Source organism: Equus quagga, chromosome 1 (assembly GCF_021613505.1).
Source record: "Equus quagga isolate Etosha38 chromosome 1, UCLA_HA_Equagga_1.0, whole genome shotgun sequence".
Lineage (NCBI taxonomy): Eukaryota > Metazoa > Chordata > Mammalia > Perissodactyla > Equidae > Equus > Equus quagga.
Genome location: NC_060267.1, coordinates 163,874,821 through 164,122,118, shown reverse-complemented (window position 1 = coordinate 164,122,118; position 247,298 = coordinate 163,874,821). Strand labels below are relative to the sequence as shown.

The 247,298-nt window shown below is 45.5% G+C and overlaps 1 protein-coding gene across 4 annotated transcripts; it reads right to left on the bottom strand.

Annotated features, from left to right (window-relative positions):
- Window positions 1–12,289: 12,289 nt before the first annotated feature.
- On the bottom strand, window positions 12,290–210,171 carry RFTN1 (raftlin, lipid raft linker 1). Of its 4 annotated transcripts, none has more exons than XM_046676243.1 (10): window positions 209,854–210,171; window positions 193,770–193,922; window positions 123,307–123,493; window positions 99,529–99,637; window positions 69,078–69,435; window positions 61,037–61,240; window positions 49,182–49,297; window positions 25,339–25,442; window positions 22,695–22,776; window positions 12,290–13,622 (listed from the first exon to the last, which is right to left on the bottom strand). In XM_046676243.1, the coding sequence occupies exons 2-10, from the start codon at window positions 193,912–193,914 to the stop codon at window positions 13,218–13,220; spliced, it is 1,710 nt and encodes a 569-aa protein (XP_046532199.1). In that variant the 5' UTR covers window positions 193,915–193,922; window positions 209,854–210,171; the 3' UTR covers window positions 12,290–13,217. The 4 variants fall into 4 exon arrangements, with proteins under 4 accessions (XP_046532199.1, XP_046532206.1, XP_046532182.1 ...); XM_046676250.1 differs by having other exon boundaries at window positions 209,858–210,150; XM_046676226.1 differs by lacking the exon at window positions 209,854–210,171 and adding an exon at window positions 209,481–209,612.
- Between the last annotated feature and the right edge of the window lie 37,127 nt (window positions 210,172–247,298).

Genomic DNA, 247,298 nt, shown 5'->3' with positions numbered 1-247,298 from the left:
AATGTCCTGTTGCCCTCACCTACCAGGCCAGTCAACATCTCTGGTACTCACATTGAGCTAACTCGGCCAAGGTGACTTGGAATTTATAGTGTGGTGGCTGAGAATGTAGTCTAGCGAGAGCCTTTGAGCCAGACAGCCTGAGTTAAAATCTCAGCCATGTCACTTACTAGGTAGATGACCTGAGTAAGTCACTTATGCCTCAGTTTGTAATTACACTTGCAACTGCATATAAAATAGAGATAATAATGCTACCTACGTCATAGGGCTGCTGTGGGGATTAACTGGGATAATACATGCAAAGTGCTTGGCAGAGAACTGCCTGAGTGTGTTACTAATTTGCTGTTCCTTGTCCTATTCAGAAAGGATTTCAAGAGGCTGGATGGCTTAGGTTTAGTCTACTCACCTGTAACCATCATGCAGATAGGGCCTTGCGTTGTTCAGTGCTGTGCTTGGCATATAATAGATACTTAATAAATATTTCTTATGTGAGTAAAAGAGCCTGCCCCGAGCTAATGACTGCATTAAAGGAATTCTGAAGGATTTTTCTGGCCCTATCAGTTTGTGAAAAGATGTTTCTTCTTGTGACATGAGACCCTTTCACAGTCTACCCAAGAGACAGGTTAGGCTACTATATGAGCTTTCTCAAATTTTAAGTGTTAGTATGAGTACCACTGCTTGCCAGAAAACAGATCAATTACCAGGTCTTTCCCAAATAGTCCACCATTAAAGGGCCTTTCAGTGAGGCCCAGAGCCCTTCCTCACCAACAGGGTGTCTGCAGGTGGACGTGGAGCTCTGAGATTAGGATGTTCCCTGGGACCCTGATCCTGGTCAGTAGCCCCTACGTAAAAAAAAAAAAGAAAAATTTCAAAGGTATGCCGAAGTAGAGAAGACAGTAAAATGAACTCCTGTGCATCCATTACCCAGTGTCCGTGATTATCAGCATTCTGCTGTTCATTTTTGTCTGCCCTCACCTTCGTTGTGTTTTGTTGTTGCTGGTGCATTTTGAGGCAAATCCTAGAAACTATGTCACATGACCTGTAAACTCTTTAGTATATCTTAGCAGACACATCACTGCAACATGACCACAGTGACATCACCATACTCAACGTGAGTAACAGTGATTCCGTAATAGCATCTGAGACCTTTCAGCATTGTTTCCCCCTCTGCCTCAGAGTCCGCACGTTGCATTGGGTTGATAGGTCTTCTAAGTTTCTTTTAATCTATGGCACCTTCTCCCTACTGCATAGACACATATATAGACACTTTTCTCCCCCATCATTCGTTGAAGAAACTGGGTCATTTGTCTTACAGACTTTCCTACATTTTGAACCCAGCTTACTTCCTCAAGGTGTCATTTAACATGATCCTCTATCCTCTGTATTTGATGTAAACTGGTAATCAGGTCTAGAGCTTACTTAGATTCAGATTCAAGATCTTTGTTTGCAAGACTACATCGTAAGTGGTCTTTTGTGCTTCCTATTTCATCACATGAGGAGGCATGTAATGTCTGATTGTCCCAGTTTTAACGTTGTTAAGCTTGATCAATGGGTTCAGCTTTCATCAGCCTGATCCATCCAGTATAAAGTTCTCTGTCAGCCTTTCGCCCAATTATCTTAGTAGCTGGTGATCATTGGCTATACCTACTATTTCACAAAGGATTAATTGTCCATTTCTATCATTTTTCCTGCATTTATTACCTGTGATTCTTCTGTAAAGAACTTTCCCTCATTGACTTAGCCCTAAAATGAGTCTGAGGAGGGAAGACAGGATCAATGCTTGATTCTTTCCCTTATTGTCTATTATGAGTTGGTGCCCTAGCAACCTCAGTGATGACTGGTGAGATTTTTTTAAAGTATCATTATGAACTCATGGCTTTTTATACAGCTGGTGGTTTTCATCCATTGCAGTCAATTTTCCCACGTTCAGCTTGTTTCAGGTTGCTCCTGCTGTGTTAGTGGTCCACACTAAGTCACGGGGGTTGATAATGTTTGGAGCTCCTAGAGTTGCAAAAAGTGCTCTAATAAACAGGAAGGAGGAAAAGGAGATGGGTGTGGTGTCAGGAAGCCACATGAAGAAAATGTTTCAAGGAGGAGGGACTGGTCACCTGTGTCGTTCTGCTAATAATGACAGGAAAGATGAGTTCTGATGAGCAGCCATCAATTTAGCATCTGGAAGGTCTTAGTGATCTTAATCAGATGGATGGTAGAGTGAGAACATTGGAGTGGGTTTAGAAACAGCTGGGAGGAAAGAAATTGTAATGAGTGAGTGTAGAAAATAGTTACAAAGAATTTTACTGTAAAGGGGAGGAAAAAGATAGGATGGGAGCTGGACTTCATTTTTTTAACTCATTTTTTAAAATTGTCATTTTTTTAAACTTTTTATTTTGAAGTAATTGTAGATGTATAGAACAGTTTCAAAGGTAGTACAGGGTTCCCATATACCCTTTACCAGCTTCTCCAATGTCAACATCTTACATAACCATGGTGTATTTATCAAAACTAAGAAATTAGCAGTACAGTTAAATTGGTACAGTACTATTAACTAAACCACAATTAGTTTCTTTAGGATGAAAGAAATAACAACCTGATTGTATGAAAAACCATGAAAGAGTCATTTAGTGGGACTTCAGTTGGGGAGGTGATAACTCTTTCTAGAGGATGATAAATTGGTTAACTTATTCATTGAGCATCTACTATTGCACTGTGTTAGAAATGAAAAGGAAAGTATAAGACAAAAGTTATCTTGAGGAGCAAGTTAAATACTTTGGGAAACTATTTTTTTGTGATTGAAATGGAAATGCTTTGGGGGAAAAATGATTTTTTTGCAACTATCACTGATTGAAAGAGAAGCTATGGAAGATGGCTGTCTGGGTGAGTCATTGGAGCGATGCTATCCTAAGGTGGAGGAGCGGGAGGTGGTGGAAAAGGTTGGGGAGAATTGTTATTACTGGACGCATAGCTGCAAGTGCGTATACATGCAAAGATGTGAGTACCAACATATGCGTGCGTGCAGTGATTGTCAAACAGTATCCAATGTCACGTGCCTGACATTTCTGCCTGACCTTTTTTTTTTCTTTCTGAATGGAAAACAGCAATTTCCTTTATTCCTGGGCATTGCAGATGATCATATGCTGATAATTTAATCTGAGAGCTCTTATTTCATTTTATTTTAAATGAAACTCAAAGAAGTATACTGTTCTTCTCTTAGAGAAGCAGTGATGTGTTGTTTTTAATATTACTCTTTCCTAATATGCACATAGGCAGCGCGCGTGGTGATGACACATAAAGATACCCACTAGCCCACCATCAAATCAAGACCTGCATTTTAAAATGTTTTGTGCTCAGGAGTCCAGACTTTCCTAGTAGTTGAGTGGCCATCTTGATTCAGTCTGTTCTGAGTTCTTAAAAACCCTGCGGGAGCCCATTAGCCAAACCTAATCTCTTCCATCTCATCCCATGCCCCATTTTGCTATGCCTGAGTCTACCAAGATTTTGTCCATTCTTTTGTTCTTTTTTAATTACCCGATAAATATGGTTGTATAAAAATCAAATAATATAAAAGTACCTACACTAAACTGCTGAAGTCCTCTGGTCCCCTGTCCCACTCCCCCACCTAGAATGAACTTCTGTGTAAAGAGCTTGCTAGACATTTTACGATGTGTTAACATGGAATACATCCATAGATATGTGTACTTGTGGATTTCATTCTTTTAACACACTCCACATTATGGATATATACCATAATGTACTTAACCATATCTCTATGACACACATTTAGTCTGTTTCCAGTTTGGGGTTATTACAAACAATATTGCGGTAAACAAACTTGTTTGTATAATTTTTGTGCGTGTATTCTTGTACAATTGCCAGAAGTATCATTTCTGGATCAAAAGCTGACTGGTGGATTGCCAAATTACCGTGTAAAATGCCTTACCGATTTATATGCTAATAGAGTATGAAAGTACCCATTTCCCTACCTTCTGGCCAACACTAGATAGTCTAAATCTATAAACTTTTTCGTAGTCAGTTGGGTGAAGGATTTCTTTTTAATTAATTTCCTGATTGCTCCCTAGCATCTTTTCGTAAAGTGTTTTAGCCATTTCTCTTTTTTCTTTTGAGAATGGTGTGTGCACGTTATATCTGTTTTGATGTCTAATTGATTTGTAACTCTTTATAAAATTGAATGAATATAATCCTTTGTCTGTTATATGTATTGCAAGTATTTTTTTTCTCACTCTGTTACTTGTCCCTGAATTCTGTTTGTTATAACTTATACCAGGGTTTTAAATTTATATATAATCAAATGTCAGTCTTTTCCCTTGGCTTTTATAGATCTCTTTTCTTCTGGTACTTTTACAGGTTTTTAATCTGTTGGGAATTTGTTTTTGTGCTTGATAGGGGATAGGAATTGGACTTTTTCCATATGGCTCTCTAGTTGCTCAATACCACTTATCAGATATTCCCCACTTTCCCCAATGGTTTGAAATGCCTCCTTTATCAGATACTAAATTCTCACTTACAGAAAGATTTTTTTCCTAGACTCTCTATCTACTCTGTTCCCAAGGTCTATTTATTTGTTCCTGCTCTGATATCACACTGTTTTAATTACTCTAGCTTTTCACTATATTTTGTATTTTCTTTACCACTATTTTTTTTTTCATCTCCAGGTTATTTAAATACAAATAGATCTTCTTTGTAGCAATACAACTTCACTTTCACAAGTAAAGTTATAAAGGAAAAGTGATGGGAATAGCTCAGGTTAGTTAACCTGAGTTCACTGGTGCTGTAGATTTTGGTTGGAGACAGCAGTGCTTGACATTTGATGAGAATTTCGTTTTATCTCATTAAATTACTCCACGGTATTGATGTGAAGTAGGCCGGGTGAAGGATGCTGCCCCATTTTGCCAGTAAGGGAAATGAGACGGAGTGGTTAGATGGCTTGCCCAAGCCCACATGGCTTGGAGTGACGAAGCCAGACCTATGGGACTTGGTCGTCTCCACCTCTCAGAGGACTTCCCTGTCCACCTACTCAGCCTTGGGCTTGTTCCAAAATCCTCCCCACTACTAAAGGGTTGGGCTCTCCTCCATTTTTAGAAAGATCCAATTAACCAGACCACCTCATCACCAGAGCATTCAGTTGGTGAGAACAAAAAACTTTTTAATCCAAATAGGGCTCTCTGTTCTTTAGAGACTGTAGAAGCCTAGAAAGAAGAAACAAAAAATGAAACTAAGTTTGGGTGGCAGTGTGGTATGATGGAAAGAACTTGGTGCCAGGCATCAAGAGACCTAAATCTTCCCTATTCTGCAGCTTGCTTCCTGCATGACTCACTCCACCTCTGTAACCTGCTCTCCTTATCTGTCAAGTGGGTGGGACTAGGCAACTTCAAATCCCTTTCAGCTTTCCCATTCTACAATTTCATGATGGAAAAAAGGGCCTTAGAGATCAAGGGAAGTTGAGGTTGGCCATTCTGATGAGAGATGGCTAAGGAGTGTCTTAACTGTCTTCAACTATTTGATGAATTGTTGCAATGACTGTTGTTTGCATCTCCAACACTGACAGAATAAGAAGAAATTGCCTTGGACTGAAGCAAGGGAAAAGCTTGGTTTGATGTAGAGGACTTTTGCATTGTCCTGCTGATTAAATTCTAGATTTGGGGCTCAAGAGAAATGGTGGAGTCACCATTAATAAGAAAGAAAACTGACAAGATTTGCCTGCTGGGGCTTCAGGTGGGCTGGACTGAGACAGGGGCTGAATTAATGGTTCCCCAGCTTCACGAAAAGGAAGAGTTGTAGACAGTTAGTAACTTAGGTATTTTGTGGATCCAGAAACTGGCGAGCTTGCTGGTTGTCCTTCATTCCAAGATGATTTTTTTGTTCTTTTCGTTGATGAATCAACAAGATAGGAGGTACCTAGGACTGAAGATTCACAAACAGAGATTCATTATGAGAAGTATTTGAATATCCACTCTGGTGAGTGAAATATATTTCTTACCAGCATTAAGCCTTTATATTATGTAGAGAAAGCAGAAAAATCCAGAGTCATACTGATCTTAATGACTAGTGAGAAACATATTTAAATACAGTGTAAGTTTTACTGCATTTATTATAGGGTGAAAACCTCTTCTTCACCAGTCAACCAACGTGGGATCCGTGTTCTTAAGTCATCTCTAGATTGATTGAAACCCTTTACCCATTTCCAAGACAGTCCCCCCAGTTGACAGCCATGGCTGTAATTGCTAGCATCACCATTAAGAGTCGTTTGGGCCCCTGAGACCCAAGACAGATGGTTCCAGTCTTACCCCTGGCATCTCCCCAACAAGCTGCCTGTTTCCTAACAACCGCCTCCCTCCAAAAATTAAAGACATATTCTTTGGGCCTTAAGGAAAGTATCAAGACTTATGTTTTAGTGACTTTGTAGAATAATGTTGAATTAGTCATTCAAATCCTGAGAACTAGTCCATGAGAGAGGCTCCGGAAAAGTTCTAAACAATGGCATTGTCCCTGGAGTCTGTACCTCTGAGGAGTGCCTTTGATAAGGACAGTGCTCATCGGTTCCTGGTATGGCTGGTAGCTTCAGTACCTCCCTCACTCTGCAATCGATTGCATAGTCTAGTCAGTTTTTGCTCCTGAGTTACTCTCAAATCTGTCCCCTTCTTTCTCCACTGAGGCACAAACCACCAGCATTCTCCCCTGGACTAGAGCACTGGCTTCCTACCTTGTCCCCTGCACCCTCTCTGGGTCCTCGGTACACCTTTCTCATTCAGCAGCCAGAGAGACCATTTAAAAATGCAAATCTGATCTTATTTCCCTGCTTAACGTGATCCCATTGCTCTTACCGTCGTGGGGACCAGAACCCCTGCGTGGTCCCCGCGGCTCTGCCACAGCAGGCCCTGCCCCATCTCTAAAGTTGCTGTTGTGCCCCCTCCCCGGCACACCCACACTCTGCAAACCTGCCTTACAGACTTCTTTCAGTCACTCGAACGAAAGCTGCTTTCTTCAGAGTCTGCCCTCGAATTCCTCCTTTTCAATTCTTGCTCCTCCTCATTACTGACACTTAGATAGCACTTACTGTGTCCAGCCATTCTCTAAGCGCTTGGCATATATTCATTTAGTTCTCACAACAACTATTATCCCCATTTTACAGATGAGACAACTGAGGCACGGAGGGGTTAAGTAACTTTCCCCAAGGCCCACATCTGGTAAGTGGCAGAGTCAGGATGCTGGCCAGGTGGTGTGGTTCCGGAGTCCGTGCTCTTAGCCCCCACACACACTGCCTCCCTGTGGACTGCTTACCTGACCACATCCCTCAGGTCTTGGCCTAAACTCTGACTTCCTCCGAGAAGCCTTCCCTAACCAGGTCACCTCTCCCTGTCCCGTGCCTTCACGGCATCCTGCACTTCTCCACGGCACTTCTCACAGTTACTACTGGTGCTGCTCCTTGGTGTCTGTTGTAAGCTCCAGGGAGCTGGGATTGGGTCTGGCTCGTCCACTGCTGTCTTCCCAGCACCGAGCACAGTGGGGCCAGGATTAAAAGCTCTGTGTCTGCAGTGAGTCATCTGATCCCTCATGCCCTCGTAAATGCACAGGTCTCCCACGCGGCCTGCTGCTCTGCTGGAGGGAAATGCCGCACCACACCGTCTGCAGCGGCTGGGGAAGCAAGCACCTGCCAGGCTCAGAGAGCCAGCTGCCTGTAGCCAGAGTTAGTTTCTTAGTCTGGCCACAGAAATGATCGTTATCAACAGGAACCTGTGGTGAACATCGCTTTTGCTTCCTCCTCTGGCAACAGCCACCTTGCACTCCCAGCCAAAGGCTCTTTGGGTCTTGTCCTTAGAGCTAGAGTTCACGCGCTTCCCTGTTCCAAACTCGGAGCCAGGTACAGGAAGCCCAGCCTCTCCTGGGAAGCTGCCTCGGTCGTTTGGGCAGGTCACTGAGCGGGCAGAGTGCTAATGGCCAGGGCCCACCCTGCACGGCTCACACAGCAGCTCCCAGCACGTCCGGGAGAGCTGCTGGCAACCAGAGCCACTGAGACTCCTGGGGAGGTGGTGCTGGGCTGCCTCCAGGCTGCCTTGCACACCCTGGTCCTGCTTTCCCCTTAGCCCCTCACCAGTCCTTTCACAACTTCTACTCCCAAATGCTGCCCGTGGCCAGCTCCGGGCCGTGAGCCCTGGCAGGACAGAGCCAGACTGTGCTGCTCCCTGCGGTCCCTGTGGCCAGCCCAGCCCAGGTTTCGGGTCAACATATTCCTACTAATAAGCACAGCTACATCTGAGAGCTGCTTCTGAAAGATGTTTTGTGGTTTAGAATAGGCCATAATTATTATGTTTAGATTAGAGTACTGATAAAATGTGCTTCGTAAGAAAGGAATTAGAATGTCTCCTTCTGATGTTGTCATGAAGCTGGTCCCATCACATAACATAACATGATCAATTTGGAGATTTGAAAAAGTCAGACAAGGATTGAACTGATGTTGACTGTTTTGTCACTTATAAACCACTAACAAAGATTTTATAAACATTATTAGAGTATTTCTGTTAGTCAGGATGGGATATGCTCTGCCTCCGCAGCAGATGAACCTCCATCTCAGTGGCACATAGCAAAGGTTTATTTATCCCTCACGTCATGGTCCATCTTGAACTGTGACAAGAGCGTTGGAGATGAAGAGAGGGCTGGGGTTGCATGGGCTCTTTTTAAAGGTGAGGCCCAGAAGTGGCTTACATCACATCTGCTCATGTCCCATGGGCCAGAACCCAGTCACATGGCCCCAAACTGCAAGAGGGCCCGGGAAGTTCAGGAGCCCCTGGGTATCAGTGAGCACGGACAGTCTCGGCTGCGTTTGTTACCTACCAGCATTATGAAGAACTGCTACATAGAGAGCCCTCAGCACGGACCAAGCTCTAGCACATCTTATTAACCCTCACAAAAGTCCCAGGAGGTGGGTGTCCTTAGCCCCATTTCCCACATAAGGAGATTGATGCTTGGGGATGGAAGGAATTAACCTGAGGTTACACGTGTAGGTTCTGTGCAGTTAGCGTTCTAACCAGCTGTGTTCCATACCAAAGCTTGGCTGGGCTTTTCCACTGAGCCCACGATGGAACAGTCTTCCCACCTTACTAACAGAGGTATGATCAGGCCCTCCCACGTCCACACTTTGACCATGTGGCCATGTGCACTTGAGAGCAATTGCAGGGGAGGAGGACATTTCCTCTATCCAAAGTGGGTTCGTCTGGCAGGAGAACAAATTAAATTCACATGAGACAGAATAGCAGGAGAAAATTAAACAAAGCTTTATAACATGTATACATGGGAGAAGTCAGGCAAGCTGAGCAACTCGCCAAAATGGCTGAAACCACCACTTAAATATCTAAAGACAAAGGAGGATGTTGGGGTTGGAGGGGGTGTCGATCATGGGAGAGTACCATACAAGTACAGTAAACAAAATGCACATTTAAGTCCTTGCCTTTGGCCTTGATTAAGAGTTTCTAGAGAGAAGGTCACCCCCTGTCTTCTTCCTGGTACAGAGAGGGAGGCACCTTTACAGATAGAGATTTCCTTTACAATGTAAATGTCTCCTAACAAAGGGCAAGCAAGTTCTACTTTTCAGTTGCTTTCCTGTCTGCAAAGAAACCAGCCTCAAATAATCATGCCAAAGAGACATATCTTGGGGTGGCCAATTCCAGTCCCCACACAATACACCTGCATTTCTTTAAGCAGGTTTGATAAGAATCCCTCCCCCTCCGGGAGTGGCCTGTGCGTGATAGGAACCCCACCCACCCCCCTCTCCTGAACCTCCGGAGGTGCAGAGTGGGTCCTGAAGACACTTTCCTAGTGAGACTCAGAATTCAGCCACAGCTTCATGGGAACATCTTTTCTGTTCCTGGAAGATACTTTTTTTTCCCTCTAAAAACCTCCTTCCACAGGCAAATGACTGGGCTGAAGAACTAGCAGAACCTTCCACGGCGGTCTCTCTGTTCCCTCCCTGAGGCTGGCCTTGGCCTCCGTGTCTCTGGTGCTTTGGACTCCTTAGAATACCCCTGGGCTGCACAGTGGTGGCAGCAGGGCCTATCGCAGTCACTTAGGTCCCCATTGCAGTCACCTGTTCACCCCTGGGCACTCTCCGTTCCTTCCAGACCCTCCGTGATGGCTGCAGCCCCAAAGACTAACCGCCACAGGCACAAGCCTCCTCATGCCAACGCTACAAGTCCTGAAGCTCCTACTGGTCACGGGGCCTGGTCGGTGCCAACGATGGCCTTTTACCCATCGGCAATGACAGGAAAGGAACTTTCCTTCAGGAATCCGCCTACTGGAAATGCACATGCAGGATACTGGGACTGGGTTTTATGGGCTGCGTTATTTACCTTCTGTAAAAAGCATTTCAGTCCACAAGGAACAAGCTGTGGTTCGATTCATAGTGACCCTGTGGCCAGTGGGTCTCACCCTTGGCTGCACTTTAGAATCCTGGGAGTGGAGGGTGGGGTTACAAATGCCCACGCCCCAGAGCAACCACTCACAGGCTCCGGGGTGGGACCCAGCCACCACAAATGTTCAAGTTCCCCCAGTGCCTCTAAGGTGCAGCCAATGTGGGAACCGCCTGCGGTGGATTGATTTTCTGCCAGATAGCAGCAGCGGTGTGAGGAAGTTGGGGGAAAAACAAGGCCTTCAGGAATTATTGGTCAGCCTGGTGCTAGGGCCAAACTCCCTGAGGAATTCAAATTAGCTACAGTCACCTGTAATTTTTTTCCACAACAAACTGAGCCAACATAAACGTCATTTAATTATTCAAAAACGTACCCAACAGTGAATGACGCAAGGCTGTTCCCCTGAAGGTAAAATTGTATGCTTTTCAAAGCTGTGAAAGGTGAGCGTTGTTCTTCTCCTAGCTTGTGCTAACTAGCATATTTTTTAAAGGTCGTGATCCTCTAAGATATGGGGCTAAGAAATAATATTTTCATGAAATCAAAACTCTGTGTAGATATTCCTGAGTATAATTGTGAAAAATGTCATTTTCCCCCCACTATTCCTAGTTTACTAAGAGTTTTTATCATGAATGAATGGGTGTTGAATTTGTCAAACGCTTTTCTGCATCTATTAAGATAATTATGTGATTTTTAAAAAATTCATTTTATTGAGGTCACGTTGCTTTATAACATTATATAAATTTCAGCTGTACATGGTTATATTTCAGCCTCTGTAGAGACTGCATCATGTTTCCCACCAGATGTCTAGTTGCCACCTGTCACCATACACACGTACCGTTTACCCTTTTTGCCCTCCCTCCGTCCCCATCCCCTTCCCCTCTGATAACCACCAACCTGTTCTCCGTATTTATGTGTTTATCTTCCACATACGAGTGAAGTCATACGGTAATTGTCTTTCTCTGTCTGACTTACTGCACTTAGAAAATGTAATATTTATTTATTTATTTTTGAGGAAGATTAGCCCTGAGCTAACATCCTCCACCAATCCTCCTCTTTTTGCTGAGGAAGATTGGCCCTGATCTAACCTCTGTTGCCAATCTTCCTTTTTTTTCCCCTCACCAAAGCCCCAGTACATAGTTGTATATCCTAGTTGTAGGTCATTCCAGTTCTTCTATGTGGGATGCCACCACAGTGTGGCTTGATAAGCGGTGCGTAGGTCACACCCAGGATCCAAACTGGTGAATCCCAGGCCGCCAAAGCAGAGTGCGCAAACTTAACGGCTACGCCACTGGGCCAGCCCCAAAAGATGTAATGTTTAACTAGTTGTCTTCTCTTTGAACAGAGCCTTTAACCTTTCCCAGTAAGCTTTGGGGGTAGGGTGGAGGAAGTTTGCTCAAAAATCAAGAGGAAAACGACTGTGCAATGTGGCTGTACAAGGGTTTTCCATTCTGCCCTATGAAAATATATTACATGTGTTTTTCATTTTAGCAAACTAGCAAACAGGGAAAAGATTTGCCTTGTTAATTAACTTACTTAAAAGCCTGGAAACATGCTTAGAAATGGATGCAGGCTTTTCATTTGTTTTAAAAAGGTATTTGTCTCCACCAACCCCGGCCATGGGAGGTAGCCGTGCCCTGAGTTCCCTGGTGGCTCCTGAACCCACATTCTGTCTTTGTGCAAATGACCAGAAAGCAGAGCGTGCTCAGCTGGCCCTGCTGTTTCCCACAGGAGCTTCATGTTCTTCCCCAAAATCGTCACGCTGCCAGGAGTTAGAAACTTCTGGAAAGTGAACGTGGGACATGGGGTCGAGTCCTCTGGACGTAGGAAAGGACTTTTCATTGCGACATGATAAATACTCAACACTTACAACGTACTGAACTCATCAACGATTTATTGCTTTAAGTAACTAAATGAGAAAGAGAAGAGACAGGCTGTTGTTTTGGTCAAGACCCTCGGCATTCTCTCTCCAAGGTTTACCAGTGGCATCTACTTAAAGCCTTCACAATACTCTCCCGACAACATAAGCACATGACAGCAGACATAGGAAACAACCTGGCCAATGATACACCAGTTAAAATAGCACAGAACGGGCTCCCAACCAGTCGGGTTGCCCTGAAGTGACAGAAAGAACGCGTGTTCATATGATGTCCTGAATACAAAATCTTTAAAAAAAGTTTTTGGCATTAATACTAACACAGAATACTTTCTTGTACATTCTGCAAGAGCAGGGGCACAAACAGAATTACCTCTTCATTTCCAGAGGACCAGTCTCTATGGGAATACTTTGAGGAAAGCCAGGATGGGGCACCTCCCCTCCCCAATGTCATTTTCTTTGCAAAAGCAGCAGGGTCCGAGGAGTTTAGGTGGGGAAGGGCAGCTGTGGGGGCTCCAGGGGTCTTATAATCACCAAGTAGCTGCAGAAAGCAGCAGAGTGTGGGGATGAAGAACCAACAGCCTTGGTTTGTAGTCAGGGAGGCCCGTGGAATTATCCCAATGCTCCCTGGAGGCCCTGGGGGGTGGACACAGGCACTGGATGGTCCAGACCCTCCCACGGGTCTAGAAGCATTAACCTGCCCTCTTGCATTCTAACACTGGGGCATATGACACGTTTCAAATGGATGTGCAGAAACCAACACTGTCAGGGACCCGGCCCTCGGAGGGCGCGGGTGAGCTCACAAGGAGAGGTCAAGCCAAGCCAAAGGGTAACACACGACACCAGGGCAAACCAGCCCTTAACCTGGAGGCTGGCAGGGTTCCCCAGGTTTGCCACCTCACCAGGCTTCAGCGCCAACTGCTCGAGACTCAGTTGTCTTCTGCTGTAGCAGGCTCTGCAGCCACTTCCTCAGCACCTCCCTCCCTGGCATCCTCTCCAGGATCGGGACCAGACTGCCCACAGCAGCCCCCCTCTGGGGCCCTGCAGTGGCTGGCAGGACCGTTCTGCACCACCTCACCCCCCACACAGAGCCGGCTGTCAGGATGCGGCTCTTCTCCCGTGACCTCTTGGATGGGGACCTTCATCTCCTCGGGGGCCCCATCCTCCTGCTGCAGACCCAGCACACAGTTTCCCACGTCGTCAGCTTTGGAAAACTGGTCTTCTAAATTCTTCTCATTCTCTTCTGCTTGTTGCTTGTCTCTGGCGCTGAGCTTCCCTTTGGATTTCCTCATCTGCCTGGTGTGCATGTCTTCTCGGGAGAAACGCCACTGAAACTAGGAATCAGAGAGGACGGGGAGAGAGAAATGCAGTCTCTGTGAGCTGATTGTTGTCGGCAGTCAGACCCACGTCACTTCGCAGAGCAAGACACACAATTCCAGGACTCCTGACACGACCGACACCAAACCCAAATCACAGCCCAAATGCATCAGCCCCACCGCCAGGGCCTGCTCACCGGGTTCCACGGTGTGATTTTAGACATGGATTTCAGGGCTTTGCAGGGGTGGAAGGGTATTTCTTCCCATTGGCCCCCTCCCAAAGTCTTGGGAAGGGGAGTCCTGGAATCCTGGTATCTGGAGGACCAGGATGGGAGAAGAGACGGGCCTGCCTTTCCTCAGTGCTGGGGTGCTAGCTACTCGCTTCCGCTCTGAGCCGGCTGTGGATGAGCAGGCACCGGGCCGGCAGTGTCTCCCCGGATTACCTGAGTCAGAGGGGCACGGAGCATGGGGCTGCACTGCGCAGATGCGCCCGCAGGATGGTGGGGTCACAGCCCCGGAGCGGGACTGCTGTGGCTGAGAGGCCCACCACCTCCCCAAAGGCCCCACTCCTTCCTGGGGCAGCCTACAACCAAGGACTGCCCAACCAACAGCCCAGCCTGCTTGTGCCAACTCAGGAAACTCCAAAAGGCCGTCCCAGCTCCGGAGCCACCTGGAGGGTTGGTGAGGCCACTTCTGGGACTGCCTCACAGCCCAACCTCTCCCCCTGCCCACTCTGCACCCTTCTTTCCCTACTGGTGTCGTTCCCAAGGGCACTTCCTCGGAAAACCTCCTCCATTCAAATCGTCTCAGACACTGCTTCCCAGGGAGCCCGACCCGCAACCCAGCATTTCCCATGGTACAGGGAAGTCCACAAAGGCTCAGAGAAGACCACGGTCGTGCAGTCAGCGACAGAACTGGGCTAGAAGCAGGTCATATCGACGCTGCGGAGTGAGACTGCCGGCGTGAAGAGTCCCAAGGCCGCCACGTACCTCCTGTTCTCACCCCTCTACAACAGGGACAGGACCTCTAACCTAAATCAAGGTCAGCAACTTGATTCTCTGTAAAATCAAGGTTGGTAACTTTTTCTGTAAAAGTCAGATAAATATTTTAGGCTTTGTGGGCCATCTGGTCTCCGCTGCTCTACCGTTGTGGCACAAAAGCCATCACAGATGATGCCATGAAACGAGTGAGCGTGACCGTGTGCCAATAAAACTTTATCTACAAAAACGGGTGGTGGACTGGGTTTGGCGCAGGAGCTGCAGTCTGCCAAGCCCCGCCTTAGAGGGTATTATGTGCATTCAATGATGCCATAGTCTAAGTGATGGGCGTAGCACTGTGCCTGGCACCTAAGTACCAGACGTGCTGTTACCGTTACCGACGCCGGATCTAAGTTCCACAAGGTCAGGGATGCCGTCTGTCCTACTTACTCCTGTCTCCCTGGGATACGGCACAGAGTGCGCACTCAAAAACCATCTGTGGGATGAGTGAGTGGAAGGACGAGAGTGCCCAGCTGAGCTGGCTACACTGCATTTCAGGATGAAACAGTCCTGTAATTTCAGAGTCAAAACATAGCTCGGGTTTCAGTGAGGAGGCACTGGTGCATCCACAAGACATCAGGTCTGGCTGATCTCCAAAAAGAGAAATTAATTTGAGGAAGAAAAGAGGGGAAAATATGTAAAGTCCTGCTGAGTCTGCTGACTACGTGAACTGCCCCAGAGGAAGAGAGTTTGAGAGTCTGTGCACCTGGAACAAATCTGGGCGAATGAGCTTGAGCAGACAGGGAAGCAGGAAGAAGGGTGTTAAAGAGAACACCTTGGAAGACTCAGAGAAATGGGTCGCTGTGTTTATAAAAGAGGAATGTGTTTTGAGGGCTAACAGCTCAGCAAGGACTGCAGCCTCCTCTTCCACACCCCAAACAGAAAGGGTCCCCCCAATCTTTCTGAGCAAGGCCCCGATGACTTCTGTCATCCTGGGGGGTCAGGATCCTCAGGATGGCCTCTACCTCAGAGGGGGGCCAGTCCACTCTGAGTGGGGCTTGTGTCCTCAGTGCTCACAGAGTCAGACGGCACAGAGCTGTGCAGTGTGCACCGGGGAAGATGGCAGCCACAAACTCTTCAGGGTGTGTCAGGCCCGGTTGTGAAAGGCACAAAGAAAAAGAGAGAAACCCTCAGAGGAGAGATTGCTGGGTGGGCAAGGGCCAGAGTCGGGACCCCCAGCTGGAAGGAGTGGTCTCTCTGGGAAGAAGAGGATCGTGGCTCGAGACCCTGGGCAGACGACTTCGCTGCCCTGCAGGTGCAGCTCAGTGACCTGCAGGATACACGGGGGTTTAGTTTAAATTCCCACCATGGTCATTTCCTTCTACTTTAGTCACACCACACTGGTTTCACCAAATATGGGCTTAAATCTTAGACATTCTGTGATTGAAAGAAAAATAAAGGAAGCCTTCAGTTCTGCCGACTTCTTGCTAAGCTGGAGAGGGGAGCCCAGGAATGCAGTGGCACCGTCGGTGGAAGATGATTTCTTAAGGCTTTACCACATCGGAAATAATTGAGTGCTTTGCTAGGAAAACCCAAAAATGTGCTATGTGAATTTTTAAAAATCTGCTACCTCTGCAGATTTCTCAGTAGTAGAGATCTGTTTCCTCAAAACATTTGCCTAAACACTTACAGCGTTCTGAGATTTCACACACATGTGAGTCTCGGATTTAACATCTCGTGGACAAGACTGGTAACGGTGACCAATCCATCAAAGTAGAGAAGAAGGAGTGAGGGACATGCTGAGGTTAGGATTTAACATTTATCCTGCCTTCCTGCCTTCCTCCACCCTGCCCTCTCCGCAAATCCCTGAAGAAGTTGGGTGGACTCCTGTTTACGGATTCCCTCGTAGCACAGCTGACGGCCTTCCCTCTGGGGATACTCTGAGCTGCTTCCACACAAGCCACGAGTTCCAGCAATGGGATCCCTCTCCAGGGAGCTGGTGCCTCAGACCCCCAGCCCAACGGTGCCCCCTTCAGCAGAGACTGCCAGGCAGGCATCTCGAGGCCCTATAACCACTGGTTACAGGATGCTGACTTCCGACCTCAGCGCCACTGCTGCCGCCTCTGACGCCAACCCTCCTCGGCTCGTGGGCACCTCGCGACCATGGAGCATAACTGCTGCCTCGTCATATGCAGCTACCGCTGCCTTTAAGTCCAGCCCAAATGGAAGAGCCTTTCTCTTTTTTTATCGATGTCCCCACCCCAAACAGTCAGAGCCTCTGTATTTTGCATGTTTTTAGAAAAAGGCTGGTTAAGCCTGCCTATTACAGTACTCTGAGAAGCAGTTAGGGAAACCATCAGAGAAGTTGGAGGAAGTTTTACTTTTGCCAAAAAAGTGATTGCTTCAGCTGAAAAGCCCTAAATGCTAAAACGTCAAAGCATCCTGGCATGGCGGCTAAGACCCCGGTTCAAATCCCGGTTCTGGCTCTCGTTAGCTGTGTGTCCTTGGACAAGTTATTAATCTCTCCTAGACTGAAAGTCCTCGTCTCTAAAACCGCAGTCCCTGCCCCCAAGCCGCGGTGTGCCTCTGGGGCCCACTCGCACTATAGTGATATGAACAGCGCCCTCTGCAGTTGGGCGGCACACAACCGTGACAATTCCACCTGCACCAGTTTCCCACCTCCACGCTTGTTATTTTCTAACACAAACCCAGATCTTCCCTCAGGGAGGCTCTTGCTAAATAAACAACAGGACTTCCGTAGTTCCTCTGGATGCTGGCCATATCCAGCTTCCTGTAGAAGATCACATTTGTTGATCTCCTGGTACAATGCGCCAGGAGGACGCAGCCTGTGGAAGAGGCCTGTGGCAGGCATGCCAGCCACCTTCCTCAGGACCCTGCCCGGGCTGCTGGGCAGAGAGGATTTGGGCTGTCAGCCCTGAGCGGGGTGAGAACTATTGCAGCCAAGGTCTTCCGTCCTTCAGAGCCCTCACAGGAAGACCTGCCACCCCCAGGCCTTCTGGGACGGCACCGTTCTCTGTGTCCTCAGATGGGCTGTGGTGACATCATGGACTCCCTGTGCTGCCTGGGCCCCCGTCCCGCCACAGCTGTCCCGGGTACTGCAGCCAGGTCCCAAGGGCGCTCTGACTTCCGTCTTCCCTTTTCCTCCTCCTCTCCTTTGCGGGGCGTTCTTGTGAAGCAGGGAAGTAACAATGGCTCAAACTCGGGGTCTGTATAATCTAAAGCTAAGTGTTCCGAGTTTCGAAGGCAGACTGTAGGGTACTTGCCAAGGGAACAACAAGCACCTGGCCAGGTGCCTGTTGGGTGTCCCACACTGTGACTAGGGTTCCCATTTCCCTGAATCTCCAAAGCAGCACTGTCACTAGGCACTGCTAGCACCATTTTACAGATCAGCACATAGATGTTCAGAGAGGTTAAGTTCCTTGACCAAAGTCACACAGCTAGAAAAGAGCAGAACTGGAATTCAAACACAGGTGTCTCTGGCTCCACATTACCCTTCCAGCCTCTCATTCTTGGTGAGTGAAAGGCTTGAGACTCTTGCCCTAGAGGGAAGGGAGGGGAGGAAGGAAGGGAGAGGCCACACACCATTGCATGGCTCAGCACCTCATCAAGGTGCCTCAGCTTTCAGCAGTATGATCTAAGATGTGTCTGCTAGGTCAGGTGCCTGACTCATTAGGCCAAGGGGTCAGCTAATGGAAATCCAGATTTAACTGCCATTGAAGATACTTTTTTTGGTTTATTAAAAACATATCTACACTGAAGGCTCCCTGACAGGCCCATTTAAAAAAAAAAATCAATGATGATAAAATGTGAATGGTGGTGCACAGGTGAGCCTGGGAAGGGCCCTAAACCATTCCACTAAGACACTGGCTCTCAGACTGGAGTGGGCATCAGGAGTAACTGGAAGGCGCCTCCTACCCACTCACTCCCCCAGGGCCCAGAGTTTCTGACTCAGAGACTTTGCACTTTTAACAAGCTCCCAGGTGAGGCTGACACTGCTGGCCCATGGACCACAGTCTGAGAACCACTGAGCTAAGAAAAACAGCCCCCACGCCTGCCCTCCCACAGCCGCCAGCTCTGCCCTCCACGGAAAGGCTTCCTCCAGCCCCCGGCCTTCCATCCTCAAAGCTGCTGCCGTCCCCTCCCAGGCTTCTCTTCCTGCTAAAGCTGGGGACAGTCATGGTCTTTAACAAAAATTGCTCCAGATCCCAAGGCTCAAAAAGCTGACTTCTTAGAAAGCAAGAAGAGGAGCGGGGGGATGCGGCAGCCCCGGGACAGCGACAGCTTTACATGCACACAGCGAGGCAGGTGGTCCAGCCTGGAGCACACATTCCATGTCTTGAGTGGTCCCAGAGGGAGTCACTAAACTCATCAAACAAGCAGGGTGTCCGGGGCACCGGGTGTGCCTCGGTGCCTAAACCAAGAAAGAGTCCAACCAGCCGTCCGTGTCAGAAATACGGGCGGAAAGGAAAAAAATTGCTTCCCTTTACAGCGGTGTGGGTCCCGAGTCCACGTCAGCAGGGGCTAATGGATTTAATTCACACATTTTAAAAACTGTCCGTCATCTGCCTCCACTTCAACTGGTTTAGTCAGAAGGAGGACTTCTCTGGTGCCGTACAAATCACCTGCTCCCTTCGAAGGAGGTCGCTATTTGCTTTGAAAGCCACACTCACCTACGCACAGAGAAGTTTCCTTGAAAAGTCTTGATGGGAGAATTTTGTCCATTTTGCTGATTAACGAGGACTAATACACTATGTCCTTGGAGTGCCAATCCTGCGATCTCTTTACTTAAATGTCAGTGCTAGACTTAATACATAGGTCCTGGGCTCAGAATTTGGATTACTTGCTCATTGATTCAACAAATATTTGTTGAGTATCAACTAAAAGCCAGGTACTGGGCATACAACAGGTAGAAAAAAAGCTTTGCTCCAAGAGAGTTAATGTCTGATTCTACCGGTATAGGATAAGCTGATGATCACAAAGAATTAGAGACCTAGAGGACAGTCCAAAAGAGAGGAACGTGGTTCTTCCCAGCGTACCACTAAGGAGCCCGGCCGAGTCTGGCGGGAGAGAACCTGTCCTGAGAAAATACAAAGGAAGAGAGTGTCCTAGGCAGAGGGAACAGCCAAGGCCAATGCCCTGGGGCAGGAAGGGACTCAGAAGAGCATGAAGGCCAAAGGCGCTGAAGTGCGGAAAATGGGGATGATCACACGGGGCTACGGCAAGGGATTCCATCTTTAAGAACAACAGGAAGCTTCAGACAGTGTTTTAAGCAGTGGGGTGACATGATTCAATTTGTTTTTTTAAAAGATCATGTTGGCTCTGAGTGGAGCCCATGTCTGAAGGGGACTTGTGCGCAGAGGATTAGAGTAGTCAAGGTGGGCGACAGGGAGAGGTGAAGGGGTTCCAGTTTCTAGGACCTAAAATAGACATGTCTTAGGACAGACTGAATACTGGGGGGCGGGGAATGGGGTGGACATGGTGATGCAAGGATGCCCTGTGCATGGGCGGGTGGGTGCCTCTGAGCCCATGGTAGGCCATTCCTCTAGGTGGCGGAGACGGGCCATATCTCTAGGTGGGGGAGGTGGGTCATTCTTCTAGGTGTGGGGAGGCAGGCCATTCCTCTAGGTAGGAGGAGGTGGGCCAGGTGTGGGGGAGGGCCAAAGTCTTGAGTTGCTCTGAGATTGCTGAGTGGTGACAGCACAGGTGGAGCTGGGGTCCCTGGGGAGAAGTGAGGGCAGAAATGCAGATGTAAGAGTTATGGACACAGAGGTGGACAGTAAGCCTTTCTCACTCTAGTGATGAATGAGATTTTTCTTTTTTTTCAGGAAGATTAACCCTGAGCTAACATCTGCCACCAATCCTCCTCTTTTTGCTGAGGAAGACTGGCCCTGAGCTAACATCTATGCCAGTCTTTCTTTATTTTGTATGTGGGATGCTACCACAGAGTGTCTTGATAAGCAGTGCTAGGTCCGCGCCCAGGATCCGAACTGGCAAACCCCAGGCCACGGAAGCGGAGTGAGCAAACTTAACCACTCCGCCAGCCGGCTGGCCCCAAATGGAGATTTTCTAAGGAGGAGGTAAGAGTGAGAAGAGAAATGGGGCTGGATCTGAACCCCGAGGAACCTGGTGGAAAACCAGGAGAGTGGTGGGACAGTGCCAAGAGGAAAAGGTGCTTCCAGAGGTGGGGAGTGGCTGACAGTGTCAGTGCTGCGGGGAGCCCATGCGCAGTGAGGACCAGATGGCGTCACTACCATGGTCATGGGGGTACACAGACCTCGGGGGAGCAGGATGCTGACCCAAGTCCCCTGAGGAGTGGATGGTGGGGACGATGAGAAGGAGAGAAGACATCTGGCTGGAAAGTCCCCTCTTTGAGACTCCACCAGTGAGGTGACTTAGAGAATCTCGTGGAGAACAAGCACTTGACACCCGCCAATGCTTGGAATGGGCAGGGCATAAGTAAGTACTTTAAAAGAGAAAGCAGTCAACCCATATTGGTACAGCTGATTAGGGTTGGAAATAACTCCCATCCTCTCTGGATTTTCCCTGAGGCAAGTAATTCTACCTTCTTCCAGCAGCTTTAAAACGCTGCCTCTAAAATGTCTCTGCCCGCTGGAGTTTCCACCAGCTTGTACCCCTCTGTGAGATGCATGGCCTTTACCAAAATCAAACCACGTGTCTCTCCTTCGGGATCTGCCAGCGCCAAAACCAGGAAGAGCCAGCAAGAAAAGGCAGCACCACCTCCCTCTCTTAAAGGCAGAAGCAGGGCTTCTTTTGGCATCTGATAGAGACCTCACGTGCGCTGTTGTTGAATGTCGCTCTGTGACTGCATGCTGTCCCCGTGGGCCTATGGCTAAGCTGTAACTGACGGCAGTCCAGGGCCAATCCATCTTCCAGCTGGTGGCTGACTGCTCCTGGTGGTTAATGGTGGATTTGGCAGTTGCCTTCTGGTCCTCTGCTGCTGTCACCTGTCACATTAGCATCTCAGAGCTTGGAGAGAGACCTTCCCCTGCACTCTGCCCCATCTGGCTTCAGGTTGCCATTTCCCTGGCGTTCCTCTCACGCACGGGCACCCCCTGGATTTGTTGGCTGGCAAGGGACTGCTCCAATCTGTTCACTTGCTGGCTGCTCCCGTCTGGGCTCTGTGTCCAAAGATGACGAGAAACCAAGAGTGGGGAGCGTGGGACGGTGCCAGCATGAGGAGAGGGGCAGGTCCAGAAGGTTCTGCCAGAGGGCGTGGCCTTGGCCATCAAAGGGGGAACGAGCTGGCTCCAGGTGACCTGACTCAGGCTTTGGCAGGTTCCCTCAACTCACTGGCTTCTTCCTGAGCAACTGGTGAACCCCCCCAGGAAAAGCACCTGCGGGCTGCACAGCATGGGGTGTGAGGCTGCAGACACAAGAGTCATTGGACACAAGGAGGACCTAGGCTCCACTTCAGGAAACACGGGAACGGTTCTGAGAATGGCCAGTCTCTCAGTGGACTGTGTTTCCGGGACGGTTCATGTGACGTCCAGTGAGGGGAGAAAGTCCCCTGGTGGTCCCAGGACAGCCTGGCCTGAGGACTCACCGCCACAGGCTAAGGCTGGCCTCTGCCTACACCAGCTGCTGTCACTCAGAGGCCCGCGGGTCAGGGCCTGTCCAAAGGGGGTCCAGCAGGTTCTCTCTGCCAAGATCACCAAATTCTGATGTCCCTCGGGATCCTATGGGGCAGGCCACAGCTCTAGCCAGCTTGTGATGAGGTTAAGAAACAGAGAAGCTGGGCGCAAGCTCCAGCCACCGCACCCGTCAGGCTGAGCTGACTTATGCCCCGTGTTTACCTAGTGGGAGCATTTGGCATGCTGGGTGTCTAGAAGAACCTCTCTCCTCCGCTCCCCTGGCCTGACTGGCAGGAGACTGGCAGACAGGCCTCCAGCGCCCTCACCTCTCCTATTTGGGCAGCTGCAGGCGTGACCAGTTTGCCAAGGGGCTCAGGTGCTCCGTGGGCTCTGAAGGCCCGTGGAGGTGGGAGCAGGCTGCCCACCCAGCTGCTGTAGAAACTCCCCTTGAGGATAGTGTCCCCTAAGGAAAACCGAGAAATGTGGCCGGAGGCCCTTACCTTTGACTCCTTCTTCTTCATTTTCTGAGGTAGACACGGTCTCTGAAGAAAGACAATCTGCTTGGTGGACACATTCCCCTCCCTGTAACACACAGGGAGCTGAGAATGAGTTACGTTATACCTGGGGGAACCCCAAACCTCGCCCAGACACTGCGAACCCTAACTTTGCAGGCTAACCACCCACAGAAAGGAAGGGCTGCCACCAGCAGTGAGAGGTCAGAAGTCAAGAAGCCCCCCTGCCACCCCAGGGCCCCCACCCTTGCTTCCAGGGGGCTACTCAGAGGCCCAACATAAGCTCTGTGGGCATCTTTGCAAAGTTAGCTTCGTAGCTGGAAAATTCTCTTCCCTTGATATGAAATAACAGCTAGCGTCTTCGCCAAATGATGACAAACTGGCTTCTTCAGTGAATCTCAAAGGGTGGGAGGCCTGTTCCCAGTCTGTCTTTGGTAATGAGGCCACGGAGGGGCCTGGTTGGCCCAGGATGGGTGCGTAGATGAGGACCTGGGTGATGAGCTCTGCCCATCAGCCATCAGAGAACAGCGGGCAGAGGGCCTGGCTGTGCACAGGGTCCCAGCCACCTGCCTGATTTCACCTTCACTGAGCAGCAGGGCCACATGGCCCCTGCAGGTACACAGATGAAGGGCAGGCGTCCAGGCAGGGACTGGCATTAACAAAGCGGGCGAGGGGGAGCTCAGGAGCGCCACTCATGTTTATGGCACAGTGGGTATACTTTCCTCCCAGGAAGGCAGGACCCTATGGAGCTGTCTTTAAAGATGATAGAAATATTGTTTTGTCCCCTGCCTCCACCCTTCTGATCACTTTCTTAAATCTCTATTTTGCAAATGTCTTCTCTGCCGAGGTAATGTGTCACTGCATGGAGTGTCAGAGGGATACGACTAACATTTCTTATTTGGTTCCCGGGCTGGGCTGGGTGACTTCACACGCAATGGCTCATTTAAGCCTCACCACAGGGCTCCAAGGACTGGGACCACCACTTTGACAGACAGGAAATGAAAGCTCTGTTAAGGAGCAGGCTTGAGATCACACGGCAAGGATTCAGGCTCGGATCTGCCTGGCTCCATGCACTCTCCACTCCACTCCACCCCGAGGGGTCACTTAAGGCACAGGAAGTGGAGGATTGGGGAGAATTATTTAGCAGGTGTGACTATCTCAGACAAAGGAGACAGAGACCTGTCTGCACCCTGTGGGTTTAGCTCAGAACTAGCTGGGGCTTCACGTTCAAATACATTCTCATCCTGATTCTTGTCCTCTGGAAGGGATGGTGGGGAAGCGTTCTTCCATCTTATGGAAGGAAACTGACTCAAAGAATCTCATGACTTGGCCAAGGTGGACTGTTTGCAAGTGGCAGACTCAGGACTTGGGTTCAAGACTTCAGGCCACAAATCCAGGGTTCTTTCCACTTGGCTGCATCGGCTTTTGCCCAAAGAAGCCTTGGAAGAGAAACAATATGGCAGCTCCCAGTGGCCAAGGGTCTAAAGGAGACTGCAGACTGGCTCTTGCAGGTGCATGGACCCACTGTGCCCCAGTGTCAGGAGGGAGACATGCTGAGGGCCCAGACCTGCTTGCGGAGGGACCCAGGAAAGGCACTGAGTGTCGCCATTATTCTCCACCCTCAGTATGGGCTCTGGGGTTACACCTCCTTTTGTCCCCTCAGATCACCACCCTTGCCTCATGCTGTCCATCACCCTGCAACAGTGAGTATGCAGCCAGACTGGGGGAAGGTGGCACACTGAGGGCCATGAGGTGGGGCATCCCTGTAGGTCAGCAAAGAGGTGGCCTGGTGTAGGAAAAGGAATGCCTGACACTACAGACTGAAGTTCTAGTCCCAGGGTCTGCCACGTATTGGCTGTGTGGTCTCAGGTACATGATCAAGCCTCTCTGAGCCTCAGTTTCCTTATCTATAAAATGGGAATCATATCTATACTTACAATCCCACAGGAGAGTTAGCAGGACTAGTTTAGACAGCAAACCCAAAATACAGATGGAAGGCCTTTTAGGGTTGGTATGGCTGGGATAAGCCCATGGGCTCAAGGGATGGAGGGTAGAGTCGAGGATGGATAAATGAATGTGACATTATCAGGAGTACCACAAGCAAGGGCCAAAATCCAGGTCTTCACATCCCCTTTGTGGGGCTGCTGACCAGTGCCACGATCTTAGGCAAGTCCTTCAACCTCCCTGGCCACACTTTCCTCAGCTGTAAAATGGGTTAAATAAAAAAAGTCCCACCTCGTGGGATTTTTTGAGGACTCAATGGGATTTTTACATGCAACGTGCCTACCCTGCCCAGCACAGGGCACACAGTAGGTGCTGACTGTCTTTTGCTTCTGAGAGCCCTGGGCCTCCTCAGCCCATGTGGCTTGTTTTCGCCATGCTGGGCAGTAATGACTCACTGACCAAGGTTCCCCACATGGGAAGAGGGGTGCAGGGAGTGCTCTTGGGGAGGTGGCTAAGAATCTGAAGTCCTGGCTCTGCCACTTCTCTGTTGGAGAGTTTATGTAACCACACCAGCCTCACAGCCTTGTCACAAAGATTAGATAAGTGATGTACATGAAGTGCTCATTGGGAACAGTGCCTAGCAGAGTAAGCGTTCAATAATAATAATAATAATGACGGTTATTGTTACCTGGTCGTCTTGACAACAGGAGTTGGTAGCACACAGGTGAGCTGCCAGCCATAGGCCGCCAGAGAGTTCAGCAGGGGCACGTAGTCTGTCTGCACCTCGACGCCCTGGGGAGAAAGGCCACTGTGAGGGCTGCTGCTGCCTAAGCTGTCACCTGAGTGACTGGAGGGGATGCTCAATCTGCCTACTCAACAAAGCAGAAAGGGGCGGGCGCCTTGCAGCCTGGAGGCCTAGCTCCACAAGGCTTCAAGAGTTCGGAACCCAACTGCCAGTACGGGATTTCTCTCTGGGCCCCCACTCAGTCTGTGCAGTGGGCAAGGATTTAGAGCCATAGGACTAATTCATCAGTTTTGTTTTCTTCTTGTCTGGATGAATAGCCTCTTGTGCGTTTCACTGAAGAAGCACGATCACCGTGCCTCAAAGACGTATTTGGGCCATATGACAAGGCACGCTGCTCCAGGTGATTCTGGAGCGCGTCGTGGGGAGTTAGATTACATCTGACAAATGATCAAGTCGTTTGCATCCAGCCACAGCAACACACACACACACACACACACACACACACACACCCCCCCCATACACATACCATTTGTGTTACCGTCCTGCCATTAAGGGGTAAATGAACACTGCTGTGTTTTATTTCATATCATCGTGGGTAGGTAACACTGCCTTTCAATTTAACAACTCAGCCCTGCTCCCACAGGGAGCGAACCCTAACCTGAGGCCCCCGCACTGGGTTCCAGGTCACGCTTTCTCCCTGCAGCCGGCCTAATTTCTTACTCTGGGCTCCTCACTAACACTGAAAGTGCAGCTCCCGCCCCCGCCTGTGTCCACTGGGCTCCCATCTCTGTGAGGAAGGCTTTGGAACATCTCAAACATGTGTCCAGATTCCTTCCAAAGGAGGCGGCCATGCGGATTCGTTCAGCTGGTGTCTCGGAGCCATGGTGGGTGCAAAGATGAACGACAGCAGGTCCTGCCGCTGGAGCTCACAGTCCAGCAGAGGCAACAGCACAAACATGCAAGAAACTGAAATACAAAATGGCCCATTGGCAGGGCCACGAGGCTTCGAAGGTTAGCAGAAGAGGAAGGATGCTGGCCGTGGTCAAAGCAGGTGTCCTGGGGCTCAAGGCTGGGCAGAAATTGGACAGGCAGAGTTGGGGAAAGGGCATTCCAGAGGGATAACTCCAGCACGTACACATGGAAGACCACGCTGAGCCTAGAGCACCGAGGAGGGTGAGCTGAACTCAGGACCAGCCTTGCTCAGAAGAGGACCATCGGTGGTGAGTGGCTGTCCTGCTGAAGGCTTTGTGGGAATAGAACCAGCTCATCTGGCTGCCCTGAGCTAGGGGGTTGGAAGAGAGACGAGGGAACAACCAGCTCTGCCTCTTCAAATGACAAAGTTCCTGTCACTGAGCACTTGTCTCAGTGTGGCTACCACGTCGCCTGAACCGCTGGTGACTAATTTATCCTTCAGGAGCCTCACTTTGCTCAGCTGTATAAAATAAGCCTTGGACGATCTCAGAGGTTCTCCAAGCATGGCCCCTGAGTCAGCAGCATCAGTATCACCCGGGAACTTGTTAGGCATGCAGATACTTGGGACCCCACCCCAGACGTGTGGAATCAGAAACTCTGGGGGTGGGGCCTGGGAATCTGTGTCTTAAACAGCCTTCCTAGTAGTTCTGATGCAGCTCAGTGTCTGCAGTTCTGTAGCCAGAATCCATCAGCTGTTACCTCAAATCAAACCTTTCCCATCACTCTCCAGGTGAGCAGAAAAAGTAGAGAGACTGTGAAAGGATGAGCTCTGTTAGAACACTGTGCAGCGGAGGGATGGAGGGGAGCCCGGGAGACGGAGGGAAGGAGGGAGGTTAATGAAGAGGGGAGCAGGAAGGGAAGGAGGAAAGGAGAGAGGGTACAAGTATAACCAATTATGGGCGGGGGATAGGAGGGGACCCCATTCTGGCCCCATGCCTGAAGCCCCACTCAGGCCAGAGCTGGCAGCAGATGACCCAGGGACCCTGCTCTTTCTGCCCAGGCCCCTGGCCCCATGAAACCTCCCTTCCAGACCAGTATGGCCAGTATCCCTCATGCTGGGCATGCCCCTCACCACCTGTTGTGGCTGCTTTATCCTGAGAACCCCTGCCCCCATCCTTGCAGTCCTGATTTCAAGAGAGGAGGGAAAATATGTTAAATCCACACTCTCCAGCTTGGCGAGGTTCTGATTACTTGGGCCTATCAAGAGTAACCTTCCCACTTTATCAAGAGCGGTGACAAACCCGGCACAATCAGACAGTAGCCATGGCAACCAGGACCAGCTTTGGGGCCTCACAAAGCCCTGAGTGGCAGAATGGAGTCCTTTTATTGGTGGCTGTGCCCCGGCCAGGATTTCTCCCCGGTCTCTTTCTCCACGGGCACCCGGAGCCGCAAGACAATGGACAACCCGCGGCAGCCTGACCTGCTGCTCAGACGGGCCTCGCACGGGCTGCCTCTATTTTGCTCTATTTTATTTCGTTTTGTCACCATCTTAAAGAGAAAGACAGCGGGATTTTTCCCAAACAGTTTTTCCCCTCAGGGTAGAGTATGTCAGCCAGAGCGTGCAGAACCATAAAGACTAAAAGGAAAAGAGAAACACAACAACAAAACAGCCCTGCTTGAGAGAGCCGAGGGTTCCATCTCAAGTGTTAATATCTGGCCGTCACATGGTGGGTTGAAAAGTAAAACACAAATGGTAGGGGGTGAGATGCTACATGCTGCCAGACTCTCCCACTCCAACTATTTGGGCTGGTCTTGATTTAATTAATGTGGAGCGTGGTTTTCCATCAGCATCTATCAAAGCCGGTTTGTCTATTATCAATACAGTAAGAAGATGACATTTCTAAAATATGACATAAGCCCCATGCAGCCACTGGAACAGGCTTTCAAGTCCATTAGCTAAGAAAAGTGGTGGGAAACCTATGTGGATGGAAGGCTCTCTTTGATCTGCTTTTCTGCGACACTCCAATGAGAACAGAAAAGCACAAACAGCACTCCAAAGCCAGCCTGCTCATCACACGAAAAGACATTTCTTTCTGGGAGTAGGAGCAACAATTTTAATTAACTCTCCACTCACCTGCGTGGATATGTAATCTCCGATCACACCTGGAGTGTTAAAAAAATGGAGCATGTCCTGTGGTTTTTCAACGTGTATAAAAGGAATTCATTTGTATTTAAGGCTCTTCTTCCTTTGTTCCCTATAATTTCTCCAGTGGTCGCAAATCGATGAAAGAAACAGGACATCCAGCACAACCTTCCCTTAACCCCCAAAAATGATGACAACAGAACGGAGAGCTTATGAAGAAATGCATTTGTCTTCTGATCATTTTTAAAGATCCTCCGCACAGGGCAATAATTAGGGGGGAACACACGGGTGCAGTGAGAAAGTCTGTAGCCTGAATGTCAGTTTGCTCTTCTCTTTTCTCCTGCTTTAGTTTATGGAAGCAATGTGGGAGAAAAGCAGTTTCAAAGAAAATACTTTGCTCCTTATACATGACTGTAAATGAAGAGAGCAATTCAATTTCCCATGTCTGAAAAAGTGTGGGGGACCACTTCTGGGATGGTCTCTGTATCTGGAAAGTGACTGGGGACTATTTGCCTCTGTCCCTGACAGCCACAGGGCTGGGCCCTAGCTTTTCACTGAGAGGGCACGTACAGAGCCCGGCCATAAACACTTGTGGGTCTTGTGTAAAACTGTTACCCAAATACTGCTGTGCAACGCTTATTGGCAAGGTACGTTTCTACTACTATTTCTTTACTCATAATTTTAGATATCTTTTCATTTCCGACCATGGGAAATGAAGGCTCCGCACTCCCATACACATTTCTATCTTCTTTCTTAATGCCCCAAATGGTTATAATGTAATTTTAATTAATCAAGTCTGTGTTTGTGTTATTACAACTTTGTAAATATATCTCAATGCTGGGTCAAGTAATGCCCTATGACCATGCCTTCTTTTTTTATATAACCCTTTATTTTTCCTGGAGTTAATCATGACCTCAATTTTTTCTTTCCATCTGTCTGGTTGCACATGAACCCATCACTAGTTTATTCCACATGTTCCAGCACCTCTATTTTATGCCTATTTATAAATATCCCACGTGCCTAAATACACTAGTTCTATTTTTTTCTACTGAAGACATCATTTCTGGAGCTTTCTATACCCTTGCTCCCATCTGCTCTGGCTGCTTTCTGTAGGTTCTCCCTCCACTGCTGTCTATGGCTGGTGTTTTTTCTTTCTTAGTTTCTTCCTCATTTTGCTGGAGCACATCCTCTACTGATTTCCTAGGAACTGATGCCCCAGATGTCATTTGAATCCCTACATTCCTAAAAATGTCTTTGTCTTCACCCTTAACTAACAGTTTGGGTACAGAAATCTGGACTGAAATCTAACTGTCCATTAAAATTTTGAAACTATTGCTCCACTAGCTTCTAAATGTCAGCATTGCTATTGAGATATTTATTTGGATTACTAATACTTTGTGTAACCTATTGTGTTACTTTGGAAGGTTTTAGGATATTTTCCCCTATGCACTTCCAGAATTTCACAATGTGCCTTTGCATGGGTCTTTTTTTACTCAAAGGGCTGTATACTTGATGGCTTTGCAACCTGAGGATTCTTGTCCTTCAGTTCTGAAAAGTGTTCTGTTTTTTCCTTTGATTTTTCTTTTTCGCTGAGGAAGATTCACCCTGAGCTAACATCCATTGCCAATCTTCCTCTTTTTTTCTTTTTTTACATGACCTGCTGCCACAGCATGGCCACTAACACACCAGTGGTGTAGGTCTGTGCCTGGGAACCAAACCCGGGCTGCCAAAGCAGGGTGTGCCGAACTTAACCACTAGGCCACCAGGGCAGGCCCTCTTTGATAATTTTTTTCTCCTCCATTTTCTGTCTTCTTTCTTTCTGGACTTCCTATTAGTCAAAGTGTAGGATTGATATTTTAATTTTATTACCTTCCCCAACCCCCATTTTCTCACTCCTTTTATTTCACCTTCTGAAAGATTTCCTTTACTTCGTTTTCCAGCCTTTTGATCATGTTCTAAAATTTCCTGCTGCCTTATTTTTAGGATCCGAAAGCTCTTTCTAATCTTTTGTTTCTTTTTTATAGCATCTTGTTTTTGTTTCATGGATACATATATTTTCTCTCTATATTTTAAGTGCTTTCTTCTGCCCCCTGCACTCTCTCTACACTTACTGGGGTGCAGGGGGCAGAGACGGGAGCCTGGGATCTTACCACACCATACAAGGACTTTAACCAACGCCCTGGTTTTCAGCTCTGCAGTTCACTTCCCACCATCCCGTGGTGATTTGTGCTTTGAAGACCAGAGCTTTTCTTGGATTCTGCAAGAGAAAATGGCTCCCTTCTACACCCAGGCTGCAGCTTCCTTCACTTCACTAAATCGTAAATTAGCATTCTTGCATCCCCTCTCCATCTTCTAAAAATTTGATGAAGTCAATCATCCTCTTCCAATCTTTTAGTTCTTGTATCTATCTATCCATCCATCCATCCATCCATCTACAGTGAATTTCATTATACGTGGGAGTTAAGTTCTATACCAGGCCCAGACACTGAATTATTGAATACTGAGCCATTGTTTCTAGGAGAAACACAAGGTTAGGTTCCTGTGAGCCTCTGGTCATATTTTTGTCAACTAATGAGTACATAACCTTGTTTTATGTGTTTCTGTTTAAAGACACCTTGTTTAATACATATTGTTGATCATTAACATTGAACCTCATGGCCAGTAGCACTGTACTCACACTTGAACAAGGCTGACCTAACACACATATTGGCCCCATTAGGCACATCACAGCCTTCTTGTGCTTAGGAACGCTAAACAGCATGTCAGCATTACACGGCAAAAGGGACACTTGTCTATAGCATGGGAGCTGAAATGAGAAGGCAGAGTGTCGCCTTAGCTGGGAACATGCACATGACTGTTCAAATCCGCCACTCCACATATATCTGCAAGGACTGTGAAAGCACCATGAGTATTGATTTGGGGGTTACAAATAAATTTTAGCAAGCAGGATTCGAAAATATGAAATCTGTGAATAACGAGGATTGACTTCCTATCTACCATTCCTCTCTAGTATCATTTCACTGGGATTTTTCAGAAGAGGAAAGAAATAGATGCCTATGTCCAAGTCCCCACATTTAACACAATTTTATTATTTTAATTTTTAAAGGGCCTTCTGGAAGCCCTTTCTAACTAACTTAGAATCCAGAAGCCATCAAGTAAAAGTAATAAATCTGGTGACATAAAAACCCTTCTGCATGACAAAAGACAAGCTAAGTCAAAAGACAAATGACAAGATGGGAAAATATTTGTAGCTCATAATACAGACAACAAAGAGCTCCTAAAAATTGATGAGAAAAAATATCCAGTGATACCAATTCTAAAATGGACAAAGATAGGAAGAAAGTCACAGAAAAGGAAATTCAAATGGCCACTAAGGACAGGAAAAAATGCCCAAATCTCACAAATAAGAGAAATGAAAATTAAAACGACCCTGGGATATCATATTTTCGCTTATCATATTGGTAAAAACCCAAAAGTTTGACAACTACTTGGTTGACAAGGCTGTGGGGAAGCAAGCATTCTCCTGCATCGCTGGCAGGAGGGCAAACTGGTTCAACCTCATGGAGAACAATTTGACAGTATCTTTCAAAATTACAAATACATTTACCCTTTGACCCAACAATCTCATTTCTGGGAATTGAACCTATATATAAAAAATGACAAATGTACAAAGTTATTTACTGGAGAACTGTTTGCAATAGTGAAACACTGGAGACCACCCAAGTGTCCATCAACGTTGGGCTCTTATTAAATAAATTGTTTTATCCATACGATGGCTTGGGGGCCTGGGGAATGGCTGCTCACGTGTCAAACCAAGGCATACAGGACAAGGAGGACAATGAGAGAGAATGAATGCCATTTTAGACATGCTGAGTTTTAGGAATGTGTGGCAAGGTCTGGGAGGCAGCTGGATGAAGTGGGGTCTGTGGTAGAAACAAGAATGCTCACCCATCCCAGCAAAAGGCGTCCATGTCCTAGCCCCTGGAGCCTGTGAATATGTCGCCTTCCATGGTAAAAGGGATTTGGCAGACGTGATTAAGTTCAGGATCTTGAGATGGGGAGATTATCCAGGCAAGTGCAATGTAATCAAAAGGGTCCTCCAAAGAGGGAGGCAGGAGGAGGGGGAGAGTCAGAGAAGGAGGTGTGAGGACGGCAGCAGAGGTCAGAGTGACTGGCCAGGAGCAGGTTGGCCTCTAGAAGTTGCCAAGTCAAAGAACAGATTCTCCCCTAAAGTCTCCAGGAAGAATGCAGCTCTGCCACCGCCCTGATATTAATCCCTTAAACCCCATTTTGGACTTCTGGCCTCCAGAACTATGAGAGAATAAACTTGTGTTGTTTTAAGCCACCAAGTTTGTAGTAATTTGTTACAACAGGTATAACAAACTAATACACAGGCTAAAACCAAGGAAAGGTTAGAAGGAAGATTAAGACCCAGATGCATTGGCCAATGCAGGGTATGAAAGCTCAAGGAGGGGTGAGGCTGGCTGAGGACTGGATCTCCTGGTGAGAGACGGAAGCAAAAGATGAATAAAAAACACTAAACTGGGAGGAATCAGCTCTTGAACAGTCCAGGGTGGGAAAAATCTTAAGAAGAAAGATCCATACCATCTAATGTCTTGAGAGGGCATGCAACACAAAGCCTGCAAAACCACCTCTGGAGTGGACGGTGGGGTCTCGGGGGACCACGGCCAGGACATTTCAGGAGGGAAGTGTCAGACGGCAAGAGGGTGAGCAGTGGCTGGTGGTGAGGACGAGACATGGCGTGTAAACACGCCCTTAGGAAATCTGGGGTTTGCCTTGACTGTGCCAGGCTCAGCAGAGACCCTGGCCACCATGGCACATGGAGAAGATACAAGTCACGCGCTCACATGATGGAAGGTAGAGATGCAAAGGTGGGGCAGGAAGGGAACGTCAAGTTGGAAAGAAGGAACATTTCACCTCTATTTATCAAATGGAAAGTGGATGCTATAACACTGGGACAGTCTTGCAGAAAACTCAGCAAATCCTTCAGTATCCTAATGGGCAAGGCGATACCTGGTACCACTACTCATCATTATGAATCTCCACATTCAGGCAACTTGGCTCTGTGCTGGGCACCTGGGAAGGAAAGATGTGTGAGCCTCTTGTCTTGCCCCAGCCGATCCAGGTCTTGGGGGCAGGGAGGGGAGAGTAAGCATATGGTTCCCCAACCGGATGGAGGCCACCATGAGATGTGCTGGAGGGAAGGAGCGAGGAAGAAACAACTGGCCCCTCAGTTCTCTCTGGGGCAAGGGCAAAGCCCAGCAGCTGCAGCATCCCTGCTTTCCTGGTCTTCATCCTCCCCCCGGCCTCCAGCAGGACCACAGCCTCTGCCAGCCGGAGGGAGGGCTGAGGATGCTGGGCCCGCTGGAGATGTTGTTTTCCTCTTTGTTTTACTCACAATGCCCCAGAAAAACATTTTGCTGATATGTAATTAGGCCAACATAATAGAGTCTAAGAAAGCAGTCGCTCTCATTTTAGACAACTTTGGCTTTCATAACATTCAAAGAGAATACATTAAAAAAAGGGGGGAAAAAAAAGCTTAGTTCTCAGATGTGGAAAAGGGAGCAGATGAAAATACATGCCGTGTGTAGAGGCTCCCGTTCCAAGCCGCTTACCCACCCTGCTGGTTAATTCACATCTTTGCCTGATTTTCTCCACCACACAAGAAAGGCAACAGACTCCCTAGCCTTTTGGGAACCCAACAAAATAATAATTGTTACCGAGACACATTATTTGCAAAAGTGGCCTCAATTATTACCTCCCTGTATCCAGGCCTCTTTACAGCATAACTCTGCAGCTCCTCCCATAAAGAGACAGAGTCCATTTCTCCACCCTTTGAATCCAGGCTGGTCTTGTGTCTTGCTCTGACCCACAGAAGGTGGTAGATGTGACCTTAGGGGAGTTCTGAACCCTCGAGGGGCCTTGCTGCTTCCACTTGCTCTCGTGAAACCCTGCCTGTGCTAGGAGGACAAGCCCAGGCTAGCCTTTTGGCTGAGAGACGCATGGCCCAACCAACCAGCAGACGTGAGAGGTGCCACCTTGGACCAGCTAGCTGTCAGTGGACCCGTCGGCGACTGCAGACACACGAGTGAGCCCAGGTGAGTCAAGTCTAGGCCAGATCAGCAGAATCACCCAGCTGACCTGTCAACTCACCGGCAACAATAAAGCGTTGTTATTTTAATTCACTAAATTTGAGGGGCTCTATTCCACAGCAGAAGCTGATATATTATTATTATTCTAGGAAGAGCCGAATGCCCAGGCAAATCTCTAGGAGGAAAATCGTAGTGAAAGTCACCTCATCCGATCTGAACGAAATACAATGTAATAGCTATTACTGAACAGAGCTCAGTGTTGCTAATTTTTCACCACCCTCCAAGCTGGCACACCTAGCCCTCATTTCCTCCATACCAGACACACTGTGACCTGGCATCACTTCGGGAGCCCTGAAGTCTAATTTATGATACCCTACCGTGAGGCCCAGCACGGCCACCAGCCTACCCTGGGAGGGAGAGATAAAAACCCACACTGGGGAAGAATGTCCTAGCTCGAGACGCTGCCCTGGCTTCTCCGAAAGTACCACGCACGCCGAGCTGGCAGGAAAATCAAACCTGCATGCGCAAGATAACACCCTCCTGGATTCTAGGACAAGCGAGGTGGTTTGGTCCTAGTACATGCGGTTTCTCTGAAGTCATGTACACAGGAGCCAGAAAAGGGTTGTGGGGCGGAGGGACAGGATGGTATGCCATACACATTATCAGAGCTGTCTGCTGACATGCGCCTGCACTGGCAGAATGAGAACCTGGCCAGGTGCGTTATAATACAAGGGCTCCCAGATCACACTGGAGGTAAGGAGGCCAGATGTTTCGAGGTTAAGGGGGCGAGGGCTGGGGCCGACTCTGACCACTAGCAGAGACAGACGCGGTAGTTCTGAGCACAAACAGTTAAGCAGCTCAAAGCTGTTACATCCTGTGGGCTGCTCAGCGGGACCTCATACTGCGACAGCACGAGCCTTACATCCTCCAGAAGCTGACATTTTCCACACAGGCTGAATGCATCAGGGGTGAGCCTGTCCTCTCCAGCAGACTTGGAAACAGCTTTGTTTGATAACAATTAAACAAGAAACATTCTCTCCATCCAGGGACTTGCCAAGTCCGTCCCACTTGCTTTGATGAGCGAGAGGAAATTAGACTTTCTGGGAATACATAGGATTTCCCACTTTATTACTCACTTTAGACAATACGAGGTGGATGAAGGATCACACTTTAAACCTTTCTTTCTTGTTTTTCCATCTTATCTACTACCTAGAAAAGAGAGAATTTAAAAAGAGCTTTCCCACAGCATATAATTAAAAAGTATTTACTTTGGAGTAGAGTGGGGGAGGTCTGTCAGCAAACTCCCTAGAACTTAAAAGTTCGTCAAAGTCCTCACCTTCAACTATAGTAGATTCCTGACAGCACACCAATAATCATGAACGCTAACCCAGATGATGTCCCCGAACAAAGGTTGGTTCAAAATCATAATGGAGGAGGAAACGGAAGTCAAAGGGTTATTCCACCGTCACTGGGCAAGCTGGCAACAGACAAAGCCACACGACACTGGGCTGTCGTGGCATTAGGTTCACTCTGGAAAAAAAAGCGGGTGGAACTTGCAAAAAGGTGCAACGTTCAACAGAACTGATTTTCTCTCCCTGGCTTTCTCCACCTGGGAAATTCAAGGTGCCACATTCCCACTTCAGCCTACGGTCAATATTTTCTTCAGTCAATTCGTGGTGACCCAATTGTCAAGGTCTCGTTGCTATGGTTACCACAATTCTAACTCAACCCTCTGCTCATACTCCCCTCTCCCTGAAGCCAAATTATGTTACATTAAATCCCACAGCACATCCTCTGAGGACCCTGCTCCTGGTAAGTGGACTTCCAATAAGGCTTCTGAGGTGCTGGAAATCTCCAACAGGAATATCCAAGCTTCAGGACATGTCAGACTCCTGACTGTTGAGTACCCCTTCTATTCGCTGGCTTGCTACTGCTCCATGACAGCCTGAAGATAAATGCCCCAGAGCCTGTAACAGATGCACTCCTGGGTTTCCATCAACAAAGCGATACCCCATCTTCCACTTCAGCTGAAGAGCATGTTTAAGAATTCTGCCTCAAAGGGACCACTTGACTTATAAGCAATGGGTCAACCATGCACCCCCACTTATTAAAGCTGGAAGGGAGCAGGGTGGTCCTGCAGTCTAGCGGTTCCGGGATGGCTGGTTTTTTAACATGCAGATCTCTAATCTCCACCCCCAGACCTACTAACTCTGAATCTCCAGGGCTGGTGCCTGGAAATGGGTATTTTTAGGAAATCCCCAGGTGATTCTGAGGATCAGCAAGGTTTGTGAACCACTGCTCTAGCGCTGCCTGCCCAAAGCAGGAGGACCACCTGCATCACTCCAGAGGGATGGTGACTGGACATCTGAATCACACTGTCCCCGGGAGCTGACAGCCTTGGGCCCCAGCCACTTCCACTGCTGAATGGTTCTGCAAGAGCTCTCCAAAGGGACCTAGTTTTTCCCTTGCAATCAAGGAAAACAGACTCTAGCTCCTTTATCACAGGTTGGCCTCTCAAAGATACGGAGCCAGCTACCTGACTGCCCTTGTTTTTCCTTCCTCCAACATAAATATGCCCAATTGTTTTCAATCATTTCCAGGCATATCCTCCATCACTGTCCCTCTCTTCTGTCCACTCCATAATCTATCTGTGTTTCTCATTAAATATGGCAGTTGTGGTGGACATAAGACTCCAAGTCAGCTGGCACCAGACTGAAGAACAGAGAAATTAGTACCTCCCATGTGCGTTTTCATAAATACGGTCAGTTCTCTTTTATAAGTAGGAGTAACCTCATGTTGTTCGGTATTCTTTCAACTAATGTTTGTTGAAAACTTGTAACATGACAGGAATTAATTTGGATCCAGGGAACATGAATAGCAGGAATGGCGAGCCCCTGACTCAAGAAGTTTGCATAGAAATTTAAAAATTAAATAGTTCTAAAGTGAGGTGGGATATGCTAAGTGCCACAAGGAAGGGAGAGAAATCCCACTTATGGTATCCAAGACGATTCCATAAAGAGTTGGGCCAGGAAGGGTAGGGATCTCAAAGGGGAAGACTTGGGGTGGAGAAGGCACTCAGCAGAGGGCAGGAGAGAACACAGATGGAGGGACAGAGCCAAACAGGGTGTGATATGGAAAAGCCCCCTTTGTCATAGCCCAGGCATCTAGAGTGTTTGGAGGGGAGTAGTAGGTACACTGTTCATCCATATTAAACTCTTTTTCATTAGAATTGCTGTCAAATCAGGTATTCTCCATTCAGCATTATAGATTTTTTTGAACTTAAATGCAATTGATTTTTTTTTTTGATCCTTAAATGCATCCCATTACATTTTATTGGGCTGGGTTTGATCCAACATTGATAAACCAATAGATAATGAGATCGGAAGGGGTTTAAGAAGTCAGGGAAACCTACTCAAAAACGAAGCTGGATTAGATAAGTAATTTTCAAGGTTTCTTGTTTCTTTTCCTTTTTTTTTAAAAGTAGTGAATGCTTTCCACAAACATCAGTTGTAATCTAATTTAGAAACTCCACAGGTGAAAAGAGATAGATTCATAAAAAGCAGCCCTGGATGATGTTGGTGTGGGTAGGTTGTCCAGAATCTTCCCCTCTCTCTACTCTCAAACATGCCCTTGATCCTTTTCCCCCATGCCCAACTGGAATGTTTTTGTAGAGCCCAAGAGCATCCACGTTCTTTAGATCCTGATGGCCACCCAATATACTCCATGGCTTCCCAGCTTTGCGTCTCCACAGGTCCACCACCTTCTACATCTCTACATGAAAAAGATGTGAAATGGGATAAGGCACAGGGTGGTGTCATAGGGGCCATGAACCTCCCTCCCATTAAGGCATGTCCTTCTGAGTGTAGCCTCTCAACCAGCTAAGCTCCATCCATAGGCCCTTCTTTTTCATTTAGTTTTACTAAAATTCTTGGCCAAGTAAATTTCAAAAAGAACAAATTCCCAGGAGTGGCAACGAATGATTGCTTAACTACAAGAATGCTCTCCAACCCTCTATACTCATTGATTTAATAAGTTCTTCTTGGAGAATCATTTGCCCAGTCCTCACCTGTGGCTCCCAGACTGTCTATGAATTTAAAGTTCTTATGGGGGCTACATAGAAATCACGAAAAAGAATGTGGGCAGCCTCTAGGAGCAAAGACCAGCCTCTGGCTGGCGGCCCGGAGGAAACAAGGACCTCAGTCCTACAACCGAAAGGAAGTGAATCTGGCCAACAACCTGAATGAGCTCAGGAGTAGATTCTTTCTCCAGTGCCTCCAATAAGGAACAAACCCGATTCCAGTCTTGCGAGACCCCGAGGAGAGGACCCAGTCAAGCCCACTTGGACTTCTGACATACAGAAACTATTAGATAATAAATTGTTTGTGCACATGTTTAAAGCTTTCATAGAATCATGGTCCACCCTGCTAATCTCAAACACATTGGGAAACCTAAAGATTGACCCCTTCTTACCACACTGAGGGGTGCCTCTTCCTTCTATTTCTGTGGCATGCACTGAATGTTTTAAAGCACACTATTTAAAAAAAAAAAAAAAGCATTTGTCACAAGATTGTGAAAATGTGACAATTGCTCTCACCCCCCTTCCTCTGTGGCAAGGCTCTAAATTCCCGGTGCCCCATGGTCTTCAGCAGAACGCACACTTGCTTATCCTCTGTCATCAGCTTTAAAAGGTTCCTGGTGATTTAGGGCCTTTCACCACCCCTCAGGAAGCTTGACAACAAAGAGAAATTATTTATGGGTGTGGAAGGGCCACGGGGTGGGCATCCATTTTTAATGACTGCTCTCCTTCTCTCCGGTTAAAGGCATCAATTCTTCCTGCTCGAATTTCCTCCATTCATCAGGTTTTCACAGTGCCTGACACACAGTAGGAACTCAATATTTATTTATTGAATGAACTTTTTAAAAGGTCTAACTTACTTGTATTAACTAAATTTTGTACAGGAAGTAAAAAATGGGTGTCTGAGAGAACAGGAGAATTGAGTTTACGGAAGAAAAAAGTGCAGACAGAGAGTAAAAGTCAAATTCTTCCTTTCGTCATCCCACTGTCCGAGCTGCCACCAAGTCTAGTCGTTTTTAAAATACCTCGAAGAGCCCCCCTCTAGTCCCACTCAGCGGCAAACACTGTTGGCTGCCAGAGCCAACAGCCACTTGGTAGCCCAAGTTCCCCGTCTGAGCCGACACCCTCTCCAGTCCCAGCTAACCATGATCCTTGGCAGTGACATGGGTCTGTGACCCAGCCCTGGCCTATGGGGCCCAGGGGAAACTCTGCTTGGGGGTTCCTAAGAAAGGTTTGACTTGTTAATAAAAAAGAGCACATGGCAGGAAACGCCACTGTTCTTCCCACTGTCATCAAGTTCACATCAGATGCTTGGAACTGCTGCAGCCACTCTGGGATTAGGATCATGAGATGAGACCTGGCAGACAAGCTAAGGACCAGAATGCAGAAAGGTGACAGCAGCTGGGGCCCTGATGATGTCCTTACACCATTGAAAAGCTGAGTCTGCAACCACCCCATCTTCCTCCAGACCTGCCAGGTAAGATGAGATGAAAAACTCCCTACTGCTTAAGCCACTTCTAGTTGGATATTCCATTGACAGAGGAAAGCATCCGAACTGACACCACGACCCCCGCCCTTACTCTCACCTTGGGACCTCTCTCCCAGGCTTCTGTTGGCCATTCCCCCATTCCACTCCACCTCTCCAAACACACATCCCTTTAGGGCCAAGTGTCCGGACACACGGCTCTCGGATGAGATCCCCACTACGACCCTCTTCAACCTACTGCACACTCAGGCTCCTGCCTCGACCACAAATGCAGACATGCCTCAAGTACACACCACTGGGCTATAGCCAGGCTTGCTGTACTGGTTTCCTAGGGCTGCTGTAAAGAGGGACCACAAACTTGGTGGCTTACAATAAGAGAAATTTATTCTCTCACAGTTCTGGAGGCCAGAAGTCCAGCGCCTGTGTCACTGTGCCAAAAGCAAGATGTCAGCAGTGCCGCGCTCCCTGTGGAGGTTCTTGGGAGAGAATCTACTCCTTGCTTCTTCCAGCTCTGGGTGGCTGCTGACAATCCTTAGCTGGTGGCTGCATCCCTCCAATCTTCAAGGCCAGCGATCTCAAATCTCTCTCTACCCTGCCTTCACATCCCCTTCACATCTTCTCTCTGTGTGTCAAATCCCCCTCGGCCCCCTCTCATAGGGATATACGAGATGGTTTTAGGACCCACCCATACAGTCCAGGAGAATCTCCCACCTCAAGATCCTTGGCTTTAATCACATCTGCAAAAATCCTTTTTCCAAATAAGGTAACGTTTACAGGTTCCAGGGCTCAGAACCTGACAGCCCGGGAGGGCAGTGTTCAGCCTACAACACACGTGTCTGTGTGTCTACACCCACCGCTGCGTATCTCTGGGAGGAGCTGCCTCTGGGAAGGGAGAACCAGGGAATGGAGGCTAGAAGGAGGAGGATTCACTTTTTAATATATATACTTTTAGACTGTAAGAATTTTGTTTGACATTATTATAAAACCCACAATAATTTTTACCTCAATTTGCAACATAATTCACATGGAATTTTTTTACGATATATTCTATCTTAGTTCAGGTTCCCCAGAAGCAGATCCTGACAGGAGGATTTGCCTGCAAGTGACTTATTAAGGCGGTTCTTCCAGTGAGGGAGTGACAGAAGCGGGACAAAAAGTCGAAGAAGCCAAGTAGGGTCTGAGGTTTACACACGTCTCCTGAACAGGGGCTCAGCCTCGCCCCACGGGAAACTCTGCAGGGTAAGTTGTACTCAGAAGTGTCCCGACCTGAGACACGGCAGCTGGGCTTTCACACACCCATCCTCCTCAGCCATGGACAAGGACTACCACGGGGCATCTACATACACAGGCACTCCCGACTGTCCTTGCCTGAGCCAAGCAGGCTCCTAGCTCAGGAGCAGGGTCAGCAAAGACGTACAGGGCGGGCTGCTGGGAGCGCAAGCACATTGGTAAAAAGAGATCCAAGGGCTCTAGAAGAACACCAACGTTATCCACTACGTGTTCTATTTGTGAAAAAAATTAATTCATGTGCTTTCTCTTCCGGTCTCCCTCTGCTCTTGCCACTTCCCACCAGCAGGAAGCCCCCTCCAGCTCCCTTGGCTCATCCACATCCTGACTGTTGACAGCCTGCTGAGGCCCACTGTGTCCACAGGCCTTGGTCAGCCTCTGCCTTCTCCCGGGGCACTTCCAGCCAGCAGGACACCGCGGCACTGAATGCCTTGCTACTTATTTGCCACCTGGATGCTCCTTGAAGGTGGGGGCTCAGCAAATGCCCGTCTGTGTTCCTGTCCTAGGGCAGCAAAGAGCAGGTCACTCTCTCTGACCCTCCAGGGTCTCCCAATTCCCTGAGAGTTCTCTGTTCAGTACCCACTGATCCCCTTCACTGTATTTTAACTCCTACATAACCTTCCATGAGCACCGGCCACCCCTGGGAAGTGGCAGGGCTGGTTTTGATGCCCTGGCCCCTCATCTCTGTGTCTTGCCACTGCTACAATACACATGACATTCCATGACCCCCAAGCCAAGCACCGCTGCCAAGGAGGCAGAAGGAAAATTCTGTCTGACAAAGATAAAAGAGGGACAGACAGCCACGCAGAGTTCCACCACGCCAGCACGGGGTCAAAGATTCAGAGCAGAAGTCAGGACTCAATGACTTGTTAGTAGTTTTTTTTGGTCACTGTTTTTAAACACAATCTCCATCATTTGGGGAAGAGGAGCGACTTGCTTGGGGAACACAGACCGTATAAATTAAGCTGTCCCCGCCAAGTTCCTGACAGCAAAGAGCACCAGAGGCCCTTTCAAGGGACAAGAAGAAAAAGGATTTCGAAAGTTCAGGAGAAAGTTCAGCATGGCCCGGTGGCCAGAAATGCTCGAAAGGAAGCTGGCTCCAGGTGGATGTGTCACTCTAGAATAAAAGCTGGAGGCAACTAAGGAAATCAGTGAGTCTGCAAAGATGGATGAGGGTGGATGTACGAGAACAGAAGGGAGGTCCCTAACTCTACAGGGATGGTGACAAAAGTAAGGCAAACCCATAAAGAGGAGGAGGAAGGCTAAGTCTCAACTGAGATGAGGTGCACGTGACCACATCCATGTATATGCACATGCACACCTTTTAAATTATGTTCAAAACAAGAAAGTGTACCAAAAAAGGATATGTTGAAGACAACAGAAAGTAGAATCACTCAGTTCCTAGTTTACTTTCTTTTCTACAAGGAGAAAATGAGTCTATCTAAAGCCTAAAAGAAAAAAGGATGTGGTAAAATATAACTAGTGATCTTTTAAAAATTAATTTTTCATTACCCAAGTAAAATGAGTACTTCTTTCTATAAAAATGAAAATATTACAGACAAAGCTACCTCCCACCCTTCAATTCCAGGTCACACGTAACCCCTGTTATCAGGTTGATGGGTGCCCTTCCAGGCCTTTTTCTGCATTTGCATATACTCACAGACAATACATCATATTGTCTTGTGAAGTTTTTTCACCATTAATGCATCACATTGTTTGTATCCGTACTAGTCAGGATTCCTGGAGAAACAGAACCAACAGGACGGATAGAGACAGAGACAGAGAAAGAGAGACACAGATCTACCTATATCTATATATACAAACATGTATATATAGAGGGAGAGATTGAGAAGAAGTGGCTCAGGTGACTGTGGGGGCTGGCAAGGCCAAAGTCTGCAGGGCAGGGGGTCTCTCAAGGCCCTCAACTGATTCGATGAGGCCCACCCACATCATGGAAGATTAGTAATCTGTTTTACTCAAAGTCTACTGGTCTGAATGTTAATCACATCTAAAAAATACCTTTACCGCAACATCTAGATTGGTGTTTGACCAAACAACCGGGTACCATAGCCTAGCCAGGCTGACACATAAAACTAACCATCACAGCATCGTTCTGCAACTTAAGCTGTTTAACAACATTTCCTAGAGTTCCTTCCATGTCAGTTTATACGAATGACCACATCCATAAGAAGGATGCACCATCCTTTATTTAATCATTCCCCTACTGATGGACATGTACCTTGTTTCCTTTTTTCTATTACTAATAATGCTAAAATAATGTCCTTGTATATGACTTCTTTGTGAACAAATGCATTTGCTTCTCTAGAAGAGAAGGATATGAGGTATGGACTGGCTGAGTCATGGGTAGTCATGGATGGGCTTCTAAAATTTTTGAGAGAGGTTGGCAACCTGCCCTCCAAAGCAAATCTCAAAGTTTTAAGTGATGAATTTACAATGCATCAAGCCTAGATGAATGACATTGTAAGGACAAGGTGCTCAGGCACACTGGTCAGCACACTAGCATGTCACTATCAAAGGCGAGAGGGGACACAAGGAATTTGAGCAAAGTGAAAGTCCTGAGAGAGCTGCTGGCATAGATCTAAGGTTATCCTGACGACCTCGCAGACCTCATCTGTGCTGTGATCTGCTCGGGGCTGGAAAAGGAGTGGAGTTACAGCTGGGATGGGCTTGTGTCTTCAGTCCTGGTGATCACTCGTGGGAAAAGCTTCTGTATCACAGGAAAAAGGCAGAGAACTGCTGTCTTTGGCACTAAAGGCTATGATCTCAGAACCAAAATAATTATCTTGGAGAAACTGTGGCAATGAAGAAAAGTGCCAGATGGTTTAAAAAGAACAAATATTGGCTCCCTTGTCAGAGCAGAAGGTGGTAAATTCTAGATACCATAAAAAATTGATGTCACTCCCTGGGAAATCCTAGGCTGGATTGTAAAAGAGAGGGTTGGGGGCCTTTGGAAACAAACAGTTCATCTCCGGAAGCCTGCAGAAGTTCACGAAGAACAAGTGGGACCCAATGTGCTGGACACAGTCATGGGACAGGTAGGGTGGAATTATGCCCAGCGTGGATTTCAGTTACAGAAATGCGTCTTACCAAGGCTCTCATGATTCCTTCAGGGATAAGATGGTGACATGTTAGATGGAACAATGGGGCCATCTATAAGCTCTGTGGAGGCGTTTGGGGTAGCATTAGGGACCGGAGGAGCGATTCCCACAACATGCCAAAGGACATGTCCTCCATCCAGTTTGTTTGACACTGGAGAGGAAAAAGTCTACACAATACCCGTTAGAAATGCCTCATGGATGGACGTTTACCCCACTCACAATTGCCTTTAAATGTAGGCTGTGGGTTTCCAATGAGAAAAACATAATTATTTGCATTTGACTGCAACTCTCCCTAGCCCAGCCCCCTCTGTGCTTTTACAAGATCAAGGCCATCGGGAGAGGATCTTTCTTATTGATGATACCAGGTGACCAATAAAAGAAAGTGGGGTTTACTTGCTATATGTCAAGTATTACCTTCACAACCTTTTAATATATTCGCTCTTTTAATTCTCATCAACTTTGACAGGTTGTTACCAGTGTCCCCATGTATACAACAGAAAATGGAAAACAAAGAGGGAGTGGGTCACTTTTCATACGCTCGGTTATTACTCAGCTGGGAATGAGAGCGCCAGGAGACACACCCAGGCCAGACTCGACAGTCTACATTCTCCTTCCAACAGACTTCACTGTCTGCGGAGCTGTGAAGAGCCAGATGCAGTTTTTGTGAATGTGTGTGTGTGTGTCTGTGTGTATGCACGTGCGTGTAGAGAAGGAAGCCAGCAAGATGTGGCTGAATTGGAATGGCACATTGGCACACAGAGATGAAGATAATAATATGCACAGGAGTAAAGGGGCAGGAAAGGGACAAGTCAGTCCCAACTGTGAGCAAAGAGAAAAAGCTGGTTAGAGATGTTTTGTGGTCAAAGCCCAGGAGTTCGTGGGCTGGCCTGGGAGGACAGTGGTTGCCAGAAAAGCAGGGTCAACCAGAAGCCAGAGGGACCTGCCCAGGGCTTGAACAGGAAAGACCTCCCCAGAGGCCAGAAGAATGGGGAAGAGAGGAAGTAGCTGGGTCTCAAGGGTGGAAGGTGAGGGAGCTGGACAAACACCTATACGCCTGGAGGGGCATGCCGAAGGGGGCTGTCTGTGGGTCGGAGTAGGGGTCTGACAGCCTCTTCAAAGAGCTGAGGCATGGGCAAACCAGCCCTGGACGGGACACTGCTGGGCTGGGTAACAGCTATATATATGTGGTTCCTCTTAGGCAGGGATTCTCAAAGTGGGCTGAATACGACGCTCAGGGGAGAGCCTGGACATCTGTGTTTTAAAAAGGTCTCCACATGATTCTGACACAAGCTCAGTTCTGAGAAACACTGGTCTACCCTTGGGCTGAACCAAAAGGCCTTCAACCTAATTCAGGAAGCTTTCACCAGGTGCCCTGAAGAACAAAGATGAACATAACCAGCCCAAGAAACTCACAGTGAAGGGAGGAAAGAGGATAAATAAATAACAATGATTATAATAGGAGCCTGACAGGCTTACGCACAGAGAATTATGGGAACACAGAAGAAGGGTCTTTAACCCTGAGGGAGTCTGAAAGGCTTCCTGGAAGAGGTGACCTATGAGCTGACTCCAAGGCTGCCTATACCAGCTTTAAAGAGAAAGAGAAACCCATATACCAAGGGTACAGTCTGCCCAGAGGGGATCTTCCCTGCTTTTGCCCTTGAGAGATGGTAACCTCAGAGGCTGATGCTGCTAAAAGGGACAGAGGTCTATTTCTACTGTGGGAAATTCAGGGATGCTCCAAAGACACCAGAGAGAAGAGTAAGTCTGAAGACTTGGGTGGGAAAAATTGGTAAACAACATCAAAACCATTAATCCACTTGTCATCATTATCATGATAATTAAAAAAATCTGTTTCTGCTTACCTGCATGCCAGTCACACTTGTATATCATAACGTGGAAATGGGATGAAATAGAGGCCCATCCAGTGGTGTGCTGGTAAATGTTTACAACTGGCTCGGGGGGAGGGGCAGGCGGGGGGGCGGTGAGGGCGGGGGACTTGATTTCTAGCGTTTGCCAATTTCAGTGGTGTAATACTTCCACTGTGGCCAGTTTCAAGCTACTGATCTGACTGACTCTGTCACTGAATATGGAGCTGGGAAGAGATGCACAGAATTGGCTTTGCAAGCTGGTGCACACCGCTGGGTTTTAAAACCCTACTTCATTCCAAGGAGTCCTAGGGAAAAGCCAAAGCATTCCTGAAGTGTGTGAGTGTGTGTGTGTGTGTGCGTGCACAGCGGCAGAGGTGGGACACAGGATGACGACAAGATGACCCAAAATTAATATCACCAAATAGATTAATGCACAAAAATAAGAAGTCAAGAGGAAAAAAGTTCAACTACGTGATAAAGAAATAAACTTGACAAATAAACCTAATGGAAACCAATCTGCACATCCAGGAAAAGGTTCTGAATAAATGGTCTAACTTCTTAACCTGACAAACCCTAAACTTCTTAACCCATAAAATTGACCTCTTTTCAAATTAAAAAGACAACAGTGTCCTTATTTTAGTTTGTAACCTTATCTCCTTCCCACAGACATTTCAGGTAGTGTGCATTCACTGTTACCCATCAAGGTCACAGTTAGTTTCAAAGGCTAAAGAAAGATAAATTATTGGGGTATTTTTTCCATCACCCCTTCATCAAATAACACACTACAGACATATGGTGAGACTGGCCCCAGTACTGTACTTTTAGACACTGCTTTGTAAAGCTGAGTGTGCATAAGGATTCCCCAGAGGGCTTATGAAAATACAGATCGCTGGGCCCCATCTCCAGAGTTTCTGATTCAGCAAGTCCAGGGTGGGTCCAAGATTCTGCATTTAAAACAACTTCTCACGGGATGCTGACGCTGCTGGTCTTGGGACCAGATTTTGAGCATGACTTTGGATCACTGCCATCAAGGTCATCTTTCTTGAGGAAACCACAATGCCCTCCCTTAAATAGCCATTTTAACGTGCAGACAGCAAGAGACTTTACACACGTCCCCGTGGCTTGCCAATCGCTTCCACACATGCACCTGTTATTGGCGCAGCCACACATGGATTGCTACGAGAGCCAAGTGTTACAGAGCAAACTGCGTGTTGAAGCATGTGGGCCGTGTTCCTGGGTCCTTAAGAGCCTCGACTGCTACCCCTGTTACTTCATATTCCACCATCGCCTGGAGCCTTCACTCTCCCACGTGTGGTGGGCTGGATGAACAGCACTGCCCCCCATCCTACAGTTGAGGAAGCTTAGGGTCCTGAGAGAGGACATGACCTGCCCTCACTGGACTGTGCATCTTAGACTGAGTATTTTAGACTCATTTCCTTTGCACCCCATTTCCAGTTAGGGGCAGGGAGGCCCACTGGGACCAAGGTCAGATGGAAGCAACTGGTGGAGGCTGGTCACAAACCAGGTTATCACCTGACTCCTTACTGTCCTTGCTACGCACACCCCAGGAGTCCTAGCTTCTCTCCTAACTGGCCCTGGCTGCTGTATTTTTGGAATTCCTGTTTCTGATTACCAGTTTTTCTTTGTACTCCGTTGCTGTCACACTGGCAAGCAGTTATTTCCATCATTGCTCAGATGCAGGCATGCCCCCAACGGCCCTGTTTCCCACTTCACGCCTCCTGGGAATGGCTGCAGGCTGAAAGGCTGGGCTAACAGTGCCCTCGGGGTGCCCGGGCCCAGCAACCAGATGAAGGACTCGCCTCCAGGCTGCAGTTCCAAGGGCACAGGGTGTGGCAAGCACGGCTGTCTGGTGGGTCCCGGGGCCCCACACTCCTCACAAAGAGCTGCATCCACATCTGTCTTACTTTGGCATAGAGAGCTGGCTTGGCAGGGGCCCCTCGGAGTGATGCCAACCCTGTGTTCTTTCCGGGCCTCCTCGAGAGCGTTCTGGAATCAGTCCTCTACGTTCAAACAGCTTCTCCCTTTACATCCCAGATGCTGGGTGGACAAGAGACTAGTCTAAAAAGACCAGACTTCCATAGTTAAAGAAATGCCTTTAAAGTACACACCAGAGAATCTCAGAAACAAAGCAGCTCTTCCAAGGTCCCAGAGGAACATGGCTTGAGGAATTCCTCTGTCCACAGCAATTTGGTGACCTCACAGGTCAACATTTCTTAAAGGCATCCTCCAGCACTTAATGTGTAACCTTGGGCCAGGGACCTAAACGCTCCGTGCCTCAGTTTCCCCATCCGTAAAACATGGGCAATCACGTTACTTCATAGGTTTATTCTGAAGATCAAGTGAGCATGTGTGCATAAATTTTTTCTAAGGATACTTGGCAGAGGGAGCCATGGGGTCTACCTCCAATAATGATGTTGCTCTTATCATCATGGAGGCCACAAACTATGGGTTCACCTCATTTATGTCACTTAGAGTTTTTAGTTCTATGCAAATTAATGAAAGGAGAATCTCTTTCCACCCATCATCCAGCACACACGAAGTAATTTGCCTATAGAAAGGGAAAAGTGGGGCCCATCCCTCCCCCCCGGGGCGGTGGAAAAAGGGGCACGGAAGGACGAAAGGGGTCCTTATCGGGTCTACCCGGGTCAAACTGCCTGTCAGAGGAAAGCCACAGCTGAGCAGCAGCCACAGCCAGGTCCAGCGAGCGGATAAAAGAATCATTGTCCAAACAAAAGAAGCGCCCCTGCCAATCCCCCACTTACTTCCAGGACCGTCCATTGTTCGACAACAATAGCATCATAGCCCTGCATGGTTTTGCTATCTTCTGTGGAAACAGCTTCAAAGATGAATACTCCATCTGTCAAGCCGTGTAAGGAATCTGTGGAAAAAGAGAAAGGCGGGGGGGGGGGGGGGGGGGCGCTCTGTAAACCGTCTGTGGCAGAGGCCTTACAAGCAGCAAAAATTTTCACTGCATTCATTAATAATCCTAATCAGAACATCTTTTCAGCATGTTAATTAAAGAAGGCACACACAGCCACGGAGTCTAGCCCCATCAGAATGAATGAGACTAATTTACCTCGCAGTTTTGAATAATATCCTTGATTTTATGAGCCCAAATTTCATTGTTAGCAATCACCATTTGATTTCAGGCGTTTACCTTCCTTTCCACGCTCCAGCGGCAGGATGCACTGGGGAGAACTTATTCAGGGTAAAACACAGTCATTTAGAGACAGTTTTTAGAAGAAAACTATATTTAGGTGGAGAGACTTTTTTTTAAGGGGGGATAGATATAACACACCAGATCTGAGCCTGTCAGACACATTCTACACGCGTTGATTCTTGGAAGTTCCCATGATGTGGGCTGCTGTACAGATAACGCTTCAGGCAGCTCTTGTCAAGAGGGGGAACTGGAGGGGGGGGGAATTTTCCCAAGTGATTTACTACTGAAAATGTTTCCTTGGGCACTGCTCCAGTCTGTGGACAGGTTCTGAGGTCTGTACAACTCAACAACGTCCACTAACCATACAGGACGATTCTAGAACTGTCTTAGGCAATGAGGGTATACAAAAAATCATAACAGGGTCCCTGCCCCTGCGAGAGACATCAAGGGAGGTGCTTTCAGCCCCTTTTTTGGTTAACGGCTCCTAAATGCCCTGGATTCATTTACATAAGAGATTGTGGGCAAGAGGACGGGACTGAGAAGCAGGTGTTTTGGGTCGGTGCTCTATCGTGAAAAGTGAAGTGACCACATTCAGGAGCTTGGTCTTTCGTCTGTGAAATGGGGTTGTGGGCAGAGAATTCCTCTCGGTCCCTAGATGCTAGTCTACGAATCACTGCTTGACCATTCTGTTACGGACAGAACTGTGTCCCCAAAATTCATACGTTCAAGCTCTAACCTCCAAAGTGGCTGTATTTGGAGATAGGGCCTTTAAGGAGCTATTAAGGTTAAATGAGGCCATAAGGTGGGCCCTCATCTGATAGGACTGATGTCCTCATAAGAAGAAGAGCCACCCCTCATTTGCACAGAGGAGATGCCACATGAGGACCAAGGGAAAGCAGCTGTCTGCAAGTCAGGAGGAGAGGCCTTGCTAGAAACCGGAGTTGCCAGCTAGACCACGGACTTCTAGCCTCCTGAACTACGAGAAAATACATTTCTATTATTTAAGCTATCCCATCTGTGGTATTTTGTTAAGGTAGTACACATAAAAAATGTGTTTAATGATATACTATTTTTGCTTTAAAAGGACAATTCACAAAACAACGTGATCATGTTTTTCAGGCAGGAAAGGGAGACAAATTCAGAAAGGTCTCTGAATCACACTGGAGTCCAGGAACTGCTAGCATTTTCCAGAAGTCCCAAAGAAAAAGATGGACAGATGTAAAAACATAATCTTTAGCTTCTGTCTTCCAACAGACCTCAAAAACAAAATCAAAAGGCTATCAAAATGATAAAATTATTTGCAACAACAAAAATAAATAAATGGCTAAGTTTAACATTCTCTCTATATAAAACTTTTACAAATCAAGAGTTAAAAATACTAAAATACCATTAGAAATGGGCAAAGGACATCAACTAGCAACTAATTAATTAATTCTCCCTCTCTCTCGTGGTCACTCCTTTTTTTTTTTTTTAGGAAGATTAGCCCTGAACTAACATCTGCTGCCAATCCTCCTCTTTTTGCTGAGGAAGACTGGCCCTGAGCTAACATCCCTGCCCATCTTCCTCCACTTTTTATTTGTGGGATGCCTACCACAGCGTGGCCTTCTGAGCAGTGCCATGTCCGCACCCGGGATCTGAACCGTGGAACCCCGGGCCGCCAAAGCGGAACGTACAAACTTAACTGCTGTGCACCGGGCTGGCCCCTGGCCACTCTTTCTTGATGGCCAGTCATGTGTCATTTAATGACAGGGATGTGTTATAAGATATGCATCCTGAGGCCATTTCATTGTTGTGAGAACATCATAGCGTTTACTTACACAAACCCAGGTGGCATAGCCTAGCACACACCAAGGCTATATGGTACTAATCTTATGGGACCACTGTCATATAAACAGTGTTCGTCATTCACCGAAACGTCATTATGTGGCCCATGACTGTATTGAAAAAAATTTTTCAATCTCTCTTTTGTTTATCCAATTGGCAAATTTTGAAAAGAAAACACTCACTGGTGGTGAGGGTGTGGTGATATGGGAGAGCTTACTGTGCTCAGGGAATTTTAACTGCGCACTCTTTCTAGAGAGCAATTTAACAACGTCCCAAGAGCCTGAAACAAAAAGTCCATCCCCTCTGAGAAGAAATCCTTTTAGTCTGTCTTGAGGTAATAACCACTAATGCTATCAAATATTTATCTACAAGTATTACTTAGAAACTTCTTAAAAATATAAATAGTCTAAATGTTCAACAATCCAAATATTTAATCATAAAAAAGGAATTAAATACATTAGGAGATTTCCATACAATTACACACTATACTGTCCTGAAAAAAAAAGTCACAGGAGTTTAATGATTCAGAAAAATGCTTTAGGGACAACATTATGGAAGAAAAAACAGGATACAAAACCACAGTAGGAGCTGTATGTAAATTTTTATGTTAAAAAGTGTTAGACAAACAAATTTGAAGGAAACATAAAATGCTAGCAGTAGTTATGAGTGGTGGAATTAAGTATAATTTGATTTTTCTTTTTTATCCTTTTCTACAGGGTTAATACAAGAGTTCATATAGACAGAACAAAAGTAAACAGACAACACAGATGAAAAAGAGTTTTCCTTGTCTGTCCTCTACATGGCTCTTGAAGGCAGACTAGAACCATAAAATTTTAGAAACTATGGGGTGGAAATCTTAACGCAATCTAAATATGAAAAGCCTTCCTTACAATAGTCTAAAGAACGGAAGATAAAACCTCAGAAGAGTGAGCACCATGTCACTGCAAGCATTCAAGCTCACACTGAAAACCTTTCAGCCACTCACTCATTCATTCCAACACCTATAAGCACCTATCATGTGCCAGGTACTCTTGCAGTCACTGGAGATCATGAAGGTAGCAAGACAAATGAAGTCCTGCCCCATGGAGCAAGGGAAGGGAGACAATAAAATAATGTCACAGGTGAGAAATGCTATAAAAATATAAAGGGCGCTAAGAGGAGAGAGTGAAGGTGGAGGCAATGGTGGTGGCTATTTTTGCAAGAGGTCTTCAGGGTAGGCCTTCCCATGTTGAGTAGAGACATGAACTAATTGAACAAGCAAGTCCTATGGATCTGCTCGATTTGAGAGTTCAGGGTAGAGTACACAGTTTAAATAGAAATGCAGAGTGAACGAGGAGCAGCCAAGGACCAGAAGAGCAGCAGAAACATGAGAGAAGAAAGTCAAGACTAAGAGGACTGTTAGGGATACCAGCCAACTAGGGGGTTATCCACATGACTCGCTTGGTCAACGGAATATTAGCAGGTGTGATGCAAGCAGGGGCTTGAAAAGCACTTGTGTGGTTGAGCTGGATCTCTTATGTCTCTGCCACCACTTTGAGAGCACAAGCCCCAGCTAGCCAGTTGGTTCCAGGAACATGCAAGACATGTGGAGCAGAGCTGCCCCTGTGGTGCCCAGCTTAGATCAGCTGACCTACAGACCTGTGAGTGAGCCCAGCTGAGATCAGCAGAGCTGCCTCAACAGAGCTGCTCCAGCTAACCCGCAAATATGTGAAAATAAATTTATATGTGAGAATAAACAGAGCTCACAATGAGCTTAAGCTAATGAGCCCTGGGGTGGTTTGTTACACAGCAGTATTGTGGCAACAGCTGACTGATACAATGCCCCACTTAAACTAAGAAACACAAGACCAGTGTACTCTGCTGGGCCTGGAGATATTCCTGATTATTCCAGAATTATAGAGAGGCTTGACTAGCTCAACAAACCATAGCTGTAAGGGTAACTCCTGGAGCACAGCAGCCTTATCCTGATACTATTCCAACTTGACAAGCTAATACTCCGTTTCAAGTAAGATCGCTGTGGGTTAACCAATACTGTGCTCTGGTTTCTTATTTGTTTCCTATCCTGAGAGTCTGTTATCAAACAGCCTTAGCAAAAGTGCTAAGCTCGCTTCTCTCAACTGCTTTACTAAAACGTTTCCCCCAAGTGTTGGTTCAATGCCCTCCCGAGACCTTCAGCTAAACCACATTACAAGTATTTTGGGGTCCAGGACAAAGATGGACCAGAGTCCAGCTCATTTTTAAAGTTCTGGGTAACCCAGGTCCTGCTGGAGCCTCTGCCACAATAGGGATGCCCTACAGAACCCCTGCGAATGAAGCCTTCCCAAGTCCTGACCTGGGGATGCTCAGGACTAGGGGATGCTCAATGATTCCTTCAGGTTTGTATCAACACAGCACAAATTCTCTCAGGGCTTCTACAAAAACATGTTCTATCCAATCTCCAAAGTCTCTACCTACAGATCTCCTCAATGGAAAACCTCCCAGCCCTTTCAGTGTGCCTACCATGTGCTTTAAGTATTAGAGAGCCCAATGTGACATAAATAATATCATAATGCTGAGCCCGCCAACAGCACTAGACAGCAGAGTTGAGATCCAGAAGGGAGAAGGAGACACTGCAGCCCATGCAGATTTTCTTTCCCACCCCCTACCTGGCTGTCCCTCTTTCCTCCAGAGTCACAGGCCTGGGAGGAGGGCTCGGTGGTCAGTGGGGAGAGGTATGGCTGGGCTTAGGGACATGAAGTAGGAACAAACCAGGTCCTTATGTACCAGCTACCCCATCTGGTGTCTGCCTTCCAGCCTCTCAGCCCACTGCTCTGCAGTTCTGAATCCAGAGTGCTGATTCCACCTACTTAACTATGAAGCAAGTTCAGAATGGCTGTCAAAATTTGGTCATCTGTAACAGCAAAAAAGCCAATGAACCACAGAGAGCTAGACAGCTGGGCTTTTAAGGAGCCCCTTGTTTTGACGGCCTCGTCCACTCCCCATCTCCTCATCACCCTCCCGGCTCAGCCTCGCTGTAATGTGCACCGAGCTGAGTATAAATAGGTCTATCGGAGAGTGAAGGCTCCTGATATAAAAGGTTAAATCGCCCTCCATCTATGGAAAACACTCCATTATCTCTGCATTTTTTATTAAAGTAAAGATGCTTCCCTACTGTGTACAGAAAGCTATTTGCCCTGGTATTGTATAAATATTTGATGCTGGTCTTTTGGCAAAAGGCCACCTTAACATTCCAAGCTTATGACTTACAAGAAGGATGTGGGAAAAGGAGATTTGCCCTATTATCCCAAGAGGTAAATTCTAGGAGGCAACAGCTCTTCCCATGCGGCCTCAGAGACATCAAGACTCCGTCTAGCAAACCAACCTTCAGGCTCACCCTACACGCTGTTCTTCAAAAGTCTAGCCTGAAATGTGCACACCACGGCAAGTGGTCAATGTATGCGACTATAAAAAATGTTACTGTTCTTTTAACAAGCTAGGTTGGAGTAAATTTTCCCCACTAGGGGGCCAGCCCAGTGGTGCAGCAGTTAAGTTCGTACGTTGCACTTAGGTGGCACGGGGTTCACCGTTCGGATCCAGGATGTGGACCTACTTGCTGCTTGGCAAGCCATGCTGTGGCAGGCATCCCACATATGAAGTAGAGGAAGACGGGAACGGATGTTAGCTCAGGGCCAGTATTCCTCAGCTAAAAGAGGAGGACTGGCAGCAGATGTTAGCTCAGGGCTAATCGTCCTCAAAAAAAATAAAATAAAATAACTGATTTCCTTGGCTCTCTGAGGGCCCCTTCTCCCCATCAGAGGCTGCACGATGCTCGCAGCACCACCTTGGTTCCAGGAATGGCATGTGCCAACTGCATAATCATAATTGCATGTGTTGTCATATGGACCTGTAACCCCACCGCAAAGGCAATTGCTGTCCAATCAATCCCGGACAATGGTGCCATGTTTCTTCCCCAGCACGCCACGGCTAACTCACTGACATTACCAAAAGAGTGAGCAGGCCTGCTCCTTCTCTTACTTCCCGAGCCACACTGCAGCTCTCGGCCTGCCTTCCCGTTTGCATCCTCAGTTTGTAGCAGTGAATGATCCATAGGAGATATTACTCTTCTTCAGTTACAGTAAGGGTTAGCCTGCAAGTTCAGTGCCATTTAACTGGCCAGATGGGGAAGAAATGCTCTGATTCCATGCTTGCTGGATGTGAGGCACTCGGCCAGGCACAGTTCATGGTTTCTTATTGAATCCTCCCCAAAATTCTGCAAAGGTTGTCATTCTCTCTTAGTGGGTGAGAAAATGGAGCCCTCGGATTTACATCACTTGTCCACGGTCAAATGGAACGCAAGGGCTAAACGAGACCTGAAACGTGGTCTGTTTGATTCAAAGTCTATGCTCTCTATGCAACTAACAGATATTTACTGAGCTACCAAAAGTGATGTAGCAGGCTCTGCTGCTCCTGCCTGGGGTGGGCGATGAACGGCCTAGGTTCCCAGCCGGGTGGAGCAGGTGCTCTCTGACCACTATACCTTGGTGTTTTGGGCGGCAACTCAGTGGGGTCACAGGCAGATGACCTCAAGGCTTCCGTTTGGGCCCAAATCTGTGCAAAGGCCATGCCTTCTTGCATGGGGCAAAAAATAAATAAAAACATACTTGTAAATGGATAAACTATACATATCGACAAAAGGGATAGTATACACCAATGAGAAAAAATGACCTGCAATAATATGTAAAAATGTGGATGAATCTCACAAATATGAGTGGAAAAAGCCAAACACAAGAAGGGCACACGCCATTTAAATAATGCTCACAATTAATCTATGGTGTTTCAGGGCAGGACTGTGGTCGCCCCTGGGTTGAGGGACTGCGAGGGGCATGAAGGGGTCTTCAAGGGGGCCTGTATGTTCTATTTCTTGATCTGCTGCTGGTTACCTGGGCGTGCTCACCTTGCAAAAATCCACTGAGCTGTATCCTTACAATCTGCACAGTTTTCTGTACGTGTGCTATACTGCAATAAAAAGTTTAAAGATGTGCTGTTATGGATACAAGAGGAATACATTTAACGGCATAAGTGAATGTACCCCTACATTATTAAGTGTATCCTGTGAAACAGAAGCCATGCCTGTAACCACTAGGCCAAACATTCCTGGAGACGGTGGTGTCCCAAGGGAGTGGCCACTGGGGCCACCTGGAGCCTCATTCTCCCTTCCTTTCCATTCCCCTCAAGCCCCAGCTCTTCACTCCCCATATCTGCAGGTTACTAAGTGTCATCTCAACACCCCAACACTAGGCTCTCTCCTCACTACCACTGGCATTACTGAGCATCTTCCAGAAGCCTTTATTGGTCACCTTCTGTATACAGGGTACAGAGTACAGGCACTAGGACAAGAAGAAGTACAGGACATGGGAGCTGACCGAGGGTTTCCAAGTATGTCTGAATAAATTGTGTGTCCCTACATATAAATCATTTGAAAGACACACATTTCTACATATGTATTTTGCAAATATAAGGTAATGTAGACTATGCTAGGCATCAAAAAAGGTGGTATAAGTACCAAATGTTATTTGGATTTAGATGCAGCTGGGGCATAGGGGAGAGTCTTAAGGAAGACCTAATCTTTTCACCTTTTAAAAAGGGTAGGCATGGAGCAACATCCCGGTATGATGTGTCTCCCGAGGTGATGCCACAGGTAGAACACAACATCATCTGGGAGGTATTGTAGTCATAAATGGTTAATTCATCAAGGCCTTAGAACTGAATTCTAGTTTATAGGAAAGAGGCTAGAGAAACAAGATAAATGACATCAAGAGGCCCTGACCAGACAATTCCAGAACGCAGGACATCCTGCAGGATAGGAGACTAGGTTTATTTTAAGCAGTCAGGGTCATAGAAACTGACTCTTCTAGGTAAAAGAGAACTGAGGACATGGTCACCATCTGCAGTGCATGTCGCTGGAATGGATTCTGGTTTGGATAACTGGCTACAAAGGACATTTTTGAAACAACTGAAGATATCTGAATATGGGCTGGATGAAGACGATACTGTCAGATGGGGAAGGACAGTGGGGCTAGGAAAGGGTGGGGGCAGGGGAGAGGGGAGGAATGGGGAGGGCCAGGACAGAGCCAAGGGCAGGGTAAGGGGAGTAGAGTAAGGGCAGAGTGAGGTGGGGACAAGGAGACAGTGAGGGGAGAAGAAAGGGAATACAGAGCAAGGAGAGGGCCCGAGGGACAGGGCAAGGTAGCTGGTGGCGGCGGCAGCAGCATCGGTGGCCAGTGACGGCAGCAGGGATCCTGCAGGCCTGGAAGCCCTGGTGAGAAGTCAGGCTCCAAGGTGGGTGTGCGGACAGTGGGCACCGAGCTCCACCTCACCCTTACCCCTGACTCCTGGTACCTGCCCGACTGCTCATCAACAGTCTTCCCTCCTGGCCTCTCCCACCCTTTGGAAGCAAAGATTCTGGCCTTCATCTCTCTGGCTGGAGTGTTTCTGTGTGCCTGTCCACACTGCTGTCTGACCAACCCCTGCTGAACTGCTTAGACCAGCACCACTGCAGAGTAACTGCTAGGCATCCACTATCATCATTATATGCTTTGCTTTCATCTGGGCCCAAGGGCACAGCCTCCCCGGCCCAAGACACCGGGTCATTCCAAGGAGAGGACCCCTGGAGATCAAGAGCAGAAGCCCGAACATGAGGACTGCACAAGCCCTTCCACATCCTGGGGGTAAAGACTCTAAAACAGAAGCTGGAGCCTTAACTGGATAATTCGGACTAAAACATCACCTTGTTTATGGGACAAAGTTCTCATGAGTTTTATGACTCTGTGGAAAATATTTTGAAGTACAAATATCCACTTAAGAGTCAAGACTAGTGCTTTCCCAGATGGCAAACAGCTTAAAGACGTGCTCTAGCTCTGCCAGGTTTATTGGTAAGGACACTAATTATCTTATTAGAAATAGGTTCCTTTCATAATGATGATTAGCTTGCTTTCTTTTTTAATACTGGGAAAAGAACATATGCATATTCCATCCCTGGCCAACGGAAACCTTGGGCTTCTCCAGAGCAGAAACGCCCTAACCCACTGAGCATTAATCCCCAGTCACACCCTCCCTCCCGTCAGAAACATAAGGCTGAAATTCTGTTTGAATTTTGGGGTGGCTTAAAACTAATTTTGTTCTGAGCATTGTGCAGCAGTCCCCGAGACAGACGTGCAGCTATGGTGGCGCTCTCCACGTGGGCAGCCCTGCGGTAGAGATGTCACGGGCTCTGGGCAAGGCTTCACAGCTGCACTCGCCAGGGGAAATTTCATGTTCTGTCTTCAAGGCAGGAAGGCTGGATTTAATGCAGCTAAAGCCAGGGGAGGATATAGAAGCGTTTCAAACGCTCAAGTCAAATCTGAAGAAAAACTGTATAAATTATCTGTGTTTTTGGGACTCAAGGTTGGAGAACGGGGTAAGCGGGAAGAGTGGAGATGAACTCAGCCTTGGTGGCCAAAGCCATAATGGCTAGGGAGGTAATAAAGGGTGCTGTGAACTTTCAAGGTGACCTCTCATGGGGCTCAGCTTGCCTCTGACACACTCGGACAGTAGAGCCAAAGAGAAAACTTCCCTTTGACACCCCTATTCTGCTAAGGGGGAAAAATTGCCAGTGGCCACCTGTGTAGTTGCTACCTCCAGCACCTCTTGGCACGTCTTTAAGATGTTAGGACGACTAACCAGTGGTTTCCAAGGGGGAAATTTAAAACTCTGCATGGCCACAAAGAGCCTCTACAGGCACCAAGAGGAGATAAAGGGAGCCGATGGTGCGACAACCCAGGATGGTGAGGGGTGCCCCTGCAAGAAGCAGGAGGTGGTCTCCCCTGATGCCAATGAATGAGAGCTGTAACCATCTGGCCCCAGCAGATGCCACTGGTGTCTTACGGCGCATGTCAAAACAGACTGTGACCTCCCTGGCTTCAGGGAACTCTGCAGGCACCCGGGGAGGCCTCTTTGTGCAGAGTGAGGTTACTGACCTTGCGTCCAGAGAAGGGAATTGACTCTCATTAGTTGGACTAATGAAATGTATATTCTAGAATTGCACTGTCTAATACACTGGCCATTAGCTACAGATGGTTATTTAATTTTAAACTAATGAAAATTAAATAAATTAAAAATTCCATTCCTCAGTCATACTAGCCACATTTCGAGTGGTCAGAAGTCACATGTGGCTGGTGGCCACCATATTGAACAGGACAGATACAGAACCTTCCCATCATCACAGAAAGTTCTATTGGACAGTGCTGCTTGAGTTTTTGTTTGTTTGTTTGTTTTTGGTTTTTTTGCTAAGGAAGATTTGCCCTGAGCTAAAATCTATTGCCAACCTTCCGCTTTTTGTATGCGAGCTGCTGCCACAGCATGGCCACTGACAAAAGAGTGGTGCAGGCCCACGCCTGGGAACTGAACCCAGGTTGCTGAAGCAGAGTGCACTGAACTTAACCACTAGGCTACCAGGGCTGGCCCTCAAGATGTAGCCTTAACAAGCCAGTCACCTTTCTTATGTCATTCATCCATGCCACAAATGGCTGTGGCCCACTATACTATACAATGCCTGCTGCTATTATATTAACACGTTAACATTAGACATCGCTATTTAGATAGTAACAAGTGACTCACGTCCAAAATTAAGTCCAGCTCACGCTGTACAACCTTCTAAGACTTTGGATGATTTAAAGCACGTACACTCAGAATTGAGACTGATATCTCCTCTAAAGATGTTTTCTGGCATTTCAAGGATTGCAAATAATGTAGAATTCAAATCCTGTTCCTGACTCTGCTTATTCTTGGAGCGCAAACTGCTCACCAACCACCACACGGTGTGGTCGAAGCCCCCTGCTAGGATTTGCTAGGATCAACGAATTTGGTGTTATGTTTCACTTCCTTCGGGATCCTGCTGACTGGCAGCCCTCAGAATCCGCACATGCTGGCATGCTGGCCCCGCTCCCCAAATTGCCTCCCAGCTTTGATGCACCCCAGTGACTCAACCTGCCTCCGTGTTAACCCGAAAAGCCTTCTTTTGCTTGACACTTCTCCACTTCGGGCAGACTTCCTCTCCGCCTTCGAAAAGCTGACATCTATAGTGCCACTTCATGCAGCAAATTCTCAGAGATAACCCATTCTTGGGGAGGGGTACTGGGTGCCACGAGACCCAGGACCCGTGTGTGTCCCCAGGGAGTTTACAGAAACCAAGCTGTTCGGTTCACGTCTCTGCTGTTAATTCGAAGGTGCTGCTACTGCTATTTCAAACTGTAATAGTGTCTACAAACAATTTGCACTTTGCAGCTGCATGATCCCCGGGGGGTAATTAACAAACCTGGGGAAATAATCTTTTTAAAATCTTTAAAAGTAACATAGATTGAGGCCACCATCAATGAAACAGAATCACTCCCCCTTCTCTGTCATTTTAGAAGATACCGGCTGACTCCTAGAGAGGTTTAGCAAGCATAGTGGAGGGCTATACAGAAAATTCCTCAAGACGTGTTAATCAGAAATTAAATGCCGCATGTTCATCAGCTGCAGAGCTTTCTGAATGGGGCGGGCTCTGAAGATGGGCTAAGATGACAAGAGTGAGCAGCAGAGTTCGTAAGGGCTACCCAAGGGCTGTGACTTCCATACCGTTGACCACACCAAGGTAGAAGACCGCGTTCACCAGCACGCCTCCTTTCCGGAAGTGGTCGCTCATGTGCTCCAACCAGTTGGCATCCAAACTGCTCACCATCTGGCCGTTCCTGGAGACCCGGAGAGGGATGGTGACAGGATAGTATTGCCGGCACTTCTGATGGTTCTTCGGTTTGTTAAAAAGGGCGAAGATCTCCATTTCTGTTGGAATTTGTAAAGGGAGAGGGGAGAGACGAGGTCAACCAGTGATAAAAATCTGCCTCATTGCGTCTAGAGGAATCTCTTAGGAGCCTGAAGAAATGATACCAAAGGTAAAATCTCTGTTAGCTTCACTGTTGCCGAATAATAAAACTCGACCCCAAATACTAAGTTAGGGCGCCGTGAAAGCGACGTGGACCTCAAAGGTTGAGCTTCAAGTTGGGGACTCAGGTTTTGAACCTGGCACATAATAAATATCTGTTATCTGGGATTAATTTGTACAGTGAGGTGTCTGAGAAAAGGACATAGTAGACACTTCTAGAAATTCATACAAAGGTGTTTTGAAAGGAAAAGCAGACATATTTGGGTGAGAGCTGGTCTTCAAAAAAAAAAGTAAATGTGCAGAGGCACATAAAAACAAAAATACGGCTGTAATTCCAGGAAACTTGTACACCCCCGAACTCACTATTTATAAACTGCAGTGGTGTTTCCTGGGGCCGAACACATAATACTTAATCAAGTACATCAAAAATACATCATTGATATGTAAAAATAAATATGTTCCAGTAAATGAGGGTTCCTGCCTGGAGTGGCAGGTCGCTCAAACAGCCAAGCAGGCGCGGGAAGCACGGCGCCGAGCTTTCTGTTCCTTGCTTTATAGCTCAGTTCTTCAAAAATCAATACTCACTCCCACCCAGCAGCTGACCCACGCCTGCCATACGTGCTGCCGGCCATGAGTGAGCACTATCGGCCTCGGGGAGCCGATACTTGGAATTTCAATCTAAGTCTGAAGGTCTATTTTTGTGTTACTCATTTAGTCAAGCAATCAGAGTTCATCCAGCTTAAAAAGCTTTGGTTACACAGTCTGGTCAGGAATATGCTTTGGTTTACAAAAATATCTATTTGGATAATAAGAAAAGCCTCACTTTTCTTTTAAGGAAACATTTTAAAGGTCATAAACAATGGCTGATATTAGCACAAAGGACAAAGCACATTCACGCTCCCTGCAGGAGACACCCGGCCTAGACCCACATGCTGGGACGCTGTATCCCATATTTCACAATTTTTGCAGTATCCAAATGCTAGCTGAATTATTACTTCTTAAAATGGATTCACTTTCCTTTATTTAAATAAATGCATTTAAAAAGGAAACTTTGCTTCATGATTATAAAGGAAACAACTACCACTTGCCATAAACAGGAGGGAAGGATAAGGCACGTTAACACCAAATATGCCCATCCAAGTAACATCTAAAATTATCTCACATAGTTTTTGTAATCTGGGACAAAGGAAGGCTTTTCAAAGCCCAATCTGAGCACATATCAGCAGAGATCTCTGGGGAGCAGTAGTGGGCCACGAGACTTTGTCATCAGCAACAGTGAAGCTAACAGGGGAGTCATTTCAAGCTATCCATTGGATAGAACCAACTAGGAAGGGAAGGTGCCCATCTTCACAAGTGGCCACCTGGATTTTAACAATTGACTTTGGCCTATTCATCATCCCTACCCCAAATTACCTTTCTCAGTCCACTTGCCTGACTCCAGCCAGTAAACACTTTCACAAGAGAAATTAGATCTTGGCGTACAGAGCTGGCAATCACTCAACTATTTTGTGACTTTGAAATACACACATTAGGAATGGAGTCATGCAGAGAAAGGTTTGTAATGGTGGGGAACTAAGCTATAGATTGGAGCTGGGAGACAGGAGGTGATCAGGCCTTTTCCAGTCCTAGGTGCCAGAGGTTCAAATAAAAGCCACAGCTACTAAAGTCAAGAGGAGAAGCAATGGGATTTCCTCAAAAGCAGACCTTGTAAGTTTTGGGTACAAGTAGTTTTTCTGGGAAGTGATCCCAGGAAAGAGAGTGAGGGAGTAGGGATGGAAAATAGGGAAGCAACGAAAGCCAATGGAAGGGACATTAACGATCAGCTTACGTCTACAGCAATCGGGGCCCCTGAGACACCATACAGAACACACTGCAGGTTGTCCTACCAAGGGGCAAGGAAGCTGGGGCATTTGTCCTCAGCGACTGGGGGCCACTCCTGAGGCATTAATTCCCAGGGCAGCTGGCCTGCGGGCGTGTTCCCACTCCAGAGAACGCCTGCCAGGAGAGGCCAAGAAAGCTGACCGCAGGTGACCTCAAGGTGGGCCAGAGGACCAGTCGCCATGGTATGCTATGGTCAAGCATAGACACACACAAACGAAAAAGAAAAAGAAATCACAGCCTCTATGTGGGAGAAGTAAGTGGGGAATTTGGAAACGGCCAAAGTCCAAAAGTGCATGACAACACTTGATCATGCAGAAGGATTCCCCATGAGAGACAAAAACACAACTTTCCCAAATGTGTAACGAAACAGAAAAAGGGGAAGGCCAAAAGGAGAAGCGAGAACACTGGGCTTGGGGTGGAGGTGGATGCTGCAGTGCTGACGGCGCCCCCCCTTTCCCGCTGGAGCCTCCCCAGGGTGGAGGACCAAAGGCAGAGACAGAAATACATTTTTTAGGAAGGAAAGGAAACACTGTTAGAATCAAGAGCCTCCGAAGCATTAGTAGTGATAAAATATTAGGAGAAAGCTGATTTCAGATGTGTAAGCCTTTGCTCCACTCCCCTGCCCCACTGTCTCCCTGGCCACGATCCTCTCTATTCACATGGAAACCAGCCAAGAGAAACTGACCCAAAATGATGCCCTTTGATGTTTTAATATTCTGATTCTCCAACACACATCCTTACATGAGCAGGCACCAGGGATTCCAAAAAGAAGCCCCGCATTTGTTTAAATTTTCTCAGCTGCTCTGTGACTCTGCCATGACCCCAGTTGCAAGATTTTTCCAGACATGGGACAGAAAGTCCCAAAGGAGGGGGAAGGCATTGTTTCTAAGAATGTTCTGAGAACAGCTGAAGAACTGGCCTGGCAGAGCACCCCAAGAACATCAGGACTGTCTTTTCTTATATTTCTATTTCTGTCTTGTTCTTTCTCTTTCCCCCTGACGGGGGGGTCCTTGCCTTGTGCCATTTAGATCCCCTGTGTCCAGAAAGGTCCCTGTAATATGGTAGGTGCTGCAAATGTCTGCTGGATTGACCTAAATCACACAAGTACGGGAAGCTAGCGGAGGAAGAAGGGGTGTGGGGCTCATGGGGTGCTGCCAGCCTGATAGCCAGGTCCACTCAGGCCTTCTCTGCCCCTTGGGAATGGGAAGGAACGAGGCAGATGCCCAGCTGTGAGGCCAGTGCCAGGCAGCAGGGACTTAGGCACGGGATGGCAGTCTGCAGTCCGTCTGCAGGAAGGGCCCAGAGAGCCCGTGACTTGCAGGTAATAGGGAAGCTGGTTGGGTCCTGGTGGTCCAGGAGACCTCCAGGCTGGAGGGAAGGGAGGGTTCAGAGTCTGGCTTAAAGGGTGGGGCTCCAAGGCCTAGACTGGGAGAAGGAGGAGGCTGGCGAGTTAGCTGGGTGGGAAGGAACAAGTGGGAGTCAGACTTGGCCTGGTAGGTGGACCAAGTGGGGTCTAAGGTCTACTGAGGTCAGGGGCAGGTGAGCCAAGATGAATGGTTTGCACTGGGAAGGCAGCGCCATGAGTGCCATGGTGGGAAGAGAGGGCCTCGGGCCTGTCCAGATTCCTGAATCTGGGAGCAGGCTGCCTCAGGCTTTGATGGGGCTCTGGTACTAGAAGCTTGGCACCTCTGGGCCTGGGGGAGGCCTGATTGCCAGAGCAAATTGTGGGACCCACTGCATGTACAGCAATCCACAGAGTCCACGTGTAAGGATGACGACAGCCACAGGCACGTGTCCTGTACTTACCAGGGCTGTTCACCTTCACCATCTCACGTGACTCCCCCAAGCTCCACAGGAGGGGCTGCATCGGTTCTGTGCCCAGAAGCCTTAAGCGGATCCCCCAGAAATCACAAGCTAAGCGGCAAAGCCAAGAGTCTTTCAAACCCCAAACTCTGGGCTGTTTCCCAGATCGAACAAGAGGCTAATTTCATCAAGACACAGAAGCAGGAGCTGATGACCACAGGTAGGAGCTCAGTAGCTGTTTGTTAATGGACTGAGTGAAGGCCAGAAAGATGATGGCAGGTGGCAGATTTGGGAGGGGGCAGAACCACAGGGTAGAACCATCCTGGGGGTGCAGGGAGGGGAGGATACTGGCCCAGCAATGGAAAGGGGGCCAGGCATCAGAAAAGCCAGACTCAGGAGGGTACCTCCTCTCTCCCCGACCATGAGCTGGCTGCCAAGGAGGCTAGGGCACTAAAGCCCCTCGGCCAGGCAGCACTGCTGGGATCATGGGCTCCGGCTTCTGGCTGGCATTTCTAAGCATCCTAACCGAGCAGGTGCAGAGCAGGAAGGGCAGTGCTTGGAAGACTTTTCAGTATTATTCTGGTGACAATGAGAACAATCTGAATTTGTGTGAACCCCTCTGGCCTCCTTATTCTCCGACTGAGGTTGCAGCTACAGAGACACTGAAGGAAGGACAAGATGGACGGGAACGTTGGAGGCCACGACAGAAGTGACAGTGGACGTCTGTGCCGCCTTCCTAACCTTTCCCTGTGCTGGCCTGTTCACGTCAAATGAAGAAAGCAAGCTCCTCACCCACAGAAATGCATCACAAGGGGCTGTGCACGCTCTTCTGAGTGGAGCTGCTGGGGCTGTGTGTGTGCTCATGATGAAGGGAGCACGGGGCTGTCCCCACCCCAGCTCAGGTGATCTCTGCACAGTACAGACACCAAACCAACAGGAAAGTCCCCGGGACGAGGAAATACAAGTCAATGAGCTGGAAGAAAACCACATGATGGGCCTCCCGAGGGGCCTGCGTAGGCAAAGAGGGCACAACCCCTGGAGCAGAGTGGCCCAGAGCCCAGGGGACGGGGAGGGGCAACTGCCCTGTTTCCGGATGGAGGATTCTCTGCAAGCCCCAGCTGAGCAGCCGCAGCGTCGACTCCGAGGCTCCCCGAGGCCTCCTATAAAGGAAATAAATTAAACGAGGAGAAGAGGAGGGGAGGGAGACTCCCTCTGGATTTTTTTTAATTGTCTTGCTGTGATTGCCTATTTAAGCCCACCTGGCAGAAAGAGGAGTAAAAACACTTCACCGTCCTTAGGGGGCCCTGAGAGAAAGGCGAGCTGGAAGCTGAGCAAGCAGCAGAGAGGGGAAGCTGGGGGTGGGGCGGTGATGCGCCTGGACTTCCCAGGGAAGGAAACAAGGACAGGAGACTTCCCAGGAAAAAGATTAGGAGGGAAGCTGGGGTCGGGTGAGGGCCATGACCAGTGAGGACAGGGTCCCTGGACGTTCGGCCTTCAGGGGGACTGAATGCTCAAGCTACGAGATAAAACTTAACTCTAGGAGGGCATGCAAGGTATCTTTCCTTATCTGTGAAATGGGCATAATAAGAGTATCTTCTGTCTTAAAGCTGTTGTGAGGTGTAATCCAAGAGGACACATGAGAAGAACTTACAGTGCTTTACTCAGAGGGCTGCCGCCATGGTGACTGCTGTCTGTCCATCCCCCGAAAGCCCATGCATGTGCACTGGTAGCCCTGTGTGTGTGTATTAACTGATGAAAAAATCCAAAGGCTCATTTATTCCACAAAAAGAGGAATAAAGGATAACAGTCAGCTGCCCAAATTTCAGAGAGACCTCCTCAGCAAAGAGGTAAGCATTGTGTGTGGACAACAGACAGCTGCCTACCTAGTGAGATGGGCAGGGGGTACTGCAACACCCTCCACAGTTGAAGTTCCCCTCCACAGGGGAGTTGACCGCCTCCAGAAACACACACATTACTCCATTATTCCCCAGGAAGAGGAATGGATCTTGGAGGCAAAGGAATCCTGGAGAAAGATGGATTCTGAAACGTGGGAAGTATCTGAAAACTGCCGAGGGAACCTCAGTATTCACTGCCCCCTTCTCAAAGCCAGGCTTCTAAGCAGAGGTGCAGTCAACGGTCAGGAGGACTCAGCCCACGTCCCAGTAATAACAGCTCTCACTTCTGAGTCAAGCAGTGCTAGGCGTTTTAAATGTACATCTCACTTAATCTGTCAACAAAAAACTATCTTTTTATCCTTATTTTACAGGGTAAGAAACTGAGGCACAGAAGGGTATCTTGCCCAAGACTGCCCATCTAGAAGATGGCAGCCTGGAATGTAAACTGAGTCTGCGTTCTTAACCACTATGCTACCCGCCTCTCCATGACTCCTGCCCTTCTGAAGCCTCACCCTCCCACGGCCCTGGGTGGTAGAGAAGGGTTCTAAGGAGGCCCATCTTCCTTCACAGGATTCTGAGCACACATCCAGCTCAACAGCAATGAGAAGATGGAATTTTCTAGAATAAGCCTTGGACATTCACCAGGAGGCACACACAGGGCCTAAATGTGCTCTCAGCTACTCTGGAGGGAGCAGAAGTCTACCTCCAACAGTATGAAAAGTCCCACGAAGGAAGAGCTCTACTTCAGTACACATTCAGGAAGGATCCAGGCCTTGATTAGACAACAGTCTTAATATATCCCAGCACTGGGGTGTGCCAGTCTCTCCCTCTAAATCAACTTTGCGAATAAGCCCCAGAATGAACCATCCCACAATTTTCTTTTCAGGAAGAAGTGGCATAATAAAAGAAATGATTTCACCTTCTTTTCTATTCTCAAAGCCTTAACTGTTCCTCACCATTTATAAGAGGCTAATCTCAATAAATAAATAAATAATAAATAATAACCATAAATAAATAATAACCACATTAATCAAGGAGATGATCCAGAAAAGCTACAGAGAAAGGCCTCCTAAGGCCTGGGGGTCTCCTCCTGTCAGTCTTGTTATTTATGCACCTTCCAAAGGCCAGAGGAGGCCTCGAGCTCATCTAGCGCCCTGCTCTTGGGAAACGGCTGGATGCTAGATTTCCCAGAGAAAGAAGAGGAAAGGGAATTATGGGAAATGAAGAGAAACTACACTCCCTGTCAACTGAGGGCCTCAGTAAATCTTGTTATAGGGTTTTACATGGGACAGACCAGGTAGAGAGGTGTAATTAAAGGGATAATGGTTAAGCCCACCTGGGGTCACCTGCTGAATCTACCAATTTCAACAGTACCCTCTAAATCTCAGTCAACTCCACTGTAAAATGGGCAATGACAGGGCTCGCCCACGTCCGAGGGCTATAGGGAGAAGGAAGAGATCAGTCGTATAAAATGCTTATTGGCACAGGGCCCGCTATGCAGGAAGTGCTAACAAATGTCAGCTATTATCATCCTGGTTGTGTTATTTGAAATCCAACCTAAAGCACAGGCTCTAACGGCCATTACAACGTGATTAAGAGGATTCCCAGACTGGTGGCCTCTCCTTGGCAGAGTGTTCTCTCCACGGTGCTGATCTGTCAACTATATAAATGCCCTGAAATCTGGTTGTTTACAGCCCAGGCACCTGAATCACCAGTCTCCTGCATGATTGGTCCTCAACTGGCTTTCTTGACTTCTTTCTTTAGGCAGACATTCAAAATAAGCAGACCAAGAGTGGCGTGTACATTCTGCAATGGTGCCCGGCATGTTAATGCTTCTGGTGTGAGAACAGGGTCGTTCAAGGGCAGTGCGGGAGCAGGGGGGGGGATGAAATAACTTGAGTTCTAGATTCTACTTCAAACGTGACATTTGGAAGCACCTGGAGGTCAGTTTCATGTGGTTCTGCTGCCCGAAGTCAAAGCTTCAGTAAGTAAGCAGTCAGAAGGCCCACAAAGACTGCTTGATGAAGTTTCTCCAGTTCGATGAACTACTGTCTCGACACTGCAATTCCATTTCTTTTCCTAAAATGCTGTGGGGATTACTGAAAAGCTGTTAGCCTCTCTTTAAGCAGGTCAAAGGTGCCAGCACCGACATACTTACTTCCCGAGAGTGGCTCTTCATGCACTTCCGAGGGGTCACCATCCTGTCCATCCAGAGCCTGGCTCACCCCGCATGGTGACAATCCAGTACCATCCCCCTCTGCTGAGGGCAAGCTGGGTTGCCGGGCACCGGGCGCCTCCTCTCCTGGGCCCTGGTTGGGCTCTGCGCTTCCATGCATCTGTCCTGGAGCACTGCACACGTCCACAGCCCCCGGGCTCTCCTTCTCCCCACACCCGCCCGGCTCCTTTTTCGCATCTCTGGCTTCCCCCGGGGGACTGCTGCCTGCAGAGTTCACGGGGCCACGGTGCTGAGGTATGACACCGACGAATTTCAGGCCCCGACTCGCAGCCTCCTGGATCTGTGAGGCAAACAAAACAAAGGGAACCAAGTGAATGGGACGTTCTTTCAAAATGGGGTGGGGGCGGGGGACACACGCAACATCCAAAATGCCTCCTTGGAGGCCTTTGAGGATATTTCAGTTTGAACATGAAATCTATCAGAGGCTCCATGTCCTCAATGCAGTGGCCACACCCTAACCCTGGGCAGACTGGGGACAGACAGCGTCGGGCTTATTGTTTTCAACTATGAAAAAATAAAGCATTTGGCTATGAAGAGCTGGCATTACCTCTCATTGAAACACTGCTTTAATCTCTATTAGTTGGTTTTTTCTGAGAGGCTGAAAAAGGGTTCTAAAAAGATGAGCTGGAACAAAGCATTTGAAAGAGGAAGTTCATCTTGGTAACAGTTTATTTTTTCTGATGAATCACCTACTTCCTGCCAATCAGGCTACTGTATGAAACAGTATGTCTATATAACCATATACTAACTACCAGATGACATTTTATGATCCAAAGAGCTTCCTCTTTTAAATAATTGCTTTGGCAGAGAAGGGCAGAGGTGGAGAAAACCACTGCTGTGCGAAAGCTGATGCCACACTCGCCGCCAGAGCGGGATCTGAGGACACCTGCCCGTGGTGTTCTCCATCCCAGGTGAAGCCAAAGGAGCCAGAATAGCTCGCCCTGCCCACAGGCATTGCTCCGGCAGACCCGTGACTCTCCAGACCATGGTGCACACCATCCAGCCTACCTAACTCGAAACTTCCGTCTCACTTCCTGGGCCTGCAAGATGGGAGACTAACGGCCACACTGAGGACTGTGGCGCTTTAGCTCTCCCCTCCCTATAAAAGACCCCCAGGCAACTGAATTTAATAGTCACAGGTGAAAGAAAAATTGAAAGTAATAGACTAATAAAATGATGCAAGAGCCGCCCAAACTAGAAGATGGGCTTTAGGAGGCTCTGGGCAAGGATACTCAAGTCGCTTTACAAATAAATCGGGAAGTGGAGACCTCAGAGCTGTTAAAGTCTTAGTCATCAACCCCTCAGCAAATGACCTCAGAAAATGAGGCCTCTGCAGTGGTCATCCTCTGTCATGTAAGAATTAGGAAGACATGCCAGCATGGAGCTACTCTCCCTAAGGGAGAAGCAAGACTTGGCAGCCCTCCTTGGAGGAACCACCCTAACTTTAAGCAGAAGGTCATTTTAGTTCAACCCTGCACATTCTAGAAAACAATCGAGAGCAGTTGCAAATATGCAGTCCAGTCTTTCTATATAGTCTAGCCTGTGCTAGACATAATAATAGTAGTAATTATCTTCTATTGCAGACCTACTATGTGCCAGGCACTACATTAGGCATTTTACATAAATTGTTTGTTTAGTCCTTCAATGATCCTGCATGGGATCACTATCTCCATTTCAGGTGAGGACACTGAGGCCCAGAGACATTAAAGTCATAAAGCAAGCAGTGAGAAGCCAGGGTTCAAAGCCAGGTCTGGCCCAGGCCAAGTTCATTGTCTCAACCACAAGACCAAATGGATATATCTCAAGGCATCAAGTACATACATGTTCTTGGACATGCATGTGTCTACACACATGCCCACGGTTGGCCCAATTCACTCTTCAAAATTAAAAAAACAAAAAACTTAAGGTCATCTTTTCCATTCCAAAAATTTATTTTTCACTCTGTCTGCGATATCCTCCTACTTTTAGAAATTACTGGCACAGGGCCAATAAAAGCTTATAAAAAAAGACACAGGTAGCAAAAATTTTAAAAGAAAAGAGTGGGGAGATGATTATACCAAAGAACTTTAGGTTAAGGGAGTTACTGCATACAAAACTTGGCTCTGAGCTTCCTGGCAACATAGGCAAAAAGAGAAATGCAATGGATTTTACAGCCCTCACATGAAATAAGGAAACACACCTGGTCAATAAAAGAGAAGCGTAATTTGCTCGTAAGGAACAGAGAAATTTGTTGTCTAACTCTTACAGAGATATGGAGCAAAATTTTATAGAAAATGAAGAGACCTTCTTCTTAGACCATTTCTATATTCTAAACTCTCGATAGAAGGTGAAGACACTATGCTAAGCACAGGTCTTTGAAGGCCCTTTTATGTGGAGCTAAAGTAATCCAGGTGATTGACAGATGTGGACAACTGCAACAGACGGCAGCCTTCTAAACTGCGCCAGCGCCTGGGCACCGGGCCAGTGTGGTACCCACTTCTCAAGCTCCCGCTGCAGACGGGTGAGATGGCTTCTCTCTAGTCTTGGCTGTCCGCGAAAGGAGGCTGCAGCCTGCGCCTCTGCAGAAGGGCTTGGGAAGACTGGCTTTTCACTTAGCTTGAACACGTTATGCAAATTCTCAACACACTAAGCCTGCAGTCAACATAAACTAAACTTGCACAAATTTCTACATCTGAGAAAATAATTTCCAGGTGTAGCTCCTCCACGCAGGACAATTAGCTATTTCCCCCCAAAGTGCAGACCGTTGTTTCAGCTCTCCAGCCCCCTGCATCCCAGTCTGGCTCTCTCCCTAATAAACGCCAAGTCCGAGTCTCTCCATCTGCTCAGTGCTTGAGAAATGGGTGACCCGAGGCCCCAGCCTTGCACGGGCCCCTGCCACCAGCTCCTCACCACAGAGGAAGCAGCTGTGAGCTGAAGCATTTTTAAAACTGGTCCCATGAGGGCTCAACCATAGGCCAGTCTCAACTTGAGTCACGGGGTTTGAAGGCAGATAGGCCTGGTTTGGAGGCCCAGCTGTCTGACTCACTGGCTTGGGGAACCAGAGTGTGCTACGTGAGCTTTCTGTGCTTGTTTTCTCATTGATAAAGTGGGGGAAATCATATTTCCCTTGGCAGTGCTCTGAAGATTAGACATTATGTATGGCAGGGGTGCCGAAGGACAGAGCACAGAGAAGGTACTCGTGGCCACTGTTATTGCTCTGCCCTCTCTCCTTATCCGCCCCAGGCCTCTGCGGTCCTGCAGAGATGGCTGAGAGTCATCCAGAGTGAGGAGGCGGGGACTCTGGACACAGGGCATCATCCCGGCCCTCTCCTTCCTCACTGGGACTTGAGGAATCAGAGAGGCGTTGACATAAATCAGACATGTGTCCTTCTCCCACAACAAACTGGACAACCACAGTCCTTTGTCCTGCTGTACTGCAAACCCATCCTCTAGGCCAGGGGTTCTCAAAACGTAGGCCCACATGAGCAGCATCAGCACCACCTGGGAACTTGTCAGAAATGCAGATTCTCAGGTCCCACTGAATCAGAAACTCAGAGATTTACGTTTCAGCAAGCCCTCCAGGTGATTCCAACGCATCCTAAAGTTTGAGACTCACTGTCCTGGAATATACATTCCAGAGGGCAGGAGTTTGTGCACTGCTGTGTCCCCAGTGCTGGAATGATGTCCGACACATAGCAGGTGCTCAGTAAGTATCTGCTGAATGAATGAATGAATGAATGAATGAATGAATACACTAAATAATGAGTGAACACACATGTCTCCTCTCCCAGAATGAGCTCCTTGAAGGTAGGGATGGAGATGGATTAATTTTTCAGCTCCAAAATCCAACAAACATTCATTAAGTCCCCACACTGACCAACATTGCCTTTAGGTGCTAGGGATAAAAAATAGAAGTCCCGACTCTCTTACTGTAAACAGACTTTAAAAATAATTACACTAACACGGCACAATAATGCTTCAATTATAATGTCACATAAAAAAATCAAGATTCTAAAATTCATAGACACAGTAATATGATGGCTATACAATATTTCTGTTTGTGGGCAATTTTTAAAAATTTATCTAATAAGCATGCATATTACTTTTATAGTTGAAAAGAGTAAATATTCCAAAACTGTCTCATAGAGGGTGATAAACGCAGTAATAGATGTAAAAGTACAGAAATGCAAGTGATTATTTCTGCTTGAAGGGGAGTCTGAGAAAAGTTTCTCACAGAAGGTCAGGGCTGTAATGAATGGACTGCTGTGATACAACAGGGAGAGGTGAGGAGTATGGCAGAACTGGAGTGTGTATGCTTCACCTTAAACATTCAAATTCAATTTCTTTTTTCAAAATATAGTGGCTAGACAAAATCTATTTGGGGACCAAAGCTGCAAGAAGCTTTGAAGGATGAATAAGAATTCACCAGATGGGTGAAAGAAAGGGAGAAGGGCAATGCAGGTAAAGAGAAGGAAGCATAAACACTGGCAAAGGCTAGATGGTGTTGCAATAGCCTCATGTGTTGAGGAAACTTCTAGAAATATTTCTGAAACACGACCTGAGAAGCCAGGAGTACCCAGAAATGAGGTTGGACTGGAAATGACAAGGGCCATATCACAGATGTCACTGGATATCATGCCAACCAGGCTGGGACTTCACGCTGCAGGCCAGCATATCCCCAACATTTGTGCTACAGTAACCCCAAGGCAAAAGAGAGTGGGGGTCTGAGGGCAAAGCACAAGATTTCTTTGAATGCTCATCTTTTCTCTTAAACATTAATGAAACTTTTGTATTGCACCATAGTGCTGCATGGTATCAAAACTTTTAAAAAGATGCCAAAGTTAAACAGCAGAGATCCCCCCCAACTCCAACCCCAAGCCGTCCAAAGAAGGTCATGTCTCAGGAATCTGGAAGATCTTTGTGTATAAATCTTTGTCTGCAGCTCTGCTTACTTCCTCCGGGTGCATTCCTGGAAGTGGAGTTAATGGGTCAAGGGATATTAACTTTTCAAAGGCTTGGTACAGGCTGCCAAATCATTTACCAGAAAGGGTGAGTAGTCCTTTTTAACCAGAAGAACCGCATTTAGATTTTATAAAGATCAATGTTTGGCTAGACTCTAGGGGCCTTGACACTTCTGGTTTTCTACCTTATTCTAGAATGCATAGGCACTTTCTTTTCTCTTTTTCGTGAAGTCATTTGACTATGTTTGTCAAACTGAACCCTGTTTGTTTCTCATTCACTCATGTATTCATTTGTCCATTCATAACCTTCACTGAGCAAGCCTAATGCACATCATAATGGCAGGCACTAGATGGAGTCCATCAGGGTTCATCCTTGGCGACTAGCTCTCTTCACTCTACACTCCCTGTGATGACCTCCACTCACCCGGGTTTAGCCACTAGTCATATGTTAATTATTCCAAAATTTGGAATCCCCAGCCCTGACTTTCCTCTGGGGTTCAGACCTGTACTACCAATGATCACAGCTCATGGGTCCACCATGGACCTTGTCTCTCAAACTGGAGTCGAGGGGTCTTTCTTACCTCTTCCTTTTCTCTATTCCTGTGTATCAACTCACCACCTCCTGCCAGATTCATCCCCCAATGTTTCTGGAACCCCTCCTTCATTCTCCCTATGTCCCAGATCACTTTACTTTAGGAGCTCATCGTCTGTTGCCGGACACCACCATTACTTCAAGCTACGCCAGGTCTTCACGGGCATGGAGTCAAACCAACATGGAAGATCAAATCACAAATACTCAGGCCATCTTGGTTAAGGAATTCCCCACAGCCTGTCACGGGCATGCCCATAAAATTTCTCTAACAACTGTGATTAGTTAAAACAAGAACTGTTCACATTGTACAACTCTTCTACACAGAAGTCTAACATGCATTATCTTAGGCTTCAAAATAATCCCTCACAGAAGAGGAAACGGGCTCTGAGACCGTTCCATGACCGGTCAAATTTCACAGGGCTAATCACGGGCGAAGCCCGGATGTGACTCTGGGTCTCCTGAATCTAAGCACTCTTTCCACTTTCCACAATCCGGCCTGGGCCAAGAAGCCCAGCTGGACACTGGTTTAAACCAAAACACACCCTTACCACTCTCTTCTTACTTCTGCTGCATTTAGGAACCATGCCACCCTGAACACTTAAACGAGTGACAATCGCTGGTTTAGGCACCAAAATTAAATAAGATCATTTGCAACTGATCCAAGACTTCATTCAACTGCTCTATAATGAGTAAGAACAAATTGCACGGTAACTATATTTTCCCAAACCTAAAATCAGGGATCAGCATGTGAAAAAGATTTCTTTTTTCTATATTTATGCCTATACAAAGTCTCAACATATTGTAAAAAATTATATCATCTTTGGTTACATATTTAAAGAATCACTTTTATCAAAAATAACAACATGACATTGGAATATCCCCAAAAACTCTAGGACATATTGTCGGTTACTCTCCTTTCAAAATGAATACCATGCTGCTAATGATAAGCACAAATATACACTTTGTCTAGCGTTCGTATTTGTGTTTCAGAGTATTATATCAGGTAGGGTGAAAACAGTTAGGGATAAATGGGACGTGGGCTGAATTTAGTAAAAATGAAAGCTATGGGTAACATAGAAAAAGGAGCAGAAAAGGTTCCTGCTGACCAGTCAATAGGAACTGAGCATCCACGGGCCATATTAGATTGCATAGGTGAAGGGTCAGAGACAGTCTAAGACCATTTTGTCTGAATCTAATGAAGAAGGTCTTATGCTTAATTTTAGGCGTCAATTTGGCTAAACTATGGTGACTAGTTGTTTGCTTAACACTAGTCTAGATGTTGCTGTAAAGATATTTTTTAGATGTGATTATCATCTACAGTCTGCTGACTTTAAGTAGAGCAGATCACTCTCCATAACGTGGGCGGGCTTCACCCCATCAGTTGAAGGCCTCGAGAGCACAGACTGAGGTTTTCTGAAGAAGGAATTCTGCCTCCAGACAACAACAGCCTGAGTTTTCAACCTTTAGACTCAAGACTTGCAACATCACTCTCACCTGAACTTCTAACCTGCCAGGCGGCCCTGAAGATTTTGCACTTGCCAACTCCCACAATTGCACGAGTCAATTCCTGAAAATAAATCAGTCTCAATCTCAGTCTCTCTCAGCTAGATAGATACATAGATAGATAGATGGATAGATAGATAGATAGATAATGCTATCAGTTCTGTTTCTCCAGAGGACTCTAGTATAGGAGGAAAATAGGTAAAGGGAGTGAGGGGAATAAGACAGCCCAGGGCAGGCTGATGGAGCTCTCCAAATCTAAACCCGACTCGGTGTGAAATGAAGAGATGGCTAAGAGCTCCCAAAGGCAGTGAGAGAGCATGTGCCCCAACAGGAACAAGACCACTAGGACTTAATCTGGTATTGATTCAAGGTCCCGAGGAGAAACTGGAGTGTAGCAAGAAGGTTGACAGCGGTCGCTGTTGCCCACGTAAAGGCAATTTTCCCGCCATGTTTTCAGGTGAGGGAAGATAAATCTTTAACGGGTACATTTAATTTCTGCAAGTTACTGCTGTTTCTAACTTCATGATGAACTTAATGAAATGCCTGTAACTAATAAGCTAATTAATGCTGGAAATCAGAAACAAACTGACTTTTTCAAAATATAGCGCTGTGCTGTCCAATATGGTAGCCACTAGCCAAGTGTGGCTATTTAAATTTAAAATAATGCAAATAAAATAAAGGTAAAACTCCAATTCCTCAGTCGCACTAGCCACATTTTAAGTGTTCCATAGCCACATGCGGCTGGTGAGCACAGTATTGGAGAGTGAGGACAGAGAACATTTGCATCATCACAGAAAGTTCTACTGGATAACCGCTGCTATGGAATATAATAAATCATATAAAATACAAAGTAATAGAAACAGCGTTTCCAACAATGATTTCAGAGGCATATAACATAGGGTAAAGATCAAGACTCACACACACATGCATCCCAAATAGATCCTAGACCAGACCACTGCCCACTCTGACCCTCCCTCATAACTCATGGGTCACCTTTCCATGACAGCTGACATTTTAAAGTCTTAGGGGATCCATGAAATACACAGGGAACCAACAAACAGAGGCATGTGCTATATATTAAGAACAGGCGCAAAAACACTGTTCTGGGTTGCACGGTTACACATGAGTCTTTACGGTGAATATTTTATCATACACACATAACCCTTCTCACCTTTCGTCACCTCAACTCTCGTACAACTTTCTGAAAAAGGAGGTTCAAAAATAACACGGGTTTTAGCTCAAGTCTGAAGCTGCCTTTAGTTCCAACATGTTAACACTTGGCTTCACGAATTGAAACATTTACTGAGCACTGCTGGTATTATGGGACCAAAAGGAAAGATCAAGCAGACCTTCTGGTGTCGTGGTTTTCTCTTTTAATGACTGACAGGTCTTAGAATGAGCCCTAGACAAGGAATCTGAGACCTAAAGCTTTGGACCCAGCCCTGTCACTCACTAGCTATGTTACTGGTCAACTCAGTTGATTTATCTGAACCTCAGTTTCCTCATCTATAAATGGGGATAATAATATCCATTCATTCATTCCACAACTATTTACTCAATATCTACTATGTGCTGGGCACTAGGTGCTAGGGGAACCATAATGAGCCAAACAGGTACCAACCCTGACCTCCTGGATTTAATAAGTGTTTGTCTAACTCAAGAGGTAACTGAGCAGCTCTAAAGAGTTACCATGTTCCATCCTTCTCACACTGTCTATGCTCAGTTTGAGGGACCACTGCTTGCCTTAAGTCCCTGGTGGGGTTGGGGCTGGGGAGAAGAGGTACTCCTTCATTCTCCTCTGCTATTGGTGGTGATTTGGCGGGAAGCTAGGGAAATGATGAAAGAACTTAGAAAACTGTAAACATTCTTAAAAACAAAAGGAAGAGACGGGTTCCAGTGTCTGGTGGGAGCAGAGAATGGATCACCCTTGGTGTCTCTGTTCAGAGCAGGCAAAAAAAATTCTGACAAAAGGAATTTTGCTGGCCCTCAATATCTCTGTTAATTAACTCAGTTCTTTCACTTAGATTGTGCTTATCATTTCACAATTCATTGAAAATAGAGTGCATGGGAGTCAGAAATCACTAGACCTGAGAGGAAGTGCTATTACGCTCCCATCCCTCAAAAATCTTCACCTAGCTCTTAGTGCCTCTGAAAACCAACCCATGAGAAGATCCCAACCTGATGTCAAAAGTCTAAATCAGAGACCCAAAAGAGAAGTGAACAAGGAAAGGCCTATCTGTAAGGAACAACCCAATGGTGTCTGAAAGAGCAAGTGCCCAGCAGGGTAGGGCCAGAGCCGGAGAACCAGCACCTCCAGCACCGTGAGGAAACTTTTTCCAAATCTTGCCCCTACTTTTCTTTATTTGTTGGCATCATTCCTCTTTCTTATCTAGGGCCAATTTTCTCCATGTGGCAGAAAATGTGGCCATTGCCAATTTCTGAATTTTTCTGCTTACAGCTTACCTACTGGAGATAGAATGTCTAAACTTCCTGGTTACGCACAAGCAAAAGATTGCAGGGAAGGGCTCTGAGTGGCTCAGCTCAGATCAGGTGTCCACTTCTGGGCCAATCAGCTCTGGCTAGGGGCAGGCTGGCTCCTACGGAAATCACACAGCTGAATTGTGAGAACAAAGCAGCTCTCAGAAGAAAAGGAATTTCAGGGCAGACAAAATAAAAATTTAAATATCTATCATGTAGAGACATCATCTGATGTGAAATAAAATCTGAAATTTGTTCAGTACTCATACGTACCAAAATGAAGAAGAGAATATAAGTGTTATATAAGGCAACTGATATTTAAGCCAAACCAAACTGAGCAAATAAATTCATATCTATCACAACAATGTTGATATATTTTGGTCCAAGTGGTTCATAGCTCTAAGTTCTTTTGCCTGCAAAGACACAGCATTCTTCTCCTTCACACAGGGTGTCTACATATCTCCATGAGGTCTGCTCAAGACGTTTTTCCCCCCGTCTTTATTGAGGTACCACTGAAGACTGCTTTTTAAGAATACTTTCTGGAATCAATGTCCAACCCCCAACCATCTCACTACACAGAGCAGTGTGCCATCACAGATGTAACAGATCAGGAATGGCATAATGGAAAGAGTCACCACACTGGATCAGACGGTGTCACCTCCGGCAGATTTTCACTGGCTGTGCAAATCCCTAATCTCCCTCAATGTATGCCCATCAGCAGAACTGAGCACGTATGTGGTTGTCTGTGCTCAGACCAGGATCCTGGAGCAAAAGCAACGACCTTGGCCCATGAGAGCTGCCGTCATCCAGGTGGGAGCACTGAGGCACAAGAACTGGCAGGAGAATCTTTCATCTCCCGCCAAGGCTGCGAGACCCCCCCAGGCTTGCACCAACGCCTGTGCACACCCACAAAGGAAGGGGGTCAATCGAATCTCAAAACATTATATTACCAAAGCATTTAAGGAGACTTTCATCATAGTCTCATGGGAAAGTCAAAGAATGTGTGCTGGACTTCACAGTTTGGTAGTTTTGTCGCTGCCAAAATCCATGGCTGATAAAGTAACCTTCCCCAGGTGGAATCTGGGGACACAGAAATGGCTTGGGGGAAAGATTCCCAGAGGGAACAAGGCTAGTGAAGGCACAGAGGTAAGAAAGCATCATAAATTACGCAGAGAAAAGCAAACGTCCAGTGTGCCTGCACCAAAACTCCATAATCGCAATAGCTTCATCTCCTGAGAGCCTACTATGTGCCAAACACTGTTTTAACGGCTTGACATGGATTAACTCATTTAATCCTTATAATAACAGCAAGAATTCTTTTTTATCTCCATGTCATAGATGAGAAAACTGAGGCACAGAGAGGCTACACAACTTGTCCAAGGTCACACAGCTAGTAAATGGCAGGTAGAATTCAACCTAGACAGTCTAGTGCCAGAGACCATATTCCTACCTGTTATACTGCTCAGCACTGTATTTGCCATAGTGTATCCTAGACTCTAAACTACCCTGTGAAATACCAGGGCCGGATCTTGAAGAGTGCTGAATCTTTAGAGTTCGGACTTTTTATCCTGTAGGCAATGAGATGCCATTACTGTTTCTGAGCAGCAGTGACGTAATCAGGCCGATCCCAAGGAAAATTTATCTGTCCACAGGATGTGGTATGGATTGAGGGGGCGGGTCACGGAAGTCAGCAGTCAGGAGGCAAAGAGAGTAGTTGGGGGCCTGGGAGTCACTGCAGAGCTCGTGGGAGAGGTCACAGAGCCTAGACTTGCCATGGGAAAGGATGTGAGGGGGAGAGGGGAGACCTAAGTAGAGACAGCAGCCTGCTGACTAAAAGGTGATACACCACGGGGCTCTGATATGTTAAAAAAACTGGTCACCTATCGTCCAAACAAGGACTATTAAAAATTAGGCTGTGACGACAGGCAAGAGCTAGAACTCTCCAAGTAAACCAAGACAGAGGGTCACTTAACTAAACAGGACCAGCAGTGAAGACCCAGAAAGCTGCTTTAAAAAAGATGCAGATGACTGCTCTTCTCGTCATTCCCGGTCCAGTACCTGATGGCTTCTTCAATTTCTCTCCTGCTGTTACATCCTGGGCTGTCTCTGCCTGGCCCTTCCCACAAATGTCAAATCCATCCGATCCACTCAAGGTCCCAACATGGAAGGCTCAAGGTCTTCCATCTTCTGGAGAGCACACAAAATGGAAGAACTCACGCTAGGGACCTGGCACAAGCAAACGGAATTATAGGCGTAATCAACAACGCCTTAAAAGGAACACCCACTGAACGCCTAAAGCAAAACCACAAAAACCACAGATACACCTATAGATAACCAGACAGAATGCAGACCTGGATAAGATAAGGAAGCAGCATAAAAGGAAGAGATGATGGAACACTGACACCAGCAAGTCATCCCGGAGAGAGGACGACATGCTCCTGGTTGCCTTGCTGGTTCCCGTGCCTCTCACTGTCCCTTTTGGCTGGACCGATTTCCTGTTCCAATTGCTGGATCGTGCCAAGGATTTTGTGGACTTGGGCTCATAACCCTCTGCATATTGAATGCTGTGCTTGGTGTTAGTTAATGTGTTCTTATGATACTCATATGATTGAATGTGTGATGTTTGATTGAGTCTCTATAAAGGAACGCCAGGTTGTTGCCACCGTTCCTGGACCTCAGTCGCTTGTGACAAGATCCTTTGAATTCACCGCAGTAAATTCTGGCATTGTGGAAAGACACAAAAGTGAGTGGATGGTCCATTATTAATGGCTCATTACACGTCCAGACCACTAGCCAACACTCTGCTGACCTGCGGTCCCACCATCCACCCCTAGCCAGCTATCTTGTCATTCCCCTTGGGGTGCCCTGGCCCACCCCCTGTCACTCCCCTCCACCATCACAAGCCTTTGATTTTGACCATTCAAAGTTCATTCCCATCCGGGGCCTCAGCACTTGCAGCTTCCTCTATTTGGGATGCCGTTCCACTCAATCTCCCCATGGTTGGTTTCTCCTTGTTACCATGGTCTTCTCTTCCCATTTATGGCCTTCCCTGAAATCCCAGTCTAAAGATGGTCACCCAGTGACACTTCAGCATATCTTTTTAATTTTCATCATATCACTTATTGCAACATATCTTTTTTACTAACTTATTGTCTGTCTTTCCCAGTTGAATGATAGTTCCGTGAGGGCAGAAACACTGTCTATTTTGTGCTCCGCTATGTCCCAGCATCTAAAACAGCTCCTGGTACCTAATAAGTACTCGATAAACATTTATTAAAGGAATGAATAAGTAAGAAATTAAATTTGCAGAACCTCAGGTTACTTCTAAGTGTAAACTTCTATGAGTTTACCATTTTGGGAAATATCCACCTGGGGCCAATAATGTTTTGCAAATATACTTGTCTGAGATTTTGAAAATCTGAACTTCGTTTGCTACTTGTATCACTTTAACAGCAGAGAAAACTGAGGAGGGCTACAGAAATTACAGGGTTGCACGTCCAGGGGTACAACTCAAGAAAGCAATCCTGTCAAAATAAAATTATTTGCACTACCTAGGTTTCCAGTCCATCTCTTAACAAACCTAGTCAATCTTCCCCTTAGGAAAAAGAAGATACGCAGCAACAATGTGTTAATATCAGTACTTCTTATCAAGGTAAAAAATGCCTCATAACTGGCATTCCTCTGGGCCTCCTTTCATAAAGGCATTACCTAAGACAAGGCAATGCATTTCCTACCAAAAAAAAAAAAAAAAAGAATAGAAAAGAAAAACTCAGCTAGAATCCAGAATCCTGAAGCCACTGAGGTGGACAACCCCAATTTTATACTTTGGTAACACCAGTGACTCCTGAATTACAAGCCTGGGGCAAAGAACCCCGAGGGCTATTAAGATTCTTGAGAATGTTCTGGAATACCAGTTTTAGAGTCTTCATGGAACTCAAATCTCAGCACCACAGTAAATGAATTAGGGAAAAGAACCTAAGTCTAAAGAACTTTGACCAGGAGCAGATGCTTCTGTTCACACCAGGCTGCTCTATCATCCAGGATTCGTGACATCCGCCCGCCCCCCCCAACATTTCCCTGACTTACATAGGCTCCCACAACATTAACAACGGCACTTTAACAAAACATTGAGATGGTGTGGTTGGACCAATGCTATCCTAGTTTTAACCCTTGGTTAAAAAAAAACTTTTCTATTCCCATGACTCCAGACCAACAAAAATATAACAGTCCTAATGGCATTTGAAACCCCCGTGGTAAACAGAACAGTTAGACTAAGTACTTGGGGATGGTTTTCATTACAATGTGCTAAAGAAATGAATCTTTTATTGTTCTTTTGTAAACACCCTGGAGAACCCGGGATGGTTTTCTGGAAGATGGAAAAGATTTGAGAGAGTTTCAGATCTCATGAAGATATGCGATCTCTTTGAGTAACAAATAGGGGTTTTTTGGGGGGAAGGGGGGGAAGACTCTGCATTTATGACTGTTGGGAATTAAAGATTATTTTCAATGCCCAATAAACCTTATATTCAATACTCAACTTTTTATTTCCACTCCTTGCCTTCAATTTTATTTATTCCATATTAGCCCTGCATGGTCTCAAAGTTCTCTCCTAGTGGAATGAACCATAAATGAAGATAGCATGTCTTAATTCATGTATGTGGCAGACTGTATTTTCCAAAGATGGCCACAACAATATTTCCCATCCCACACGGTCTGCTAGAACCTTGCCATTCCCCCATCAGGAGGCGGAGTCTATGTCCCTCTACTTGAACCAGTATGGGCCTCCACTAACAAGTGAGGTGAAAAGGATGCTATGGGACTTTTGAGGCCTGGTCATAGTAATTCCATAAACTTCCATCTTGTTTTCTCAGGATGCTTGTTTTAAGAACCTAGCCATCATGTTTTGAGGAGGACCAAGCAGTCTGTGGAGAGGAGTGTAGCCTGCAACAACTTGCCAGCCATCTGAGTGCGCCATGTTGAAAGTGGATCCACCAGTCACTGACACGCCACCCCAGGTGATACCAGGTGGAGCAGAGATTAGCCGCTTCTGCCAAGTCCTGCCCAGGGTGGAGAAGTGTGAGCAAAATAAACGACTATTGTTGTTGTAAACCACTATGTTTTGGAGTGGTTTGTTCCCCAGCAATAGACATCCTTTTAAAATACAGAAATCCTCACTAATTCACACCCATGGGAAGATACCAGACTGCAGCAATTTCTTAAAGTGAAATCCACGATCCTCTATAAAGGATGCAGATAGCAGCACTCTCAATGAAGCAGAATGTGAATAAGGATAACACAAATACTTCCAAGGAGTGGGCCTTTAGGGACTTGCTTTAATAAAGAGGTAAGAGCAGTTTGTAATGAGTCTCTGAGTTTGTGATGATGCACCCGAACTGCTGGAACAAGCGGGTGCCTGAGGTAAGCCCTGAGCCTGCAGAGTGCCTTCCTTACATTATTAATTGGCTGAGCAAACCTGTAGGCAAATGTAGGCTCAGTCCTTGTTTATCTCAAGTTACAACTGTGCAGAACATGAATTAATGATGATGTCTTACTATTCAAGAGCAACACAGGATGATGCTCACATTCCCAGGCACCGTCAGAGTCAGAAAGGGATGCAGAGATTCCTGTGCTTGAGGCTTCCAAAAAAGTCCATGGGTATTATTCCTAAGGCGTCATCAAGAGAATCTTCCGCCGCCCTCTGGGGGGGTGTCTCAGAAGTTTAGAGTAGCAACCGCCTCTCTCATCCAAAATGGGAAGTCAGTGAAATAAAGTTTCCACACCAACTAAACGATGAAGAGTTCCATCAAAAACTAACTTTACTTCTACCAGGAATATATTTAAACATTTTCTTTTAAAGTTTTTCCATCTCCTCAGGTATTTGCCTTCTGACTTCTATTCCCCGTATCCTCCACATCCCAACCTTTTTCTCTCTGAAGAAGCTTTCTTTACAGAAACGTCGTTGACTGCCTTCTGCTCAGTAACATCCTTATCACCCCACCAATAACATCCTTACTACCCCCACCAACAACATCCCTATCACTGCCACCAAGAACATCCCTACTTAGAGAAAATGTGGTATATGTATACAATGGACTATTATTCAACTATTAAAAAGGAGGAAATCCTGCCATTTGCAACCACATGGATGGACCTTGAGGGATTATGCTAAGTGAGACAACTCAGACAGAAAAAGACAAATACTGGATGATCTCACTTACAAGCAGAATCTAAAAAAGTCAAACTCATAGAAACAGATTAGAATGGTGGTTACCAGGGGCTAAAGGGGTAGGGACATAGGGAGATGTTGGTCAAAGGGTAGAAATCTCCAGTTAAAAGATGAATACATTCCAGGAACGTAATGTACACCATGGTGATTATAGTTAACAATACTGTATGTATTGTATAATTGAAATTTGATAAGAGAGATGTTAATATTCTCACGACAACAAAAAAGATAACAATAGATGTGTTAACTAAACTTAAGGTGGTAATCACTTCACAATTTATAGGTACATCGAATCATCATGTTGTATACCTTAAAGCTACATGATGCTATTTGTCAATTATATCTCAATAAAGCTGGGAAAAAAATAAGATTCCTGCTATATAAAATCCCTATCACCCCAAACAATAACATCCCCACTACCCATCCTCCCCAGCCACCTTCTCAAGACCTAGGAATTCTGCTACAAGGCTAATAGAATGAAGCTATAGATTGGGAAGTAATTAATTCAATGGGAAACCTTAGTTTAATCTATTTTCTCTTATTACTTAGGCTAGATTTATAATAATCAATTATTAGAAGACTTGGGCCATTTGTCCACACATACATATCTTGTGTTACTTCTACAGATTACAGCACCACCCACATAACGGTAATCAATCTTATTTTTCAGTCTCTCAAACCCTTAAGAACAGAAGTGATCCAACAAATGAATCACTTAAAGTTTAGTTTTCTTCACGACAGATGTTTTCCATTGGAGTGTCAGAAGGTAACGTTTACTTAAAAAATGTTTACCTTAAAAAAAGAAAAAAAAAACTTGTAAAAATAATAGCCCTTGTATTGAACTCCAATTACAGTTATTAGTTGAGGGTGGAGACAAAAATAGTTATCAATCAACAAACATTGACGTACTGGATGAAGAGCACAGGGAATAAGATGCGCCCGGCACAATTCACAAAATGAGGGCCTACGACACCAAAACTCAGCATGCCACCCTCATAAACCTGAATTAATCAAAGAAACCTCTTTGATAATGAGGGATACACATAAAAGCCAGACTGATGACAGAATCAGAGTATTAGAGATTCTCAAGGAACAAAAGTCTCATTTTACAGAGAAGAAAACCAAGAATTCGAGAAAGCGATGTGCCCCGCCTAAGTGATTGCCCAAGTGATGAATTAAGCAGCACGTTTCCTTTACTGGAATCAGGAGAAAATTCTGGAATTGGTCTTTTCAAGTTCCAGATTTCTCCATGAGGAGGCAAGTCAGTTTCAGTAACTGAAAACTTTGTGTCCCAGTGCTTCCCCTCCCTCCACTTCCCGGAAGCCATCTCCACACGGCTGACCCATCCTAATGGGACCCAGCTCTCCGAGTGGGAATTCTCCCAAAGGCAGAAGAGGGGAAAACCTTACATGGGTTGTAATGCTGTCAAACTGGCTCTCAAAACCCTCAGAGAAGATTCCACATAATCTCAAGCAATAAAAGTGAAACCTTCCAGTTTGGGGGGAAAATACGGCAGGCAGTCTAACTGCCTTCCGGGATAAATTCCAGGACCAACTGCCACAAGGTTAGTCCAAATTCCCACACACTCATTATCTGTGCTGGATCCCAGACAAATCCGGCAGACAGGAGGTCTCACCGAGTGAGGATGTTCAGCACCTCTGAACAACGCAGATGGGAAAGTTCAACCTGCGTGTAAACCCGTTAACTACCACATGTGTTCACTGACAGCGCACAATTAGCACTCAAAACATGTGCCATCTCATATATATCTATATGCATGCATGCCACTTTAGAAACTTTCCCAGTGATAACAGCAAATTCCATATTTGTAAATGTGTCTGCTGGGAAGTATGAAGTAGAAATGGTGACATATAACCACCCTCCTAAGTCACTTCCAAGGAGGACTTACGCAACAGGTTTCAACCACCCCAAACGCTGAAAAAGGCTACTTGCAAGTTGCAGGAAAAAATTAAAAGTATGAATGTCCGTCTACTTTATCTCCACTGCATGACCTCTGAAAGCATCTGCTCCCATATGATTCTGAGAGCTCTGAAGCCTTGGAAATTCCTGGGCTCTCGCTCTTTCATTCCATAGATATTCATTGAGCGTCGACTATATGACCTACATTCTTCTCGCCATGGAAAAAAGAGACAACAAACAATAAACATAATAAGTGAAAAGAGTAAAGCATCTTAGGAAGTGAAAAGAGCTGGAGATAAAAGAGAAAAAAGAAGCGAGAATGACTAGGATGGGGAGCGGCATGGAATAAGGAGCTCTTTTAAACATGATGGGCAGGGTGGGCGGGCGCATGGAGAAGGGGAACTTGAGCAAAGATAGGAAGGAAGTGAAGGAGTTAGTCAAGCGGGTATCTTGGGGAGGAAGGTCCATAAAAGTTGTCTCCCCTGTAAGAGTCAGACCAATATTCAATACCCACAACATGATAACCCCATTCACAGTCGGCGGGAAGGGGAAATACACAGTCCATATACACTACATCTCCTGGATAGATCCTGGGTTTACTCCCCAAATGTTACTTCTCAGAAAAGAGGGAATTACTTTATACATTTACGGACTTTTACAAAGTCTCTCACAATACAGGGACGCTCGGTCACTATTTTGCACAACAAAGCGCTTACTAGGGAAAACAGGTTCATCAAGGCTGGTTTGGGACCTTTATTAAAGTCATCTGACGGACTTAGCTTTTTTTTAAATGAGGGAAATGTATTTAACAAAAACTTAAAATAACTCCTATAGCATGAAACAAAATTTTGGGTGCTATAGTAAGCAGGCTTCCCAAAGACCACTTTTAAAGAGGAATGCAGGAATTCTATACATGATGAAAAGGAACAAATTACTGGGACATGGATGAATCTTACAGACAGAGTGTGGAGCAATAGATGCCATTTATAAAAGACTCCACTGATTGATATAAAGTTCAAAACCAGGCGAAGCTAACCTTTGGCGTTAGAAACTAGACGGAGGCTGCGGGTGGGGCGGGCAGAGGGGGAAGTGATGGGAGAGGCCCCAGGCAGGGCTTTGAGCTGTTCTATTTCTGGATCTGGGTCCTGGTTACCAGGTGCATTCATTTTGTGCAAACTCACCGAGCTGTGCACTTCAGATTTATGCGCTCTCCTGTATTTATGTTGTCTTTAATAAAAAGAGACTTTTCCCTTTTTTAAGAGCAATGCAGAGTAAGTGGTTGCATTAAGGAGATTTCTTCTTTACATAGGAGCTGGATAGGAAAAAATGGCTATCCTAATGTTACAAGAATGAGCACTTAGGACTTGGGATAGAGTCTCTAGCGAGAACATCATTCATAAATTTTAAAAGTGCCGAATTCCAAACAATTTGGATGCATGTAAATAGGATGAATTTGAAACCTGTGTTAGATGCTCCTAAAAGTCACTCTGGTGACGATAGAGACACCGAAGCAAAGATGCATGGAAAGTGTAGGAATAAAATTGCTTCGTGAGATGAAAACCTGGGAGGCAAAACACTATTTCCAAATTTGTATATTTTTATATAATTTAAAATATGTATATACAAATTAATTAATGATTAATTTTACAAACAAAAATTTAATTATTTTAAATATATACTTTTTGGATGTTTTCATGAGGAAAATTTTCTTTGGTTGTTTAATAAATGCTATACACGGCTCCTTGTTCCTTGTGGCTGTCAAGACTCATTATCACAAATATTTTGTGTCAACTGAGAAAACATGGAAAACTGAAAACTATTTAAATCAAAGAGTCCTACAGAACTATGCTGTCCAAGACAGTAGCCGCTAGCCACAGGTGACAACCAAGGACTTATAATGTGGCTAATGCGACCAACGAGCTGAATTTTAACTTTATTGAATTTTAATTAATTTAAACTTAAATTTAAAAACCGAAGCAGTATGAAATATTTTTCTGTTAAACACAACTTTATTTTGTAGGACATTTCACTTTCATTATTGAAGATTTAGTGTCCAAATTGAGATGTGATACAAGTATAAAATATACATCTGATATCTAAGATTCACTTTGTTAAAAAAAGTACATGAAAGATTTCATGACATATTAAAAAACATATTTTGGATGTATTGGGTTAAATAAAATGTATTACTAGGGGCCAGCCCCGCAGCCAAGTGGCTAAGTTCATGCTCTCCGCTTCAGTGGCTCAGGGTTTTGCTGGTTCGGATCCTGGGCGCAGTGGACATGACACCGCTCATTGGGCCACGCTGAGGTGGCGTCCCACGTGCCACAACTAGAAGGTCCTACAACTGAAATATACAACTATGTACTGGGGGTGGATTTGGAGAGAAGAAGGAAAAAAAAAAAAGATTGGCAACAGATGTTAACTCAGGTGCCAATCTTCAAAAAAACAAAAACGTATTACTAAAATTAATTTCACCATTGTTTTGACTTTTTTAATATGGCTACTGACTTTTTAATTAAAAAATTAATTTACTAAAATTTTAAATTATATAAGTGGCTCAAATTATATTCTATTGGACACTACTGCTAAGGAATAAAATGTCACTTTTGACTAGTGACTACAGGCAAGAGATAAAAGAATGAGAAACCAAAGCTAGAAAAACCAATATATTTGAAGATCTGATTAATAACTGTGGCACAAGAAATCCAGGGGTTGGGGTGAGGGAACAAAGTAGAAAAGGGGAAAAAAGTCCAAGAAGCCAGTACTTCTTTTAAGACTCTGGTCAGATAAGCTGGGACCCAGCAACAGGAGACCAAATGCTATCTACGATTCCACAGCTGTCAACAAATCCAGCGACTTCGTTTTTGCTGACTATGTGTTAGAAGATTGCTATGTCTGTTACTAAAGAAGCAAGAAAAATGACAGAGGCGCCAAGCACATGTCTTTCTGGGGTGACAAAAGAGAGGAGAGAGTTTTAAGTTGCCTTGCTCCAAATCTCTCCTCCATTAGAAGATTGGGTGAGGATTAGGAAACAGTTACACCAAGTGTCTGGGTAGAAACACTTGTTTTAACCAAACCAAGAAAATACAATACAGTACTTGACTGATGTGAGCTTACAGCAATTTTGTGCAGTTGGAGACAATCAGTATTAGGAACCCATTGTAAAAAGAGAGGAGACTGACACTGCCATCCACTGACTAGCTGTGATCGTCCGTGGTAGCTAAGTGGTCAGTGAGTTGTTGACTGGGCACATTTTCCACAGATGCTCCATGATATAAATAGGTATTTGGGGAGGAGGTGAAGGGGAAAGTTCTAAATCTATATTTGAGAAATGCCGAGTTAAGCTAAGTAAGCAGGTTTCTTACTGCAGACATTTTCAGAGCCTTGATTCTTCTAAGGAGCATCATGACCCTCCCAGAGGGCTTACCACATGCATGTTTCCCAAACATATTGGATGACAGAACCTTTGTTTTCCAAGGAGCGCTGCAGGAAGGGCACACGTCAAGAAGTGTTGGTTTAGAAGGAAGACGCTCCAGATCTTCAGCCCTGTTGGTTTCACCCTCAGCCAATAAGGAACATTACTATCTGCTATAAGCATGGTTCAGAGGCAACAGGAGCAGCTTGTCCATCACCACACTCCTCCTGGGGCCTGTTTCAATCTCTGGAACAAGGGACATCTCTGGCGCCCTAGGGACACAGCCATGTCCTTGAGAAGTAGACCCTTGTCCCTCACCTGCAGGAGCTTCCAGGCTGGCCTACAGCCAACCCAAACACCTAGCCTCAGGCAAAGTTATGTGAACCCTGACACCACTAGCCTCCTCCTAACATGCGGGATGGAGGAGATGATGCATGCTAAAAATTACAGAAATTGCAATGCTTTACATGGGCAAGTTCTAATCCCCTAAAATTTAGTAACTAGTAGTAGTAGTAAAGAGTAGTAAAATTTACTTTCTTAATAAAAAATCACATTAAGGAGAGCCATGAAGATAATTCAGCAAGCCCATGGAAAGAAAGAATATCCTAAATTTAAAAGAGAAAAAGGAAAAACCCTCAGACCCATCCTAGGAATAACACAGGAGCACACATGAGTTCTATGGGGAAGAGGGCAGTGGGTTTTAATTACAACCCAAAGCCGTCTTGGATCAGGCCTCGTAAAATACATACTGGGAGGGGAGAGACTATCAAGACAGCGGCCACGAAGGGCGCCAACAACCTCACGGCCACACCACCAATGGCAATTTCTAATGTTTAGTCTTAGGGCCACCGACAGGGTTGACAATCCCTCCCTTGCTGAAGTGCCCTTGGCCTCCGTCACTGGCACTCTCGAGTTTCCCGGGGACCTCTCTAGCCACTTACTGTCCACCTCTCTTCTCTGCACGGGAGTCAATGCTGGAATCTCCTAGGGCTCAGTTCAAGGCCTCTCTCTCTGCACCCTCACTTCCTTCCTCAGCGACTTCAGCCATGACTAGGGTGTCAATTATCACCTGCCAGCTGCTGTCTCCAGCCCAGACCGCTGCCCTGAGCTCCTGAGCCACAGAAATGACAGCCAAAGGCCCCCTGTCACCCAGGGGCACCAGCCACATCAGCCTGGTCCCCTCCTCTCTGCTATGCCTTGTTAGCCAATCCGTAAATAATAGGGTGCTTTCCCCAGCTCCACAGTTCTTAACTCTAGCCGCCTCTCCACATCTCCACTATGATGCTACGTAACGTAAACTACGCTATAATCTCTTTCTACAGAGAGACTCCAACAGTTTCCTAACTGAAGCCACTCCTGCCCCCCAATGCAGTCTCCACCCTGCAGCCATCCTCATTTTTCCACAATGCAAATGTGGCATCATTCTCCAGCTCCTCCTTAAAATCCTCCAATGGCTTTCCATTGCATTTGGGATAAAGACCTAGATCCTGAGCCCGGCCTGTGGGCCCTGCGCATGTGAGCCCCAACTGACTCTCCAGCCTCATCATGCGGCTCTCAGCCCTCCATCCTCTTCAGTCAAGTCACGATGGCCTCCTTCCTGTTCTTTGAACCAAACCCGCTCCCTCCCATCTCTCAGCCTTTGTCCAAGCTTTTCCCACCCCCACTACCTCCACTCTCCCTCACCTTTTACCCCTCAGATCTCAGTGCAAACACCACTTCTTAATGGACCACTCCTCCTCCCTCTGCCAGTCTGGGTCAGGGTCCCTTGCCAGGTTCTACTCCAGAGCACTTACCTATTTGGGATTATACCTCCATCAGGAGACTACCTGCTCCATGTCTGCGTCCTCAGCTAGACTGCAAGCTTCATGTGACCAGGGACACTACCCGTGCTGGCTCACTAAGGTATCCCCAGACACTACTACACAGGGGCCCTCAAAGATCTGTTCAAAGAAATATGAGTGAACCCTGGCCCGCTGGGACGGGGTCTTGGAGTCCTGCAGAGGAAGAAAATGAAGCACAGGAATTTGTCTCATTTTTAGGGAGTGATCAAGACAAACATGTGACCTCCTCCCTCCCCTCAGGCTCACACTAACTCCAGCTAACCTCCCCACACAGAACAGGAAGACCGCAGGCCCATGAAAACAGCAGGACAGAGGATCAAGGGAGGCTGCGGGGGGAGAGGAACTTTATAAGAAAACAGAGGCCTCCAGGCAGCAGCTCCCACGTTTTTCCTCCCCTGTGAACATCTAAGCCTGGAGATGTCCTCCTACCTCCTCCCCTGGCCTCAAAGGAAAGGGTGTCCAGTCCCACGTGCGCAGCTGATGCCACTCTGTGGGCTCCCCTCACCTGGACCTGCCTCCACCCTTTGTCACCTCTGACTTCTATTAACTATTAACTTTCCCCTCCCTACTGGTACCTCTCAGCTTTTAAAGATGCTCAAGTCTCCCATTTAAAACAAACAAACAAGACTTCCTTCTACCTGTGCCCTGTCTTAGCCACCACTCTCTCTCTCTTCTTTTAAATTTATTTACTCCTAACCCCATGGTAGGGAGGCCTCCGCCTGCTCCACCTCTTGAAATCTCCTCCTGCAGGATTTATCAGAGGCCTTCAGTGGCCAAACCCAATGGGCCACCCACCCAGTGGGTTCCAACTTGACCTCTTTCCTGCTTTACTATTCTCTAGTCTCTTCCCTTGGATTCTGTAACATCATGCTCTTCCCTTTCTCCCCCTGCTTCATAAAAGTCCTTTCTTTTTCTCCTTCTCTGGGTCCTCCCCAGAGCTCTGGCCACAGTGCTCTCTTCTGTGCCCTCTGCAAGCACGAGTGAGTTCATCCTGTGGCGTGGCTTTGCCACTTCAACCAGTGGCTACTCATAGTGTTGTCCTTGGGCCACTGCTGGTCCACAAACTTTTGGTTACTAGTCCAGGACAAGACAGGTACAAAAAGTTAGAGTGAGCATTTAGACACTTTTCTAGTTAGTCAACGTTGCCACCATGTTTTTATCGTATTTTACAAAAGTGTCAGTCCCTAATGGATTGAGAAAAAATCCAAAGAAACAAACAAAACCAGTCCTTCACCATAGATAATTCGAGAAACACTGGTTTAGATCTTGCAGTTTTTTAATTGATCTATCTGTTTACATTGAAAAACCAAGAGACTTCACAATAAGAAAATAAAAACATTATCAACTTCTCCAAAACAAAGGAAATCAACCAAACTAGATAAGATCTTGTGATACTGAATCAGTATTTCCACGAGGCAATAATGAGCTCATGCTAAGTGGTGGCTGCCCCCTTGAGATGAGCATGCGCCACCCAATGATCACCTCAACCACTTCCTCACCGTCATTACCTGCCTGGGCCCTGTGGGCCTCTGACTCTGCACCTCCGACAACTACATCTCCATACCTAGCTTCCTCCTAAGTTCCAGCCCAACAACCACACCTGCCTTCTGGAAAGTTCCCTTGAGTGTCCCACTGGTCCCTCAGCCCCAACATGTCCATTACCAATCTCATTACCTCTTTGGCCCAAACGGCCCTCTTGCTGTTTCTTCTCATCCTCTCAAATGATCCCACCTCACCCTCCAGTCACCTGTGTGTCATCTTAGGCTCCTCTCTCCCCTTCGATGACCCAGAGTCTTAATGATTCTTCCTCTGCATTTCTCTTTTAATTCGTTCATTCACAAATATTTATTAAGTTGTGGAGACACGATAACGAACAGGACACCCCTGTGCCCAGCAGTGCCTCACTTCTCACCCTCAGCCTCTTCTCTGCCAGCCCCTGTTCACTTTCTTCCACACTGAGGGCATGCTCATCACTGGAATTAAACACCATTTTGCTTTCAACTACCGCCCCTCCCCCAGACCCCCGTTAGATTGGACTTTTTAAAAATGTCATAATTCTCTTGGTTTGGGGGTAGGTGGGGTGCAGTGAGGAAAGGGAAGCCTTTTAAACATAATTTTCCTTTCAATCTGAATCGGTGTCTTGCTCTAATTAAAATTAGACTCTCTGCACTGCACTTGTGGAAATGAGGCCCTGAACACTCAACAATCAGCCAGAGAGTAAATGATGAGTCATTTATATACCACAGGCAAAGTTTCCTAATCCTGGGGATTTGGGATATTCTGTTTCATTAAGAGGAGCCACTGAGATTTTAACACCTGTCGGCTTCCTTTCTTCAGGTCGAGATGTGAGCAGCAACATTTGGTTTTCTGAAGGGCAGCACATCTCCTTGAATCCAGGCCACTGAGTTTCTGACCATGTGTTGTCCCCCTACAGGACAAGGCAGGGGTCTGCCTCGCCTTCCCTCAAGTGTCTTCATGCTAGAGGCTCTGTGGTCCAGTGAGGACAAACCTAGTCCTAAGCAGGTTGTGCAGATCAGTGCCGCTCCTCCATCATGAAACGGAGTGAGTCTAAGGAACAGGGCCCAGAGCTGAGGGCCTGAGGGCAAAGACCGGGAGTCCTGCCTGGACCATGGCAGGGGGATGGCTCCCCACTGTGGGTTAATGAGGCCTGGAACCCCAGCCCCCACTGCGAGGAGGCCTTGTGGGTCTCCAAAATCTGGCCCCATGGACCAAACACGGTTACACCCATCTGCCTCGCATGCCCAACATCGCCTTCTGGCTCAGACAGCCCCACTCTCAGCCCCTGAGGACTATGCAGAAAAGGCAGCATGGCCCAGTGGTCACAAATGTGACCTTTGGGTCAAGTAGGCTTGGGTCAATCCCAGTGCTGCCTTTCACAGGTGTAACTTTGGGCAAACTACATAGCTTCTTGGTGCCTCAGTTTCTTCACCTGTAAAACAGGGATAAGCCTTCAGAGGGGTGAGATGAGGGTTACGGGTACAGAGCATGTACAGGCTTTAGCACAGGGTCTAAGCGGCACACATTTACTGCCCCTGTGGAGTAAAATCCCATTTAAAATTCAAATAAACATGTATGTACATAAATACAGGCAGCATATAATACAGCCAGGAAGACAAATTTTTTTTTTTTTTTTTTTTGATTTTCCATATTCCTGTTCCAGGGAAATTCCTGCCCCTGGACCTGGGGCTCCAGGCCATTTCCTGCATCTTTTTAGTAAATCCCACCTGAGTCACCTGAGCTGGCCTGAGCAGGGCTCTGTTCCAGGTAATCAAAAGAGCCCTCCCCAGAACAGGCTTCCTCCTCCCTTTGTCCATCCTACACTCCAGCCCAACAGGACTTGACCCTTTCTTAGCCTCGAGCCTTTGTTCCATGTGCCTGGCCTCATCAGGAAAAGCAGTGTCCACCTCGACCCTCCATCTCCACAAGCATCCATCCCTCACTCTTGAGAGCCCTCATTGCTACATACCTCTCCAAAACACTCCTCCTCGGGCCACCAGGCCATGGAACCCTCCGGCTCCTCCTGTTGCCCCCCGCTGGTGCCTCCCCATGCAAGGACCAGCTGCTGCCATCATTTAGCAGTCCCAGCCCCTGGGCCAAGCCCTCGTCCCCTCTGAGCTTAGTTTCCTTCTGTCTAGAAGGGAGACACCATTGCCAGCTGGGCGTGTTGAATGGAATTATTGTGAAGAACAAACCAGAAAATGTGTGCAGTGACTCTGAAAACTTTCCAACATACAAGCACTTTCCCAAGAAACTCAAAGAACGTAAAGTAATTTCAGGATGAACATGTAGGCCCTTCATTCTATACCACTCTGCTTCTTTACAATCCTCTGGGAACGCTGAAGTATAGGAAATCCCAAGGGCTCCCACAAATCCACCAGCCATGGAAGACGGGCTCCAGAAGTACCTGGCGGTCGAACCTTTGTCTCAAAGGAACAGAGACGGTGCGCACCGTCATTCTCTCACCACCTTGCAACTCTTCATCTCTTGAGCATTTGGTTCTAGGACTTGGAAAACGTATTCTCTCCAAGTCTGCCCATAAATATGCATTTTACATGTTCTGCGGTCCATCATAAATAATTTACATACAGGGCTGGCTGGCTGGAGCACAGCAGGATCCAAGAGGGAAAACAAAAGGCAGTAGCCAGATTTAATGTGACTGGTGCAAGTGCTCAGAGAATCACTGACCACGTGGGAAGGAACAGAGTCTTCTCTACACAATTTCCTTCACCCTCCGTGCAAAACCATGATGGAGAGGCGCTGTGAGTTACGGCCTCTTCAGCTAATTGTACGTGACAGATACAAATGACTTTATTTTTCCTAATTGTGGAAAATAATGAAATCTCCTTTCCCTCCTTCTATCCGTGTCCTCTATCCAAAGGTTCCACTAATTTAAAACATTTGGTGGAAAAACCATACTGGGACGTTGTTCTTAAGAACGAAAATTCTACATCACTTTGAGTTTAATTCTCATATGCAGAGAAGAATGTAAGCTTATCCTGCATGATGGCACAATGACAAAACGAGTTAATTACCATCTCATCGCAAGACGGATCTACTTGTCACAGGAACGGGAGCCATTATTTCACACAGAACAATGGCCCAGATAAAAAGTAATGACTATACGCTGTAGCAGCCAGCGACACAGCTTCATCTCCGCCTAAGTGAATGGCAATTAACAAGTGTCACCACTATATATAAAAATAGGGACCAAGCTATTCATTAAATATTTACTGAAAGAATACAAATGGTTTTTAGTATATTTCTTCCCAGGAGGCTCCTGTGATCTTCTACCTGCGTGATGACAGAAAAATTTACACATGTGTAAAATTCTGCCGTCAGCTGGAATAGCTGTTGACCCTGCAGAGAGGCATCTGGTTCCCCTCTGCTCTCTGCACAGAGAGGTAGTGTTTTCTCCAGAAATTAAGTCCAACAACAGAAAAGAGGAGCAGAGGGAAGAGGGCCCAGGCCCATCGTTTTGTCCCTCTTTCCCTGGTTCTCATGGCCACTGGCCTAGAAACTAAAGCTGCAGCCAGCACTGACAGCCAGAAATGCCAGATCCTTCCAGGTCCAGCCACAGACAAACAGTGTGGCGACAAAGGGTGGGGCAACCCCAACACACCTGGGTTCTCCAGAGCGGGGAACTTTCCTTCCACCCTGCTGACCATGACCGTCAACGGCCTCTCTGTTGAGAGGAACAGAAGTGAGAGACTCTGGGATGCACATTTGGAGACAAGCTCCAGGTCAGAAATCTCAGGGCTGCCCCAGTGCGCAAGCCTGTCTGGACCCAGTGATTTTTATTTGAAAACCAGGGGAATGGCAGGGGCAAGATGGCACAGTGGGCTCTAAAGTGTATAATTTTCAAAATGTTAAGAACAGAATTCTTATACAAATATAAAATAAGCGGGTGTCGATGACTGATTTAACTAATTACTGAACAAAACATCAGATCCTGATGTGTACACACACATATCATCAGTAGGAGGGATAAGAGTAAAAGTTAAATACAAAACTGGCTTTCTAACTCTGGGGTTATCCCTTCTGCTGAACAGATGTCCACCCGCACTTCAGGCACTACAGACACAGAGCATCTCAGCACCCAGTCACTAACCAGGCCTTTGTTGCCTTAAGATCTGATAGGGGCACAATGCAATGGGTTAGTCATGCAATGGTCTGGTTAAGACAAAAGCACCAATCACATGTTTTATTTAAAAGAGCACATTTAACAGTATGGGCAGAGCTTCATGCCCTCATCTTACCCACTTACCGTTCAAATATTCCACGCATCTGAGTTTTAATTACAAAACCATTTCTAAAACTATTTTTTCCCCAGTACTCAGATCATGGGGTAAATTCTACCTCTGCAATGTCCCTACCCAAGTTTATTAGAACATTTTATTTGCAACAATCCAGAGAAAATGACCCTCTTTCTACAGACACCTACGTGAGTCATAAAGACCTGTGTTCTCAGGCTTCTCCACGTGTGAACAAAACTACTTTCTCCTATTTCTTAAGTAATGATGTAAATTCTAACAGAGTAGAGAGAGTCTCCATCCCTCTAGTAAAGTTACCAGAAGAAATTCTGACCTAAGAGGTCATTGATCCCTAGGCTGTAGGTCTTGGCTCCCAGCATCCTTGAGTGGCTATTCCCCAGGCCCCGAAGAGCCCGGACACTCAACAATTGTTGAAGGGAGGGAGGGAGGGAGGAAGGAAACAAAAAAAGAGTCACTGGGCCTTTCAAGGGGCAATCTATTTCATTCTTCTGCAGAATTCCTCTCAACAGCCTCCCACTGCTTTTACAGCTGAGTCCTGGCCCTTCTCCCATCCCTCACACTCCCCTTCTTTGCTGAAGCTCCTGTGATCTTTTGATTCCCCGCTCCCTCCTGCTTCAGGCCCTCACACATGCTGCTCCCTGCGTTTGGAGGCGCCCCAGCCTGCCCCAGGCAGCCCCATCACCAGATAACTCTCCCTCATCCTTTCCGTCTCAGCCCAAGGTACCTCCCTGATGCCCAGAACACACGGTCCACCTGCTTCTCAACTCCCCAGCTTTCCTCCTGGTAATGCTCATCACACTCGGTCAGGGTCTGCCTTCTGGTTGTGAGGACACGAAGACAGGGACTGCATGTATTTTGTTCTCTGTATCCAAGCACCTATGTAGTACTATTTCTGGCCCAAAGTTGACAGCCCAAAGTTGATGATATTTATTAATGAATTCATTAATTGACTGACTGGGCCTCAAACATCATAATCACTTCTACAAGATGGGGAATTGTCAGTTATTTTGGAAGACTGAGTAGGGGAGAACAAGATAAGCATTAAGCAATGAACTTAGCCCCAGTGTGGGCAAGGACATTCCTTCTGCAGTAAATGTCATCATACTGAAACCCAAGTGGACCCTGCAATTAAGTAGGAAATCTCATATGCCATGAAGAGAAGTTCAAAACCAGACACATTTCTGGGCAAAGAATGAATCCCCTGCAGCTAGGCAATTTTTCCTGGTACAACTGCATGCCAGTGGCCACAGGACTCTGGCCTGCTCCCACACCAGGAAAGGAAGGGGGTTCACGGCAACAAAAACCCACAGGATGAGTGGAAGGTGCGATGTGGGTGCTCACACCATCTTCAGGGCTTGAGAGGAGTCCCGTCAGGGGGCCTGTCACCTGTTAATGCCACTCCAGCCCTAAAAGACAGGGTTCAGGGTCCCACCATCCTGGGAGGGAGGGGGAATCCATCTTGTTCCAGAGTCACCTCCTGCCTGAGTGATGTGTGGGAGGGGCTGCCTTGCTGTGGGGCTGCCCAAAGGGCCACGGCAGAGGTGGCACTGGCTCCGCCCCGGGCTGTGGGGTGTGCCTCCCTTGCCCTAAGCCAGCCCCTCGCCTGTCGCCCAGGGGAATGCTCTGCGAATCTGTTCAATTGTATCCTGACTGCACGGCTCACCTTCTTAATAAACTCGGGGATGATTTTTTGGTCTGTCAGGTGGTCTAATGAGGAACAGCAATCTAATTCCAAGATGTAGCCTTCATTGTGAGGATCAGCTTTCTGAGACCTGAAGAGAGAGGAAAACACACACACACAGAGATCAAAATTTTGCACAGTGCAAAAAAAAGAATCATTAGGTGTTTAACAAAACCCCAAATTCTTTCCTGAAAGTAAATGTCAAAAAGCACTGCTGAAAATAATTTATGGTAAACAACTCAAATAATATAGAGAGATCTACATCATGGAAAGACCTCTAAGACATATCGTCAAGAAAAACACATCATTATAGAATGACAGGTTTACTGCAATGTGGTTTATATATGAAACAACACACATACACACGCGCGCACACACAGCCCCACACACTTGGTTTATATCTTCCAGGGCATAGAAAAAGAACTAGTAAGACACACAGCAAACCAATAATAGCAGTTAGCTCTGGGGGACGGAGAGGATCTGTGTGGGAACTGGGACCCAGAGTGAGGGTGGTCACCAAAAGTACTTTAGCTGTATCTTCAACTTTTTTCCCTTTTTTTGAAGAGAATTTATTCATATATCACTTAGAAAATTAATAACTAATTTTTAGAAGACCTTTAATGAGTTCAACCCCTACAGAGAGCAATCCAGCACAATCTATCAAAATTAAAGATGCATTAAGACAAGAATATAAGGCAAGTGAAGTAAAAGTTCTGGGGAAGGAGTGGCAGGGAAGGGCTGTCCGCGGCAAACACCTTCAGTCTTCCGACAGTCCAGCCAGAGGCGTCCGGCAAGCCCCCGCCACCTCCCCACACAGCTGGTGGGGCTGCTTCCCCATCTCCCCTCATATGGACATGCACGTGATGCAACACTGTGCACATTCCACAGAACCAGAGGTCGCCAGAAGGACATTCCACCACTGCATGCCATTCCTTTGAGGGGCTCCTGTATGACACTCAGTTGGGTCTGAGGAACTCCCTGATGCCATGTGGCTGTCAGGAATTGAAGATGATTCCCTGGCCCAGGCAGGCGTAAGGCAACAGGAAGTGAGATTATAGCCACGGGCCTACAGCACTTGCTCTCTCTTCACGGGGAGCAGGACTTAGAGACCAGGGCCCTGGGTTCTGTCCGGGGCTCACGCCACACGCACAGCCACTCTCCACTGGCTGAGGGGGTAAGCGGGGCCCTCCCAGTCCCCTAATGGGGAGCTCTACCAAAGAGGGTCCCCTGCCAGCCCCTGGGAGAGCAGGTGTGGCCAGAAAATTCTTCAAGTGGGTATTTTCACACTGAACTCCTGAGACACATATATCCCAGCAAAAAAACAGTTTCCAAATGTACTTTTGCTGTAACATTTTTAAAATGAATTTCTAAGATTCTTAGATATCATTAAAAGCAATTTATGCTACCATTAGCCATCTGGGTATGATTTACATGAAATTCAAAAGGGAAAAAAATTAAAGAGGATTTGGTTTTCCCCAGGTGTGCACCTGTGAGTGGGTAAGCAAACATCAATAGCATATTTTAATTTTATTTTTCCTTCTAACATAGCCTTTCAGGAGTAGGCACTGAGGCACATACTTTTGAAATGTAAAAGAATAAACTAATTCCAAACTGGTCAAACTGGAACATACTAATTGCAAAAGAATAAATCAATTCTGCACCCCAGCCTTCCTGCCTTAAAACTTCATCAGAGACTAGACTCAGGGTCTCATTTTTGCCCCATGTTCTCATCCTCCTCCCCAAACAAAAGACTTATTAAGAGGAACTACAGCAGAAGATTCCAGACTTTTGAAAGAGAAGACTTGGTCATGACATACTGTCACATGGATTGTGTGGGACCTCGAACAACAAAGCTAGGCACGGGAGGAGGAGAGTTCCAAGATGTGGAATCTCGGCTGCTTTGTCACCCGGAGACTAATGCAGACTGTAGAAGGCTATTCATAAATACCCATGGAGAGTTTCAGAAAGGAGGTTGAAAATGGTAAGCATTTTAAATAAGTCAACACTGTATTCACTCAGTAAAACACCCATAAAATGAATGACGGGAAGAAGAGACCGTCTTTGAGCAACTCACAGCCCAGATGCATAAGGGGTTTTTACTACAGGATCTAATAAGTACCGTCTTTGGTTCTGGAACAAGAAGTTCTGTAAGAAGAACTTCACCTCATCAGATAATTAACTCAGTTACATCTGAACGAAACGGAACACAAAAGATCAACCGAAAGAGGTATTACAAATTTTCTAGATGACATACGAAAAATCACATCTCAGCCTCCGGCTGCTTGGAAAAGCAAATCCAGAGTATATTGGGGGAGGGGATGAGCAACTAACAGGTCTTCCCTTGCCTTTAGGAATGACCGCCACAATTTGAAATGAAAGGACTACAACAATGAAGAACGGCTGAAGGGGAGAGGAGGTGGCAAAGACCCTGATTCCTCTGAGGCCAGAGGCTGGCTGCCTGAGCCTTGAAGTCAGCACTCTGTGAGGTGCTGGGCCCGAGCTGGGTGGAGGGCAAGGTCACGCAGAAACCCTCCCCCTGCCAACGATCCCATGAAAGTCAGCATCAAATCCACAAGCAAAGGCTGGTTATAGGGCGGCCAGAGGGAGTATCTGGGCTCCTCAGCACTAGGGGTGGGAGTACACGTGGTTCCCACGGTGAACACACCCTAAGGGGGCCCCCCCATGATCCCACCTCCTGGTGCTCACACCTTTGTACAATCCCTCCCCTTGAGTGGGAGTAGGACCTGTGACTTGCTTCTAATCAACAGAACATGACAAACGGGATGGGATGTCAGCCCCCGTGATTACGTCACCCTGGAAGACTCCCTCTTAGAAGACTGGAGCTAGAGACTCCCCTGCTGGCTTTGAAGAAGTAAGCTGCCATGTTGTGAGAGGGCCACGTGGCCAGGAACTGTGGGCAGCCCCTGGCCAACAGTCAGCAAGAAACGGGAACCTCAGTCCTATAAGTGCAAGGAGATGAATTCTGCTGACAACCCAAGGGAGCGTGGAAGCCGATCTTTCCTCTGATGGAAGCAGATGGAGCCTCTGAGGAGACCAGAGACCCAGCCAACACCTACAATGCAGCCTGATGAGACGGAAGCAGAGAATCCAAGTGAGCAACAGAAACTGTGGGATAACAGATGTATGTTGTTTTGAGTCACTAAGTTTGTGGTAACTGATTACAGAGTGCAGAAAACTAATACAGTTGCTGAGGAGGGAGACATGGTAGCTTCAGGCTCAGAACAGGCTCACAAGATCCACTCAGACACCTGAGAGCAGTCGACAGGTGATGGGTATCCTCTGTCTCTGAGGGCAAGGACCACCCTGGCACAGAGAAGCAGACATCCCCTAAAAGTGGCCCCAAAAGGCCGTGGCCTATCCCTCCCAGGGATCGCAGCATGCGGGAAGAGATATTCTACAGTTGATCAAGTGCTGAAGAAAAAAAGCCATTAAACCGAAACTCTCGGCGGAACAGGCATTTGCCACTCTCCAATGGGGGAGGGGAAACACCATTTATGTTTCCCCATCGGCCACGTCCTTGTGTCATCCTGGAAAAGCATATGGGAAACCACCAAACTTTCCCTGGACTAAAGCCCAGATGGCTTCCACTTCTGACAAGGACAGAGACATCTGGGTTTAAACAATAAGAAAAGAGAGGGGCACAGAATGCATTTCTGGAGACGCAGGATTAACCACCAGCAAAAGCCTCCCTTATCTGGAAATGAACACCGCATACTCTGAGGTTAAACGAGGGCGCTCTGAGAAGAGTATTGCTAACAATGAAATACACTTCCCCATCTCCCTCCACCCCCTACTCCATAATTTCCTCTAGATTTATTAGTCTGAGGCTACAAGTCCTAAAGCTAACTAGAGGTGGGTCATTTACCAGTGGTGTGCCTTTGGACAATTTATTTCAACTTTCTGTCCCTCAGTTTCTTTTGCTGTCAAATGAGAATATTATGAGTAGCCATCTCTTAGCATCATTGTGAGGATTAAGTAAGACAAAAGCACATAAAGCCCTTCACACGGGGCATGGCAAGAGGTCCAGGCTCAACAAATACTAGCTGCTGCTGACCTGCTGCCATCATCTGTTCCTGCCTTCTCTACTTTGCCTCCTCAGCACTCTTCTGTTCACAACTATTCATTCCATAAATACTGACCACACTACTACTATGCACCAAACACTCTTCTTCAGCACACCTCAATGGACAGAAGAGACCAAATGTCTGCCCTCATGGCATTCACAATCTAGTGGAGGGCGACAGGCAATAAACAGTAAACATTCATGAGCACATAATAGAGAATTTTCAACGGCGGTAAGTGTAAAGAAAAAGGAAACAGAGCAAGGTGAGGAGAATCAGGAGTGTGCAGGGGGAGCTGCAGTTTTAATGAGAGGGGTCAGGGTGGCCTCACTGAGAAGGTGACATCTGGAATAAAGACGGATAGGAGGGGAGGGAGTTGGCCATACTGATATCCAGGACAAGAGCTTCCAGGCAGAGGGAAGAGCCATTGCAAAGGCCTTAAGCTGAGATCATGCAGAGGTCTTGTGGTTGGAGCTCAGAGAACAAAGACAGAGGAGGAAGAGGAGACCAGGTCAGAGAGCCAATGGGGAGCTAGATAATGGAGAGCTGCAGGCCACAGTGATGACTGTGGCTTTTACTCAGAGTGACAGGGGAAGTCCTTGCAGGGTGTGGAACAGAGAAGTGACACGATCTGATTTATTTTAAAAGGATCCTTGTGGCTGTAGGGGGCAGCTAAGACACTAACTCAGTGTCCAGGCGGGAGATGATGGTGACTCAAAGAGGGTTGGTGGCAGTGCAGGAGCAGCAGGGAGAAGCGCTGGATTCTGGGTATACTTTCAAGGTAGAACCTTCAAGACTTCTTTATGGACAGGTCGTGGGGTGGGGAAGAAAGAAAGCACATGAGGATGACCCTGAGGATTTTTGCCCCAGTAGCTGGGAGAACGGATAAGTTGCCACAACCATGATGGTGAAGATTGTGGGTGGCACAGGCTTGGGGGGAAGATCAATAATTTGGTTTCAGAAGTGCTGAATTTGACATATCCAGCAGACATCAAGCAGAGATGTTTGTTAGACAGTTTAATATATATTTGAGTCTGGACTTCAAGAGAGGGGTCTGGAGATGTAAACTGGGGAGTCATCAGCTGCCAGGTGCTATTTAAAGCAGGAGACTGGATGAGATCTCAATTAACGTAGAGAGAAGAGTCAAGGACTGAGCTTTGGGACCCTCCACCACAGAGTTTGAGGAGAAAACAGCAAAGGAAGGAAGAAACCGAAGAGCACGTGCTGTCCTGGAAGTCAAATCAAGGAAGCATGTCGAGGGAGAGAGTATGAGCACCCTGCCAGTGAGTCCAGTTGACAAATTCGGGAAACTTCTCTACAATTTACTTATTCTCTTGAAATCCACAGAGGGAACTGGGCTTAATCCATTGCTACAGGAACAGGCGTGAAGAAATCTGTTTACATTTCATATATGAGCATCCTGTGAAATGGGCCGACTGTCAAATTATTCTGTCAGTTTGGGTTCTGAATAGCTTAGCCATCTTCGTGCTGCTGGGTCATTTCTCAGAAACAGGCTGGGGGAAAATTAACTAAAAAGAGCTCTGACCCATCTCACATCCGTGGTCCCTCCTTGTCGACAGTATTGGAGAGTTGGAAGGGGTTTGCTTCCAGCCATTCCAAAGGGATTTTTTGAAAGGAAGAGGGGATAAAAGGATATTACTGAGCAGAGATGTGATGTCCTGAAAGCCAAGAATGAAAAGACACAATGAATTCAAATTCTCAGCTTGCAGCCATGTACGCTTAACAAGACACGTAAACACGGTGGTCCTGACTGCTTAAGGCTGGAGAAGCCGCTAAGACATCCCAGCCCAGCTAAGTTTCAAAAAGCCATCACAGGGGCTGGCCCCGTGGCTGAGCGGTTGAGTTCGCGCGCTCTGCTTAGGCGGCCCAGGGTTTCACTGGTTCCGATCCTCGGCACGGACATGGCACCGCTCATCAAGCCATGCTGAGGCGGCATCCCACATGCCACAACCAGAGGCACTCACAACTAGAATATACGACTATGTACCGGGGGGGTTTTGGGGAGAAGAAGAAAAAAAAAAAAAGAAGAAGAATGGCAACAGACGTTAGCTCAGGTGCCAATCTTTTTATTTTTTTAAAAAAAAACAATCATAACGTGACAATTAACGCAGTGTGGTACCTTGTTTTGGGTCTCAGAACTGAAAGAGGACATTAATGGAAAAACTGATGAAATCCAAACAAAATCCACAATTTAGTCAATAGTAATGTACCCACGTCAATTTCTTAGTTTTGACAAACGTACCATGGTAACGTAAAATATTAATGATGGTGGAAACTCGGTGAAGGTTATATTGAAATTCTTTGTATTTTCTTTGTAACTTTTCTGTTAAATCTAAAATTATCCCCAAACAATATTTATTTTAAAAAAAGAAAGAAAGAGACCCCTCAAGTCACATGAGGCAGTGACTGAAATAAATGGGTCTGGGGAGAAAAGAATAATCTCCTTTGATGTGCCCCAACTGTAGGCACGGGAACAAGTGCACACGCAAACCTTGGGCTCTGTGAATCAGGCAGGGTTTCCCACAGGGTAGGCCTTCTCAGCCCTGGCTGCAGTCCACCTCGGAATCACCTGGGAACCTCTCGCAGAGTTTGCCTTAATTGGTATGAGGTATGGCCTGGGCAGAGGGACTCTGGAACCTCCCAGCTGACTCTAACGTGCAGTCAGAGTGGAGAAGCTCTGCCGAGGTGGGGTATAACTGCCACTCTGATTGTCCTTGAGCGATAACTGAACAAGCCTACAGAAAAGAGAAAACAGGAAGAACGACTTGCAGAGACCAGTCAGCTAGATTCCTATACCCTCAAAATAGACCAGCCTCCAAGGGGAAGGATGAGAGAAAAAAGAAACACAAGAACGGGGACCTTTCTCTATCTATGCCTCTTTTGGTCAAAAAAACTCAAAAGTTCTTCCAAGTTATTTGCATTTTTTATTGTGGTAAAATATACATAACATAACATTTATTGCTTTAACCATTTCTAAGTGTACATTCAGTGTCATTAAGTATATCCATAACATTCACCACTATCCATTTCCAGAACTTTTCCATCACACCAAGCAGTCCTCACTTCTTTGACACCTTATAAATGGGACTGGCGCCAAAACTGAATGTGAACAAGAAGAAAAATTTAAATGAATGCTTGTCAAACAGACACATAACAGCAGATTTAGACGCCGAGCATCTGTGCACAAATCTTTCCTATCACAGGAGGGCAAAGAGCCCACGTGCTGAAGTACCTCGGATGTCAACACAACTGGCCACGGATGTCAGAATTGTTTAAGACCATAACCAAAGACCACCTATTCTGTGTCACATTGACCTCATTATTCGTACACAAACATCGACTGTAATAAAAACTTTGCATAAACTCACAGCGTACCCAGAGATCCTTACTCATTCCAACTATCACTTCTGCCAAGGGTTGTGTGGTCATTCCCCAGGCAGCTGGAGGGTCAGAAGGTCAAACCAAGGGCTGCAAACTTGAAGGTCCACAAACAAGGATTGAAAGAGGATTTTTTTGACCAAAATACATACTCTAGACACTGTGTTCTCATATAAAAGGTAGAGGAATCGTCTTCATGTGCACCAAGAAATATGCTTTCTCCAACACAGAGTCCTGTCAGACATGCTTACACAGTCCCATTGCTGAGAGCAATGTGGCTGTAGAGTAACTTGTCCCCACCATGAGAAAGCCAGAGCGCAGGAGTGATGTTGAATGGCAAGCGCCGTGTCACTAAGGTATTGGGGTGACAATGGGAACACCGGAAACCATGGTAAATTGCGTCATTTATATCCCAATCATTACTAGGAATTCCAGGCCAGGGTTGCCAAATCTGCTAACTTTTTAAAAGAAGTCATTATACAGAGTTGTTATGTTGACCATAACTGTCAAATTTTGGCTCCAAACAATGTTTTTACATGTTTTGTAGGCCAACATGTTTGGGATTGAATTTGACCTCTCGGGCACCAGTCTCCGACTTCTGGGTTGTATACACAAAGCTGCAATGTGAGTCACAGAAGGCTGGAGGCCAGGGAAGAGATAAGAGAGAACAGATTATCTAATTGTATCATAATCAGAATAACTAACCCATAAACCCAACCCGGATATTTCATTCCTTGTAACGACTCAGCAGATTTTCCCTCCTGCAATCTATCCAGACCACGGGCACGGCCGGGACATTTACACAGCCTGTCTGCTCTCACGGTGGCCGGGACATAACCCTTTTCTAAGCCATTAAAAACACATGTTTGCAAGCAAAGACTGTAATGCTTAGGACTGCTGTAAATATCCAAAATGGTCGCAGGCAAGAGGGTTAATCCTCAAATTATTCTGACGAAATGCCAAGCAGTCAGTTGAATACCCATTCTGGTCTCATGGGTAGATCTGAAATGAGGCTACTGAAAAACAAATGCTGTTAAAAAACTATTATAAACTATACTTTTAAATAATAAACATGTGGATAAAAACTATCATAACACTACTTTTAAATAACAAACATGTAACAGATCTCATTTCAACTCATAAATCCCTTAGATAGCTTCAAAGACCATGAGTTTAAACAGCATCTTCTTTTTCCCAGGACACGAAGCATAGTTTGAACTTGAGTTACGAAAAGAAAGGAGAGGGAACGTGCAGTTCATCAATACGGCTATTTTTGCTTCATTTAGGAATAATCAGAAAGAACTGGTGACAAACACAAACTTAGATCACTAGGCACTTCTCCAACTGGAAAAAAAAATTATTAAATGTCAGTTGACAGAAACAAATTCTCTATCTCTGGGAAACAGGAAGGAATTTTAAGATATTTCCCCCAAGGCAACACCAGGCTCAAGCAGAATGATCAGAATGGCTTTTTTTTTTTTTCTTAAGGAGTAGTAGGGAGGGAAATGAGCTACAGATCTGATAAAAGATTTGTCAATGAAAGAAAAAGAAGGCTTTTTCTAGTTTCATCAGCTTATGCAAAACTAATGACAATAAAAAATCTATTTACTCACTCATCTATTCATCATCTTCTTGGCCACTGACCACATATAAGGCATTGAGCTAGATCCCCCCCTTAAGAAACTTATCGTCTAAGGAAAGATAAACTATATGTAAACAAAAGTGCAATGAGAGTTCAGTTATTTCCATTGTCAGGGATCAGGGAAATTTTTAACAAGCAAGGAGCACATAAGCTGAGTCTTTGAAGCCATGTGGAAATTAGTCATGGGACAACGAATAAAAAAGGACATTCCAGGCACCGACAACAGAAATGAGGAAGGATCTAGATGTAAAAAAGCATGACTCTATGATGGAAATAATAAACAGGGCAGTTTGGCAAAAGTTACATGAAAGTGAGGGTTGCTTATTACAGTTCAGCTGCATCAATAAACACGAGCCTAACAAATATCTGGACCAATCTGCTGTTAGAAGGAATCCGTACTTGAGTGCCGTGCAGCGGCTAGAGCAGAAAAGTGAGAAACGAGGTTGGAAAGAAAGGATGGGAGCACGTTGCTACAGGATGGGACTGGACTTCATTGTGAGGTAAAAGGGAGTCATGGATGGTCTTAGATAAAAGAAGATACTAAAATACAGATTTTAGGAAGATTAAATAAGCAAGAGCATTGTGTGTGATGTAGGAAGAGGGGAAGAATATTTTAGGAGAGCAGAAATGAGAGCTGAGCTTTTTATAGAGGGAGTGGATGGATAGGGGAGAGATTTTAGGTATTTCTTGTCTCTGAAACTGGTGGTGGTTGGGGGTGGGGGGAGTACGCTGCTGCTTCCCAAAGATGCTCTCAGGACAACGGGGAAAAGATTTCCAACAACTTTTATGACCTCCTCTTTGCAAAATGAACCAAATCTACAAAAAAAGAAAAAAAAAATGAGGTTGCTTGAGTCAAAAGTTTCCCCTAAGAGTGAAGCTTAAGAAATGCTTAAGGGAAAAATCTGCCAAGAAAACAAATCCCGGTGAATCTTTAAATAAAGCACTTTCTACAGAGTCCAGCAGGGGAGTTATGAAGTAGGAAATAGAAAGAAGGAGAAAACTAACCTATAGAGGGGTCACTGCCCTTTTTTCTGATTTTTGCCTTCCTCTTTCAGCAACAGACACTCACCACATCTGTTGATAAGGGTTTGGTATCACCGGGAACATGCCGGAAATGATGGGAGATGTGCAAACGACACCCTAATCACACGCTCCCTTAGGGAGCTATGTACTGCCAGCGGGGGGCAAGTCACCATGGGCATCTAACTACCCAATACCACTATTTATTCTAGAGAAGTCTTGCCACATGCTGTCTTGCTGTTTACAGTTAGAGCCAGCTCACTGGTAGATAACCCATCAGCTACTGCGCAACACAGGGAGTTCACCATTAACCTTAAAACAAAGTTTACCCCAGTGATCCCTGTATAATGTAGCCGTCAAAGAATTTCCATCCCACCAACCTGGACTACAGAAAAGAGGAGAACCACCACGAGGAATGGGATTCGGGGCAGAGTCCTGCTTTCTCTGGAATCCTGCTTGGCTCCTCACTTACTTTGAAAGGTGTGGGAAACACTAACATTAGTAAAAATGCACAATCATATTTTATCACAAACATAACGCTGAATAAAAAAGCAGGTCTGCCTGATATTTACTAGTCATATTATCTGCAAACAAAAATAACAATAATAGCTACACACATGAATGCTCTTCATGAGACTCTCTCATGGGCCATGTCCAGTTGAGTGGCAGAAGTCTCTTCTATGCATGTTTCATGCACATATTCCAAATTAAAGGTTGCTTATTGTTTCCTTTCCTTCTAGATCTTCCTACCTACATCCTCTAACTAACTGAGGTGATGGAAATGTTCTATATCTGCACTGCCCAATACCGTAGCCTCTACCCACATGTTACTACCAAGCACCTAAAGTATGGCTAGTGCAACGAAGGAACTGAATTTTAAATTTTATTTAATTTTAATTAATTTAAATTTAAACTGCTACGTGTAGCTACCTAATAGGAAAGCACAGCTTAACTCTTTTCTCAAACTTCAATGTACACGCCTGGGATCTTGTTAAAATGAAGATACTAATTCAGCAGGTCTAGGTGGGGCGTGGGAATCTGCATTTCTAAGGAGCTCCCAGGTGATGTCAATGCTACTGGTGCCTGGACCACGCCTTGAGTAGCAAGACTGTAAGTGCTTCAGGAACCATCAGCGTAACCCGGAAGCTTCGTGGATCAGTGGTCTCCAAACTTCTTGATCACATCCCTGTCAGTAAAAGATTCCTGAGTACTACGGTATCAGCATCTTACATACATTACAAAACAGAAATTTTAAAAAATAAGAAACAGGTGAAATAAGCAATATTTTAAAATTATAATCACAATAAAGTTTATATTATTAATAACCAATATTTCAAGCCACAATATACACTTGAAACAAGATTCACTGTTAACAATGGCGGAGGTAAATCCACATTTCAAAACATCTCGTCGATGAGTCCAAATTTCCTTGGCCGCCATCTGTCAGATCTGCATAGGTGAGCAGCGGTGCTTCTATCTCACTAACAAAACTCTTCTGAACAGTGAGAGATAGTCAGCGTGGCCATTTCTGTGTGTGTGTGCGTGTGTATGTGTGTATGTGAGAGAGAGGGAGAGAGAGAAAAAGAGAGAAAAGGAGAGAGAAAGAAGAAATTCTGTGTATAATCTAGACCAATGGTTACCAAAGTGGGGTAAACATACCCATTTTTTTTACATTTACGTTACTGGTATTCTCCTCAATCTGCAATCACTTTATAGGAATTTTTTGTCAAGTGTATATTTCATGAGGGTTAATTTAGTTAAAACTACAAAAAATAATCTACAAATCCACTTCACTGAGTTCTCAACGGAAAGTGTTCCTCTGAACCCGGCCTCCCTCAGGAGCCCTCCTGCTCCGTATAGACAGGCGACCCCTGACATCTGCACCCAGCCAGGGCACCACCTTCATCCTGAACGTTAACTACCAGTAACACAGAATTTCTCTCCTAATTTTTCAATGTACATAAATACACATAGAAGCCTCAGTTCCCCTCCAACATGGGTATGTTTACCCCACTTTGGTAACCACTGGTGTAGACTGTACACAGAATTTTAAGAATGATCTCAAAGTTCTACAACACAAATTTACTTCCAACATTAATAATGAATTCCATGTTCTTAAAAACAAATGGTGGAAATTCTTCTTAAATTAGTATGTAAATGCAATTACAATTTCAACAGGGTTTATTGGGAACTGGAGAAAATCACTTTAGACTTTATTTAGAAAAATCAATGTGAGAAAGTTGCCAAGATTCTGAAAAAGAAGAATGGTGCCCTACTAGATATTAATATATACCACAAATTCACTGTAATCAAAATAGCATGGTATTGGCACAAAACTCAATAAACAGATCAAAGGAACAATAAAGAAACAGGAATAGATTTCTCTCTCTCTATAGAAATCCAAACTACAATAAAGGTAGCATTTCATTCAGTGGCAAAAGTTATGTTAATGTAATAAGTGCTGTTGGCAAAGGCAGTTATCTGGAAGAAAATAAAGTTAGACCCCTACCTCACACCCTAACTCCAACCCAGTGGTTCTCAACTTGGGGCAGTTTTGCCTGTCAGGGGACAGTAGGTCACGCCTGGAGACATTTTTGATTGCCATACCTGAAGGGGTGGGAAGAGGGGGTGTTTGCTACCAGCATCTAGTGGGTAGATGCCAGGATGCTGCTACATATCCTACAATGCACAGGACAGTTCTCCACACAAAGACTTACGCACGCCAAAATGTCAACAGTTGAGAAACTATGTAGGTTGAGAAATCCTACCCTAACCCCAACCCTAATGGTTAAAAAATTAAAGAGGAACAGTGTTAGAAGAAGACAGATCCCAATAAGAATCCTGGCTCCTCCACTCATCAACATTGTGACTCTGCACAAGTCACCACTCTGAGGCGTGTTTTCTTCATCATGGCTTTCAGTAGTAAAGATAATGTATATCGTGAAGCAATGAGCAAGGCCAGCCACAGCAACAAATAACTGGTAGCTATTCTGCCTATTACCATAAATGATAAATCATATTAAGAAGTGCCTACAAACGTATCAATGTTCTTCACAAGAAAAGTGGGCTTCTTTTTCCAGTAAGATCCAGGCTGCCTGTAAGATCCAGGCTGCATGACAGCGCAAATTCGGGGGACTTACAACTATAGAAGTTTGAGAATGCAAACTTCAACAAGTTACACATGTTATAAATCCCCCTAGAGCAGGGATGGTGCTCATCTCATTCTAACAAAGGCTACTACCTCAGAAGACAGGAGACATCTAATAAATACATTTTGATTTTGTTTTTAGGGAGCAGAGGGAGAATATCCCACTAACGCCCTTAGAACCATCATATGCATGGAAACATTTAGTGTAGAAACTGACACGATCCAGCCAGCCTGCTGAGTGGAGCCATCTGGGGAGCCCCTAATGGTTTGCAGTGGCAGCTCTATGTACTGAAATCAGTTTGGGGACAACCAGGCCTCTGGTCCCACAGCCTACCATGAGGACTGGGGATGCTGCAAAGCCCAGAGAATTCTGGGAATTCTCTGAGGACCCTTCAATAAGCTCAAGGGCCCAAGAGCTGAAAGATGGAGTATTCTGAGACATGAGGCTCAAGATGGAACTTACACCCCACACACTCCCACTCACCCAACCCACACTTCAGTACTGAGAAGTCATTACGAACTTCTTCAGCCTAATTTTCCTAGGATCTAAAATGGGAGGTGGGGGATAAGGGAAGATAATGGTACCTTTCAGCTACAAAATAGAGTGAGTCTAAAACCTCTGCTGAACACACAATAATGTTTTCAACAAATATTAACAACAGAAACAACTATCAGAAGGACATAGTGAGAATAAATTACAACACATACAGGAATGAAGCAAAGTGCTCTCACACCCTCAGAAAACAGGTGTTGTATGAATACGAGTTACAAATTTGGTTTTTAAAGTCTTTGTAGCCATTTTAAGTTCCAACTCATGGTCGATGAATAGGAAGCAAATGAAATGTACTCCACTAAATCATATTTATAGCACTTACCTCTTTGTAAAATGGTTCCATCTTCCAGCCATTTAAAAAATTACAGACAACAGCTAGATAGATTATAGAGATAATCCTTATATCAAAATCTCAAGAACACTGAAATCACTAATAATGTACTTATATGGATCTGAAAGTTCTTTGTCACCTGCTGCTGCATTCATAGCTAAAAATGCAAATTCAATTAGTACTAGTCTTTTCCAGGACCCATCACTGGTGATACCCAGCATATCTTTCTTAGCTTGAAAAACACACACCATCTAAGCTACCTCTGACTGACAAAAAAGAGAAAGACAAAAGAGACTTTGCCAAGAATATTTAAAAACAATCTGAGTTCCTAAATTTAATATGGGATAGGCATATACATATAAAAATCTAACACTTTAGTAAAATTATTTTGCAACTAAATTACCTACATTGTATGCACATGACCCTCAAAATACTAAGCACCTCTAGAGTCTACACGCAATGCCACCGAACAAATCTTCCTAGAGAATCCATTTTTATTTAAAGATTGTGTGTACGTGTGGGAAGAGGGGGCCTTCATTTATTTTATTTTAAAACAAATACAGACATTTCTTGGTACTGTAGTATTTGCATAAGTTTTAAGATCAACAGGAAATTTCAAAGAAATTTAGTGCTTGCACTTCTGTGTTTTGGGTACCTGCTTGCTGTCTCTGCCATTCCAAATGACTTCTGGGAAAGACTGGAAATCACTAGTATGCTAATTCTCTCTCTCAGAGGAGACAAAAAATAAATAAAAAATAAAGCGCGGGGAAAGACACGGGCAATCAAGGACAGCTATGAAACAGGAGAGAAAATAAGCTTTCATGTGAACAATGCACGTCTCCCTTGCTCTCTCCACTGGGATAAAGGCCGACGCTTTGGAGGGAGAGAGTAAGGGTATCCAGGCAAGCCATTTAGGGGTGCGGACTGGAAAAAACCCTCTTTCCCCAGGAGAATGTGGCTTTACACCGGCATATTAGATTGGAAAGTGCAAACACAATAATTAACAGCGAATCCTGAAACTTCAACACGCCAGAAAAGGGTGTCACTCCAGAGAGAGATGGGAAATAGGAGGAATACATTAAGATAGGCTTCGGTGATGCTGGACAGCTCTGCGGGGTAAGGTGGCAGCCCAGGAGAGCTCATCAAGTTCTGCAAACACCTCGGAAAGCTTGAGAAAACTGATGAAGATGAGACCATGCTGGCAACAAGGGGCAGCTTCGAGCACGGAGTGGGGGCCCTTCCTCTATCTGCACCCAAAATAACGACCTCCATGCTAAACCAACACCTTATTCCCTGCTCTGATTTAAGAAGAGAACTTTGAATCCACCTTCCTCAATTTCTGCTCTCTGGGAATAAACCGGCTGCTGCGGTTTCTCCACCACAGTAACACCTGTCAATCACCGCTGGGCCCCACGTTCCTTTTCTTCCCCACGTGTGATTCCAGCAATCAGCACGCTCCAGGGCTGAAGCCCAGCCTCGTGTGTGAGCATTTTCTAGGGCACACCTCAGTAGGCGCTGCCACCCTCTGTGTATTTCGTTTAATTATGAAACCTCTTTCTAGAAGGCCTATAATTCTCCCAAGAGTCAAAGTAATTGGTAGAAATTAGACATGAAGAGACACAAGGCCACCTAAAGAGGACACTTCTGACTATAATTTTTACAAGAATTTTCTTTTTACTTCCAATACAATTTTGTACTTTTCCAAAATTTGCCCTTTTCAAATGCCAAAGAAAATGTTCATGTTATCTTGTGGGCTATAAAAAAGGCAATGTAATGCATTTGTACTCCACTTATGGTTCACAAAGATTTCCTTTCTTTTGAAGGCCATCCTTTGGATGTTTTTTAAAAAGAAAAAAAAGCATGAAAATAACCTGCATATATACATAGCCCTGTGGCAAATCACTGTTATTTGGGTGTGACTTCTGGCGGGGGGCGGGGAGTGTTCCATCACTTGGGGTCCATGCTGTGTGGCTGCATTATCAAGATGCACTTTTGGTACTGACAAATATGTAAATCAAAGACAGATCTATCTTGCAATGAATTTATGGCCCTTTAGTGAATGAGGGTAGCCAAATTTCAGGGTATAGTTTTATTCCACTCAATTCAGGAATATTCTATTGAGTAACACCTACTCAGCATCTGGCACTCTAAGTAAGTAATGAGAATCCAAGGATGAAAGAAGATTTAGCAAGGGGGAGAGGAGCTGGCCAGACACAGAAAAACAGTAACAAGACACTCAGAAGTCTGATGATTGCTTTATGTGAAAGGAGGAAGACTCAGCTCAAAGGCGGATGATTAACTCCACTGAAATAAGCATTACACTGAGATCTAAAGGTTGCAAGATGGCAGCCAGTGGAGTGGGGTGGGGATACACAGTGTTACTTTGAAAAAGTGAGGCAACGTCTAAAAAAGAAAAGTTTTCACATAAAAATCCAGATGTCTGCCTTTTCTTGGAAAAAAAAAAAAACCATAAGATCTGGCAACACTTAGCAACAATGGGACAGGGTTAGGCATTGACTCTACCATACCCAAGAGTCTCCACTCAAGGAGCCTGGCCTCTGTAGGCATCTGTGTTTGCAAGCCCTGTCAGAGAAACAGCAGTCTTCAGGATTTCAGATTCCCGGCCCCAAGAAAGGAAATAAGGGGTAAAGGCTAAACATACTCTGGGATTTGCTTTCCTGGAAATAAAACAGCAAGGAGCCTAAAGAATTGTCTCTCTCTGCATCACTTGACACTGGGCGGCCAGAGCTGACTCATTCAGCAATCTGTGTTGCTTGTAAGTAGCTGGGAGTACAGCTTGCTGATGCGGTCTGAGAGGAAAAACTTCTCAGACTCCAAGCATATGGTCAATTTGGAACGGAGCAACCCACTTAGCACAGCTCTCGGCAAGCACTGCATCTCTTCTAAGAATCACTGGAGGCATCTGGTATAGAAAATGAGGACCACAGCAGCCTGGGCTCAGTCAGCAACACAGAAGTAGGCTGGTCCTAGTGGGCTCACCATGGCCTCACACAGCTTCCCCCAGCCTCTCCCAGCTCAGACTTCCCTCCTTGCTCCTGACTGCCCAGTGGACACCTCGCAGTTGACATCCTACCACCAGCAATTGCCACAATTACCATGAGACCAAACTGATGCTGTTCACGCTCCTCCTGTGGTAGATGCTGTCTGTGCTCCACCCAGATCCCCCTGATCCCTCCTCTGATGCCCCTCCCAGTTCTGTGTGTCTCCCCAGCTTCTGCATGCTTCACCGTCTTCTCTGGCTACCGGAGCTGCTTTGCCTGGATAAGTCCTAGACCTGGAAGTGTCTGGGGCAGCTCATGGCAAATGGCTCCATATGACAGCCAGTTCCCTGGCCTCAAGGTGGACTCAATGCAGGATCAGCCTGCTCCCTCCCCTTCCCCGTCCCACATCCCCACTCCTAACTGATTCCTGCTGGGAACACTTCCTTAATAACCACATGCATGTGAATCCTCCTCTCAGGGTCAGCTTCTGGGAAAACTCCACCCAGACACACACCCCCTTCCCCATCCTCACTCCCTCCCTCTTCCAGTTAATCCTCTCGGCCACTCAGAGTCAAAAGCTCACTCATATTTTGATGCGTCCTCTTCCCTCATGCTGTCCCTTTCCAGCTAAACATTAGATCCACTATTTGCTCCAGTCAGACACATCTCACATCTCTCTCTTCCTTGCCTGCTTTAGTCACCGATCATCTCCCACCATAACTAACGCCATCAGCTTCCATTTTCTTCCTCTCTTAAGCTTTTAAAAACTCAGCACTTCTAATGGTCATTCCTCTAAAAATAAAATTAAAAAATTGCAATGGTTCCCCACTGACTTCAGGATAAAGTTTAAACTCGGCCCGGCCATCGGAGGCCTCCTGATCCAGGCCCCGTGCTCCTCATTTCCCTCTGGACCACGCGCTCCAGTCACCCCACATCATCTGTGCTCTGCTTTCCAGGTTCCGGGCTCGTCTGGGCCAGTCCCCCTGCCTGGGAGGCCCTCCCCACCAGGTGTTCCCTGTTCAAGTCTACCCATTATTCCAGACCAAGAGCAAATGGGGGCGGCAGCGTCTCCTCTTCTAAAGTACGCCCATTAACAAATGCCAGGTGAGAGGTGGAAACTCAGACCCAGAGATTCAGTTGAGCATGCACGTAGTTTGCATATATTTTTTACATCCCTCTAGTAGATAAGTTTCTTGAGAGCTGGGAGCTCTTCAGAGTAATATTTGCAGAGAGAAGCTACATCACACGTGTTATCTTAGAAAAATCTAACTGAAAGAGAGGAACGTTTACCACTTAAAACAGCGCCAGTTATTACACTCAAAAGGCAGATGTGCCCCGGAGTGGATGTGAGATGGGAGGTGTGGAGATCCTGTTCCCTCAATTTCAGTTCCTGTGAACGCCTCTCTAGGTGCAAGCATCTCACCACCCTAGGTGTGATTCTAATGAACACTGGCTCTGAACCCACACCTACTGACTTCCCCATGGGGCTCATTGTTGGAAACACCAATCCGATTTAGTCCTGTAGGAAAACGTGCATCGGTCAGGTAGAGAGATGCTACAGTATTACATTTCATGGGCAATCAAAGAGATTTTCAAGGGCGGTTTTGATTATATTCATTTTCCACCTTCCACAAGGGTTTCAGAATCCTACCCCCTGCATTAGCCGCCGCTCCTCTGTGTGCCCCACCCCCTGACCGTGGGCCAAAAGGCACCTGATGAATGTCGACAGAATTCGCAAATGTCATGGTCCCCCGTACCATATAAGGCATTATTCCAGGAGACCTGGATCCAAGTGGCTTCAACCCATTAGTGATGAAAAACACATCACTGACACCCTAAACTAGCTCTCTGTGTGAACAATGACAATTCAACAGCTGAAAAATGCAGCACAAGACATTTTTGTACTTACGTCTATAACCATAAAACGACCTAGAATTAAACCCACACTCATGAAACATCAGAAGTGACATTTTAATAACTGACTTCTTTTAGCCATCAAGTTTTGAGATCTTTGGCAACTCATTCTAAGGAAAACTGCCCGAAAAAAATTGAAGGACAACTTAACCGTACTTACAATTCAGAGTGAATGCAACCATATTGCCTGTTAAAAATCACTAGGTGTTCCGAAGCGAGAGCTGAGAAGGAAGCCCAAACTCCCTTTCTACTTATTCACTACATATCTCATATTCAGCTCCTCATTCTCGAGTTAGTTTTCAAAGTAACTGACTTTGACTAAACTCAACACTCTTAGGATGAAGAACAATGTATGGTTAGATGTGTGCTTTGGCTTGCCATCTTAAAATGAAATGGCAGTTATCAGGAATTTTCAAAAGAAAAGATCAGGTAATTTTTTATGGATTTAAGTGAAGTTTGTCAAAATGGTAGAGGGCCCAGAGGAATGTCACTGCGCTGAGCTTTGAGAATGACTCAATAATCCAGTTGGACTGTCAATGATGCTCTCAAATTATCCAACCTCCACTAGAATACATTTCATTACGAGACTTCAACTCTTTCTACATCCTAGGCATTACTCCTATGTTTGCTCAAAAGAAATCTCACCCAGCTAAAAGCTCCTTTCTCCAGAAACATTTCCTTGGTTTCCTTTCCAGCAAGCAGTGACTTCTCCTTTTTCCAAACTCCCATGGTAGAAGGCTCACGTCTCATTTTCTCAGTTAAATTGTAGGGCCCTGGAAGGCAGGCTCCCTTCCCAGGTGAACCTTGCATCTGCACTCTCTACCTTCCCACCCAGTAGAGCTCCTAGCACAATATCTTAGAACGAGTTGAAGCTCAGTAAGTGTTTGCAGATGAAGGAATGAGTGAGTGAATGAATGCAAGCTTGTATGGTTCTGCTCTTTTTCCTGGTCTTGCTGCAGAACGCGAAGGCCAGTTACTTGCTAAAAACTTTATGTTCACTTTCAAACACATTAAGGTTGATATTCAAGTTTCAAGTCCTCATCCTATGATGATTCTTGCTAATGAACCTGATCTGGATTGATAGTAATCTAAAAAGTTTATCCACGGCCCTTTCAATGTGGGCTACTTAGAAAATATTAACCAGGCATATACTTCCTCTTTGAGAGCTAAATCATTTCATTTAACAGCATCTGTAGCTGTCAGAACTTTGGCAGACTTTGTGAAAAATGTCATTTTAACTGTCCATATTAAAAGTTAACCACATGAGATTTCCTTTGTTTTGATTCTACTACTTGAACTCCCTACTGATACAGAAAAAGTTCTGTTGTTTTGCTTGTTTCTCATAGTGTGGGGTCTTTTCCTCATGATGCAAAAACACACGGTTAGTGCATTTGCTAGGAGAGAAAATGCTGTCCTTTAAAATTATATTGTATAATGACTGACTCTGCTTCCTACTATACCCAATACTAATGGGGAATGCAAGTAGGGGAAATTCTCTTGGTCATTTTTGCCATGAGAATGACAAATTACCATTCTCATTACTATCCCTGGTAAATTACCAAGTTTTTGAAACTTCCTTTAAAGAAAACACTGGGAGCGGGGGCAGTTGCAAAGACCCAGCACAAAATTATCAAAGGAATTTCCATCTCTGTACCTGCTTATTAAGGAGCTGGTATGCTCCTTAAAGTCACCCAGGCAGTTGGTCCAGGCACTCTGGCCTAGAGTGAACTCAAACCCAAGGAGAATGCCGTCTTCTCTTTCTTGAAAACCCTTCTGCACACCTCTGTCTCATTCTTCTTAATAGCTTGACCCATTTTCCTCTTCTGGAAAGTAAGCTCATTCGCTCAGGGCCTGTCCTCAGTGGAAGGAAAGAACTCCTATTGAACACCAGCTCCACTGCTGGCTTGTAATGGATATTCCCAAAAGTGGGGCTTCTTATTCCTGAAGAGGAGCTTTCTAACCCACCTCATCCAATCAGATAATGCAGAGTTGATTCAGGCCTTGCAAATCATTTAGTACCAGAAAAATGTACTGATATGCCCTCCAAACTACACCACTTATTCATAGCCAAGTGCAGCCTAGAACACAGGCCCTCCAACCAGGAACCCTATGTTCTTTCTCACCTATCCCAGTACTCAGACTGTCCCCAAGAGTGAAATGGCCATCCCCAGGAGTGTTGGTGAGTGTGAGGCACGAAGCCAGACAGGAATTAGCCAGGTCCTCTACTCACTTGCTATTCTAAGTGTGGTCTATGGACCAGCAGCCTTGGCATCATCTGGGAACATGTTGGAAATGCAAAGTCCCAGGCCCCACGCCGGACCTGCTGAATCAGACTGCACTTGAACGACAGCCCCAAGGGATTCACAGCAGGCACGTCAAAGTTTGAGAAGTGCTGCTCCATAGCAGGAAAAAAAAGACATCTTCACATTTAGAGTCAAGTTCATTTAACATGTGCTGACTTCATGGCAAGTCCCGTGCTGACATTACCTATAACAGAATCACACCGAGGGATACACCTGTGACTTGACCAAAGTGGACTTCTCCCCTCTAAACATCAAGACCAATGCACGCATCTAAGTAGAGAAACACGGGAGCCCAGTAATGCCTTGCGTAACCTGGAAGGCACACGGTAAGTCGGTTTTATTTTGTTTCCTTTCTGAAGTTCAGATTTATTTGAAGACTGTTGAACGGTAAAACGGAGGAAAGGTGAAATAATGACTACTACGCCATCTAAAAGTCAAAGACACGCTCCCCACTTTTTTTCATAAAGGGCTTGTTCACAAACGTCACGGGTGCAGGAGCACAGTGCCTGCTTCACCTCAGGGGTAAGACACAGCTATGGGAGTCAGCCTGCCTGGGAGCAAGTCAGAGCTCTACTTGCCATCTGTGAGAGCTTGACAAATCATTCAATGTCTGGGCCTCAGTTTCCTCACCTTTAAAAGAGGAACAAAAATAGTAGCTATTTCACAGGCTGATTATGTGGACGAAATGATACTTATAAAGACCAGCACACAGTGAGCACTCAATCAAGGTGAGCTACAGTCATGATGCATGTCCCATGTGTCAGTGGAACCTAAAACCACTGTGGCTCCCAGAACAATTTCCTCTTGTGATTGACCAGATCTTGATCCTGAGCCAACTGGCTAAAGAAACCAATATGCAAAAAAGGCAGATATCAAGAAAATTTCACTTTACAAAAACCATGGTAATCCTGGACATTAGCACAGGTATATACCATCTTTCACTTCGAACTCTAGAGCACGTTGACTGGGACTAAGGGCCCCATAGCTTGATCAGCCACGAAGAAATGAAGAACTCTGCTTGTCAGGAAAGACGAGCCCATCTCAGTCACGCAGCCTCCCGCCTCACAGCCGTCGCTCGTGAGCTCACTAGCCGAACCCTTGTCCGCCCAGCAAAACGACTTTTAGAAAGAAAGAGAGGCAGTCACTCTGTACTCTCCCTCCTTTCAAAACATGGTGTATGTTGTCATTCCTCCCATGATAGTTGGCCAAAGGATAGATCTGATTTCCTTTGCCAGACTTACTTCAATTTTCATTTTTACGAAAGCAGCAAAAACATATGGTGCTTTCTATTCCACCTTCATTGTTTTAAAGAAATCATTTAAAATTAATGTTGCTCCTTTTGAGAAACCAATCTCCACCTCTCTTTTCCTAATTAGACCCAATAAAAATATGAGTAAGGAGCAGCCCTGATGGCCTAGTGGTTAAGTTTGGTGTGCTCCATTTTGGTGGCCTGGGTTCAATTCCCAGGCACGGACCTACACTACTCGTGTCTCAGTGGCCATGCTGTGGCACAGTTCCCATACAAAAAAAGAGGAAGATTGCCAATGGATGCTAGTTCAGGGTGACTCTTCCTCAGCAAAAAAAAAACAAAAACAAAAAAACGACTACATATATATATATGTGTGTGTGTGTGTGTGTGTGTGTGTGTATATATATATAAGAGTAAGCATTCAGTTGGGCAAGGCATACTTAAAAAAACATCCTCAAAGCCTTGAAAATCAAATTCAAGACTAAATCAATTACAGCACTTGACTCAAGTGGATTTTGTTTTTCCTTCCACACGACTGACAGAATTTACAGTGGGTTCAGAATGTTCAACTATTTCTAGAGTTTGGGGGAAGGCATTAAGTTTGTAAATAGTCTAACAAAAATTAGTGAGTTTTCTGGCCATGCTTTTCGGATTAATAGTATTCTACTTGCTCTAGCTGTATCACTGTGGGAGATACCTCTTCAGAGGAGAGATTCTTCTCCACGTGTAATCCAATAAATTAAAGGAGTGTAATCCAATAAATTAAAGTGTAATCTTTGCTAGGAGAGAAAATGCCTGTCCTTTAAAATTGTATTTTATAATGACTCTGCTTCCCACCATCAATGATGTGTGTAATCCAATAAATGAAGGAAGGGAAAGGATGTGAAATGGAACTCTCTGCTTACGCAGTTGGGTGTGGACAGCCACAGGATGCTAAGAAACTTCTCTCTGGTTGCCTAACGTACTGCCTTACGTGTCAGAGGGCAGAGGCCTGGGAACATCAATGCAAATTTCAAACACACACTCCAGCCCACCCCTAATCCTCTTAATTCCCCTCTTCCATTCAACACAGGTTAGCCACCTCGCGATCCTAACCATCTACCCGCAAAGGCCTTACCTGTCGGTTTTCTTGATCAGAATGGCCCTGAAGATGTGCTCGAGGGGTGTCTTCTCCTGTTCATGGATCGGCTGCACAAAAGGATGCAGAGCCACCAGCGAAAAGCCCTGCTGGTACAGCTCCAGGAGCTGGGCGGGCAGGTCGCGCAGGGAGGCCAGCCTCACCGCCGAGGAGCGCGGGAGCTCCGCTGGGGGTGGGGAGAGGAGAGCTCATCAGAGACCCACGGACACTGCCTGCCCCACCCATCTGAGTCCCTCTCCCCTTGCCCTTGAGACGGATCTCTAGGTCACCTCTCACTAAAAATGAGTTCGTTCCGTCTTAACTACTGTCCTCAAAGAGAACTTACAAGCACCCAGATATTTTGCAACTCATCCAAAGGCACTGATAATTGGATATTTTAAATACTGAGTCAATCTGCTCAGAGATCACATTGAAAAAGTCATTTCCACCCCCCTCAAAAAAAATTAAAAAGAAAGAAAAGCAGCAGAAGAAGCAGGGGTTGGGGGGCTGGAGGGGGAGACAAGGACTGTGGGCAAATATAAAATCGACAGGTGGCAAAAAGCAGCACCAACAACCAAAAGATAAACCAGAACAAAATTTCTGTGACACTTAAGACAAAGGGGTCATTTCCTTGATTTGTAAAGAAACCACTCCAAAAAAAAAAAGAAAAATGGACAAAGTATATGAACAGTCAATTGCCTAAAAGCATAATATTTGAAAAGACACTCAAATTAACTCAACATTAGAACTATGCATATCAAAACAAATAAATATTCTTTACCTACTGAATTATTTTAAAATTTGCATTTAAAAAATTTTAGGGGCCAGCCCCATGGCCGAGTGGTTAAGTTCCCACACTGCATTCGGCGGCCCCAGGTTTCACTGGTTTGGATCCTGGGCATGGTCCTAGCACGGCTCCGCTAAGTTGATCAAGCCACACTGAGGCAGTGTCCCACACTGCACAACCAGAAGGACCTACAACTAGAATATACAGCTACGTACTGGGGGGCCTTGGGGAGAAGAAGAAGAAGAAAAAAAAGATTGGCAATAGATGTTAGCTCAGGTGCCAACCTTTAAAAAAAAATTTTTTTTAAGAAAGGCAGACAAGATTCAAAATTCGAAAGGTACAAGCGTATACAGAGCCAAAAGCCTACGTCCCAGGTCTGTCCCTGCCTCCCAGGCTTTTCCCTTGACGCAATCAATATTATTCATTTTTTGTATACATGTCAACAATCGCTGAATTCATGCACAATTAAATAACTCTATAGATCTCGCTCCCCTTTTACTCAAATGGTAGCATAACATCAAGCACCTGGCTTTTTATCAACTAACAGTGTACTTGTCTTAGAGACCTTCAATGGCAGTACACAGGGCTCTTCCTCACTCTTTTTACAGACGCAGTTTCCATTGTGTGATGGACCACAGATTATTCAAACTTTTGCTTTTATAAGTAATGCTGCAGTGAAAAACATTGCTCCTACATGATTTCACATGGGTGCATGTATATATAGTACCTCTAAAAGAATAAATTCCTAGGTGTGGAATTGCTGGGCTAAAGATAAATGCATTGTAGTTTTTTCAGATATTGCCAGATTCCTCCATAAAGTAGATACAGCTTTACCTCCCATCAGCGCTGTACAAAGGCATTTCCCTTCTCACGCCCCGGCTAATCTCATAGTGAAAAAATGACCCCTGTGAGGTGGCAATTTGTATTTCTCTTATTATGTAATTTTAATTTTTTCTTATTAAACATTTTATGTTTAAATGCTATCAGTGTTGCCTTTTCTGTTAACTGTTCATAGTCGCTGCCTAGTTTTCTTTTGGGTTATTGGTCCTTTTTTCTTATTGGTTCTTATTTGTGATGCCAGTGGCAAATATCTTCCCACAATTTATTGTCTTTTGACTTGGTGAAAGGTGCCTTTCGCTATGGAGAATTTTTTTTGTAAAGGTGAATTTATCAATCTTGTCTTCAACAGCTTCTGAGTTTTATGTCACAGCAGAGAGATCTGGGATTATAAAACAATTCTCCTGTGATTTCTTGTAGTGCATATTTCATTTTTTACATGTAAATCTTTGATGCATTTGGAATTTATGCAACATGAATTAAACATTTTCCCATTTTTTATCCATTTTCCTCATTGATTTGAGTTACCACCTTTATCATATATTATATTCCTGAATATATTTAAGTTTATGACTGTAATCCATTAATACATTTTAGCAATGTTAGTTTCATATTATATTTTAATATCTGCTCTGGCTATTTCCTGAATCTTCTTAGCTTCCTGTTTATTTTCTGAATCTTCCTGTCTATTCTTACTTATTTGTTTTTCCAAAGGATCTTTAAAATCAGCTCATCAAATTCCCCCTCCACAAAAAAATGGTGTTAATATTTTTATTGGATCATGTTCAAATTTATAGCTTTACTGAGGGAGAATGGATATTTTCATCATGCTACAAGTTCCCACACAAGAACACAGCATAACTTTCGTTTATTCAAGTCTTTTCAGTCCTTCAGATGCATATTAAAGTTTTCTTCACATAAATACTGCACACTTACTAAGTTTATTCCTAGTTACTTTATAATGTACTGCTATTGAAATAGTACAATTATTTTTTCTTTTTACTTCTATGATATCAATCACGGGCAAGAAGATTGGGGAAACAGACAACGCTCATCACAGTTGATGGGGTGACCTTTCTGGAGGGCAATGTGGTGACTGCCTCCAAACTGAAAAGTGTCTGCGCCCTTTGTCCAGCAACTCCGCTGCTGGTATTACACCTATGGCTGGGTTCATAAAAGTTTTTCAAGATGTATGGACAAAGAAAGACATTCACTACTGGGTTGTTCATACAGCAACAACCTGGAACCAAAGAGTTCTTCACTGGTGTGCCAGTTAAACAATGATGAATCCTATGAACGTTTAAGGAGATTAAGGTAAATCTGTCATGTGCTGATGGAAACATGTCCAAGATACATTACTAAGTTAAGACGTAAGGTGTCTAACAGTGTCTATCATATGATGCTCTTGTATTGAAAAAAAGGATAGACAAGAATAATTTTTTTCTGGAAGGAATCACAAAAAACATCAATATTGGAAAGAGGGACTGTAGTAGAGAGGGGAGGATGGGAAGGCGGTTTTTACTTTATTACGTACTTCTAGTACAACATCAACAGGGACCATTTGGGGCGAGGGTTTATGAGACATTTTAATTGTCTTCTTTATATGTAAAAACAATATTATTTACAAGTTTTTATGTATTTTTTTTAAAAAATGTGGTTTTTTAAATTCTTTTTTATTTTTTTGTTGTTGAGGAAGATTCACCCTGAGATAATATCTGTTACCAATCTTCCTCTTTTTTTTTTTTGCTTGAGGAAGATTTGCCCTGAGCTAACATCTGTGCCCACCTTCCTTTATTTTGTATGTGAGACACCACCACAGCATGGCTTGATGAGTGGTGAAGGTCCTGGGATCCAAACCCACAAAGCCAAAGCAGAGCACACAAACTTAACAACCATGCCACAGGGCTGGCCCCAATAATGTGTTATTTTAAAACACAAAAACAAAATCTAGGGGTACTTAGGAATATTATTTAACATCAGATACTGTAGCTCTCATTTCCATACACCATGCAGGAGATTTACAGGGGAAAAAAAACCTATAGCAATGAGTCCCTAGACCAAGTGTCCAGCAAACTAGAGAAATCTCCATTCACAACAGTGACAAACAGACGACTGACCAGGGAAGCCGAGATGCATGCAATCTTTCTCTTAAAGGGTACACTGTGGATATGCTGCTAGATAAAAAAGTCTAAAACTAAGTCTGGTAAAGACGCTGAGCCCCTTTGCATTCCCACACACAGAAACCCGTCAAGGGCTCACAAGCAGCTCCTTAGACCCAGGCAAGAGGGCCCCTACCCTGGACCCCGAGCTTCAGAGCAGGGAGCCTCCCCATGTGCACCGTGGCCCAGCAGCAGCAGCACCCAGGAACTGGTTAGCAATGAAGACTCTGGGCCCCACCCCAGACCTACTGAATCAGAATCTGAGCCACCTACACCTTCACAAGCCCTCCAGGAGATTCTGAGGCTGAGAAGTACTCTCCAGAAAGTTCCACCTGGGCCCTCCTCCAACACTCTCCTCTTCATGGGCCAGGAAACCTGGGTCTAAGGGCATGCACCCACCTGTGCCCTGCACCCCAACTTCACATGGCCTAGACCCGGGAATTCTCTGGCCTGACAGCCCCAGCCTGCGCAGGCTTCTTCCCCAGTCTGTAGCTAGGGTGGTCCTGATGGTCCCCGCTGTATGCCCACCCCCAGGCCCAAACTGGGACAGAGACTAGGGCGAGGTGAGTGAGGAGACACTGCCACAGGTGCAAAAACTCAGCAATCAACATAAATATTTAATGCAATATGTTAAAAAGTGAAAATTAATGCAAAAAATCCATAACAAACAAAATATCAAAAATTTTAATAAGGACAGGATCAGTGTTATTGATTTTTCCTTTGGCCTCAGGCTCCAGCACGGCTCTGCACGCCACTGTTGCTGATCGCGTCTTTTTAACGAATGTTGCCTCGCTCGCCTCACCCTAGTATTGGCTCAGGCCCAATATCTCTTCTTGCACTCTGGTCCCAGGCCCTGCAAAAGACAGGAGTGGGGGCCAGCCCGGTGGCGCAGCGGTTAAGCGCGCACGTTCTGCTCTGGCAGCCCGGGGTTTGCCAGTTGGGATCCCGGGTGCGGACATGGCACTGCTTGGCAAGCCACGCTGTGGTAGGCATCCCACATATAAAGTAGAGGAAGATGGGCATGGCTGTTAGCTCAGAGCCAGTCTTCCTCAGCAAAAAGAGGAGGATTGGCAGTAGATGTTAACTCAGGGCTAATCTTCCTCAAAAAAAAAACACAAGACAGGAGTGGGTCTGTATGTATATTGTCCCAAAGGAAACAGGGTTGGGTTTCCTCTGCTGTCAAGAGATTAGGAAGCGACTGAACCCAGAGGGCACAACTGCGTGTGGCATAGACGCTGGTTGTTTTATTTGAAAAACTGAATGGACTTTTTTGGCCTTTCTGGAGGGTAATTTCATGATATGCATCAAACCTAAAAACACCATGCAGCACTATGATCCCCTTTTCTTTGACAATACTGCAAATAAAGAGCATCTGTGAGTCATCAAATATGAGACCTCAAACTCAGCCAGTCTCAACAGTTCAATATTTTGTGAATGTTTCAAGTATTTCAAACTCTTACTGCTATAATAAAATAAACCTTCACCAAGATTTTGATAATTTACATACTTGTTTCCTTTTATGCATCATGCTGTAATAAAAACATAAAACTAGGGGCCAGCCCCATGGCCGAGTGGTTAAGTTCGCGTGCTCTGCTTCAGCGGCCCGGGGTTTTGCCAGTTCGAATCTGGGGCGGGGATCTAGCACCACTCATCAGGCCACGCTGAGGCGGCATCCACATGCCACAACTAGAAGGACCCACAACTAAAATATACAACTATGTACTGAGGGAATTTGGGGAGAAAAAGCAGGGGAAAAAAAAGATTGGCAACAGTTGTTAGCTCAGGTGCCAATCTTAAAAAATAATAAAATAAAATAAAAGTAGTTGATGTGGTTAGAAGACTCGGGATTCTAGCATCAGCTGCATTTCTCACTAGCGTTAATCCTGGGCACATGGACACAGTCTTCTCGTATAAAACGGAGATAATAACATCAGCCTGTTTTCTATCATAGGGTGGTTGTGAGAACCAAATGGGATAATGTGTGTGTAATCCATAAAGCTCAGAATTGTCATAGGCAGTGTGCTGGCAGTGGTGGATGGGGAGTGGGCCAGGGAGAGCGGTCAGCCGCGGGTGGTGAGGACATCATGGTGCTGGGCCCTTAAATCGCTTCTCATTCCCACCCACACCTCTTAATATCCAGGCTCTCAAATCAGTGTACTAAAAATATTAGTCAATCAATTACTTTACTGTTAAATGCTTCCTGAATAAAACATAATAGCTTTTAAATTTTTATCTTAAAATCTAAAGATATATCTCCTGTCAAAACTCAGCAATTTTATGGCTTTAATTTTTGGTACGCATGCTGTCAAAGTAAGTTTAGCTTCAGGATTAAAAAACAAACAAAAATGAATCTCAACAATCATATCACAATTTAAAAAAACAGGCTCTTGGTGTGAATATGATTAAAGACCTTAATTTCATGTTTCTATTTGAACCTTAACCTTAAACAAAAGCTCTAGTTCTTGTAAACTGACCAATCCCCCAATATTATTACTAGAAAAATAAGCGAAGGAATGACTTAGTTGTTTGGCTGGACATACCGAGCGTAGCCTCTTGGTCTATTTCTCACCCCACCCATCAGAGCAACCTCTCCACTATTTTTGTTTTGCAATATTTGCCTGATTTCGTTTACAAATTATGTAACCTTGGGCAAGTCATATAACTCCCACCCCATCTCTTGGGTCCCTCGTTTATAAAATGAAGACCCTGGATAGGCAATTCTTAAAGGAACTTTCAACTTTAAAACGCAACAATTTAATGGTTTCATTTTGGGGATTACGGTACCAATTTCTAACTAAAAAAGTGACATTGGATAATATAATAAATGTTTTTGACATAAACTGAAAGAGTTTCCCCAAACCAGAGGCAAAATGGGAACAGGGAACAACCACATGTGCTGATGGGTGGAGAGATGGAAAGAAAGACAGGAGCATAACCTGTTGCTGGGAAGGCAGGATAAACACCACTGTGGTCCGAGGGTCCCAGCCTAGAAGGGATTGTGCCTGGTCCGACTGTCCCCCGGGGCTGTGGGAGCCTTCCAGGGGAGTTCTAGGGAAGATCTGCCTGCACGGTGGTGGGAGAGAACAGGGGCATTTTAGGAAATATCTGTGGCAATGACAGGAGCTACAAGGAAAATGGTATGAGTGATCTGAAGTTACCCAGGCTTCCTGGATTTTTACTAGGACTCTACTCCAGGGCTGAACCACCTACGCCATCGTAAGTTAAAACTGTTAATTACTAAAAGTTTTCATATCCTGAAGATGAGGGACACTGATGAGCCTGTCTTGGACAATGTTACCCTCCAGTCTGAGGAAATGCCAGCATTAGGGCCCAATGTCCATTTAAAAATCACACTTTTCTCTCCACTTTCCAATCTGTCATGTTGCCAAGTCTTTACCCACAGTGATCAGTCTGCAAGCCCAAGGTCCAGGCTGGACACCCCCTGGCTCCCACTCAGGGAGCCGTGTCTCCATCCTACGTGGGAACTTTGTCCTACTGCTGTGCAAAGCCCTGTTCTCCAGCTGGCTTCTCCCACCAGCTTGGGCAGCAGCTGGTTCTCATCTCATGACCCAGCAGAAGGTCTGGTGCAGATCCCAAGGTCAGAAACCAGGGCCCTCAGGGGCCGGATGGATAAAGTCAACAAGAGACACAGTCAGGGAAAGAACAATGAACACGAAGGCCCCAACTTGCCAAGGGGGTGACATCTCGTTCTTCTAGCTTGGTTATTAGCAATGGGCACATGGGCCCCATGGTGCCAGAACTTCTAATTCTTAGCTTCAAGAAGTCAGAAATCTTGATCCTCATAGAAACTCACCTAATCTTTAAATTCGGCAAGCAATTTCAATTTTATTTTAAACCCCATGTAACCCAAAGCCAATACTTGGTAGGTTACAGAGTCTGAATGGGGCTTGTGATCCATGTAGACGGATGGATGGCCCACATCCTTCCTAACACTGATCTTAGCACTTTGAAGGGTTAAGCGTGAGCAACAGTCACGTATTGGAGAGCTTGTGATTCCACTCATTTCCATATCATCACAATTTACATCAAAGTCTTCGAGGATACACTTGTAGATATTTCACACAGGCCTCGATTTCCTAATTCCTCCCTTTTCTATACTGACGTAAAGATGAACAAAGAGTTTAGAACCACATAATTATATTTTGAATCCCTTGGAAATCTTATTTTTTTTTCCTCACTTAATTACCACTAACAGACTTTCTAAAAATCAAAATATAGAAGGTATTGCTGGAAAGGTATTTTGGGTGGCATAAGAGTCCAGAGATCTTTTGAAATAAGTGTTTTGTTTTCCTTTCAGAAAGTAACTCCATATAAATAAATAAGCCATTATTCCAGGAGGGAAAAAGAAAAGGAAAAGAAAGAAAGGAATGAAAGCAAGGGAAAAAACACAATCCGCGAAACCACACATTTCTTAACACTCATGGGATAAAGTAGATTTTGTTTTTGCTATGACTATGTTTTGTTTAGCAAAAACATTCTGCAGCCCCATTTATTCCCTAGAAACAAAGCCCTTCACACATCTGCAAAAGAGCCAAGGAGATGTCTTTGCTACTTCAAACTTTATTATTGGGAAAGCACCAGCATCCAACACAAGAAAGAAACCCCCGCGTACGGCACATGTCACCCAGCTCTCTACAGCAGGCAGTGGCCGCCGAATGAACTTCTGTTATTTTGCCCAGCAATCATTTGTGACTTTAACCTAATTATTCAAAGTCTGACTTTGCTTTTCTAATTACATCCGCTAATGGATCTGTCAATACCAAGGAGCACCACACGACAGAGAGACACCATCTCCCTCGGGTAATCTCCCTCACAGGTGAAGCTGATAATGACACTGTTCAACAAAATCTTTTTTTTTTTTTAAAGTTCCCTAAAGGCCACTGTTTCTATAACATAAATCTGCCTGGGCTTTGCAGTAGATCCAATTTACCAAAACACTAAAATCAATCATTTTTCAATGTGGCGTTTTTCATTGTATAGGTAAGGAATAGGAATTCCATTTTTAAAGTAATGTTTGTGGCCCACGTCTTCTGTGTCATTTCTAAGTCTGGGGGGAAAAGCTTTCAAGCATTCATTTTAGGGCTTTTCAAATTCAGATTTCTGTCATCTTTTCATCAAATAAATTCATGTTTCTGAAACTTACAAAAAAGAAAACCATATCCAGGTTCAGGAGACCACACCATTAAAACACTATTTATTCTTTTTTCTTTGTTTAATTGAAGTAAAATTTACATAACATAAAATCAACTATTTTAAAGTGAACAATTCAGCAGCATTTAGCACATTTATAATGTTGTGCAATCCTCATCTCTATCAAGTTCTAAAACATCTTCATCAAGCCCAAAGGAAACCCCATAGCCACTAAGCAGTCATTCCCCATTCCCTTCTCCCTGTGGCCCCTGGGAACCACCAATCCGAATTCATAAAACACGATTCTTAACACCTTAACCAAACCACAGATAAACTCAAGGGGAAATCTCAGTAAGACTAAAAGCACTTCTTCAAACTTATATAAACCTAGGACCTACAGGTCACTCAGTGGGTAACTGTAAATGCAACAGATGCCTCATCGAATGAGTTCTTAAGATGCAGGCCTCCAGACCACAAACGATGGCTAAGCATCAGACAACCACAACAATGCGGTGTGTGTGTGTGTGTGTGTGTGTGAAGGGGACGGGGAGGGGAAGTCAAGTTCTTATTGGTTTGCTTGTCATTTCAAAGGGTCACACACAGTCACAGAATTACACACACACACAATATGGTACTGTAAAAAAATTCAGCGTCTAGGTGTTTGTAAGGAGAGTGCCTGAATAATTCCCCAAGATTGTACCCATTGATCAAACCCAAAAGATGGCATTATTGCTCATCTCACCAGTCCATGTTGTTGGAGGAGAGAGGCCAAGATTCATCGAGAAAGCTTTTCAAGAAACTCCAGGCCCCATGCTGCTAGATTTCACAGTGGGGTACTCAAATATTAAAAACAACTAGCTGGAAACTGAACTCAGAGTATTAATAAAATATTTCACACCCTTAAAAGTACTTTTTATAGAGAAGGGAAGATGCAAAGGATCACCAAGTCTTCAGAATTTCTATCCAGACTCATCCACGCCAAATCCAAGAAGAGCTGAGCATGAGTCAGAAGGGAAGCTAGTTATCAATATTTTATGCCATTTTCCTAATTGAGCGTGATAGCATGATAGCTGATAGTCCTGGTTTTCTTTTGATTTTGAGAGTACAATAAACAGACTGCATCAAAGACCAGCCACTAATGAATATGTACAAACAATATGGAAATAAAACTGTTTAGAATGCAAATGGGACTCTGTATGAATTTCTATAATAAAGTCTCAAGACGTTTATAAAAGTAATCAGTACTGAAAATATAATGCCATGTGGCCAAGTTCTTAGAGAAGGCATAGCAGAACAATAACGCCTCTTTACAAGGAGCTTTTGGGGGAGTCTCCATTTCAACTAAGAGTCTGATTGTTCTGATACCTTCTCATTTTAGGTGTGTTGAAAGCAGAGAATCCCGCTAAAAGAGCACCTCAAACAGGTAACACGTACGGAGCCTGCGAACACATTGTGACCTGGAGACCATGTCCCCTCACCCATCCACCATCTGGAACAGCCCCACTAGAGGCAGGCAGGCGACCAGCTCTTTCAGAACAAGAAGGAACATGGTCCATTTTTCAAGTCTGAAACAGCCAAGTGCCATTTTAATTCCCCACATCCATGCGATGAAATCCATCGACAGTGGAATGGCCAACACACTACGGACTTTTCATATTGTAGACTATTAAGTAGCAATTTTAAAAATTAGTTGGATTCACAGCTCTGACCTGGAGGCATATCCATTATAGACTGAGAAAAGCATGATGCAGAGTGATACATACATTATATGTGCCCATTTTTTTAAAAAAACCAAACAAAATCCCTCTAAATGTGTCCAGGCCCACAGGCGCACAGAAGAGGTGTGGAAGGAGACAGACTAGGCAGTTAACTTTGTGAAATCAGGGGATTAGGAACGGGGGAGGCGGGGTGCAGTAAAGATCATCAACTGTTTTCTTAATTACTTGCCTGCATTGATTCATTTCAAAGTAACAAAAACAGAGATAAAGATAGAACCATACAAGAGGACAATTACAGTGGAATAACACTATTTAGTTTCTCGACAGCCAAAGTCAGGGCCCGGATCATCCTCTAAATTTCACGATCTAAAAACATCAAGGAAGAGAAACAGAGAGACAAAAAGAGGGGGAAAAAAGGAGATGGAGGCAGGCTGTCTTTATCCACACCACCTAATTATGAGCCATCCACTGTCCATATCTCTCTCTGTCTCTCTGTCTCTGTCTCCCTCTCTCTGTCTCTCTCTCTCTTTTCTCTCCATCCCTCCCTCCTTCTCTGTGTCTGTGTGTCTATCACTCTCTCTCACACACACACAGCTCTCTCCCTGTGCCATCCAAGACTAGCCACTAGCCACATGTGGCTATTCAGCACTCCAAAGGTGGCTAGTCAGAACTGAATGTGCCGTAAGTCTAAAATATGTACCAGATTTCAAAGACTCAGCATGAAAAAAAAGAACGTAAAATATCTAAGTCAGAGGGTTTTTTATATTGATAACACACTGAAATGACAATATTTTGGAAATCTTAGGATTAAATAAAATATATTATTAAATTAATTTCACCTGTTTCTTTTTACTGTTTTAAATGAGGCTACTAGAAAATCTAAACTTACACACGTGGCTCACAGGATGTTTCCACCAGGCAGCGCTGCTCTATACCACTGCTTCCCAGTCCTTTGTTTCATAGCATCTATCACAACTCTCAATTATATAAATTATTCATTTACTTTTTTTCCCTGTCTTTCCCACCAAATAAGTTCTACCAGGCCAGAGCCTATGCCAGGTTTATTCATCAACAAGCTGGCCGACCCTGGTGCCTGGAGAAGGCACCATCTTAACCATTTTAAATAAATAAATTCTCTGCCAATACATGACCCACGGCATGACCACACTCTTCCATTAAAGAAAGTCCAATGCAAACTGCCACCTGAGCATCTCTGGGGTAACTCTGAGGTGCCCACACACCCTGGGCCCCAAAGTAGATTAGCCATGGGATCAAGATGAGAAAACCATGACGGGTCCTAGAAAACCATCAGCCAGTGTAAAACTCAGAGGGAACCAAAAAACCTTTATGTTTTGGTTTTTTTAATTGTGGTAAAATATGCATAACATAAAATTTACCATTTTAACCATTTTCAAGTGCACGATTTAACAGCATTAAGTACATCCACACTGTTGTGCAACCATCACTACCACGCATCTCCCAGAAACGTTCCTTTAACCAACAGCATCGGCCGCACCTTCCACTCAACTTTTCGCCTCAGCTCCCACAAGGAGAAAGTACTTCTCACCTCCATTTCACCATCTTTCCTTTCTCTGTCCCCTCTGGTGTGAGCAGGAGATACGAGAGCAACAAGAAGAAAAAAGAAGCTGCTAAGAGTCATAATAAGTCACAAATGTGAAAATCTGCTATTGCAAAAATCAAAGGTTTTTGATTTTGACAATGAAAACAAAGGAAGAATGTAAACATTTCACTTGCAGAGATGGCCAAAGAAAAAGAATGAGAGGACAAAGAAGTGACTGAAAATCTTAACCCATAAGATAAAAAAAGGAATTTCCCAGAAAGTATGGTGCCCTAAGGGCAAGGGCACATTTGGCATTCACACAGGACACAAGAGAATATTACTACTTATTTTTATCCTGAGTTATTATCATAAGGGTCTGAATTCTATAACAGAGTTTAACATTGGTAGATCAATAAAATCTTTATTTAGGAGAATTTAAAAAAAAATTTTTGAATATAATAATATAAAATAATACACTATGGAAACTGTTGGAAAGGATAAAAATTCACCATGTGCAAGACTAGTTCCAAGAGCTTATGATAGAATAAATTCCACTGTCTGGGGGCTTAGGACAACTTCTACCCACAAAGGAACCCACTCACTGGTTCAAAGGCACTACCCCAGACACACCAGCAGATTCACATCAGTGGATTCTCCTTTTCCTCGCTGTAGTGGAGAGACACCATAAATTCAGTGGCACAGTCACATAAACCATTCATAAGATTTACAAAAAGTCCCACATCTTGGAAATGCATCTTAATAAATAATATTCTGCTATGTATGACATCACCAAAGATTCAACAAAACTCAGTCAAATGAGAACGGGGCCAGACAGTTCTCATGCTCTAAAAAAGGCTTCCACACCTGCATTTTCAGCTTTGCATGAACAATTACTGCGTTCATGCACAAACTCCCAAATTGGTGCATGGAAATAGAAAATCGTACACACGAGTCTAGCAGCTCTGGGCTCCGCTAACCAACCAATTTGCATGCAAAATTGTCATCAGCACGCTCCGGTTTATTTTTTGCCCATGGAAAAGTCTAGGATGCCTCGGGAGGCTGATTTTAAGAGGCATTTTGGTTCCCACTATAAAAAAGGGGTCCCTAACAGTGTTGGGGTCTGTTACACATGTACATCCCTCTCAGCTACCTTCTCATGTAGTCCAGTGGAAGAGGAGAAAAGCTGGAGAATGAGATCAAGTAGAATAAATAATTAGGCGAGAACAAATGGCCAAGGGATGTTCTTCAGAATAATAAAACAGAGAAAAAATGTGGTAAAAAAAGTAATTTGTATTTACACCCAGAAAAATGCAATCTATCCATGACAGTTGGCACAAGAAAGGAAAGACAGATTTTAACCAGGCAAAAGGAAGGACTTTCCGCACTTGTTAGTGATCATTTACTGACTGGACCACCAGGAAGGTTGGCCTTTGAGATTGCCAAGGAGGATGTGATAGGATCTATGTGTGTATAAGTCATCTTTAGGTTTTCTCTAACATTTCTGTCTCCCTCTCTGTCTTCCCTTCCTTTTCCTCCCTCCCTCCTTCCCTCATTTCTTTCCCCCTTTCACCCCAATAGCCACATGCCACATATGGCTATCGAGCACTTGAAATGTGGCTAGTGCGAACTGAGATGTCCTAAAAGTGTAAAACACACACAGGATTTCAAAGATCTCATACGACAAAGAATGTGAAATATCTCAATAAGAATTTTTCATTGATTACATGTTGAAATGATAATAGCTTGGATATATTGGGTTAAATAAAACATATCATTAAAATTAATTTATCTACTTTAATTTTTTAAATGTGGTTACTAGAAAATTTAAAATTATATCCACAGCTCCCATTGTATTTCTATTAGACAAGTCTGTTCTAGAACCTTTTGCTGTAAACAGACACATTTTATTTCAGTCCAAAAAAGCATGACTCCTTTTCTACTTGTGTTAAGGAGCTAGTTTAATTCCTTACTAAGCATCCTTCAGCTACAGCCATGAGTAAGGTCACTTTCTTTCCCAAAATAAATCTGTAGAGCTGAGGAATGGAGAAAAGCTGCAAAAATATTTACAATATGGGATCAAATGAGTAATCTTCCTACAAGCATATTAAATCTCTTCTTTCTCCGAGCTGTCACTATTCCAAATTGGAGGGAAAAAACAAAACTTCACACTGTCTTCAGGTTTGCTATTTTGGTCCCTGAAACCCTTAAATACTTGCCCTTCAAGAGTCTCTAGTAACACAATCATGCCGGCTTCTCCAGGGTTCCCCTCTCTGGAGCACACGAGCTCTCGACCCCTTTCTGTGCCTGCTCTGGCGCCAGGCCCACGCGCCCTCCCGAGTCACACTCTCTCCCCACGCGGAACCTCCAGCTGAGAACCTCGGCTGCCAATCACTGCTCCGGCAAAACTGGAAATAAGCGCCGGAGGCCACCGGCTGGCTGGCATCCCGGCTGAGATTATTTATATCAGAGATATCAAGAGACAGTGGACGCTCCAGTCTGTTGTGTTGAGTCCCTGAGAGTGCTCTGAACTGGATTTTCCAGATGATTTATGGTACATTCCAGAAACGCAAATTCTCCCCCGCGCCCTTCATGAACGCATCCGTGTGGGCTTGACGTTTCGGGTGGCAGAGCTGTCCCCCTGCCTGCGCTTCCTTGCGTGGCTCCTTTGCAGGTGGGATGGGGGTGCTTCCCGATATTCGGACTTGCCAGAGATTGGTGAGAAGTGAGTATTATTATTACTTTGTTATAATTGCAGTGCCGTTTTTCTTCGTTCTAAAGACGCCGATCCTGGCAGGTAAACAGAGAACAGAAACCTGGAATTGAACTAGAAGGCAGAAAGCTGGAGATGTATGAAATCTGGCTAAGACAGAGAGCTGGGTGGCGTGCTGGCCAAGGTTCCCGCTCTGGAGCCCAATCACTTGGGTTCAAATCTCAGCGCCACCCCTCACTAGCTGTATGACTTTGGGCAAGTTATGAGACCTCGTGGGCCTTGGTTTTGTTTATTCAGATAAAAGTAATGTCTATCTCATTGCGCTCACATGAGGATTAGGTGAGATAACGCATACAAAGCACCAGAAGTGAGCCTGGGCCCCGTAGCTCTGTATACGGGAGCTGCTAAAACCATTACTGTCAACGTTACTATTATTAATAACACTAATCACCTCCCAACTTGCTACCAAGCATGACAGATCTTCATGTCCGTAAGCTGATCCTTCCATCTGCGATCACTCCAGCTCATCAACGGTCTTTAGTTTTCACATATGACTTTAATTTCTCAGCCTAGGCCACAGGCCTGCATATTTTTTTCTGCAACACTCTTAAATGCTGGTGTAACTTCTTTTCATTTCCAAATGTGAACCAAAAATGCATCTAGAACATCAGGACTCAGAAAAGTAAGAGAGGCAAAAGGCATGTTGAGGGCTTACCACCTCCATGATTTGCACCACACCCGACTCTAGACTTCTGTGATACTGACAGAAGGCGTGTGCGGAGGAAGAGGGGGAGGCCACATCCGCACCAGGACTGGAGAAGCCCAGAGAGCCAGTCCTAGAAAATGGAACCATCTTTAGGAGTCCCCAGCAACCAGCAGGAGAAGGACAGCAGAAGGCCCCAGTGAGGAATATAAACCACATTCCAGAAGGAGCAAGAGAATAAAGGAAAGGATTGAGAAATGAGGCGGAACCGTGGTGGGGATACATCTAGAGCCTTTTACACACAGAAAACATCAGGAAAAGGCAGATGATGAGCGGACGGTTAAAGGGGAAAGGCATCAGGCGGGAGATAGGACAGGAAGAGATCACCTCCACCCTGACCATTCTTCACGCCTGTCTAGAATCCACCCCAAATTTATAAAGTTAAATGTGCAAAGAGAAAATATTTCTATGAAGAAGGCATAAACCCAAGGATAATTTTAGCCTCCTCACTCTCCTTCCGCCCCTACATTTCCTAAATTCCTCTACTGACTGCCACCCATAAGGACTCATCTCCTAAACTCTCCTCCTGCCTCAGGCCCGCCTGCAGCTCCACCTGGGAGCGTTTCAGGCATAATAGTTAAAATGAAAAAATAAGGCCTGTATGTTTGTCCTTAGCTACTGCAAAGAAAGGGGAGGCTGAATGGATAGTGTCTGGCCACACCCAGGCACACACTGGTGGCTGCCTGCGAGGGAAGGCAGGCAAGTCGGGGACCTGAGGCTTCTACTTCCCCAGGGCTCAGGGCGTCCCTTCCAGAGCTCTCCCACTGCACCATGATGTTGCATGACCTGAAGTCCGCCAATCTGTGCTGCCTCAGGTGACTTCCACAGGCAGTTAGTTTCATTGAACGACACCAGATAGACATCGACCTGTCTCTAACAGCTCCTGACACAGGACAGCTACTTGCAACCCAGGATTAGAACAGTAAGTTTAACAAACACTAAAAAAAAGCTAACCCAGTATCAGTTCCACATCAGTCAGAGAAGGGGTTATTTTGCTTTCTCTTATCTTCTTGGGAGATCCTATTTTCAAGTCTTTTTCTTTCTTCTTTTTTGTTCCCCAGAAGAAAATAAAACCAAAGACATGGCTGGGAGATGAGGAAGAGAGACGGCCAAAACAGCTCCTAGGTCTCTGGGTTTGCAGGTCCTTGAATGGATGGTGGTGACATTCACCACTTGGTGTTGGTCATGGTGACTGCAGAAGACTTCTGTGACATCTGAGAGGAAACGTTAGGTAGGCCACTGGATACAAGGTCTGCAGCTCAGAGGAGAGCTCTGGGGTGGAGATACAAACCTGAGCATCATCTACCTGAGCGTGACTGTTCACTGAGGCCAGGGGCTTGGATAACCTCTCTATGACGGAAGGTACAGAAGAGCAGGCCTACAATTGAGCATCACCAGACTCTCGATATGCAGTGTCCCAGCAGAGATGGACAGATCCACAAAGGGGGCAGAAGAGCAGCCAGAGAGGTGGGGAGAAAACCAAGAGAGTGCTGTGAGAGAAGCCAAGGGGGCGGGGCAGAAGCCAGTCTCATAGTGGCCTCCTCTCACCCCGGGCACCAGATTAACCCCAGCCCTCCACGCCTCTGCACACAGGCGGACGCCCGCATGCTGGATGCTCCAGGCTAGTGGGGTGCCCTCCAGTAGAGACCGAGGACCTTCTGCTGCTCCAGCTGGGTCAGCGGCCTACCACAAACGAGCCAGGTACAGTCCCAAACCTATTTATGCCAGTCCATCTGTTATAATGAGGAAGCTTAATCAAATATGACGCAAACTGAAATATGAGTAGTGAACGAGAGCTGTTCCTAAGAAACTAAAGACGCCGTAAGACAGAGCTGCTAAAAGAAATGGCTGTCAAGGGGGATGAGGGTGAGGAAACAACCAAAGACGAAGGGAAAAGTAATTTTAAACATACAGGGTTATCCTCAGACTGCCTTGTGAGCATTGAAGGTCTCCCTCCACCTTCAACAACTTAAACCAAAAGTTCAGATGGTGCAAAAAGATGATGCAGATGGCTAATTGGCAGAAACCTTATCAAAGACCACATCCCTATGTCTAAAGATAGGCGTGTGAATGCACATTTTTGTTTTTATGCTAAAATAAAATGTTTAAGGCGTGTGTGTGTATGTGTGTGTGTGTGTATATACTTTTTTAAATGATTCCCCATTCAAACCAACTTTCTTGATTTACTGACCAATTATGGTCTCCACTGTGACAGTGAGGGGGTGGTCAGTGTGCACAAGCAGTTCAGTAAGATGAGGAACAGAAAATATCCGCAGGACTCAGAGACAGCTGCGAGTGGAGGAAAGCCGCTGAAGTCAGGCTGCAGACAAGTCAAGTGTCATCTGACAGGTCTGCTGCCCGTTACTACTCAATTATCATATTTTTTTCCACTTAGTATTTTAAAATTTAAATACTGCTTTTTAATCTGCTTTTCTGAGAATCATGGTTTCAAAGGATTTCACAGATGAAAGAGCCCTTAAAGATGAGGTGATGATGATGACACAAGTGTTACAGAAATAATAACAACAATGATAACAATGATAGCTGGCTCCCACTGAACATATATTGTACACCTGACATTGTTTCATGTGCTTTACATGCATTCTCATTTAATTATCTATACTAGATATTATTATTATCTCCATTTTAAGGATGAGGAAACTCTGGACCAGCGGGGTTGAGTAACTTTCCCAAGGTTGCACAGCCAGTAAGTGGTGGACCCAAAATTCAAACTCAAGGCATTCAGAGCCTATGCCTTTAACCTCTATACAATGAAGTCTCTCTAATTACTTAAGCCAGTCCCCTCATGTTACAGATCATAAAATGATGTCCATATAGATTAAACAATTGGATATGGACCCATAGCTAGCAGCAGAAGGACCCTTGGACCCCAATCCAGTACTCTTTCCACTATGCCACAGAATTGTAACAAGTGCAGCAAGAGCAGAACAAAACGACTCCTAAAACCCAATGCACATCGTCTCCTTGCTTCTGCACAACTCTGCGCCTCCATGGTGTCCCTTCCTAGGCTCTGCTTTTTCCTTAGGTTCTATCAATAGTCAACTGCTTGGACCAGTACTTTCCTTGACAGGTTGATCACAACGAAGCCGTTCTTTAAAATGTAATGTTTATTTCTTCAACGAATTTGGAAGTGCAATCATGATTGGAAAAAAAATACAGCCCGAATGTGTGTAACATGTTTACTGCCACGGAAGTCTCTAAGGGGAGAACCAGAAAAATAAGAATAGCTACAGAGACATTATAAATAATCACCATAAACCAAACTTCCTTAATTTCAGGGTGTGACACACAAAAATAAAGGAACTGTCTTAAAGCAAATCCGATCTTCAAATTTAAATTTTAATAGTGATATTCAAAAGACATTTATAAAGTGAGGGCCCAACTAATTCAGGTGGGAAACTGCAAATAACATGTTATTGACCTTCTCCGTGTCTCTGGACTTCCTGCCCACAGTGCGGAGGTGGGAGGCAGAGGACAAAAGTCACAGCCAGGAGGTGAGCAGGGGGTCATGGCAGACCTCTGCAAATACCTGATCAATCCTGGCGTGCGCTTCCCCGGGTAGGAGAGGGGTTTTCCTCCTCCACCTCTGCTCTCCTAAGGGTAATCATTCTTAGCGCCTTTCTACAACCCGGGTTCATAAATCTTCATAGGCTCAAGATTTCATAGGAATTGCCAAATTGCCCTATACATCTGTCTTCCCAATTCACAGTCCCATCTATGGGGTGAGACCACGCCTATTTCCCCACATTACTAACTCAATAGGTGAAAAACGAGCCCGTTGCTTTATTCTGAATTTCAATAATTAGTAATGAGGTAAGAATCTTTTATAGCTAATATATAAATATAAAATTATACATTCTTACTTTCCAGCTAAGATTCTTGTTAACCATTTTTCCATTACCTGGTTTATCTTTTTCTTACTGATTTGTAGTAAGATTTTCTATAGGATGATATTAGTCCTTTATCTCTTATGCATATGGCAATTCTGTCTGTCTTTTAACTACAGAAAAGTTTTTAAACTGTATGTGGTCAAAACTTCCAAAGTTTTAAGGCTTCCAGTCTACATCGCATATTTAGAAAGAATTGGGCTAGGATCTTGACATTTAAAATTCCCACTATAGTTAAAGGTGTTGCCACTGACCCCTAAGATAAGTAGATGCTTTGAACTGGGTTGCCAACTATGGCGGTAGGTTGTGCTCGGCCTCCAGAACAGTCCTGATGAGCTGGCTCTGCACATGTGTCTGTCTGAGCAGGGCCAACAGCCCCATAAAAGAATGAACTAAATATCCAGGACCCTCCTTCCTCTAAAGCCACTGAGCTATCTTACTTTTCCCCCCATTCCATTCAAATTTTGATCTTAGATTCCTTTCGTTCATGCCTCATATTATATTTTTCTTGGCAATTCAAAAAACATGCTGCTGGAACTTTAGAGTTGGAAGGGACCCTCATTTTACAAAAGGGGAAACTGAGGCTACTCCCCTCCTGCACCCACACTAATTGGGCACTGCTAGCAAGAGGCACAATTCGGAGTCATGGTCTCCAACATCACCCCCAGGGCCATCGCTGCCCAGGTCCCTGTGACTCCTTCTCCTAATTAGCTTAGGAGGAAGTACAAACTTGAACCACATCTCATCCTCTTCTTGACTCTACCACCATCTCCTTCCTGACAATTCCATGTGCCCCACACTCCTCAATCTCCATCTTCTGAGCTCCAGACCCACATGTGCAGTTGGTTGAGAAAAATCTCCATCTGAAAATCCCATGGGCAATTGGAACGCCACAAGTCCAGAACAAAACCATGCCACCTTTCCAACACTTGCCCTGCCTCCTGCGTTTCCTCATGGTTTACAGCACCACAACCAAGAGTAACACACGCCGGAACGCTGGAAAACAACGGATACCTCCCTCCCGCTCTTCTCTGCATCCAACCGGCCACTGCATCCTGTCAAGTCTCTCTTGAACTCCCCTTTCTAAGTCTTCTTCCTCTCCACTACGGCAGCCTCCTGTTGCTTCCCCAGCACCATGCCTACCTCCCGACGGCCCTCTATCCACTGTCTACACCAACGGCAGGGCAATCTGGCTCAAACTCAAGGCTGGCACACCTTTCTCCTGCCAAAAGCCCTGGGTTCTCACAGGGGATGGTACTGCCTCCTAGAGAATATTTTGGAAATTTGGGGGGTGGAGGGACTACTAGTTACCACAATGATTGGGAGGTCACCACTGCGGATGAAGGCCAGGCAAGCTAGACACTTACAACACACAAGGCAGCCTCACAAAGAATCGCCCCGACTCCTACACAGTTTTTGAAAATCCCACTGGACATTCTTTGTAGATGAAAAGCCTGTCTATAATTATCTGAGCCTAGAATTTCACTTCGCTTTACATATAAACAAAAATCTTGCACAGTTTAACATACACTGAATTTTCCAGAGATTACCCCTCCATATATCAAGGGAGATTCACTGCCAGAAAACTGATTCTCGACACGGTTGCTGAGCACACCTGCATCAGGATCACCTGGGGGCCGGGGTGAGCACGTTTGCTTAAAAATGCAGATTCCAAGGCTATGTCCCAGATCTGCTTTTCAGCAACCAGGGCCACTGACTTCTTTTGCTCACTCAAGTTTGAGAACAATTGTGTGAGAGGCTGTAGGGAACCATGTTCTGAAAAAGACTGTTGGGCCAAGGGTGAGCTCACAGGGAAATAGTCCCGATTGATTAGTAATACCTGCATGGTGGCAGGAAGAGGGGAACAGATGCAGATACACAAGTGCCCAACCTCTCCCTTCTCCCCTTCCTCTCATTCTCTGTCTGCTTAGAGAATCCCTACTCACCCTTCACAACTCCTTCTAGAAGAGACATCTTCAACCCACCCCCAAGGCCTCCTTCCATGTCTGAAGGCCCCATGTAGCGCCCTCATGTTAACATAACAGTTTTCTCCTGTGTCTCTCCCGGGAGGCAGGGACCTGGTCTTGCTCATTTTGTTCTCCTCACAACTAGCCTCCTCTTTGCCTAGCTGACAACCAGAATTCAATAAATACTTAGCAAATGAATAAACGATAAAAAAAAAAAGGACAGAGCAAACACAGAGCCAGTTACTGGGAAGGTCAAGATGGCAAACAGTCTCTCCCTCTAAACCATGCCGCCTCCCCTTAAGACCCCTGGGTCCTCCAAGAGAAGGAACGACAGGCTGACGGATGAAGCCTGGCCGCATCAGAGCCTCCACTGCGGCCCAGGCTGTCCGGGCGTCTGGGAGGGCGCCCTGGGGTCATCACCACCTCCTTGCTCATGTCGTGGACACTGCCTGGATCGGAGAACAGCTGCAGAAACAGCTGCCCAGAACTGTCCCATTTGTTTAGGTGGCGCGTGTTGGTGAGAAAAGCTTGCTCCGTGGTGTTTTTCTTGAACGATCACTTGGAGGAACAATGTTATTTTTAGGGGGTGGGGGTCACCAAAGAGGCTTACTTGGCAAATGGACACAATTTGTTCGCCTGAGCTTTGTGTGTGTATGTGAAAATCCTCACGCTGGGAGCCGGGAGTTTTCAAATCCACTGGGAAAAGACTTCATAAACAGATTGGGGGCAAAAAAATAAAAACCCAAGGATGACAAGCAGACAGAAAACAATGAAGCCGGCCATATGTAAGGATTAGGAAAATTCTGAATAAGGGAGCATTCTGCCTAAAAGTTTTATTAGGAGAGGACATTAACACCAGTCATTTATGTCCCCAAAGCCCAACATATCAACATTGGGGAAGGAGATGTCCACTGTGTTCCAAGGACCAGTGGCACTGAAAATTCAGGACCCAGAGAGGTACAGTACACTCTCCTCTGACTCATTCCTCCAGCTCTCAGATAATCAACTAATAGAGTCAAAATAATCTAATCATGAAGTAATAAATGCACATGGCAAAAACACAACGGATATCCTACTCAACAGAATTATACATCAGCTGTTCTGTCAAGATGATAATGAAACATCAGACAATCTGCGAGAATACCATGCCAAAGAGGAGAAACACAAATTGGGCTCCTCCATTCCTCATGGAAATGAGAAGATGCTAAACTAATCAATTAGCTCAACATCCCCTACGACCTCCACCCCTTCTCGGCATTATTATCCCTCTTCATGAAATTTCCTGGGAATCCACTTACTATTCTGTGATCGCAGAGAGCAAACGAAAATCAAGTTCTCTGCTGAACATGAGAGAAACTTTACATTGTAATGTAAGATGAACTGATTAAGGGCACTTAATCTACGAAAAGCTAATTCTTAAAACCTCGAAGCGGAGTGGATGAAATCAGGAAGGAGAAATGCAGCTTAAAACGCACAGAAAATGCACAGAGAAACGCACAGAAAAATGAATTCTGGCACTCAGCGGGCTGTCTTATTAACAATTACAGTAACTAGGGCTGTTCTTTCCAAAATAATGCTCTGCAAGTTAGAATGAAGACCCAGTCTTCAGAGAATCAAAGTAGAAAGGATACCCTTCCTTTTAGGAAGTTAGTGGCTTTGAGAGCACCCTAAAAGATTCGAGGTGGCTCAAAGAGAAGGAGGGTTTATCTTTCTAAGACAAATTTCACCTTCCCCAACTTCTTACACATTGGAAAGGGATTGCAAACTCAGGTACATTTGTAATAAATTTATTACTATAAAAAAATACTAAACACCCTCCCTTGACCAAACTCTGAGAAAAAAAGGTCTCAGGATCACTTTTCACTCTTAAAAATTCTTGAGTCCTCCCTAAGAGTCTTTGTTTATATGGGTCATATCTATCGATGTTTATTATACTTATCAGATAAGGGGTTAACATCCAAAATATACAAAGAACTAATACAGCTCAACAACAACAAAAACCAACAATCCAATTAGAAAATGGGCAAAAGATCTGAACAGAGATTTCTCCAAAGCAGATATACAGATGGCCAACAGGCATATGAAAAGATGCTCAACATCATTAGCTATCATGGAAATGCAAATCAAAACTACAATGAGGTATCACCTCACTCCGGTCAGAATGGCTATAATTAACAAGACAGGAAACAACAAATGTTGGAGAGGGTGTGGAGAGAAGGGAACCCTTATTCACTGCTGGTGGGAGTGCAAACTGGTGCAGCCACTACGGAAAGCAGTTTGGAGTATCCTCAGAAAATTAAGGATAGATCTACCATATGATCCAGCTATTCCACTGCTGGGTATTTATCCAAAGAACTTGAAAACACAAAGGCATAAAGATACTTGCACCCCTATGTTCATTGCGGCATTATACACAATAGCCAAGACTTGGAAGCAACCTAGGTGCCCATCAAGGGACGAATGGATAAAGAAGATGTGGTATTTATACATGATGGACTACTACTCAGCCATAAGAAATGATTAAATCTGGCCATTTGTGACAACATGGATGGACCTTGAGGGTATTACGCTGAGTGAAATAAGTCAGAGGGAGAAAGTCAAATACCATATGATCTCACTCATAAGTAGAAGATAAAAACGACAAAAAGAAAAAAACACACATAAAATTGGAGATTGGACTGGTGGTTACCATTGGGGGAGGGGGAGGGGGAGGGCAAAAGGGGTGATTAGGGTCACATGTGAGGGGATGCACTATAATTAGTGTTCGGGTGGTGAACATGATGTAATGTATCCAGAATTTGAAATATGATGTACATCCGAAAAAAATAAAAATTATATATAAAAAAAAGAAAATTTAAAACTAAGACATTTTTAAAACAAGAATATCCAAGCACACATTAATTGGCAATGATGCCGTTATACATCACGCAGCCTCTGGAAAACTCCACTGGGTGGCTGTGAGAGAATAAGAGTGAAAAAGGCAAATAAAGATCTTAGTAGGATTGTGGCGAGAGTTTTGCCCTTAGGAACTCCCAGGGCTCCCTGGACCACAGTGGGAGAAGTGCTGGCCGAGAGTCATGTCTGGCTGACACAGAGACATCAACTGTTTCAAGAACCACTTCTATCGTAAAAACAAAACACTCTATTCGTATTACGCATCAATAAAAAGTTTACGAAATGACAGATGCCAGCTCCACAAGAACTTCAACAAGTATATGTGAGACTTTCTGGTAGATGAAGGAAAACTGGCTCTTTAATCTTTTACAGTTCACTGCGTTTGTTTTATAGTCTCTGCGAGGACAGACGACTTACTCCTTCACAGGGCTGTGCCGCCAAGGGAAGGGACTCTCTGGGTGAATTTAGACCCTTCAAGAAACACCGTGTGTGCAGGCTAGTCACTCCCAGGAGACAGTTTAGCTTAGTGGTTAGAAGTGCAGGCTCTGAAGTGGGATTTCCTGGGTTCAAACCTGGCTTGGTCACTTGCTGGGTGTCATTTGCTAAGTTACTTAATCTCTTGGTGCCTTTGTTTCCTCAAACATAAAAACGGACAATAACAGTATTTACCTGACAGGATCTTTATAGAAATCAAAAGGCTTAGATGCCTAGATATAGTCAGTACTCAACAAATACCTTTTGAAGGTATTATCATACCTTCTTTTACAGTAATACAAGGTACCCCAAAGTCTCAAGGCAGTTTTAAGCTCAAACTTCAGAAGTATAAGCACTACAAACTTACCCCCCAAAATTATTTAATTCTGTGAATTCTGAATAATAAAATTTTAATATTTTGTTTCAGTCTCTCAGATTGAAAATGGCAAATGCTGCCCGAAACAAAAATTAAACTAGTGCACACCTCACAGTCCAGTGGAGAATAAGATGAATATATAAATAATTCTGACAAAAAGAAGATTTTTTATCATCAAGACTTAATTCATTAGACACTTATTGAGCATCTAACACATGCCAGGCTTGTTCCAGGTGCCAGGGAGATAAAAAGAAACCAGACAAGGTGTCCAGCCAATAGAGGCTTACACAGCCTAATGGGGGCAAGCATGGAAATAGGTGGAAATAGCACGTGTCCTGCTGTATCATTAAAGTCTGATTATGTTCAGGGTGCTGACTGGTGCCTCAGGTAGTTGAGTCCTTAGCCCAGGCTAGGGCAGAGGGAAGGGAAAAAGCATGTCCTTGCTGACAGATGGAAAACATCTTCCGTACCACAGAAGTGAACTTTTCCTTTCACTTATTAATTCTGTTCATCCACCGGAAGCCCATCTATCTACAGCTTTCCTATTGAACCAGCTCTTCAACATGGATCGTATTGAGCTTCTCCGCCTTTGCAAATCATAAATTGTCCTTTTAACATACATAATGACAAGCATTTTGACCCATACATTCTATTTACATATAATAACAGCCTCTTATTTAGATGTCAAATTCCATTAACTAAAAACTCAGACGCACACAAAACAAACAAAAAGCACAAAGAAGCCAAAATAATTCTCAAAACCATGGCTACTTTCCATAAACATCAGTCCACTCTGGAGAATGTCTCAGGTCATAGTTACTCCTATTTTATATAGTGAGTTTACCTTTTTTTCTAGCAGAGTGGAAGTATAAAAATCTGAAGAGTCAGTTGAAAATATGATACTCAGCTTCATGAATTCTCTAAAGTTACAAACCAGTATTACTTGGTTTTTACTGAATGAAATCAGTCTTAACAGAACCAGAAAGGACTAAGTAACAGCCACAAAGGATTTCAGACATCTAAATTCTTACATGAAGACTCCTTTGCCCCAGTGCAAGACTGTTTTTTATATTCCCGTATGTCAAAAGACTGCACATTAAAAATCAAACTCAAATCGACACTCAAAATTTTCTTAAAAATTCTAGTCCATGATCAGAATTCACTTGCCTGAATAGCTATCGCTTACATCTATAATGACCTAGTCAATACCATCATGATATAGAAAAAAGAAGAAAAATGAACATATTATTATAGAAAGGTGGGCCATTACTATTTGTTTAAATAACAGAAAAAAGGAAACTCTAAGACTTATACACAATAGGCTTTTAAAGAGCTTTATCGTTTTTTTGGTTCTATAACTTCCATTTCACATTTGCAGACTAAAATAGAAAACTAAGAAAATTAAACGTGCCTTTTTTTCTTCTCAGATAACTAAAGCCAATATGTTTTTGAGAGCATGAATTTTCCAAAGGATTGGCTCACTTCAACACTGCATGTGGACATAGCTTTGGTCTGAATTTTTATGAATTATAGAGATGATCCAGAAATCACACATGAATATTACATAAAATCAGATAATGCAGTACGTAAAGTTTACACTGAAGAAGGAGTAAATTATGAGGATTGTTCTGGCCCTGCAAAACACCACAATTCTTGCAATTTCTCTTTTTCCAATGTGATTTTTATCCACTGTGTGTTATTTTGATAGTTGTACATTTATTGGAGGCTAACAAGATGAGTCGCACACAGGGAGCTTTTATATTAACCAAATTTAGTTTTCATTTTAGGAACAAATTCCTCCTCTCCTTTTTTTTCTCCTCCCAAGGCCCACTGGGCTTATAAATAAACCCTCAGCCCAGAGGGAAGACTTCAGGAGGCACAGGTGGACATTTTCTCTGAATTTGCTGAGCCCAGTTTGGTCTAAACAGCGCTCATACTCTTTGAACCACATCTGGGCAAGCAAAGTGAAACAGGAAATAGAATAATCGGATCGATGATGTCAACAAGTAACACCACTGGCCAAGACCAAAACCTCACATTTCAATCAGAGGTTGGGTGGGGAGTATATTTTTTCACTGAAATTTTCTTCCCAGTTTTCTCCTTTTTTGGCTAGGGTAGAAATATCATATCGGAGGTCCGTTACACAAATAACTAATGTGAGAGACATGTAAGCAGACATCGCTTGAGCCTCATTTTCCAAGCCACAATTCTATGTGAGTTCTAAAAGAAGAAAGAGTATTTTAGAACCGGAACATCTGAGACATGTGGCCTCCACAGCTGTGACATGGCCCACTTCCTCCCCACCCTTGCACCCCCCAAATTTCTCACCCTTCATAAGGCAGCCCTCCTCTTGAATAGCCAGACTTCTTAAACAAAATGACAGACAAAGCAGGCTTGGCCCCAATATGTGTCTCAGAACACGCTATTCAGTCATTTTGGAAAGTGCAATGGAAAGGTCCAGGGAGGCCCTGGAGGTGGCCCAGCTACAGTGACAACATGGGCCTGGGCTAGAAATACGAAGGATCAAGTAAAATGTATGTGATCCAACAGCAAACCCACAACATGGACCTCAAAGGCAGAGGCTAATGAACTGAGCCTGACTTTCCTTTGACCATCTTTAACGAGGAATAAGCTCTCCTAATAAGTTTCCTGGACAATTTAAATACAGACATTACAGTAGGCGTCAATGAAAAACACTTCTAATAAAGGGCGGCCAATAGCCTCAAATCGGCTCTAAGCTGGTTTATCTTGGAGGCACTCTTTACATAAATTATCAGCAATAATCAAACTTGAAAATACTCCCTATATTCCCATTGTTAATTTTTAAAAATACATATATACACACACATACCTAAATACATATACATGTATGTGTGTATTTTTTCACTAGGAAACCCAGCTACGTAGCCCGGGTTTGTCTGTAATAACCTGACAAACTATAACCCAATGGCCAGGCCACAGACAACAGCAGATGCGTCAAGAGAAAGAATAGAGCCCTTTCAGCCAATTATACAATTACACAATATGACCATGTTTACATTATCAAAGGAAGGCAGACCCAATTACCTAGCTACTTCAAATTAATAACCCCATTTACCTCAATTATCTGGCAGGCAGGGTCTAAATAATCTGAGTAATTACCTCAATTCACTCAGACAGTATAGATCGGGCCTCTGAGTCCAGAAGCGATCTTCCCTTCCAGAACACCTCCACCGTCAGCAAATATCAAAATGCACGACAGCAAACTCACACCAGCTTCCTCGAAAAGCAGCGTGAGCAAATTCTCTCCATGATCTGGCAGATTAAAATCTGTTCTACTCTTAATAATCCAGGTTTGAAGTTGATTTTTCTTTTTCTGACAAAAATTCATAGGATCCTAGAATTTTAGAGCTAGAAAGCACCATCCAGGGCCAAGGTCTAAAAGCCAGCTGCCGGCAGCCATCCAAACAGAAACGCAGCCTACTGACTCCCAGCAGCTGAGGGAAGGGGCTGCAAAGCCCAGATGCCTGGGTTCAAATCCTGGCTCCACCCCTCAGCAGCTGCAAGGTGACCTCAGCAAGTACTTCAGCTCTCGGACCTGAGCATCTTCCTCTGTGCAATCATGCTAATGATGGCACCCATCTGATAGAGTTGGTACTAGGACCAAATGAGATAATGCATGCAATGCACTTAGCACAGTTCTTGGCACTTAGTACCATTTTTAAGCACTTACTATTATTATTACAACATCACCACCTTTCATGGGCTCGACAGTGGCCCCCAAAAAGATACATCCACATCCTAACGCCCAGAACCTGTGAATATTACCTTACATATGGTAAAAGAGTGAATATCACCTTATATGGCAAAAGACAGGAAGAAGTTACAGATCCTGAGAGGAGTTTACCCTGGATTATCCAGATGGGCCCTAAATGTCAGAGGGAGTTTGGAGACAGACACACAGAAGATGACACAGACACGAGCGGAAGGCAGAGCACAGAGAGATGCAGCTACAAGCCAAGGAATGCTGACAGCCAGGAGAAGCCGGAAGAGGTAAGGAACCTCTGATGGAGTGTGGCCCTGCTGACACCTTGATTTCAGACTAATGGCCTCCGGAGCTGTGAGAGAATAAGTTGCTGTTGCTTTAAGCTGCTATGTTTAGGGTGGTTTGTTACAGCAGCCCCAGGAAACGAACATACCACCTTAAAGGACAGAGCTCTTGTTTGACCTTTCAACTGTGTCTTGATGATGTTAACAATGACAATGGTAAGGCCGAAGGTAAGGGGGCCTAAGTGGGAAATGCCAAGGGCTGATGTTACAGGCTGAGCTTGACAAAACTAGAGGAGCAGGAACAAGTAAGACACAATAAGTTAACAGGTTGGGTTGGAGGAGACAGCTCAGGGAAGGAAACACATTAAGCATGAAGCTGGAGGCTCACCCTGTAATGGGTCTTACCCACCAGTAACAGTAACCTGAAATGCCAGTGTACTGTTGGTTTTTAAATAACACCTTTATCCATTCCACACCCTGCATTTTTTCTTTGTATCCATTATGCTTGGAGTTTGCATAGCTTCTTGAATCTGTGGGATGATATCTCTTATATGTTTGGGGAAATTCTTAGCCATTATCTTTACAAATACTGCTTTTGTCCCACTCTGTCCCTCTCTTCTCCTTCTGAGAATTCAATTATACAGATCTTAAGCTTTTCATTGTTTCACTTGTCTCATGTTCTTTTCTGTATGTTCCATTTCTAACTCTCTGCACTTCAGTTTGAATAATTTCTCCAATTCATTATTCTTTGTCTTCGGCCATATGTGATCTTCTGCTAAACCCCATTCTATTGAGTTCTTAATTTCAGATATTTTTTTCCACTAATAGAATGCCCATTTGATTCTTTATAGATTCCAATTTTCTGTTGAAATTTTCCAACTTTTCATCTATTTTCTCCACTTAAAAATTTTTCTTGAACATATTAAACATAGTTATTTTAAAATATTTTTTTCACCATATCTAGTTAGTTAATTCTGAATCACTGTGAGTCTGTTTCTATTATCTGTTTTTCTCTGGGGTTTTTTTTGTCACATTGGCATGCCTAATAATTTTTGATTAATACTAGACATCATGTACAAAAACACTGAAGACTCCTAATGAACTCATCTTCCTCAAGAGATGGCTCTCCCTTTGTTCTGCAAGGCAGATGGAGTGGGGGCGGGGGATGGGGTGGATCACCTGAACCAGTGAGGGGCTGGTCCCAGACTCAAACTGCTGCTGGTTTACCCCCCTTCCTAGGCCTGGGCCCACGAAGGCTTTCAACTGAGAGCCTGGTGGGTTCACCATGCCCCCACCCCTCCCAACCTCCCGAAGCAGGTCCTGAACTCTAATGTTTATCTTCTCAGCACCAAGACGGCTGAGCTTTCCTTCTGCTTTTCGGAGGCTTTCTGATGAGTCTTTGAACCTCTCAGCCCACGCAGCTTCAGAATTTAGCAACAGCCTTGATGGGGAAACTACCTGTGTATTTGAGCCTCCTCAAGTCTCCAGTTTTTGTCTCTCCAGTCCAGTCCCATGAGACCACCAAAAGCTCTGCTGGTTTCTCTTTCCCAGAGCAGCATCGCTCCATCTAGGCAAAGCCTGGATTTCCAGTCCCTTATCAGCACTCAGAACCAGAACTACCCCCAGGGATAAAGTAGCTGCAGATCATCAGCTTACCTCCTCATCATGCTCCCCTTCCTGACATCTCCGCCCCCCAGTCCTCATTGCTTCAACGCCTCTCAGATGCTTTTAGACAGAATGATTTTTGTGTGTATTTTACATGGCTTTTCTTGTTCTTCTAAAGATCACAAGTTTGTCTCGAACTACTCAATCTTACCCAGAAGCAAAAATCCCTCCTTTATATGTTTCAAAGTGCTTTCACTACGAGATTTCATTTTCCCCTTACAACCCTACAGGAAAAAAAAGGCAGTATTTATTTCTCTGATTTTTTAGACTAGGAGTGGGAAAACTATGGACCCCAGGCCAAGTCCATCCCATCGCCTGTTTTTGTCAATTTTTATTGGAACACAGCCACAGCCAGTTACTTACATATTGTCTATAGCTGCTTTTCCACCACAGTGGCAGAGGTGAGTAGGTGTGAGAGAGAGTATATTACCTGCAAAGCCCAAAATATTTACTATCTCTCCTTTTACACAAAAAGTTTGCCAGCCGCTATTTTATATGGAGGAAACTGAGCTTCAGACTAATTCAGTGACTTGCAAGTTAACTGTAGAGAGAAGATGCCACCTAAGGTCTCCTGATTTTTAGTCCAGCCACCTCGCCACTCTCCTAATTTGTTCCCCATCACAATGATTTATTACAATCATTTTTAAAGATTAGCACAACAAGAAGAGAAGGATGAGTTTGAACCAGACAGTCCCAGTACGGAAAAAGGAGAAGTCCCAGCAAACACAGTGAAGGGCCTTCTAGCACTGGAATATTCGGGGAATTCAGCAGTCACCTTGGAAATCTGCTGAAACAAATAACAGAAGGCAAATGTTCAAGGATGCCGCTCTGAGGAAAGAAAGTCTCAATATTGTATAAGGATTCTTCATCGTCGTTCAGAAAATGGACATGTAAGGCAGAACAATGAAAAGAATCCTGAAGAATGTGTTTGATTTTTACCCATTTGATTGCTGAAAGCCTTCATCAAGACAGTCAGTTAGAGAAACAATTGTCCCCAGAAGAAGATGGCAGCTCAGAGGGACAAACATACACACACACACACAGACACACACAGACACACACGCTATACATGACTAAAGAAAACAATAAAAAAAAAATCTGATACAGCTCCAAACTGAACTATAACTTAAAAGAAACGCCATCTTCCTTTTTCTCCTCCTCTGCTTAATACAAGTACATGGCAATTTGCTTCTTTTTAATAAAATTGTACAATCTGATGAGTGGTGCAATTTAGCACCCCATGTCAATTATGGATACTAAAATTTTAGAATCATGAGATCACCAAAATGAACACACACGCGCGTGCACGACCTGGTGGGGCAGCTAGTCTTTTTCTTTTCACATCGTATGCAGAAGCCTGAACAGGGCATATCTGCATCTTGCCAACTATGGAGACTCATTCTCCCAGGGAAAATGAGTTTATGGCTGGAGAGGGCAAAGCAAGATGAAAGACAGAGGAGAAAGACCAATTTATAACAGTAAAGGAATCACGCCCTTAAAAAAAAAAAAACATGAACTCTTCAAAGAGGAGAGGAAAGCAAATCAGGGAGGAAGGAAGGGCTCTCGGGCACCTCAACAGGATCCCAAAGTTGGTTCTTCCAGTGCTTACATTTTTTTGGAGACAGAAAGGCAAAAGCAGAATTTGGCTCACATTTCCATGATGGAGCCATTTAAACGCCCATCACTCCGTGTCACCCATGCTCTGAATTCTTCAGTGGTTTTCCAAGGCCCAGCTGGGGAGCCCAAGCCCCTGAACTCAGCACACACAGGGCTCCATAACCCTGTGTCTCCCCAGACTCACTGTTCAGCCACTCTCTGCCATGGCTGTTTTGCTCTTGCAATGGAGCACACCTTCCAAACCCATCATCCCGCCGTCTCAGACGGCAAGGGAATACACTTCTACCCAAGGACCACATTTCTACCTCAGAATCTGACACGAAAAAGTGATAGTATTTTACTCTATTTTAAAGATATAAAATCTCTCTAGTCATTTACTTACGATAGTAAAAATATCGCAAAAATTACTGATTCATAAAGCTTGAAGAGACCTCCCCCATCATTTACTCCAAATTTTCCAACTGGTGGTTCACAAAGCCCATAAAAGAATGCAAAGGATTCCTTCTGCTCACTGATAAACACCACAAAGAAGGCAGTTTCCAGGGAACCAGCCATTCCCTCCCTTCCTTCTGAGCCTGACCGCAAGCCCACACCAGGTCTTCAAATAAAACACCAACCACCCTCAGTAACCAATCCTCTTTATAGGTAGGAGTTTCTCCCACCTCGTTATCTGAGCATTTGAGAAACACATCCCTTGTCTGCCAAACAGGACTTCCAGCTCCACACAGAAAGGGCTGTGCTGAGGCAAGTACATGTGTACACACACACACACTTCTCACAGCTGGAAATACGGAAGGCAGTTCAGGGCTTGCTCTGAGCACCTACCAGCACAATACTATCAAACATAAAGAGGGGTCTCTGAGCCCAAGTACTCATGATGCAGTTGAGGAATTAACTCAATGGAAAGACGTGAAATCTAACCACTGCCACATACAATATTTTAAAGGGCATCTTAAATATTAAACAAAGGTTATGAGAGTCAGGAATTAAAAATCTTCAATATAGAAAAAGCTTTACAGTCAATAGAAAATAAGCTAAAGACAAAAAACAGCTACTTCTTTTTAAAAAATACAAATAATTAGTAACTAGACTAAAAAAAAAATTTCAACCTGGCTAGTCAGCAGAGAAACGCCACTCAGGGAGGAAAGGGCTCTGGGAAACAAGGATTCTGGTGGCCTACTGGAGGTAGATTAACCTCCAACACATTTCACTGTCCTGGAGAACATCTCAGAAAAAGGGCTTATCTTCCTTTGCGTAGTAAGTCCTCCTGGGACATGGTAAGTATTCAGCAAACCTAGAGTGAAGGCAGGAAAGCATACCTCTGTTCCTGTCACAGCCATTGGTATCATAGCCCACTTACTGACACACTTGTGTGTCTGAAAACTTGGCCACCACCAACTCCTCTCACCCCTACACACGCATGCTGCTCTTCCCACCAAGAGACGGAGTCTGCCTCCCATCCACTGAATCGAGGCTGGCCTTCTAACTTGCCTTGACCAATAGCATGTGGCCAAAATGATGCTGTGCCATTTCTAGGCCTACGCCCGGAAATATGGCAGCTTCCACTTCTCCTCCCTTGGGATCCAGCTCAGGCCAGATTACTGAATGCTGAGACACATGGGGAAAGTGAGATCATGGGGAGAAGCACCAAGATGCCCCAGCGGACAGCCAGTGTCAAACGCCAGACATGTGAATGGAGCCATCTCGGGCCTACCAGCCACGCTCCCAGTTGATGCAGCCACATGAGTGACCTCAGATGACATCACATGGAGCCAAAGAACTGCCCTGCTGAGCCCAGCCAAGCCATCGACTCATGAGAAATAAGGCACTGTTTGAAGCCACCAACTTTAGGGTTGTGTGTGACACAGCAAAAGGTACCCGAGACAGTATGTATCTACAGTCATATGTCACTTAACAATAGGGATATACTCTGAGAAATGCATAGTTAGGTGATTTTGTCATTGTGCAAACGTCATAGAGTGTACTTGCACAAACCTAGATGGTATAGGCAACTACACTCCTGGGCTACATGGTACTAACCTTATGGGACCATTGTTGTATACACAGTTAGCTGGTGATTGACTGAAATGTCTCATGTGATGTGTGATGGTAGTTCTTTCTAGACAGTGACTGCCTAACACAGGTCAAGACACAGCAATTATGCCACAGAGGGAGGAACGGAGGATAAAAGAGAGGCCACTCTGATTAAAGGTGGGGGCTAAGAAAGGGGGGAAACAAAATGACAGACCTCAAGGCCAATTCTTACCTTGCTGGTGTGGGGAAGATGTGTTAAGAGCAGTACTTAGTTCCGTGGCGAGATGCCCCAAACAAGGAGCAGGGCAAGAGTTTCAGGGAGAAGTAACCACTGCAGCCCACTCTTGAGCTAAAGGCCTGGGCCAGGGAGCCATGGGAGGAATGCAACTGAGGGGTGAATAGGAAGATACTAGAAAGAAGAATCAGTAGATATGATGGCATTGGAAATGACGAGAAAGGAGAAGAGAAGAAATTACAGCATCTTGATCTTTCAATTTTGGGGAACAAAGAGCAAAAGGTCAGTAATGGCTCATTTATGCAGAGGCCATGTGGCTCATGAACTCGACCATCCAGAACATAGTCACACCCTCGCTCAGATGGCTGCAGTAGCTGACCACAGCACTCAGAGAAAAGCCACACTCCACACAGGTCCTCACGCAGGACTGGCCCCTGCTACCTCCGACCTCCTTGCCTACCACTCTTCCCTTCTCTCCTTGATCCAGACACACTGATTCCTTACTGTTCCTCAACATGCCTGGCACATTCCTGCCCCAGGAGGAGCTTCTGTAAGAGAAGCGGGGGGGCAAGGCCTAAACCCCGGGAATGCCCGGACCTAAGGGTAAAGAAAAGCACAAAGATGAGTCATCAAAAGAGATGACAGCTCTGTGTCACCAAAGGGAAGCTAGACATGCAAAAAGCTAACAGCGGTTCATCAACATCAAAAGCTTCGGGAGCTAAAAGCTAATGGAAACAGAGACCAGTTGAAGGAAGGAAGGAAGGACGAAGGGAAGAAATGGATGAGAGCTGCTCACAGCAAACAGCACTGGCTGCCAGAGCAGGGAGAGAACCCACAGTGAAAGGCAGCCGTAAAGCCTACTGTCCCCTAGTCCCCACCATGCCCACATGTCAGCCACACCCAGCGTGCAGATGACATTTTGCGGAAAGAGGCTGGGAGAAGCAGGCTCACTCTCTGTAACCCCAAATTAACCCCTCAGCAAACCTTTCCCATTCATTATTGTCACCTTTTCTTCATAAATCAAGCCCACCAGACTCAAAGACTGGAGCATTCAGGAAGTGCTTACTCAAAACACAGAAACATCAATATGGAGACTCCAGAGCCGGAAGGACAAGAGGGTGGGAGATATTTATATTCCACAGTTGGTGATGCCTCAGCACGCTTTCTGCTTTCTAGAAATTCTGTCGGCTTAATTTATGTGACTCATACCTCATTCCCTTTCAGGCGACAAGCTTTTTATCTTTTTCATTTGGAAACTTATCTTTAGGATTCTCCAAATCCTTGCTGTTGTTAATTTTTGATGTACTGTGTTCTGTCTAGCGTTTCTCACAGATAAGCCGGCTCTCCTTCAGATGCCGTCTGTGTACACATCAGGACTGTCAAATATGCCCCTACCTTGTGATCCAGGCTCAGATCTTCAGAGCACTAACAGAATGAGAGGGACACCACTCCCCCGTTCATGGTGTTTTTTCTTCCAAGGCACTAAAACTCTTTCAGATGTTTTTTCGTATCTTTACTATCTTTATTTTTTTATTTTTTAAGATTGGCACCTAAGCTAACATCTGTTGCCAATCTTTTTTTTTCTTCTTCTTCTTCTTCTCTCCAAAGCCCCCCAGTACATAGTTGTATATGCTAGCTGTAGGTCCTTCTAGTTGTGGCACATGGGACGCCGCCCCAGCATGGCCTAATGAGCGGTGCCACGTCCACGCCCACGACCTGAACCAGTGAAACCCTGGGCCGCCCAAGCGGAGCACGCAAACTTAACCACTCGGCCACGGGGCCGGCCCCTTTACTATCTTTAGATCAGATGCTTAGTGTATAAGTCAGCCCAAGTAGAGTGATGGGGCAGAGAAAAAGGCTGAAGCATTGCCTCACAACCCAGTATTTGCAGTTTAAAAAAATAAAGATAAAAACTTCACTCAGAAAAAACATAAAGCTAAAATCAGATCTCAGATTAAAAATGGAAAGGAAATTGCAACTAGCTGAAGTCAATTCAAGCTGAGCCAATTATCACCAGTAGTAAAAGATGACTTATAAGAGGCCCCGATGCCCCAGTACAATGGAGCAATTAAATCTTTATAACTGAGACAGAAAATGCCACAAAATTAGATGCAGCCAGAGGAGGGTACATACGCTTCCCCTTCCTGTGGCTGACCCAGGAGGGCAGGCGTGCAGCCATTTCTACACTGGCAAAAGGCCGGTCCATTCTCCTATCACTCAGCCTGCCTGGACCATGTCCAACAGCAGGCCACCAAGGTGGAGCTTCCTTTGGCAACAGGCCAGTAACAATCCTTGAGTTCCTTGCCTACTCCAGGTCCAAATAAGTACAAGAATAACAGTGTCCCTACACCTCAGGTACCAGCCTGGTGACATGGAAACATATCTAGCTGCTTAGCCACAAAGCGGTCAAGGGCACAGCTTCTGGAGCTGAGCACCTAGGTTCAAATCCTAGCTGTGCTGTCCCCTGGCAGTTTCCTCACCTGTAAAATGGGTACCATCATTGGGTGCTATAAGGATTAACTGAGTTAGCGTATGTGAAGGGTTTCAAATAGCGCCTGGCATAGAGTAAATGCTTTATGGGTTGGCTGTTGTTGTTGTGCTGTTGTTGTGATTAGTAAGTACTCCTCAACAGTATCCTTGTTAGTCTGAAGCATCTCACAATAGCAAGAGTTGCCATCAGCAGCCAGTTGCAAGGCTTTACACTTCCCAGGCAGGACAAACCTGGGGCACTGGTTACAGGCATGGAGAAAACAGGCCAATGCTGAGAGGCACTGGTTGAAGGCAGATCAGGCTGAAGGCAGATCCACAGTCTTCCAGGAGAGCCTGGCATGGAGGCAAGGGAACTAGAGACGAGACGTGTGACTCCAAGATGCTGTGCTAGGGAAAGTGGGAGAACAGGGTCCACAGAAGGAAAGGAGGAGAAGACTAGGAGCTCAGGGCAGATGATGGAACACGAGGCCCCTCCAAGACTTCCAGGGAGGATGGCCTTGGGCCTGGCAGATGCTTGCTCATCTTGAACATGAAGCTTTTTCTTTTTCCCTCCTCCCACACCAACACTGACTGGACACAGAGCCAAGGCCAGCCCCATGGGAAGATAGGACAATGAATCACAGAAGATACATCCCCAAGGACTCTTTCGGTTGACACAGAGAAATTTCCTGAATGTCTACTCTGCACCAGGCACTCCAGATATGTTATCTCATTTCACCCTGACAATGAGCCCAGGTTGCTGTGGGCTCAGAAAGTAACTGCTCAAGATCACAGGGCTAGCAAGGAACAGAATGAAATCTGAACCTGGATCTGCACACCTTCCCACTGCACACTACAGTGCCTGCCCTCCAGTGAGGATCAGTTTATCAGAATCAGCAGGAGGGGCTCAGGTACACTTTCAGCGGTACTGAAGTGGAAAAGAAATTTCCCTTGGACAACTGCTAAGCCAATCCACATGAGTAGAGAGACAGACAGGAAGTGATAGAAAAGAAGAAAGAGGACCAGGTTACACACCCAGAAACTTGTATTCAGTCATAATTAACAAGCTTGGAGATATGATGCCCCAGGGTCTTCATTTGTCCATCTTTAAAATGGGGGTATTAATATTTGTCCTTCCAGCTCCACTTCTCTATGGCTGAGGAAGCTCCTATCAGATTGACTCTCTAGCAAATGACAACTACAAGCTCTGAACAAAAACCAAAAAGCTAAAAACCTATCTGAGGGCACTGGAGAGTGAGTCAAGGCAGGCAGATACTGGAGGGGGGTCAACATTTGGAAGAAGGGTACTGTGCTAAGTGTTTGTTATTTATGACCTTTAGCCCAAGGTCAAGTCCTAGTCTACACCATAAACTACATCATAAGCTAAAACTCAGAAACCCACAGACTTACTGGCTTGGAGAGACAGAAGACAGAATCCAAGGCACTTCAACTGCTGGAATATGAAGGGGGAATGCCAGAAAGCAGAGACCCAGAGAGGGGAAGCCTCAAATTCTGTGTATAAACTCTGTCTAAGTCTAAGTCTCTGGTTGACCCCTGAACCACACACGCATGACATACTCCCCGACCTGCCCAGGTAAGACTAAAAGAACAAACTGAGGCCTGAGCTGCCACCCAAGAGACAGAGCTTGCGGTTGGAGTCCAATTCAGTAAGCTGCCTGCTAAAACAAATAAACAAAAACATCAACACTCATCAGGGAAACATAACAGAATCCAGAGTCTCCATAACATAACAGTCACAATGCCCAGAATACAATCCAAACTTATTCCAAAATGTGACTGAAAATGTGACTCATTCTCAAGAACAAAGACAATCACTGAAGACAAGTCTCAGGAGATCTCGTCAAGATGGCGGCATAGGCAGAGTCTGAACTCACCTCCTCCCGCAAACACAACCAGGTTACAACTATTCTTGTAAAAACTACCCTGGAGAGAAAACTGAAAACTGGATAAAAAGAACCTCCACAACAAGGGACAGTCCTGACTGAGGTGGAAGAGGCAGAAATTCCTGCCGGAGAGGAAAAAATGCACCTTCATGAGCAGCGGAGCTTCACAGGCAGCTGGGCAGGAGCCACCCTAAGGTACACAGCCCTCCCTGGAGAAGTAGGGACCTTAGCGGGGGCACATTACGCTATAAGCATCCCTCAGACTCAGCACAACTGAGACGAATGTCCTCCTATTTGGCTTTTCCGGCTAGTAACTGTAATGGGGAATAGCCCCAGAAAAGCTATCAGATGAAAGCCAAAAACACCCGGCTCTTAAAGATAAATCCACTCATCTCAGAGAGCCACCTAAAATCACCAGAAAGAAAGGTGCACAGTCCTTTGGTGAAAAGAGACTCACCTGGTGGGCTCTGGGTGCATCTCAGTGAGAGGTGAGACCTATCCAGGGACTGAGACATTGGTGGTGGCCATTGTTGTGACCTAGTACAGGTGTGCTGACACAGAGGCTGGCAGACGCCATTGAAGTTCTTCCCCTGGCCGGATAGCCCAGGGGTCTGCCATACCCTCTAGAGCGCAGATTTAATCCAGTTCAGCCAGGGCAGGCAGCCTGACCTAGGGAATGGCCCCACCCAACAGCAAGCCCTCAGGCTACTTGTCGGCCTACACAGACTAGGTGCCTTGATCCTCTACAGGCAGGTGAGTGTGTCTGCCTCTGTGGGGCAGGGCCTGTGTGAGGACCAGGTGAACTGTGGGAGGCGTTGGTGGAGAGGTGGGGGCCTCTGCAGTGGGGTGACAGGGTACACTCCAAAGGGTGGGGCAGTGTGCGTGGACCAGGACTGTGTCGAGGGTGGGTGTGGACCTGTGGGGGGTTGGGACTTATCAGCAGCAGAAGACCTGTGCTTCACAAACAGCCACAAAGGAGATCAGCCCCACCTTCCAAAGCCTGAAACAATTGGGTGCTCCTGTGCCTGGGGGCAGCCCCACACAGCTGTACTCCTAAGAGAGCTGACAACAGCCTAGCAGGCCAAAGGCCTACAGCAACTGTAAGCCCCTGAGCCTAGCAACCAGCTACACTGGGTACCTACTGAATTAACAGGAAAACTACAACAGGAGTGTGCTGTTAGACCTTGTAGCCAACGGTGCTGAGGCTCCCCAAACCAGATTTACAAACAGCCAGTCAGGGAGGGAAAGACTAGACTCCCTGGGTACTTGCAGTAAGAGCAACCCTGCCACAGCAGAAGGACACAAGTAGCCCAAACAAGGGTCACTCTGAACATTTGGACTGGTGATGAGAGGGAAGCACAGTGCTGGGCCTCAAAAGGCATCTCTTACATAAGGCCACTTCTCCAAGATCAGGAGTCATAGCTGACTCACCTAATACATAGAAATAAGCACAGAGACAGAGGCATAATGAGAAGGCAAAGGAATATGTTCCAAACAAGGGGACAGGACAAAACCCCAGAAAAAGAACTAAATGAAACAGAAATAAGAATCTATCTGACAAATAGGTCAAATAAAAACTTAGAAGGATGCTCACTGATCTTGGGAGAAGACTGGATGAACATAGTGAGAACATCAACAAAGAATTGAAAAATATAAAAAAGAGCCTATCAGAAATGAAGAATACACTACTGAATGAAAAATTCATTAGAGGGACTCGATAGCAGAGTAGATGATACAGAAGAACGGATCAGTGAGCTGGATGAAAGACTAGAGGAAATCACCCAAGCTGAACAGATAAAAGAAAAAAGAATTAAAAAGAATGAGAACAGTCTAAGGGAACTCTGGGACAATAGCAAGGGCACTAACCTTCATATTATGTATGTCCCAGAAGGAGAAGAGAGAGACAAAGGGGCAGAGAATCTATTTGAAGAAATAATAGCTGAAAACTTTCCTGACCTAAAGAAGGAAATAGACGTCCAAGTACAGGAAGCACAGAGAGGACCAGACAGGATGAACACCAACAGGCCCACACCAAGACACATTATAATTGTCCAAAATTAAAGATAAACAGTGAATCCCAAAAGTGGCAAGAGAAAGGCAACAAATGACATACAAAGGAAAGCCCACGAGGCTATCAGCAGACTTCTCAGCCAAAACCCTACAGGCTAGAAGAGGGTGGCATGACATGCTTAAAGTGCTGAAAGGAAAAAACCTACAGCCAAGAATACTCTATCCAGCAAGGTTATCAGTTAGAATGGAAGGAGAGATAAAGAGCTTCCCAGACAAGCAAAAATTAAAAGAGTTTATCACCAAGAAACCAGTTCTACAAGAAATGCTGAAGGGACTTATTTAAGTGGGAAAGAGAAGACCACAAATAGGGATAAGAAAATTATCAAAAAAAAAAAAAAAAACCAAACCAGGTAATAAAATCACTGGTAAAGGCAAAACTACAGCAAAGGTAGCAGATCAACCACCTATGAAGATAACATGTAGGTTAAAAGACAAAAGTACTAAAATTACCTATTACAATGGTAAGAGGATAACAGAGAGACATGTACAAAACAAGAGGTTAGTTATAGTTTCAAAAACATAAAATGTGGGAGGAGGGGAGTAAAAGAGTAGAGATTTTAGAAAAAGGTCAAGCTAAAGAGACTATCAACTCAATATAGATTGCTATATATGTAGAATATTATGTAAGAACCTCATGGCAATCACAAACCGGAAACCTATAATAAGCAAACAAATAAGTAAGAGGAAAGAAATCAAACATATTACTAAAGAAAGCCATCAAACCACAAGGGAAGAGAGGAAGACAAGAAAGGAACAGAGAAGAACTACTAAAACACCCAGAAAAAGAAAGTAACAAAATGGCAATAAACACATTTTTATCAATAGCTACTTTAAATGTCAATGGACTAAATGTTCCAATCAAAAGACAGAGTGGCTGATTGGATAAAAAACAAGACCCATATATATGCTGCATACAAGAGACACACTTCAGACCTAAAGGCACTCACAAACTGAAAGTGAAAGGATGGAAAAAGATACTCCATGCAAATCACAAAGAAAAGAAAGCAGGGGTAGCAATACTTATATCAGACAAAATAGACTTTAAAACAAAAACTATAACAAGAAACAAAGAAGGGCACTACATAATGATAAAGGGAACAATCCAACAAGAGGATGTAACACTTGTAAATATCTATGCATCCAACATAGCAGCACCTAAATATATAAAGCAATTGCTTTTCTTTTTTCTTTTCTTTTTTTTTTTTTTTTTTGAGGAAGATCAGCCCTGAGCTAACTACTGCCAGTCCTCCTCTTTTTGCTGAGGAAGCCTGGCCCTGAGCTAACATCTGTGCCTATCTTCCTCTACTTTATATGTGGGATGCCTACCACAACATGGCATGCCAAGCAGTGCCATGTCTGCACCCGGGATCTGAACTGGTGAACCCTGGGCCACCAAGAAGTGGAACATGTGAACTTAACTGCTGTGCCACCGGGCCGGCCCCATAAAGCAATTATTAACAGACATAAAAGGAAAAATAGACAGTAACACAATAATAGTGGGGGACTCTCACACTACATTTACACCAATGGATAGAGCATCCAAACAGAAGATCAATGAGGAAACATTGGCCTTAAATGACACATTAGATCAGATGGACTTGGTAGATACATAAAGAACTTTCCATCCAAAAACTGCAGAATACACATTCTTTTCAAATGCACATGGAACATTCTCCAGGATTGATCACATATTTGGCCACAAAACAAGTCTCAATAAATTTAAGAAGATCGAAATAATACCAAGCACCTTTTCTGACCACAAAGCTATGAAACTGGAAATCAACTACAGGAAGAAAATCAGAAAAGCCACAAAAAATGTGGAGATAAACAAAATGCTACTGAACAATGACTGGGTCAATGAAGAAATAAAAGGAGAAATCAAAAAAAATACCTGGAGACAAATGAAAATGAAAACATGACACGCCAAAATCTATGGGATATGGCAAAAGTAGTTCTAAGAGGGAAGTTTATAGCAATTTAGGCCTACCTCAACAAACAGGAAAAATCCCAAATAAACAATCTAACTGCACCTAAAGGAACTGGAAAAAGAAGAATAAACAAAGCCCAAAATCAACAGAAGGAAGGAAATAATAAAAATCAGAGCAGAAATAAATGAAATAGAGACCCCCCCCAAAAAAAATTTTAAAATTTAATGAAACCAAGAGCTGGTTCTCTGAACAGATAAACAAAATCGAAAAACCTTTAGTTAGACTCACCAAGAAAAACAGAGAGAAGCCTCAAATAAATAAAATCAGAAATGAAACAGGGGAAATTACAATGGACACCTCAGAAATACAAAAGATTACAAGAGAATACTATGAAAAGCTATACACTAATAAATTGGATAATCTGGAAGAAATGGATAAATTCTTAGAATCATACGACCTTCCAGAACTGGATCAAGAAGAAATAGAGAATTTGAATACACCAATCACCAGTAAGATCGAAAAGGTAATAAAAAACCTCCCAAAAAATAAAAGTCCAGGACCAGATGGCTTCCCTGATGAATTCCACCAAACACTCAAAGAAGACGTAATACCTATCCTTCCCAAACTCTCCCAAAAAATTGAAGAGGAGGGGAGGCTTCCTAACTCATTCTACGAAGCCAACATTATCCTGATACCAAAACCAGATAAGGACAACACACAAAAAGAAAATTACAGGCCAACATCACTGATGAACATTGATGTAAAAAGTCCTCAACAAAATACTAGCAAATCGAATACAACAATACATTAAAAATATCATCCATCATGATCAAGTGGGTTTCATTTCAGGGATGCAGGAATGGTTCAACATCTGCAAATCAATCAACATGATACACCACATTAACAAAATAAAGAATAAAAACCACATGATCATCTCAATAGATGCAGAGAAAGCATTTGACAAGATATAGCATCCATTTATGATAAAAACTCTAAATAAAATGGGTATAGAAGGAAAATACCTCAACATAATAAAGGCCATATATAACAAACCCACAGCTAATATTATTCTCAATGGAGAAAAACTGAAAGCTATCCCTCTAAGAACAGGAACCAGACAAGGATGCCCACTGTCACCACTCTCATTTAACATAGTATTGGAAGTCCTAGCCAGAGCAATCAGGCAAGAAAAATAAATAAAAGGGATCCAAATTGGAAAAGAAGAAGTGAATCTGTCACTATTTGCAGATGACATGATTTTATATAGAAAACCCTAAAAAAGCCACTAAAAACTTTTAGAAATAATAAATGAATACATTCAAGAAACAGGATACAAAATCAATATATAAAAACTGATTGTGTTTCTATACACTAATAACAAAGTAGCAGAAAGAGAAATTAAGAATACAATCCCATTTACAATTGCAACAAATAGAATAAAATACCTAGGAATAAACTTAACCAAAGAGGAGAAAGATCTGTACACAGAAAACTATAAAACATTGTTGAAAGAAATTGAAGAAGACACAAAGAAATGGAAAGATATTCCGTGCTCTTGGATTGGAAGAATTAACATAGTTAAAATGTCCATACTTCCGTAAGCAACCTACAGATTCAATGCAATCCCGTTCAAAGTTCCAAAAACATTTTTCACAGAAATAGAACAGAGTCCTAAAATTTATATGGAACAACAAAAGACGTTGAATAGCCAAAGAAATCCTGAGGAAGAAAACAAAGCTGGAGGTATCACACTCCCTGATTTCAAAATATGCTACAAAGCCATAGTAACCAAAACAGCATGGTACTGGCACAAAACAGACACACAGATCAATGGAACAGAATCAAGAGCCCAGAAATAAACCCACACATATACGGCCAGCTAATTTTCAACAAGGGAGCCAAGAATATACAATGGAGAAAAGACAATCTCTTCAATAAATGGTGTTGGGAAAACCAGACAGCCAAATGTAAAAGAATGAAAGTAGACCATTGTCTTATACTGTGCACAAAAATCAACTCAAAATGGATTACAGACTTGAATGTAAGACCTGAAACCATGAAACTTCTAGAGGAAAACATAGGCAAGCATGCTCTTTGACATCAGTCTCAGCAGTATATTTTCAAGTACCATGTCTGACCAGGCAAGGGAAACAAAAGAAAAAATAAACAAATGGGACTACATCAAACTAAAAAGCTTCTGTACAGCAACAGAAACCATCAACAAAATGAAAAGACAACCTAACAACTGGGAGAAAATATTTGCAAACCATCTACTGGATAAGGGGTTAATATCCAAAATATACAAAGAACTCACACATCTCAACAACAAAAAACCAACCCAATTAAAAAATGGGCAAAAGATGTGAACAGAGATTTCTCCAAAGAAGATATATCGATGGCCAACAGGCACATGAAAACATGTTCAACATCCTTAACTATCAGGGAAATGCAAATCAAAACTACAATGAGATATCACCTCACTCTGGTCAGAATGGCTATAATTAACAGCTCAGGAGACAACAAGTGTTGGAGAGGATGTGGAGAGAAGGGAACTCTCATACACTGCTGGTGAGAGTGTAAACTAGTGCAGCCACTACGTAAAACAGTATGGAGTTTCCTCAGAAAATTGAGAATAGATCTACCAGATGATCCAGCTATTCCACTGCTGGATATTTATCCAAAGAACTTGAAAACACAAATGAGTAAAGATACATGCACCCCTATGTTTATCGCAGCATTATTCACAACAGCCAAGACTTGGAAGCAACCTAGGTGCCCATCAAGGGATCAATGGATAAAGAAGATGTGGTATTTATACACAAGGGAATACTACTCAGTCATAAGAAATTAGGAAATCCAGCCATTTGTGACAACATGGATGGACCTTGAGGGTGTTATGCTGAGTGAAATACGTCAGAGGGAGAAGGTCAGATACCATGTGATCTCACTCATAAGTAGAAGACAAAAACAACGACAAACAAACACACAGCAACAGAGATTGGATTGGTGGTTACTAGAGGGGAAGGGGGGAGGGAGGAGGGCGAAAGGGATTATTAGGTACATGTGTGTGGTGATGGATTGTAATTAGTTTTTGGGTGGTGAACACGATGTAATCTACACAGAATTCAAAATGTATTAAGACATACATCTGAAAGTTATATAACACTATAATCCAATGTTACTGCAAACAAAAAAAGAAATCCTATGAGACATTTGCCATGTAGTAAGATATTTAGAAGAAAACAGAAGGAAGAGGCAGCAGCTATAGCAGAAAAAGATAGTGTTTGAGAAAAATTATAAAAGTATCTTTCATTTAAAAAAAAAAAAAGAAGACAAATGTCAAGTTGACCTGGCAGTTGGGAGTTAACAGAGAAGGATTTTAAAGCAACTATTATAACTACACTCAGTATCTGTCCAACCTACTTACAGAGTTCTTCGAAGCTAAAGTATGGTCGGGCAGGCAAAAAGTGCTTTGAAAAGTTTTAACATACGCTATACCTACAACATAGAACTACAGATGGTCCCCAGTTTTCAAGTCTGTTCCCAGAAACCATACATTTAAGCAAACCATTGTAATATGCACAACCTTCCTTCTAGGAACAAGTTATACTTGAGGACTGAATTTCTGATCAAAACTCTGTTTTTAAATAAATCACAAAGTCAAATAATGATGTGTAATTATAAATCAATGTATTATTATAATATTAAATATTATAATGCCTATATTCATTTTTAACAGTAAAACTGGGCCACATGTCACAGGCTAGGGAGAGGAGAGTGTGCACAGTGGTTACCACTGTGGGCTTAGAAGTCAGGCAGCCTGGGCTCAAATCCTGGCCTCAAGATATAACAGCCGTGTCTCTCTCCACGAGCTACTTAGCCTCTTTGCACCTTGGTTTCCTATACATAAATGTCAATAATAATAGTACCCGCCTCACAGGCTTGGGGTGACAACTCACACTCAGGGCCTATGCAGCAACCTGGTGCAGAGTCAAGTTCCGAATAGACAGGAGGGGCAAGGGCGGTGACTTGATCAGCAGCCCGGCCAGCCAATCACAGAACCGGGAGTAGAACCCAGACCCGCTCTTCCATTTTAAATTACTTCTTCACAGAGCTTCTTCAAATAGGCACAAATGCACTGTAAATTGGTTATTCCAAGTTCCTTAAATACTATAAAATGTGCAAAACACATAAAAAGCACAACTCTGCCATGTCACAAATCTGATCAAACCACTATGTCTAGAAAGTAGAATATTTTATTTTTAAACATTTTTTAAATTCCTTTGACTTTGAAAGGTCTTCAGATGTGGTTTAGAAAGACACCATCCTTTCTAAAAAGTGATCTTTGGAAATTTACACGAGTGCCTCTTTTTCAATCACTTTCTTTGGTGCCCACAGAGCCCCTGAATCACCTCACACATGATCAGCGACAGCCTCTTTCTACAAGGATCTCACAGCAAGCTTTAGTGAGGGGAGACCAAGCACCTCTTGCTGATGGTTCTTGCAGTCACTGTTTTTCTTTTCTCTTCCTTCCTATTTCCCTAATAGCTAACACAGCATTAAGAAGTTCAAGCTGTAAAAAGTAACTGCCTATGAGTTTATCAGGGAAAGTCATATTTCTTTGCCTGAATGACATGAGGAGTGTTATTATTGCTTATGAAATTTGGCATTTTGCCTTTTAAAAAAAACAACAGGTAGGGGGCCCGCCCAATGCTGTAGTGGTTGAGTTTGTGCACTCCACTTCGGCAGCCCGGGGTTCACAAGTTTGGATCCCAGGTGTGAACCTGGCACTGCTCATTAAGCCATGCTGTGGTAGCACCCCACATAAAACAGAGGAAGCCTGGCACAGATCTAAGCTCAGCAACAATCTTCCTCAAGCAAAAAGAGGAAGATTGGCAACAGATGTTAGCTCAGGGCCAATCTTCCTCACAAAAAGACAAACAAAAACAAAAAAAAAACAGGTGTTGGGACAGGGAGCCACTGAGAGAGGTGACTTCCTTCCCCACACAGCCTTCCTCCTTCCTGTGACCGAGTACAGAGCTTGAGAAATGAAATACAGGAATTCATTAAACACTGAGTACATGGAAGCAAGGGAGATCATCTACGTGGGCAGATATGAACCAGAGCCAGGAGCCTCTGTCCCAATCCTCATTTTGTGAGGAGGAAAAATTAGAACCTTAAAAAGTTCTCAGAACAAGACCCCAATCCAACAACTGAGGCCAGAAAGAAGAGGGAGAATTTGGGGAAGCCCAAAGGGCTGCAGAACTTCTGACAAGTGCACAGCAAGAGGACTGGCCCGGGAGGCACTGAGGAGAACTCAGAAGGAATGTTCTGGAATTACAAGGAACACCCGGTCTGATCAAGGAGGGGTGGAACCTCAGCAAGGCAGAGACGATTCTGTTGTTTCCAGCTCCAGGCAAACATGACTTCCTGTTTGAAAGAGGTGGGCTTTGTCCCAACACATGATGACCTTCACAGGCCTACAGTCCGGTCTCCTAATTACACAGGAGGAGCCGTCTGAAGCTGAAGTGATTAACACAACGGTAAGTGATCAAAAGCTGAGGAATGTGGCGAATGAAGTACCTGGTGAGACCAGGAGTCACCAAGAAATCTGGATTCTTCCAGGGCCTGTCATCACCAGCTTGATGGCCCTGGGGGAGCTCTTTCTCCACCAATGGCCTCAGTTTCCTCATCTGCACAGAGTCACACTTGGGTGGGATGACCTCAGCAGCTCCTCTCCCTTCTGATTCCTGTGAAATCACTGTTGGCCATAAATGTCCTCATTGATACACCCATTTCCCACCTCGTGTGTGCATGTGTGCGTCCACACACACAAATAATTTTAGACTGCAATGACCCTGTCTGTTCCTTCAGCATGGTCAGTTCCACACTGTTGGCCAGAGTGAACTACCTCAGCTCCTAAAACTGGGCAAGATACCAGTAAACCAGGTCACGGGGGCACTGCGCATGCCAGATTTCCACAAACTGATCATCTTCTTATCACACCTACTGACAAAGCCAGTAAGAGTCAGAGCTCCTTATTTATTATCAAATGATTAAATAAGGTCCACAAAAACACTTCATATTCTTGCAACGCTCTATTTACGCAAAGCATTACTATTTTCCTCAACCCAGCTGGCTTCTGCCTCAGAGGGGGAGCCTCTCCTCGAAGTCTCTCTACTTTTCTCACTCCTGCCCTGTCCTCAGGGGCGGTCAAGCCCTACATCTCGGGGCTGCCCTCCCCCTTGCCAACAATGACCCCTCCTCAGCGGGTGCCTGTGGCCCTCATGGCCGGGGTTGCGTCATTTTCCACACTGTTCTCTCCCGGAGTTTCCCGAAGTGAACCACGGTCCATCAGTATCCTAAAGGTGGATGGGACTTTGAAGAGGGATAAACTAGGACAAACAACCTCATTTTGCAGATGACGGAACAAAGGCCCAAAGACTCATTTAAGTCATTTAAATCATTTCCATCTTGGGCAATAAGTCCTATTAAGAGCCCTCATGGACACCATTCTTGTCTCGCTCTTCTTTGCATTTGGTATAACAAAAACAGCTGCCATTCACTAAGCCTTATCTCTGGGCCTACCCAAGGCCTGCTCTGATGACTTCATTCAATTCTAACAACCCCAGGGAATCCATCACCATTTTACAGATAAGAAATTGAGACCCAGAGGGGCCAAGTAACTCAGTCGAGGTCACAGAGTGAACAGAGAGAGACACAGGTCTCCCACCAGCTCTGCAGGCCACAGGCCCAGATCTGCGCCCCACCAAAGCCGATGCTTTTAATCACTCCACCAACACTATTCCCTGACTTGTAGGGTGATGGACCGATAAATAGCTGCTGACTAATTAGTTAATGCCACTGCTATGGGCCTTCCTCCTCCCAAGATAAACACAGGCTGATCCTGGGGACATGAGAAAGATGCCAGCACACCCCCAGGAAGTCAGCCAGCCCTGTGGTGATGAGTGATGCTGGGAACAATGGACTGGACATCCACGGGCATCTGAGGGCCACTTTGAAGCACTCAAGGAGAGGTGGAGAAAAACATAAGCTCCCATCCAATGCAACTTTTAAACCACTGATTCACCACGCAAGGCAGTGTTGTCAAAAGAGCCTTAGCCACCACTGTTCGCGAAATTCCGTACATCGTTAAAAATAAAGCACCCTTTGTTGGTCCAACACTCCCTGTGGAGCCAGTTGGGAGACACCATCCTGACAAGCTGGAGTTCACCCTTTCAGGATGAGGAATATAAATTGAGTCAGTTCTATGTCTTCCACCGCCGGAACACACAGTTCTAGCGATCAAGGGGTGGAAGTAGGAATGGCTCCCCTCCTCTTAAACCTAACAGAATTTTTGCTTCCTGGCCCTACAGCTTTTGGATCTGCTGGTTTGGAGGTCTTGGTTCCCATGGGAGGAATGCTTCCACCAGACGACACAGCAATGGTTTCACCAAACCGGAAGCTGAGATGGCCCCTTGGCCATTTTGGATTATGACTGTCATAGAAACAAAAGACTAAGAAGGTGGCTGCTACTGTACTGGCTGGGGTGAGGGATCCCAATTTCCATGGGGAAATTGAATGTTGCCGCAAAATGAAACCAGGGAAGTCTCTGGAGTGCCTCTTGGTACTTCCATTTCCAAGGGTAAATGTTAATGGAAAACTAAAGCAACAGAAAGAGAGGGAGAGAGAGAGAACCAGTAAGAACTTAGATTCCTAGATCATTCCACCAGGCAACGAACCCCAGCCAGTGAGGTGTTGGCTGAGGGCAAAGCCGAGTCCAACAGTCACAGCGTCCGTATCTGAGCAACACCCATTCTCCTAGCTCCACCAGCCCCATCTGAACATCCTGCATCCTGCAGACTGTCACCCAGAGAAGGACACCGTGCCAGCTGGGACTTTGTGTCTCTTTTTGGTGAAAGAGTGAAAGCACTGTAAGAAAAACAGCTGTATCTTGTTAAGCCGAAAGAAAGTCGTTTCATGTCACATTAAAAATGTGGAGAAGGACGTATGGATGCTGAGAATTTGAAGGTGTGGACGGTGCTGGTCATTCAGTTGCTGTCTCTCAGGTTCAGATCCACCTTCGAGACCCTGATCTGTGCTGTGAGCCAGGACCCTGCAAACCGCAGCCCTCCTTTTCCCGCTGACTTCCTACTAGGGTCTGCCAGCGGGGGCTCTCGATGGAGATCAGACGGCAGGAGAGGAGAAAAGGGCCCTCCTTCTTTGTCTGCAGCACTTCATCCTGGTGGCAGCAGCTGGTTCTAACCCCCAGCATCTTTCAATACTCCCAGGAGCAGCCTCATGTAGCTCACTGGTAAATAATGAGGACAGAGCAGTTAATGAGATAGAAATGGCCTCTATCCTCAGGTTGCTTAAAATCCGGCAAGGGAGATGACACTGCACAAATAAGGAGCTGTGATCACCACTGTGAAGACGTACAGGTTCCTCTGAGAGCACACTGCAGAAGGTCTGGGGATGATGTCAGTGGGATGGTTACATTCTGGGACTTCGGGCTATTTGCACAAATAGAGAAGGATAATGGCACCAAACCACATTCACAGGATCAACTCAGACTGTGTCATCCACCTGGAGTCAATATACCGTTAAAGAGGGCTGGAGTGAACGTGCAGGAATTTTTTTAATCGTCCTGCATTACAGAGTTTTGACATTAATCATTCAGTCATTCAACAAGCACCCTCAGCACTAAGTCTCTGAGGGCTGAGCCATGAACAAGGCAAAGTCATGCCCTCGTGGAGCTTATGTTTTGGTTGCAGGCCACCATCAATAAGGACAAAACAATAAAATCATATGATTTCAGATGATGACAAGTTCCACAAAGAAAATAAAGCAGGTGGCAGAGGTTGAAAGTGAATGGGGCCAGGGGAGGGGCTGTTTCAGGCAGGATGGTAAGAGACGGTGGCATTTGAACAGAAACCAGGACGAGCAGAAGGAATGAGCCAGGAGAAGACCTGCAGGCAGACCCTTCCAGGCAGAGGGGCTCCTAACACCATTAGAGAGAAACACTCAGGCCATGGCGGGGTATCCGAGGGCCCGGGCAATGCCCTCCTGGAAGGAGACTCTGTCGAGGGGGAAAGCTGTCTGCTTGTTTCCAGCAAATCCTACAAGTCAGACGTAGCTCAGTGGTTGAGTTCACATCCCCACTCCGGCGTGTGGTTATTTTTCTTTACTTTCAATTTACATCACAAGCTGGAGAGAAATGAATTACATCCCCCTGGGTTTCTCTGTTCCATACAATTAAGAAAAGCTATTTCTTAGTCACAAGGCAGATGACGACATGAAGATTTCCCATTTTCTCTCGGCGGGGAGGCTGTCATCACTCAATATTAATTGATCCTACTTTCCATCCATAAAGCAGAGGCTGAAACAAATTTCTGGTCACAAAAATGACAACTATTTCACTATTAAGGTAAATTATTAATAGCGTCTCCATTAAAGCATGCTCGTGTTCAGGGGCGTCAGCCGCCTCAACTCTTACAGTGTTTCTTTAACAGGGAAACAATGAGTAAATTATTGTCTTCCCTCCTGATACTGGATCAATCGCCAGCACCTATCTCATTTACGGTTGCCAGAGATTTTGCACCATTTCATCACAACTAGGAAACACAGAAAGGGTGTCACATCTTGGGTTCCCAGCAGAAGAGCATGTCAATCGAATGCAATTTTATTTTCTTGCTAGAGAGCAAATAAAGGGAAAACAGCAAGAAGACACAGGAAACGCTCAAAAACTCAGGAGAGTTGGTATCATTTATATATTTTTTTTCTTTCCCTAAACAAAAATTTGATGCTTATTTTGAGAGTAGGGGGAGTGAATGAGAGGAACCCAGTTAAGAAAAAGAAAGAAAAGAGAAAAAAAAATCCAGTTGTATCTACAAGTAAAGAGCCCACGATGAACAGGGGCCGTTGGAAAGAGCAGACCTTCACAGCTACCAATGGGGGTGACCCAACGCTGGCATCCAGTGAGGGACAATCCTCAAATTTGAGAGCGGGCTCAGGACGCTCTTCCCGTCCAACTCCTTTCTAAGTGCTGGGGCCTTGTGGAAGGGCAACCCCAGGGCATTTGCATTTCATCAATATGTTTAAATGTCGCAAATCTTGACTTTCACAGCTGGAAGCCAAGCTCAACAATTTCAACCAGGCTGGTGGTTCCAACCATAACTGTGCTTGAAGCAGAAGGCTTTTCTTAGACATATAATTTAGTCTTCAGAAGAGAGGCACTCTGCTCAACAAGGCCCATGGCATGAAATCCGAGAGATGCTGTGGAGGTGGTCCATGGCATCAAAGAAAGGACGAGATGGAAAAATGGACAGCCATCATCTGCCTCCAGACTGGCAGATCATGTAGGGATCACTCTAGCTGATGGCCTCTAAGGGACCCGTGCACCCCTCTCCCAGGTGCTGTGTGTTGCCTGCCCCTTCCTCTGGAAAACTGCCCTCAGCCAAATGGGAGCCACCTGGTCTGGGAGTTGAAGAGGCTTGAGAGGGTCCAAAAGCTATAAATGTGGCCCCTTCTTTCTACTCATTGTGGCAGAAACTGTGGACTGTGTCAATTAAAACCCATTGCCACCTCCTTCAAGCTACCCCTCCTGGAACATAGAGGCTGGAAGCTAAAAACTACATTTCCCATTTACAGATGAGGAAACTAGGCACAGAGAGGTTAAGTGACTTTCTCAAGGTCACACAGCTAATAAGTGGCAAAGCCAGAATTTGAAGTCTGGCTCAAGAGTCTGTGTTCTCGACATTCCACAGTGCTCCCTCTCACAGAGGAGCAAGACTTTTAACATAAACTGCCTGTATTAGTTATCTGATGACGTATAACAAATTACCCCCAAAATGAGTGGCTTAAAACAACAAACCTTTATGACCTCCCAGTTTCTGTGAGTCAAGAATCTAGGTGCAGCTTAGCTGGGAGCCTCTGGCTCAAGGCCTCTCGTGACACAGCATCAGGGCATTGGCAAGGGCTGGAGGGAGCTCAAGGCTTGGCGGGGGAGGACCTACTTGGAAGCTCACATACAGGGTGCTGGCAGGCTGGCCTCGGGTCCTCCAGGGCTGCCCGAGGAGGCCCCAGGTCCTCTCTGGCTGCCAGCAGGGGTCTTCCCTATGGTCCTTGCCACGTGGGTCTCTCCAATGGGCCGTTCACAACACGGCAGCTGGTTTCTCTCAGAGGGAGAGAGGAAGAGCGAGTCCAAGACGCAGTCAGCGTCTTTTTGTATCTTCATCTCAGCAGTGACATCCCATCCCTTTTTTTTCCCCCAAGTAATTTTACTGGGAATATAATGGTTTATAACATTGTGTAATGTCAGGTGTATGTTATTGTTTATCAATTCCTGAATACACTTCATCGTGCTCACCCCCAGTAGTTCAGTCTTTATCCATCACCAGACATATGTGCCCCTTTGTCCCTTTCGCCCAACCCCCCACTCCCTCCCCTCTGGTAACCACTCATCTGTTCTCTTTTTCCATGTGTTTGTAATCTTCCACATATGAGTAATATCATGCAGTATTTGTCTTTCTCTGTCTGGCTTATTTTGCTTAAATCATACCCTCAGGGTCCATCCATGTTGTTGCAAATGGGGTGATTTTGTCTTTTTTGTAGCTGAGTAATATTCCATTGTATATATATACCACGTCTCCTTTATCCATTCACCTATAGGGCACTTGGGTTGCTTCCACTTCTTGGCTATAGTGAATAATTCTGTGATGAACATAGGAGTGCATAGATCTCTTTGGATCATTGACTTCAAATTCTTTGGATAAATACCCAGTAGTGGAATAGCTGGATCATATGGTATTTCTATTTTTAATTTTTTAAGAAATCTCCACAGTGTTTTCCATAGGTGCTGCACCAGTTTGCATTCCCACCAGCAGTGTATGAGGGTTCCCTTTTCTCCACATCCGCTCCAACATTTGTTATTTTTTGTCTTGATGATTATACCTATTCTTAACAGGTGTAAGGTGATATTTCATTGTAGTTGTGATTTGCATTTCCTTAATAATTAGTGATGCTGAGCATCGTTTCATGTGTCTGTTGGCCATCTGTATATCTTCCTTAGAAAAATGTCTGTTCGTATCCTCTGCCCATTTTTTGATGGGGTTGTTTGGGTTTTTTTGTTGAGTTGTATGAGTTCTTTATGCATTTTGGAGATCAACCCCTTGACTGATAACTGATCTGCAAATATTTTCTCCCAGTTGAAGGAAATACAGGCAGTACACTCTTTGACACATTTTTTCGAATACCATGTCTACTTGGGTAAGGGAAACAAAAGAGAAAGTTAAGAAATGGGGCACCCATCCCTTTGGCCGTACCCTATTCACCAGCAGCAAGTCACTAGGCGCCCCCACACTCAAGGGGAGGGGATTACAGCTGGGCGTGGGCACCCGAAGGCAGGATCGTTGGAGCCATCTTGGAGGGTTCTTACCATGCTGTTCAGTATCACACAACTAACGAGTCCAGTTTAAAGCTGTTTTTACCTCCGTTAACTTGGCTCCCAACTCCAAGCCCTGTCCAGGACCCCAACACTCCTCCTGGTTTGCAGAACAAAACCTTGGCGGGTTCACCTCTCTGGGGCGCTGGCCCCCATCACCTGCCTTAAGCCACCTCTGACTTCTCGCTTTAGAGCAAAGAAAGTAAAGAGTATTAAGAGAAAGATAAGTTTTGTTGGATTTTAGTTATTTGGGTCTAATCCATTTCTATGAAGTCCACAGTAAGAAACCACCAAGTAGAAATACGAGTAAGTTTTTGTTTTAATTTACAGTTTCCAGGTTGGCAAGAAACAGTGGTGAGACAAGGAGCAGTTGGGCCAACCAGTTTGGGGGATAAAACAAGGCAACGCACAGAGTCCTCGGTGCCCTTCTCTCTGCTCTTAGTCGTCTTTCCGGCATCACCTCAGCCCAGGCTGTCAGGAGAAGCAGCAGCAGCTTTTCTTCCACAAGCCTCATCTCATTCCAGCCAAAAAGACCCTCTCTCGCTAGGAAAGCCATAATGGACTGAAAGCCTGGGAGCACAGCCCAGGGCACCCCCGACGCATCAATTAAGTCTCTAGAAGCTCAGCCTGGGCATGAGCAGCCCAGACGACTGCCTCACCCCCAGGAAGCTGGTTTGCCCCAGGCACCAATCCAGGGCTTTCCCAAGCCGCAGGTGGCAGGCCCAGGGAGCAGACTCACTCTAGGATTTCGAGTGCCTTCCTTTGCCCACCAAGCAGTAAACAGATCTCCAGCCATGCAGGGCCTGGCAGGTCAAAGATAACCCATGGTCAGTTGAGGCAGACGCTCCTTCAAGACAACACTCAGACTCAAGGAAGGCTGTGCCCGCACTGGCCTGGTTTCCTGATATGGGAAAACGGACACTAGGCTAGGACATTAGGAACGTAGAAAGGGGTGGGATGTTTTAGACACTGGCTCCTCCAGTGAGAGCTGCAGCATTTTATACGCCTTCGCATGTCCAGCCTGGAGCCTGAGAAAGAGCAGGTAATCAATAAATAACCAATTTTATTAATTTTGTCAAATGACACTGTCAGACAAGACTGCTTTCTCCATTAAGGGCAGTCCGCCCTACCAAGTATGCCAGCTCTGTATATTACTAATCTTACATCAGAAGCAACATTCTTTCCATATGGCACCAAATTCTTTTCATGCTTCCCAAGTAACTCTGAATTTACACCTGAGACGCCCAACTGAAATAACCCCCTTCCTCTTTTAAGAGGACCCAATCAGGCTGTCAAACTAACGTAGATGCCTCCCAATAAATCACAGGTATGACCTGAAAAGTAGGTTTATGCAACGAATGGAAAAAAATCTCAGCCACTAAGTGTAGCAGGGACCCGTCACCTACATAATTTTTATTAATCAGGAGATCCAACCTGTAAATAAAGAACAGCTTAAGGCACGTCTGAAACACAGAACTGAGGAAATGACTTTCTAGACCAAATGACAGTGACAGGCAACTTGAAGCCAGAATTACCTACCTTTTCACACCAGAATTGCTTTCGAAAATATTTCATTGATAAAATTCAACAGGCCTCCTTCCATCTGAAGCATCCATGAAATCCGGCCAAAGCAGTGGAGAAAGCCTCTTCATAAAAATTCTTTGAAGCAATATCACTAATAACAATAATTAGTAGGGGGCACAGAACATTAACTTGTTTTCTGTTCTGTTTTAACCAAATTAGATAAAAATTATTACCGCTATCGCAGCATAGCTTTTATGAATCCCCGCAGAAAAATAATTCAGTTTTGCTTTGACAGATAACAGCCATCACCAAGGGAGTTTTTTTTTAATGAAGGCAGCCTTAAGTCACTGAAATTTACTGGTTGCATGCACGCGCGCACACACACACACACCCCTTGTCACACAAGACTGACTGTTGTTTCTTGGTCTGGATTTAAAGTAACTGGGAAAACAGCAAGTTTTTACATTAAGAAAGAAATGCAAAAAATGCCTTCCGTCCTTTTCAATCTAATCTTACTACTTCCATTAGTGAATATTTAACAACAACATTAATACTAATAGCAGACTTGGCGACATCGTCAAAAGCAACAACAACATAGAAGATGGATATAGCAGCTCTGCTCAGAAAAGCTTCAAGCCATGTCACACATATTATCTCATTTATCTTTAAAAATCCCCACAAACTGTAAAAGCATATATTTATCTGCGGTGAGACATGTTTTATGGGAACTGATTTGCTTACCACCCTTTGCATCTTCTGTCTAAAAGCAGGGTCTGTTTTTAGCACACCTCCCAACCAGAACCTCAACTCATAACTCATGCCACCGACTTCCGTTCCTGAGTCTTAAACCAAAAAGTGCACCAACTCTCAGCAATTACAGAAACCGAAAACAAAAATGAAACGCAGGGAGGAAATTAAATAAATTCACAGCACCCAATAATTGCTGTTGCCCAAACTGAAATTAGATAAATATACGCACACACTCTCCACGAAAACTCTGCTACACAATTTATTACTGAGCAGTGAAAGGAAACAGAAGCTGAAAGCGGGTCAAGAGAAGCTGTTTAATCTAATAGTCTGGAAATTATATTGGAAGGGACAGATGGCTCCACAGAAGCTGATGCTACCTAGAGGAGCAAGGAGCGATTTTCTAGGAAAGAAAAACGCTTCTCTACCCGACTGCATGTACTATTTTCAGCAAAGGAGGAGACTATATTCAGCACAGGACAAGCTCTGAGCTTGGCGCAGGGACAAGACTGGGACTAAGTGGCAGCTATCCACACGTACCCAACTTCAGACTCGGCCTTCCAAATCTGAGCTGGAGGTCAAACAGCCCTATTTTAATAGCAGCCACAAACGGAAGCCAACGCTCTACTCCAGTGGGTTAGGGACCAACATTCGTGATCCTGGCAAACAAGAAAAGTGTTTCTCAGCAGGTGGTGGGCCGTGTGATCCGAACGTGGCTTCCAACCCCCAGGCCCTGAGGGTCCCGGGCAGCAGCAAGACACAGGTCACATGGAGCCGGAGGACCAAGTTTAAGCTGTGGCCCTGCAAGTCAGGACCACCTGGGACTGAGCCTCCCCATCCACGCAACAGGTCTGAAAAGTCACCGATCGAGTTGTAAGGCTTACTTGAGCTAAAGTATAGGAAGCTGCACAGCACAACACTCAGCTGCTATTCTCATCCCCACTCCCTGTGACTCACCAAGATATACAGGTAAGTTCACCCCAGAGCAGGGCTCAACTGAAGGGAGGGCCGTCACAGTTGGGGTCTTCAAACGACAGATCAGAGTCTACCGAACCCCAAAGCTGTAACTGAGAGACCTGTGGTACAGCTGATGTTGCTTAAAAGCAAAGGATTTGAAGAAAGCAACTCTGAGTTCTGATTCTAGCCTTATTCCTGTGTGACCATGGACATGTTGGTTACCCTCTCTGAGCCTTGTTTCCTCATCTGTAACATCAGGATCTTGTAAGAATTAACTTACACTAAGCATGGTGTGTGGTTCATTGGCTGTAATTACTGTTGTTAGTGTTACCAATAATAATAATGTCATCAAGGGCTGGCCCGGTGGCGCAGCAGTTAAGTTCCCACATTCTGTTTCAGCAACCTGGGGTTTGCCAGTTTGGATCCCAGGTGTGGACCTATGCACTGCTTGGCAAGCCATGCTGTGGCAGGCGTCTCACATATAAAGTAGAGGAAGATGGGCATGGATGTTAGCTCAGGGCCAGTCTTCCTCAGCAAAAAGAGGAGGATTGGCAGCAGATGTTAGCTCAGGGCTAATCTTCCTCAAAAATAAAAAAATAAAAAAAAATAATAATGTCATCAACATCCAAGCCCGTTGCTCCCGTCACACCTCATCATCTGCAGGGATCCTCAGCAAGCCAAGAGAGGGCACAGGAGCAGAACCACCTCTCTGCCATCAAGATTCAGGGCTGCAGCAGGAGGACCCTCCCTCAGGGGTGAGTTTAAAGTTGGAGGGATATAAAAAGTCACCCCCCAACTCAGACCAGGGGACTTCCTGCCTTACGCTGTGACATCACCGGCTGCTCTGGGCCTCGCTTCGACCCACCCACCTCCCCTCCTTCATGGCCTCTGAGATTTTGCCTCAAATTTGGTTGGTTGGTTGGTTTTATCTGAAAAAAATACCATCAACATCACTGGCTTTGTGTTCAGTTCTGCTGAAGAGCTGCAAACACTACAGACAAATTTGTTACTTTCTGAAGCTGCAGGTATCATATGCGGAGAGAGATTAAATAACTCATACGGACGGCACACCAGCCCTTCAGGGCCCCTGAGGCTCCATCTCAAGGAAGCCCCACGGCAAAACCCACTTGAAACCAAGAATCCTCCTCTAACGCAAATAACCACGCCTCCCCCAGTTCTTTTCTTTCTTTCCACAGCTTCCTGTCTTGGGCTTCCCTGTAAAGAATGACCCACATGTGCAGGCACCTGCAGCCAGCTGTCACTCCCAGCCAGCTCCCTGATGCATCACAGACCCAAACTCAGTCCATTAACACTTGTTCTAGGTTGTCAACTCTAGGTCACTGCTGTGGGGCCTGGTGAGACTGGCAAGGGCAAGGCCAAGCAGTAGACAAGGGAGGCAGGGAACAGAGGTGGCAGAGACCTCACCGAGGCAAAGGCTTCCAGAAAAGAGTGGAGGACGAGGCCAGACCACAGCCTACAGGCTGCTTCTCAGGTGGAGTGGTTGGAGCTAAGCGTGATGAGCCATGAAGATGTTGGGGGTGTAACTGGGCCCCCGATATGCCTGGTGTGTGCTGGCCAGAGCCATAGCCAGGCTGTGCCTCCCTGCCCTACACAAGCGGGAAGGACACAGACTCGCCAAGACCCCCGAGTCAAGAAGGGGCTGTCTGCAGACCCCCAACCATTGGCCACAAACCTGCTCCTGAAACCCTCCTGTACGCCCTTTCCTTCAGCTGAGCCCGGCCACCCCCTCGCACACGCTCATTCCCATCCACGCAGCCTCTCATCCCCAAAGCCAACCTGCCCTCCCATGTCCTCCACTGTCCCCTTCCACAGCGATCGGTCACCCCCGAGGGCTGGGCTGTCAGGGAAGAGAGCCTGGAGAAGGCGAAGCTTTTCCTGGATCTTGGTGGAGGAAGAGGACCCCGACTGGCCTTGGGCGTGGGGGAAGACGGCAGCGCTCCACACGGGCGCCGTGCAGGCAAAGAGAGAGGCGTGGGATGCGTGCTTCCATTTCAGGGACCGCGAGTAGTTCCTGGGATGGCTGTTGGCATAAGAGGGTAAGGAGGGATAGGAGGGAGCCAGGGTGAGAGGTGTTGGCTTTTCCGAGGGACAACCATTTAAGGTTTTAGGGAGCCCTGGGGAGGTGGGGTGTCCATTCAGTATGACTGGGTTTCAGTTACAACTGAGACGTGCAGGACTCAGGTAAGGAGGACGTTTTCGGATGCCGGGGGTAATTTACTGCCCATGGTCTAGCCCAGTGGTTTTCAATGTGGTCCTCATAGTAGCAACAGCAAGCAGCAGCATTACCCGAGAACTTGCTAGCAATGCAAAATCTTGGGCGCCATCCAGACCTAAGAATGACAAATGCCAGGGACAGTGGCTCAGCCGTCTCAGCCCACCAGGTGATTCTGATCTTGCTAAAGTTTGAGGACAACTGTTTGTACCCGGGCTTCCCAACCCACCCCGTGTCACACACTTGCTCAGCACGCTGCAGGGAAAAACCAGTCTGTGCGGAACTGGAGGTGACCTGCAGGAGATTCAAACAGCCCCAAGGCCTGAAGGGAAACAAAATCTCAGCACAGGTGACCCATCCAGGGGTAACCAGTTGGGGTCCCCAGGCTTACAGCAACCACCCAGCACTGAACAAACGCCCACTCACTCGTTCTCGACCACGGCTGCACACTGGCATCATCTGCAGTTTCAAAAAATACTGATGTCTGGGTCCCTTCCCCAGAGTGACTTAATTGGCCTGGGGTGCAGCCTGGGCATGGAAATTTTATAAGCAGAGTTTGAGAATCATTGTGTCAACTGACACTGTTTTTGTATTAGAAGTATGGCCTGTCCTTGCAAATATATTACAAGCTACTTCAAGGAAATAAATGATGAGTTGGTCATACTTAGGTATGTAAGTATTTAGTGAATTTTATACTTAGCGCACCAGTATCATTTTTTTCTGCCATCTCCACTTAGATAAGAGAAATTTGCACTCCACCTGGTCTTTGCAGGTCCTCAAAGTATGGTCCCCAGACCAGCAGTATCAGCATCTCCCAGAAAATTGTTACAAATACAGATTCTCAGGCCATTCCCAGACCTAGTGAATCAGAAACTGTGAGGCTGAGGCCTGGGATTCTGGGTTTTCAAGAGCCCTCGGGTGATTCTGATTCACCCTCAAGTTGCAGAACCACTACGTTAAAGAAATCATTAGTTCTGAAGGCTCGTAGTCTTCCTCTGGAGGTCAACTATTTTGGACGATATCCTAGAACTTGCTTATCAGCTCCCTCCATGACCCATGAAATCAGACAGGCTAACAGTGCCGGGATTTATAACCAGCCATTAGGCGTCCAAGCTCTTAGCCCCCAAACACTAATCTGTTCATTTTTAGACTTTAATGTAAACTGTGATCCATCTTTTAAGATGAGTCGTTTTCCTGGTTGTGGAAAGAGATTAAAAGGACAACTTAAACAGACAGGATTATCAGCTGTTTCTGCAGTTGTGTTTAGGGCTAAGGTTATCCAGATTGGGAAGTTAAATAAAAACTGGACCCTAAATGATTCATTGCACAATATGCATGTTTTGAATAAGGAATGTCATGCTGTGTCATTATCATGACCACTCAAAATTTATATACAGAGCTTAAGGCTAAAATGCTGGCAGCCAAAATCCAAGAATGAGCGTGGTCAGCACAATGTCGAAGAAAAAATCCCAAAGGTCAGCTCTTAAAGACCTCGTAGACAGGAAAACCACAAAGATGGGAATTGTAAAAATGTGGCAATGCAAACTGGTCCTAAAACTGTAATGTGTGTCATGGGAATGTTTGATAAGTAGGAATTTAAGAGGAGAAACAGAAGACGAGTTTGAAGAGGATGTGCAATGGAGCATGAGTTACTTTTCAACTTTTCATTTAGTTTAAACCCACCACAGCTTGCAGCAGATTCAGGAACCAAGACGTCCCAACATGCAGGCTCCCTGTTCAGTAAGATGACGGTCAAGATGGGCCACAAACATCCAGCCCCTTGGTGGCCTAGAGCAAGTGGCTTTTACAACCTCTCCAAACTCAAGATCTCAATTTCTTCTTCTATACCATGGAGGGAACTCCACCGATCTCATACGATTGTTGGTAGTTTGTTTAAAATTGATTAATACACTAGGTGCCGAATAAATAGTAGCTGTAATTATCACCTGTAAAAAAGGAAGCGACTAACTCTCACACAGCATTGTTGGATTGTAAAATGGTGCAACCTCTCTGGAAGACAGTCGGGCAGTTTCCTATAAAGGTGAACATGCACTCACCATACAGCCCAGCAATTCCACTCCTGCCTATTTACCCAACAGAAATGAGAACGGCTGTCAACACAAGACTTGTTCACAAAAGTTCACTGCAGCTTTTCTCATAATAGCCCCAAACTGGAAACAGCCCACATGCTCAACAGGAGAAGGATTAGAGAAATTGTGGCACATTCAAACAACGCAATATTACTCAGAAACAAAGGAATGAGCTCTCAACATGTGCAGCAGCGTGGATGGATTGCAAAGGCGTCACGCTGAGTAAGAAGTCAGACAGCAGAGAACACACACTGTATGATTCCATCTCGACGTTATTCTAAAAGAGGCAAAGTGAAGCTACGGTGACGGAAGGCAGATCAGGAGTTGTCTGGGGAGGGGGGAGGGAAGCTGGAGGGGATTTTCCAGGGGATGGAAAAGTCCCACATCTTGAGCGTGGTCGTAGTGACACAGGTGTCTACGTTTTCCAAAACTCATCAACCCAGACGCTGACTATGGGTGCATTTTACTGTACATCAGTTATACGCCAATAAAGTTACTTAAACAAATACACTGAGACGCCATTCAGAAGGCCGGACAGGTTGGCACTGAGCTCTCTTTCACGTGCAGTAGAAAAATTCTGTGTGAACAGAGTTAAAACCTGGACTCTGGTCCCACTTACTACTTAACTACCTGTCGAGTGACTTCCTTATCTGAAAAAGAAAGAAAAAGATAATACTTCCCTCCAGCTCTCAGGCCCACTTGGACGATTGAGTGAGAGCATCATGTGAAAACGCTTTAAAGCAGAACCAGAGCACCCAGCTGTGTGGCCCTCATGCCATCCATCCAGGTGCCCAGCAACCCATCTCCTCCTCTACTCCCCACTCTCCCTCTCTCCCTCACCTGCCAGTCAGTCCCAGGGACCACCTCCTAGTGTCTTGACCCCACCCACTACTCTTGTCCCCACTGCCACTCTCAGTTGAAGCCACCTTCACCCCTTGCCTGATGACTGTAATGGCTTCCAGATGGTTTCCTCTCCCCCAGTTTTACCCCTTCCATCCTCCTTCATTCTAAATCCAGACTGGTCTTTCCAGAATGTGAATTAGATCATGTCACCCACTCTCTCCCCATCTTAAAAACATTCAGTGCTCTTAAGACGGCCTAGACTCCTTAGTCCAAGACCTAATACCTTTAGTCATCTGGCCCCCACTTACTTCTCCCAAAGGCTACATCCCAACCAAAGGGAACTGCCGATAGCTTCCCATATATGCAATGTTGCCTCCTGGTTCTGGTCCATCCCATAGGTTGTCCCCTTTGCCTGAAAGGATCATCTCCTTCTACTCTCTTCTTCTTCCCATTCTTCTCCAGGCTAACTCCAAACCTACCTGGAGACCTCAAGCCTTGCCTGACACACACACCCTCCATCAAGACTGCGGGCACCACATACCCTCTATCCTGCCACTCTGGCATCGAGTCCTACAATCACCTGGGTCTTCATCTGTAGGAGACTTTGAACCAATCGAGACTAGTGGACCAGTGATATGGACTGAATTGAGCCCCTTTAAAATTCAAATGTTGAAGCTCTAACCCCCAATGTGACTGTATTCGAAGTAAGGAGGTAATTAGGTTAAATGAGGTCATAGGGTGGCACCCTAATCCAAGAGGGTTAATGTCCTTATAAGAAGAGACACGAGAGAGAGAGAGCGAGCTCTCTGTCTCCCTCTCCACCACGTGAGGACACAGCAAGAAGGCAGCCACCTGCCAGCCGGGAAGAGAGCCCTCACCAGAACCCAACCGCGCTGGCCCCCTGATGTCTGGGTAAGCCACCCAGTCTGGAATATTCTGTATGGCAGCCTGAGCTGACAAGACAAGCAGGAACACCTGCCATCAGGGTTACCCATATGTCCCCAGAACATAACTTCCGACCCAAGGTTGATATTCAGTAAATATTTGTGAAATCAGTGACTTGCCATCAATGGTCCCTAGTGAACCCAAGGGCCAACTTTTATGATAAAAATAGTACATTAATCTGAATTGCAGATGCAGATTCTGACCTGAAGCCGTTAGCTTCCCTTGAAAACAGACTAGAGCAGCACTGCCCAACAGAACTTTCTGTGATGACGGAAGGGCATTCAATCTGTGCTGCCCAATGTGCTGGCCACTAGCCATGTGGCTGTTAAGCACTTGGAGCGTGGCTAGTGCGACGAAGGAAATGAATTCTTAATTTTATTTAATTTTAATTAGTTATTCCACGTAAATAGCCATGTGGCTGCTGGCTCCTGTAGTGGACAGCGCACAACTAGACAGCTCAAGCAGGGATCAGGCCCTGGGCACTGGCCTCCTCATACAGATCTCTCACTGTGCCAACTGCCCCCAGCGCCAAACACGTATAAAACACAGTCAATTCTCACGGAGCTGACACAGGTAGCTTTCAAGTGGTGTTAGAGTGGCCTGGCACGGAGAAGCTGGCAAAACGCATGCACAAAAGGGATAATGAGGCACCGTTTTGCAGAAATTGTGATGCTTTATGGGCCTCCGTCTGTGATGAAACCCATCAGAGGGTAGGTTCCTCCCTCGGTGACCAGAGTTAATTGAAAATTTAAGACCAATCAGATCACCCAGAATCGAGATTTCTGGCAGCTTATGTGCTTCACCGTGAGACTCCTGCTGGTCCTCGCCTCTGCCAACCTACAAAAGCGGGGCTGTGTGTTCCAATATCCTCCACAAGGGCACCAAGCTTTAAGCAAGGGACAAACGAAACAGTGTTAACCCTGCTCTTGAATTTTTACAAAGTGCACATGGTCCCCTTCCTGCCTAAGCCACCAGGTGGAAGGGGCCGACCCCCTCTCCTCACTTTGCAATTTCCTAAAGAGTCAGATGAGCATCCCCTCTACGAGAAATAATCATACTGAGTGTTACTCAAAAATCTTCTATGGCCAAAACCTTATGGAAGAGGAATATTCTTATGGCCCTCTATAGGATAACACAAGTTTTCTAATAAGAATGTTCTAATCCATGTTAATGCCTATTTGCCTAGTATCTCGGAGTTTACAAGGCACAAAGGCATGATGCCCAAGAGACCTGTGTTTGAATTCTGCCCTTGTCACTTCCTAGCACTGCATCTTTAGAAAAGTTACTTAACCTCTGTGAGGTTTCCTCTTCTGCAAGAAGGAACGAGTGTACCGGAGTACCTCATTGGGTTACTGGGAGGATAAAATGACATAAGAAGCCACACAAAGATGAAGGTTCATAGCAAACTAATTTGTAATAGCCAAAACCTGGAAATGGCCCAGATGTCCATCAACAGGTGAATGGAAAACCAGACTGTAGTACATCAGAACAATAGAATACTACTCAGAAATAAAATGGGAATAAACCACTGGCACACCAAATAACATAAAGGACCCTCAAAATAAGCAAGCGGAGTGGAAAACGTCAGACCAAAAAGAATACATACCTTATGATTCCATTTACAGAAAATTCTAGAAATTAAAATCAAGGACAGAAAGCAGGTCACTGATTGTCCAGGGATGGAGGGTTGGAAATAAGGGGGGATTACAAAGGAAGATGAGGAAAGTTGGGGATGGAAATGTTCTGCACCTTGATGAGGTGATGGTTTCACGGGTTTGAGCACTTTAAATACATGCAGTGCAGTGTACTTAAACTATACTTCGGCAAAGCTGAAAAAATCGGGGAAAAAATGAGATCAGGAATATAACGCCCCATCACAGGACTTGGCACACGGCAGGCTCTCCACCAACGTGAGCTCCGTTCTGGGGCAATAACAAACCATCTCATTAGAGCCTCTGAAAAGAGGTGGACAGGCCGCAGGGCAACAAGCCCGCCCGTGTAACACTGACTTTGAAGGTTTACTGGAACCTGACTCTTCAGGACACGCTGTTCTCGGCTAGAAAGTGTGAACAAGAAAGGCGAGCAGAAAGATGAGCAAGGCTTGGTCTTTGCCCTCAAGGAAATACAAATAAGTGTAATGTATGATGTCATAAAAGTGTCATAATGATGCTACTGACAAACTATAGGCACGCAGAAAAGAGTGATTCGGACGGGACGGATGTCAAGAGGGGTCAATGTCAGGTGGGTGGGATTCTGGCAAGCAGTGAGGGGCTGGCAGGCCCTGTGCAGAGGGAAGAGGGAAGCTGGGAAGGGAGGGTCCTGGGGGGAGCAGGCAAAGCCAAGGGCCGTGCACGCCGTCCTCCAGCGGGGAGGGAGGAGGGTCGGCTAAGGCCAGGCCACACCGAGCAAGGCCCTGCGTGCCAGCTGGAACACCCACTGCTTCATCCAGGGAACCAGCCAAGGGGTCGGTATGACCAGATCTGTGTTTTACATAAACAAGTCCTATCTAGAGGGCAATGTGGCAATTTATCAAGAGCCCTGACGTTTGTATCTTTCAACTCAGTCATTCCTGAGGAAATCGTCAGAAATGTGCACAAAGATTTATGTACAGCATTGCTTATCACAACATTATTTATAATAGCCCAAAGCCCAAAATAACTGAAATGGCCAATAAAAGGGGACTGCTAAATAAATTATGGTACGCTGAGTGATTAAGTGATATATGGCCACTAAATCACATTTTCAGAACGTATGGAATGACAGGGTGCACGCCTCACTATAGAATATCAAGTTGCAAAAAAGCAGGATACAAAAATATGCATTGAGGATTCATTGGGTAAACAGTGACTGCCTATGAACAGTTCAGGCACTGCTCTAAGCTCCGAGGGTACAGCAGAGGGTAAGACTGGCACACGCCTGCACTCAACAGAAGGGCTTCTAGCTTCTCAAGAAGGCAGGCAGACAACAAGCAAGGAAACAAGCAACAATAAGCAACATAAGTAGCACGTTAGACGGTAGGAAGTGCTATGGAGAAAACCAAGGAGGGAAGGGGAGGGGAGTCGGGAGGTCGGTAGAAATTTTAAACAGTTGGTCAGGGAAAGTTTCAGAGAGAAGGGGGTTTGAGCCAACAGTCTATCTGGGAGGACTTCCAGGCAGCAGGAACAGGTAGTGCAAAGGCCCTGAGGAGGCCTGAGGAGTCTGAGAAACAGCAAGGCCAAAGTGGCAGAACACGCAGGACAAATGGCAAGAGATGAGGGCAGGGGGAAGCTGGTGCCACCTGGGGTCGGGGGGAGCCACAGCGGGGCTTTCAGTAGAGGAGCGAGGTGATGTGTAGAGGGACAAGGGAGGAAGAAGGGAGACGAGCTGGGATTTTCCAGTGTTTTCCTAACATTTTATAATGGGCATATGTTCATTTTACAGTCAGAAAACAAAAGGTAATTCAATCAAGGAAGGCACAATGCAGAAAACAAAGCAGGTTCTACAACCGAAGCACAAGGCAGTGGAGCAGCTAATAAGGAGGTTTGGGAAATAATTCAGATGAGTGATGCAGCGGTGGGAAAACGCAGGAGGGTTTTGTGAGCAAAAATTACTCTCCTTAATAACAGAGGAAATAAAACCACAGTGCAAAAAATGAAAAAGAGAGAAAAAGAATTCCCCCACAATCTCAGCACTCTGACAATCAATATAGGACATCTCTGGATATTTCCTTCCCATCCCTTTTCATACACATGCTTTGGTTTTTTCCTTGATCATTCTACAACGGCTAGAACATCATAGTCTCTCACATATTCACTCAACAAGCAATGGAGGACCAAATGCTCCAAATAATTTTCTGTTCAGATTTGTTCACGTTACATTAGCCATATGATAAGCATTTTCAGAAGTAGTTTTAACAGGCTTGGATGATGGAACGGAAACCACAGGTGACGAGAAGCCATGGTCACGGATGACGCAGGGTCAAGTCTGGCTATTTAAGAGTATAGTGGTGACACAATTCATCAAGGGGGCCAGCAGGAAGCAATCGGATGAGAAAGACGCTGGGTTCCGTCTTGGGCACTGGGAGGAGACCCCAGCTGCCCATGTCTCTCAGGGCTCAAGCAGCAGCTGGAGCCTCCGCATGGAGGTGGTCACAGCAGGAAGAGTTGAGTAGGAGTGGCAGTAATACCAGCAGCCCTACTACGTGCCAGCCACTGTGCTAAGAACTTCACGCATCTCCCCTCTTCTAATCTTCACAGCTGCCCTGAGAGGTGGACATTCGTGTGCACGTTTGATGGATGAGGATGCTGCGGGCCCGCCGATCTGCCCGGCGACCCCACAGCAGAGCCCGCACTCAAACCCACGCATAGGAGGGCTTTTCCCACTAATTCTCTTTTCTGTTAACAGAAGCTTAAAATATACCAGAAGTCCAGAGAGAACACGTCTTAAGATGTCTTAGTTATGGAGCATCTGGTTATTGCTCGAAACTTCCAAGGAAACTTCTGCAAAAGGAAGAAAGTTTTCTTCTTCTGAAAACGTATTTCACATGTTTTCCAACTTACAATTACAGCCTGTTGAGGGTTTTTTCCACACATTGAGTCTTCTCTCCCAATAGGTGAGAAGCTCAAGGAAACCAGAACAAGCCACATAATTTCCCCACAGCAAGGACCCAACACGCTTGCACACAGTCAGTGCTCAGCAAACGCTCTGGGATGAAAATACTGACTGTCAGTCACCCCAAAGCCATTGGGACACTGGTAGTGGGAGGTGACCCAAACCCCCACAGGTGGGAAAAAGTCAAGCCCAGATGGACAAGCACTCTTGAAAGATGGCGGACAAGGGGCAGGTGAATTTGGGTGGACGGGCAGATCAATATGAGGAGACACACCAAACTTTCCTTTCCCACGTGGCTTGCTATGAAACAGAATCTGCAAACTGATTGGCCCATGGGCCAAATTCAGCCTACCCATGTGTACTATTTGGCTTGCAAATGGTTTTAATTTGTTATTATTTTAATTGGTTGCTATCTTTTAAAATGTGAAAGGTTCCACATAGAAATCTGGATTTCTGGAGCTGACCCCATGGCTGAGTGGTTAAAACTCCACGCGCTCCACTTTGGTGGCCTGGGTTCGTGGGTTCGGATGCTGGGCGTGGACCTACTCCACTCATCAGCCATGCTGTGGAGGCATCCCACATACAAAGTAGAGGAAGACCGGCAAGGTGTTAGCTCAGGGCTAATCTTCCTCACCAAAAAAATTCTAGATTTCTCTAAGCAGCCCCCATACTTTTCAGTTGCCCCCACCCCATGCTCCTCCCCAGTATGTCCTTGTCAGGCCCCACCAGCATGTATGGGGCAGCCTCAACTAAAGACGGTGCCCAGGGTAGGGCTGTGGGGCCAGGCTGGGTCTGAGCTCCCCCCTCATCAGGATGCCGGGCTGCCTGTACTCACCAGTGCTCAGGGTGGTGAACTCCAGGAAGCGGTACTCATAGGCCACATCGATCTTGGTCTCCACCTGAGGCCTCTTCAAAGTCGAATAGATATTTCCGGGCCGTTTGTCATCGCGTTTCTCTAACTTGTTCAATCCACAACCCATCTCAGCAGCTGTTGGAAAAGGGAAAGAAAGGAGCAGGGTGTGATTTTTTTTCTTCTGAGACTTTGTTTTTAAACAACACAGGATAAGAGACCCCATACTTCCCTTGAAGAATTCATAAAGGGCCTCAGGCTTCATGAAATCTAGAGTATACGTGAATATATGACCGGAACACCAGAGGAACTCTGCTCGATAGCAGGCCGGCTTCTGTTGCTGGTAAGATACCATCATCAGCCATCCTGTGATTTTGAAATGATACCAAAACCAGACCTGCCCTATATGTTTCTTTCCCTCCCTAGTCAGAGGAAAATAGTACCTCAGAGCACCTCAGTTCCGCTATAATCTGTAAACATGATTAAAAAATGGGATCTAACAAGCAATCCAGTGCATTAGGATGTCAGCCCATCTGAAAAAAAAAACAGGAGGTGTGTCACCTTCGTGGTGGTTGCTAAGAGAGAATAATAAGTTGTTGTTACAATTTCCAAACTCCAAAGTCCTTTCTACCCTCAACAGTAATTATTTAGACAGGAATTTATATTCATAAAACATCTCTGAAAGTAGATGGTAGTATTTTTGTGGGCCTCGTCTGAACGTCCCCCTTTTATGCTTTTTTAGACCAAACCACAGGAATAATAGCCTGCTTCCACGCTCTCAGAGAGTCATTTTAGACCAAATGAAAACGGCTGAACACTACTAGCAGAGCCAGAGAAATTGGAAGCAGAAATCTATGTTCATTAGAGCGAAGATCTGTGGCTACTTTGAAAAGAAAATGGAGAAATGTTTAAAAAATGTGCATATTCGGGTGGGCTGAGCTTCTGGTCTTCCCAGGGAATTAAAAACAATGAATGTTCTCTGTTTATTTAGGCAGAATGACATTCACGAAATGACTTTCTACCCCTCCCCAGACTCCAGTGGAAGATATTTTCCTTTGGAGCACTGAGCGTGACCAATACCCGCCCCCTCTCCCGGGGTACCAGTGCCGCCATCAGAACATATTTCACAAAAATATTAACTGGCCAAGAATACCACAAACAGAAACGTGGAGACCACTTCCTTTTCGAGATAAGAATTTCCTTTGGCTCAATTCATTCACAAGGTACCCGGCTTCCTACGGCAATTTGGCAAGCTCCAGAAAAACAAAATGAACCTCAAAAAAGCAATGAGGGTGTGGGCGGGGGGGGGGGGGGGGAGTGGAGGAGGGTGATGTGGCAACAACCACGTTATACTTTTCCGTAATTAAAAAAAGTCTGGAAGGATGGATGAGAACAGGAAGGCTTACTTATGCCTTAATAAGGGAACATTAGTGTCCAAAGGGCCGGAGCAGACATGATTTATGTGCAATCTGCATGAACTGATTACTTGTACAATCGTCTGTGGCTCTGCAGATATAAGAGCTGATTTGTACAGGGGCCGTCCATGTAACTGCTGAAAAGCAGGCCAGCTGGCCTCCGCTGGGGCAAAGCAGAAGAGAAGTAGACAGGGGAGGCTCCCAAATACTGGGGAACAGGTAATCGTGGCGAGATGAGTATTATTACCGCTAGAACAGAACTGGACATCACCCAGAGGCTCACCACGTCACTCCCTCAGGGGACCTCCAGGAAAAAAAACCTCTTCCTCAAAAATCCTCCCAACCCTGCTATCCTACTAGGTAAGTTGTAGCATTAGAGATTCATTCCTTTGAAATCAGCATTGCCCTACCTCAGCATCTTCTTTGAAACCACAAATATCTCCATGGGTAGGGTAACAAACCAAGCTCCTGGTAGCCACTAACACTTTAGTATGATTTAACTTCTTTTATAAAGGACAGGTTCCCGGACAGCAGAAAAAAACGAGAAGAGGATTACCAGGATGAATAAGAAAGACTCAGAAAAGGTTGTGGGGCATAAAGGTGGGGGTGGGGGGTGCCAAGAAGCATTAGAAAAACTCAATTCACAACTTTGAGTTACAAGTTTCAATCAGACTGTCCCAAACTTGAGGTCTCCATCCAAGTTCACCCCAAATGGCACCCTGCTTGTTTCACAGGACATGATGAGGCTCCAGGCAAATCATCTATGTGATCAGACACAGAAAAGATAAACAGTACCAGCCAGCAGCAAAACTGTAATATCAGTGAATCCTTGAGGTCTCAATCCTTAGAGATTCATTTCTTTGACATGTATGCCACCCTGGTTAAGCAACTGCTTAAAACACAGTTGTCTCTGGGAAGGGAGACACACGAAGCAGTTGCTGGCCACCCAAACCTTATGTGAATTTGTTCCTCTTACTGTTTTGTGTTGAGGGCCCTACCTTGCAGGCTACTGGCACATGTGCATTCCTTTGAGTTCCTTCTTGCATCCTCCTACCAATCCCCACCCTGTCAAAATAGGAAAGACTTTATATCACTCCCAAAATATCTACGACAGTCCCTACTATGCTCAAACAAGTCAGAAAAATCTAGCTTACAAAAAGGAGGAACAATAAGATATAATAGTGCCTTACATTATTGCAGAGTTTTGTCAACTTCGCTGTTCACTGTGCGAGGTTCCCAGACCAGGCTCCCATCAGAACCCAGCAGGAGGCTGGGGCAAGGGGTGGGCGCGGCCTGTGAGAGCGGGGAGCGTGGGAGGCAGGGGAAGAGTGGAGGGAGACCCTCTGCTGGATGCAGGCAGATGAGCCAGGCGTGGCAGCACACCCCTCTTGCTGACATTCAGGGAGCGTCTCAGTGGAAGCACATCCCCTTCAGGGGCCCAGGTCTTTTGTAGGGCAGAAAGTAAATGGTAAGTGTGACAGTTTTTAAATGTGGCCCCAAAATCCTTTGACACTCCTGCCATCGAGAGGTGGGGCCTATGCCACCTCCCCTGAACCTGAGTTCTGTGACAAGTGGACCAATAGAATATGCAGGACAATGCAGTGCCAGTTTTTGGACCCGGGCCCTAAGAAACGGGGAGCATCCACTGCCTGACTCTTGAGACGCCTGCCCTTGGAACCCAGCCACCATGCCATGAGGAAGTCCAAGCAGCCCCAAAGAGGGGCCCATGTGGAGAGGAACCAACAGCTGGCACCAACTTGCCAGCTCTCCTGCCAGTGAGCCATCGCGGAAGTTGAGCCTCTGTCTCAGGCAAGCCACTGACACCATGCAGGGCAGAGACAGGCTGCTCCCACCGAGGCTGCCCAAACCGCAGATTCCCGGAGCAAGATACACCACTGCCGCTGTTTTGAGCCTCTAAGTTTTGGGGTGGTTTGTCACACAACAGGTAACTTACACACCGAGTTTGCTCAAAATGACCATGGCCTGCTGTCTCCTCTGTCGGGCACCAGTGGTGGTTGGCCTGCATTTAGGGGCCCTGTTTTAGCCATTCACCCTCGGAAGGACATCTGAGTTATTTCCAGTTTGGGTTGGTTCGAATGAAGTGCCTATAAACACTCACGCAGAGGTTTTACGAGGACACAAGTCTTCATTTCTCCAGGTAATAACTAGGAGTGGGGTTGCTGGGCTGAACGGCGAGTGCAGGGTCCTGCTACTGAACAACACTTCCCCTTACACACTCAGGGTGGCCAGATGCTGACCCCACGAGAGACACGTGGAAGGTGAGACCCTCCGAGAGACCAATGGGCTAGCCCCCTCACCTCCTGCTCATCCTGGGGCATCGGCTCACTGGATGAAGCATGAGCCGCGGTGCTATTCGTGGCTATTTCTCCTTTCGTTGTCTATCTTGGAAAGGACACCTGCCAAAACTCACCCATATGTGATGATATTTTCCCAGGACTTTTCTGTGCTCCATCCGAGCCCTACAGCCCTGCCCCTCCAAATCCCTATGGCCCCTCCACACTGACGCCTAATGGAAATCAGGTCCCCATTCCTATGGTGAGAAAGCGGGAAAAGAGCCAACATACACTTACAGGTCTCTAGCAGAAACTGGGTAAAAGGAATGAGGAACTGGATGCTGACTAAGCAGGAAAATAAGGTAATCACTGGGAGGTTCTGAGACCCGACTGCAAGGAGAGGATGTTAGACGTTGCAGATGACCAGAAAGCAAAGATCCTTCAAATGGTGACATTCTGGAAAATCAATTCTTTCTGAATCAAACCTAGAATGGGGTGTGTCACTGATGTATGGTGGACCAGCTTCATGCAGGAACCATCAGCTCCATGACTGTTCCTTCATGGAACCTTCCATGAGGAAGGGCACCCACATTCCAAATTCATGCATTCATTCATTCAACACACATTTAGTAAGATCTGTTTTGAGTCAGGCCCTCAATTAGGAAATAAAAAATGGGAAGACTACACCCTACCCTCAGATCACAGGTGAAAGGAGGAGAAACATAATGGACAGACACACACAGTGCAGTGGGGCTGGCTGTTCTAGAAGTTTGGGCAGAGTACAGGGCCTTCAGGGGAAACTGCTGTGATAGGAAACAGAGAGCACCTCACCATAGACGTTGTTCCAGAAAAGGCTGATCAGAGATGGGGCACGATGCCCTGTGTCATTTTAAATGTCGAAATTTTTAAACGTTTATTTTAAAAGTATTTCTAATTGGTTTCTGAAATGCTTCCGGAGATGCCCATAAAAAACACTGGAAAACCACTTCAAAAAGGATCACTTCCTTAAAAGGTTATTTTTCAGCTAGGGTTTATAAAAATCTCAGCTTAAAGGTTCATTTTTACTATCAACTAGCATGCACATATTTAAATAATGGGGGCAACACATGTAGTTATATTTTCAAATACAAATTAGCTTCATTAAGAGTGAGGCTTCATCTTCCACACTTGCTGCTAATCTCAGGCAGACTGTAAAGCTAATTTTAACAGTTGTCAACAGCTCATGACAAGCAACCAGAGATGGGGCAATTATATGCAATGATGCTGGATCAGCTGGCACACTTATTTTTTATTTCTACACTCAAATCCCATATCTGAAGCCTCGAGTATGTTTATTACATCGTTCCAGCACCCCAAGTAAGAACTGAGGATCCAAATTAAGAAGTTTTTACGTGAGAGGGACATCTCTCAACCAGGAAATGTAAATGAAAACTTGAAAATCAGTCCACTATTCAGATGGTGTCAAATCTTGATATCCTGCAAACATAATCTAAGACAGAAACCCAAGGATAACTAAAATTTACCCGGTTGAAAGTGTTCCTGATTCGCTGCCACATAAAAAGCAATCTCTATGAACCAGTAGTTGTCTGGTGCCACTTTCTTTAAGTGTCTATGTGTGTATCTGCATGTAAAAATCCACGTTCTTTTCTTAACTGGCAGGACACAGACCATAACGTTCACAGAACCTCCCTCCGGGTCATGAGAGTGTAGATGACATTCTCTTTATAGTTTTCTATATTTTTCAAGTTTTCTGTGTGGCGCATGCATTATTTTTCTAGTTGAAACCAACAGGGAGTGTCATAGCTAGCCTGCAACGTGGTCCTCAATAATCCTCTTGGTATTCGTAAGTGGTCCCCGCCCACACTGAATAGGGCTGACCTATGCAGCCAGTAGGATATTGTAGAAATGACAAGTGTGATTTCCACGGCTGGCTTATAGGAGACACTGCGATTTCTACCGCACTTTCTCTTGGATTATGCACTCTGGGGGCACCCAGCTGCCATATTATGAGGGCGCTCTATTAACCCTACGGAGAAGTCCCCAGGGTAGGGAACTTCCACCTCTACCCAACAGCCAGTACTAACTCAACACCCATGTGGAAGTGGATCCTTCGCTCTTTCACAGTCTTCAGCCCAGCCGACATCCTGAGCAAACCTCAGGAGAGCCCCAAGTCAGCGCCACCCAGCTAAACTGCTGCCGGATTCCTAACTCAAGAAACCCGGCGAGATAAACGTTTATTGTTGTTTTCAGCTGCCAAGGCTAGGAGTCATGTGTTGCATGGCAAAAGATAAGGAATAAAAGGGATATTTAGATAATCAAAAGAAAACACCCGCTTAGCACCCACACCCACCCCCACGTCTCAGTGGATGTCTGACCCAGACGACCTTTCTGCTCTCCTACTGGTCTCCATCACAACCAACCTTAACGAAAAACAGTTCCCCTTCAAAAGAACTTTGCTACTCAGAGTGTGGTCCTCAGACCAGCAGTACTGGCCTCCCCTGGGAGCCTGTGAGAAATGCAGAGCTCAGGCCACACCCAGGCCTGCGGAACCAGAATCCGCATTTGAACGACAAGAGATTCATTCAAGTTTGAATCACAGTCAAGTGTGAGAAACCCTGGGGATGGCCATGGCTCCCCATCTTGGTTGCACACTGGAATCATCTGGAGAACTGTCTTAAGGTCCTGATGCCTGGGCATTTTGGGGTGGGGCCCAAGCATCAGGATTCTTTAAAACCCCCTAAGTGATTCTAACTGGCAGCCAGGGTTGAGAATCAAGGTTGGAGGAGCAAACCGTCTTTCCCGGGTCCTAACCCCCTCCAATCTCCTAACACCAGGCCTCAGCAGGGCCCAGGATCTTTCTTAAGCCTCTTAACCAAGGCTAAGAACGAAAGTCCAGAAGAAGGAGGCCCTGCTGACCCCCTGGTTCCACACCCACCACCTCCTGAATCTCCTTGTACCTCAGACACTCCCCTCCCAGGCTCTCTGCTGTCCTCCCCAACACGGCGGCACCTCTCAGTTTCTAACCCCAGCCCTCCTCTCTCTCTCGGTCTCTTACAACTATTTTCATTACAAGCCACTGCAAACATATGGATAAGGAGAGAAAATGAGACATCTACATACCAACTACCTGCATTTAACTGCTTACATTTTAATTTATTTGCTTCACGTCTTTTATTTTTGAAGAAATCTGACTTTTTGGATACGGCTTCATGCCCATCCCTTTCTTCCCTATCTTCTACCCCACTCTCACTCTTTTACAATCTGAGAAAACCCCCCGAGCAATATATGGCGAGGGTTCCGAGACGCCCCCCGTCCACGGCACCCTTTAGGCTAACAGCAATACACACGGTTCTATTTATGAAGTAGTCAAGTCCAAACAACTTAATAATTATGTCCTAACAACTCAGTAGCCTTTCGAAAAACCAGAACACCTACATTGAAAGAAAAAGTCTTCTTCCTTCACTCTTAAATTACCATAGTTACTTCCTAATGGGATGCGTGCCTCTGCTCGGCACAGAACAACTTCTCAAACCCTGGATTGGACACCACCACTCTCATTTCCTGTTTCATAATGATTTCTGAGCAACCACCCCAAACCCAGCTTTGCAAAGATAGGACGTCATCAAAAGGACTATAGTGCTGGCTAATGCTGACACTGCGTGTGAACCACCTCCAGCTAGTGGCAAGTGTGGTATCTAACACGTCATGTACCACTGTGTTTCCCTCAAAAACACAAAATTTCCCCTGCCCCCGCACCCATGAGTTTGCTACAGTGCCTTGGGGTGCCTTAGTACAGAGTCTGGGAGCCACCAATATACGGTATTGCTGTGTATGCTCAAAAAGCTGCGTGATTGTATTGTCTTCCCCTTGGCTATCACATCCCTTCTCACTGGGCTCACTTTCCCTGCTCTAGGCGAAAATTCTCCAATCTCCCTCCAGCTGTCTTCTCTCCAACTCCAGGCAGACAGGCCTGAGGACCTGTTTCAACAACTTCACTTGGAACTTTCCTGGCACTTCCAGATGAATATACCCTAAAGGGAATTCAACGTCTTGCCCAACAAGCCTCTTGTTCCTCCCGCATTTCTTGCTTCTGTGGGTAGCATCACTGCCCTGGTAACATGCAGCCTCTAAACAGCAGGCATGAGCCTGCTCCTGCCGTCACCCTCGCCCCTACAAGTGACCAGGTGCAAAGTGATGGGGGCTGCTTTTAAATTCCCTCCCTTCATTCTCAGTACTGACCCGCCATTTCTAGACTGTCAAAAGCCTTCTTCACATCTGGCTTCCCCTAGTCTCTCATCTGTCTAATTCCTATCACCGGCTTTTGCCGGATTAACCATTCTGTACCACACAAGTGGCTCCAAGAGCATAAATCACATTCGCTGCCCAGCTTGGAGTCCTTAACCTCAACCTCACCCCAACCTCCCTCCTCCCCAGGCTCGTCTCCCCTGCATGGACCCCACAGTCAGGTCGGACTACGCCAGCACTATCTTTTTCAAACATCAAGCACCCTCCAGACACCATTCCTTTACTTCCACTGGACCCTCCATCCGACACTCCTTTCCCTTCCATCTTGACCCTCTGTATTAGGGTTCGCCAGAGAAGCAGAAGCAACAGAATAGGGTGTGGGTGTGCCTATAAACAGATATCTACATAGAGAGAAGGCCAGCAAATTTGTTTAAGGAATTGGCTCATGTGACTGTGGGAGCTGGTAGGTCTGAAATCTGCAGGGCAGGCCAGCAGGCCAAAGACACAGGGAAGAGCTGACGGCACAGTACTGAGTCCCAAGGCAGCTGGAGGCAGGATTCCCTCCTCCTCGGGAGATCTCAGTCTTTCCTCGTAAGTCCTTCAAGTGACTGGATGGGGCCTGCCCATATGATGGAGAGTGAGCTGCTTTACTCCAAACTTACTGATTTAAATGTTAATCGCATGTAAAAAAAAATACCTCACAGCAACACCGAGACTGGTATTTGATCAAAAACTGGGTCCCAGAGCCCAGCCAAGCTGACGCAAACTTAACCATCACACCCTCCTTTACTGAGCACTTAGGATGTGCAAGGCACTATTCTCAATGTGGGGACACCAAAGGGAAACGAGAGACAGCAAAGAAGAGCCACCCTGCCCTGTGGACCTTACCTCCAAGAGCAGAGAAACAGACAACAGACAAATAAAATCATAAAAGAAGTTCAAGTTTAAAAGCATGTCAAATAAAGAAAAATAAGGCAGGGAGGAGGGGTAGCAAGTACGAGGAAGTAGGCACAATTTTAAAAAACAGGGTGATCAGGGAAGGCCTCACCAAGAGGGTGACGTTCAAGCAAAATCCTGAAGAAGGTGACAGAGGGAGCCACAGGGTACAGGGACGGTGTATCAGGCAAGGTGGCGGCAGATGCCAACAGGCTGGAACATTCCAGGACCTGCCTGGTGAAGTGGGGGGCCTTCAGGAAGGCAGCACATGAAGTCCTAGAGCTGTGGGGAGCAGACTGCAGCCGGGCGGGCCAGGGCATCGACTCTGGCTTCCCCCCGAGGGAGATGGGGGCCCCGGGGAGGTTCTGAGCCCGGGGGAGACATGATCACTCTGGCCATGGCTGACCGTGAGAGCGGGGAGACCAGACAAGGATGAGGTGTGCACGGCGGTCAAATTCTAGAGAGGTTTTGAAAGTAGAAAATAGGATTTACTGGTGGTTTGGAAATATGGCATGAGAAAAAGAGGGCATCCAAGACTCCTCTAGGGTTTGTGACCTGAGCAACTGCAAGGCTGCAGCAGCCACTTCTTGACATGGGGATGGCAGTGGGAGAAGCAGCTGGGCCAAGGAAGACAGCAGTTTGTTTTAGATGGGTTAGCTCCGGCCAAGAGGAGGTGTGGGGTGGGCAGCTGGGTGGACCAGTCCGGAGTTCAAGGGAGAGCTCTGGAGCTTTAGGAACACCTCATCTTCTACGTGACAGCAAAATTCTGGAAGGCAGCAATCACATCTTCATCCCTAACAGCAGTGACCCCAACACCCTGGCCCAACAGACGCACTATAAATACCTACTCAGTCAACATCCTTCAGGAGCAGGAAAGACACATTATCTGTAAAGGATGGAAAAGGGCCTTGGAAATATTTGCCTGTCGCTCTCAAGTTCACCTTCTTAACAGCATAGCACACGGGTCGGGTGCACAGGCTCTGGAGCCAGATCACGTGGGTTCAAATCCCGGTGTCTACTTCCTAGCGGTGTGACCTTGAGGAAGCCACTTAACCTCAGTTTTCTCACAAATAAAATGGAGATAAATGCAGAATCTACTTGTAGGGCAAGGATTAAAGATGTGAATATTTAACAGGGCTTGGACGAGCTCAGCCCCATAGAAAAGGCAGTATAAATGTTAACCGTGTTAGTACTGTTACTAGCATTACCTGTGATCCACTATAAAGATTTCTTTTAACCTGCCTATAGCTATAATTACAACACACTGAAAAGGGTGCTTATAAGGTGTCCCAAGACCCGGGAAACATCCCAGAAGACCTCTCTAAATTAAAGAAATGTTTAAGTGAACAGTCTGATTTCCTGTACTTTATATTTCTGAAATTTGGCAATACATGATATGGTGATGTTCCATTAACCAGAGTCTGTGATTAACCTAATCTCTTCTCATCAGACTTCATGGATAAGGTCTATCACAACAACTTCTCCAAATGTGAGGCATTTGGGAGCTATTCCACAAAACTCGAAGGATTCCTCAGGAGGTACGTCCTCAGGGTGAAATACAAAGCAGGGAATTTCAAAACAGACACACACACTCACACACACAATGGAAGCTGATAATGCCCTGCAAAGAATAAATGCTGACAATTAAGGGGGTCTGCCTATGGAACAACAAAATGGGACACTTTAGTTGTAAAAGCCAAGGAAAGTTGTCAGTGAAGTGCAGCGGGCTTCCTGGTTGGAAAAGTCTGGAAACATCCAACAGAGTTTCATAAAGTAGCGTAAGAGTTGGTCAGACTCACAAGGAGCAAAACACAGCTGATGCTGACTTTCCACCTCTGGCTGGGCCCGGTTCCCAGTGGAGGGCTGGTGTCCCCTCTCCGTTGAACCCGACTCTGGAGTAGTGTACACCAGAGAAGAGCGGACAGCCGCGGCACCATCCCCCCATCATCTTGCACAACCAAGACACAGAACTGCCGGCCCTCTCCAGCACTCCCTACCCCACTGGGCAGCCCAGACCTAGGAAAACCCCAAAAGGAAGCAGTCAAGTACCCCTAAGGGCAACTCCTCCACCCCAGTCTTGGCAGGTAGCCATCAGGCGTAGAATGTGACCTGATTTTCTAGCTCTTTGGTTCTGGCCCCGCTGAGAGCGATTTTTCTTTCTGAATTCAGCCCAGGTAGGGAGTAAGTCACACAATTGCATATTTAAAAGCTGAACGGAATTCTTATTTGAAGAGCAAGGAATTAACAGGGCTCAAGCAGTGGCCATCGCTTGCCTGCCGTACCGATCTTTTCAGAGAAAGCATCTTGGTAAAATACGTGATGATAATAAGGAAAGCCCCTTTGGGGACCCAGGAGAAAAGGGAAACGCAAATTTATGTCAAACACTGAACATGAATGAGAGGAAACATCACACACATACCAAAAAAAAAAAAAAAAAACCTTTAAAAGGTAAACATAAAAGAAAAACCTGGCTAAATTTATCTCTTTGTCAGTAAAAAACAGCCCAAGTCTTATCCAAGTAGGTTGTCAATTCTTAAACTGAAGGAAAAGAGAGAAACGCTCACTACAGAGTAGCACCATCAACCAGAACTTTCTGTGAGAATGAAATAGCCTACATCTGTGCTGTCCAATTCAGGGGCCAATAACCACACGCGGCTCTAGAGCACTTGAAAGGTGGCTAGTGAGCCTGAGCAAGTGCATGTTTAGTTTTATTTCATTTATTTACATTTAGACGTAAATAGCCACACGTGGCTAGCGGCTACTCTAGCCACAGACAGCTCAGCTACAGACACCAAACCAAACAGCAGACAATGTCTTTCCTTCCTACAATAAAATTACAATCGTAATCAGCCAATAATACCTTAAACTGTCACCAAAATTAGTGCTACTACACAGGCCCCAGCCACCCCAAACTCACAGAAAGCTTAAAAGAAACAGAAAAAGATAAAAGACTGAAGAAAGTGATTCTATTGTGTCATTTCTTGCACCTTTGCTTCGCCTATCCAGCTTAGATCCCTACTATACTACGGCTTCACGCATTTGGAAATCTGTGCTTGTAGACAGAATCCGCATTTGCGAAATCAGAACGTCACAATCTCTCCCCTTAACGTCTGGGAGATATGAAAACATGAACTTAGGGCAAGTTACTTAACCTCGCTAAGCTTCAGTTTCCTCAAGGCTAAAGTGCAGATAATAGTACTCGCCTCTCGTGAGGATTAAACTCAGAAAACGCAGATAAAGTGCCTAACAGCGCCCGGGAAAGAGTAAGCACTCAGCAAGTGATAGCTATAATTATTATTTTGTTAGTAACAATAGTGAAATTTATAATAAAATAAGAATGGTGCTGCTACAATGAAAGTTTACAGTTGGCAAAGTTTTCGGGGGACCAAACACTGTGAACTTGTCTCCCAGGCTACAGGAAAGTGGCCTCTAGTAAAATACACCTTGGGGCCTTGACATTTTGGCACTCGCTGTCACTCTCCAGAGAGGCAATCCCCCAGATGGGCACCATGAGTCACAAGAATCATTCAGCCAACATTTTCTGTGCCCCTGTACAATAAATGCACTGTACCAGGCTGTTGGATGAGAACTGTCCCCAAACACAGTGCAATGTCTCAAGTCTCTACACCACCTGTCATCTGACCCCAGCAATTCTTGGTCCCCACAGAGACACCTTGGCGAGATGTAAAAATCTCATCCTGGGGTCCCGCACAAGCAGGAAGGCTCAATTCCTGTTTCCTGGACCAGCCAAGACCAGGTTCAGCTGCTGGCCCACAGAAAGGACTACGGTGTAAGGGGACCTGCGGGAGACTGGCCCATTTTCCCAGGCAGGACAATAAGAGGGGTGCTGACAGGCCACGTTTCTCACTGACAGGCCAAATCACTTTAACAGTAAAGCTGTTCTCTGAGCCTTCAAAAAGCCAAATCTGATCTGCCTCCCAAAGCAAAAACAACCGCTTTCAGCAGCCAGCTGCCCAGGCCGGTGAAATCCAATGGGAATCTCCACCAAGTTCACATCCACCGGAGCAATACCCCAAGAATCCCCCAGGAGTTTCTAAGCAGAAGTTTAGTGGAATTCTGTGGGGCTTGGGGGTTATTTTTCTTCATACAGAAAGCACTCAATCAATCTTCTTTCACAACCAAGGGTACATTCCCCTATGGAATTCCCTTCTCTGAAGATCTCTAAAAATGAAATATTCGTCTATCATCTGCAATAGTTTTAAGCATAAACCCATTTACTGGCAGAGTCAGGGATTTCTCACAGCTCCTCCACCTATGAAAACAACACGTTCCAGACTGTCTCAGGTGGTCTCCATTTCTGGGTCCCTCTAGCTCCAGAACACTAGTCAAATCACGCTCTTGACTTTGGGATAGGAAAATAGGGTTATAGTATCTGGAATCTCATACTCGTATTCTTTGCTGGTGGGAGTGTAAAATGGTATAACCACTCTGGAAAAAGGTCTGGCAGTTTCTTACAAGGTTCACATACATCTCTTCTATGACCCAGCAACTCCACACTTAGGCATTTACCCCAAAGAAATGAGAACAGTTATCCCTAGGAAGACTTGTACACAAATATTCATAGCAGCTCTGTTCACAATACCCCCCAAAATAGGAGTAATTCACGTGTCCATCAACAGGGGAATATACTATATAAACAAACTGTGGTATGGACATATCCTGGAATATAACTCCACAATAGAAAAAGACCAAATTACTGGTACATACAACATGGATGAATCTCAAAACCATGCTGAGTGAAAGAAGCTTTACACAATACTATAGAATTCCACTTATACGAAGTTAAAGAACAGGCTAAACTAACTTAAAATGAGAAACCATCACAGCAGTGGTTGCCACTGATACGGTCAGGGCAAGGACTGACTGGGAATGAGGACGAAGGAACTTTCTGGGATGATGGTAATAGTCTCCATTTTGATAGAGACCAGGGTTACACAAGGTATAAGCATCTGTCAAAGTATTATGAAAATGGTGCTCTCAAGATTGGTGCATTTCACTATATGTACACAAATTTTACCTTAAGAAAATCATGAACATATACTGAACTCCAAATAATAAAACGTGTGCTGAAATGTTTAGGAGCGACCTGGACCAATGTCCATAATCTACTTTAAAACGCATAAAACAGTAAGTTGTACTGATGGATGGATAGAGGGATGAAAAGACGGATAGATGCACAATAAAGCCAGTATTACAAAATCACAGACTCTAGACATAGGTATTCGGGTGGTCACTCTTCTTACAACCTTTCTATATGTTTAAAATGCGATGGGCAGGGGAAAGAGTCACAGTTAGCCTACAAGTTAGAAATTTGGCAAGACACCCATGCCCACCAAGCCACAGGCCCACAGAGTTCCAATCCTGCTGAAAAGTGAAGACTGGAAGAACACAAGTAGCTTTACAGGAACTCACATCACTCATGCCAAAGATTTTCTGCCTGTTTCCCTGCAGACAAAGCAATTATTTGAATGGAAGCCAAAAATTCCTGCTCAAGAGGGAGAAAAAGAACTCAGTGACTTGTATGCCCAATTTGTTCTCTTTCAATTCCTGCACCAAATCTATTAGCCAACTGCACCACACTCCACTTCCATTTGCCCCAGTTCCATGCAGCCAAAAGACAAACAAAGGAAAACCAACCCAGGGACTTGTTACACAATGCAGCCAGAGGATGACGTCCAGGGCCAGAACCCCACTAAAGGCAAAAGAGGATGCAGAGCTGGGGCTGAGGTTAAAGTGATTTCACTGAGGTTAGCACACACATGCACCGAAGAGCCCCAACCAGCTTGTTGTTTAACCCCTTTGTGGGGTTTGGTGACATCTGGGGTCACTAGAACTTCATAGGGAATTCAGCTGTTCAGAGGTACAAATTAGGAGTCCCGGTGGCCAGGGACACGTGGGGTGCACAGCTCGCCCTACCACAGGCCCACAGGTCGCTCACATTACCCCGCCTTCCTTCCTGGCAGGGCCTCACTTATCCTGAGATGACACACTGTGGCAGTGGCTGAAGGAGCCTAGCCTGACTGCTCGTCCAGCATCTGAAAACAGCTGTACCAATTACAAGAAGGGACTGTTGCTGGAAACCAGGGCAGCCACTCAAACATCGGGATTTGTGCCAGACTTTTTTAAAAAATACTTTTGGTTTGTTTCTTTTTAAGCCTCCTAACAAACTCACTGACACCACCCAGCGTCCCTGGGGATCACCCACAACCACATAAGGGCAGCCCTGAGAGAGCAACCGGGAGGCAGCAGGGAGCGCGCCTGGGTCTAGCACCTTGGCCTCCACGCGGTTCTCGCTGCCAAAGACGGCGATACCCTAGGTGAAGGGCATCAGCTCTGGCTCCGGAGCGGGGTGCGTGTGCCTGACAACGCGGCTTCCTGAAATATACGCCGCCGCCACCCCGCCCTGATCCGCACCCACCCCGGCGTCCCTTGAGCCTAGGAAAGTGGGTTAGGACGGGGGAGGAAACCCCCTTACACAAGGGGAGATGCCCGGTTTCAGTGCCGGGGACTCTCCGCGCCCCGAGTTTCTGAGCCTCTAGAGGCTGCGGCGCTTCCTCTGAAAGCGCGGCACGTCTGCTCCCACCCATCCCGCACCCCTGTCCCGGCAACAAATCCACCTCCCAGGGCGCACGCAGAAGGGCTGCCGGAGCCGCCTCCACTCCACCCGACCCCAGCCCACCTCTCCCCTCCCCGCCCCAGCCTCTCGCCCTCCTGAACCTGGACTCCTTGGCCAGCTCCCGCCTGGTCTTTGTCGAGGACCCCCTGCAGCAGTGTCCTAGACCCACCTGTAGCCTTGAAGCTTCCTCTCCGCTTCCGTCCTAGGGGCCCCCGAGCCTGCAGAGCCCGTGACCCCCAACAGACTGCTCTAGGGTGCCTCTCCCCTCGGCGCGCCAGGGATGATTATTTTTTTGTTTTTCAAAAAAGTTGGCCCAAGACCTCTGTGTCCCATGAATCGCGGCCCGACCCCATCCAACCCGGCCTGGGGGTGCACGGGGCGGGGAGGTGGCCCTCTGGAAACCCTGACGCCTGGGAAGCACGCCCCAGCCCCGGCAACCTGCAGGGAGGCGTCACGCGGAGCTCCCCCGCCCCCCGGGGTCCCGGTCCGCTGGGCCAAACGGAGGGTCCCGTGCCCGCCCTCACCCCAAGTCGCGCGCTCACCTACCGTTCGGGACCAGCCGAGAAGAAGACGCGGGCGCGGGCTCCCGGAGACAGCGTGTTCCGCCCCGGGAGAAAAGTTTGTGCCATACAGAGGAGGCGGCGCGGGGAAGGCGTGGGCGCCAGCGGGTGGGGACCGGGGGGGGGGGGGGCGGCGCGGCGTGCTCGTGTGTCTGTCCCTCTCGCGACCGGTGCGTCCGTCCCTCCGCGGAGCCCGCGGCCGCCGCGCTCCCGCTCGCTGCGCCCTGAGCCCGGCGCGCTCCGGCTCCAGCCCCGACGCGCCCCCGCCGCCGCCGCGCGTCCGCCGGCTACACTTCCTCTTCCTCTGAACTCATGTGCAAAATATGCTGCGCTGCATCTTCTGGGGAGCCGCGCGGCCCCTGACAGCCGCCGCCGGAGCAGCCGGCCCGCCCCGCGCCCCCGCGCACCCGGCGCCCCCTCTGCGCCCGCGCCGCCGCCTCCACGCGGCCGGCAACCTGCGCGCCGCACACGCCGCCACCCCGCGAGCGGTCCTCGCTGCCCCTCCGCGCGGAGGTGCGAGGCTCGCAGACCCGTCCTCTGGACCCCTCCTGACCGAGCTTCTGTGCGTCAGGAGCGCGCGTGAGGGACTGGGATCCCTCCAAATTTGAGTGGGGTTGCTGAAGGTGCTGATGGCTAGGGGGTGCGAGGACCCTTAAGAGCGGACCATTCCTCCTCCCCATTCCACAGGTGGGCCCATCACCGGGCATCTAAGTTATTTCTTGGGAGTTAGTGCTTAGAAAGAGGGACAGTGCCACTGTCCCCTTTCCACTCTCTATTTCACCTACTTCAGGTGTCCAGAAGGTTTGAGAAGATCTAGGGAACCATCCTGGCCTGCAACGTTAGGCCACCCAAAGTGACAATCAAATCACATACATAAATAAAGCGCCAGGCCACGCCTGCGGTTAGTAAGGTGAAGACTTCAGGCAGTGAGCCCATTAGAAAGCCTTTGCTTCTTGGAACTTTTTAAACAAGGCAAAATTACAGTGTAGGGGTTAAGAGCAGGAACGAGAGAACCCAACAGTCAGGGTTGGCCTCCTGGCCGCCATACTTATTCCCTGTGTGACTTGGGTAAGTGACTTAACTGCTCTGGGCCTGTTTCCTCATTTGTTAACTATAGCTTCCTCATGGGTTTTGTATGTAAAGTGTTTCGGGAGCACAGTATGACTTAGCTCTTATCATTATTAGTATTAGCAGTAATAGTATTATAAGGGGACTGGAATAAGACAGCTGAAATTTTCTAATTAATTATCCGCATTTTCCATCGGGCAGAGGGAGACTTAGGGTCGAAGCCCAGAGGGTTCAGCCCACAGGAGAGCTGGTTGGGGCCCTACAGTGTTTTAATGACGTCCTTCTGGTCCTAATAGCACCCCCCAGGGAGTAAGGAAGCACTATTTTGTTTTCAGGAATTCCTCTTGTTACCACAGCTTCTCCGCGATTTTCTTCCTTGTTTTCTTTTTCCATAGCTATCCCAGTTCTGTGTTCCTTCCCCCTCCCCCACCACCCTTTTGTTTTTGTTTTTGTGTGCCTTTCACTTTCCACCCCACCACTTGCTGGCATCACTCACCACCAGCACCTCCAGTTTCCCCCGCTCTCTCTAGGCTTGGCTTGCCATCTGGGAGAAATTAGCAAGATTAGGTGAGGGCCCAAGCCCAGCTTCAGACGGTCGTGTGTGGGGACCAGTGCCCAGTGGCGTCACCCATGGTTTTGAACACCCACCTGTGAGGCCAAAAGCAGGGATCTTCATGTGATTTGTCTGCCTGAGGCCTCGAGTTATTGCAAGGCAGGGCCCATTTGGAATCTTTCTGATCCTTTCTGATCCTTACACTGTGGAAAGAAAATAACATTTATAGGTGTTAGCTGGTAGTTCAAAAGCAAGCATGGAGTATTGAAAAGAAGATAAAGAGAAAAGGGGGGAAAATAAAGCATAACATGATTGGGGGAGGAGGTTGATTTCTTTTAAGCAAATCATTTCCCCTCTGTAAAATTTTTGCACATAAATTTTTTTTAACACCAGGTCCTTGAGGTTAATAAGTTATTCTGATTGTTTCCATTTTCTCCCACTCAGCATTTTCCTGAGTACCGACAGAGTGTAAATGTCTTAACTATCTTTTCTCCCTGTTGGATCTTCATTTTTTAGGGTTTTCTAGAACTCACGGCCTTTCCCGCTAGATATTCTGACTCTTCTGACCTGGTACATAGTAGGTGTTCAATAAACATTTATGGGATAAATGGATGAGTAATTAGTGTACAGGTCTGTTAAGGCTCTGTGTAACCTACATTGAACGATTATCTGGAGTATTCTAATTCTCATTCACCTGGAATATCCAGTGAGGAGCCAATGTTGGGTTCATGTGTGTTGTGTAGAGGTCAACCTCGATTTTCCACTTGGCTGCCATGGACCCGCCAGCCAGGGGATGGACCCTGGGCAGCTGGGCCTCACCTCTGACTGACCTCGCCTACCCAGCATCAACCCCAAAGATGCCGGAACTGTATCCTGGTGGGTTACCTTGGCAACCTCACAATGTCATCTGTTAGAGTGTCCTAGGGCGGCAGCTTTTAATTCTATCACAGCAGTCTCATCGGGGGTCATGTAATAGTGCTGCTTTTCCTCTGCTCACACTTCCTCCCCCTATGATTTAACACTAAGTACTTGGGGAGGGAGCCGAACACGGGGAAATCCAAGCTATTACAGCACGACAGGTCACAGATGGCCCCAGAACTGGGATCCCGAGCGTTCCTGTCGATAAAACGCAGGCCTCAAGTTAATGGGGAAGCTGGTTCTCCTCATACCGCCCCCGTGGAAGGGAGAGGAGTTAAGCCAGCCTAGACGAGTGTAAGAAGCAGCCGTGGGCAGCCTGTACAATTCTTGTAAAAGCTCAATGGAAGGAGTCCCCCGCAGGAGCAATTCTCTCTCGTGGCCTCAGCAGCATTGCCCCACTCTGGAGATGATTAGGCCGTGGGTAGCAGCAGCCGGAGCAATTTTGCGGCATCCCAGCTCCGCTGAGGCTTGGAGGGAAGGAGAATCCCAGCTAACCCTCTATTCTACCCATCTTCCTTCCACCCCCAACTGTACGCCGCGATTTCACCATGCTCAGCCCCCCTCCTAACTTAGCTCAAAATAACTCAGTCCCCCATTATTTTGTAGACAGCAGTAATAACTTGTGCAGAAAACGGACCCATCAAAACCTTCGGAACCTGAAGAGCTCTTGTCCTAATTGTTTATTTGGTGGACCACGAAACCCGGGTGTCACACAGGGCAGTTGGAACAGCAACATATCAGGGCTGATGGGAGGGATAAGCAAAGTCATGTATGCCCTGGAGGTACAAGAATTAGTCATCTTTATCATCATGGTTAATATTTTAAGTGAGTTTGCAGCCACAGTGAGATCACAGTTTGGCCAACTGCTCCATACTAAATGGCTGCAGGAAACTGGCCCCGTGTAGGGCGACACTCATTCCTAGAAGGAGGCGTGATGGCAGGGGCCGGAGTTCTGTGCCCCAGAGCCAGTGGTTTCAGAGGAGCCGCCTACCCTTTGTTCATTGTGACAGGCACAGCCCTGACAGACACGCCCTGGGCAAGACTGCGGCACCCCTGGTCACAATGGAGCAGGGCACGTTTGTGCCAGTGTCTAAACATGCACTGGAAGCCCCTCGGCGGTGTGGGAGTGTGAATTGGGGTGGGGGCAGGGAGCCGTTAGGATATTTTACATGCACGCAGTGATTGGCCCAGGCCAGAGACTTTTGTCCAAAGTCTAGTCAAACTAATACTTTGCGAATGCCACCCACGGGCATCACCAATTTGAGGAAATGTTGGATGACTGCCAAATGTTCCATTCATCCTGTTACAAAAAAATATATATTGTTATTCTGCTCCTGATTCCACTCCTCATTTACCTCTGAATTCCCAGTCTGTCAGACACACAGTTCAGGGGAGCAGGGGCCCTCCTGTGGCTGAGATAGAATTTGCTCTCTGGAGCAAAGAGCCATGAGTCTAAATTCCAGGAATACTGTGTCTTCACACTGTTGTCGGCAGCTTGGTCCCCTCACGCAGCCCAAGGAACCCTCTGGCTTTCCCAAAACCCTTTCACATCCACACCCCTTCATTGGTTATTCCATTCATGGGGCATATCGACTTGCATTTATGACAAATTTTATTGCCAAAGATAGAATGTATATATATAAAGGAACCCTATATATTCCTAGGTGTCAAAAAACAGAGATCGTGGAACTAAATCATTAAATAAATGGTGGGATGATATTTTGATACATTAATTGATATGAATCCCCTTCTGCCACCACTCCTTCCCCTTCCCCCACTGTATTTCTTATTACGCTATACTGACTCCTCCCACCAATTTAGACAGTTAGAGAAGACATAGTTTGCCAAAGGGAGAGATATCATGACAATACCAGAAAAAAAAAAAAAAAAAAACCTCCAATTCTTGGCTTTTGAGTTTCAAAAGTCAAGGTCCAAATATAAAATGAAAAAGATAGGGAAAAATATGAAATCAAGTATAACTATTGTCCCCTAGCATGTCTCCTTTCCTTCCCCTACCCGCCCACTATCCCACACACACATACCTCCCAAGAATAGATTAAAGTTGCCTGATTGCAGCAGGGAGAGCCAGAGAGGATGTGTCCATAGGGAACAGTTGGTAGGACTCAGGGACTGACCAGAGCCAGAATTCAGAAAACCACCTCCCTCCAGTCACGAGAGAATCATCCATCCGTAATACTTGGGAACCCTGTGGACACCTGGACCACAACTCTTGGACCTTGTCAAGGTCCAAATATAAAATCACTATAGATCTTCAATAGAGGAAGGAAAAATGCTGTTCATCCTTCCCACCGACATTTGGCAATGAACTCTCATCAACAGTTCCAGAGCACGACCTGGGGACCATTCAGAAAGACTAGCTCTTATTCTGTGGGTTCAACCCTCATTTAACAGCATGAGGTGCCAGTAAGCTCTTGAGATGGAGAGTAGGGCCCTAGAACCCTGAGGGATAGTAAAAAGATCCTAGAGTACGAAAGCTGCTCCCACTTATTTCCCACCAGGCCTGTACTTAGGTGAGGCTGGGTGGACCAGTTCAGGATTTCCCTTACAGGCAGGACTGTGGTGATCATCAGGTCTGCTCCCCAAATATCCCTGGTCCTCTCCTTCTAGTCTTATGGTAGAATTGCTCTTCCTGGCTATTTGTGGTTGGGAGAGGCTATATGACTAGTTCTGGCCTACAAATTGTGAGCAAAGTGATGTGTATCACTTCCATGACAATTAACTGTCAGGACAAGATCCTCCAAAGCCCTCTCTCCTTGCTAACAAGGCCACTGGCAATATTCCAGCCTAGGTCCATGAGTGACGGTGAGAAGCTGAGCCTTCCTTCTAACCTGTAGTAATTATGTAACATGAAAAGAAACTACTTGTTTTTAAGCTTCTGAGACTACAAGTTTCTTTCTGCAGCATAACCTAGCCTATCCTGATTGATATTACTTGTTATAACCCATCACATCTTCTGGACAGCATCATGATCATCTCTGGGAGCTGGAAGACCAAAGGAGGGATCCAATTCGAGGAGCATTTCTCACATTAATTTGGAATCCTAGTAATTCTCAAGATGTCAGGTTAGAGAAGTCCATGATCAAAAAAGTAATAAGAGCTACTATTTACTCACTTATGTGATGTTAAAATATTTATTGAGAACCTGTTATGTTCCAAAACTATATTAGGAATAGGAGTAGAGTGGGGAAGAAACAGGTGCTGTTCCTAGTCTCAGAAAGCTTTCAGTCTAGCAACATTCAGCAGTTATCTAATGATTGAAAATGAAAAAAGGAGCCAGCCCTGATGGCCTAGTGGTTAAAGTTCAGTGCACTCCACTTGGTGGCCCAGGTTCAGTTCCCAGGTGCGGAACCACACGACTCATCTGTCAGTAGCCATGCTGTGATATCGGCTCACATAGAAGAACCAGAAGGACTTACAACTAGAATTTACAACTATGTACTGGGGCTTTGGGGAGGGAAAAAAAAGAGAGAGAGGAAGATTGGCAACCGATGCTAGCTCAGGGCAAATCTTTCCCAGCAAAAAAAAAAAAAAAGAAAAGAAAGAAAATGTTTAGAAAAGAAAAGGAAAATGAAACTAGGGCCTAGAGAAATGGCAAAATTTGCTCAAGGTGATGCAGTTAATAAATGGTGAACTGAGACTTAAACGAGCTTTTTGACTCCAAATTTTGCTTCGTTATCCCAAGACACTTTAAAATAATAACAGAATCAGTATTGCTTCAAATCTGCTTAAAAGAGTAGGTGGAATTTAATTCTAGGCTGCCTTATACTTCCCACCTTAATGTTTGCTGATACCCAGAATTTCTTGAAAAAGCACAACTTTTCATTCCATAATTAGTACCTAGCACAGGGCCTAACAAATAATAGGCACTCTCTAAATGTTTTTTAATGAGTAAAGCATGCTTGAATGAATAAATGAAGGAAATAAGAAGACTTAGCTACTTACAACTATTGATTTAAATATCAGATACACTCACTCTCACTCAGACTAAAGCACAACCGTATAGTCACTCAACATAGGTGTTATGCCTGAGATGGAGGAATAATCTTTTTTGAAATATTGGTGCTCTTTCCAATCCCAATATTTCTGGTTCTCTCTCCCCTTTCCTTTGATTTGGGAACCAGCTATACTCTGTGGCACCTATAGCTCAGGGAATGGTCGTTTCAGCAGAAAGGCAAGGAAAGTCTTGGAGATCTCAAAAGCTTGGACTTTTGAGTTTCAAATGTCCAAGGGGACTCAGAATTTAGAAAAAAAAAAGCCTCAAAGAGGCATAAAAAGTTCTCCCCAACCTCTCGGAGTGCATAAGATAACCCCAGACCACAGGGAGGGAGAAAAGTGTGAGGAGAAGCAAGAGTGAGGGGACACTGAACGCCCCTGAAAAAGGCAGCACCAATATCCTGCCCTACAGTTCATGTTAAAGGAAGGGCAGCAAACTCACTCTGTGTAGTGAAGTAGCTCGTGTTGAAACAACTCTCCTACAGATAGACTCTAGACGAAATCTTAACAACAACTCTCTGAAGGCAGTGGAAAGTGACTAAAAATAGGCAGAAACTGGAAGGAAGTCAACACTAGAAAAATGGAAATGTCGTGAGTGAGTTTCCAATTTTTTTATGGCTTTTCATCTGAGGGCAGGTCCCAGTTAGTGCCCCACAGGGCAACTAAAACTTAGAAACCCACAGTCATACCCGCTAAAGAAACAGAGGACAGAGTTCAGGGTGACCACAACAGCTCAAAAGTGAGGGGGCAGAATCCTAGAAATGAGAAAGCACCAGATGAGGAGCATCAAACTGTGTATCAGCTCTGCTCTGAGCTCTGGCTGACACTTGAACTAGACTCCAAGCAGCAGCCACTGCCAAGGAGAATGAATTTGGAATTCTAGTTCAGCAAAGTTAACTGCCTGCTAACATTTTTAAAATATCAGTGTTCTTGAGAGTAACATAGCAGAATCCAGAGTCTGGACAGTGTATCATTCACAAGGGTCCCGATACAATCCAAAATTACTAGACATTAAAAAAAAAAGGAAAATGTAACTCATATCCAGGAGAAAAAACAATCAATGGAGACTAACCTCAAGATGAGCCAGGTAGTGAAATAACATTAGGATGTTAAAGCAGTTACTATAACTATACTCAGGGATATAAAGGAAAATATATTTGTAATGAAGGGACAGATAGGAAATCTTAGCAGAGAAATAGAAACTATTAAAAAAAGAACCAAGTGGATATTGTAAAATGAAATATTTGAAATAAAAATGACTAATTATTGTGGATGGTATAATAGAAACCTGAGATGTGTCTGGGAGAACCCAAATACAGAAGAGACTCATGGCTCCTTCCCCAGGTAGAGCTCAGGGTGGTACCCAGCACGGTATGTCTGGGCAGATGGGCCTGAGGAAGCCTCCAGGTTCCCTAGACCATAACACACTGTGGGAGAAATAGACTGGCTCCTGAGCTCTGGAGAGATGCACAGAAGTGGTAAAGAGCTAAAAATAGTCCCACAAAGATTTCCTGTAGTCAGTGAAGGCACAAAAGCACCAAACATGCTCTCACGTTCTGAAAGAAGCAGGAAAGTTAGCTGAGAGACCTGGACCAACAGAAGCCTTGTGACAGATCTGAGGGATAATACAGCAGAGAGCAGTATGAAACAGCAACAGAAAACCAGACAATGTGAAGATGTTGCCATGGATGCCATCCGGGATACTGATGACACAGATCAGGTGTGCTAGATCTGCTCATGCTTTGGCGCAATTCTAGGGGAGCTGGGCCTATCCTGAAATTGACTGGAAATAAGTTTCTGCCACCTCTGCTCCCCTCTGAAATGTTGTTATAGAAACATAAGGTAAATTTTATTCTTAGCACATCTGAGTCCCTACTATGCTAATATGAGATAAATGTGTGTGATATGAGGAGGGAGAGTAGACAATTGAAGGGTGACATTGATGATCAGCAAACACACATAAGGGCCTCCCTCCAGCCCTCCCCATGCTGTATAGAAGGCAACTCTTAAATGAGTTATTTCCCCCTTAACTGTTAGCATCTGGTTCAGGCTCTAGAGTGTGAGCACAGCTTTTCAAGAAGTATGCTTTTTGTTTTTATCTTTCCAAATATAATTTCTTATAAAGGTGCTTCCTTCCAAGAGGTGTGGTTAACTGAGATTTAACTGCCTGATATGTAGCCATTTATTTCTCTCCTATTTCCCCAACTACATAAGGGTTCTGATCTAGTCATTTCTCCATTTCCCAAAATGCCCTGGCTTATGAAATAATCTGATGAATGAATGAATAAACAAACAAAGAAATGAATAAACAGGTCAATACCATTTGTCTTAGTCCTTTCAGGCTGCTATAACTAAACACCATAGAGTGGGTGACTTATAAACAACAAATGTTTATTTCTTACAGTTCGAGAGGCTGAAAAGTCCAAGACCATGGCCTCCTGAGATTCAGTGTCTGATCAGGGACTACTTCCAAGATGACCATCTTTTTGATACAACCTCACTAGGGTGGAAGGGGAGTGGAATTTCTCTGGGGCAAGCTTTTATAATGGCACGAATCCCATTCATGAGGGCTCCACCCACATGACCTAATCACCTCCCAGAGGCCCTGCCTCCTAATACTATCACCTCGGGGGTTAGGATTTCAACATATAAATTTGGAGGGGACACAGACATTCAGACCATAGCACCATTCATACTGGGAACTAATACTTATATATTGGATTAATTATGTTTCTTGCAAAGCTTGATCTTTCCTTCTTCCTGACTCATTTTGTTCTCCCCACCCCTTTTTGAGATGCAGTTAGAGGGTTTAAATGTCAGTGGCTGCAGGCCCGCTTTCCTCCCTCCCATCATCAATCATCTCTCTACTCAGCTGAATGGAGGTTTTGGTATTGAGCCCTCTGTCAATCACCCATGAGGCCTTTTCTCTCAGCCCTAGAGTTTCCAGGCCCACGTATCAAGAGTCAGGCTGACAGCCCTGGCAGTCTGGGGAAAGAGCGAGAGAGGCTTTTTAACAGGTCTAAATCCTGGTTTTGGCACCCAGCCTCAGCTAAGCAACAGCTGGATGGCAACAGGCCAGACTCAAACATCTGCCTTCTTCTCCAGGCATTGGTATCAAGCATCTTTGCTCACGCTGCAATTACGGAATTATCAATATTTTGTAAGTGTTATCACTTCTTGAAAAGACAGCTAGTTAAGTCATGTAGGACAGGACCCCAGTGGTCAAGACATAACAAGACAAGGTCTTAGTCTCATCCATCCTTTTGCTCAAGGTCATTGTGCTGATCTGATTATCTAAAGGAGGGAAACTCTGAGTCCAAGAGCCACCTCTGCTCTTGTCTTTCTCTAACCCCAGTTAGAGGCTCTAACCAATAGCTTAAAAGTAAACATTTTAAATAATTGGGAGTGTGCCAGCCAGGGTTCCTGTTGCACATCACAGAGATGGGCTCTGGTTATCTTAAGGTGTAAAGACAATGATAAAAAGCCTTTTGGGTAGCTCACAGAATCGATGGGAACACTGAGGAACCAAGCTTGGTCAGTGTAGCTGATTGTATTTTCCAGAGATGGCCTGTAACACTATCTCCTGTCCCCTGTGCTCTTTTAGAAGTTGCCCCTCCCCATCAAAAGGCCGAGTCTAATTCCCCTCTCTTTAATCCGAGAAGTTTGTAACACACTTGTAACCCACAGCGTGTGGCACAAGTCAAGCCGTGTGACTTCTGTAGCTAGAAGGTAATGCAGCTTCCACGTAGAGAGCTGAAGTTCACTCAGGAAACGTTCAGCTACCATGGCAACCATCCAACTGCTTTGAGGCCACCGTGTTTTGAGCCCACCCAAAGACCACACGGAGAGGAGCTGAGGCCACAGGAAGAAAGAAAGAGATACCCCGCCAGCTCCAGGCCACTCCAGTCTCTCACTGACGTAAACTGCATGAGAGATCCAAACTAGAACCACCCAACCCAGCCTTCCCAAACACTGACCCACAAAAATCATGAGAAATAACAAAATGGTTGTTGTTTTCAGCCACTGGGTTTTGGGGTTACTTGTTATGCAGCAATAGCTCACTAGAACAGTCAGGAACAAAGGAATGTAAGAGAAGGATCAGAAATAGGTCGTTCAAGCAGGACCCTCCTCAGCGGCTTGATTTCCTTTACCCTCTCCAGACTTCACACTGCTGAGTTCCTGTTTCTGGAGAGATATGTAAGAAAATGAGCAATGAATGCAAACCTTGACATTTCAGTGGCATACAGATTGTTTTCTTAAGTGTAAAGGTAATGATCAGAAGAGAAAACCCCTAAAACAGTCTCATCTCCTTCCTGCCTTTCCCACTTGCCAAATTAGAGAAACTTATAAAACTAAGCGAAAGATATCAAGTGGGGTTTTGTCTGGGAGGCACCCATTTTGTGACTATATCTTCTTTTTTTTTTTTTTAATTTTTATTTTTTTCCTTTTTCTCCCCAAAGCTCCCCAGTACATAGTTGTATATTCTTCGTTGTGGGTCCTTCTAGTTGTGGCATGTGGGACACTGCCTCAGCGTGGTTTGAGTAGTGCCATGTCCGCGCCCAGGATTTGAACCAATGAAACACTGGGCAGCCTGCAGCGGAGCGCGTGAACTTAACCACTCGGCCACGGGGCCAGCCCCCGACTATATCTTCTTTTTAAAAGTGGGGCTACATTTTTTAGATGCTTATTTTTGTATTTTAAAAATGTTGGTTGAAATAGGCAAGAAAAATACCAATAAGCCGTTTGAAACACACACACACACACGCACCCTTTGTGGGGCTTGCATATTAAGACTCATCAGTCCTCAGGTCATTGGGAGAGAGAGCCCTTGGCCCACAAGGGGACAATGACAATAAGTATTCCTGCTACTTTTTGAGAACCACGAGCTTACCTCACCTTCAAGTTCCCGTTTTCTGGTTCTCATTATGACACTTAGAAGAAATTTTCATTAGTATTTTTACTTAAACAAAACTAAGACACAATTAACTGCCACTTTAGGATTTTCAACCTGACATTTGGGAATTTTTCAGAAAGCACTATTAATATTACAAGTAAAATGTGTTCGGGAGGGAAAATACAGCCCTTGACTCATCTTCCTGACCACACGGTAAGCAGAGTGTCGAGTGTCGTCTATTCCTGATACAGAAACCCTCCTGGGTGCTGGTGGAAAGACAACGATGACCCACAAGCGCTAGTGTTGCCCCATTTCCAGATGGTGGAAACCTCAAGTGACAGCTTTTCCAAATGTGTTTCCCAGCAGGACAATCAACAGTTGTTGCCAGAACTTGACTTCTTTGGGCTGCCAAACAGGACCAGGGAAGATCAAGCCTTAAACACGTTTGGATAAAGGCTAAGAATTGATGTCTTAGGTCGTGTTCCAGATTCTATAGCTGAACAACAAAACACTTGAAAACGTATTGGCTTGAAACAACAACAACAACCGTTCTTTTAATTTCTCATCGTTTCTGTACACCACAAATTCGGGAAGGACTGGGCTGGGTGGTTCTGGCTCAGGGTCTCTCATGTGGCGACAGTCGGATGGCAGCTGGAGCTGGGACCGGGCGGTGGAGCAGCTGGGGCTAGCCAGCAATTCCCCGTTTCTCTCTCGCTCTAGTCTCAGGGCCTCCCAAGTGTCTCTCTTCATGGGCTGATCAGGGCACTCCCGCGGAGGCTGAAGTTTTCCAGAGCGAGTATCCCATGAGCGAGGCAGAAGCTCCACCACCTCTGAGGACCTAGTCTCAGAGTCACATAACGTCGCTCTCACCGTACTCTGATACTCACAACAGTCACACATCCACCTAGATTCAGGGGAGGGACGTAGACCCCCCTCTCAGTGAGAGAGTCACGTTGTGCAAAGAGCAGGCCGGATGAGAGACATTGGGCTGCCGTCTTTGGAAATCACCATGTGCCACAGGTCAGCTTCCCTAGGAGCAGAGCTGGAAGCAGGGAGTCTCGCGCACGGCGTTTATTAAGGAACAGGGAAGGAGGAGATGCGAAGCAAGGATATGGCTGCAAGTGAAGCCTGGTCTCAGCCTGATGGGGCAGGGAGCTCTGGAGCCCACGCTGGTCTGCAGCCTCTCTTCCTCCTGGAGGCAAAGAAGGAGGGCTCTTGTGCACCCACATCAGCCATCCGTTAGCTCAGAGCAGCCCCAGGGGAGGGGTTGTAACTCCCAGGTACCTCATGAGAAGCCAATTCGACCTGCCCAAGGGCGCTTCTCAGGCAAAGAGTGTCATGTGGGTCTTTAGCAGCAGCCAGAAAAAGAACCCCTGAAGACCTGGGTGGGGTGCAAGGGCCTCTGCAAAACGGAGATCTGAGGGCATATTCAGGGGCTAATTGCTACAGGGACTGGAAGGTAAGGACCTGAGTCTCTAGTCAGCTGAGGAGGTCAGTCCTTAGGAGGGGAGGTGTTGAAGGCTTGAGCCAGAGGTGTGTTCATGGCACATCCAAAGTATCTAATCCAAACAGGACTTGGGGACCCAGTTAGAAAATATGTAGGGTTCAGGGCAGGAAATCCACTTAAATTGATTTAAGCAAACACGGAAATGTATTGGGTCATGAAATGAGACAGTCAATAGAAAATACTGATCCAGGCTGGATCCAGGATCCAAACAGTATCTTTCTCTCTCTCTCTCTGCCTCTCTCTCTCAGCTCTTCCTGCTTTTTTGTGGGCTCTAGTCTTAGGAGACTTGTGCCTTTTGGTGGCAAGGTGGTGCCAGTAATGCCAGCTCATATTGTCTCCTCTCAGCAGCCCCTATGGAGAAAGGCCTTTCCTTTCTGTCATTCTTACACAAGTCCCATCACTGAGCGTCACTGGTTTTGAGCAGCCTGACTTGGTTACATGGCCGCCTCTGAAGCGATCACTGTGGCCAAGGCGATGTGACGTTCTGAGTGGGCTGGCCTGAGTCACGTGCTCACCCTGGGGCTGAAGATGGAATCAATTCCACTAGAACCACAAGGACCAGGAGTGAAGGAGAGGCAATGCTACAGGAAAATCAAGGACCAGTTACCAGAAGAAGAGGGACAAGGCCAGACAGGGAAAATACCTCTAGCAAAGGAAATTAAAGACCTCAGGGCAATCCAGTCACTGGTGAGCTAGCACAGCAAGGCTAGAATGGTCATGGCGGGCCCAGGGCCTCCAATCGGAGTCAGATGGCCCTGAGCCCAGGTTGCCTCCGATTCCTCTGCCCCTGGGCAATCCTGATTCCAGAATTTTGAGCTGGAGTCACACAAGGAAGACCTGATGACCCAGGAGAGGCTGTGTGACTCCAGCTTTGGGGCTGGGGAGATTGGAAAGCAGGAGGCCAAAAGCTCGTTACAATTTTTTTCTCCAGCTGGACCAGAGACCCTCAGCGACCACACAAGTTTCTAAAACCTCTCACTGTAGATTTTGTTTGATTGAACCTCACAGAGAGATTAAAGGTTTGAAAAAAATAAGATTTATGAATAAAGTCAAAGAAATTGGTGTTAATTAACCAGGGAAAACAAAGTGAAACACACACACACACACAGACACACACCCCACAGACAAGCGGGAGTATTTTCATTAAGACATCTTCCCTATTTAAAAAGATGGTAACGAGCCATTCTTGAGCTCTACTGAGGATGAAATAAAAAGCAAATGGGCTTAATTGCCACCCTGGGGAATTAGCCATGAGAAGGAATTCTTTGTTCAACATTGGCCTAAATTTTAAGCTCTATTTAATCGTAAGCTTCCTCTGGGTAAAGGAACTGTGTCTTCTTCACCTTCCCCAAAGTTTGAAAGGATGGATAACTGAAAACTCTAAGAGTAAAACAAACAGAGACATAGACCTGTACCAAATTCTATAACCTGTAAGATTTTATTTATGGCTACATACAAATCTGATTTATCCATTGTATCAGTTAGGAACGTTTTGACTGCAAGTATCTGACAAGCTGACTTTAGTGATTTAAACAAATAGGTTGATTGTATTTCTTAACAAAATGTCTCAAGGCAACAGCTGCTGGCCCTGGTTTGTAGCTCATGATTCTTTTGGCCGTTCCCTCATGGTTGCGAAATGGCTGCTGCACCTCCAGGTATCACGTCCATCTTCCATCAGAAAGAAGAAGGAAGAGGGAAGAAACAAAACCTATATTTAGGAAGTATATACTTTCACAAGAAGCATAGAATAAACATGCACTTATGTTTTATTGGTCAGAATTCTGTAACTTGGCCACCTCCAGCTGAAAGATAGCTATAGGCAAGGGGTTGAGAACAGAAGTTAGAACAGCCAGATCCACAGTGTTGCATTATTTTTTCAAATACATACCTGTGAATACTGTGGACGAGCAAATTTTTGTCCCAGGCAGTGGCTTCCTTCCTGAAATTTAGGCAGACCACCAGTCTCTCTTACACAATCTCAGCTTTCCAAGTCAGCCAGCCATTCACATCTGGCTTTGTGTCTTGGTTTGGGGAGTTCTTCTCCCCAGACTTAATCATCAGATTCTTGGAGACTGTTGACCCCAGGAGACAGACGTCTCAGCCGTAGGTGTAGGGACATGACGTAGCCCAGCCATTCACAGTAACCCAGTCACCAGGTTCCAGGCATTACTCTGCAAGTGGTCATGTGACCCTAGCAAACCAATCAGAGTTATTCCCTAGGCTTGTTTATTTAGAGTTAGAGAAAAGGAAGTCATCGTTTTTGGTGGTAGAGCTGGAAACGTGCTGTTCTTCCACAATGTGGAGAAGGTGTATCTTTGGAAGCGATGACGAGGCCCCAGCCACAGAGATGTGCAGAGTTTGGAGAGCATGAGAACGAGAAAGGAATCTTGTTGAAGTCTCTGAATCCAACTGTGAGTGGACTTCCTCTTATGTCAGTCACAAATCCCCCTTCTCTTTCAAACTGCTTCAGTTAGATTTCTACCCACCGTACCCGGGAGTCTGGATTAATTGAGTGGTTGGACAAACACCCAATAATGTCAATACCATTTATTTGGAATTAAGGAAGGATTTTACCAAGGGGAAAAGGAAGAAATGCTTCATGTACTTATATTGGGCTAACAAGATTTTTAAAACACTTAAAAATATAAAACTATACAAATGCTGCTGTTAAACAATTATGATTTCTGTAATTGCTTCCTGTCTTTTCTTAGGGACCATTTAAAGTCCTTTAGGATGAGCTGTGTATGCTGTTTGCCTCTCTAGGACTACTTTATATACTGGAACATACTGCTGAAGAAGGGGCCTCAGGATGACAGCCTGGTCAGATGGGAACGGGTTGAAATAAGAGTCAGATATCTGAGTTCCCATCTGTGCGGTACTACTTAAATGCTGTGTGGACTAGAAAAGTTACTTGGCTTCTCTGGGCTTCAGTTTCTTCATCTGTTCAACAACGATCTGCACTGAAGCCTTCTGAGGCCCATGTCACCGCTACTGTTCTGTGTCGATGTGGTCACTTAGACTGACACCTGATTTTACCCATAGGCTCAGGGGCTCACCCAGGCCCCACAGTGAGCACGCAGTCCAGAACCGAGGCCTCCCGACTCCAGACTGTCCTGTGAGTCAGATTAACTTCCTTGCCGATTACAGGAGAGTAGCAGGGCACTGTTGGGCTGCCGGGACTTACTTTCCTTTGTCACAGGGCATTTGACTCCCTGTTGCCAAGCAGGAAGCAGAAGGCCTAGGTCATAAGCTCACTCCCCACGTGGGCACTTGACTTGCCTCTCTTCACAGCCCAAGGGTGACTCCCGTGACTCTTGCAAATGCGTGCACTTGGCACAGAAGGGCCGCGAGAGAGTGTGAAGGCATCCTGGAGGCCTATGGGGCAGCATGGGAAAAGCCCATTTGGCGTGCACGTCCCACTACGTGGGGCTCTGAGGGTATGAAGGAGACACATTCCCAAATCATCATCCTGGTGGGAGGTCAGATGCCAAGGAGAGCCAGCCCCTCCCTACCCCCAAGGTCGCACCAATAAGGACAGTGTGGTGAGGTGTCCAAGGCGGGGCCGAGGGGAGCTGCTGAGTGTCTCTGCACGGTCATGTGTAGGGAGAAAGTCATGAGCGCTGCAGAGTGATTAAAACAAAGAGGAGGCAACATCCAGTGCTCAAATACGTTGAAAAGTGCGACATTCAGTGGATCCGATGATGCAGACAGAGCCTTTGTACCCTCAGCTCCCGAGATCCACTGAGGAGATTTTCTTTCCGTGAGAGTCAGCCGCTTGCTCAGAGTTACTCCACCAGTGCGACCAGGAAATCCCTTCTCCAAGGAACACTTTGGTTGATAAATACGTCTTAGAGAAATGCTGAACTAGACCATCCCACTGGGTCAGAGTTTTCCAAATGTTTTTGACTGTAAAAAAATACATTTCACCCCATGACCTGGTATAAACACTTATATGTAAAAAACTGACATGTGAGGTTCGGGACACAAAACTGACCCCTCCTTCCTGTGACATATCCTGATCTCTGCACCCTGCTCTGTTCTATTCTGATTCACTTTCCTCTTTTTTCTTTTTTCTAATGGTGGTTGAGACCTACTCAATTGATCCACTAATGGTCACAACCACAGTGACCACTTTTCATGGCTATTTGTTAAGTGTCTAGAACTTTGCTTCCTCTGTGTGCAAGATGTTGTGTGTGCTGCTTTCTTGTCCTGGAAAAAATAGGAGAAACTACACAAAACACACTGGCCATCCCTTCACCCGTCAGGGAGCTAACCGCGGAGCAAGTCACTGCGTGATGACAGTATGAACAGCAACGCGGGAGCTCGGGAGCAGCCTAAGTCAGCAATGAGAAGGCAGCTGTAGGCCGTCAGGGTGGGACTTTGGGTCAAGCCAGAGCTGGCTTGCTCACTCATTCATTTATCCCCTCCCCCTGTGTGAGTGTGGGAATCCTAGAAGCAGAGGATCTTCTGAGAAGAGGAGGCCAAGATGGGATACAACTTGCAAGGATTCTATTGAAGGAAATGCTGTGCTAGAGAAAATGGGGAGGGAGCAGGAAAGACTCGGAGAGCCGTCACAGGGGGATGCAAGTCTGAGCTGAGCGGAGGAGAGACGGAAGGGAGATGGGGTACTGGACTGCTGTGATGGGTCGGCAAGTTTTGTTAGGGAATCCTTGAGCCGACGTCGGCCATCCAAGGGGTCCCACGTCTTCCATGAACAGGACTGGCTTCGTGTTCCGCTGTGCTGAGTCAGCAGGTGGGAGCAGCCCACACGAGGTGTGGCCTCCGCCTCAGGGCACAGCAGTGAGGCCCTTGATCCTCGTGCTCCCTGTGCTGGGAGTCAGCTGAATGCTCTCTCCTGCTGCCACGCCCCCCTCCCTCTCTCCTTCCTTCAATTGGCATCAAGTGGCATCTATCCCAGCCAGCTCTGGTGATAGGGGCTGGAGAGACGGCGGGGAGGCCAGCCTAGTCCCTGCCCCCTGGAACCCACACTCCTGTGGGGACACAGACAGGAGGAGGGAATTCCACTGGAGGAACGCAGTAAAATTCTTCGAGTGAATGAGCAAATGAAAGCATCATACAGAGGCTGAAGCCTTTTGTCCTACTTAAGTATTGATTTGTTTTCTGACATTTCATTATGAAAATTTTCAAACCCACTGAAAGTGGAAAGAACTGTACAGTGATTGCCCACATACCCTCCACCTAAATTCTTCATTTAACAGTTTACTGTACTTGCGTTATCACACATCTAGTCCATCAGTCCATCCCTCCACCTTATTTTTTGATGCATTGCCAAGTTGCAGACACAAGGTCATTTCACCCCTGAACATTTCAGCATGCATATCATTAACTTGAGCCAAATATTTGTATGCATATGTCTTTTTTCCTTTTGGGGTAAGATTTACATTCAATGAAATGCACAAATCTTCATTGTGCCCTTAAAGGAATTCTGGCAGCTGAACCCAAACCTCTATGAAGATGCAGAATGTTACCGTCACTCCCGGAATTTCCCTCAAACCCCTTCTCAGTCTTTCCCTATCCTGACTCTCCAGAGACAACCACTATTCTGTTTTTCTTTTCTACCATAGATTAATTTTGCTGCAAGCACGTGGAATTGTATGCTGTGTCCTCCTTTGCCTCTGGCTTCTTTTCACTCAGCTAGCGGTTTGGAGACTCCTGCCTGCTGCCGCGTATGTGAGCTGCTCGCTCCTTTCGATGGCTGAGCAGTGTGCCGTGTTCTCAACAGGCCAGAGTCTGTTCATCCTCTCTTTCATTGATGGGCTGCGCTGCTTCCAGTTTGGGGCTGTTATGAGTAAAGCTGCTATGAACGATCTCGTTAAGTATTTATTTTTTATTATAACAAAAGCTAAAATGTCATGAACTTGAAGACTCAGTAAAAATCTCCAACTAAGCCTGAGAGCGTTTGGGATAGAAAAATAAACAAAGAGTGACCCACTGTCAGGGGAACTTCCAGTGGGCCAGCCGTCTGCTGAGTTTTCCTTCCGTCAGTCCTTCCATTTCATCCCCACAGCCCCTTTTCCATGTCAGCAAACCAGGCTTCCAGCAGGGCCTGACTCGCCCAAGTTCCAACAGCCTGTACGGGGCAGACCCTGTTCCACCTTTGGAAAGCGGCATGAACATCAGTGGTGACTCAAGGCCCAGAAAAGGTGAGTGAGTGTGGTGTCTGTTTCTTCAGTTCTCGTACTGCATAGAACGCTGACATCGTTTTCATTTGCCTTCCGTGATGGACCTTAGTTACAATAAGGGAATGAGAGAGTGAGGCTTACAACAGGAGGAAGAAAGACCCTTCCTTTATCAAGAAAACTTCAAGGACAGCAAGGAACTAAAAAAAATTAATGATACATTAAAAAAAACCTTTCTTATTACAAAATACTGGAAAAGAATAAGAGCTTCAAAAGATAAGAGATTGCTCAGCTTTTTGTCCGCATATAAAAGCAGATATGAGCAAACTGGAATGTTTTGCCAGGAAGCTTCCTTTTTTAAGGGAAGGAGGGAAAGATTTATGAGTTGTGTTTATCTAGCCTACACTAAGGGCAGGAAGACCTCCACTGGATAACTACACACATTTAACTCATTTCAGCTTCCAAGCAACCTCAGTAGCCATTCTCCCCTTCTTCCCTAGAAATGGGACTCCTGAGTTTTAGCTAGACAAGTGGCCTCACAGAAGGAAGACATTTCTCAGGTTCCTTTGCATCTAGGTTTGGCATGTGACTGAGTTCTGACCAATGGGATGTAAACAGGAGCGTGTGCAACTTCCAGAAAGGGGATGACCTCAGAAGGAGTTATATATTCCCTTCTTTGCCAACTTCCTCCTTCCAGATGAATGGAAGCAGATGTAATGGTTGGAGCTAGAGCAGCTATTTAGGACTATGAGGTAGGAGAAATGTGGTGAGAATGGCAGAAGAAAAATATAGAAAGCCTGGGTATTTGATGACCATGGAGCCACTGTATAAGTTCTGCACTGTACATTTCCAGAGTTCGTTTATGTGAGAGAAAAACATAATTCTCTTGTTTAAGCTACTGTTAGTTTGTTTTTTCTGTCATTCTAGTTGAATCTAACCTTGATGTAGAAGGTACTGACATCCTCATTTTACAGATAAAGAGAGTGGGCCTCAAGTTTACACCGCTGGGGTTGAGGACAATAATGACCCACCTTTGGGGTTGGGTGATTCCCCAAGTCCCAAAGCTGATAACGTGGAGCTGCCAAAAAATACCTCCTTCAGGCTTCACTCACTGGCGCCGTGCCATGTGCCCACAGACATAGGTGGCCGGTGGTACCTTCCTTCAAGGGCAGCCCTGAGGAGGCTTCAAATCACTGTGGGGGTGAGGCCAGGTCACCAAGAGCAACAGATCTGGGTGTGTGACTCTGAGAAAGTTACTTAACATCCTAAACCTCAGTTTCTTCTTGTCTAAGTTGGGGACAATAATAATGGTATCTGTGACAAAGTTGTTGGGAGGACTAAGAGAGGATGCACAGTGCCCGGCATGGACTAAAGACCAATAATTGGTAGTTTTTATTATTAGACCCTGGGGCTGGGTTGGAGTCAGACCCTAATCTTTTCTTTTTCCATGTCTTCCTTTCTTTCATTTCTGCCTACCCACCTCTAGCCTCTCCCACCAAACGAAATTACACAAACATCCTTTCTCTCCTTGCAGACTGGGCCCCCCACGCTGCCCACTCTCCCGTCTGCCTACACACACCCCATCTACAGTCCACAGCACCACAGACTCAGCCGGGAACAACCCATGCCATGCAGGTGTCAGACCCCAGCCGTGGGCCCAAGTTTTCGAGCACAAGCCGGTTTCAGCAAGAAACTCGATGTTCCTGAAATCAGGACTAGTACCTGCTACATTTCCCCTGCTCGTTCTCAACAAGAGCGGGTTCAAAGTAAAGAACAAACCGACAAACCATGAGGCAGCACAATTCGTCTTTCAGACCATCCCCCGAGTCCAACACCCCCTCGAGGGTGCCTGCAGGACCCACACCCAGGCCCCGGGGACCCTGCAGGGGTCTGTTAGCAGGGAGATCCCAGCACAGCTGTCTGGGTGCTGTCCCTGTGGCCCCTTCTCTCTGACGTAGGAATCCTTCTGCGGTGAGAGTGAATACTCATGGATTAATGCACTGGTTCCCCACCTGTAGGCTATGAGGCTTTGAGGTGGGGTGCAGGGGGCACACAGAGTTTTTGCAAGAAAATCCTCAAATCCATCTGCGTGCCTTATTGTCCAAAAACTCAGTCTCTTATGTGTTTCTCATGGGCTATACCATTAATTTTCAAATGTATGTATGTGCTATGTGATGAATAATATTTCATTAGAAAGACTTATAGAAGCCTTAGATAATCAACGGAAACTAAATACACACCTATTATCATGCAAGAATTAAACCCCTAGCTTAATGCTATTCGACAAGAAGTTTCAGAAATAGTCCCACCGCCAGCGATTCTCATGGCGGAGTTTCAGACACAGAAGGAGTCCAGGGCATGGATACTCGGAGGCCACTAGATCAATTGGTTATCTTCAAATCACACTGAGGTGGGAGAGCTCAGCTTGTGTGCAGCGCAGCTTTACTGACAAACACAAACCCAGAGCCTCAGGCTGGGGCTGCTGTGCCCGGGAGCAGAGCAGGCACCACCTTCTTTACTCTCCCCGTGTGAAAAAGAGCGTCAGGCCCCACGGGCATCAGCACCCAGTGCCTAACAATCATAACCACGGGCAGCAAGGAGGGGAAGCAGAAAAGTGAGGGAACTAGCAGTGGAAATGTGGGCTTGCTACTGCCTCTCTCATTTCAGCCAGGGCTTAGCTGATTGCAAGCAACAGAAACCGACTCTGGACGACTTAGGCCAGAAAGGAGGTACCCGAGGAAAAGCTGAAGAACCAGGCCTTAGGAAACGACAGAAGTGGGCTTGTGGCAGCAGATACCTTAGGAGAACTCCAACCATTTTCCGTCTACATGGTACCTTACCAAGACTGGGATTCTTTGGGAAGAGCATGGCATTGGCTAGAAGAGAGCGGTACACCATGAGCGGTAGCCTTCTCCCAACCCTCGCCCAACACTGAGGAAGGCACATCTCTCAAAGAAAACCAAGGTGCTGGCACCAGAAAACGGAGGAAGGATGCTGAGCATGGAGGAAACAGCAGATGTCTATTCTCTTTCTAGGACTTCATTTCTCCACCTGTAAAATGGGAATAGTTGTAGCTATGTTGTGAAAACTTAACAGGATAACACAGAATATGCACAAGGGAAGTGCCTAATACGTAACAGTCTCCAAACCTTTCCTCCAGAGAACCAGGATGCTGTCTTGGCTCTGTGAAGAAGGCATTCCCAGCACAGACTGAAGAACCTTTGAGTCCAAACATGTCATTTTATAGGTCTCCTGAACCTCAACCTACAGCAAGCAGGGGATCTCTGCACATTTGATCACTTCCTGCTAGGGGAATAAAAAATAAACTCAGTTTCGCATGAGTCCCTTCTTGTAGGAGAAAGGCTGAGGCTCTGGAGAAAGGCAACCCAATGGCCGATTCATCGGAAGGCAGAGGCTCATAGAGCTGTTACTTGTTTCTGATATTGAAGATCTTCCCCCGGCACCTGCGTTCTTTACGACACGTGGCCAACTGCCCACTGAGGAAGCTATTGCAGCCTGAACAATTTTATTCTAAAATCATATCACTTTGTTTTTATTTCCCACTGATACATACACACATATCCCTTTCCCTTAAAAAAAGTGACTGTAGGTCAAGGTTACATTTTGCCTACACAGTTTTCAACTTTTGGGATCGCTATTCCAGTCTGGATGTGGGTACTTCCCAGGCCCTGCCTGACGGATGGCTATTTTCTTCATTCTTTCTTGGTTCTAATTTTTGCCAATTTAAACATTTTTGCTTAGTTTCAACATCTTCTTTCCATCAAACCAGACATTTCTGGTGCTTCACTATTTCAGGGTTTTTTCCCTTGTCAAAAGGATGAAATTTGACTGATAAAGAGTTATTAAAAGATGAGGCCATTGCAAGTTATGAGTTTCATAATCTGGCTCTGGTGAATTTGTTTGAAATAATGAACTATAAGATCCTTTCATCTTCCAGGTTGTTTTGGGTTTTTTTTTTTTTTAATGTTAAAGGTAAGTGACAAGGCTGGCCTTCTCAGCCTGTTAAGGATTTTGGTTCTCATTCAAAGAACAATGAGAAGTCATTGAATGATATTTGACAAAGGATAAAGTGACCGGATTTGTGTTTTAAGCAAATTTCTCTAGCTATTGAAAATGGATGGGAGAATGGGGATCAGGGGTGACAATGCAGGCAATGAAAGCAGATTAAAAGTTGTGTTAATATGGGCAAGAGATGGTGGCAACCTGAACCAAGATGGTGGCAATAGAGTTGGAGAGAAGAAGATAATTCAGGGAAATTGACTGAACTGGGTGATCAGCACAGACAAAGCTGAATCAAAATTAAGAAGGTAGGACAAATAATTCCACACATAAACAGACAGAATTGCAGGGGCCGGCCCGCTGGCACAGTGGTTAAGTTCGCACGTTCCACTTCGGGGGCCCAGGGTTTGCCAGTTGGGATCCTGGGTGCAGATATGGAACCACTTGGCCAGCCATATTGTGGTAGGCGTCCCACATATAAAGTGGAGGAAGATGGGCACGGATGTTAGCTCAGGGCCAGGCTTCCTCAGCAAAAAAAAGAGGAAGATTGGCAGCAGATGTTAGCTCAGGGCTAATCTTCCTCAAAAAAGAAAAAAGGACAGAATTGCATTTCTAATTACAGTCTCTTTTTCAAAGCAAATATTATTGCCAAAATATAGCCATTGGTGTTGCATCCATTTCCTTTGCATTTACCTCCAAGGTCAAGAAAGTCAACACCCAAAGACCTAAATTCTTAATGATTTCAGATGATAAATAAAGTTTATGTAAAGTAGACAGTGTTGAATAACTAGCATCTCAAAAGTTTCAAGAAAAATCCATTTCCCCCCTCCTTTACCACAAACACACTTTAAATTGAACAGTAAGCATATTTAGGAAAGAAACCTTCTCTTTATGTTTTTTCTGCCAAGATGGATGATGCTCTTTCTCAGAGTTATAAGTGTCAGAAGAAAGAATGCCCATGAGGTTGGGTTGTATAACGTTTTAGTAAAGTGAGATCAACATTCTCAGAAGCACAAATGTGGCTTGAAAAAAACTAAAACAAAACATAATTTTCCATGGAGGAGTTCCCCTTTGGGAACAGAAACTTTTCTTTATAATTTTTGCAGCCACACACAGATGAAGAATATGAAAAAGGCATAATATATCAATTATGAAAACATGGCTACATTTAAGAGAACACAGACATTTTCCAGAGACGTCTTAAATCTTCAGGCCAGAAACTCTAGATCGAGACAGGAATGAGTGCTCTTGTTTCTAAAAATCACTCTGATTTCCTTCTTAAACACTGCACCAGTAACACTATAAACTAGCTCAAAAAAGCATCAGTGGATAAAAACTCTTCAGAAAAGGGCATTGTATTAGTTAAGCTATCTGTAATAAAATGTAACAAATTTTTAATAAAAATTAAAAAACTGATTCTGGCTCTCTTGGACAAAAAGGGGAGTAACTGGAAGGAAATCTGGGGCTTGCTGACTTGCCGGTAGGCTGGGCTCCCAGATCCAAGGGGGTTCTGAAGAGGACCCTGCCGCAGGAAGTCCCTGGTGCACACGCTCCTGAACCCGCATTGCACTGTGACTACCCCTCCCTCCATGGTTCTCGGATTTCTGAGCCTGGCAGGGAAGCTGGGCCCAAGTGGCAGAACCTTATTCCTTATTCTCTGGCTGTGCTCCTACCTCCCGAGGCCCCGCACAATGGAAAACTCTTCAAGAGGGGACGGTCACAGAGCTGAGCAGATACCAGACAGTCTTCAAATGACCAATGTCCACCCCACACCAGGGCCACCTCTCAAATTGTTCTTTATGGGGCTCCTTGGATTTGACTGGTTTATCCAGAACAATTATTAATTCAGATCCTACTAATTTGATATGATAAGAACTCACGTAGGGGACAGAATGGAGTTTAACAGTGGCATTGACAAAAACAGAAAAAGTTTCTAATAAATGAAAGGTATCAGTAAAATGGGAGACTGCTTGGCGACTTAGGAGAAGTAGATGCCTTGGAACCTCATGAATTTCGTCGGTAGTCAAACCACGTAAGTGAGCTACTGGGGCTGAAATTCGATGCTCAAGGGGTAAGAGATTCTTTATCTGTTAAAACTTAGCCTGTAAATGGCAGTGCTTCCATATGTTTCTGAACTGCTTTTGAACAAATAACATTTGACTTTAAAAAAAGAAGAAGAAACTTGATGATTCAGACTGCACTAATTCAGGCTTTCTTTCCTACCAAAAGCCCCGTTTAAGATGGTCCCTTGAATCATTAGTGTTTTCATAAATGTTACAATAACAAGCACTACTTAGGTTTGTATAATACTTCTCAAAAAGATTTTCATGGTTACTACTTTATCTAATTTCCACCACCATAAGGTAAACAAGGTGGATAAATTATCCCCATTTTACAGATGAAGACCCTGACACTCAAGAAATTTACTTCAGGGGCTGGCCCCGTGGCCGAGTGGTTAGGTTCGTGTGCTCCACTGCAGGCGGCCCAGTGTTTTGTTGGTTTGAGTCCTGGGCGCGGACATGCACTGCTCATCGGGCCACGCTGAGGCAGTGTCCCACATGCCGCAACTAGAAGGACCCACAGCGGAGAATGTACAACTGTGTACCGGGGGGCTTTGGGGAGAAAAAGGAAAAAAAAAAAAATCTTTAAAAAGAAAAAAAAAAGAAATTTACTTCATGTGAAAAAGCCAGTAAGTATCCAGGGTTCTCTCCCTTACACTTCCCATGGCTCCTTGTTGCTATGTTTTTATTTTTTCCTAACTCATCTCTTATTTTATTACTGTTCCAGAAGCAAATCCAAAATCTGAAATAATGGAAGAAATTAATGCCAAGTCTATTCCTCAACAAATGTTTACTGAGCCCTGGTGTATCAGCAAGCAAATAGACTAAGCTGCTGTAACAAAGAGACCCCAAGTACAGCAGCTCAAACAAAATAGAAGTTTGTTTCTCTCTCACATAACCATCCAGGGTAGTGGGCAATTCAGGGTGGTTTATCCAGAGACCCGAGTTCATTTTAGCTTGCCCATCTTCTAGGGCAGAGATGCCCAAATTTTCTTGGTTCACAGCTCCCTTAGCATCTCAGTAATTTTCACAGCACCTATAGGTCAAAAGAAATACCCAGAAGTTTTGTTTATTAATTAGTCACGTCCAAATAATTTAATAACTATGCCTTAACAACTTAGTAGCTATTTGAAAAAAAAAACATATAGATTGAAATGAGATAATATTTTTATTTCATTTTAAAAAAAGCACAATTTCTTAATAATGAGATGTGTGTGCCTGTTGGGCACTGTACAACTTCTTAAACCTTGGCTCAGATTACATACCACCATTGTCATTTCCTATTCCACATTGAATTTTGCATAGACTATACTTTTTATCACAGCAACCATCTGAAACCTAGCTTCACAAAGAAATGATGTCATGATCTAATGTTGAAACTGTGAGCTTTCTTGAGCAGTAGTTTTATTCATTATCTCACAGAGGTTAATGAGTTTCCTTCAAAAATCGGAACTCTTGTGTAGTGCTCCTGTGTATTCACTGAGGCACCTCAGGATGCCTCGGCACACAGTTTGGGAACCACTATCCTGCAGTGTTGTCCTTGTCCCCTGGCTGCACAAACCACTGCCCTACACCTAGGTATGGCCTCTTCTGGAGAGGCAATGCCTTCTGACCTCTCTGGACATCGCTTCCTCAGCTCTTCTCAGATTCCTGTTATCACATATCACCCTAGGGGTCATGCAAAGAGGAGTGAGTGCTAATGAGTTTACCAGCAATTTCCTTGCTACCATTCCTCAGCCAGCCGGGACCAAGCTTCCCCACCCCACCCTTGCTTTCCCTACCCCAGTGAAGAAACCAGAGCAAAACTCAACCCATTTAAAAAGGAAAGGTGATGATCTGCAGGCTCCTGCACTCCTTTAACCCTGGAATATAGACACGACTTTAAACTGGATTGAATTGCAAGGAAAGAACAAGTTTTTCCTGCTTCCATGCATGCTCCACCCAAACACTGGACACCATGCTTAAGTCTGAAATGAAAGGGTCTGGAGGAGAATCCATTCTAATGAGAGCCGAATGCCTTGGAGACATCCCACACTCTGATCCGAACCAGTGGCCATCTGTGGCAGTTCAGTGTAGTGGGCACAGCATGCAGCCTCCAAGCAGGGGCGTAGGAAGTCCAGGTGTCTTTGTTTGACTGTGATTGAATTTGATTTCCATTTCCAACCCCTGTTCTGCCGGGTGATAGACATAAAATCACAGGCAGTCCGAGGTTTCCTATGACATCACACTGAACAATATGAAATAGCTGTTGTTTGATTATTTCTAAACAACAAAAATGGCAATTGTATGTATTTTCAAGTGTAACTTGGTTCCATCGCTCCCAAGGTTGTGTCTACATTCCAGGGGGCTTATGTGGGGATGGAGCCTGCAAGGAAAGGCAGTCATGTGCGGGGGCCACCTGGTCCCCAATCACTGCCAGCTCTGTCCTGCCCCTGAGATCTCCTCGCTGTCTCTGCTTCCCATCTCTGTCCTTGAAGATATCTTCTCTGTGCTTGCCCCATCGACAAGGCCTCTCTGAGGCTGCATCCCTCTCCATGATTCCCACATCCTTCTTGGGTGCAAGTGAAAGGTGTGTGGCAGGAGAAAGGCACAGTCCTTCTCAGTGAGATTTATTAACGTCCAAATGCTCCTGTTCCCTAAGCTTCTCCTCTCTTCCCCACTCTCTGGAGTGAGATGAACCAGCTCTTGCCACCTCATTTATTTTCCAAATCTATTGCTTCTGGCATAAACCTAGGGCCTTAACTCCTTTAGAGCTCAAGTTTTTTGCTCCTGCATCTCAAAGCTTTGGTGCAGGAGAGAGAAAACATTTGCCTCTACCTCTATGCTTCAGCGTCCCTCCTTGAGACAGCAGATGCCACCAAGGTCCTTTGAATAGGAGAAAGCCCCTGGGGTAAAAATAATTACAAAAATTATTATCAATATATTATCCTGCTGTGTGGCGGGGTGCCAGGCCCCTCCTCAAGCCTGTGTCTTATCCAGGTGTGCGGAAAGACACTGGACAAGGAGTTAGGAGACGGGGTGAGAGTCCTGACTTCACATTTCCAGGCTGTGCAGCCCTGGGCAAATCACTTAACTGCTCACTAAACATCAGTTTCCTCAGAGTCGGAAAATGTACTGCCAACGGGCCCAAAGCTCATAATATGCGGTCAAGGACATTTAGAGAGAGAGAAAAAAATCTTTCCAGATTCTATGAAAACGTACCTACTTTCTGTTGCATGAGGAGTCCCAAGACTGAATGGCTTTTATTTTACTTTTTTTGGTGAGGAAGTTTAGCCCTGAGCTAACATCTGTTGCCAAACTTCAACTTTTTTTGCTTGAGGAAGAGTAGCCCTGAGCTAATGTCTGTGCCAATCTTCCTCTATTTTGTATGTGGGTTCCCACCACAGCATGGCTGATGAGTGGTGTGGGTCAGCACTCAGGACCCAAACCCATGAACCCAGGCTGCCAAAGCAGAGCACGTGGAACTTAATCACTATACCATAGGGCTGGCCCCTTGAATGGTTTCTTAAAAGCCTAGAGAGTATATTTGAGGCAATCTGTATATACCCCTCATTTACCCCATTTGGCCAATCCAAATGAAAAGAATACAGAGCCCACTTCTGGCTTGACTATTGCCTGCTTAGATGCAATGTGGGGGGACACGCCCATTTTCCCACTTAGCTGTATTCCTGTTTATTCCTGTGAACACAGGGTCTCTAAAATTGGCAACGACTTTCTCTTTGTTATGTTTACCTTCCTCTCGGGGGCCAGCCCAGACTCCTGGGTGGGTTCCTTTCCCATTGAATTACCAGAATAGGGCTGAATCTGATAGGAAGAACTGTGAGGCAGAAAGCTCCGTTCCCAGGCCCTCACACAAGGGGATTTGTCCTCCCCTCTAGGCCAGGGCCTGGGGGCTGTGGGGGAGCTGAAACGGGACATCCTGTCCCCTCCACCAGCATTCTTTCCTCCACCAGGCAGCGGCATTGTGCTTTGTGCTCTCACACAATTCAGACGAGGTGGAGCAGCCAGTGTGGACGACTGCAAAGACCCCTCTGCATAGAAACAGCCCCTTCTCCCATGCTGACACCAAGGCCCCGAGAGCCCACCTGTCAGCCCCCCGCTTTGGGGACCTCTGTCGTTCTACAGTGCTCGAGGAGAGGGCTGAAACACCGAGCAAGTTTAAACCATGGGCTTCCCAAAGTTGGCTTTTGAGGAGACAAGACGCCCTCATCCGTGGTAACAGAGGAAGAACGCATAAGGGGCCCTGGGGACACACAGCTTTGCTGAGGACCAGCCTTAGGGCGTAGAGGAACAGAAAGGTCCAGAGCAGCCATTTCTCTGTGCCTAGCAGTGGGCTGCCCCTTACCTGCCTCAACCGTGCTGGGCCTCCCACTCGCCCCCTGTCCTGGTGTGGAGCTCTCTCTGACCCCGAGGTCCTAAGACTTTCCACTTCCTACGCGTGTCACCCTGGATCAATCAATTAACCTCTATCTGAACCTCAATTTCTTCACCTACAAAACGAAAGTAGTAAACTCACCTACCTGACAGGGTTGTTTTGAAGCTTAAATAATATAAAATGTGTTTAAAGGTTTTAGGATTTATAAAGCGTCATAAGAATATAAATAAATATAGTTTTTCCTGACTCATCTTAGAATCTTCTGGAAGAGATTTTAAATAAATTCTTTAAGTTCAATCTCTACTAATTCAGGAATCTTGCACAAATGTCACCTACCCCCTGCTTGAATCCTTTCATTGATGGGGCACTCACTACATTTCCTCGACAAGAAATTCGCTACCACAAAGCGTTATGATTTGAGCTTGCTCTTGTGAAATCACAGCCAACTCACATAAGCTCCAGAGTAAATGGGAAAGATGAGCTTTATTCGCCCAGTAATTCCAGAAGGATCTTCATGTGGATTTGGTTGACCAGATGTTTACAGATATTTGTTTCAAATTCTGAAGTGATTTGTATTCATCTTCCTCTTTGAAGGTTAAGTGTGTTTGTTTCTGTTTTCATCATCGGAAACACATTAAAATCGGCTTAGGGGGAGTGCGCAGAAAAATGAAGGAAAAGGTAAATTCGCAGATGTTCAAGGGAGCGTATCCACTGCTATGAACATGGGGTAAAATGATTTGTCCCAGGATGGCTTCACTTTGGCCATTTAGAGAGGTTGTGTGTGACGGGTATAAATGTAGAAGAAAGCTTTGTCCATTTCTTTTTAGCCAGGATAGTTCAACGACTCTTAAAAATGTCAGGGAGACTCTTAACTCGAATCTCTGCTACCAGGGGACACTGGGGACACCAATGTGTGCCCCCAGAGCCAAGAACTTCATTCACCTTTAGTTACAGCACAAAGGTACATTGGCTTTTGCTTTTGGATTTAAGATTTGGCCAGCATGTGAAATTAAGTACTACTTTGGGGAATTTTTAGAGAGGAGAGCTAGGATTTTACGAGTGTTAGGGCTTATAGTTGAAATCTGCAATTAGTATGAACACGGAAAGGTCAGCTTAAAGAAACACACGCCCTGGGGATCTGCAGAGGGAAATACAAGAAGGAGAGAAGTTGGCAAACAGGGTAAGGAGTTGTGCAACAGAAGTCCAAATTCTCATGTGTGTGTTGTTGTCTCAGTGGCCTTAAAAGGAATCAGAGAGAGCGGGCTTAGAAGAAATCAAGGGTAAGGGATCACTAGCCCACAGAGAAGATGTCCCAAACCTTGAGCCTCACAGAGGTAAATGACAATTGTGGCAGAAGCTGTTGGTCACCAACCAACAGCCATTACCTTCCTCTTCTTTGTTATCAGAAAACTAATTCTGTTCAGGAAATGAGCAGCCAATAGTCCTGGGAGGCTGGACCCTACTGAAGTATCAGGGTGAAAATCGTGATTAGTCTATGTCCAAAATTGTCATTCTGTTCGTCTCAGTGATTGGCTCAAGAAGGGGCACGTGTGACACAATTCTGGCGAATGAGAAGTCTTCCAGAGGACTTCTAGGAAAGTTTTCCTCACTCTTAAAAAAGAAGAAACCAAAGAGACCTTCTGTTTCTCGGATTTGGATGTTGCTGGGAAAGGATGCGATGCTTGGAGCTGTTGTAGCCATTTTATGACCATGAGGGTATAAGCTTGAGGCAAAGGTAACATGCTTAGAATGGCCTTTAGCATATTAGGAAAATGCAAAAATCCTGAGGCCTGCATTATGTTTTGACGCTAAACTAATCAACGCTGATACTATCTTCCTGTGGACTTATTACTTGAGAAAATAAACCTTTCTTATTTACTGAGTCACTCAGAGATGAGAATGTAGATTCAGACTTCCCAGGTTCAAATTCTAAGTTTACCATTTACCAGTAGTGCGAATTTGAACTTCTCTGTGCCTCATATACCTGATTTGTGAAATGGAGATGCTGATGTACCTACCTTGTAGTGTTGTTGTTATAATTAAATAAATTAACACATGAAAAATGCTGGAACAATACCTGTGATAAGTAACCAAAAATTTAAAAATTGTTATCATTTAAGTCATTTTGTGTTGAGTTGTCTAGTTTTTGCTTTCGAAAGTATTCTATGTAAAATGGCAACTTTGAATTAACTGTTTTTCGTGTTAAAAAGCTGGGAAATCAACAACAAAAAGACAAACAATTCTCTAAAAAATGGACAAAAGACTTCAATGGAATTTCTCCAAAGAAGATATGCAACAGCCCATAAACATATAAAAAATACTTAGCATCATTAGTCAATAAAAAAATGCAAGTTAGAACCGCAATGAGATCCCACTTCATACCCACTAAGACGGCAATGATCAAAACTGGAACATTACAAGTGTTGGCAAGGATGTGGAGAAACTGGAACTCGTCCATTGCTGGTAGGAACGCAGAATGGTCCATCTGCTGTAGAAAACAGTTCGGAGCCCCCCAAAAAGTTCAACACAGAGTTACCACATGACCCTGCAATTTCACTTCCAGGTATCTACCCAGAAGAACTGAAGACAGGGACTCAAACGAGAACATGTACACATGTATGTTCATGGAAGCGTTATTCAGTAGTCAAAAGGTAGAAACAGCCCAAACATCCATCAACCACGAATGGATAAATAAGTGGAGGTATATGCATACAATGGAACAACATTCACCCGTAAAAAGTTAGAAAATATAATGAGGAAAATATCCCATTCACAGAAGCAACACAAATCATACAAGCCTTAGGACCAAATACAGCAAAAATATAAAACTTGACCTAGGGGCCGGCCCAGTGGCATAGTGGGTAAGTTCGCTTGCTCAGCTTTGGTGGCCCGGGCTTCACAGGTTCAGATCCCAGGCGTAGACCGAGTACTGCTCCTCAAGCCACACTGTGGCAGCATCCCACAGAAAATAGAGGAAGATTGCCACAGGTGTTAGCTCAGTGACCATCTTCCTCAAGCAAAAAGAGGAGGATTGGCAACAGATGTTAGCTCAGGGCCAATCTTCCTCACAAAAACACAAAACCTTGACCTAAAGACGGAAAGAAGACTTGAAGAAAGCAGGGAAACATGGTACATCTGAATGAGAAGGCTTGAGGCTGTAAAGATACCAATTATTTCTAAATCAACCTGTAAATTTGATAGAACTTTAACTTTTTTAACTCGACAAATTGATTTTTAAATTCCAGTGGAAGAATATATTCGTTACAGTAACTAATTTTTTAAAAATGAAAGGGGACAAGCTCTACTAGACAGTAAAACATATTTCCAAACTACTATAATTTAGGAAGTTTGTTAGCAATGCAGGAATGAAAAATAAATTTTGGGGCCAGAAATCAGAATGTACCATATACTAAGATTGACAATTACAATAGGTGAGAAAAATATAGACTGATTAAATAGTCTGGGAACAATTGGTTAAAATCAATATACTACAATAAATTTCAACTAGATTAAATGTTTAAGTGGAAAGATGAAACAACAATACAACTAGAAGAAAATATAAGTAAATATTAATGTCATATTAGTGTGGTGAAGGCCTGGCTGAACTTGACTCCACAGGCAGAAATTACAAAGGAAAAGACTGCTAGATACATTTCACTATATAAAATTTAAAAAGAAATGTCTGTACATAGGAAGTTAAAAGGCAAATGAAAAATTGAGGAAAATGTTCGCAATATATATAATAGGGAATTAATCTCCAAAATATGAAAAGAGCCTTTCCAAATTAACAACAAAACAGTAATACCTCAACAGAAAAATATAACAAGCATATGAACAGAAAATTAATAGAACATGAAAAAAGCTTTTCTAATAACTTTTTTAGTAATTAAAAAACACAAATTATAACAACTATGAGTTTTACTAGATTGGAAATATTTTAATACTTATAATACTCAGCAAGAACACAGGGAAATGGGCACCTGTGTTCTCTAATTTCGTAGAAGCTTTCTGGAAGCAATTTGGCATGAGGTATCCACAGTTGTTAAGATGTGCCTGTGCACTGACCCAGAAATTCCACATTTGGGGATTTGTCTTAAGAAAATAACAAAGGATACAATATGGGCAAAGATCTGGTAGCTGTTTATGATGTTTAACAAACACAGAAATTGAAAAAAAAGTGATCACAGCCACAGAATGGAATATTCTGTAGTCATTGAAATAGTATTACAGAAATATCTTTCCTGACATGGAAAGATGTTTTAGATATATCCAGTGAAAAAAAAAACCAACCTGTTTTTAAAATGATATGCATAATGATACCATTTTGTAAAAATCATATTATCTTTATAGCCACACAGTAAGATATGAACCATGTTTTTCTCTGGTCATCGGGGATCGTGGGCACTTTTTTCCCTCTTCCTTTGGCCCATATGTATTTTCTCATTATTCTTCAATAAATACATTATGCTTTTGAAATAAGGAAGTCATTATTAAACTTGAAAACATTTTCCTGAATACAAGAAACAAAAAATAAATATATATATCTCATTTGTACAGTTTGACCAATTCTATGTCATAAAACAAAACAAGAGGAAATTGAAATAAGAGTAATATCAGGAAAAACAAAAAAAAAGAGATGATTCCAGAACAGGAGAGAGACAGAGAGAAACGTTAACATTTCTTGGCTGCCTTATGTTAAGTAGAAGTCTTAGTTGAAAATGGCAAGCCCCAACTCAAACTAGCTGACCACAAAGAAGAGTTTATTCAAGGATACTGAAGTATTTCAAATAATCAGAGGGAACTTTGTCAAAATGAGTCATGTGTTCAGCAGACATTTCTTGAGTCCCTACCACAGGCCAGGCACAGTGTGTGCACAGTGCTCAGGCCCCAGTGAGCTGAGGCACAGCTCTGCCTTCTTGGCTCTGCGGCAGTAACAAGTTAAGCCCAAATCTCGATGGCTTAACACAGTAAAAAAATGCAGGCCAGGGGCCAGGCTGGTGGCACAGCGGTTAAACGCGCACATTCCGCTTCGGCAGCCCCAGGTCCACCCGTTCAGATCCCAGGTGTGGATATGGCACTGCTCATCAAGCCATGCTGTGGCAGGCATCCCACATATAAAGTGGAGGAAGATGGGCAAGGATGTTAGCTCAGGGCCAATCTTCCTCAGCAAAAAGAGGAGGGCTGGCAGCAGATGTTAGCTCAGGGCTGATCTTCTTCTGCTTCAAAAAAGGAGGCAGGTGAAAAAGGCTTTGCTTCCCACAGTCCACGGTCTGTCGCTCTGCCATCTTGCAGGAACACCACTGGGGGCACATGGCCTCCAGGATTTCAAGGTAGGGGAAGAGAAGATAGAGGAGCCACCCTGGTTCTTAAGTGCCTCTGCCTACGGCCCATCACTTCCACTCACATTCCCATTTGCCAGAACTCATCCACATGGCTCAACTCAGCTGCCGGGGGTGGTGCTGGGAAATGATGTGGCTATTTAGGAAGCACTCATTGTTACTGCGTAGACACCTAACCTAATTATAGGGATCAAGGGAAGAATGAAACAAAGGGTTGACACTGAAAGGCTTTCTGCCTCTCCCCACGTTTATCAAACAATTCCAATGCCCCAAATACCCCATTCTGCAATAATAGTATTCGGTTTTATAGGCAAGGCTTGGCTTTCTCTGACGATCTTAGGACATCTCTGAAAGGAGCAAATTGTTAACTGATACTTACGTTGCTTATCAGAATTATATCTGCTCATTCTCTTTTTAATAATGAAGCTTGAATAATAGATAGCAAGGGCTAACTTTGGAAGGATTGGCTCCAAATTCCCTGCTAGTGTGAAATACCAAAGAACAATTTTTTTTATTAAGGAATAAATTTGCCATAATAATATGCTGATGGTTAAAACTGATCTGGCTGCTCTAGATGAAGCTCCTTATGCTTTGTTACACTTTGCAAAAAAAGCAGCAGGTAAGGATGGAGGTCAGGGATGGGGGGTCTAGGCTTGCGTTCAGCCCCCGGGCAGAGGCAGGTACCAGAGCTGTCAGAGCAGTCTCCCCGCCGCGCCCAGACGATGCCATCGCCTGAACTTGAAACGCCAGTGTTGACCCCAGGGAGCGCGAGCCTGTCCGTCCGCTGCCTTGTTCCTCCCTGGCGCTTTCAGCAGGGCTTGTTTGGGGAAGAAAAGGTGCCTGTTTTATTCCTAATTGTACAGAGCAGCTGATCAGTGTCTGCACGACTTCTGGAACAAAGAATGTATTTCAGACCTTCTTATGGCTTGCTCACTTCATTTAAAATTTAACAGATGTCAGTTGTGACACATAAACACTTTCTCCCTAGGCGTTGGATTAAGGCAAATTTCATTTGATGCCTGGCACGAAAGCCAAGCTATATTGTGTGTTGAAAGACCGTTTTATGAAAAGAAAGAAAGGGAGGAAAAATCGTTCCGACTTAAAATCCTGTAATAATGGATGAAAGCCAGCTTCCACAAAGGCATTGTCCGGAGAGCTCTGTTGGCTTAGGGCGCCACCTAATGGGCACGTGGCGGATTACACAAGGGCCGTCGCCTCAGGGGGCACACACGCGCTGTCAGAGGGCGAACACAAAGGCGGTGTGGGGCTGCGAATGTCATCTAAGCGGATCTCCGTGCCGGGTGAGAGGTGTTCAAGTTCGATGTCTGCCTCTAACTAGTTATGAAGCCCTGGGCAAGCCCCTCAGCCTCTCTGAACTCCAGGATCTCTCCTAAATGGGAGGTTCTGGAAGCCTTCTCTGTGGCATTGCTGAGAGGACAAAGGAGGGGTGTATCTGAAAGCAGGAGTCAGCCAAGGCTCTCAGACTGAGGTGACTCCCAGTCATGGTGTAATAACATCAGGATGCCGAACATCTTTTGTTTTCCTCCTTTTGGTAGAGATGTGGGTTCAGGGATACGTTTCTCAACAATAAGGAAAATAACAGGGCAAGCATGAAAATAAATGGCAGTTGAGGGCTGTCCTCAAGGTTGGAGAGGTGACAGGACGTTGTGGGGACTGTGGTGAACTGGACAACACTTGTCTGGTCTCAGGGGTGGCCACCGTCAGCTCCGCCGAGAACGGCCAGTTTCCTGTAGCAAAAAGAAACTACTTACCATGTGGGATCTCCTGCTTTGTAAATTGGCCCGATTTTTTAAAACACGACAGGGGCTAAATAAATCACACATGTGGACTGGAGCCAGGTTGTAGGTCTCCAGCACGCCGCCTTTGCTGCTCGTTTCTGTGGGGGTGTCAGGGGTGCTAGGAGTGAGCCTGCTCTTGGGGCGTACTGGGTCTGGGATCAGGGGCAGTGTGAATCCTGCGACAGGCGTGGGAGCAGGGTCTGACGCCACCATCGTACTGGCCCCGAGGTGAGAGGCACTGCCTGCCTGGTAGGGGCCTAGACAAGCCTCTCCCCTTCTCCCTCTCCCTCCTTTCTCTGCTATTCCTTGGGACAACTCTCCCTGAAGCCACCAGGCTTCCCTGTTGAGATCCCACTTAGAGTCACTGGTGGCCATGGGGAAGAGCGCCAGACAGGGAGTCAGACCCCGCAGATACTGTCACTTGCGGCATGATCTGGGTGGGCACCTCCACCCCTCTGAGTCTGTTTCCTCATTCGTAAAGTGGGGAGACAACACCTTCCCTGGCTGCTTCTCAGGATGGCGCCCCGGTCATAGGAGATGATGCGTGAGGCAGTGCTCTGTGAACTTAAAAGTGCTGAACAATCTTTGGTTACTTTAAAACTATGCCGTCTACTTTGAACAATTCTTAAATGCTAGAAATACAGCATTAAGAATGGATCATCGGTTCATTTAATCAAGTAGTCACTCAACAAATATTTATTGAGCATCTGTTATGTGCCTGGTGGTTCTAAGCCATGACT

What these genes read in the sequence shown, in the direction of transcription:
- RFTN1 (XM_046676243.1), bottom strand. Translation starts at nt 193,914, where the DNA reads ATGGGTTGTGGATTGAACAAGTTAGAGAAACGCGATGACAAACGGCCC. An exon ending in TCCCCGAGTTTATTAAGAAG is followed by an intron (nt 69,436 to 99,528) that starts GTGAGCCGTGCA and finishes TTTGCCTCACAG; the next exon opens with ATCCAGGAGGCTGCGAGTCG. An exon ending in TGAAGAGCCACTCTCGGGAA is followed by an intron (nt 61,241 to 69,077) that starts GTAAGTATGTCG and finishes AAATTCCAACAG; the next exon opens with AAATGGAGATCTTCGCCCTT.